General features: G+C 43.5%; 3 protein-coding genes and 1 long non-coding RNA gene across 9 annotated transcripts; 1 reads left to right on the forward strand and 3 right to left on the reverse strand.

Annotated features, from left to right (window-relative positions):
- Nucleotides 1-28121: 28121 nt before the first annotated feature.
- CUL1 (cullin 1) lies at nt 28122-74018 on the forward strand. 2 transcript variants are annotated; one of them, XM_081881794.1, is made up of 22 exons: nt 28122-28322; nt 41165-41458; nt 46325-46499; nt 48272-48439; nt 49410-49460; nt 50883-50973; nt 54364-54527; nt 54920-55082; nt 57396-57526; nt 61071-61178; nt 61266-61372; nt 62645-62693; nt 63059-63190; nt 64202-64319; nt 64755-64831; nt 66136-66267; nt 67379-67471; nt 68077-68124; nt 68210-68292; nt 69979-70084; nt 71586-71699; nt 73523-74018. In XM_081881794.1, the coding sequence occupies exons 2-22, from the start codon at nt 41319-41321 to the stop codon at nt 73601-73603; spliced, it is 2331 nt and encodes a 776-aa protein (XP_081737920.1). In that variant the 5' UTR covers nt 28122-28322; nt 41165-41318; the 3' UTR covers nt 73604-74018. The 2 variants fall into 2 exon arrangements, with proteins under 2 accessions (XP_081737920.1, XP_081737919.1); XM_081881793.1 differs by lacking the exon at nt 28122-28322 and adding an exon at nt 38880-38936.
- Nucleotides 74019-77542: 3524 nt separating this feature from the next.
- EZH2 (enhancer of zeste 2 polycomb repressive complex 2 subunit) lies at nt 77543-132983 on the reverse strand. Of its 5 annotated transcripts, XM_081881797.1 has the most exons (20): nt 132907-132983; nt 119609-119763; nt 116223-116351; nt 115840-115956; nt 113099-113219; nt 107528-107689; nt 97948-98050; nt 97115-97278; nt 95344-95435; nt 92402-92642; nt 91272-91441; nt 90549-90643; nt 87704-87744; nt 86415-86540; nt 85545-85723; nt 80539-80634; nt 79332-79413; nt 78475-78555; nt 78266-78350; nt 77543-77865 (listed from the first exon to the last, which is right to left on the reverse strand). In XM_081881797.1, the coding sequence occupies exons 2-20, from the start codon at nt 119753-119755 to the stop codon at nt 77805-77807; spliced, it is 2292 nt and encodes a 763-aa protein (XP_081737923.1). In that variant the 5' UTR covers nt 119756-119763; nt 132907-132983; the 3' UTR covers nt 77543-77804. The 5 variants fall into 5 exon arrangements, with proteins under 5 accessions (XP_081737923.1, XP_081737924.1, XP_081737922.1 ...); XM_081881798.1 differs by lacking the exon at nt 132907-132983 and having other exon boundaries at nt 116250-116351; nt 119639-119763; XM_081881796.1 differs by lacking the exon at nt 132907-132983 and having other exon boundaries at nt 119639-119763.
- A 21320-nt stretch (nt 132984-154303) lies between these two features.
- Nucleotides 154304-169671, reverse strand: LOC309352984. Its single transcript, XR_014161505.1, has 3 exons — nt 169577-169671; nt 167878-168389; nt 154304-154762 (listed from the first exon to the last, which is right to left on the reverse strand). It is a non-coding gene; the product is annotated as an uncharacterized lncRNA (long non-coding RNA).
- Nucleotides 169672-177496: 7825 nt separating this feature from the next.
- LOC309352966 (endosome-associated-trafficking regulator 1-like) lies at nt 177497-187585 on the reverse strand (the record flags this gene model as incomplete). Its single annotated transcript, XM_081881789.1, has 8 exons — nt 177497-178712; nt 181223-181362; nt 182217-182279; nt 182916-183027; nt 184076-184149; nt 185498-185869; nt 186464-186627; nt 187525-187585. 8 exons carry the CDS (start codon nt 187583-187585, stop codon nt 178619-178621), a joined length of 1080 nt encoding a protein of 359 aa, XP_081737915.1. The 3' UTR covers nt 177497-178618.
- Between the last annotated feature and the right edge of the window lie 100773 nt (nt 187586-288358).

Raw genomic sequence — 288358 nt, forward strand, 5'->3', positions numbered from 1 at the left:
ATGCTTGAGGAATCGATATCGCAGTTCCTTCCCTCCCCCAATGGCTCCAGTTCCTGGGAGGGCTGATTCTGGTATCTTAAGGGGTGGGTTCCAGTATTACTGCCTGATGCAGGACAGAACTGTGCTGCAATGGCTCCCACAATTTTAAGTTTAGCCCTAGCAGATAATTTTAGCTTCCTCACTAAAGTACAGTTTTCTGGATTCTTCAGGGGAGGGTAGAGAGAACATGATTGTTGAAAAAGATTAAAGCTGGTACACATTTGTAGTGTAGATCTGCCTGCAGAGAGCAAGAAACCTGGAGCATAGGAAGCACCTGAGAGAAAACCACATTTGCCTGTTTCAGTTGCCTGCCATCTGTGCCAGCACCTTCAAATCTCTGTCTGCTAAGGGCACGTAATGATGATTGTGTAAAAGTACGTAACAATAATGTTTAAAAACTCCTCATATTATCATCCTTGTAGTTGTCAGAGAGGAGTATCACAAGGCACAGGAATCCTTAGTTAATTTCTTGCTGAGATCTGAAGAAAGACCTTTCCATTTGACTCTGCTGACCTGAAGTCCTCGTGCCACATCTGTTCCACCTGTGACATATTGATGCTATACGTATGTAGACATAAGCATTGCAGTAGGGAATTAGAACCAGATTTTAGACTTTTTTGCTTCTGTTTCTTATATATAGGCTGCTGCAGAAGTATTGATCTTGGAGATTTCATGTAAAACACAACATACTGCTGAATTCTTCTCTTCTCCTTTACAATTTCCCAATGGAACACTGTTCTGAAGGATATCTGTGAAGCAGTTTTCTCCCAAGATGAGAGGCAGAAATTAAGAGATCAAATAGTCCTGTGTGCAGAAAGAGCTGCAGAATTGCACAGTCCTAGAGCATGCCTTTTCTTTAAAGGTCTTTCTCATTATCTCTGTTCAGCCAATTGGAAGGCAGCTAAGGCAAAAGTCAGTTCTTCAGGGACATGGGTCATATAGATCAGCTGAAATTTACACCTCTCTAAAATGGAGAAAGCTGGGGCCAAGTCATACACCTTTAAGTGATGGAAAACTATGGTTGAGTGAAAGTGCTGTCTCAGCTCCGGCATGTGGCTTGAGGTTTCTTACAATGCAGTTTCCACCAGTGGAGTTCTGCTTAGTGAATTATAAACTGGTTTAACCAACAGAACTTTCCCCAATAACATTGGAAATGACAGTTCTATGTGGAGGAGTTCTTTGCAGCGTGACTATAGCTCTTTATATGCTTAAAAGCATCCTTGGATTCCTTTGGCAGTTAAACAGGCAAGAATCTGGTTTAAGTTTCTTTAATGTGCAATCACCACATCCTTCAATAACAACCTCCTTTGCAGTAGACAGGATTAGTCAATGATTCTCTTGAGTGACAGGTGATTTTAAAAAAAGAATTCCCAATGCTTATTGAGGAGGTTCTACACTGACAAAGCCTTACGGAAAGTTGTATAGTACAACCTAATGAAGATATATGATTGTATGGCCTCTTGCTTATTATGTATTTTAAAAAAATGAATTATTTATTGTGAAAAGTTTTTTGCTTATGACGGCTGTGGTTCCATGTAATTCATCTGCTCACAATTTTGGTATGCACAGCTTTGAAACATTTCTATATCAACTACGTCTGAGAAAGAATGAAGGGGAAATCAAAAATAACTGTAGCTCAGCATACTAAAGACTACTATTCTCTCTTAGCTGAATCCTCACTTTATTTTTCTTGTGTACAGAAGGGAGTGAAATTGTTTATATTTATTACAAAAGCTTTGCAAATGGGAGAGAATTTCATTTAGAAATCTTTTATCGTACCATACATGTCTTTGCATCTATCTGTCTGCCTTCTGAATCACTTTGCTGGTCTGGATGGGAAAGCTGAGGGCAGCCAGAAGATGCTTGAGGGCTCTGCAACATTTCTTCTAGGAACAAGGCCCACACATTTCCATTTACCCAGAGATCCCACTGAGGAATATCACTGTGCCCCCCAGTTTTACGAAGCCACTAGTGCATTTGTGACAGCAGTGACTAACGCTGAGCCCCTTCTGTCCTTTTGTACCTATTTGCACCTCCTGCCACCAGTCTGCCTCCCACTAAGGAAAGTGGGACAGTCTGCCATGTTTAACCAGTTTGGGAGCTGGGACTTGTCAGTGGTTGTAAACAGAGAGAAATGAGCAACAGCAAATCCACAACATGCCGATCATTTGGTGGATTAATGACTCACCTGAAAAGATACACCTGGTTTCCTTTTCCCATTTTCATATCCTGATGGGAGCTTTTAATTATTATAACCGATTTATTACTTTCCTCTTTTTTGTGGCTTTGGATTTTTATAAAGAGTTCTTCAGCAAGAAGGAAAGTAAGTGATGTAAACTTGTTTTATGGCAGCTTTCTCAATCAACAAAGATACCTTTCTAATCCAAAAAGCTGTTCTTTTATTAATTTTTGAAGTCGTGATCCTTGTGAAAACCACATTTTAATTTTTCTTTTTTTGTAAGGCAGACCAAATGGAGGGTGAATTAGATAAGCGTGAATTAGATAAGGCAGATTCACATTGATGCCCATATCAGTTTCTTTTTTTATTTGCCTTGAGTCTTTTAGGCAACAGTTAAAGACAGTAGCCCATAAGGCACGTCCGCCAGGCATCAGCGTGAGTAGAGGCAGCATTTGAGAACCAAAGATTGCAACAAACTGATGCCTATGCAGGCGACCATTTTTTCTACTTCATTTTGCACTCAGGAGTTGGGTATGACTGGTAGCAGACCTTTCCTCCACCACATATCCAGTTACAGAGCTGCAGGTTTCAACGGGGAACATTCAGATGGAGCCTCTGCACAACCCCTCTGCTAGGTGCAAGGAAGCTTGCTGCTTGCATTGTTGTTCCCTCCACCCAGCCTCCCCCATGCAAACACAAAAAGAACCCCTGCACAGAGATTCCATGGCTGGGCCAAAAGTGTCCACACTTGGCAGCTTGTGTGTTACCAGCTGGTCCGAGCATTAACTTGCTCCGAGGCTTTGGGGCTTCTGCGTGGTCTGGTGAATACAGTGTCACACTTGGAACCAGAAAAACTGACAGGCAAATACCTTCTGGGCTGTGGGGCTCAATGGGCAAACTTGGGCTACTTTCTGTGTCTCTTTCCCTGCTGGGCACCTGGAGTGTGCACCTGGGAAGAAGGGGAATCTTCGCTTGCATGCAACAGATTTTTTATTTTTGTTTTGTTTTGTTTTTTTAATTATTTCCTCTGCCACAATTAGAATCAACCTTTCTTTTGAATGCTAAATTGCACACACTACTCTGCATTGTTTTTTATCTTAAACTGAGGAGGAATAACAAATTAGCATTCATGAGCTGGAAAAAAAAAAGAAAAACGGCATATATATCCTGGTCACTCATAATTATATACAGTTTCTATAATTTATCAGTATAACCACATATAACACTGACATTTAGCACTATTACCTAGCATGCAACAGTGGCATTCACCAAATTAGGTCACTTGAAATCTCGGGAAAATATTGATTAGTGATATAACATAGTGTAGGCCATGTCATTATTAATCTCAATAAAATACTCCTTTAATAGACTCAAAAGATTTAATGAAGCTTCATCAGGCATGTTAAAGGTGGACGTGGCTGTTTCTGGGCAAGAAGAATTAGAAATGATTAGATTTGTATGCCAGAATTCTATGCACATTTAAATGGAGGCAAAAAATCAGAGGGACCCATTTATGAGTTGAATATAACTTAGAACTGGGCTGTCAGCTAGATCTCTTTTCACTTCACTTCCAATATTAAATGTTACTTTTTCCATATGCTTCAGAAATAATAATAATAATAATTAATTTTATTATACCCCACCCATCTGGCTGGGCCTTCCCAGCCACTCTAGGGAGTGGAGTAATAACAGTTAAATCCCTTTGAAATTAATGCTCATGGGCAAAGTCATCCATACATTCTAACAGCAATTGCAAGTCTACTCACAAGTAAGTCCCATTGAGTTCAGTGGTGCTTACTCCCAGACAAGTATCTATAGGATTGCAGTGTTGGTTTAGTGAAAGTGGTGTGAAGGCAACATTTTCTAGCCTGAAAATCAATGCCTAACATAGGAGCTGATTGTGATGAGCGCCTCTCATAATGACTGGCCCAGGCATGGAGCAGATGGCCTGATGCTGCCTTTAAACATCAAGCAGGGGTGAGGGGAGGCATCCTGCATGTGCCACACGAAGGAAGCTCCCAGACCCCAGAGGAGCTGATGTAATGTTCTGAGTAGAAAGAGGCTCATATTTCTGCCTGTCACTATTTAAAGAGTCTGCTCTGGTGCAGTGAAAACTACCCAGTTTATTGTGCACAAGCTCTTTACAGCAAGACATTGTTTCATCAGGCCCCTTCAGCTGCCCCACTGCAAAGCGACCAGCTACACAGTGCTAACCATGTCAGGCTGAACTCAATGGGAATGGCTTCCCGGCTGGAAGTAAGTCAGCTGATGTCGGTAGCGTTGCCTGCCCTGTGGAACGCCCTCCCACCAGATGTCAAGGAAACAAACAGCAAATAAATAAACAACTATCTGACTCAGAAGGCAGCCCTGTTTAGGGAAGTTTTTAATCTCTGGTGTGTTGTTTTTTGTTTGGTTGGTTGTTGTTGTTGTTGTTGTTGTTGTTGTTGTTGTTGTTGTTGTTGTTGTTATATCTCACGAGATGGGACGGCAGCAGTGGTGCCAAGACATTCAGTGCGCAGCAGGCTTGCTCAGAGCCCACACATGCTGTGCTGCATGTTCCTAGCCACCTGGTGACCTCTGTCTGGTGAGTAGCACAGGGCCAGCAGAGCCACACTTGGGGCAGACTGCTCTGCAAGCTCTCCTTCAGCCTCTCCCTTCAGGCAGCATTTGCTTGTGCATGGAGAGAGGAGAAACTCTCAGACCCTCCAAGTGTCCCTATTTTCCAGGGACGACCCTGATTTAGAGAAGCCATCCTGGTTTCTGATTTGATCCCGGAATGTCCCACTTTTCCTTAGGATGTCCTTATTCTCATTGGAGAAAGCTTGGAGGGTATGGAGTTATACAGCCCCTGAGCCATCTGAAGGCAATCCTGTATAGGAAAGTTTTTTTTAATGTTTAATATTTTCTAGTGTTATTATATACTGTATTTTCCGCTCTATAAGATGCACCAGACCACAAGACGCCCCTAGTTTTTGGAGGAGGAAAACAAGAAAAAAAAAATTCTGAATCTCAGAAGCCAGAACAGCAAGAGGGATTGCTGCGCAGTGAAAGCAGCAATCCCTCTTGCTGTTCTGGCGTCTGGGATAGCTGCGCAGCCTGCATTCGCTCCATAAGACGCACACACATTTCCCCTTACTTTTTAGGAGGGAAAAAGTGAGCAAAAAATACGGTATGTTGGAAGCTGCCCAGAGTGGCTGGCGCAACCCAGTAAGATGTGTGGGGTATAAATAGTAAAATTATCTTTATGGAATGGGACATCCCTATTTTCGTCTGAGAAATGTTGGCGGTTATGGACTCTGCTTATTGCTGTGCTTCTGCTGATGGACTGAGTGATGTAGCACCGCTTGCTGTGGTGCCAGCCAGATGAGGAAGAAGAGTCAGAAGAGAGACCGCCACCTCCCCCCTCCACGACAGGCTCCACCCAGCCTGACAAGATGGCTCACTCCTTTCTCTGGCAGCGCTTGTGGGCCTGTGGGGTGGGGGGGAGCAGCAGCCAGAGGCTGCATCAGTGGTGGAAAAACAGCCATGAAGTAAGTGGGGGCTGAGAGGGAGGTGCTGAGTGCAGATGCGGGGATACAGCAGCAGCAGGCAGACAAAGGGACTCCCAGCTCCCGCCTAATGGGAGGGTCAGCCCTGGGGGGCTGCAAGCCCAGTTCCCTACAGGGGCAGCAGGGGTTGTTAGACGGTGGAACAGTCTCCCACGGGAAATTCGGGGCTCTCCTGCCTTGGAGGTTTTTAAGCAGAGGTTGGATGGCCATCTGCCATGGATGGTTTAGCTGAGTTTCCTGCATTGCAGAGGGTTGGACTTGATGACTCTCAGGTCCCTTCGAACTCTATGATTCTCTGGGGCCTTGCCCCAGTGTGGTTACTGGACCAGTAGGTATCCTTCTTGCTATGGCAGGGCAGCTCTTAACATTGCCTCTCAACACATTTTCCTTTCTACTTTGCCCAATATTTTCTGGGTGATAGCAATGATTATGGGACCCCTGCCCAACCACCAGCTGTAGCATGGACTGCATCAAGGAATCCCAGTACTCCTTTGGATGGCCTTTCTGTCTGTACACTGGCAGATACTTAGGTGTGTGCTTCTTGGGGCCTCTCAACTCTGATGAGCATCTCACACAGGGACTTCATTTTTCCAGGCATACCTGATTCACACATGATCATCCAGGCAGTTTGGGAGTCACTGCTCTTAAAGCGGGGGGAGAGGGTTCAATTGGGGGAGGGAAAATTATAAAGTTTATACGGTTTCAAAATTCAGATGATGTGAATTTAATGTTTTCAGCAATATTCAACAAAGACAGAAAAGGACATTCTTGTTATGACATTCTTCAGAACCAATCTGAAATGCCGAAGGAAATAGAAATATTTGTATAATAAATGTTAATTCTTGCTAGGAGTTATAATTTGATGTTGGAGATCTAAAGATAAATTCACAAAATCAAACTCTGAATTTTGTGTTCCATATTTGATTTGGAATATGTGACCAGAATTCAGTGATGCAGATTTGGAATACCTAATGACCTAATGACCCCTATCATTGAAGGCCCTGAGCAAGGACTTCTTCATGTGCACTGGGGCACACCCCCCCCACTGCAGTCTTTCTTCTCTTTGCCATTCATCCTCCTGACAAATTCCTCATCTCGAACAAGGGCATGAATTTGAGGTCCATCGAACACACCTGCTTTGATCTTTTCGAAAGACAAAGCGGGAAAAGCTGCAACTATATGTTGAAAACATTTACCTTCAGTATTTAATGCCCTCACAAACTGTTTCATCAATCCAAGCTTGATGTGAAGTGGAGGGGAAATGATCCTGTCTCGGCTGATGATTGGTTCATTCACAATGTTTGGCATCCCTGCTTCCAGAGTTTCACAGATGGGTCACTCCTTCTGTATCCAGTGTTTGTCTCGAGCTTGGCTGTCCCACATGCTGAAGAAATACTGGGATAGGCGACAGCATGTCGGTTTTTCTTCCCGATACCCTTCGTATTGACCAGACAAAAATAGCAGTCACTTGTGTGATCCATGGGAACCCCAAAAGGCATACTCTTCCATTTTCCTTTTGTCCAGTCTCTAAGCATTTCCTCACAATTGTGACAAACAATATGCGGAGCCCATGTCTTGTCTTGGTCACTCAGGGGAATTTCAAAATAGCTTTTATAGGCATGCCTCACAAACACTGTTATATTGCGTCTTTGACGAGGAAGTGCGTAGCAGCCACATACATAACAAAAAGCATCAGGCTTGTTTACACATTTTTGTCATGTGTCCATTCTGAAAAATACTAATATTTAGGTTACAAAACTATAAAAATAAAGAAAAATTAAGTTTGCAAAACAATAATTACCATCTGGTTAGGTTAGATCAACGTGTCCACTTATCCCCAGTGTTAATATGACATATCTGCAAAAGTTGGAAATTGAAAGATAATTATAGCACGTACACGAAAATCGATTTCAGATTTGAAATCAGCATTGAAATAACATATAAGAACAGTTGAAAAATCTCATGCAGCAGAAATTTTTTTAAAAAATGTTCCCCAGTGTATCACAACCTTTTCATGTTATTAGCGGTAGGAAACAAACTGAAGTGGACCATTACATTCTACAAGAAAGAAAGAAAGAAAGAAAGAAAGAAAGAAAGAAAGAAAGAAAGAAAGAAAGGCAACCTGCAACAGAATGGAGCCTTGTGGAGTGCTCCCCCCCCTTTTTCCTTTCCGCCCCTTAGCAGTCAGCTGGAGGCTAGTTCACCAACACAGGAGCCAGATATATGGAGAAACGTGACTCAAAGAAGTAGGAGGCCCAGGGTTCGCTCTGATTGTTTAGAAATACACAATCGCTTTGAGGTCCTCTCCCCTAGCATGGAAGACGAAGAGCAGACTTCATTTGAGGATATCTCCCTCATTACAGTCGATCAGGTATATGAAGACGAGCAGCAAAGTCAGTCCTCAGGGAATGTGCAGGCGACCTTGGAACGGACAGCTCACGGAAGAACCCCGACCAAACTTAAGAGGAGGCATGTAGTGGTGATAGGGGATTCCCTACTGAGGGGAACAGAAGCAGTGATCTGTGGGCCTGACAAGATGTCTCGGGAAGTGTGCTGTCTCCCCGGGGCTAAGATCCAAGATGTAACTGAACGACTGCAAGGAATCATAAAACCCACTGACAAATACCCCTTCCTCTTGGTTCATGTGGGAACCAATGACACTGCAAGCAATAGCCTCCAGAAGATCAAAAGAGACTATGAGGCTCTGGGCAGGAAATTGAAGCAATTAAATGCACAAATTGTCATCTCATCTGTCCTCCCAGTTGAACAACGTGGCCCAGGGAGAGAGGGGGAAATAGTGGCAGTGAACAGCTGGCTTCGCAAATGGTGTAAACAGGAACAGTTTGGATTCTTAGATCACGGACTGCAGTTTCTTGAAGATGGACTTCTGGCAAGCGATGGGCTGCACCTCACAACGGTTGGGAGGAATGTTTTTGCCAAAAATCTCGGAAACCTCATCAGGAGGGCTTTAAACTGACTAATGTGGGGGAGGGAGACAGTGCTCCTGAAGGTAGGAGTCTATCAATTGATGAAGATGATCATCCAAATGTCATAGACCAAATGGAGCAAACAGCACACAGACCTAGTGGTGGGAGGAAAAAATCCTTAAATAAGAGACACGGTGCAATGATTAATGGACTTCAATGTCTGTACACTAATGCGCAAAGCATGGGAAATAAACAAGATGAGCTTGAGCTCTTGGTACAGCAAACTAAATATGACATAATAGGCATCACTGAAACCTGGTGGGATAAGTCCCACGATTGGAATGTAATAATGGAGGGATACAATCTATTTCAGAGAAACAGACCAGACAAGAAAGGAGGAGGAGTGGCGTTATATGTCAGGGATGTGTATACCTGTGAAGAGATCTAAGATTTAGAACCTCAAAGCCAAAGTGAGAGCATTTGGGTCAAAATTAAGGGAGAGAAGAATAACAGGGACCTCATTGTGGGAGTTTACTATAGATCCCCAAGCCAAACGGAGGACATAGATGATGCCTTCCTGGAACAGATGGCCAAGCATGCAAAAGGAAGGGAGATAGTAGTAATGGGGGACTTCAATTACCCGGATATTTGTTGGATGTCAAACTCAGCCAAGAGCATAAGGTCAAACAGATTCCTCACTGGCCTTGCAGACAACTTCATTGTCCAGAAAGTGGGAGAAGCAACAAGAGGAGCAGCCATTTTAGATCTGGTCCTAACCAATGTTGATGACCTGGTTAGTGGGGTAGAAGTGGAAGGATCATTAGGCACGAGTGATCATGCTCTTCTGAAGTTTACTATACAGCGGAAAGGAGCAGCCAAGCATACTAGGACTCAATTTCTTGACTTTAAGAAAGCCGACTTCATAAAACTTAGGGAAGTGCTGGGTGAGATCCCATGGACAGTAATACTAAAAGGAAAGGGAGTTCATGATGGCTGGGAGTTTGTTAAGAGGGAGATAGTAAAAGCACAACTTCAGGCAATACCAATGAGACGGAAACATGGAAGGTGCCTAAAGAAGCCAGGGTGGCTATTTAAAGAACTTTTAACTGAGTTAAGATTTAAAAAGGATGTGTACAAAAAATGAAAAAGGGGGGAAACCACCAAAGAGGAATTCAAACAAATAGCCAGCATGTGTAGACACAAAGTCAGAAAAGCTAAAGCACAGAATGAACTCAGGCTTGCTAGAGAGGTTAAAAGCAACAAAAAAGGCTTTTTTTGAATTTTTTTATTTTCAATGCAGAATCATAACAAAAATTACAAACATTGAATCCTAAATAATACTATACAAACAAAAAAAACCGGAACATACAAAAAAGGGGGGGGAGCAAAGGAAACAAAACAAAACTAAACAAAAACGAAAAAGCACACATCTACAGAAAAACACCATATCATTACGTACATAAACACAAATTGACTTCCTTCCTTTGTTCTAAGACCTCAAAAAATTTACTCTTACTGTATTGTTGTGTCTAATTAGATTACTTCCACCTTTGTACTTTTTTTTTACACCATTTTTCTTTTTCTTTAACCCTGTAAAGCATCATTCATTACATATCAATATACTTACTCCAGAACAATGTTTTTTCATATACTCTTTAGCACAACCCCATTCTTTTAATAATTTCTGGTCCGATTGTCCCCTTATGTAAGCTGTGAGTCTTGCCAGATTTATGTATTCACAAAATTTAATTTGCTAATCTTTCACTGATGGAATTTTTCTGCCTTTCCAGTTTTCAGCTATAAGCATCCTGGCAGCTGTTGTTGCATAAAGGAATACTTTCCTTTGATTTTCGGGGATATCATTTGTAATTAAACCTAAAAGGAATGCCTCCGTTTTTTTACTGAAAGATATTTTAAACATCTTTTTGAGTTCTTCATAGATTTCATTCCAGAATTGTTTAATAGGTCGGCATTCCCACCACATGTGAAACATTGTTCCTATTTCTTTTTTACATCTCCAACAAGTATTCGATTTTAATTTGTAAATTTTAGCCAATTTTACCGGAGTTAAGTACCATTGGTACACCATTTTCATAAAATTTTCTCTTATTGTATAACATGCCGTGAATTTAATATCATATTTCCATAATTTCTCCCATTGGTCCAGCCGAATTACATATCCTATATCACATGCCCATTTAATCATAACTTCTTTTACTTCTTCATCCTTTAATTCCCTTTCTAATAATAAATTATAAATTTTGGATATATATTTTTTGAGTTTTGTAATAATACTTTTTGTAATTTTGATTCTTCTTTTTCAAATCCTATTACTTTATCCTGGTTGAATATTTGTGTAATTTGGTGATATTGTAACCATGTGGTACAGTATTGGGTCACTCATCGTATGGTCTTAGTTTTAATTGGCCCTTTAGGAGCTGCTGGTATGTTGCCAATCTTCCTATAGTATTTTTCTTTTTAACCGATATTACTTCTTGCGGTGAGACCCACAATGGGGTTTTCGGTTCTAACAACCTTCTATGTCTCAGCCAGACCTTGTATAATGCATTTCTAATTACGTGGTTTAGAAATTCTTTATGGACTGCCACTTTGTTATAAATTAGATAGGCATGCCAACCGTATCTGTTGTTCCATCCCTCCAAATCCAAAATGTCACTGTTATCCAATTTGATCCAATCCTTGATCCAAGTAAAGCATGCCGCATCGTAATATAGTCTCAGGTCTGGGAGTCCAAAACCTCTCCGCTCTTTTATGTCGGTTAATAATTTATGTTTGATCCGTGGCTTTTTGCCTTGCCCTTTTGCCTTTGTTAGGTCCGTTTTCCATTTTTTAAAACAATCATCTTTACCTATTATGGGAATCATTTGAAAATGGAACAGAAGTTTTGGTAAGATATTCATTTTAATAGCCGAAATTCTACCCCAGAGTGTTAATTTCAATCTTGTCCAAGTTTCCATTTCTCTTTTTGTTTCTTCCCAAAAATTTTTATAATTATCTTCAAACAAATTTATATTTTTCATTGTTATTTGTATTCCTAAATATTTCACTTTTTTTACAATTTGTAATCCAAAATTGTAATTTTTCTACCAGTTCCTTTTTCTCTTGATCTCCCATGTTTTTTACCATTAGTTTCGTTTTTTCTTTATTCAAAGCAAAACCTGATACCCTTCCAAAGTTTCCCATTTTTTCTAGAACCTTTGCTATGCTTTCCTTTGGATTTTCCACCATTAAGACTAAATCATCTGCAAATGCCCTTATTTTGTATATTTTCTCTCCTAGGGATATTCCATTTATTTCTTGATCCAATCTGATTTCTTGATTTAATATTTCCAAAACCAAAATGAATAATAAAGGTGAAAGTGGGCACCCTTGTCTGGTGCCCTTCTGTGTTTTAAAATAATCAGTCGTGTCATTATTTATTATTATATTTGCTTCTTGTTGTTCATAAATTGCTTTTAGCCCTCTTGTAATTTGGTCTCCCATGTCCATCTGGTCTAATAATATTTTTAGAAATTTCCATGATACTTTGTCAAATGCCTTTTCTGCGTCCACAAAAACAAAGGCTACCTTCTTACTTGGTTTCATGTCTAAATACTCAATCATATCAATCACTGTTCTTATATTGTCACTCATTTTCCTGCCCAGCAAGAACCCTGCCTGTTCTTTATTTATACAATCCTGCAAAACTGTCTTTAATCTTGTTGCCAATATTTGTGCATAGATCTTGTAATCATTATTTAGTAATGATATTGGTCTATAATTGGTTATAAACTCTTTATTTCGTCCTTGTTTTGGGATTACTACTATGTGCGCCTGTTTCCAGGTGTTGGGAATCTTCCCGTCTTCTAGTATTCTATTTAAGAGTGTCTTCATAGGTGATAAAAGTGGTTCCTCTAATTTTTTGTAATGTATTGTGGTAAGACCATCTGGGCCTGGGGATTTTCCCAGTTTCATCTTAATTATCGCTTGATGAAGCTCTGTCGTGGTTACTAGAATAGAATAGAATCATAGAATCATAGAGTTGGAAGAGACCACAAGGGCCATCGAGTCCAACCCCCTAAAGTTTAGCTCTTGAATCTTTTCTTTCTTAATTTTAGGTATATCCTTTCCACATAAATACTCTTTTATTTCAACCTCTGTCTCATTTCCTGCTTTATATAGCTTATTATAATATTTTGTAAAACACTTTTTAATTTCCTCAGGATTATCTAAAGTTCTCCCCTCTTCCACTATTTTATCAATCAGTTTTTCCTTTTGTCTCTTTTTCAGTTGCCAGGCTAGCATCTTTCCGGGTTTATTTGCAAATTCGAACGACCTTTGTTTCATCCATTTAATATTGTCCTCAATTTCACTATTTAATATTGCTGAAGCCTATTTAATATTTTTAGTTTTTGGTTTATTAATTCATTTTTTGGTTGTTTTGTTAATAATTTTTCATTTATTCCTATTTCTTTCCTTATTTGTTCTAGTTTTTGCTCTCTGTTTCTTTTCCTTATTGCACTTTGTTTTATGTAAAAGCCTCTTATGAAAGCTTTACTTGCATCCCATATTGTCCTGAAGTCTGTATCCTGTTCTTTATTTAATTCAAAAAATTCTTTCAGTAGTTCTTGTGCTTTTTTCACAATCTTTTTGTCATTTAATAATCTTTCATTAAGTCTCCATCTTTTATTAGTTTTCTTGTATTCCTTTAATTCTAATGTGACTGGGTTGTGATCTGTAATAATTTTGGTCTGTATTTCTGCTTTTTTAATTTTAGTTGTTAAATTATTTGATACCCATATGCTGTCAATTCTGCCGGCTGATTTTTTAACTTCCAAGAAATGTGTATACTGTCTTTCTCCTGGGTTTTTATATCTCCATGTATCAATCAAATTTAAGTTTTCTACCATCTGAAAGAAGGTGTCTGGGAGTCTGCCTTTTTTTTATTTTCTTTCTCTCTGTGTCCTATCTAATTCTATTGATGTGACACCATTTAGGTCTCCCATCAAAATAATTTCCTCTTCTATAAATTCCAGTAAATTAGCTTCTACTTTTCTGAAAAATTCTGTTTTGTTACCATTCGGTGCATAAACTCCTACTATAATTAAATGTTCTTTACCTTTTGTTATTTTTACCCCTAGTAATCTACCCTCATCATCCTTAAAGATTTTTTTTGCGTCTAGTTTAGGGTTCACATAGATCACAATTCCCCTTTTCTTTTTTACATCTGAGGATATAAATTCTTGACCCAATCTCTTGTTTTCTAAAACCCTTCTGTGATTTCTAGTCACATGGGTCTCCTGCAAGCATATAATATCCCATTGTTCTTTCCTCAATACATGTTCTATTTTATTTCTCTTCCTCTTATCATTTAAACCGTTAACATTCCAAGATATAATTTTTAGATTTATTAATCTTTATTTATTATCTACAATGGTTTCATTGAGTAAATAAAAAAAGAAAAGAAAAGAAAAAGGAAACTCAGAAATTTTAGGATTTTGATAATCTGTTTCTTCCAATCTCTCCCCCCCCCTAATACGTGCTTATCTCTCTATGCTTCTTGTGGTGTCTGCGTTGTTTCCTCTCGCTCCAATGTTGGATCTCCAGTTAATTCTTTTTTGTACTTCCTCCAGAATTTTCCCAGCTCATCTACTGATCTAAAAGTTTTTCTTCTGTCCTTATATGTCCTTATATGTGAAGGTGATGCCCTCAGGAAATTCCCACCGGAATCTAATCGAATTCTTCTTGAGTGCTTCTGTTACTGTCTTATAGTTCTGCCTTTTCTTCAGAATTCTTTTTGGGATTTCCTTAAATATTTTGATAGGCCTATCTTCTATTATTAACTTCACTTGTCTTGAGTTGAAAAAAATTAAGCAATCTCCTGGCCCTTTATAATCTTTCTGATTTGATCCTGAAAATTTTATCAATATCCAATAGCATCTCTTCTACCTCTACTCCCAACCAGTTTGCAATCTCCTGTGATAGTTTCTCTTGAATTTGTTCATCATGAGTTTGTGGGACGCCTCAGAAGCGGAGGACCATCTCCTTCTGACGCATCTCCATCAATGATATATCATCTAGCAGCTCTTCATGGGCTCTCTTTAAGTCGTTTATTTCTTCCTTCATTGAATCTTGTGATTTTTTAATGTCCTTATTTTCCATTTGCAGTTTCTTCGTCATTTCCTCTTGTTTGGTAGATTTACTCTTAAGTTCTTGTACAGATTTATCCAGTTCTTTATTTTTAAGTGAGAGGTCACTTATTTGTGTTGTTAAGTCTATTATTAGCTTTGAGTTTTGTTGGATGTTGCCAGCTAGTATGTCCAGCTTATCATTCAGGCTCTTTTCCATCCCCATTATAAGGTCTTTTATGTCAGCATTGGTGTCTGTTTCAGCTGTTGATTGTCTTCTCACTTGTAGACCTGACCCAGATGTCAGTGTAGTTTGGTATTTTTTAGAACCCATATTTGTCTTCTTCCTTTTGGTTCTGATCTAGATATCTTTATTTCAAACCAAGAATATATATATTCCTAAACTTTGAAAATGCTCTGTTTATAGTCTATAATTTGGTCCTTTTATCTGTTGGGATTGAAAGTCAGTTAAGATTCCAGTGGTTTTACCCTATGTTGTTATCAGTTCATCTCAAATATTTATTTATTTTTTTTAAAAAAAGTTTTTAAAAAGGTCCAAGTTTTAATAAAAAATTAGTTAAATATTTTGTTTTACTTTAATTACTTTGGCATTTATCAGAGAAAAATTCCTGCGCAGTACTTAACATCCGTCTTAAGAACTTATTTTCTAGAAGCTGAACTTGGTATTTCAAATGTCCTTTCCTGTATAGCTAGTTTTCTTTATGGTTGTACTTCAAGCCTGTGTCTTAGCAGCATTTTTTAAATTATGGGAGTAATTTTATTTTCCGCCACTAGGTGGCGCGATTTTCCAATTTACTTGTGAGGTGGTCCTTCTTGTTTTGTTTCTCTAGCCTCTCTTTGTTGCAGTGACTGTTTCCGCCACTATTCTTCTTCCGGCTTTTTTCCCTTCTGAGGGCGATGACTCACTCTTCCCCCCCCCAGCGCCATTTTCGCCAGCTGCTTTCTTCCCTATTCCAGTCTTTTCCTCCTTCTTTCTCTCCCTTTGTATATCTCTTCCTCTTCCCTTTCACTTCTTTATCTTAATCTTTATCTTCCCACCGCTGCCTGGTCTTCAAATCTTTTCTATTCCTTCTCTTTTTCCACTGTATCCTCCACGTTCCTCCCCCTCCTTTTCCTTTTTCACTCACCCCTTTGTTTTACGCTGATCTCCTCCTCAATGGCCGCTGCTTTGTTGTCACTGCTGCTGCTGCTTGCTATTTCAGCTCCTTGTCTCTCTCAACAGAGCGTCCCCCTGTAGAAGCAGGCACTCAGTATGTCTCAGTTTTTATTTTCTGCCTCTTTACAAGGCTTATTTTCCACAACTTGATAAGTCTCAGAACGCTGAAGCTCCTCTCTCCATTAGCTTTACTGTCCTTTATAATATTAAGTTGGTCCGTACTCCTTTTATTTTAATTTTAGCCAGCGTTATTACCTTGTTCCTTCAGGAGTACTCTTGATTTTACAGTTTTAGTTTGAAGCAGCCTGGTGCTTTCTCATTCGGGTCTCAGGGGCGTCTCACAGTCGGGTGTGCGATCTTTCTGCGCTGAAGTTCTTCCACCTCCCCCCACTTTTTGTGCTGGGACGGCAGAAAACCCCTTTATGGACTGCTTGGATCGATTTTCTTCGGTCTGGAACCTCCTCTCAGACCTCTTCAGGGTTTGCGTCGCCCTCGCTTCCCCGTCTTTTTATCCCGTATCCGTGATTGGGAGCGCTCTTACTGCAGCAGAGCGCTTTCCCTGACCCGACACTGAGTGCACCACGCCAGGAAATCCCAAAAAAGGCTTTTATGGGTATGTTCGTAGCAAAAGGAAGAACAAAGAAACAGTGGGGTCCCTCAGAGGAGAAGATGGTGAAATGCAAACAGGGGACACAGAAAGGGCTGAACTCCTCAATGACTTCTTTGCCTCAGTCTTCTCCGATAAAGAAAACAATGCCCGACCTGAAGAATTTGGAGCAAATGATTCAGCAGAGGAAACACAGCCCAGAATAACTAAGGACATAGTACAAGAATACTTGGGTAGTTTAGATGTATTTAAGTCTCCAGGGCCAGATGAACTGCATCCAAGAGTATTAAAAGAACTGGCAGATGTGATCTCAGAACCACTGGCACTCATCTTTGAGAATTCCTGGAGAACAGGCGAAGTCCTGGCAGACTGGAGGAGGGCAAATGTTGTCCCTATTTTCAAAAAGGGGAAAAGAGAGGACCCAAATAATTACCGCCCAGTCAGTCTGACATCAATACCAGGGAAGATTCTGGAGCAGATCATTAAGCAAACAGGCTGTGAGCACCTAAAAAGGAATGCTGTGATCACCAATAGTCAGCATGGATTTCTGAAAAATAAGTCATGTCAGACTAACCTGATCTCGTTTTTTGACAGAATTACAAGCCTGGTAGATGAAGGGAACGCAGTGGATGTAGCCTACCTTGATTTCAGCAAGGCATTTGACAAGGTGCCCCATGATATTCTTGTAAAGAAGCTGGTAAAATGCGGACTTGACTATGCTACCACTCAGTGGATTTGTAACTGGCTGACTGACCGAACCCAAAGGGTGCTCATCAATGGTTCCTCTTCATCCTGGAGAAGAGTGACTAGTGGGGTGCCACAGGGTTCTGTCTTGGGCCCGGTCTTATTCAACATCTTTATCAACGACTTGGATGATGGACTCAAGGGCATCCTGATCAAATTTGCAGATGACACCAAACTGGGAGGGGTGGCTAACACCCCAGAGGACAGGATCACACTTCAAAATGACCTTGACAGATTAGAGAACTGGGCCAAAACAAACAAGATGAATTTTAACAGGGAGAAATGTAAAGTATTGCACTTGGGCAAAAAAAAATGAGAGGCACAAATACAAGATGGGTGACACCTGGCTTGAGAGCAGTACATGTGAAAAGGATCTAGGAGTCTTGGTTGACCACAAACTTGACATGAGCCAACAGTGTGACGCGGCAGCTAAAAAAGCCAAGGCAATTCTGGGCTGCATCAATAGGAGTATAGCATCTAGATCAAGGGAAGTAATAGTGCCACTGTATTCTGCTCTGGTCAGACCTCACCTGGAGTACTGTGTCCAGTTCTGGGCACCACAGTTCAAGAAGGACACTGACAAACTGTTCAGTGTCCAGAGGAGGGCAACCAAAATGGTCAAAGGCCTGGAAACGATGCCTTATGAGGAACGGCTAAGGGAGCTGGGCATGTTTAGCCTGGAGAAGAGGAGGTTAAGGGGTGATATGATAGCCATGTTCAAATATATAAAAGGATGTCACATAGAGGAGGGAGAAAGGACTGGTTCTGCTATCTGAGGCAATGGGTTTTTCTGCCAAGCATAAGGGAAGAACGCCAAGGAGGTGAAAAAACATATTTTATCCTGTACTTACTTAAGAGCGGCCAAATATGTGAATTTGGGGATTTTTTAGTCAAAATGTCCAACTCTCTGTAACATCAAACAAGTGAAAACACAATGCAGTTCAGAAAAGGAGTAGTTCAGGATTCCTTTTATGGTTGCTAAATTCCTCACTTCCAATAAACCAACTGTAGGTCCGCCACAGGAAACACGTGTGTGTGTGTGTGTGTGTGTGTGTGTATACACACATACCTCCCTAAAAAAAATTATATACCACCCTTCATCTGAAGATCTCAGGGCAATTCACAGGATAAAAATATTGCATAAAAAGCACAAATAGATAAAAGAAAAGGAAAAGGAAAACTAAACTATGCCCGCCCACCCCCAAAATACATTTAAAAGATTGTAGTAGATTAATCAGCCCAAGACCTGGTTGAAGGGGAATGTTTTCTCCTGGTGCCTAAAGGGATATGACCCCCAAAGGTCATCTAGTCCAACCCCCTGCCATGCAGGAATCCTGCCCACAGCTGTCCTCAGCTGGGCGCAAGCCACCAACCTGCCAGTCCACAGCCAAGAGGGACAACTTTACCCTGACCTCTATTTTGCAGGCAATAACCTTCTCAAAGCTATGAACCTTCTGGATAGGGTTGCTTGTTTGGGTTTTTTTTCCACTTTGACATACTTTATTCATTTACACAAGTAAAACTGATTAAACACTGGAAGCCTTAGTAATAAATGAAATTCACATATAATTATCCACAGTACAAAGTGGTTTTTCTTTTTGTTTAGGTTAGGAAGAAAAGGGGTAAGAGGGGGAGGGGGGAATGGTGAGTGGGGTGGGGTTGGGTAGCAATGCTTCTATTCTACGTAGTGTATGTTTGGGGTTTTGTGTCAGCGTCACTTGTGTGGGTTCTCTTTACTATTTGCTTGTTGTATTTCTTTGGTGGTGAGAGAGGTTTGGGGGTGGCTTAAGGTGTGGTTGGTTGTCTTTGATTGGCTGTAGAGAAATTTGTTTTCATGTGTGAATGGGGTGGGTGGGTGTTTTGGGATTTTTTTTGGATCAGGTTAGCCAGATTGATTCACATGCAGGTTCTTGTTTTGTTGGGCTGTGTATGTGATGTAATATGCTCCCATGTTTGGGATTCCCTATCCTCCTTCTGAGGAGGGGCGGTCCAGGTATTTGGGGCTTATTCTTGGTTTTTTGTGTGAGAAGATAAATGAATGTATTTTTTCCTGCCATTTGCAAAGTTGGGCTGGGATAATCCAGATTTTGGGGGGAGGGGTTGGAATAGGTAGGCTAATTTTGGGAGGATGATCATTTTGATCATGGCTATCTTGTCTGAGAGAGTGAAGTTGGTGTTGTTCCATCTCCTCAGGTCTTTGTTGATTTGTCACCACAAGGGGTTGTAGTTGTGGAGGAATAATTTGTTGAGGTTTCTGGTTTTTTGTACCCCTAGATATCTGAACTTGGTGCGGCAAAGTTTTATCTTGGTGATATTGGAGAATTCTTTTTGGGTATGAGGGTGGGTGTTGAAGCACATAGCCTCAGACTTTGCAAAATTTACCTGTAGGCCCGACACCACTGCAAATGTGTTGAGTTCTCTGATTAGGGAGGTTGCTGTGTTTATGGGGTCTGATGTTGTGACCATTAGGTCGTCTGCCAAGAGCCCTAATTTATAGGTTCTGCCTTTTATTTCCACTCCCTTGATGTCTGTGGCTCCTCATATTCAGATTGCTAAGGGTTCCAGAGTCAGGGTGAAAAGGAAGGGAGATAGTGGGCATCCTTGTTTTGCGCCTCTTTGGATTGCTATGGTATATTTGTTTGAGGGTTTGTAAGAAGTTGGGACCAAATTTTATATTAGTTAGTACTGCTAGTAGGTGTTTCCATTCTAAGCAATCACAAGCTTTGAAGATGTCTAGGGACACAATTGTCAGTGGGAGTTTAGTTGACTTGCTGTGTTGAGGGGTGAAACAAAGACAACATAAACCTCTGAAAAGGCTTAAGAGGGGGTCTTGAGCTTTAGGAGTATCAAGCAGCACAGAAAAGGGGTTTCTCGATTGCTCCAGCACTGCTTAAAAAGTGACGGAGGAAGGGAGAACCTCAGCATTTGGAACAGTGCATTTCCGGCTGTGAGACGCCTCAGGACTTGAGCAAACCAGTGCTAAACTTCTCTGAAGAGTGGAATTGAAGTTACAAACATTGCTCTTCAGTAATAAAGAACGAATTTTACATAACAAAGGTATGTGGAATGAAAAGCAATAACTTGGAATTTAAAACAAAGGCAAGAGGGAAGGAGGTCTACCTCAGTGCAGTTTTAACAACTGTGGAAAATAACTTTGCAAAAGAGAAAGTTCTAAAGAATTAAAAAAATATTGCATATTAAAGAGCGGCATAAGAACTGGCTAGCTTACAGGCATTTACGACTGGGAGATCTTACAGACTTGGGGCTTGGTTCCCATTAGAGACTGTTGTTGAAAGGAAGAACAGGGCTTTTGGAACGGGGCAGGGTGACCGAGGAAGGAGAGGACAGACGGCTGACCTTGCTGTTAAGCTGGGGCTCGTCTGCATGGTCCCCAACAAAGCGGAGCAGTGACGCGGGGTCTCATTGTGACGGAGAATGAGGTGAGGTGAGGGGAAAGCATGGAGGTGGAAAGGAGTAAAAAGGAAGAGAGAAAGTACAGGCAAAATGGTGGTCTACAAGTTATGTCAGAAAGAAAAGGAAGATTCCAAAGGGGATTAGGAAGAAACAGAAAGAAGAAATATAGAATAAAAATATTTTGTTTTTTATTGGTGTATCTATGTTTTTGTTTATTTGAAGAGTCTACAGAAATAAAAAGTTATGGAATTAAAACTTATTTCATAGAATATAAATGTAAAAACAACAAGTCAAAAAGAAACAAAATAGAGCACATATTAATGAAAAAGAAATAGGACATCATTTGTTTACAGGAAACACACATCAACAGGAAACATAAAAGGGTTTGGATTAACAAAAAATTAGGCATAGGACTTTACACTTTACCTTGACCGGGGAGCCAAGGGGACACCTCTCACATTTCCATTTTATAGTAACACAAGACAACAGTTACTGTAAAGGCAGGAGGTGATCTGTGGAGATACCAGAACCCTCCTGAAGTGGTCATTGTCACAGGAAGACCAAGGAAAGGTCTTGCCAAACTCATTGTCCTGAGACCATTCCAACTGTCACCACAGTGAAAGTCTGGATGTTGCTCTTTGGCCCTGCTTGGATTTTGGCAGGATGGGAAAGCAATACTTTCCTAGCATACACCAACACGATGATGAAACAGGTTAACCTCACTAATTGTTCCCCATGTCCTACTCCCAGCAAGGATTTCCTTCTGGTGCACAACCCCTGAGTATTTCAGACCAAAACACCACCCGAATGTTCCCAGTGATACTGCAGGTAAATGTTACTCACATTTCCCATCGCGTGGTGCAAACGTTTGGAAAGTTACCCCCAAACAAGAGATTTCTGGGTGCTGCAGAAGTATGTTTCCAGTGGGAAGGAGAAATTCCTAAGAATAAGTGCACTAGGCCCTGGAAAAAGCAGAATGTTGGCCAGTACCCAAATTGCCCGTTTATTGTACCATTAGCTAATGTGTCAAGCCTCACAAATCTTAGTGACCTCTGGGTCTATGGGAATCATAGCAACATTCTGTTGGGAAATGGTGTAAAAGGACAGAAGGTGAATTTGTCCCTTTTGACAATTTCAAGGTTTCCTGGTGTTACCCAAACTGTAGCTGCCCTGCAGAAGTCTGTGTACCAACCTCAGGTACTTTGTGACTTGTCAGCAGGAATCTACTGGGTAAGTGGAACATGGGCAGGTAAATTCCTTCTTCCATGATAGAATGGAACCTGTACACTGGCCTGATTTTCCAGCAGGGTTCCATCAATTAACCCCCACCTCAGCACAATGGGGGGGGGGTGCTGTGACGTCACAGAAGGGGATTGGTTTCCTGCAATGTTCTCTAACCTAGGAGTAGCCTGATCCTAGATTTCTAAGGGAATGGAGGGCTTAGCTAACAGCACTTACAAGGCCATAACTGGACTCCAGACAGAAATAGATTCTTTGGGGGAAATGGTTTTAGAGCATCAATTAGACTGTATCAATCAGACTTGTGCTTTCTGTGTTAATGAAAGCAGAGAAATAGAGATGCAAATAAGATGGGAAGTAGGGGCTCAGCTCAGAGCATGGAGAAATGGAGGGGGGTGACAAATTATCAAGGAACAATTACTGTCCTACTAAAGGTAAGGTAAAGGGACCCCTGACCACTAGCTCCAGTCGTGACCGACTCTGGGGTTGCAGTGCTCATCTCGCTTTATTGGCCGGTGTTTGTCTGCAGACAGCTTCTGGGTCATCTGGCCAGCATGACTAAGCCGCTTCTGGCGAACCAGAGCAGCACACGGAAATGCCGTTTACCTTCCTGCTGGAGCTGTACCTATTTATCTACTTGCAATTTGTGCTTTCAAACTGCTAGGTTGGCAGGAGCTGGGACCGAACAACGGGAGCTCACCCCATTGCAGGGATTCGAACCGCCGACCTTTTGATCGGCAAGTCCTAGGCGCTGTGGTTTAACCCACAGCGCCACCCGGTGGTTCATAAAAAAAACTTTTTTTCAAAATGCCTGTTTTAAAGGTCTTATCTTACTACACTAGGGATTATATAGCTACATATGAAATTCCATGCATATCACTTAATATCTTGACCCTCTTCCACAAAAATAGCTGTTTACTTGACCATTTTCCTATGTCGTGAAGGCTGAAATTTCAGCAAAGCACGTGACTTTGCTAGACTCTTTTCTTCTTTAGGCAAGCATACCTAGATGCTTAGGAAGGTGAAGTAATTTTAATCTTAATATTTTACTTTTGTATGTTTTAAAGTAGGATTGTTAATTTTTCTTAATTTTACTGCTGTGGTGTTTTTTTGTTTTTTGTTTTGGTAAACCACTTTGCAGGTTTTTTAAAATAAATTTTATTAAATAAATAAGCAATAAATATAAATAAAATAACACAAACCAAAACTCAATCCATACTGTAGATTTAAGTATCTGTCCATAGTCGCCTACTTGTTATCAGAGGCTCAGAATTCACATTCCTTTGTAAGAAAATATGAAATAATGTAAAACCATTTTTGCAGACAAAAATAAATAAATATCAAGGGGGGGAGTGACAAGAAATTTTCCGCACAGGGTACCACCTGACCAGTTGGGCTTCATGGTGGAAGTCTCCCTGGTCAGAGCTCCCAACTGCAAAATGAGTTAAAATACTATTAGCAAGCATAACAATAGGGCTGTAGTTATTCCTTGTGATTTATATCTGCTTTCCCCTATTGTTGCAATACTGTTCTCACCTCCTGCCTCAATCCCCTCAGCTTCCACTGGTCCAGGTAATGACACTGGAACATCTTCTGGGTGAAGGAACCTATCCAGGTACAAGTTGGCTTCTGTTCCTGCCTCTTCTCTTTTGTTGTGCCAAGAGTAGCCGGCAATGTCCTCCAGTGGCTGGCGGGAAGCAGAGCTGGAAATAAAGCCTAGTGTGCAGCGAAAGCAAACCTTGGAACCACAGTGGGGGGATCAGAAGTCATATTAGATCAAGCGAAGGATGAACTCAATTTTGGTATGCAAGAAGTGTAAATCATCTTTAGTTCGCTTTTGGAATGCCTTGTGTTGATTACTATATATTGTTTGATTTGGTCTTTTTTGTTTTGTAATGTTTTTTATATTTGGAAACCAGTAAAGCATAAAAAAATGCACCCGGTGGAACGCCCTCCCACAACAACTATCTGACTTTTAGAAGACATCTGAAGGCAGCTCTGCTTAGGGAAGTTTTTAATGTTTGATGTTTTATTGTGTTTTTAATATCCTGTTGGAAGCTGCCCAGAGTGGGGAGGGCGAGGCCTGGAGTGGTGGGCAGGTGGACAGACGGGGCTGCTGGGCTGTGGCCTTGCTCCGTGTTTCTGGTTGTTCTGTGTGCCTTTATTTTTAGGTCTCATTATGATTACAGAGGTACTTCAGGTTACGGTAAGTACTTAATTCATTCCGGAGGTCCGTTCTTAACCTGAAACTGTTCTTCACCTGAAGCACCACTTTAGCTAATGGGGCCTCCTGCTGCCGCCGCGCCGCCGGAGCACGATTTCTGTTCTCATCCTGAAGCAAAGTTCTTAACCTGAAGCACTATTTCTGGGTTAGCGGAGTCTGTAACCTGAAGCGTCTGTAACCCGAGGTACCACTGTACATGGAAATTGTCTTGTGTACTTTGTGTTCTATTTATTGCCCATCTCTCTTGTAGTTGCAATGGGACAACTCTTGACTTGCTGTAAGAGGCCTGGGGGACTTCCGGGTTGGTGCCTCCGGTAATGGCGGAATTCCTCTGATCGGGAGGAATTTGCCCCGTGGGAATTTGGGTCTGGCCATCACGGCGAAGGCGGAGACCCGCAAAAAATCACAGACGGGAGAAGCCTGTGAGCGTGGGATTCGGCGGGCACCTTTTGCACCTCCCCTAATTGCGGGGAAACCCGGTTTTGGGGGTCCGGAGCAACGTGGGGTGAGCAGCGCGGTGCTTGGAATCGTCTGCTTCTTCCACAGAGCGAAGCCGCATAGCTGTTGCCGGAGAGCGCTGACTTTTTCCTGTGGACAATTTGATTTTAAAGTAATTACCCGTGAGTAGAGCTGAAGCGGGAGAATTGGATTTCTAAAAGTTTAATTTGGTATCGTAACGGGGAGGTTCAATACAGGAAGTCCGCCTTCCCCTTTTGTAAATAGACTGAAGCATTGAGGCTGCAAGCTGAAGCCTTGGAAAGCCTATTGTAAAGGACTAAATTTCCATCAGTAAAGAACATACCCCCCCCCTTGGAGGCAGGAGAAGAGGGGGGGGGAGTTGTGAACTGAATATGCCTGCGGGAGAGAGTGAAGAGAGTTAAAATACCGCCGCTCAGACCCTGGAAACGGGCTGCTAGCAGGACTGACGTTCTTTGGAAGGCTCACTGACAGCGATTAGAACGTTCGTTGACAGCTAGCTAATAAGAGAAATACATTGTTTCTACTGTCTCCGTCTGCTTTTAAAAAGGAGTAAAAGTAACTGAAAATTGAAACTAACTTCATTGTTTGAGCTGTGTTTAAAAGAGGACATTATTAACTAATATAAACAGAAACTGTTTCCCCCTAGGGGAAGCTTTTGAAACTATTACAAGAGCTGGGCTGGGGAATTTCCAGCTGCAAGATAAAAAGCTGTGAGACTCTGGGACTGACCTTGAATCGGTTAAGTGTTATGGCAAATGGAAAGGAAAAAACGGACTAGTCAATTCCTGAAAAAACATTAAGGTCTGGGAGGACTTGGCAGCAATCTAGGAGAGCCTCAATATCAGGCCCCCCTGCTTCTTCCGCTATTGCTTTTGTAACTGTATATTTAAAATCAAGAGGAATGTCGACAGAAGAGGCCTTAGCAGTTGCATTAAGTAAGATAAGTGATTCACTGGAACAGCTTAACAAGAAAATAGATGTGACAAATGCAGAAAGTATAAATAATCTGGACAAAAGGTGAATATCAATACAGAAACAATCAAGAAATTGATACAGGAATCTACTCTGATACGGCAGACTGCGGAGGAAGTTAGGGAGAAAGCCGTTGCTGCTGAATGTAAAGTAACACAATTGGTGAGAGAAAGAGTCCCAGCCTTACAGAGGCAACTTGATGACCATAAGTCGACGTTTGCTATGATTGAATTTAAAGAAAAACAGACGAATTTGAGGATCAGAGCCCTACCTGAATTGGAGAAGGAAAGTTTGATAGACTTCTTCACACAGGAATTTGCTGATTTTGGGGACTTGGATCTGGGTCAAGAAGAGTTTAAAACTGTGAGGGCCTTCAGATTTGGAAGAGCAGGGAAAAAAGAGAACAGAATAAGAGACTGTTGGCACTACCAGAAGAACCTAGAAGTACAACAGCCAAGAGTGGAAATTTTTAAAGACGTCCCGAAATAGCTTTTGGATCTTAGGTCTAACTATGGAGATTTGGTTGCCCTGCTAAGAAGGAATAAAATCATCTTTAGGTGGGAGTTTCCCCAAGGTCTATTCTTCAGCTTTAAAGGAAGGAAAATAAAAATAAGATTAGTAGAAGACAAAGTAAAGTTTTTGTATAAATACGAAGAAGATTTGCAGAAGGGACTTGGAAAAGAGCTAAGAGCATCAGACAGAAGATCACCAGGTTGATGGACTATATGGAATTGGCGGAAATGACTGGCAGAATCCGAGACCAGGGAAAAGAGTCGGTGGAAGATTGGAAAAAAGTTTAAAGACTATTTATAGAAATATTGTAAAATTAATGAATGTTAGAAAAATGTTGGAATGAAGTTATATGGCTTTAGTAGAAATGTTATAAGGAATTAGGTATAAATAGATTATTAGAGTATTAAAGGAAAAATAAGTATTAAAGGAAAAATAAGGTTAGAATATGTTAAGATAATTATAGGACAGAAAATAGAGGAAGATGGAAAGGAATTGCTGAAACAATTAATAGAAGTGGAATAGGAAAAGGGAGGTGTGAGGAGGTCGTTGAAACAAGTGAATGAAAGATAAGATACTGAAATTGTATGATGTGTGCTAAACTGTTTTTGTTTTGTTTTGTTTATTGTGTCAGTGTTGTGTAATTTTTTTATATTGTATTGTACTGTCTTTTTTTTCTTTTTTCTTTCCTTTTTTGTAGTGTTTAAAAGTAATAAATATTATCTTTTTTTAAAAAAAGAGAGGCCTGGAGCGCTTTTCCCTGTGGAAAGGTGGCATACGAAGAGGATGAAGACGACGCCGCCTGCATTTTTATCCCAGGTTCTGGGATGCAGGGCAGCAGCAGGGCAGCCTAAAGCGACACAGCTGCACCTTCGTCCTGGCCCCGAGGACTCCAACTCCCAGCATCCTCCGGCGCCGCCTGCCGGAGGGGCGCCCGGCCAGGCCTGGGGTCTCCGGCCCCGCTGCCCGCGACGCGGCCCCGCTGCCTTGGCCCCTCCCGGCCTCCCCCCGGGCGCGCAGGCGGAGCAGAGCCGGCAGGCCGCCCGGCGGGGCCCTGACGCAGAGATGACGCTCCGGTGACGCGACTCCTCGGCGGCGCCCGACCCGGAAGCGGAAGAGGCGGGCTGCCTTGGCCTGTGTGGAGACGAGGCCGCCGGGCCCTGCCTGCCTGCCTGCCTGCCGGACTCTGCGAGGCGCGCGCCATGGTGAGTCGGCGGGGCCCGTAGCCTGGGGGGCCGAGGCCAGGCGGGAGTCCGGCCGGGCGCGGGAGGCGGCGCGGGCCTGGCCGGGAGAGAGGCCCGGAGGCCGCGGCGGCGGCGGGGGCGGGGGCGGGGGCGCGGGCCTGGTCGGGGCTGTGGCGCAGCCCGAGAGGGAGGGAGGGAGGGAGGCCGGGGCGCGCGCGGGCTTCGCCGAGGGGAGGGCGGGGGTTGGCCGGGGCCGCTCCTCCTCCTCCTCCTCCTCCTCGGGAGTCTGGCGGCGCAGGGGGGCCGCGAGGGCGGGCGGCCACGAACCGGCATCTCCTGCCAGCGCCTCCGAGGGAGGCCTCGCGGGAGCCGCCCGCCCCGAGTTCCCCGGGGCTCCGTTGCTGTCCCCCGGCGGCGCCCCGGAGCTTCCCTCGCTCGTTGGTCCCGTGTCCTCGCGGAGAACGGAAGGGCTTCGGTCGGCGCTGCCTTGGCCTCCCTCGGGCGCCGTCGGGGCCTGGCCTCTCCCTCGCCGCGCCGTGGCTCCCCCCCCCCCCCCGTTGGTCCCCTTGGCTCTCCGCAGGGACTCCGAGGCTCAGCTGCGCCCGCCTGGGGATCCCCTTCGCCCTGCTTAGGGCGGCTGCTCCGCCTCGCTCCCTCGCCCAGAGATCCCTTTTCCCCTCGAAACCCGCACGTTCCTTAGGCGCGCCCCCTCCGCTTCGCAGTCGCTTTGTGGTGGACAGGAAGGAAACACGACTGCTTAGATTTCGTTTCCCTGAGGAAGCAAGCGCATCTCTGCCAGACGCGCAATTCCTCTTAAATTTGCTAATAATTCATTCCATTGAATCCCTGCTTTAACTGTCCTAATAAGTAGCTGTATTTTGAGAGAGAGTGTTGATGTTTGAAAGCTCATCTGCCAGACACCTTAATCAAGAGTGCGGGCTGAGAGACTGGTGAGGAGAAACCTATACTGTACTGTGCTATTTCTGGATTATGTATGTTTTTTTTAATAAAACCGCACTTTCGTAGCTCCTAGTGGAGTTCCCGTTTAAAGTCTTTCATACAAACCCCTGAAATTTGCCGTATTTCAATAGTAAAACAAAATTAGCCAGTATACATGTTATATGTACCCTATCTGAATAGGTAGCATGGGAAAATGTCATGGTTTGTTAGGGATTACAAGATTGATTGATTATAGCACATTGATTTCTGTAGTATGGGAAAACAAAAGTATGAGGCTTTGGGAGGGTTGTGGTTTTTTTTACCCAGCCTAACCTACATCACAGGGTTGTGCAAAGACAAAATGGATAAGTGAGGGAATTATGTAAAGGACACTGATTACATTAAATTGTAAACAGCCAAACTTAGTATGGTTTGTTACTGTGGTAAAACATTTGCATGTAACTTGCAATGATAAGAGTATCATTCAGTCTCTAGTTTGCACTTCTGTATTAAGTGGGGCGGGGGGGGGGGAATGCTAGTGCATTTTGGAAAAACCTAAGACCTGACATTCTGTTCTTCAGCAGGAGATAACAAGGAAGTGCATACTCCTAAGTAGGTTAGTGGGATTGTGGAACTATTTCCTGATCAGACAAATTGAGTGAAATCTACTTTCAAGCATGATTAGGGATGTCACTTGCATAAAAGCATGAACTGGGGTAGTATTAACTGCCACCTCCAAAATGTTCTTCTTGTTCACTGCATTTGAAATTTATTGGCAAAATGGTATTGTGATAGAGACGTGATTTACCTAAAAAAAGTACAACATAAAATGACTCATCAGCATCTTAAGTTGGGTGTAGAAGTGTAGCTTTGTGGTTGGTGGACTGTAAATAAATTATATTCTCATGGAAGAGTATCTCAGTAGAACCACCAGGGGAAACATGTATATATAATGAAATGTGTGCTATTTTTCTTCATAAATATCTCTTTATTACAGACACTTGTTCTTGGGGTACTTTATAATCAATTCCTATATTGCTTTGCTCAAAACATGCTCTGAGGCATGTTAGATGACTTGTTTATAAGCTATTCTTTTTTATTTGTGAATTAAATAATTGCTCCTTTTTCTACAGTGGATCAAGTGTTAGCATAATTTTGCAAATGCTCACATTGTAATAATTAGGAGAACCCTTATGTGAGACGTAATAATACTCTCTGAGTACACTGTCAAATAGGTTAGGGCCTGTGGATCTGAGTCATGGTATATGTGTTCAGAAGGAGACGTTCAAAACACAAAACAGTTGAACAGAAAACAGTAGCTGGAAAGGGTTTTTTTTTCATTGCTACACGTTTTCTGTATTCAGATGAGTTCCTCTTTTACAAAACTATGTGCAAATAAGAAATAAGACACCAATATTGAAGTACTTTAAAGCTTTCTTGTGTATAACAGTGCAGCATAGGCTACTGGCTCTATTACCATGACTCCTTTTGATCTTGCCAGTTCTTGTGCATCTTCTTCTCTCTTGGTTTCTTTATTTCATTTTACTTTTTTAAAGTTTCCATTTTTGTTTCTGAAGCACGGTGGATATTCCATCTGTTTCAGCTTTAAAACTGTATGTTACTGGTTTACAAGAGCCAGTGTGGTGTAGTGTTTAAGAGCGGTGGACTCGTAATCTGGGGAACCGGGTTCGCGTCTCCGCTCCTCCACCTGCAGCTTCTGGGTGACCTTGGGCTAGTCACACTTCTCTGAAGTCTCTCAGCCCCACTCACCTCACAGAGTGTTTCTTGTGGGGGAGGAAGGGAAAGGAGAATGTTAGCTGCTTTGAGACTCCTTCGGGTAGTGATAAAGCGGGATATCAAATCCAAACTCTTCAACCTCTCTTGGATCTGAATTGGGTTGATTACCTATTTAAATAAATATTGCTTAATAAATTATATGAGCTGTAATAGATTGATCAAATTTACGTGGATGTGTGTTTAATAAAGTAATTGCACTGAAGAAGACACAAGCTTTGACTGTGGTGCAGTATAAATGGTCAATAGAAAATATATTCCATCTTCTGAGACAGCACCTGCAGTTATTGTAAATACAGACAAACCTTGGTTCTTGAATGTAATTCGTTCTGGAAGCCAGTTTGGCATATGAAATGTTCGACAACTGAGGCACGGCTTCCGATTGGTTGCAGGAGCTTCCTGCACTTAAGCGGAAGCTGCGTTCGGCTTCCAAAAAACGTTCGAAAACCAGAACATTTAATTCTGGGTTTTCGGCATTTGGGAGCTGAAACGTTCCAAAACGGAAGTGATTGGGAGCCAAGGTTTGACTGTACTTTTTAAAAATGAGCTTTTCTTAAATAAAAGGGGTTGCTCTATACCAGGGGTTGGCAAACTAAGGGCTGCGGGCCGGATCACGCGCAATTGCCTTCAGGATCTGGCCCACGGACTGTCCGTGGATCGGTGTGGGGATTCTGTTCGTTCGGGCTGCGCCATTCCCCCCCCCCCGTGGCATTCCACCCCCCCACTGCAGTGGCACCTCCACCCTCCTGGATTCACCCCGCCCTGCCTAGAGGAGGAAGGGAGCTGGGCTGAGTGCCATTTTAAGAACCCCCTCTCTGGAGCCAGCCCTTTCGTGCCACTCATCTTCCCTCCGCTGCTGCTGCTGTCACTACTCTGGTGCTCCTGTGGGCCAGAGAGTGGAGCAGATGAGCTCGCTCTGCCTACCCACGAGAAGCAGAAGCAGTGGTGGTGGTGGTGGTGGCAGCATCAGCCCCTGGGAAGGTAAGCACTGGGGTTGGGGGGTGGGGAGGAGGACTACTTGCCCCCCTCGCCTCCTCTTCCAGCTCCCACCCCCCCGGTGCTTATTGTCTGGCCCACCACAAGGTCTGAGGGACAGTGGTCCAGCTGCTGCTAAAAAAATTTGCCAGCCCCTGCTCTATACTAATTGGCTGCAGGGCAAATGGAGGTGATGTAGCAGGGCCATTTGGGCCAACTCTCATGTGCAAAGGGGGGCCCCTCAAATTTAGATAGCAATGTTACCTATCATAAACCCCTGTAAATACCAAATCAGTCCTGAAATTATGTACCTATAACATAGTTTGTGGTTTCACATAATGTTTGCAGATAAACTGCTGTAGGATTTTTTCAGTCAAGTGATTTTTTACATAGGCTGGTACCTGACTAAGCACATTCTTAACCATGTTTACTAAGGAGTGAGACTGCATTTACGTGGGGCTTCTGTTCCGGGCACCTGCATGCGTACGTGAAATCATGTATAATGGGGAGCACCCTGGAGAGTCCTGGTGGCTCACGAGGAGAGAGCTCTTCAAGCTCTGGAGAGGGTCTCCTTGCAAACCAGGAGGACTTTCCAGTATGGCCCCGCCCCCATTTCTGGGATCCCAGCGTTGCACATATGTGTGGTTGTGTGCAAATAGAGTATGCACAAATGGGGATTTGCCTTCTAAATCAGTCATTCTATTAATACTAGTGGAAGTTTTGTAATTCTGTTCATTGAAGTTAAAGGTCACATGCAAGCCCATCGATGTCATTGTTCAAAACCCCCTCTTTATGTCAAACAACTTGACTGGTAAAGCGATCTTAGGCTGCTCCTCTTGTACAAGCTGATCAACCCCAAGTGTGAGCCCAATGCTAAAATTGGCTCAAAAATTAACAGCACAAAATTATGCATGTTTCCTGAGAAGTATGTCTCAGAGGACTTAGTGTCTAGTAAGTGTGTGCAGGATTGTAGACTTGTATGCATATAACGGAGGCAAACTGACAATGGACAATCTGTGTTCAGCTTCAAATTGAACAGGGACTGTGTGTGGAGATTATTGCATTTCAGGAGGCTTGACTGGATGGTCCTTGGGATCTCTCCCAACTACAATTCTGTGATTCAAACCAGTGTGCATATTGTCAGAGACAAATAGATTCTGACTCTTCATTGAACCCCCTTTGCATAAAATGTGTTCTGTCTTCCTTTGCAAATACTCTTTTGTTCTGGGTAGCCCATATACCCTTATGAAGTGTGAAAATGTGGGAAAAGGTAAGACTGGAACCTAATCTGGTTGGTGAACAGAACAGTGTACAGTGGTACCTCGGGTTACATACGCTTCAGGTTACAGACTCCGCTAACCCAGAAATAGTACCCCGGGTTAAGAACTTTGCTTCAGGGTGAGAACAGAAATCGTGTGGTGGCAGCGCAGCGGCAGCGGGAGGCCCCATTAGCTAAAGTACCTCAGGTTAAGAACAGTTTCAGGTTAAGAATGGACCTCCAGAACAAATTAAGTTATTAACCTGAGGTACCACTGTATTGGTGGGGTGTCAATTGAGCAGCAAATCTCCCAATTATCAGGACACTATTAGCTCCCCCTCCCCCATTAATGTAATTAAGAATGTCCTCTTTATATTATTCCAGGATGAACACTGTTAGTTAATAATGTTCTGTAATTTTCTGGTGCATTTAAAATGTGAAATTATATGTTCTCTTAAAAAAAAAAAAAAGCAGGCTGCGCTGAGAAAAAATGTAGTAAGCATCAAATCTTATAAATAATAGAGAGATTCTTTCTGTGGAAAGTAGGAAGCAATATAGATATGGCCACTTCTCTAACTTAACTGCATAGCCTGCTGTGTTCAAAAGGCATTAGATTGCATGTTAGGCTTAATATACATGGCCTTGGTATTCATACTGTTCTACACAGTATCATGTGAGCTTGTACATGCAGTTCTGAAATCAGAGAAGTATTGCTCTGCTTCTAGTGTTGTTCCCCACCCGCTTTGGGGGCAGGAAAAAGAAAAACACACAGCACTCAGTTGTCTTAAATGACTTTCTGAATCCATAACCAAGAATCTGAGATCACATAACAGGTGCCCCTTAAAAGAAATATCAGTCAAGCCTAGAGAAGGGTACCCTAAAATTGAATTCTGATTTTCTTCTGTATATTGAGTTTGGTTCTGGAGTCTTGCATTCCAGTCTAAGCCACAGTTGCCTTACATAGGCATCAAGCACATAGGATATTTTATTCTGTATTTTCTAAACAAGGGTTTGAAGTGTATGTTCATTCTTCCTAATGTACATGTTCTAGGGATAGTGCCTAAAGCCAAAATCGCATATAGTCAAAACACGTTAGGTACAATGGCGGGTGGAATGCCAAGGTTTTATTTCTTTTTTTTTTCTTTTTTCTTATTTCTTTAATTTTTGTTTTAATTCCTCCAAGCACATAAAGCTGAATGTGCACAAGTTAAAGGTGTGTCAATTTTGAGTGTACTGTACTTCATCTCCCTTGTTAATATTCTAATGTTTAATGCTGGTCTCAAGCATCCCAGAAGACGAAAGAAGAAGAAAGAAATACAAATAAAGTAAATAGGAGTAATATCTATGTAGCTTAAGATTTTTAAAACATCAGCATTGAATGCAGGTATAACTTGGTTATGATAGTATTATATAATCACTCCTCTGAAATGCAGTTTACATGTGTTTCTGTGATAGGTTTAATAGAATCATAGAATCATAGAAACATAGAGTTGGAAGAGACCACAAGGGCCATCGAGTCCAACCCCCTGCCAAGCAGGAAACACCATCAGAGCACTCCTGACATATGGTTGTCAAGCCTCTGCTTAAAGACCTCCAAAGAAGGAGACTCCACCACACTCCTTGGCAGCAAATTCCACTGTCAAACAGCTCTTACTGTCAGGAAGTTCTTCCTAATGTTTAGGTGGAATCTTCTTTCTTGTAGTTTGGAACCATTGCTCCGTGTCCGCTTCTCTGGAGCAGCAGAAAACAACCTTTCTCTCTCCTCTATGTGACATCCTTTTATATATTTGAACATGGCAATCATATCACCCCTTAACCTCCTCTTCTCCAGGCTAAACATGCCCAGCTCCCTTAGCCGTTCCTCATAAGGCATTGTTTCCAGGCCTTTGACCATTTTGGTTGCCCTCCTCTGGACACTGAACAGTTTGTCAGTGTCCTTCTTGAACTGTGGTGCCCAGAACTGGACACAGTACTCCAGGTGAGGTCTGACCAGAGCAGAATACAGTGGCACTATTACTTCCCTTGATCTAGATGCTATACTCCTATTGATGCAGCCCAGAATTGCATTGGCTTTTTTAGCTGCCGCGTCACACTGTTGGCTCATGTCAAGTTATATAACGTAATATACGTTCATGGAATTTAGTAGAGGGTTTATTCAGGGGAGCTCTTCCTACCTATATCTGTATCCAGTAAGTGTTTAACTGTGGCATTTAATTGGTAATGTCTTATCTCTCACCTAGCCTTTGGTGAAGTGTCATTGCACACTTGTGGTATTCAGAATCAGAAACCTATTGGTTATTCTGATCTGTGAACAATTTGGGGCACTGTTTTTACATCATTTTTCATATTGAGAAAATTTCTGCCTGTTCTTCCAGCTTCCATTCTAACTATATGAGCTTAATTATAAAATTCAAATCAACAGTTCTTTTTCCACACCACTGAATTTCCACATCAGGCTGAAATTTTAACGTTGTAAGAGAGAGTGACTGGTTACCGAGTCAAGAAGACAAATTTTTGTAACACTTTAATTAGAATAGCAAGCTCTCTGTTACATAAAATAGAAGCTGTGTAACAAAAGATATTAACTAGCATGCATGGGTACCTCCAGGACCAAGAAGGACCCTGAGCTGTGTGTGACATTTGTTTTGGTTTAGGCTAACTCCCCAAAGTTACAAGTCCTTTTAAGGGAAACCAGCTTTTACAAGATCCAAGAGGCTTACTTTTGTCTCAGAAAGGTGTCTCTACCTATGTTATGCTTAATGTCATTGTGTTTCTTGTTTTTTAAATATCTAGCAAAGGCAACAAGATTTTGTATTTTGCAGAAATAAGACATTTCTACCTTGTTCTGATGGCTGGCTACAAATGCTCTTATTCTTGTATTGCAAGGGATTGGACTAGATTACCCTCAGGATCCCTTCGAACACCACAATTCTATGATTCTATGATTCTAACTACAGAGAAACCCAATAGGTCTCATCTTATTTATTTAAAGCATCTATATACTGCTTAAAAGATAGCATTTCTAAGAAGAGTACATTAAAATAAAACATATGGAGGATAAGACAAAGAAAACACCAAAAATCAAGCAGAAACCTGACTTCTACCCTAAAATGCCTACTGGATGGAATAAGGAAGTCTTTGTCACCCACTGGAAGTTAAACAAGGAGTTTGCTTCCCTCTGTTGGGAGGGAGGTCCACAGGCTTAGGCCTACAGCACTGAACACAGTTACCTTCCTGGTGCTACTAAATACTGTAATACCTCTGCAAACATCCGCCCTGTCTAGCGTCCATTCTAGCGAACGTCCGTGGCAAACCCAGAAGTACCGGAACGGGTTACTTCCGGGTTTGCTGCTCGCGCATGTGCAGAAGCTGAAACCGCTCTAAAGTTGCAAAGCTGACGGAACCAACTTACCAGAAATGAAAACTAGGGCTGGGTGTCATATTGTTCAAAACTGGTTTGAAGTCTATCATTTTCTTCTTTGGCAATCACTTGTAGCCAAGTAAGATTGTCTTCCATAAACACGGGTTTAACAGTGAGTCAATAATAATAATAATTTGTTTGTTTGTTTATACCCCGCCCATCTGGTTGGGTTTTCCCAGCCACTCTGGGCAGCTTCCAACAAAATATTAAAAATACAATAAAACATCAAACATTAAAAACTTCCCTAAACAGGGCTGGCTTCAGATATTTTCTGAAAGTCAGATCGTTGTTTATTTTTTTGACATCTGATGGGAGGGCGTTCCACAGGGCAGGCACCACTACCGAGAAGGCCCTCTGCGCGGTTCCCTGTAACCTCACATCTTACAGTGAGGGAACCGCCAAGGAAGGCCCTCGGAGCTGGACCTCAGTATCTGGGCAGAACGTTGGTGGTGGAGACGCTCCTTCAGGTATACTGGGCCGAGGCCTTTTAGGGCTTTAAAGGTCAACACCACCACTTCCAATTGTGAACAGAAACTTACTGGGAGCCAATGTAGGTCTTTCAGGATCATTGTTATGTGGTCTCGGCAGCCACTCCCAGTCACCAGTCTAGCTGCCGCATTCTGGATTAGTTGTAGTTTCCAGGTCACCTTCAAAGGTAGCCCCATACAGAGTGCATTGCAATAGTCCAAGCGGGAGATTAACAGAGCATGCACCACTCTGGCGAGACAGTCCACGGGCAGCTAGATTCTCAGCCTGCATACCAGAAGGAGCTGGTAGACAGCTGCCCTGGACAGAGAATTGACCTGCACCTCCATGGACAGCTGTGAGTCCAAAATGACTCTCAGGCTGCGCACCTGGTCCTTCAGGGGCACAGTTACCCCATTTAGGATCAGGGAGTCCTCCCTGTCCCCTCTCCCCCCACAAAGAGTACTCATGTCTTGTCAGGATTCAACCTCAATCTGTTAGCTGCCATCCATCCTCCAACTGCCTCCAGACAGTCACACTGGACCTTCACACATCCTTCCACGGTGGGGACATAGGATTCTGAACAACATGACCAGTCCAACGAAGTTAATGTTGAAGAATCATTGCTTTCACACTGGTATATTATGATATTGGTTTCATAATTTTTGACCTGGAAATATATTCTGTATCAGTGTGTGTGTGTGTGTGTGAGAGAGAGAGAGAGAGAGAATGCAGTATTCATGATGTGGGGAAAAATTTGAAGCCAGCCAATGCCTCTACCTGGCTCCATCCTTATTTCAGACATGATATATCAGTATATCACGTTGTTAGCTGGCTTCCAAAATGGTCAAAGGCCTGGACAACCAAAATGGTCAAAGGCCTGGAAACGGCAACCAAAATGGGCAACCAAAATGGTCAAAGGCCTGGAAACGATGCCTTATGAGGAATGGCTAAGGGAGCTGGGCATGTTTAGCCTGGAGAAGAGGAGGTTAAGGGGTGATATGATAGCCATGTTCAAATATATAAAAGGATGTCACATAGAGGAGGGAGAAAGGTTGTTTTCTGCTGCTCCAGAGAAGCGGACACGGAGCAATGGTTCCAAACTACAAGAAAGAAGATTCCACCTAAACATTAGGAAGAACTTCCTGACAGTAAGAGCTGTTTGACAGTGGAATTTGCTGCCAAGGAGTGTGGTGGAGTCTCCTTCTTTGGAGGTCTTTAAGCAGAGGCTTGACAACCATATGTCAGGAGTGCTCTGATGGTGTTTCCTGCTTGGCAGGGGGTTGGACTCGATGGCCCTTGTGGTCTCTTCCAACTCTATGATTCTATGATTCTATGATTCTATCACGAAGTTGAAAACCAGACATCTCCCAGCCCTACTGTTAGTCTCTGCATAGCTCTATCCTTATTTCGGACATCGTGATATATCAGTACATCACTGTGTTTAGCTGGGAATATATAGCGATGTTGAAAAACAGATATTGTGCGGCCCTAATGAAAACCATTGATCATGAGCATAGTTTAAGCTGTTGATTATAGGTGTACCAATGCTGTTGATTATGGGTTATCAATCTGACACAGCCATTCTATTCCACCCAGCTCTTCTTCCCCTCCCAACAGGCAGCATTCTGTGGCTACTAAGTGTTCTCCGTCCTCATTGGGCTGTTGTTGCTTTTTTAATTTTTAAAGTTAGTATTAATGCAAACCATAGGATCCCTTTATGTCTGCTGATGCTGCCATCTTGTGCATGGCTACATAAGTGGTGGTAGTCAGAAAATTCAACTGGAATTAGCGTCCAGGATAATGATACTCCAATCCAGTTACATTGGCCAGGTGGTGTTGTGTTTCGCTGTAGAGTGGGAAAGGCACTAAGTCCATAAGAAGAGCCTGCAGGAATGGGTCAGCTGCTTGGTCTCACAGTAGCCAGCCAGATAGATGCTTGCAGGGAAACTCGCAAATAGGATTCAAGCACAAGTGTATTCTCCCCTTCCTTTGTATGTTTCAAGTGTTGTCATATATCTTCTCTCCATTGATTAATGAGGGCCATAGATTTGGATCAATATCAGTCTTTTAGCCATAGTGAGGGTGCAGAGAATCCATTTACATTGACAAGTTGTCAAATTCCATATAGTAGGTAAATACTTTAGAATATTATTATCCTGTGATAGTATACTGTATTTATACAATATAGTACTTTCTCCGCAAACTTCATAAGGATTAGATCAGGCTTCCTCAAACTCGACCCTCCAGATGTTTTTGGCCTACAACTCCCATGATCCCTAGGTAGGAGGACCAGTGGTCAGGGATGATGGGAATTGTAGTCTCAAAACATCTGGAGGGCTGAGTTTCAGGAAGCCTGGATTAGATGTTGCATATGTTTCAAAGAAGCATTATCCTTATTTCATCTCTAACAGCATGTTGTTTTAGTTCCTTTCTGTACAAATGTTATGAAGCCCAATAAATTCTAAATCTTTTCTGTTGTATAAGATACAATTTAAAATCAATTGACAACTTTGCTACTGAAACTAGTAACATTCACCCATATAGAAGCCTCCAATTCTTTATTTCATTTGTTTCTCCGAGTCTGCATATCAAATTGAATTGTTGATACCAAGCAGGGCTTTTTTTCAGGGAGAACTTGCCGGAACTCAGTTCTGGCACCTCTATGGTGGGTGCAAGTGCCATTCTAAGAGAAAGAGGGAGCTGTTCATGGTGAGTTCCTGCACCTCTTTTTCCATAAAAATAGCACTGATAACAAGTATCTATAAAAGATAGCCACTGGCTTTTTAGTCTCATAGGATTTAGCCACTTGTTCTAACGTCTGTGGATGCCCAGGAGTTTTAGTGTTATATTGTTGCAAGTGTTAGAAACTGAGATATAAAAGCTAGGAGCCAAATGGCATATGAAACCTAGCTTTCAGTCGCCATGACAGTACCGAATTTTTCGCCCTATAGGGCACACTGGCCCATAGGGCACACCTCGTTTTTTTTGGGGGGGGGGGAATAAATAAATAAAAAGTTATTCCCCCCCCAGCCGCCGAGCTTCCCCCGACCCCAGCCCCCAGAACAGGCTGCTATCCGCAAGCCTTGTGAGCCCGGCGGGAACTCCCGCCGGGCTCGCAAGGCTTGCGGACATCTGCCCGAAGCACTATTACAACACAATTGAAGACAAGATGGGGTATTTAGCTGAAGATGGAATAAATGTTGTGCACAAAAGACAAGTTCTTTTAAAATAAAAAATCAAGTGAAAAAGTAGGCTAGGAGAAATGTGACTGCAGTTTCATTCTAGGAAAACTAAAAACCAATCCTCTCTTACTTAATTAGAGTGGGTAGTTTGCCAAAACCTGTTTTTATAAATTTGCGAACAGCTTTGCATAGATAATTTAATCAGTTCTTTTTGCAATTTGTGTTATTTGGAGGGTTGTAACCAGCCATAGGAAACCAGGTTGTGCACAGAGCACAGTGGGGCTTAAGTTTAGGCATGAATAGGACAGTAGCATCCAGTGAACTTGATGGCTGAGTGGGGATTTGAACCCTGGTCTCACAGATCCTAGTCCTGCAGACACTAACCACTCACTGGGAAGAACCTTTTTCTTTCAGTTTTAGGTGGAGCTGCCAGTGAGGGGCATTGTCTCATTCTGTCCATTCATGCCCACATCATGTGATTCTTTTCAGTTCTAATGCTTCTATTTCTGTAAAGGAAAGCACTTCCCGGTAAATGGTGCAGGAGCACTCACACAGAGACTGTGAACTCATAACTGCTGCCTCCCATGTTGTGTTTGCTGTGTTAGCAGCAGCACAGTGACATCTCTGGGACACAAGCCAGGGTAGGGTGTATGGAGGCCCTGTCATCCAAGGGTCCTGCCACCTCCATAATTTGGTGCTACTGCATTACCATCTGAATCTACATAACGGGTTGAATCCAGAGTTTCTTAACCGGAGTTCTCCTTGTGGAATAGGACACTTGGGGTTTGGTAGCCTCTGAAGAGGGTTGGGGGGACGCTAGAATAGTGTGGGAGTCGGTGCAGAAGGCTAAAGGTAGCATAGCTGCCAGCCTCTCCTCCCTGCCCCTCTTCTATCCCTAGAATTGGATCCATCATAAATGAGTAGGTGGCAAGTTGGTATTTTAACTGCTTTTTATTGGAGTTGTAATAAACTACTGAATAGAGGAGGGTCAGTATAACCAAGTATTAAATGATTCTCATTCAGGAGTTGCTTTCAGCTTTTTTTTTTTAAGAAATAGATAAAACTAGGCTTTTAAAATGGTCAGTTGCTTAGCTGCTTGCAGCTAATAAAAATTATTCCTAGGTAGCCAAGCAAAGAAATTTAGTAAACAGAATGCTGGTTTGCTTCAGTAACTGTTATTTAATGCTGCCCATCTGAGTACTCTTAAGTTGCATGAATAAATATTGGTGTGTGTAATGCCAGTTTGAGAGTCTCTCTCCTTTTTGTTTTGTCCTTATAAAGTAGTCATGAACAGATAGATTATACCTTGGGATATTTGTATAGACCATAATCTTATCACTTACCCTGCTATCCAAATTCATATTTACTTTCAGTTTGATTATTGAGTGAATTGAGAGTAAGCCCGTGGTGTGGTCCATCTGACTTGCTACTAAAATGCCTTGGAATTTTGTATTGTTGTACAAATTGTAGGCTGTAGTTCACAAACTGTTTCAAATCAGATGAGCTAATGCGGTTTAAATCCAGCTATTTGATTTCACTGGTTTGTGTTCAATTGATAATATGGTGATTAGTACATTGAGGAAAGAATATCTGACCACCACTGGGGAGACACGATTTTAAAATAGCCAGACATACTTGCAAATGTTCCAGGACATCTTTCCATTTGGTATTATAGCAAATGTGTTACAGCTTTATATTAGTTACTGGTGAAATTAAGTGGACAATTGAATAAACATCTTTTCTCTTCCTCCTCAGGGTTTCTTGTGAGTCAGTATCAGCCTGCATATACAAAGAGCATCTCTTCTGAGCGACTGTGGCAGAACTTGGAATGTTGGTTTGTTTCTGCCTCTGATGGAGGAATAACCAGATTTCTCATTCCTGCACTGAAAGACTTCACAGGAGATACAAAATGTCATCAAATCGGAGTCAGAACCCACATGGACTTAAACAAATTGGTCTTGACCAGATATGGGATGACCTTAGAGCTGGAATTCAGCAAGTTTATACAAGGCAAAGTATGGCAAAGTCCAGATATATGGAACTCTACACGTATCCTAATACATTTCTGAACAATCAACTACTAATCTTACTGTTGATGTAGAATTATTCTACATGGGCAACTTTAGTTGTTCACTTATGATGATACAATTTAATTAGTTTTTTCCAATCAGGCTTTGAATGCCCAGGATCTCAGTATTTGGGTGGAGAGAGAGAAAGGATGTTTGACTTCACTTGAACCTCTGGTTTGTGTTTAGGTTCACTTTTTGCCCTAGAAACTTAAATGAGAGACTTGGAGGCTGTTTGGCAAAACCAGAGTCTTCGGCTCACTTTTGATATTCTGTAAAAAAAAGTTGTTAAATGACAAAAGTAGCAGGGTTGTCCTCTTTGGTATAAATGTCATCCTAAATTATTCTGTCTTTGTTATGCCATGTTGCTGCCAAGTTCATGTAGGTAGGAATGGTTGTTGCGAGATGACAATGCTCTGATGACAACTTGGTGAGTAAGCAATCCAAATATTGAACACCAGCCGCCTCCATTTTTACTTTTAGGTAAGAAGGAATGGTGTTTACCAGAGAGCAAAAGCTCCATGCTTCACGGAGTTTTACAATCTAAATATATATAAAAAACACACCTTAAAATAAAATTTAATATTGAATTGAAATTCCCTATTTGTGTTGCAATATTAGTACTAGAATTCCAAATAGTAACAAAGCTCATTAAAGATAAAAAGAAGTTGTCAAATACTTAAAGGATATTCATATTTGAAATCCGAACTTCTTTCAAAGCAGACAAAATCTGTTGAAACTTAATTCGTATTTGACAGCCTGATTTTATGCATATTTACTCAGATGCAAGTTCCACTAAATAATGTGCATAGGACTTTGTCCTTAGAGGATTATCAGGTACATATTACTAATGTTCTATGTAGCTTGTAATTGGACAGTGTTAAATTTAGGATAATTGGTATCTTTTACCAGAGTTGGAGTTCCAATATGTGCTGCTTTTTGGCACAAATCAACATTTATAGGACTCCTTGGAATTTCTGACTTAGCTGCAGTGTACTTCGTTGCTACACTGCAGATAGATTACATGTTCTGTTGTTTTGAATCTATCCTTGTGATACTAGGATTGTTTTGTTTTTAAATCAGTCCTTGTGACATTAGCTGAGGCAGAACAGATGGCAGAAGACTGTAAACATCAGTTGCACAAGTAATTGATTTGGATATTTAATATAGAAAGTTTTATAATAGCAGTATTCTGATAGATTACTTGGAAGTAAATTTTGAACATTCTATTTACATGGTTCACTAGAAGATAGGGAGAAGCTGACAGTCTTGGAGCAACTTCCCAGCCGTCATTTTCCAGTTTCTGTCTTAAGCATGTTAGCATTTAGATAGAAAATGCCTTGAGCAGCTTTTGTGTGAATGGTGCATGTAAAGTTAGAATGGATTGGCTGATTTGCTTGCTACTTTTTATGCAGCTTCTAGGTGATTTCCTACATGCTTAATCTTTTTGTATTTTCCTTACTGGGTAGCTGGCTAACTGAAAACCACTTATCAGGTTATTTACATATCAATCCTTCAATCCGTGGTTTTGTTCACATGGCAGGCATGGCAAAAATTAGCTTAACGTTGGTTACAGTAGGAATGATTGTTGAGTAGAGTGGGATTGTTGTATAGCGATGGCTTTGAACTACAGAACTAGTTCAGTGTGCTCAAAGGGTCTTTTAGACTTTTCCACCTGTCCTCCATGCCAAACGACTACAGTCTGTTGTCAGAATTACAGCGTCTTTCCATGAGAGTGAATTAAATATTGGGGGGAAAGTATATTGAAACTTTCTCTGTGACTTTGCCATAGTGGTGTGGGTAGGGTTTGGAAGAAACAAAGTCTATTTTTGAGTCCCAGCAACACCTTCCCCTGAATTAGGTCACATCTCTTGAACATGCATTGGCTCTTGGCTCTGGACTTACATGGAGGAATGATGGTGGACTATGACGACTGCTGGTGCTCCCATTGGTACAAATAGTTATACAGTGATTTAAAAGTAATCATGGTATAAATCTTGGTTACCAAACTCCATTTCGAAATAAGGGAGGTCAGGGATCAACTTCATCACACCAGAGACAAGAAGTTTTCAGGGATGGAAGAACATCTTGAGTGAGGAACTTTCATTGGGCCCACACATGGCATAATTCAGGGCACCAGGTCAGCAAAACCACATTCTTTTGATTATTTCAAGACTGGAATTAAGCACAACTTGGATTTTCTATCTGCCACTTGATTGGTACGCAGAAAGCAAACAGGCTGCTGGAGGGTGAAAAAGTACTAATCAGCAGGCTAAGGAGCAGACTCAAAGGCTTATTTAGTTACTGGTGACCACAAAAGATGATAACAGATGAGAAATTGGTATAAAATCTTTATATTACCTGTGATTCTCTGGTTGGGGTGGTATTGATTGCAAAAGTGAAGCTGCAGCTAATCAGCGGGGAATGGAATGCTGGCTTGAAGAGACAGGCCCAAATTTCTAGAAGCAGAGACTGCCAAGGGGGAGATGAACAGCACCCAGTATGGCAAAGATACTGATGAATGCTTCATCGATTGTTGGTTTCATATGTTAGATGAACAGCTGATAGAACTCGAGAGATGTGCAGAATGGTAAATGCACTTCCATCAGAGAAACAACGGATTAAAGAACGCACAGGACCTGTGGGAAAAGATCTTGACCTAGGTCTGCCTGAACTTGAGAAGACAAAGGCAAGGTGGGTAACAGCAGGCGTTGAAACTGAGTGGATACCCATAGAGCTCTCTGCAGGACTGAAGCAGACACAGAATGCTGTTGGGATGCTGGAAGAGATGAATGGAATCGGAGACACTAAGAAACAACGAGATTGCAGAGACAGAGCTGAGAGAGAGAGAGAAAGGGCCTTGTGTACAAGCTGAAGTGAAGAAGAAAAAGCCTCCAAACTCTTTGTGAATGAAAAAATGGGGTGTGTGTGACTTTTATTATCTAAGATGGAGAAGAATGGCCAACAGGAAATGGGGCTGGAATACATGGAATTGGGTACAATTTAATGATGACTCAAGAAGTAAATAATTACGGACTATTATATTGTTTAGATTTGTTGGAACCCGTGGAAGGAAATTCCCCATATTGGATCAGAGAAGGATTATCTTTGATATTTAATAATAACAAGAAGAGCCTCTCTGGACTTTTTGGGTGGAAAAAGTAATGAATGATCTTGAGATGTCTGGGGCTGAAATTAGGAGAACACTGACTAGCAGAGTGAGAAACAGCTGGATATTATCTTGAAACACAGCTAGATGTTATTTTGGAGTGCGCGTTTTGAAAAATTTGAATCATCTTCAAACTCAAAACTGACAGATGGAGAATCGGAAGTCCTTCTGATTTCTTTATAATTATTTTTCTTTTTCATTAACTCTATATGTTCCGTGAAGGATGGATGATGAAAAGCCCTACATGAGAGGCAGGGTATAGAGGATCTCCCACGGTGGGAGGCTGTGGGAAGAGGGGGAAGCGTCCGGGGGGAGCTGGGAGGGCTTTACCTACCTTTGTGTGGATTAAGAGTAAAGATATAACCTTGATAGAGGGTTTTGTATTTTACTTTCTTCACACACACACACACACAATGTAACCTGCCTCAGTAGAATCCTGGGAACTGTGGTTTGTTAAGGGTGCTGGGAACTGTAGTTCTGGCAGATGTAAACTGCAGTTTCCAAGATTCTTTGGGGAAAGCCATGTGCTTTAAATATGTTGTAAATGTATTGTATGACTAGGACCCTATATCCAAAGAGGACATATAATGTTCTCTTAATTGAGAGTAAAAATGGCATTGGCTGTTACAGCTAGTTCTTTCCCCCACCTTCAGCAATGTTGTTTTGCTGTCCCATGTTTTACTTTCCTTGGGTTTTCTGTTAGTTCTGTTGGCTTCTATTTAGGTAAACGTATTCACTGACTCTTCTCAGTACATGTAAATTTATTGTTTCTTCTAAGATAAATTATAGGGACGCGGGTGGCACTGTGGGTAAAACCTCAGCGCCTAGGACTTGCCAATCGTCAGGTCGGCGGTTCGAATCCCCGTGGCGGGGTGCGCTCCCGTTGCTTGGTCCCAGCGCCTGCCAACCTAGCAGTTCGAAAGCACCCCCGGGTGCAAGTAGATAAATAGGGACCGCTTACTAGCAGGAAGGTAAACGGCGTTTCCGTGTGCTGCGCTGCAGCTTGTCACGCTGGCCACGTGACCTGGAAGTGTCTTCGGACAGCGCTGGCTCCCGGCCTATAGAGTGAGATGAGCGCACAACCCTAGAGTCTGTCAAGACTGGCCCATACGGGCAGGGGTACCTTTACCTTTACCTATTCACTGACTCTTCTCAGTACATGTAAATTTATTGTTTCTTCTAAGATAAATTAAAGTTGGTCAACAAAGCTGAGACTGTGTTCAAATCCATAGTATGTAGAGAACTGTCTTTGTGATTCGGAACTGGAAGGTAACTTATCATTGCTGTAGTTAAAAGCAAAAGTAATTATCCTCAACGGATGTTCATTTTATTTCCTTCTCCAAAAAAGAAGGTAAGGCAGGTTTTCCATACATACTATTTCCATAGCTCTCTTGCTGTTAGAAAACATGCCCCAACCAACCAATCTAAGTCTGCCATACTGAAACCTTCTAAAACTATGCTGTTATATGAATTGGGACACCCACCTCTGCCCTGAACCTACTTCAGCTCTTCTGTAATATAGGTATGGTGCTGACTTACCTTTATATATGACTATTTTCAAGATTTAAAAGATAACGTAGGTGAACCATTTTGAATATTTAAAAGTATTAATTTCACACTCGTTTGTTAATTGATTATAGCATGTAGTCTACACTGCATATTCCTTAACTATTCTACCAGTCATGTTTATAACTACTGTACTAGTGTCCATCAGTCTAATCAAGCACGAGGGGCTGGTGTGCCGACTTCTAAGTCTAAAAAAGGCCAAACACCTGGAGGAGCTCAGTTTGTTGGCTTGGAACTGTACAAGCGGCTTAAAGAATTTCTGAAGAATTACTTGACAAATCTTCTTAAGGTAAGACAGTAATTGTATCAGCCCAAAAGCTAAGGATTTAAGGTAGTGCACAAGTTGCCTTTAAACTTCTGTGGAGCATTTTGCTGTCACTTTTAAAATACATGTACAGTGGACACTCGGGTTGCGAACGTGATCCGTGCCGGAAGCACGTTCGCAACCCGCAGCGCCACGTGTGCGCATGTGTGGGTCGCAATTCGGCGCTTCTGCACATGCGCAAAGCGCCGAAACCTGGAAGTAACCAGTTCTGGTACACCAGTTTCTTTGGGTTTCTGCCTCACACTGTGGCTCTTTTGGATGTAATATTGAGCCATACTTTAGCACTTCAAACACTGGCAGCTGGAAGTGTAGATCTTGTGCACTTCACTCTTAGATGTGACCGTGAGGAAGATAAGCTGCAATAATAATAATAATAATAATAATAATAATAATAATAATAATAATAATAATATTTTATTTGTATCCTGCCCTCCCCAGCCGAGGCTGGGCTCAGAACAGCTAACATCATAAAAACAACACAATATGCATAAAAACAGACATCAATTAATTAAAATACATCTTAAAAGTAATTCAGACAAGTTAAAATCTGGGCAGGTGGCAATTATCAGGTTGGAATTGAGAGTGGTTAATACTTGCTAGGACCAACTGTTTCCACTGATCATAAAAGGACCTGTGAACAGGTTGGGGGCCTCCTTCGGGCTTGTTTTATACAAAGGAAAGTAAGTCAAACTGCATCCTAGCTCCGTCTTGCAGGCCCTGCAGAAAGATGTCAAATCCCACAGGGCCCTGGTCTCTTGTGGGAGAGCGTTCCACGAGGCTGGGGCCACGGCTGAAAAGGCCCTGGCTCTAGTCAAGGCCAGTCTAATTTCCCTGGGGCCCGGGATCTTCAAGGTGGTGGTGTTAGCAGACCGTAAGGTCCTCTGTGGGGCATACCAGAAGAAGGCTTTTGCTTCCTTCTTAGCTTATTCAGAGTTCCCCCAATTTGGATGTAATGAGAAACTCTCAATTGGTTTTAAGAGCAGGTGCCTTGTTCTGCTACTACTTGGGCCCATAACAATCATGGTTTGGCATAACACCTGCTCTGGGCCTGCCAGTCTCTGGAATCTCAGATTCTGAATTACAGTGCTTGGCGCCTCTCATTAGTTCATAGACTGCTCTGAAACATAGTATTCAGCAATAGGATTAAATAGGTGCAGGTTGATCCCACCAAACATTTTTTCAAATGCTTGTCTGTTCTTCACAGACCTGTTCCCAGCAAGCTTTTGTCATTCCAGTTGGAATAGAATTAAAGAGGCACTTTCCTAAAGATGATTTAAATTGAACTATGGTTGTGCTGCTCAGGTACATAAGTATTAAGATGTCTGTTGTCTCTCATAAAATTGGTGCTACCTTTCTGCCCAGTGGTTGCATTCCCAGTGTCAATTTGGAGTAAGCCCTCTGGGGTTAAAAGAAATGCTTAACGCAGGGAGTGGGGCTTAAGTTCATAAATAATATGGCAACAGTTGCAGAAACATCTCTGGCTATCTGAAATGATGGAGAGCTGTAACCAGTTTTCCAAAATGATGAAAACTGAAGAAATTCTATAAGCCTATGACTTTGCAGGAAGCAAAGATGGACATGGTCTCATGCCTTAGAAAACGTGTCTCCTTGGGATCCAAATCACTGTGAGAAGCAATCAAGGATTGCTAAGGCTCCTGCTGTACTCTGACCTCGGGCATATCACAGACGTCCTGCTTGTGTCTGGCATTACCCCCCCCCCCCAATTTCTCTTTCAGGATGGCGAAGACTTGATGGATGAAAGTGTGCTGAAATTCTACACTCAACAGTGGGAGGATTATAGGTTTTCAAGCAAAGTGCTGAATGGGATTTGTGCCTACCTCAATCGACACTGGGTTCGTCGTGAGTGCGATGAAGGCCGCAAGGGAATATATGAAATCTATTCAGTAAGTATTCCTGGAAGGTGGTAACTTTCAATGGAAAAGTATTTGTGGGGTGTCTTGTTTGTTTTTAAATGGGTAGACACAAGAGCTTTGTGTAGCTTTGTTTCTACTGCGGCAACACATAATGTTCATAGCAAGTTTTTTTTTATTATGAATGCTCTACCGCTTTGAAACATGAGCCGTTAGCCTGTGGCAATCCACAAGTTTTTGGACTTATCCCTGATCATTGGCCATTCTGGCTTGGACTGATAGGGCTGGAGTTCAGCAACTCCTGGAGGGTCACACTTCTGCTATAAAATAGAACATGCACTACTGGCATGAGAGGGGCAGTTATGTTCCTTGTCTTCTGGATCTCTCAGTGGCTGCATTTGAACATCATCGGGACCTGCTGTTGAATCTCTGGGTAATTTGCAGAGTTTCTGAATCTTGACCATTCACTGATATGTGACAGTAAAAGAGTCTTGTACTCTCTCAAAGAATAATAAATGCATTATGCCATAAATTTTGTGCATGAAGTGCCTCCGAAATTAGGTTGGAGAAACAGAAAGCTTAAGGGAAAGACCACAATTGGTTTTTTCTGTGAAAGTGTAATTCAAGCACTGAAAACAATTTCCTGGACATTTTAGTAAGCATACATAGGATTGTACTACAAACTTATGCTCATTCCCTTTTCCTTCTCCTGCAGTTCACTATTTTGCACCTGATTGTAGGTGATAGAACATCGGGTTCTAATTAAAAACAAAGAAACCCCACATTCCAGCAAGCCTGCAGTCTGTCCAGTCTTGCCCTAAGGCAGAGGTGTTGCTCAGTAAGTCCACTTATCAGGCAGCCTCCAGGCAGTTTTACAGGGCTTGGGAATCCCTTGAAAGACAATGTTCATTAGAAAATGTTTGTTGAAAGAAGAAAGTTCTGAAAAGCACAGTGTGTTTGTGCTGTAGACCACAAACTTCTATTTTCTTCTGTTAAATCCTAGCTTGCCCTTGTCACCTGGAGGGACTGTTTGTTCAGGCCATTAAATAAGCAGGTATGTATTTGCAGTAATTCCTGTATTTTCTTATAAGGTTTGCGTTAATTATTTATAGGACTAATGAATTATTTATAGGACTAATAGTATAAATATTCTTTAAGTAAAAGTTATAACCTGTCAAATAAGTCAGTATCCTGCCCAGAAAAGACATACTGTATTTTTCTCTCTGTAAGACGCACTTTTCCCCTCCTAAAAAGTAAGGGGAAATACATGTGCGTCTTATGGAGCTAATGCAGGCTGCGAGGCTATCCCAGAAGCCAGAACTTTTTTTTTATTAAAGATTTAAATGAGAGCTGCTCAGCACTCCCTCTCGCTGTTCTAGCTTCTGCCTTAGCGGCGCAAAGCCTCCGCAGGGCAGTGGGGAGCCTTCATCCCGCTCCCCTGTGGAGGCTTCAGGGGCTATCCCAGAAGCCAGAACAGCAAGAGGGAGCGCTGCGCAGCTCTCATTTAAATCTTTAATAAAAATAAAAAAAATTGGTCTGCTGAAAAGTAGTTTATCATTATGCATATAGTTAATAGCTGCCTTAAGAAGTAGTTAATCACATTTGATTGTACATAAGTATTCTGTGTTATTAATAGCATACAGTACAGTGGTACCTTGGGTTACATACGCTTCAGGTTACAGACTCCGCTAACCCAGAAATAGTGCTTCAGGTTAAGAACTTTGCTTCAGGATGCGAACAGAAATCGTGCTCCGGCGGTGCGGCAGCAGCAGGAGGCCCCATTAGCTAAAGTGGTGCTTCAGGTTAAGAACAGTTTCATGTTAAGTACGGACCTCTGGAACAAATTAAGTACTTAACTAGAGGTACCACTGTAATGTTATATAAGTTCATAGTTCTAACTATAATGTTTTAAAAATAAAACAAATATGTTTTATACCAGAGGCATCTTGATAGCAGCATACTTTGGAAATGCATTTTTAATCATTTTACTTTTCAGTCCTTATATCCCTATAGGAAGCTGTAAGAATGAAAGGGCTGAAATGGGTCAACCTGGGAATGGGGCATTGCCATGGAACTGGTCTCCCCTAAGCCGCACCACTGTTCTCAGGGGAGTAGAGGTTGGTGTAGAGGTGGGAGCACCAGACTGACCCCACTGCTGTGCTTGCACCACACTGGACCTCCCCCATCTCCCAGTAAGCCCCATAAGCATGGCTGAGGGGAGGCCAGGGTTTGGTGATGTCCTTCCCCAGCAGCCACTGGAGTCACGTGCTTCTGAAGACTGGATAGTTGCACATGATTCAAGAGAGCTCAACATGCTCCAGAGGAAAACAATTAAGATGGAAATAATGGATATTCACCTTTGGTTTTGAACTATAAGGATTTTATGGGTGACCCTAAGCTTTCAAATGTACGCATTGGTGCTTTGTGTAATTGGTTTAAATAACTAGTTTGTCTTCACTTTATTTCCTTTTTTAAGGTAACAAATGCTGTGCTGAAGCTGATTGAAAAGGAAAGAAATGGTGAAACAATCAATACAAGACTGATCAGTGGAGTTGTGCAGTCTTATGGTAAAATATTTTTTATTGCTAACTTCTCCATGCCAGACCTGTACAACTCCCAACTATTTGCAACCCTGTGGACGAATTTGAAATCTCTCTTATTTGCAGTCCTTTTCCCACCCCATGCCTGGTGTGTTGTAGAGTTAGCAGAATATCAGCTGCTTCAGCTGCTTCAGCTAATCAGTTAAGTTGCATAGCCTCGGGTTTAAGACTTCGTTGCAACAACAAACTGTATGACACAATCTGGGTCTAATGCCTGCTTCGTCATGAAGTTCAATATACCTGCCTACTCTACAATATACCTGTAAATAGTTGGGAGAGTGAAAGCTTTATATGTTGCTTATATTGAATGCCCTTTTTAATTAATTTTATAATGAATGATTTTAGAGTGTTGTTTGTGCTGTACTTTTGTACTGTTTTATTGTTGTTAGCCGCCCTGAGCCCGGCTTCGGCTGGGGAGGGCGGGATATAAATAAAAATTTTATTATTATTATTATTATTATGCCCTTAGAAACAATTACATCCACCCATTGTTAAGATGGCAGAAGGGAAGAACATCTCTTACAAAGACCTGTTTTTTGTTGTTTGATATAGAGAGGTATATATCCTTTAGAACATCCAGATTTCTTGCCAAGACTTTACTGATTCGTGTAATAAAACTTAAAGGGGGGATGGGAAATGTTTTTTTGTGTAAAAGTTAGGGAGTAGAAATGCAAACCACTATTGTTAGCTGTATTCTTATTTTTATGTGTGTAATGGCTGCTTGCTAAACACAGTACAGTGGTACCTTGGTTTAAGAACACCTTAGTTTAAGAACAACTTGGATTAAGAACGCTGCAAACCCGGAAGTAGGTGTTTTGGTTTGTGAACTTTGCCTTGGAAGCAGAACATGCTACCACTCAGTGGATTTGTAACTGGCTGACTGACCGAACCCAAAGGGTGCTCATCAATGGTTCTTCTTCATCCTGGCGAAGAGTGACTAGTGGGGTGCCACAGGGTTCTGTCTTGGGCCCGGTCTTATTCAACATCTTTATCAACGACTTGGATGATGGACTCAAGGGCATCCTGATCAAATTTGCAGATGACACCAAACTGGGAGGGGTGGCTAACACCCCAGAGGACAGGATCACACTTCAAAACGACCTTGACAGATTAGAGAACTGGGCCAAAACAAACAAGATGAGTTTTAACAGGGAGAAATGTAAAGTATTGCACTGGGGGGGGGGGGAATGAGAGGCACAAATACAAGATGGGTGACACCTGGCTTGAGAGCAGTACATGTGAAAGGAGTCTTGGTTGACCACAAACTTGACATGAGCCAACAGTGTGACGCGGCAGCTAAAAAAGCCAATGCAATTCTGGGCTGCATCAATAGGAGTATTGCATCTAGATCAAGGGAAGTAATAGTGCCACTGTATTCTGCACTGGTCAGACCTCACCTGGAGTACTGTGTCCAGTTCTGGGCACCACAGTTCAAGAAGGACACTGACAAACTGGAACGTGTCCAGAGGAGGGCAACCAAAATGGTCAAAGGCCTGGAAACAATGCCTTATGAGGAACGGCTAAGGGAGCTGGGCATGTTTAGCCTGGAGAAGAGGAGGTTAAGGGGTGATATGATAGCCATGTTCAAATATATAAAAGGATGTCACATAGAGGAGGGAGAAAGGTTGTTTTCTGCTGCTCCAGAGAAGCGGACACGGAGCAATGGATCCAAACTACAAGAAAGAAGATTCCACCTAAACATTAGGAAGAACTTCCTGACAGTAAGAGCTGTTTGACAGTGGAATTTGCTGCCAAGGAGTGTGGTGGAGTCTCCTCCTTTGGAGGTCTTTAAGCAGAGGCTTGACAACCATATGTCAGGAGTGCTCTGATGGTGTTTCCTGCTTGGCAGGGGGTTGGACTCGATGGCCCTTGTGGTCTCTTCCAACTCTATGATTCTATGATTCCTGTTGAGTGTGTTCCATTTATAAATTGAGTCCCCCGCTATGGGAAAGCACGCCTTGGTTTAAGAACGGACTTCTGGAACAGATTAAATTTGTAAACCAAGGTACCACTGTAAATCACACAATGATCGATCGAAGAGTATAAAACGGGGGGGGGGGGGGGAGAGGTAGGAATAGAGCAATAGAGAATTGAAGACTGAAGGAAGAAAAAGTCTGCAATCCTAACCCCACTAATTGGGGAGTAAGCACTGAATTCAGTAGTACATCTGAGTAGACGTGGCTAGGATTGTGCTGAAAGAAGGAATTGGAGCAAAAGTTATGCAGTTCTGCGCTAAGTCTTGTAGACACCAACTATGGTGTGGAAAACAGAGCTCGCTTCAGATGTAGAAGCAAGAGACTTGAGCACTATGAAGGTATGTGGCAGTGAAAAGCCTTTTCAGGAAGCCACTTTTGCCTAATAAACAATGTTGTTTTGGGGGAAGTTACAGATGGGTAGCCGTGTTGGTCTGTCATAGTCAAAACAAAATAAAAAATAAAAAAATTCCTTCCAGTAGCACCTTAAAGACCAACTAAGTTAGTTCTTGGTATGAGCTTTCGTGTGCATGCACACTTCTTCAGATACTTATTTTGTTTTGGGGGAAAACATGTTGTGATGCAGCTGCCACAAATGAAAACTACTTTGCCTAAATGTTTCCTTTAAGGCTGCTGTCCTAGGCGCTCCTATCTATGAGTAAATCTTTTTAATCTTGGTTGGGATTTTGCTGCAAGTCACAGATAGGGAACTTCAGTCTGTGGATCAAATGTAGCACTCCATGCTTCTGCAGTTTGAAGGAGAAGCATTGGGGGGGGGGGTTGGTTGGTAGGAGCTCACCTTACTCTGAGTTTTCAGACACTCCCTCTGCATTTCTTCTTCAAACCCTTGTGGGGGTTTAAACAGAAGCACAAGGGGGCATTTGAAAGCCTTGTGGTTTGCTTTGAAGTCCCAGTGTTGGGGGCTAGAAAGAGAAGCGTCCCCTGACATCACTGTGTCAGGAGCTGGCAAGATGAAGATGTGGCTTCGTGGCCAGAAAAGGTTCACAATCCATGTTCTTGGGCTGCAGTTACTGAAATAATAGTTTTGTCTGCAGTTCTAACAGCTTGAATTTAAAAGAGAAAATATTTACCATTTTGAACTTTTAAAAAACACCTCTGCAAACAAAACAAAATTATTAGAATTTATAGCCATGGCGATATGCTATGCTGTGAGACTGGATTGAATTGCAGAAGCGTGCAATCTTGTAATTTTATGTGCAGGTTCTTCATCCCACTTTCAGCATTCTTAGATAAAGTTGATGAAATCTTTCTGAATGGATTGATAATTTTGCAGTTCATTAGGCATAGGTACAAACATAGAACCTTTCCTATTCAGCAGAATAACTGTATGATTTATTTATTTGCTTTGTCCCTATGTTTCTAGTGGAGTTAGGTCTGAATGAAGATGATACTTTTGCTAAGGGCCCTACACTGACAGTGTATAAGGAGTCCTTTGAGTCTCAGTTTCTTGCTGACACAGAGAGGTTCTACACAAGAGAGAGCACTGAATTTTTGCAACAGAATCCAGTTACAGAATACATGAAAAAAGTAAGTGCACTTGCATGCCTAGATCTTGAAACTGCTTATGGAATTAGAAGTAATAGGATTGTTTTTGCATGGTAGAGGTTTGAGGGGTTACTTTTTATATGCCACCTTGGGGTTCTTTTGGGATGAAGGGCAGCTTAGAAATATAATCAATAACAGCAATAATAATTCCTGAGATTTGTTGAAAACTGATTCCATTTCAACAGTATTGATCAGTGATCTGAGTCTAAGGTAGGTCCATATGCATGCCACTGGGAAAGGGTTTGAAAACTTGTTCTTAATATGCTTCTTCAAATATGAATTCATAACATTTCATCATAGAAATAGCAGCAAACCCACTTGCGACTTCTTGCGACTTGGACGTTAGGACCATTTCAGACTTTGCTTATTTGCAGGCCGAAGCCCGCCTCCTGGAGGAGCAGAGGAGGGTTCAGGTGTATCTCCACGAGAGCACGCAAGATGAGCTGGCTCGGAAATGTGAACAAGTACTGATTGAAAAACACTTGGAGATATTTCATACAGAATTTCAGAACCTGTTGGATGCTGACAAAAATGAAGGTTAGCATTCTCAAGCTTGACTTCTAGACATTTATGAGTAATGTGAAGAATGTGATAGACCTTTGCCCAGGGAGGCTTCCTCTACTTAAAATGTACATAAAATTGGGTGTGGGGGAGAAGAAACATTTAAAAGCACTTGATTTGCAATTTTTCGAAGAATTACAATGCATAGGAGTGTAATTTTGCCATATGAAAAAACTGCTTTCAATTTCTGTGATTAATAGCTTTTAAAATTAAATGACAAGGATTTTAAGGTGACCATCACTTGCATTAGTAGACAAATTCAGTTTGGCCTAGCTATAAATACTGCCAGATGCTAAGCATAGGAAAATGGGTTAAAATATGCAAATTTTGTTGTTGTTGCTGTTGTTTAGTCATTTAGTCGTGCCCGACTCTTCGTGACACGACTTCCCGGAGCAGGAACCGGCAAGCCACTCCAGTATCCCTGCCAAGAAAACTCCATGGACAAAGACAACAGGCATATAAAAATATGCAAATAGGGGAATTTGTGTGTGTGTGGTATAGGACATTAGTTTCATGGGTCTGATTGAAAACTTCAGTATTCATTAGGCATAATGGACTTTCCAGGCTGTTTAAAAGCCATTGTAATAAAAATGTTTACCTAAAATTGTTATTTATAGCTTGGGCTGAAAGAATTGTCAAGACACTTTCTATAGGATGGGTTTTAGGTCTCCTGCTATGTCACCAGATGTCAGTGATGGTGGGGTGGAAAAGTTTCTGATGCAGAATTCTTCAGCAGAATTTTTTGCAGTTGTTCAAAACCACATTTTCCCATAAAATTAATCAGTGAGTGGATATAGTTTAGGGTAACAAATTTAAAACAGATGCCATGTTCATTTTACATTAATTTATATTTCAGGTTTTTCCCATAGCCAAAATTAGTTGAACTGAAATATGTGTTTAGGATAAAGGTAAAGGTACCCCTGCCCGTACAGGCCAGTCGTGTCCGACTCTAGGGTTGCGCGCTCATCTCGCTCAAGAGGCCGTGAGCCGGCGCCGTCCGAAGACACTTCCGGGTCACGTGGCCAGCGTGACAAAGCTGCTCTGGCGAGCCAGCACCAGCGCTGCACACAGAAACGCCGTTTACCTTCCCGCTATAAAGCGGTACCTATTTATCTACTTGCACTTTGACATGCTTTCGAACTGCTAGGTGGGCAGGAGCTGGGACTGAACGACGGGAGCTCACCCTGCCGCGGGGATTCGAACCGCCGACCATGCGATCAGCAAGTCCTAGGCACTGAGGTTTTACCCACAGCGCCACCCGTGTCCCACGTGTTTAGGATAAAATTCAGTAAATGCACTTAGTGTAGTGTAGATTTTCATGCAAAGAATAAAAAAACTTATTTTTATTTGACTATTTCTGAACATTTTTAGACATGACAGAATAATTTAAATTTTCAAGATGAAAATTAAGGCACTGTAAACCATTAACATGTTTTTCATACTAAAAACTAACGCACAATAAAGTTTGTTTCTGAGGGATAGTCACCTGAAAAGTTTGTTATGTTTGATTTTAGATTTGAATAGTATTGTATATTTTGTAGTCGCCTAGTTTGACTTGTGTTATATCCATTCATTATACTGCAAATAAATTTTATGAAACCAATGTGTATTACCTCTAAAAGCTTTCCACACAACTTCACTGGTTTTGAGCAATTTAAAACTGAGTCCACTGTGTTTGTGCGGAGCAGTACTGAGCCTTATTCAGTAACCAAGTATTGTCCTATTTTTGTAGAACATCAAGCATGTGTAAACATGTAATAGTTACCCGTAAAAGGATGAATAAATTTAATGTGGGCTTATAGAATTTAGTCATTTGCCTTGCAACAGTGGTGGTTTGATTTTTAAAAACTACAAAGTTTATATCCCTCAAAATCAACTTTTTCCTAAAAATGTTTTTTGATTGCTAGCTCTAGATCTCCTGAAGGATTTTTGGTTGGCAGACATTTCTTTCACTTACCTGCCCAGTTATAGGTGCCTTAAATTTATCAGGATTCTGCTATTGAGAGGGGAACCCTTAACCTCAGTGAAGCTGTTCTGTGGAGCAGCACTCGTGTCATTCATCATCAAGTTAAAACTCAATGTCATATTTTGTCCTGCTTATTCATGATTTTGGATAACATTGACAATAGTTAAATTTAAGCGTTAAGGTTTTAAAGTTTTCCTGCTCTGGAGTTACGATGGTTTAGATGGTTCTGATATGTTTGCAAATGTATTTCTTGTTTCCTGAGCAGTTCTCAGATGCAGAACTGATGTTCGTACAACTGAAAGGATCTGTTTCCTCTTTTCCAGACTTGGGGCGCATGTACAGCCTTGTGTCTCGAATCCAAGATGGCCTTGGGGAGCTCAAAAGACTTTTGGAAACACACATCCACAGCCAGGGTCTCTCTGCCATTGAAAAGTGTGGAGAAGCTGCTCTTAATGCAAGTATTTCTTCCAAAGGAACTTTGATATCTTGAATCTGGGCACATTGCCCCAGATTCACCATAGGTTTGATAAGGAGTTGAAAGAGCAAGAGATAGACCAACTGCAGTGTAAGAATTACTAGACTTTTCCTGCAGGGTCAGGAATATCTACAGGGACTTCAAACATTGCTGATTTAGGACTGGGTCTGTAATAGGCGGTGACAGTATACGCAAGCAGGGAGTTACGGCTGGGGGTGGTGGGTGCCCCGTGACCTTTCAAGCTGTAGCCTCGTGCTGTGATACAAACTGAGCTAGAGAGAAATGATGGCTTCAAAATATGGCTTTAAAAAGCTTGAATGCATCTCTGCCAGATAATAGACTGGTGCTCTCGACCTCCGGGTTAGCGCCTCCGGCAATGGCGGAATTCCTCTGATCAGGAGGAACTTGCTCCGTGGAATCAGGGTCTGGCCGCCACTGCGAAGGCGGAGACCCACTAAAAATTGCAGGCGGGAGAAGCCTGTGAACGTGGGATTCGGCTGGCACCTTTTGCGCCTCCCCTACCCGCAGGGAGACCCGGTTTCGGGTTTCCGGAGCGATGTGGGGTGAGCGGCGTGGTGCTTCGAATTGACTGCTTCTTTCACGGAGTGAAGCCGCATTGCTGTTGCCGGAGAGCGCTGACTTTTTCCTGTGGACAATTTGATTCTAAACAACTACCCGTGAGTAGAACGGAAAATTGGATTTTTAAATGTCTTAATTTGGCACCGAAACGGGGAGGTTTCAAACAGGAAGTCCGCCTTCCCCTTTTGTAAATAGATTGAAGCAAAGAATTTGCAAGCTAAAGTCTTGGAAAGTCCTATGTAAAGGATTAAACTTCCAACGGCTAAAATCATTAGCCCCCTTGGAGGCAGGAGAAGAGGGGGAAAATTTTGGATCACATAAGCCTGCAGGAGAGAGTGAAGAAAGTTGGATCACCACCGCTCTGAACCTGGAAATGGACTGCTAGTAAGACTGACGTTTTTGGGAAAGTTCATTGACTGTGACAGTTAGTTAAATAAGAGAAATACATTGTTTTCATTGTCTTCTTCTGCGTTTAAAAAGGAGTAAAAGTAGCTGAAAATTGAAACTAATTTTACTGCTTGAACTGTGCATAAAAGGATTGATACAAACAGAAATTGTTTCCCTCTAGAGGGAGCCTTTGAAATTGTTACAAGAGTTGGGCTGGTGGAATCTCCAGCTGCAAGAGAAAACCGTGAGACTGACCTTGGATTGCTTGAGAATGTCGACAGAAGAAGCCTTAGTGATTGCACTATGCAAGATAAGTGAGTCATTGGAACAGCTCCACAAGAAGACGGACGTGATGAATATTAAAATTGATATTTTGGGACAAAAAGCGACTAATTTGGCACAAAAAGTGAACATCTACACAGAAACTATTCAGGAACTGATACAGGAATCTACTTTGACATGCCAAATGGTGGAGAAAGCGAGGGAGAAAGTTGTGGTTGTTGAACCTAAAGTAATACAAGTGGAGAGGGAGAGAGCCCCAGCCTTACAGAGGCAATTTGATGATTACAAGTTGTTGCCCTCTATGATTGAATTCAGAGAAAGTCAGATTGGAACCCTGCTTGGACTGGAGAAGGAAAGTTGGATAGATCACCTCATGCAGGGATTTACTGACCTTTGGGATCTGGACCTGGGTCAGGAGGAAATTGGAGTTGTGGGGACCTGCAGAGTTGGAGGGACTTTGAAACACGTCCTGAAATATCTTTTGGATTTTAGTTCTAACCACGGAGATGTGGATGACATGTCGAGAAGGAATAAAAACATTGTTAGGTTGGAGCTCCCTCGAGACCTACTCTTCAGCATCAAAGAAAGGAAATTAAGAACAAGATCAGCAGAAGACAAAGTAAAGTGTATGTATAAATGCAAAGAAGACTTGCAGAAGGGACCTGGAAAAGAGTTAAGAGCCTCGGACAGAAGAGCACCAGGTTGATGGACTATATGGAATTGATGGAAATGACTGGCAGAATCCGAGACCAGGGAGAAGAGACGGTGGAAGAAGATTGGAAAAAGTTTAAAGTTTATTTATAGAAATATGGTAAAATTAAGGAGTGTTAGAAAAATGTTGGAATGAAATTATATGGCCTTAGTAGAAGTGTTATAAGGAGTTGAGCATAAATAAGTATTATAGTATTAATGGAAAATAAGGTTAAAAAAAGTTAAGATATTTATATGACAGAAAATAGTGAAAGATGGAAAGCATTTGCTGAATCAATTAATAGAAGTGGAATACAAAAAGGGAGGTGAGAGGAAGTCGATGAAACAAGGGAATGAAAGATAAGGCATTGAAATGGTATGATGTATGTTTTTAAATTGTTTTTGTTCTGTTTTGTTTAGTTTAATGCGTTAATTAATTCCCTGTTCAGGGAAGTTTTTAATCTGTGATATTTTAGTGTATTTTTGGTTTTTATGGAAGCCGCCCAGAGTGGCTGGGGAAACCCAGCCAGATGAGCGGGGTACAAATAATAAATTATTATTATTATTATTATTATTATTATTATTATTATTATTATTATTATTGTTGTGTGGTGTATTGTTTATATATTGTATTGTATTGTTTTTTCTTTCTTTTGTTTTCTCTCCTTTTTTCTCCTTTTCTTTTTCTTCTTGTTTGTAAGGTTAAAAGTAATAAATATTATTTAAAAAAAAAAGATAATAGACTGGTGCTCTCACCTCATCTAACCTTGGGTATTTTTTCTTGATAAGAAAGGGGGTCATTGTACAGTGGTGCCTCGCAAGACGAAAAGAATCCGTTCCGCGATTCTCTTCATCTAGCGGTTTTTTCGTCTTGCGAAGCAAGTCCATTGACGGATTAGCGCTATTAGCGGCTTTTAGCTGATAAGCAGATAAGCGGCTTAGCGGCTTAGAAAAAGGGGGGGGAGGGGAAAAAAGTCGGAAAAACTCACAAGACATTTTCGTCTTGCGAAGCAAGCCCATAGGAAATTCGTTTTGCGAAGCACCTCCAAAACGGAAAACCCTTTCGTCTAGCGGGTTTTTCGTCTTGCGGGGCACCACTGTATGTGAGATCCTGAGCCGCTTGGCCAGTGAATTTGCCCTAAGTAGACAAGTGACTTGTTGAAGATATCCTGGTCTCTCCTGGCTATAAGCATCTTATTTTCAATTACTGCTTTAGTCGCGGACGTGGAGCTTCCTGAATTCTGCCTCAACTCTCTTGTGAAGTTTTTGTCAGTCAGGAGGACTACTCATTATTTGATTCACATTTTACAATCATATTTGATATTATAGGGTCCAGGGGTGTTAAGCTTTCTCCAAGGTGAGCTTGCATTGTGGTGAAGTAATTAAAGGATTTTCTATCGGAAGAAATGATGAGGTGTTCAGTGTAGTATGTTTTTCTGAAACTTAACACTCAGTCAAGTTCTGCTTTTGAAATGTCTTTATTGTTTGTCGGTTGTTCAAGTGCTGAAAATGTTGCCCTAAAATCTGTAGCTGTGAGAGAATTCTGAAATAGGGCAATTTTGTCATCTCCCTCTCTAATTTCTAGGATCCCAAAATGTATGTACAGACCGTGTTGGATGTCCATAAGAAATACAATGCACTGGTCATGTCTGCTTTCAACAATGATGCTGGCTTTGTGGCTGCTCTAGACAAGGTAAATGGAGTTAAACTTTGTAGTTGTCCTTGATAATTACTCATTTTGAGGATGTCTGCAAGTTTAACTTCTTTGTGTGTATCACAGGCTTGTGGTCGATTTATAAATAACAACGCAGTAACAAAAATGGCCCAGTCATCCAGTAAATCCCCAGAGCTGTTGGCACGGTATTGTGACTCTCTGCTAAAGAAAAGGTATGTGTTCTATGGGGAAATCTGTGACGTCTGCAAGTTAGTAGTAGACTAGAGTTGTTCACACACCATTCATGAAATGAAATGCCATTCTAACTGTTGATCAAGGAGTCTTGTGCACACTTCTAATCTTTACCTGTAGCTGGGAAAACTTATTTGTAGGTTTCAGTCTGCTTATTCCTACATGTTAACCTCCTTTAATCCCTTATACACAGAAAAATTCTGTCAGGAATGCTCAGCTACATTACCTTTCTGGGGCCCCTCTTTGACTCAGGATTTTCCACTGTGTACTCTTTAATGAGGATGCGGTCTTCCAGGATTAAGAAAAATCTTGCGCTAAAATATCTGCAGGATTTCCTGGTTCATTCATTCATGACTCACAGCAGTAAAAGAGGGTAGGTAAGGGAGCAGCAGTTCAGTGAGAGATCAGTGTCCAGTCTGTCTAGGGGAGACTAACATTCCTGTTGGTACAATGCTTGGGAACGGTTAGATCAGGGGTCAGCAAACTTTTTCAGCAGGGGGCCAGTCCACTGTCCCTCAGACCTTGTGGGGGGCTGGACTATATTTAGGGGGGGGGGATGAATGAATTCCTATGCCCCACAAATAACCCAGAGATACATTTAAATAAAAGCACACATTCTACTCATGTAAAAACATGCTGATTCCCAGCCCGTCTGTGGGCCAGATTTAGAAGGCGATTGGGCTGGATCCGGCCCCCGGGCCTTAGTTTACCCATGGGTTAAGGTAAAGGTAAAGGGACCCCTGACCATTAGGTCCAGTCGTGGCCGACTCTGGGGTTGGGGTGCTCATCTCGCTTTATTGGCCGAGGGAGCCGGCGTACAGCTTCCGGGTCATGTGGCCAGCATGACTAAGCCGCTTCTGGCAAATCAGAGCAGCACACAGAAACACCGTTTACCTTCCCGCCAGAGCGGTACCTATTTATCTACTTGCACTTTGATGTGCTTTCAAACTACTAGGTGGGCAGGAGCAGGGACTGAGCAACGGGAGCTCACCCTGCCGCGGGGATTCGAACCACCGACCTTCTTATCGGCAAGTCTTAGGGTCTGTGGTTTAACCCACAGCGCCACCTGCATCCCTACCCATGGGTTAGATGCTGCTTAATTGTTGTAAACTGCTGCCTTTTGGAGAGCTTTATTGCTGCAACTAAGCTGTGCGTATCCTGAGCTTGTTGTACTGGAAAGTAAAGGAGATTTTATGAATTGCAAATGGTAAGCATGTTGAACTGTAACAAAAATGATGCCCTTTTTACCACAGCTCAAAGAATCCAGAGGAAGCTGAGCTTGAAGACACACTCAATCAAGTGGTAAGGTTCTTACTCTAAGTTGCATTCTGCATTCAAGTAATTCTTTTTGCAGACTGCTTTAGAATGAAAATTGAATGAAGATTGAGAGAATTGTGGAAGAAAACTTATCAACATCTGTGCATATGTTTTAAACCATTTGTTACAACCCTTAAAAATAATTAAAGTGAACATTGGTTTTTGTATGCTTACATTTATGTAAATTTATATTGTGCTACATGTTCTGAAAGATTTGAAATGTTTGAAATCTTAAATGTTTTTAAAAGTGTTATAATATTTTAGTGAGCTGAAAGTTGAGATTTTGCCTTTGAAAATTTTTGAATTGTTTGCATTTAGAAAATAATACTAAGAATACATGCTTTTTCCAGATGGTTGTCTTTAAGTATATTGAAGACAAAGACGTATTTCAAAAATTCTATGCCAAAATGTTGGCAAAACGGCTTGTGCACCAGAACAGTGCTAGTGATGATGCTGAGGCAAGCATGATCTCCAAATTGAAGGTGAGTTGTGTTTGGGCCTCTCCCTCACCACTTTCCTTTCCAGGATTACACTGCAAAGCAGCCCCTCCAGAAGGTGCTAGAATACAGTTTCCATCACCCTGACCGTCAGCTATGCTGGTGGAAGACAAATAAGGCTCCCCACCCCCACAGTAAAAGAATCCCGAGAAAAATACATAAGCATGCTGGTTGGATTTTCTCTTTTTTATATACTGGGATTCTTACATACTTCCTTTACTAGAGTTAGACGGCTGTAGAATAGTAATCAGCCTCCAAACGACTCACCAAACTTTCTTAGTGAATGTTGCTGAAGCATCTATAGGCCAAAAGAGCCTCTACAAATTCTGTCACACAGCGACTCCTGGTGATTCGTTTGTGTGGCTGTGGCACACAAGCTGGCTGTCAGTGGCTGGGAAAAGCCTGCTCAGTGGGTCTTAGTTTGGGGGTTATTCAGGATAATTAAACAGCATAAGAACCATGAAGCTCTTAGGTATAGTATCAAATTCAATATGTCAGTGCTCACTGGTGTCTGCAGTCTCAAGTCAGAGATATTTTCCAGCCCTGCCATTTGGGTTGTTTTTTTTAAAGACCTTCTATATGTGAAGCCCGTTCTCTGCCACTGAGCTACGACATCCCAAGTAAGCTCACAAAAGTGACAGTCTGGGCTTTTCTCAATTGTCTACATGCCTGTGAAAAACAATAGCAAGTGAGGTGAAGCAACAATCCAACTTTCCCATTAGGTTTGCCTTTGAGGAACCCATTCTAGACTTGAGGTAGACCTCAACCATGAGAAGTTACAAATTTATTGCTGTGTGGTTGCTCTTTCTGTTGGCTTTGCTGTATTCTAGTTCTGCTCAGCTAGGGCTGCCTTATGTCTGGAATTTCCGCCTTTTTAAATAGGTGTGTTTTGTTGTTGGCAGTTTCTACTATTGGATAATTTTGGAAACTGGGTCCTGCTGTAAGATCTGTGGGTCTTTTCTCCTCTCTCATAAACTGTTCTGTGGTTAATTACAGCAAGCTTGTGGCTTTGAGTACACCTCAAAGCTTCAGAGGATGTTCCAAGATATTGGTGTAAGCAAAGACTTGAATGAACAGTTTAAAAAGCACCTGTCCAATTCGGAGCCATTGGATTGTAAGTTAATCTAACTATTTGTTTTAAAACCTGAATGGTTGAGTAGCCATATTTCTTTCTTTTTTTTATGTGATGAAAGTGAACAATTGCTGAAGAAATGACAATTGTTGCTCTCAAGAATAAGCAAGTGTTGGTAAAATGTGTTTGAGTCGAGCAAAGTGTCTCATGCCAGTGGTGTCGGTCGTCTTGTAGGTTTGGTTAACTCAAAAGTGCATTGGACATACTATTTGTGCAGCTGGCTCATATTTGGTCTAATTTGGCAAGAGCCACTGTAATTCAAAATGTGATCTATTTGATCCTAAGTTTTAAATATAAGTCTATTTAATCTTCCCCAATACATTTTATTTGAAAGAACAGAAAGCTCTGTTTTTATATATTCAGTATATAAATACTGAAAGAAAGAGTGTATATGTGTTTTCCTTTTTTCTCTTCCAGTGGACTTTAGCATACAGGTTCTGAGCTCTGGATCGTGGCCCTTCCAAATGTCTTGTGCATTTGCTCTCCCCTCAGAGGTGGGTGCATTAGTGTTTTAAGCTTGCATTTCCATTTACATGAGAGTTGTAATCTGTGGGATGAATGAATGAATGAATGAAGCCAAGGTGCTTTGTGCAATTTATAAAGGTGGCTTCCCCGCCTCCCACATCTATGAAGTGTACAGTTCAGTGAGCACTTACTATAATGTGTTCAGTCTGGATGAGAGCCATCTGTAAATTGCTCCTTAAACACTTGAAATGGTGGGGTATTAGTGGGTGGCTGTCACAGATGTAAAGCAGACCAAGAATCATAGAGTGGTAGAGTCAGAAGGGACTTCCAGAGTCATCTAGTCCAACTCCCTGCAGTGCAGGAATCACAACACCCCAGAGAGGTCCGGTGAAACACATTTAACTGTGATGGCGTATGGTCAGATTTTACAATGAATTACTGTTCCAACCTCTCCACTTCATTTCGGGAACAGTCCAGTTTCAGCATGCTTTCTGTACTAGGCAGCACTTGAATCTCTGCAGTCAAAAGAAAGGGAACTGTTGCTTCTGTCTGTGTTCTTGCTTTTGGACTGCCTTCCTCCATAAGAGCCAGGCAGTTCTTGCAGAATTGCTGGTGGATATTCATTCCACCACAGTATTCACAGTGGGGGGGAGTGGAAGCGGATGTTGGGAGGAGTCAAAGTGAGCAACTGGCTGGAAAGTGTAGCTGTAAGGGAGGTGGATGAAACTGTATTTTAAATAGGATGCTATTCTGAAACCTAAGATACCCTTTTTATTACGGTCAGTGACATAAGCTGGGCAGTTATGTTAGATCAGGAATCTGGAACTATAGTAACCCTGTGTAAAGAAGGCATATTCTGAATGTAATTAGGTCCCTTAATTAAACTAGTGTATTTATTTGGAACTGGCTGTCTTCTGGTCTGGGTGGATTCCAAGGGGACTCTCTCTCTCCAACTGTCTGGGTTAGCTGTAATGGAGTAAAAATATAAAGGGAGAATTCACTTGCTCTCTTAAGTCAGTGGCTAATGGCAGCAGGTATTTTGAGGGAAGTCTGAACTCAGTGGGGCAGTTGAGGTGCTGACCTTAGTGACCTCCGGGCGATAAGCCCTTGTTGGGAACCCAGGGAACATCATAAGGGCTTTTTCTGTTATAGTGCAGGAGCTTACTGCAAATTGTTTCAATTCTATTACATGCATATTGCAAATGCCCTTTAGTTTTTCTATGAAGACACGCTGATAAAAGGTCTAATCTGATTTTAAAACTAGGTTGGTAAAATAAGGCTGAAAACGTGACATTTACATGGCTGTGTTTTTGCTTTGCTTTGCAATATGTAGCTGGAGCGCAGTTACCAGAGATTTACTGCTTTTTACGCTAGTCGCCATAGTGGAAGAAAACTGACCTGGTTGTATCAGCTCTCCAAAGGGGAACTGGTTACCAATTGCTTCAAAAACAGATACACTTTACAGGTAAGGTGCACCCTTGTGCTGTTGATACAAAGGTTCTACAAGTATCAGTAACTGAGTATAGAGTTCGTAGGATCATAGGATTGTAGAGTTGGATGGGGCCCCAGGGTCATCTAGTCCAACCCCCTGCAATGCAGGAATCTCAGCCAAAGCATCCAGGACAGATGGCCACGCAACCTCTGCTTAAAAACCTCCAAGGGAGGAGAGTCCACTAGCTCTTGTGAGAGTCAGTTCCACAAATTTAGAAATCCATACTTGACTGCTGCTCTTAGAGTTACGTTTGCATATGGAGAGCAGCTTGCGGAAGCTGCTTTATCTCCCAGAATAAGGAAGTATACAGGCTGGAGTGAGGTTTGGTTTGGTGGAAAGGAGTGAGACACAGGAGCTGCAGCTCTCCCCAGATTCATTTTTATGCTGCCCGTTAATGGTTTGAATAGCCACTTTCTACTTTCTTCTCCCTCCCCTGCATCGTTCTCCCTCCTATAAGGCTCTTGGCCGGCTCTCGATAGCAAAGCCCTGAGCATATACACGCACCCGTGCACCGATTTTAGAGGAGTTCTTGGCGAAGGGTGCTCTGTAAAGCCAAAATAGCTGACACTTCCATTTGGCTCATTTGAATCCATTTGTTTGATAAAAGCAGGCATGTCCAAAGTCTGTTTCAGGGGCCAAATTTGGCCCCTGTGGCAGTTTATTTCCTGTGGCAAAACCCTAAAAAAAGCTCAACAACTTTGGCATGTTCACTTCATCAAATCTGTCCCTCTTTGAAAAAAGTTTGGGTGCCCTTAGACCTTTCTAAGGTCTGAAACGCAGACGAGCTCTTCTGTTCATTTTTTCTGCTTTGTGTCCTGAGGCTCTTGGTGGGGAGAAAGTCTTTTGGAACATTTCATGAATAGGCTTTTATTCATAATCCAGATTTTTAAAAATGATCAGTACCTAGGAGGAAGGGGTTTTTAAAAATAAGAATTTGTACAAAAAGCAGAACAGCTGAGTTTAGGAGAACAGGTTTGTTCTAGAGTTTGCTTTGCTTTTTGTATGAAGCAGTAAAATCATTTCTGAGTTGCTTAAATTTGGATTTTATTTCAAAAAGAACATTTGTCCCATTTTTTCCTTGAAGGCATCTACATTCCAAATGGCAATCTTGCTGCAATATAACACAGAAGATGCCTACACTGTTCAACAACTGACAGACAGTACTCAGATAAAAATGGTAAGTGTTGGTTACGTTCACAGTAGGTTTCCCAAGCATTTGTTTTTGCTGTAGGCCTCTGGAAACCCAAAAATATCCTCGCTTTTATTGCACTCTTGGAGGCTTTTTTTTATTCCAAAACTTAGATCTTGACAATTTCGTCTTTCATTTTAAAAAGAAAGCAGGCTTCCTAGCTCTGATGACTAATGGCAGGCTAGAAAGACATGAATATGGTGAAACCTTCAAAGCCATAAAAGGGTTCTTGTTGGATTTGGTTGATGGAGGTAGAGCTGGAGCGCCCTGGATAATAAACTCTTCGACCTTTCCCATAACTAGTAGAAGTGAAGTAATCTACACCATTCCACTTTTGTGGAATTTTATATTGTTCATTTTATATCCGGCCCTTCTTCACAGTGCAGAGCCCAGGATGGCATTTTGCTTTTCTTAATTTTGTCTTTCTTTAGGGTATAATATTTGAGGGAGGGGAAACCTAACACACTAATGCACCTATGTGCTTGCAGAGAAGCACTCTGCTTTCTTCCCCATCAGCTGCAAAATAAGTTTGTGTGCTCCTAACTATAAACGGAATGAAGGACTAATATTTCCCCCTTCCCTTTGTCTTTTAGGATATTTTGGGACAAGTTCTACAGATTTTGCTAAAGTCAAAGTTGCTGGTAAGTCTTCTTGATTTGCTGGGGTAGGATGTCAGAGAAATGATTTGTTGACAACTTTTTCCTGCATTGTTTCTTTTGTTTGTAGGTGTTGGAAGATGAAAATGCAAATGTCGACGAGGTGGAGTTGAAGCCAGATACCTTAATAAAACTTTATCTTGGTTACAAAAAGTAAGGAAGATCAACTAATATAAACCATTTATGCATAACCATAGAAGATTTCTTTCTTGGAACTGTGTAATTTGTTGCAGGATATTTTTAGAATTTGAAATGCTGTTTCACAATGAATGAATTTTGAAAGACCTCGTGAGCTCCCGTTGTTCTGTCCCAGCTCCTGCCAACCTAGCAGTTTGAAAGCACGTCAAAGTGCAAGTAGATAAATAGGTACCACTCCAGCGAGAAGGTAAACGGCGTTTCTGTGCATTGCTCTGGTTCACCAGAAGTGGCTTAGTCATGTTGGCCACATGACCCGGAAAAACTGGCTGCGGACAAATGTTTACTCCCTTGGCCAGTAAAGCGAGATCAGCGCCGCAAACCCAGAGTCCACGATTGGACTTAACTGACAGGGGTCCTTTACCTTTACAAATTTAATAAATAATAAAAACAAAATTAATGATTGGGGTAAAAAGCCTTTTGAATCTGCCATAAGGTGGATTAGTGCTTCTGGCAAATGCTACTTGTTGGAAGAATAGTGATTGCTGCTGCTGTTATTATTATTATTATTATTATTATTATTATTATTATTATTCATTAATAATTTGATTTGTTACCTGCCCTACACCCTAAGGTGCCCTGGGTACATGTGCCAGGCCACAACAATTCAAAGCACAGCATTAAAAACAGTTTAAAAGAAATTTCAGTGACAAAAGTAGAAGAGGTCCTAAAAATATACACCTCGGGTATAGTTGCAGGAAATTGTTTAGCGAAGGTGCTAGACACACCTCTGGGGAGAGAGTTCCACAACTTCACTGGGAATGCCCTCGTTTAGTCATATTTGAAAATAACTTGGATGTTAATATTGTGATTCTAAATGGTTGAGGTAGCGTTGTTTAAACAACAGAAGTTGGCTTGCAAGTAAGCATAAATGTAATAAAGTGCATATATAGGAATATTTAAAGAATACAATTGGAACCATTGCATCTCCTTGGAAATGTCTTTATATCAGTTTTTTAAAATGAAAATGGGGGCAAAATAAACAAGCCATATTGAGGACTCAGAAGGGGGAAGGGAAATGCTCAGGAAAGAGCAGTGTCAATTGCATTGTCTCCCCTGCAGCCCCTTCCTGTCCCCAGTTCCCAGCACATTTCCCCTGCCATTTAAAGTCTTATTGCAGCCTTCTACGTCATGAGAATGCAGGAGAAGTCCTGCTGTGTCCGTCCCAGGGGCCCATCCATCCAGTTTTTCAGTCTACCAAAGTCCATGTCTTTGAGTGCCTTCCACAAGATGCTCCAGCTGCCCTGGGCAGAGGGCTGACACAGAACACGCTGGAGGGAGAGTCTGCCTTCCGCTTTGGTATGGGGTGCCTTAGCACCTGCGAGAAGACCTTCTGGCATTCTCTTGCCCAGGAGCACCTAGGCAGGCAGTGGCCTGGGAGGTGGAGAGGGAGAATGAGTGGCTGAGGGAGCCTGTGTGCTGGGGAGCGGGGAAAGGAGAGGCTGTGGCCACCCCCAGGATGCCTGCAGCCCTCGGCCAAAGGAGAACATTCCTCAATGCACCGAAGTGAAAAGTAAAAAGGCAAAGCCAGTAAGTGGAATAGGGCTCATACATTTTTTATCTAGTAAAATTTCCAGGCAGTTCTATAGTTGTTTTTCTTTATCTGTGCGTTGTAAAGTTATTTATCTGCCTTTCTCCTGGCAGCAAAAAATTGCGAGTGAACATTAATGTGCCAATGAAGACTGAGCAGAAACAAGAACAGGAAGCTACACATAAGAATATAGAGGAAGACCGAAAACTACTAATCCAGGTGACTTGGAATAGGTAGCTCAGGAACTTGGACCATGTGCAGAAGTTCTGAATATTGCTGATCTTTCTCTAGTGGGGTTCTCTTTGTTCTCATGGCTGGCAGAATTATGAAATAATTTTGCTTTTAACAGAACTTACCTCTGCAATGGTTAATATTGGTGATTAGCAAAGTGAAATTACAGAAGACTCTTTTTGGAGGAGCCCCACAAGAGCTAAAGGGGCTTCATTCCCAGGATTGTAACACATTGGGCAGAGGTTTGTGTCAGAAGTGTACAGATTCATGGCTATAAGCAGAAAGGAGAACGCCAGAGTTGGACCCATTGCTCCATCTCGCCCTGGTCTGTTCAGAGAGGCTCTTGAAAACCTCCAATCTTTCCCAGGCCAGCTGCCTGAGGCCCCGGATTGAGCAGGGCCCTTTAGCACGCAGAACATGCCTGCTGCTGTTCAGATGTCCATGGGGCAGAATGCAGTCCTGCAGGATTTAAATACCTTTTATAAAATGGTATACAATGCTCGTTAATATGGCAATGAAAACATTTTAGAAACAGTAGACATAATAAAATGAATACCAACAGTTTTTAAAGCAAATGTACATATAAAAGTACATGTCTGCTTCAGCTTATCTAAACAAACAAACAAAAAGGTTTTTTGAGGCAGTAGAATGGCGGCGGCACTTGCCCAGGTATTTTAGTGACTCCCACATTAACTTCCAGCTCTCCGTCCCAAAGGACAGGTTCCTCCATGCAACAGCCAGGGGGGAGGTCAGTCTCTTGACTAGGTTGAGGGAATTGCTCATTGATCTTGTGGGATATCTAATGCAGAGCTGGCTTTTAAATTTACCGTATATACTCGAGTATAAGTCGACTTTTTCAGCACATTTTTTATGCTGAAAAAGCCCCCCTTGGCTTATATTCGAGTGAGGCGGCTGGTGGCAGCGGAGGGATGAGCGGCCTGAAAGGAGCCCTTTCTCACCGCTGGTCCTGCTGCCCGCCTCTTGCAAGGGCAGGCACAGGAGCCACGATTGGGAGAGGCACGATGCTGCGCTGTGCCTCTCCCTCTTGCGAGTGGCAGAGGGACGAGTGGCCTGAAAGGAGCCTTTTCGGGCTGTTCCTTCCTTCTCCTCTGCCTTTGCCCCACCACCAGGTGCCTCGGCTTATATTCGGGTTGGCTTATACTCGAGTATATATGGTACTTAATTCAAGTGATACTATAAATGAAATATTCTGCCATCTAGGAATTTAAAATTGTGTGTTCCAAACACATAAGTGAGCAACATTTAAACTGCAGTATATAAATTTTATGAAATAAAGTAAGAAGGGGGGAAATCTGTAAGATTGGCTATTTCTGCTGAAATATTCCTACAGCCAAATAGATTTGTTTTGCTATAAGACACGGTCTCCATAATAACAATTGTGATTGGTCAAAAGTCTTTGGTAACCAGTGGCTGATGCTGATCTTGGATGACTAAAACGATTCTCCCCCCCCCCCCCCCCGCATGCTAGGCTGCCATTGTAAGGATTATGAAGATGAGAAAAGTCCTGAAACACCAGCAGTTGCTGGGAGAAGTTCTCACACAACTGTCATCAAGGTTCAAGCCACGAGTTCCAGTAATAAAGGTTTGTCTAAAGAGCCATCTTGTGGTTGGAAAAACAAATCTTTTTCCTGAAGTATGCATCTGCAGCCCTTTCCACATACAGAAAAATAGGGATTAGCATAAAATATACCAAGCTTCAAGTAGAATTTTGACACTGTCTGATCCTGTTTCATTATATTTCAATGTAAAACTTTCAGCAACACTTTAAAGGGTGCTTCCACACGACAGGTTTCCATAGTGTCTAATCTCACATCACCTTCATCCAAATCACAGCTCATACTACCCTATTTAAATATGGATTTTCTGCAGCAAATCCAAGAAATAAAATCAGCATCTGTAGTCTGTGCTTGTCTAGAAGCTGGTTAGTGCATTTTTGGTGGGTTGGTCACGTGTGGCTACAAGTTCTGGGTGACCTCTCTCTCTCCACACTACCAGTTTGCTCCTTCTCTGGACCCAAGCTGCCCAGTCAGTGTAGACAGTACGGAGGTAGATCCATGATTGCTAGAAGGCAGCTTCGTCTTGCATTTCAGTGCTCGGGGTCGTGGGGCAGTGGCAAGGAAAAACTGCAGTTTTGGCAAACTGACCTAGGATCAGGTGACTCGTGGACATGCACCCCAGGCTCTTGTGCAAGAGCACCACATAGAGATCGCTCTACTGTTCCTTACCTCCCAATATATTGTTTTTGACTGTTTTTTGTTACAACAGCACCAGCTGTTCCTTTGCTCTTGCAAAAGTTGCCTGCCTTTTGCAGGATTTCAAAAAGGATTTCACTCCTTTCACTATTCACATTCTGATGCCTTGCAGGGAATCAAGTTGGAAAGGTTTCCTGCCCTAAAAAATCTCGCTCTCCCTTTCCCCCGTTTGTGTGTGTGTGCACAATCATTATATAATTACATACCTACTATAATTACATAGATTGTTCTTGTAGAAAGCCAAGGTTGTTGTGTGTGGTTTTTTTAAAGTTGCTCTGTGCACTCTTACAAACACTTTTTATCAGCTGTAACGAAGATTACTGTTATCAAATGCAGATGACTGCTAGTATTGGGGAAATAAACCATGACACAGTGTAATATGCCATGTGTTGTTCATCTCAGGTTGTATTTACCTAAATTTAAGACCTGCTAAGGAGCAGATGGTTGTTATTATACCCTCACATGTAAAACCACAGAATTCAATGGTGTGCTTTCTTTTTCCTGTGACTGTAAATTCTTTTTTGGATATAGTAAGCCCTCAACTTACACAGGGGATTGTGCCTAAAGCCAGAATTGCGTATAGTCAAAATACATTGGGAGCAATGGCAGGTGGGATTGCCCAAAGTCTTTTTCCCCCAGATGCCCACCCTCTTTTTATTTATTACTATTTTGCCAAGCATGTGAAAATGATTGCGCACAAGCTAAATGTGTCTAAGTTGTGGGCTGACTGTACTCCTGTGCTGCTCAGATGAGACCCAGCGGAACCCTCTGGCTCCAGGCAGTGCCTGCTGCGCTTATGTCGTCTCTGAGGACATTTAACTTGGTTCAGACTTGGGATGCTGGTGCTACTGCCTCTAGCCTGTTCCCCCTCTATTGCTACCTAAGTCCCATTAAAAAAATACTACAATACTGAAGTTGTACTACAGCATAGTTCTGTAGTTTACATACTGTATTTTTCTGTATATAAGACTAGGCTTTTCCCCTAAAAAATAATGTCCAAAATTTGGGGGCATCTTATACACTGATAGATCTTGCCCCATTTTCTTAAATTGGACTCCCCCAAAATAGGTGGTGTCTTACAGACAGAAAAATACGGTACTTTTTTCTTTTTCCTAAAATGGCTATGAACAATGTCACACCTTTCTGTTTTCAGAAGTGCATTGACATTCTAATAGAGAAGGAATACTTGGAGCGAGTGGATGGCGAGAAGGACACCTATAGTTACTTGGCTTAACGGTTCTCAGCAGCTGTGATTGAAGAAATGAGAACAGAACTTGTTGGCCTGCTGCCGTCTGGACCTCCATTTTTATAACCAAGACTAGGACTTCCATCTGCCAGTCTTGGAATTACATCAGACCTGCTCAGGATTGATACATTTCAAGTATGTAAATAGGGACACCAATGCCATTTAACCTAATTTAAGAACAGAAAGGAATCTGAAACCTCCCTTGGAGGTTGCATGCTACTTGCATTTAAATCAATACATTGGCTACAGCAACAGCTGTTGCCAGGCAGCATTTATACATACATGTTGGCAGCAGTTTGAGAGAGTCTAATTTGGCCCATGTGTAATCTGCTATAAAATCATTTGTATAGTGTGTTTCATTTTTTAATGTGTGATAAATAAAAACTTAAAACTTTCTGTACAAGTTGCATTTGGTTTTATTGTTAAGTTCCATGAGTTCTTTCTTAAATGTAAATAAAAGGTATAATTATGAAAGCCAGATAAACTAGTCCTGTTTTGCTTTTCGTATTGCTTCTAGTGATGTCAAAGTCTGGTTGCAGGTACTGGAAAAGTGAAGTTTGCCCAAAACTTTTATTGCAATGTGAAAAGTGAAAGGGAGTTTAAAGGAATATTTCCTTGGCCAGAAAATCCATCTTCCATCTGAAATTAATATTGGTGTTACAAATCCACCGTTTCCCAATAATCATGCACTTTCATAGAATCACCAGTTATACCCAGGTGGATGAATACATCATCATAATCATCAGGTATGGGGGCATGTGATATTTAGCATATGTGGGGCACACAAGCAGCTGCCTGGCCATATTACACACACTGACTTTAAAGCCCCAGGATGGTACTGTATATGGAAACTTGCCATGATTATTTACAGATACAGGGACATGTGACATGGCATTGCAGTTGATTCAAACTTCAAGCATAGTGACTCATGACAAGATGCTATGAACACAGTTGATGGTCATTAAAATACAGAGACAGCTTTGAGCAATTCTAATTTTTAGAAATTTTAAAGTTTGTCAGTTGCATATAAACACTGCATAGAAATCAGGAAGAAATTTGGACCTAAGTTAAAATGATTTCAGTTTTTAATAATAAATCTATGCCGATTAAGATTGTTCAGGTTATTGAACTTAATGGTTGTAGCATTCTTAGTGGATGATGGTCCATCAAAGGGGCTATTGTGGCTACCTAGCGTACAAGGCAGGAAATGCACACAAATTCAAGGAAGAAGGGCCACTGAATATCCCGTCCATTTCCTGCTTTTTATATGGGCAGCTGATTTTTTTAAGCCTCTGCTTTTTACTTCAGTCCTTATGACTAATACTGTGTGTTTCATGAGTCTCAAGTGTGTGTGCTGACTTGGCAGCAGCCACACTTGTTTTTAACAGCTTAATGGCAGCTGCCTCGTTCTCTAGAACAACCCTGGTCATCTGTGAGGCCTGCTATGGTGGCTGTCTCAAACACGGTTGCTGTGATACACCCAATCTCACTGCTTGGAATAAGGCTTGCTGCCACCAAAGGTAAAGGGAACCCCTGATCATTAGGTCCAGTCATGGCCGACTCGGGGGTTGCGGTGCTCATCTCGCTTTATTGGCCGAGGGAGCTGGCATACAGCTTCCTGGTCATGTGGCCAGCATGACTAAGCTGCTTCTGGCGAACCAGAGCAGCGCACGGAAACACCAACACCGTTTACCTTCCCGCTGGAGTGGTACCTATTTATCTACAGTGGTGCCTCGCAAGACGAAATTAATCCGTTCCACGAGTCTCTTCGTCTAGCGGTTTTTTCGTCTTGCGAAGCAAGCCCATTGACGGATTAGCGGATTAGCACTATTAGCGGCTTTTAGCGGATCAGCTGATAAGCGGCTTAGCGGCTTAGAAAAAGGGGGGGGGGGAGGAAAAAAAACCCCGCAGGAACTCGCAAGACATTTTCGTCTTGCGAAGCAAGCCCATAGGGAAATTCGTTTTGCGAAGCGCCTCCAAAACCGAAAACCCTTTCGTCTAGCGGGTTTTCCGTCTTGCGAGGCATTCGTCTTGCGGGGCACCACTGTACTTGCACTTTGACGTGCTTTCAAACTGCTAGGTTGGCAGGAGCTGGGACCGAGCAAAGGGAGCTCACCCCATCATGGGCATTTGAACCGCCAACCTTCTGATCGGCAAGTCCTAGGCTCTGTGGTTTAACCCACAGCACCACCCGTGTCCCTGGTGCCACCAAAGCACACTGCAAATTTGCCTTTTCTAAAGTAGCAGCTGCTTCAGCACTTCATTGATCCTTCCAGTAACAACAGGGAGCCTGTCATGAACCTGATGCCTCCCTTCCTCCTGTTTTGTTTACTACTACAGAAATACTACAAAGGTGGAGGCATTTCTTGGGGCAAGCTCAGCCAAATTGTGCGAGTCTACCCAGATTCTGCAAAAGGGACGCAGGTAGCGCTGTGGGTAAAACCTCAGTGCCTAGGACTTGCCGATCGTATGGTCGGCGGTTCGAATCCCCGCGGCAAGTAGATAAATAGGTACCGCTTTATAGCGGGAAGGTAAACGGCGTTTCCGTGTGCTGCGCTGGTGCAGGCTTGCCAGAGCAGCTTTGTCACGCTGGCCACGTGACCCGGAAGTGTCTCCGGACAGCGCTGGCCCCCGGCCTCTTAAGTGAGATGGGTGCACAACCCTAGAGTCGGACACAGGCAGGGGTACCTTTACCTTTACCCAGATTCTGCAGCTATCCCTTCTTCAAGCTCCTATTATGTATCCTGATGCCTGCTCAGTTCGCCCAAGTCTAACCAGCCTGCTCTTGAACGTCAACAGCCAGTGCCTTCCTTGGAGGTTTTTAAGGAGAGGTTGGATGATTCTGTGATAATACACAAATCTTTGGGTATTCTGGGAAGATTTAAAATTAGTTCTTATTTGTTGGGTGCTTTACAGAGATGACTTCACAAAGATGCATTTGATAGTTTAAGTTCAGTGGATAAATGTCAAATGTCACAAAATTATGAAAACATTTATTCTTACTTTAGACCCTCTACAACCAAGCAGATGTTTAGGGAGACAAAGTCAGCAGTGTGATCAAGAAAAGGACATCTATACTTGAGGCCCTCACTGCTCATTGTGCTGTTGATTGAAGATGGGAAAAGGGATGAAAATTGCAAACCGGTAAGAGTGATGATAGAATCAAAGTTGGAAGTGACCCCGAGGGTCATCTAGTCCAACCCACTGCAATTCAGGAATCTTCAACTAAAGCATCCAGGATAAGTGGCCTTCCAACCTCTGCTTAAAAAAAATCAAATGAAGGGTGGTTACTGGTGAAAGTTTCATGGGGGTTCATGGATTTGAACCTATGCCTCCAAGTTCTGCCAAGCATACTGATTCTTGTTGTCATCTTAGGTTGAATCCACCCCAGCTGTAAGCTCAAGTACAGTGGTGCCCCGCAAGACGGAAAACTCGCTAGACGAAAGGGTTTTCCGTTTTGGAGGTGCTTCGCAAAACGAATTTCCTATGGGCTTGCTTCGCAAGACGAAAATGTCTTGCGAGTTCCTGCGGGTTTTTTTCCTCCCCCCCCCTTTCTAAGCCGCTAAGCTGCTTATCCGCTAAAAGCCGCTAAAAGCCGCTAATAGCGCTAATCCGCTAAGCCGTCAATGGGCTTGCTTCGCAAGACGAAAAAAACGCTAGACGAAGAGACTCGCGGAACGGATTCTTTTCGTATTGCGAGGCACCGCTGTATGTTTTTGATTCAACATTCTTCCTTTTTAGGAGGCGAGAGAGTTTGCTAGCAGTAGCTGCAAAAGATAGTTACAGGCTTTACTACAGGAGAATCCATTACATTCAGTTTGATCTGTCATGGCGAGTACCTAACATGAGCTTTTTCTCACCCAAAAGCTCAAACACACTTTCATCCAGCCTTGGACCTGGATTAATGATGGAAGTAGACCACTTAAATTCAAAGTTCAAGTATCCTTTATTCAAGGTTTAAAAATGTACCATACTGCATTATTGCAAAAGTTCAATGGTACAAAACAGGGTTGCAGCTGGTGAGAAGGCAATAAAAAGTTGATTTAAAATTTGTCACTATAAATTACAGGTACAGTACTTTGCAAATTCTGCATTTGAAATTGCATCAATTCAATCTTCAAAAAAATTGCCCACAGTACTAGAAACTCCTGAAGATAAGGCAGCTGTTTTACAGAAGAGGTAGTTGGTATCAAGGGATCTCCATTTCTCTTTCAATGCCTACATACTTGAGGGCATCAGCCTGGCTGTATCTGAAAGAAAGTAGAAAATGATTTGTTAGATTTAGGAGTTTCTAAAGTGTCAAAACAAAAGGAAAAATAAAGATGAAAAGCAATTTGACTGCAAATTGAGTTTATCACTCAAAACCTCTACACAAGTCAAGTCAGATTAGCAGGGCAGTTGTGGAAGATCCCAGGCTGGAGCAAGTGCTGTTGGGTGTCAGGGCAGAAAGATTTTCTGGGTGGCACAGAAATGACTCCTGTAGTCAATCATTTCTGCCATCTGCTAGTTCTTTGGCTACCACACTTTCGGCATTTCCTTCTTGGTAAAATGATCAGCAGGTTGCATTCCCAAGACCTAAACGCTGAAACACTTGATAAATTTGGGCTGTTGAATGAGAAATGTGGTTGGTATTGAACACGCTATACATACCTATAATCAAAAAACAGTTCTTCACCAGTCTGAATGGCTCTCTTAGCAAATATGCCTATTCTGTGATCTCCATTAACCATCATAACTGTAAAACAAAAAGTGAAGTTGGTGCAAGGCTTTATAAACCTCTCTTCTTTTTAAATATCTATACTGCTAATCGGATTCCTTGCTCCTTTAGCTATATTCCCGTAAAATGTATAAACACTCACCTTTTGCATAGCAGTTGGGATTGACTGAATGGTTTGCAAATCTTATTTTGTTACCCTTCCTTGTTGCATCAACCACAAAATCTAAATAAAAAGACTGTTGTTAAAATGCCTGCAACGGACTGTAAAGTGGATACTATGGCAATATTCACTGAAATTGCTATCTGGAAGACTGTTAACAGTTAAAATGCTATTGTCTCTGGCTTAACTTGTAATAACATTGAACAAAGCCAGTTTATCTATAAAAATGTGTACTTGTAATCTTACGTACGTGTCTAATGCTGTACAAGAAGCTTATCTTACACACGTTTTAAAAAGTTTTTTAATTTCAAACAATGGATGTTTTTTAATGAAACGCTTTCTCTGCTTCAGTGGTGTAGCCTGGGTTGCCAGGGCCCAGGGACGCTCAGAGGGTGGGAGGGAAACGGACGGAGTGCGCCTTCAACTGCCTAACGGCATCCACATCGCCCAGGAGATTGCAGCCGCAGAGGTAAGAAAAGATGTTCCATTGTCTGGAGAGGTCACTTCCTGGTTCACATGGAGAAGCTGTTTTCAGCAGCAACCACTCCTGTGCCCCCCACCCCCAAGGCTACATGACGGCTCTGCTTTCCTTATATACCAGCCTTGTTTATCACACCACCTAAAAAGGTTTGCTGTGACGATCTATGCAAGTCTGGACTAAATGTTGACACCTCCAACAATGTAGCTAATTTAAATATAAATGTTTTTCTGATCCCATGCCCCTCCTACTGTCTGAAACCTGAGGGTGCACTTGGCTGGAAACAGTCACATGAAAACAAGCAATTCTTCATATCCCAAGAGAGGCTAAATAGTGGAGGGATTAAGAGTAGCACACATACCGTTATTCAGATTGAAGAGAAAACTGCACATATATTTGTCATATACTTTGCCTCGTCTGTCTGCTTCATCCTGAGAAATTATCTGAAAGGAAGATTTATTTGACATTGTTTTGGTAACATGCACAAACAGAAGTGTCTCTCATCCCCCAAATTACCAGCTATCTTTACACGATTGCTGATTCAGCAGTTGAGTAGAGAAACTGCCTTTTGGCAACTTTTGCAGAAAGTCTCACAGGACTCAAAGCCGGATCAAACCTGTGTGCCTTCTAGGCAGGTGCATTCAGATACAGTGGTACCTTGGTTCCTAAACGGCTTGGCTCCCAAACAAATTGGCTCCCGAATGGCGCAAACCCGGAAGTAAGTTTGCGAACGTTTTTGGGAACCCAAATGTCAATTTCAGCTGTCATCATTATTTCCAGGGCTAATCAACCAATTGGAAGCTGCGTCTTGGTTTATGAACGTTTTACAAGTCGAACGGACTTCCAGAATGGATTGAGTTCGGGAAACAAGGTAACACTATATTTAGATATTACCAGCAGTTGCATGCCAAGACTGACTTCTGACAAGAGTATCCTCATGCTCAGTTTCAACCTTGGCATGCAGTACTTCATGCCGATATGTTAAAACAATAAAGTGGATACATTTTTATTGAAGATTTGTATTGCTTATTGGTACACCCCGAAAGGCATCTTATCATGTAAATAGGAAGGTGGGATTTTTTTTAAAAAAAAGTAATTTATCATCCTCCACCACCACATTCCGTCAGCATTTGCAAGTCTGCTACTGCTTTAGGCTATCTGCACCAACAGCATAAAAATCAAGTTACTCTCTTTTTCACATCTGTCCCTGCTGTCTCTCAAAGTCATGATTTATTTGAAAAAGGGCTGAGGAACTGCAGCTTGACATACAGCAGAATTACAGTGGTACCTTGGGTTATGTTACCTTCTGGTAACATAGTTTTGAGTTACGAATGCAGCAAACCCAGAAAATGTATACTTCTGGGTTTTGCTGTGCACGCATGTGCAGAAGTGGCGCCTCCCGATAAGGATTTTTGGGGGTTAAGTACGGACCCCCACGATAAATTAAGTTCGTATCCAGAAGCTCCACTGTATTAACTAAGAGGCATGCAATACAGAGGACTTTCCTGAAGATTGGATTATGAAGTAGTAGATGAAAAGGCTAACTTTATTCAAATTTTGTTTCTTACCTCACCACAATATTCAGAGATGAATTCGTTTTTCTGCACTGGATCCTTAATGAAAATGCCCCAGCCTGCCACATCAGAAGGTGCTAGCAGCAAATGCTAGCAGAATGAAAAAGGAAGCCCCTTAAACATGGAGAAAAGATGTAACTCTATCCAAATACCTATGCAGCTGCTACAGAAAAGGAAACCAGCTGGAGTAAAGTAACACTTGCTTTGCTCAGACAAATGTTCCCGTCAGCAGTCTACTTGGGTGAATAGTGTCACGCTCTGGCTGAGACTCACAGAAGGGCTGGCATGTTCCAGGAGCATCTCCTCCCCAAAGCTTCCTTGCCAGAATGAGTCCTGCTCTGCAAGCCACGCCACCAGGAATGGAACCTGGGGGTGCACACAATGACTGTCTCAAGAGCTAATCCCTGCAGAGCATGCTCCCATGTAAGGCAGGCCGTAGACCATTCTTCTAGCAGTGTATAGCATTTATTTTATATAACTAGTTCACCTCTGCTGCTGTGTGCATTCACAGCTCTACTGTCATGTATTTTATTTTCCCACCAAAATCAGTATCTGGAGATTAATAATATGTGAATTATATTGCCATAACCTCTAAACCTGGTTTTATTTAAAGACATAAAATTATTATTTAAAAAGCATGTGGCCACTTTTCAGACATTAAATAATGAATGGAACTTAGAAGTTTTTTGAGCTGTGCATCTCTGCTGTAGAGATCTCTCTAGCACTGCCACAAGTGGGAAAGCAAGCAAGAGGGAAGTTTAGTATTGGGATATAGGAAGGGCTTTGCAAGTGACAAATGAAAGATTAGGTAGCAGTCTTCTTGGTAGTTATGTTACTTTAGAACATAAAGAATTCTGAATCTGCTAATTTCTGTTGAAATTAATGTAGCAATCCCTAGAGCAGGGAATCTGTGACTCTCCTGACGTGGGGCTGCAGCTCCCACCAGCCCTGACCCTGACCCCAGTGGCTGGGGCTGATGGGAGCAGGAATTCAACAGCAAGTACAAAGCCAGTTCTTGAATGCTCCCCTCTCCCCAGTTTCCTGCCTGCTACAAGAATGACCCAGTTCACACATAACAATAAGACAAACCACAGCTTAGTGTGAACAAACACATTTGTGGGTTCCTGGAGCAAGGATTGCAGCAGCCGCCGCCGCTGCAGCCCACTCCCAGGCCATTCTACCTGGGGCTAAACTATGGCTTGTCTTAGCATTACACCTGAACCCAAGCTTGCGATTTGTTTTCCCCAGAAACCTCAAGTTGTAAGAACAAACCTTGCTGGCTTCTCATGGTATGTCTAGAGCAAGACAAACCATGAGCCAAAGTTCAAACAACGCTAAACCATAGCTTAGCCCCAAGAGGCCAGGGAGCAGCAGGTCTGGGAGAGGAGTGCTGCTGTCGTGATCGCTGGATAAGGAACCCGCATCCTTGCCTCTGTGTGCAACATCATGGTTTGGGGCTTAGCATTACATGCAAACTAAGCTACTTAAGCTATCATGAACAAATTCTTCAAAGGTGGCCTAGGATTGGGGGGGGGGTAGTTAACCCATTATTTGGCGGTATTATGGACCAATCCTTATCAGAGTGCCAGTGGTTTTTGCACAGAAGCAGTTCACACATGCATGAACCTACAATCACAAGTAGTGGTGTCTGTACAAATCCCCACTTGCTGTTGTCATCATTAAGCAGTTAAAAGGAAAGATTGGTTTACCTGAAGTGTAGATTTGTGAAATGGGGACACTGAGGACAGTGGATTGGGTATTTCCTCTCACATGACCTCAGGCAGGAGCAGAGACTTGTGGGAGGCAGGCACTTCCTCCTCAGTTTTTTGGATTTGCCAAGCAGCAATGTTCACCGAAGCACCTGAAAGAATAGCAGCCTCCCTCCCTTCCCGGCTCATAAATCAATAAATAGCGCAGCAACTGAGTACCCCTCTTATAGGGAAGAAAAACACCAGTGTGACTGCAGACCATCACAGGGATGGTTCCACTGTCCCCAGCGTCCCGATTTAAGAAATCTACACTTCAGGTAAGCCTATTTATTTCATGGGACGCTGGGAACAGTGGATTGGGACATACCACAGCACTTCCCCATAACTGGGTGGGTCCACACGGCTGACACACTGATTACCAAACTTGGTATACACTGTACGGCCAAAAGCTGTCTGAGCTGAAGACATTTAGTTTAACTCACAATGCCTAGTGAAAGTGGAAGGAGGAGACCAAGTGGCTGCCCTACAACTCTCTATTAAAGTGGCATCAGCCATAAAGGCAGCAGAAGTCGAGGCTGACCCAGAGGACCGAGCAAAATATGAGATGGGTGGGGCAATTTCATAGTATCATAAGCTAAGAAAATGCCCGCCCTAATCCCTCTAGCTAAGGAAACTGAAGTGACCTTTGCTCCTAAGCAAAGGACACAGTAGAGAGCTTTACTTTGGACGCGGAATCAGCATGCCTGTTCTTAAGCCAAAGCATGCAGTGTGCCACTATTTGAGAGGCCATAGCTCTAGTTGCAAATTGTGTGTCCATAGTTGTGTCTGCCATAAAGGCTTGTGCTTGTAAAGGTTTAGAAATGGCTTGGCGCTGATGAATGGCACCTGGGGGAAGGGAGTGCAAAAGGTCCTTGAGCCACACACTGCCAGCGTGTGCAGAGGAAGATGTTGCGCCAGATGCCCTTATAGACAGGGCAGCTGCAGCTTGGATTTTTCGAAGTGCAAACTCCAACTTCCTATCAGTTACATCCTTCAATTGGGCATCTCTTTCTTTAGGAACAAGATTCCAAGAAGACAAAAGTAAAACAGGACTATCTACTGTAGGTTTCTTAATATATGATATGAAGTCAGGATCCAGATCATATACTTTACAGGCTAGAGATAAATTGTTTTTGGACTGCATAGAGGAATCCAACTCTGATTTGACTACTGTTTTTAGCACTGAAGGAACTAGCATATAGTTAGATTTTGTGCGGTTATCAATGAGCAAAGTAACTGGACTCTCAGAGGCAGGACTGGGAATTGTAGGCTTGGGGGCCATTTCCAGTGTATGCATTATTTTGCATTTTAAAATAGGAGCATTAGCTTCCTGGAACAATCTAGTGGAAAGACAGAACTATCAATCCACTCCGCCTCAATTTCTGACTCTAGAAAAGATATTTGGGAAGAAAGTGCTACATCCTCAGCATCAGATAAATCCTCCCCCATAGAAGTAAATGGATTGGGCACAGAGGCCCGCCCCCCCCTTGATTTAGCCACACGTTGAGAGGAGGTTACCTTTTTAACCACAGAGGTAGATTTTTTAGGTTGTATGTTAAACTGTAAATCCTCTGATAATGAAGCAATCGGTGCCCGTTTCAACTGTTCAATTAGAGTGAATGGAAAGATGGGAGCTGAGGAAGCTGGCCTGGTCTGAGAGTGATGTTAAAGACCCTTTTGCACCCTGGTCATCCGTGAATCCTAACATTTCTGGTTCAGAATCAGATATATGCTTGGCAGGGGGTTGGACTCGATGGCCCTTGTGGTCTCTTCCAACTCTATGATTCTATATCTTCTATAACATCCCTTCCAGTAACATAGGGTGGAAGAGCAGAATCAATAGCAACACACACAGACTGATTCCTATGAACTGGAGTCTGTGGAGGGCCAGGCTCGTTAGCTTGCAATAAAACTGCAGTCGAAATATTTTTTCTTGGGGCAACAGAAGTAGTAGAAGCTTCATTGTGCCTATTTCCCTTAGAGGGTAGGACGTGTTTAAGCTTTTGTTTAGCCTTTTTGGGAAGAGGTTCAGGGGCTCCTTGTATAGGCTCCATAATAAATCAATAAATGGAAACAAATGAAGTTGTTCTGCACGCAGCCACACAGGGCAGACTGAGTAGCGTTCCCTTCCAATGCCACAAAAGTGGACTATGGGAAAAGGAAAAATATACGTCTCTCCAATGCTGTCACAAGTGGACTAGGAGGAAACAGACCGCAAGTCACAGAATAATAAGCGTAAAGGATAATGAATGAATGAATGAATGACTCACTCCTTAACTAAGAGGTTCAGAAGCAATCTATCAGTGCCTGCTCACTCTATCACCACAACTGCGAACCGGGAGGAGAATATACTGCTGAGGAACAATAACCCCTACTCCTTCTGCTGTACCACGGACTAGGAGAGCAGTCAATATGAAGCCTTAAATGATACAGAAAATAATGGCTAAAGGCTGTAGAAATCATCAAAGAAATGAGGTGGTGATATGGAGCCAGCGGCCACTGAAAGTGAGACGCAATTGCAAAAAACCTCAGGTAGGATTCCGCCCCCCCCCAACTTATCTTTAAATCTGATCTGTAAAATGGCACACGGCAAAACGGAGCCACAGTGTGCAAAAAACAAGCATATTCAGCGACCCTGTAGGAGAGCAGTATACAGGGACGCTCTGCAAGAAAGTAAACTAAATAAAATAAAAACAAGAAGAACTAAGGTTGCTAAAGGGAAAAAATGGTGGCAGGGAGGGACAAAATATTTTTTGGAAGATATATATTCTAAAAAATATTTTGTGCGTGCGTGTGTGTGTATGCGTGCAAGACTCAAAGACAGGTGTTAAGTTGCTAAAACTAAGGAAGATTAGATAAAATAAAGCAACAATAAAATGAGATCCAAATTGAAAAACTTATCTGAAGAAGCAGGAGAGCCAGGCGAACCATACTACTGAGTCAGGCAGGAGAAAAAACTGAGGAGGAAGTGCCTGCCTCCCCCAAGTCTCTGCTCCTGCCGGAGGTCATGTGAGAGGAAATACCCAATCCACCGTTTCCAGCATCCCATGAAACGAATTACAAGCGTTAATCACCCTTGGGGTGAAAAATTAGAAATGGTCAATGTGAAAGTTCAAAAGGAATCTACGTGGTGCTATACAATTTGGTTTAAGTAGAAACCATATTCCAAACTGTTGGCCAAGAAAGCACTTGCTTTTATAGTGGGAGGCGTTTTCCTGAGCTGTTGGGGATTAGCATAAAAAGTGGAAGCACCTTTTTGGATCCTCGCTGAATGCTGCAGTTCTTGCAAGACACATTTTTGCTGTCCCAGTGATCTGCTGCTCCACATGTCAAGCAAAGGTCTGGATCACACTCACGCACAGCCAAGTAGCAAGGACACTGCTTCGTGTTGCACTGAGCTTTGCAGCGGCAGCCGGGAAACCTGTTTTGGCCTTTAAGAAGAACAAAGCAGGAAGAATGAGCAGCTTGCCAACATTGTATTTTGCATGGAACAGACCTGCCCTGTACCTGAATTTTGTTCATCTGAAAAGTTACAAATGTCATTTAAGCTTCAATTTGATATGCTTAGTACATTAAAATAAATTTATTTTCACACTAGTAAATTTATTTCATGCAACATGAGACCTGATAAATCTCTGAAGTGGCAGACAGTATTTTCAAATAGGCAATCATCTACAGGCAACTCCCCATTGGCATGGGGGTTGTGTTCTGAGGCACCGTGTCAGCCCGCCCCCTTCCGGATCCAAAAACAGTGCACATGTCAGTGGTTGTGCGTGCCTTGAACACATGCAAATGGGGAGTTGCCTGTACGTAGCTGGAGCTGTCTTCATTTCTCATACAGCAACAATAACTTTCTTTAACATGCCAAAAAAAAGATGCAGACAAAAGTCAAATTTGAAAATAGTCATAGCAAAATGGCTCTCTCAGAACTTCCTGGGACAGAGCCCTTTAAACTTTTCACCATCTGCAAACCCCTAACGTATTTGGTGAGGAACACTGCATCTAGTTTGGTCTGAACACTTCCATCCCTACAAGACATGAAACTTTCCAGAGCTTTTAAATTCCACCAACTCAGTGAAGCATTGACTCTCATACAATATACCCATTTCCAAAATGACTTACATTCTGAACTGCACTGACAGAACTTCTCACAGAAATTTTGAGCAATTACACAGGGACACGAGCTGTCACAAGGCTGACGTGGGTGATCACATGGCTGGTAGTTGTAAACATGATTGGATGACCCATCTGAATAAAAAAAATAACATTAAGACAAATTTAAGAAAATGGCATTTGATAGAAAAGATCCTCTGAAAACCGTAGCTATAATACTTAAAGTTTCAAGTTGGAACAGATGAACGTTGTCAGGGAAGAGTTGGAAGTTTCCAGTTTCTCAGAGGGAGAAAGCATTCCCCAAGGGGGGAAGGAGAGCAGTGAATCTAATAGAAGGGAGCAAGAGGAACAAGAGGGAGGGACCGGCTGTTCCCAGGAAAGGCAAGGGTTCAGTTCTAGCTCAGATTGGGAGGAGGGGAGATACAGGCCAGCTCTAGCCAGGAGGGAAGGAAAAAGAGGGGGAAAGTGAAGGGAAGGGCGCCTTCGACATTTTGAGGGTGGCTGGTCACGGAGAAGCAGAGCTCCAAAGGTAGCTGAAAGAAGTGACTCTGAGGAAGAATATTTAAGAACCGTTTATAAGATTGTTTTGTTAATGCGCAATAAAAACTTATAAAAGAACAAGAAGCGTTCGTGTGGTGATCTGAAGAGGACAACGACCAGGCCTGACAAACGTACTGTAAAATGAACCTAGGACTTGAACTGAGTTTACTTGTCTTGGCCTCATTACTTTACAATGTATTAAGGTTACACCGTTATGAATGTATTACAGAGAAAGCATTTCCATGCTTGTAAATTAACTTAATACTGCAAACATGTCTATTTCACAGCGTATTTGCAGCATAACAGATAATGCAAATCTAGATGACAAAGCCACAATTTTATTTTTAGAATCAAAAGCCTACAGAGATAGAACACATGTACATATAGAGAAGTCACAATTAACAAGACAGCATCTTATACTTTTTCATCTCTCTCAAACTATCTTTAAAGCCTACCTCTTCTTTGCAATTCAGCCCCCCACCTGCAATAGACACATAAATCTTCCTGCTCGCCAGGACTCCTGTTCCTATGCACACCTTCCTTACTGGGGGGGATACAGCTTGCTTCCCTGAAATCAACTGGGAAGCCCTGAGAGACAGGAAACTGCCATGTGTGAAAGGGAGAACGCTGGTTTACAAGGATTCCCTGGAAGAGGGATTTGTATGCTCTGGTTTCCCAGGCTGTTCAGTATTATTGTTATTTAAAAGAAACACCATCTGAGAATTTCTGAACATAAAGTAGAATGTAAAGATGCTTACCCTTTTTCAGCTGTATCTTTCTGCAATGAGCAGCCCACAATCTGTAAAAACACAAACGGAGCATGAGGTTGGCAGGCTGTACTGAGCTGGAAAATGCAACTGTCCAGCTGAATCTCAGAAAGTGTCTTTGAGAGCCTGTCTTGTACAAGTAAAACAACAAGCTAAACACAGAGAAAAATTATCATTTTCTACATGTGGGTAATAAAATATCCTGTAAAGATAAAATTTATTAAAATGTTATCAGAAATCTAAATTTGCTCTGAAGTTGGGCTGAACAGATATTTTCACTAGTCAAACTATTCTACAGTATTTAATCATACTACAGTTAAGTTAGAGGCTAAGATTTCAAAGTTCAACCATGAGAAGGCTTTTGACCCTTTGTATTTCTATTTACACATCTAGTTTATTTTTGCTAGCCTAAATAAAGTCAAGATAACAAAGAGATTTCAATACGTTCCATTTTTAAAGAAATCTATCTGAATACTGTATATGTATTTTTCTTAGTAAATAAAAAACTTCAATAAACAAACACTGTTACCTAAGACCCATCAGTGAATATTTCAAATGAACATGGACACCTTTTGGGGGGTGCAGAATTCTGTCAACTTTCTATTCAATACAGGGCTAGATCACACAATACTTTCTCTATGCAAACAGTCTCTCCTTGGCTACACAAATGTACTAAGATAACAATAAATGTTTGAATAGAATGATCACTGAAAATGGAAGCAGTAAGTCCTATGATTCTGCATGCTGTGTGTGTAATATTTCATGTTCACTTCAGTGCATATCTTAATATTCTTACAATTTGAATCATAGTCATTTCAAGCACAATCCAATTCAGTTAGGTATGCTTGTCCATCAATTTCAGTGGGCTTAAACACATTTAAGTGTACGTTTCACTTTGGATAGTTGCTCAGTACAGTGGTACCTCTACTTATGTTCACCTCCGGTTACATATCCTTTGGGATACATGCGTGGCAAACCTGGGAGTATTTTTCCGGGTTTCGCTGTGTGTGTGTGTGTGTGTGTGTGTGTGTGTGTGTGTGTGCGTAGAAGCGTTAAACTGCACGCATGTGCAGAAGCGGCATCTCCGGATATGCACACCTCGGGATCCGACCAGAGCTCTGGAACGGATCCCGTGTGCAACAGGAGGTACCACTGTATATGAGTCTTTGTCTTTGAAAGTCAATACTATCATAAATCATTGTTAACTCTACAGCTGGGAAATTGAGACAAAAACCTAAGTTTATCAACACAGACATGGAACTTTATGGATGGATTGCCTGGGGTACATTGCATCTTATATATGATATTTCTACACTATGAAGCCAGATTTAATTTATTTACATCATACTTGGCACTTTACTTGGTTGGACAATGAATTAAATACTGAAATGGAAAGATACATATCAAACTGCTTTCTGGTACATTGCTGAGTTTTGCACTCTTTTCTACTCGTTGTTACAAAGAAAAGAAGTCATATCAATACAGTATCTACTGGACCAATAGTGTGTCTAAAGTTCTCTCCACCCACGCAAGCCTTTCTCTGATTTGGCTTATGCTCAAAATCAGACAGGATATCTGAAGCGGAGGCACAAGAGGCCTATCCTATTGAGGGTGGCCTACTAGGGTGAAAGTCTTATAGCACAACCAGTGATTGGGATTCGTTATCTCCTAAGTAAGTGTGAGGGGCTTAATGGGGTAGGGGAACTCCTGGAAAGAAAGAAAGAAAGGGTGAATTGGATGTTGCTGGAGTGAGTGGCATAGCTGTGTACATGTATATCTATGTATGCTGGTTGGTTTAGAATTTTGGTCACCATCCCTGATGCCCAGCAATCATATTAGTTTTACATTACTGCCTGTTTGATAGCTTACTGCAAATTATAGTTTTTATTGAGTTTTACATTTTAAGAATATTTCTGGTGTGCTCTGATGCTGGTGGCGTAGGCACTTGCTTCCTATTTACTAAGAGGATCTATCAGAACTCTTATAGCTGTGGTGTGGCATTGGAGAGCCTCAGCTGAATGTTTCATCTAATATCAGTTTCCTGGCCAGTCAGGTCCTTGTCCCGCCCCTCCATAATGTGCCTGGGTGGCCACAAGCCTGCTCTGAGGGACTGCAGCATCCACACCAAGGATGCCTTCAGTGGGCTATTTCAGGACTCTATGGGTGCCAGAGAGCTGTTTTCGTAAATCATGGCTCCAACATGTAGCACAGGCAGTGCCTTTGATCTGGTGTTTGCCACAGGATGGGGGGAGGGGTGCTCTGGAATGAGGCGGGTTGTGATGACCTCACTATCATAGTCAGACCACTTCCTGGTCAGATTCAAATTGATATTGGCAGTGATTGCCTAAACATCACAATCACAGTACTAATTTGAATTCTCTGCTTCTCCAAAGTGGATGATAGGGAGTGTTAATGAGAAAGATAGTGACCGAGTCATTCAGAGAGCTGAGAAAAAGCTGGTGGCTTACTCTCTTATTACTCCAAGGTAAAGAGAAAACATTATTAGTACAAGACCACAAGCACAAGGTGGGATTTCCAGAACAAAAATTCCACCAGGATTTGCTTGCAATGCCTGAACAAACACTGCATTGGTCATTTTATGGGCAGGTTTGTGGCTGATCTACCAAAAGCACTTATATTCATGTACAGAAAATTTTGTGATCAGGCCATAAAACATGCAAATACAATTAAAAATGTGTTTTCTACATTGGAAAGTTAATATTTGTTTAGTCCCCCACCTGTTTGATTGTGGCATTACTTTTTCAGTGCTGTTCTTTCCCCTTAAAAAGCCTTTTAGCCCTCAGTTTGCCAGGAAGCCGGCAGTCCATTGGTTTACCTGTGTTTCCTCTTCTTCTTTCTTGGAGGCGTATCAACATCTTCAGCCGGGGCAGGAGCAATAATACTAGATTCCTTTACTCTAAACTCATAAACCTGTAAAGACAAACATACTGTGGACTAGATCCTCAATGGCAGAAGTCAGCCAATTCCCATTAGCATATATGTGCTTCTTCCACCTTGGGCGAGACTGCCTATTTACATAGGCAACAGATTAACATAATGAATTAATTAATTCTGTTAATTAATCCTGTTGTTAAAAGTTATTTCTCTACTTTTGGGAGGTAACCAGGGTAACCTTGATTACCGCACTGTGCTACATCTGGCATGACTGGATGTAAACAGTGTAAACCAGAAGGGGCTTGGTGTGGCTGCAGGAACTGAATGAATTTGCTAACTCAGCCTCTGCCTCCACAGAAGGTGACAGATGGGAGAGAGGTAAGCAGAGCAGCAGTGAGCAGTGGTCTCAGGAGGAAATTCACCACAACCCCAGAGGCAGCAAAGAAAGGGGCAGACCTACTGAGTGGAGCAACTGCACAGCCCTAGGGAGCAGAGGTGGGCAGGGAGGGAACAGTGGCTTTAGAGCCTGGAAGGTGTTTAATGATGCACAACTAGGTTTTTATTAAAACAGTGTGTCATTTTCTTGCACTCTACAAAAAAGGCTGAGTATCAAGGCACTACTCAGTTGGAAAACATTCTCTTTTAGTTACCATTCCACTCTTACCTGCCTACAAGTTTTGGTCCCAATTAACCTCGCAATTGCACAGAAATTGTCATAGTAGGTACCAATGAGAACTCTAAACATAGAAGCTTCAGCTCCACTCCACTCCACATTCTCAGGAGGCTCAATATTTGGCTTCATCTTGATTGGCGTTTGACACCTGGAATTTGCTTCTGCAATATCAAAAACAAAACACTGAAGCAGTTCTTATAAAAGACTCCTGAAATAACACCTATGTACAAAAAAACAGAGACCATATATGGAATAGGCTGCTGCTTCATATATAAAAGCACATGATTTGACTTGACTTTGGCCCCAGCTGAGCTCCTAAAAGGTAGCCTAGCTCAGGGTTCCCAAAACATCTGTCAGCTGAGGGACACAATATTTTTACTTTAAACTAGCAGCACCTCCAGAGCAGCGACACAGTAATTTCCTTGTGGGGGAGACAATCCTCATATTGTTCATTCACACCTGATTCAGCGAGAAAGCAGGATAACATGCCCTCAGAGGAGCCAAGACTGGAAGGAGGCATGGCTGCAGCCTATGGGGAACCTTTAAGTGTATAATTAAATTGATTTCTCATGGTACCCCAGAGGTTCTCTCAAGTCACACTTGCATGCCTCAATACACAGTTGGGGAATGACTAATCTAGCTTTTTCAACAGTCCCTGCAGGAGACATGCATGGACTGATTGCCACACTTGACCTCTTGGTTTTAAACCTCAGCATCCCAGGAAGAGTGCCCTGTTCACTCAGGGCCCTGTACACAAGGAGACCATATCCTTTGGAGCACTGAAACCTGAAACACAAACTTGAACTGTCTGGAGTTCAACTCAGCCCTTCAAACTCTCATTCTCCACAGAATCTATAGCAACATAATGCAAGGAATTAAAGTGCTGCAAATCAATTTTAAAGTTTCACAAGCAGATACTTGAATACAAAAATCTGTAAGGAACCTCCTGTCCATCAAACACACACATCCCCCCCCCCCAAATATGGAGTGACTGGGGCAACCTAGTCAGATGGGCAGGGTACAAATAATAAAATTGTAGTTGTTGTTATTACTGGAAGAAACAAGCATTTTAAAATATGACTATTTTTAGTAAAATCAGCAACCCTCCACATTTGTCTCACCAGAGGAGCTTGAAGTCTCATCTTTCTTCTCTTCCTCTTCCTTGTCATTATTTTCACCTCCTGTTTCAGTCCCAGCTTCTCTGTCACTGTCTGTATCCTTAGATTCCAGCACATTTATAGTGGGAGTGCTAGGCCTGCTGGTGTTATTTGGGAGCCTTCCCCTTCGACGACCTCCTGGGCGTTTTGGCGGTGTTTTTATTCGCTCAGCAGTCAAAGCAGCTGCAAATTCTTTGGCTCCTTCCTACGTAGGAATAGAAACACATGCACGACATGGATTTTTAAGGAAAGGAGAAAAAAGTATGGCTGATGTATCCTAGCTGAAAATAGGCTGACCAGAGCTAAAGAGCTGCAATGGGGGCTCAGGGTGATTTACTGCTTGCTGCCTTTTGCACCTTTGGAAAACAGATGCTTACTTTTGTGCCAGACCTTAAAATGTAACACTGCTCCTGAAAAATCCAAGTTCAACCTTCCTTGGATGCACAGTGGTAGTCTTTGGCTGAAGTTATATTCCGATATTATTCTATTGTTTAGACAGCAAATGTTGAGTGCTTGTAAATGCAACTGCTTAGCTGAATTTCAACTCAGGATAATTTTCAGAGAATCCTAGAACTGTAGATATGGAAAGAACCCCGAGGGTCCTCTAGTCCAACCCCCTGCAATGCAGGAATATCAACTAAAGCATCCATGACAGATGCCACTCAACCTCATGCTCACAAGGTATATGTGCTACACAAGAGGGATGCACTATTAAGAAATATTTGTTTTATGTAGCTTTCATTTTAGTGGTCCACCTACATTCTCTCTTTAGTTATGTTCTGAGCAATATTTTTGTTCAAAACAAATAAATAACAGTTGAGTATAAATGCTACTCATATAAGTGGCTGCAGGAACCATTAGCATGATTTGTTCATTCAACACATGGGGTGATTCTCATTAACTCCCTAAGCTGATGAAGTTATTGAAAAGCAGTCCACTCTTGTCATACAGTAGAGTCCACGCTTCTCAAGTCTTAGAAGCCTCAGTGTTAGGAGGCTTTCAGTGTCTGAACTACTGAGCAGCTGAAGTGACAATGGGAGGGCATTCCTGTTATCAATGTAGCATGGCAAGATGGGGATACTTTCCAGGCACTTTCACTTGTAGGTAATTTCTTTTCATCTAGTGTACACCATCTGATCGAATAATGAAAAGCAAAGTCCTTCATATAGAAAGGACGATATGAAAGTGGTGAAACTCTGACAAGAGAACACTCCTTCCAAAGAACTGAGATTATCTGGCGTCATATCTTTGTTACTGAAAGTGAAGATACAGTGGTACCTCGGGTTACAGACGCTTCAGGTTACAGACTCCGCTAACCCAGAAATCATACCTCGGGTTAAGAACTTTACCTCAGGATGAGAACAGAAATTGCATGGTGGCAGCAGGAGGCCCCATTAGCTAAAGTGGTGCTTCAGGTTAAGAACAGTTTCAGGTTAAGAATGGACCTCCAGAACGAATTAAGTTCTTAACCCAAGGTACCACTGTACTCAACTCATCACATGACAGATTTTTTTAGAAAGAAAAGCATGAAAGCTGCTTTTTCAGACATAGCTATTTCTTCACAGGACTATGCCACTTGACATGCTGCCTGCACAAGGACAAAGGGAAGACAGCTGATTCGTTCTTCTCTTCTCGTTCTTCTCTTCTCTCTAAAGAACAAAGTGAGGGTGCTTTGGGCACATACAAAATCTGGAAGTGAAAAGCTTTAAGCAAAGTGGGGTCATGAGACATAGATCAACCTACAGAAAGGTAATAAGTAGGAGGGATAACCCAGAGAGCTCAATTTGTGACAATTTTTATTGGGTGTGAGAAGAATTAATGGATCATGGCCTTCAGAGTTAAACAAAGCAGGAGGACGATTACTGCTGGTCAAATAAATGGCTGAAATTAAAGAGGAACTGAAAAGCCACCTAGCCTTGCATACGAAGCATTGCAATGTGCTTATTCCCAAGGGCTCTGTGAGTTTGAGTGTAGAAAGTAGGTAACATTTGACAGTTTTCACAAAATTACTAAAGACTGCTGCTAGTAGAGATCAAAAAGCCAAGCACTATGGAGGCCAGTACTTTCTCCATTTGTATCCCCATAAGCCACTCCACTTCTCCAGTGCTTTTGTTCTGCATATTAAAGTAGGTGTAAGAGGCATCTAATGCGTTCAATCAAGCTCCTATGTATAAACTCTCTCTTTTAATTAGAAACTGCCTTTATAGTCCTACAAATACCCTCAGTGTAATATGAATCAGTTATGAGTGAGAAATGGTTTAGCTCAGAAAAAACACACACTGCTACCAGGAAAGAAGCAACGATAAATATTAGCTTCATCACAAAATTTGGTATTCCAACACTGCCAGCACAAAACTCTAAGTGCGCCCTAGCTCTGAAGAAATATCCCAGAATCAGCACATACTTGCTCACTAGTCTTGCAGGACCAAGGTCTCTCTGACCATGTGCAGACAGCTTGTGGTCAAGAAAACCCCAAAGTGTGAAAGTGGGAGGTGTAAGGCAAATTAGGTCAACCTTTTTTAAAATTATGCATCCCAGCCATAGAATCTGAAAAATACAGAGTTTTGAGCTTTTGTTGAAGAATTCACAAATTAGTTGGCAGCAACAGCAACATGCAATGATCAGAATGGTGCCAGTTTATTCAGCCCCATCTCTAGCCAAATGACAGCTCAATCTTATCTTTGGATAAGCCAAAGATGCTGTTCAAAGCCAGAAGGAGGTTCCTCAGGAATTTTCACATAAAGATGTTAGCATTCAGCAAATCATAAATCCTATTTGATTCCAGCACTTTTTTCCTGGGAACAGCTAAATAAAATCAACTTTATCATCAGCTGTACCTTTCTTTCTATTCCAAGAGTGAAAAAGAGAGCTGATTAAGTCTTAAGCCAAAGGAACATTTGTCTTACCAGATGTTGATAACAGTGTGGCCCACAAGGTTTATTATCTATTGCTGTTTCTGTATTTTTCCGTTTGTAAGTATTAGGAGTTGCGTGGAATGCTACAGAAAATTGTTTAAAAAGAAGAATAAGCCGTTTTCTTAGAAATACCTTCAAAGACCGTAATACTGAAAAAGTTGATAATGAATCTTCATTTAAACAAAGAGTCTCCAACCAGCATGAAACAATATAAAAACAATGTAATAAATTATAGGTACCCAGGATTTTACAGGCTACTTTGCATTGCAGGGATAATAATGGCTACACTACAATTTTAAGAAAACCCTTTGCATAATAAGCTACAATCCAGAGCATCACTGGCACCATGGTATACAGAAGCCTAGGTGCTTTAGAAAGTGTTGCATAACACATTGCTCTGTGAAAAGCTACGCCCCACATCATTGACGGAGAGGCCTCCAGCTGAACTGGGGGTGGAGTGACGTTTGTTTAATTAATTCTTGGTGTTGGCCATGAGCACTTGCTTGCTGAAAGATGCAAGGAAGAACAAATTAATATTTGTAAGGAGAAATTATATTAAAAGTGAAATTACCTGGAAGACCACCTAGCAGAATGGTACAGAACGGTAGTAACACTTGGACTGAGCAAAGACAAGGTGGTTTCCCCCAGATGCTACTGGACTGCAACTCCCATCAGCTCAGCCAGAGGGAAAGATCAGGCATGATGGAAGTGGTAGTCCAACAGCCCCTGCAGGTATCCCCTTCCATTGGATACCCCTGATGGAAGATCCAAATTCTACTTGTGGTTCTGTGCTCCATAAAATGTCCTAGGTTGGTGACCCCAAAATGGGAGTCTCCCACTCTTCTCCCGGCAGCATAGAATGTCCTTCCTTCTGCCACACATGAGACACTTGAGGCATCTGATAAAGATGTAGCTTTCTGTTCCAGCTTTTGTTCCAACATTGTTTTCGTTTGAAAGAATCACCATAATTCCTGTTTTATAGGCAACTCCCAGTTTAGCCATGTCCAAATGATGTGGGACTGCAAACATGTGCCACGTGCACAGCACCAAACACAGACATGCACAGGGGTCTGGAATGGAAAATTAGGATTGACTGTATATGCCTTTATACTATTTTACTGGTTTTATGTTGTATTTTTATTTTAATTATATTGTTTATTGTTTTTATATTGTATGCTGCTTGGAGATTTTTTAAAACTTTAGAGTTTACAAACATGTTAAACAAATAGGCAAACAAGTGAACAAAATATGGTCACATAAAGAAAACCAAAATAAAATAAAATTTGAGAGGAACATTTAAGTAAACTGATTCAATAGCCAAGAAAAAAACGATGTGCTCTCTTAAGAGCTTTTAACACATTTTTAAAAAAACTGCCCATGCTTTTATTTGTGGAGTTGTTTGTCTGTTTCTCTGAGTGGGTGGGGGGGGGGAGTGTGTTAATTTTTTCTCTAGACCATTTTCTAGGGTGAAAGGCTGGATGTGGTCTGGAGGGATGTGTGGTTCCCTGGTTGTGAAGAAAGAATCCAATCCTGCATGAAATTGGTGAGGTTTTTATCCCAGACCCAGTTGCGGGCCTCAGGAATGCCTTCCCTCAGAATTAAATGAGAATTAAAAATACATAATAAAAACAAAAACAAACCAACACCCCCTCCCACAAACATGTTTAAAAGGACATAGGCAGTCCAAGGCTTGGGGCAGATAAAGCAAAATATCTCAATGTTCTTGAATACAAGGGATAGACTGAAATATTTTAGTACTTACGATGTAAGAAGCAATCATATTTGAAACATCGTCTACAGAAGAGAGTATGAAAGGAGTGTAGACTCTGCTCCCTCTGAACAGATTTAGCATTTGGTCCATCTATGTTTGGTGTGCACTCGGGAGGAAGAGCTCCTGGAAGCTGCTGCTCTGTAAGTTCTTTGTATCTACAGAAGTAGTAAAAACGTTCCTATTTTATATACCAAAAGCCCAGCTTTATTGTCCTTGCAGGAAAAGTACAGCTTATGCAGTTAATCTAAATAATGGGCATTGACATAAATGACATTTGTCTGGCTAAAACCATTTACTTCATTGCTTATTTCACTGATCTGTGATGCTGTAAAGAAAAGGGAAGAAGTTGCCTAATCAAATAGCCAACGCTGACATTCTTTAAGTGCTATGAGGATGGCACTGCCCTAGCCAAATTCTACTTGTTTCAGGGAGAGGGAATTATAAAGGTGCTCAGCAAGCCTATCAATATCAATGGGCCTTTGAATTCCTTAACTTTGCTGGATCACGCCTGCTTGCAATAATTCATTCTGGTAATTTAATAAATCTAGAGAAATACCCTATGTGAGGTTACAGCTGCACCCATGAGATGTTTTAATTAAAAAAGAATAAAACTAAACAGGGTTCCATTAAAGTGACTCCCTGCTCAGTCATCTCAAAATTACTTAGATTCCATATCCCATACCAAAGTAAACCTTTGTACAAAACTTGGTCAACAATTCCTATTTAAACATGGGGGGGGGGCAGCTGCCTCTCCCTGTCCCCCTTGGCTATGTCCATGTTCAAATGGTGTATGGATTTTATGAAATAAATAAAATACACCTTACTTTTCTTTCAGTTCCTCAGCTGTACCCTTATCTGGAAACATTGAGGAAATGGCTTCAAATATCTTGTCAGAAGGAAATTTACGAGGAGGATGACTCTCTTTATCTACATAGAAACAAAAACACAAGCAATGTTCTCTAAAGCTTAGAATCTTCCCACATTGATTCTCAAAGGGGCAGGCAAACTGAATTGCGTCAGACGCAGAATTCCACACTGACATCTCATTTACCCCAGGGCAACGAAAATGGAAGTGCTGGGGATGGACAAGGCATTAGCTTCCCCCCTCCTTTAGAAACTGAAGGCAGGGGCTGACAGAGTGCTTGGCTTCCTCATTCCGCTTGCCTTTATTTTTATTTTTTAACTTTTATTTTCCTTTAAACAGGTACATGTAAACAGGTACATATAGACAACCAAAATTACAAAGAAAAATTCCTTAATAGTAATGGGGAAAAAACTACAAAAAACTCCACAAAAAATCGAAGTACATGACACAGAACATAAGCAATTATGGGAAAGATAAAAGAAAAGGAAAAAGGAAGATGAGCCAAAGCAGGAAAGCTCATCTATTGTACACTTCCGTCAAGCTCACAACAGATCATTATTCTTATCAATTAACTCTATTTGCAGTCCAAAGGAATCCCTCATCTTGGTATCAGGGAACATTTCTCTATACGGTATCATTCTAAACATAGCCAGATCTTTCTTGCTGAGCCCTTGTCCCCTAAATAATTATTTAAACATTCCCATTCTTCTTTCACCAATTTTTTAGGTTTATCTCTTATTGCATCTGTCAGCTTTGCGAGCTCCAAGTACTCGCACAATTTGACTACCCATTCCTCTTTAGTGGGTGTATTTTTATCTTTCCAGTGTTTTGCCACTATAACCCTTGCTGCTGACGTTGCATACATAAATAGCCTAGTTTTGTTTTTGGGAATATTATCTGAAACCATTCCTAGTAAAAATTCTTCCGGTTTCTTGCTAAATGTAGTTTTTATCAATCTCTTTATATCTTCATAAATCATGTTCCAAAATCTTTGTATCTCTAGACAGGACCACCACATATGGTAGTATGTTCCTATCTGTTCCTTACATCGCCAGCACTTGTTATTATTTGATTTATTTATTTTTGCAAGTTTTACAGGGGTCAGGTACCAGCTATAGTACATTTTCATAAGATTTTCCCTTATAAGGAAACAAGCCGTGAATTTTATATTTTTAGTCCATAATTCATTCCAAATATTGGGTTTGATCGTATGTCCCAGGTCCTTCTCCCATTTTACTGTAATTTCTTTGATATCTTCCTCCTTTCTTTCCCAATTCAAAAGTAGTTTGTACATTTTAGAAAGTGTCTTTTGATTATTATATAAAATATCCTTCTCCAGATAGGATATTTTTTTGCCAAATCCTTTGGTTCTTTTATCCTTTTCAAGGGCGGCTTTTAATTGGTAATACTCCAGCCAGGTTATTCCCTTCTGTTTCAATTTGCTTAGGTCCTTTATTTTCGGATCACTACTTGTTTCCTCTACTAAATCCTTATATGTTACCCAATCGCTGTTCATATTCATCCTGTGAACCGACATAGATTCCATTGGTGACAGCCACCATGGTGTTTTGGTTACTACGGATTTTTTACTCCTCTCCCATACTTCATATAATGCCCTTCTCACAATATGATTTAAAAATCCTTTGTGGGATTTAACCTTGTCGTAGCCTATGTAGCCATGCCATCTGTACACAATATCCCATCCCTCCAGATCTAGGACTTCCGTGTTTTTAATTAATATCCAGTCCTTAATCCATGTCCAGCACGCTGCCTCAAAGTACAGTTTAAGGTCAGGAACCGCGAAGCTTCCTTTTTCCTTCAACTCTGTTAGTAGCTTAAATTTTATGCGTGGGTTTTTCCCTTGCCAAATAAACTTGGCAAGGTCTTTCTGCCAATCCTTAAAACACTTTACCCGTCTAATTATAGGTATTGTTTGGAACATAAAAATCATCTTTGGTAATACCATCATTTTAACTGTGGATATTCTCCCCCACAAGGACAGATTCAATTTTCCCCAAGTCTCTAATTCTTTTTTTATTTCCTTCCACTTCTTCTCATAATTGTCCTTATATAAGTTTATATTCTTATTGGTGATCCAAACCCCCAAATAATTTACCTTATTGGCTACCTTTAAACCTGTTGTATTTTCCAGTTCCTCTTACGTAAATTTTTCGTTAATAATTTGGATTTTCCTTTATTCAGTTTGAACCCAGAGACCTTCCCAAATTCTTCCAGTTGTGCAAGCGTTTTTTGGATACTTTCCACTGGATTTTAAGTGGTTACAATTACATCATCGGCAAAGGCTTTAATTTTGTAGTATCGAGTTCCTAGGTTAATTCCTCTTATATTTTTATCCTTTCTAATTGCTATTAAAAGTGGTTCCAAGGTGGCAATAAAAAGAAGTGGGGAGAGAGGGCACCCCTGTCTTGTCCCCCTTTCGATGCTGAATTCTTCGGTGATCTCGTTATTTACTAGCAATTTTGCTTTTTGGTTATCATATATCACCCTAATTCCATTAATTATTTTCTCCCCTATGTCCAGACCTTTGAAAGTTTCCAATAGGAAATTAATAACAACAACAACAACAACAACAATAATAATAATAATAATAATAATAATAATATTTATTTATACCTCGCCCTCCCCAGCCAAGGCCGGGCTCAGAGCAGCTTACAAACAATAATAAAAACAAGAAGAATGATTACAACTTAAAAACAAAAATAAAATACAACATTAAAATAATGGAACATTAAAATATTAAAATGTAGCCTCATCGCAGGAGGAGAAGGAAAAGAAAGAAAAAGAGAGAGAGAGAGAGAGAGAGAGAGAGAGAGAGGGAATCAAACTGGCTCCAAGCCAAAGGCCAGGCGGAACAACTCTGTCTTACAGGCCCTGCGGAAAGAAATCAGATCCTGGTCTCATGAGGCAGAGCGTTCCACCAGGCCGGAGCCAGAGTTGAAAAGGCCCTGGCTCTGGTCGAAGCCAATCTAACTTCCTTAGGGCCCGGGACCACTAGGGTGTTGCTATTTATGGACCTTGAGGCTCTCCGTGGGGCATACCGGGAGAGGCGGTCCCGTAGGTCATAGAATCATAGAATTGGAAGAGACCACAAGGGCCATCGAGTCCAACCCCCTGCCAAGCAGGAAACACCATCAGAGCACTCCTGACATATGGTTGTCAAGCCTCTGCTTAAAGACCTCCAAAGAAGGAGACTCCACCACACTCCTTGGCAGCAAATTCCACTGTCAAACAGCTCTTACTGTCAGGAAGTTCTTCCTAATGTTTAGGTGGAATCTTCTTTCTTGTAGTTTGGAACCATTGCTCCGTGTCCGCTTCTCTGGAGCAGCAGAAAACAACCTTTCTCCCTCCTCTATGTGACATCCTTTTATATATTTGAACATGGCAATCATATCACCCCTTAACCTCCTCTTCTCCAGGCTAAACATGCCCAGCTCCCTTAGCCGTTCCTCATAAGGCATCGTTTCCAGGCCTTTGACCATTTTGGTTGCCCTCCTCTGGACACGTTCCAGTTTGTCAGTGTCCTTCTTGAACTGTGGTGCCCAGAACTGGACACAGTACTCCAGGTGAGGTCTGACCAGAGCAGAATACAGTGGCACTATTACTTCCCTTGATCTAGATGCAATACTCCTATTGATGCAGCCCAGAATTGCATTGGCTTTTTTAGCTGCCGCGTACGAGGGTCCTAGGCCGTGAAGGGCTTTAAAGGTCAAAAGCAGCACCTTAAATCTGACCCTGTACTCCACCGGGAGCCAGTGCAGCTTGAAAAGCACTGGGTGAATATGCTCCCATGGCAGAGACCCCGTGAGGAGCCTCGCTGCAGATTCTGAAGAAGTGTGCATGCACACGAAAGCTCATACCAAGAACTAACTTAGTTGGTCTTTAAGGTGCTACTGGAAGGAATTTATTTTTTTATTACATTTATATCTGTATTTTGTTTCCCATTTATCTCGAAAAACTCAGCTAACTTGATTTTTGCTTGCGTCACCCATTGGTCGTCTCTCCATATCTCATCGTTCATCCTCCACCTTCCCTTTGTTTGCTTTTTAATTTCCATATGTATTGTTACTCAATTATGGTCTGATATAGTCCTTCCCAGAATTTCTGCTTTTTCTAAGAAGAGGGTCAGTCCTTTAGAGATCCAAATAGCATCTAACCTCGCCCCTGATTTTTTAGCTTCCGAGAAGTGTGTAATATCTTTCCCATTAGGGTGTTTAATTCTCCATGAGTCATAGAGGTCAAAATTGTTCACCATCTGGAAAAACGAGAGCGGTAATTTACCTTCATTGGTAAGTTTCCCTCTAAAAGTTCTATCCCATTCGACCGAGACCACTCCATTCCAATCTCCAATAAGAACAATATTCTCCCCAATATAATTCCATAACTTCTTTTCCAGCTCCTTGAAAAACTCTGATTTATTATTTATTATTATTTATTGTTATTTGGAGCATAAATGCCCACTATGATTATTTTTCCCCCTTCTATAGTAATCTGCTTGCCTTTAATGTGTGCCTTCCAGAACCAGGGCAAGACCAGGTACACGCAGCCAAGCAATCTGGTTTTTCTTATTGTCAAAGAATGCCCTACCTGTTCTTATTTCCTTGACTTATGACTGCTTTGACAGAGTTGCCATGCAGTATGGGCAACTTACTCCCCTACGCCAACACTCAGGCAAAGTTCCAAGCTATTCTACTGTTTTGCCATGGCATCGATGGAGAGAGAGAAAATGAGAATTTGAGCTATCAGAAGCAATCTGTTTTTATTCTTCTATAACAGCTGATTGCTTAATTAACTCTCCTCTCATGACACAGATGAGCACACTTATTAGAATTTGTGTCCCACTCTATGCTCTGGGGCTACAGCAAGTTCAAGTTTTATACCTAGATCAGGTGCACTCAACCATCAGCATGAGACCAGGGCTACTGGGAGCTGCCCTTGACCCAGACAGGATTATTTGAATCCTACTGTGAAGGTTGATTCCTGAGGTCAGAATTGTTACTGTTGCTTGTAGCCTCTCCCTGGGCTGGACTTACAGCAATATTTTGGATGAAAGCCAAGCAGGAGGCACTGGAGCCGTGGAAAAGGAAAGGGGAAAAGAGAGAGAAAACTGAGGGCCCAAGACCCTGATCCAGAAAAGTGGTCCCTGTGATCAGCTGGAGGCACCTACCAAGGAGGGCCTTCAACACCTCCAAGGAACTGAAATCAGAAGCAAAATTCACAGTTATGTTCCCAATGGGATCTCCACTACTTAACTTTGGATGGACAGGTTAAGTAGCTGTGTGTAGAAGAGAAAGGACCTTCTGTAGCAAGCTGCAGAAGTGTGCGAGTCAAGTTTGCAACCATCAAGTGACTGCCCAATGAGGTAGTTGAAATGATACCAACAGTGAGGACTATGCAGCTGGATTCTATAGTAGTGTTCTATGAAAAACTCTCCAAGCTTGGAAACGTAGAGTTGGAAGGGACCCCGGTGGGCCTCTAGTCCACCCCCCTGCAATGCAGGAATCACAAAAGACAGTAAATATTGAAGGTGGTCTAAACCACTGAGCCTCTTGGGCTTGCCAATCGGAAGGTCGGCGGTTTGAATCCCCGTGACGGTGTGAGCTCCCGTTGCTCGGTCCCTGCTTCTGCCCACCTAGCAGTTCGAAAGCACGTCAAAGTGCAAGTAGATAAATAGGTACCACTCTGGAAGGTAAACGGCGTTTCCATGAACTGCCCTGGTTTTGCCAGAAGCGGCTTAGTTATGCTGGCCACATGACCCGGAAAAACTGTCTGCGGACAAACACCGGCTCCCTTGGCCAGTAAAGTGAGATGAGTGCCGCAACCCCAGAGTCGTTCACGACTGGACTTAACTGTCAGGGGTCCTTTAGTCTCAGAGCCACCTTGTAAATGGGAGAGGGTGTTTTGCCCAAAGGTCAAGCTGAGAAGTGTCGAAGGTCCAATACATGATGCGTTGTTTTAACTGTTTTTAATTGCTTCCCCGTCTTACCTTTTTAATTTGTGGGGGGGATTTGTTGCTGTTGTTTGTTTTCTTTTTTAAAATTTTTATTTTCGAAGTTTCAAAAAACAATAATTTGTTAAACAAAGACACACTTGTTTACATTAAACCAGGGGTCAGCAAACTTTTTTAGGAGGGGGCTGGTTTACCACCCCTCAGAGCTTGTGGCGGGCCAGACTGTGCACGCGCACACACACAGGCAGGGGGGGGGGTTCTCTCTCTCCCCCAGCCCTGCCCCTCCCCCTGCTCTCCTACCTCCTCCTCCACTCTGCCTGCGGTGGTGGCATAGCTGCCAAGTGTCCCTCATTTGGAGGGACAGTCCCTTATTCCAGCGCCATGTCCCGCTGCTGTCCCTTATTGATGGATGTCCCTTAAATGATGTCCCTTAAATGTCAAAGGAAGCAGCTCCTCTCCCTCCCTCCCTGCCGGCCAGGGAGGAGGGAGGCTCCAACTGTGTTGCTTGGCTGTGTTGCTCACCCAATAAGAAGTCTAAGAACGACTGGGAGCTTGCATGCCTTGTGCTGATCAAATCGGCTGCGTTGCCTGGGGACTCGCCTTTGCTCAGCGCTTCCCAGCGGAGAGGTGATGGTGGTTTTCCTTGAGGCTTCGTTTGGCTGCTGGCTGGGCTTTCTGCCTTTCTTTTTCCATTTTTTCCAATGGTGATATCTATCACGCTTCCAATGGTGATATCTATCATGGGGTTTTATTCTCTAATAAGTTCTTATATTTTCCCCAAACAGCATAAATTGATTTTCTAACAATATGGTTTAGAAATCCTCTATGAACTTTGGATTTTCCATACTACATACTGTCTTTTGCATCAAATGAAGTCTTATTTCCAACTCAAATCTTAACGACCTTGTAGCTGTTTCAATTTGGCAGTTTGTGATCTTATCCCATCTTCTCCAGCGTATGTCTGTACATTAGTCTCAAATAATCTCTAATGAACAGAACCTTCTTAATGGTGGCGTAGGTGGGTTACCAACAGGCGAAGTGCTTTTGCACTCAGTGCCTCCCTGCCTCCTGCATTCCATGCCAGAGCAAAAGCCAGGTACCGAGACGATATGCAGGTGCAGCCTGTTTTCCCCATCCCCGTGGGGGGAGTTTGCAAGGATAATTATCCTCAATCATCCTTGATTCATCTATGCCAACGATCTCCCGTTGTCGTGGGACCTGGCTCCATTAAGGCAGCCAGAACCGGAAGCCCCAGACTGCTGGTTCTGAGGTTCCATGCCAAAGCGACTGGCTCTGGGGTGGCTCAGGACTTCATGACTTCCATGATGACCATGGAGCTGTCCCAGCATGTCATTGGCCCAATATGGCCGGCGTAGTGATGTGAGGTGAGAATATTCTTGAGAATGAGAATATTCTCTGCTAGAAAATTATCCGGAGAATATTCTCCACAAACTGTAACGTCTAATGTAAGAACCATTTTTACAACCCACATTTTAAAAATCTAGTAAATAATAAGTCAAGCTGTGCTATTGCAGTGTAAGTAATGAATAATTTATATTTTATCCAGTTACATTACTAGGAATTGTGTCATTCACCATAGGCAGTTCTGAAATGTGAGCTACGGAAAACATTTGTTAAAAAGTTTTTTAAATGTTATTCATTTAATTTGATGAACATTTGAATTTGTATGTATTTCAACCATATGTAATAGCCTCCCCGCCCCCCATTTTGATATGACCTTATTCTTAGCAATTCTATACCCTTGGCCATACGGTGTGATTTTTTTTTTTACAGAAAGTAGCTTTAATGCTTTATACACTTAAAAGTAACTAGGCCTATACAATTATGTGTAACAGCATGTGAGGTGGCCTTGATTTAAACAGTTGAGGTTTCTATATATTTAGTGCCAGTAACTGGTTTTTGCAGTGCCATTCAATGGTACAAGGTGCTATTTACCAGAGACTGACATACTAAAATATATTATCATATATTTTATGATAATAAAATGTTGCACTTCACACTGAAAGCAACATCCTCCCAAGCACCATCCCTGGAGACAGTCATCCAAGTAGGATTGGAACCTCTGGGACCACTGCAAAGAAGTACAGCCCATTCCAGAATACAATGAATATCACTGCAGAAGAATACAAGGGTTGATGGTGTTGAAAACCACTGAGAGATAAAGGAGAATTAACAGGGATACACTCCCATTGTCTTTCTCCCAACAAAAATAATAATACAGGGTGACCAAGGCAGTTTCTGTGCCAAAACGGGGTCGAAACTCCAATAGAAATTGATCTAGAACATCAAGTCTCATCTAAGAGAGCCTGGATGTGACCTGTGACCACACACTGAAGAACCTTGTCCAAGAAGGGGACACTAGCAACTGATTGCTTAGATTTTCTGGTCCATAGAAGTTTTCTTAAAGTTTCTTAAAGGTAAAGGGACCCCTGACCATTAGGTCCAGTCGTGGCCGACTCTGGAGTCGCGGTGCTCATCTCGCTTTATTGGCGGAGGGAGCCGGCATACAGCTTCCGGGTCATGTGGCCAGCATGACTAAGCCACTTCTGGCAAACCAGAGCAGCGCACGGAAACACCGTTTACCTTCCTGCCGGAGCGGTACCTATTTATCTACTTGCACTTTGATGTGCTTTTGAACTGCTAGGTTGGCAGGAGCTGGGACCGAGCAACGGGAGCTCAACCCGTTGCGGGGATTCGAACCGCCAACCTTCTGATTGGCAAGTCCTAGGCTCTGTGGTTTAAAGTTTCTTACCACTGCTTTATATAGGCAGGCACGGACAACCCACTCCCCCATGGAGGCTTTGATTGTAACAAGCTGTCCCTTCCTTGCTAGATGTAATCAGCCATGAGGGGCAAGATCAGAAGCAGTCAACCAAACCTTGTCTGTGTCTTCAAGCCATACGAACTGAAACTTATCCAACACAAGAAGCCTAGAAAGTGTTCCAGATGCCTCTGGAAATTCATCTGATGGAACAGTGGAGTCAAGATGCCAGCAGATGTGGCTTCTGTCCTCCAAATGCTGCACAAAGAAGTCAGAGCAGGCCACCGTCAGTTCCTTTCCCCTTCAGGTGAGACTGTAAGAGGCCCTGTACTACCAAGAAAAGCCGCTCTAGGCATCATATGAACAAAGCAATAAAAACAACTAAGTGGTTCTTCTTCATTGCCTTCACTGCCACCAAGTAGGCTCAATAATTAGCCGTCACACCTGGTGTTTTCCTCCACCCGCATTCAACCCTTCTCACGGCTTGCTTTGTTGCCCTCAGCTCAGCTCCTGCCCTCATGCTAGAGCCTGAGGGCGGGCCTCAGGGGGAGCCCAACAGGAGGAAGGCCTTCAGAAGCAATTATGTCCATGGTCTAGGTGTGTTTTCCACAAATTACCCAGGGGTTCAGCAGGAGAGCCAGTCATATATATCAGCTGGAAAATCCCCCAGAGCCATCTGAAAACCATTTGGAGCCATCACCATCTGAGAGCGGACCATTCTAATACATTCCCACCTCTGCAGAAGGGGAAAGGCATTTAAATAAATGTCTTTGCACCATATTAACCTACCTATTCTGCTGGCCTCTCTGTTCTTTTGCTTTTCATTTCTCCCATCAAGATTGTCGTCTTCGCCACCATCGTCGTCGTCATCTTCATCGTCTTCATCATCACTATACTGCCCAAGAGCATTGACCAGCTCCACAAATATCTCGTCATTGATAAACCCACATTCTGAAATCAGGTATAGACATAAATGGAAGAGACATGCATTTGCAAACAGACTGTGCATATCCTCAGGTAGCAGAAAAACATTAAAAGTAAATTAACTTTGGAAACACAGGAAAATGGACATGAATAAGATCTTGTAGCTATTTCTCTTCAACTATGCTTTTTTAGTCTTTCAGGACACAACACAGAACTTTATTTGTGCTGAATCTAGACATACAGTGGTGCCCCGCAAGACGAATGCCTCGCAAGACAAAAAACCCGCTAGACGAAAGGGTTTTCCGTTTTGGAGGTGCTTCGCAAAACGAATTTCCTATGGGCTTGCTTCGCAAGACGAAAATGTCTTGCGAGTTTTCCCGACTTTTTTCCCCCCCCCCCTTTTTCTAAGCTGCTAAGCCGCTTATCTGCTTATCCGCTAAAAGCCGCTTATAGCGCTAAGCCGCTAAGCCGTCAATGGGCTTGCTTCGCAAGACGAAAAAACCGCTAGACGAAGAGAATCGCGGAACGGATTCTTTTCGTCTTGCGAGGCACCACTGTATATAAAAAAACACTGTGAACATGCCTTTTTTTAAAAAAAGTGTAATATATATATTGAATTTCCCATTAGCTCACCATCGCCATCTAGTGTCACATTTGTATCATGCACTTAAAACGTTATATTTGCAACTTTATAGCTGAGTCCTGGGATAATTCTCTTGCAGAAAATGAGAGAGTAGCCAAACCAAAGACATAAAGATATTTAATATTTCATTATCACTCCTATCCCTAATCACAGATAATTCAGAGCAGCATTATTTTTGCAATCGTAGTCCATTTACCTGGGAATAAGTCCAGTCGAACTCAATGGGGCTTACTTTTGAGCAGACATGAATAGGATTGTGCTATAAAGAACAGGTTGCACATCTAACGCTAGATATTAAAGGAGTCATCTGTTTAGCCATGTATATGGATTCTGTGCTTGTGCAGAACTCAAACAGGAAGCTTCCAAAACTGGGCTAGAGTTTTCACAGGAACTCCACCTGACTCTTTCATGTGCATGCATTAAGAAGTATTTTTCCCAATTTCCTACTCAGCTCCATTTTTGGACTGACATAGCAGCCCTGCAGGAGAGGGAGAGAAGGGCAACAGGCACAGCAGCATATGCAGCGGGAGAGGCAGGTGGGTTGTGCAACTATATAGACAAGGGAGCAATGTATTCCTTCTTGTGGTCTCTGTCTATCCCCATATACAGGTGCAGTAGTAAGCTCACTTACCAGATGCAAGGCACGTGTTATGAAATGAAAGAGATGAGCATGGTCCTTTCAGAGAAGTCATCTGCCCAGGTTTTCAGATAAAGTCAGAAATGGCAGATGAATAAAGGTTGAAACCTAGAGTTAGCACAGCAGAAGTGCATCAGCAGGACTCTTGGGGAAGACACCCTAGTGGAGTAAGATTGGACTTACTCCAGAACAGAGAAATTTGCCAAGCTCATTGTGGAGGTGAGCCTTCAATTAAATCCAGAAGCAAAATGTTGTGTAGAGAGAGGTTCATTCTTCTTGCCATCTTATAGCAGATGAACTGCCACCAACTCCCCCTAACACATCAAGTAAAAGGAGGGCTCAGATCCAAGGTATCTAAAGCCCTCTTTATGTCCAATGCCAGGCTTGGAAGAAATACGGGTAGGACAAGGGAGGAGGAACAATGACAAGTTTTAGAAGGAGGAAAGCATCAGGTCTCAACAAGCACTCCACCCCAATACAGAGCCAAGTTACCGTGGTCAGACCTCACTTGCTCTCTCTTTTTTTTAAATAATATTTATTACTTTTTAAAGGAAAAAAGACAGAAGAGAAAAAACAAAAGAGAGAAAAAAAAATACAATACAATATATAAACAATACAAAACACAACCTAAACCCATTAAACTAAACACATTAAACTAAACCAAACCCACTCCCTAACCCTAAACAAAACAAAACAATTTTTTTTTTAAAAAAAAATACATCCCCCCTTTTCGATACTCTTTCTTTCATTCCCTTGTTTCCTCGACCTCCTCTCACCTCCCTTTTTGTATTCCACTTCTACTAGTTATTTCAGCAGATCCTTTCCATCTTTCTCTATTCTCTATCATATTATAAATAACATATTTTTTAAAACCTTATTTTAACATTAAAACTAAAATACTTATATATGCTTAACTCCTTATAACATTTCTGCTAAATCCATAAAATATCAATCCACCATTTTTCTATCACTCATTAATTTTGCGATATTTCTATATATAAACTTTAAATTTTCCAATCTTCTTCCATCAACTCCTCTCCCTGATTTCGGATTCTGCCAGTCCTTTCCGTCAATTCCATATAGTCCATCAACCTGGAGATCTTATGTCCAAGGCTCTTAACTCTTTTCCAGGTCCCTTCTGCAGATCTTCTTCATATTCTTTAATGCTAGAGAGCAAATCTCAAGAGAACTCCATCCCAACATTACTTTTATTCCTTCTGGACAGTTCAGCCAAATTTCCATAGATGAAGCTAGGGTCTATACAGTGTTTCAGGATGTATTTCAAGATTCCTCCAAATCCAAAGGCCCCCAAAACTTCAATCTCCTCCAAATCCAAGTCCATGTCCCAAAAGTTAATTAATCCCTGGATAGAGGGATCTTTCCAACTTTCCTTCTTCAGTCCAACCCGGGATCCAATCCTCAAAATCTGGCTTTTTCTAGATTCAATCATAAAAAGCCTCAATTTATAGTCCTCAATTTGCTTCTGTAGAACTAAGGATCCCACTTGTGTTATTTTAGGTTCAAAAACAACGACTTTCTCCTTTTCCTCCACCATTTGTTCTGCCAAAGTAGGTTCCTGTGCCAGGTCCTGAATTATTTCTGTGTTGGTCTCGCTTTTTGTCTCAAATTAGTCACTTTCTGTTCCAAATTATCCATTTTAAAAGTCATGTCATCAGTCTTTTTATGAAGCTCTTCCAGCAAATAGTTTGTCTTGCATAATGCAGTCAAAATAACTTCTCCTATCAACATTTTGAATGGTCCAAGGTCAATCTCTGGTTCTCAGAATCTTTATCTTGCAGCTGGAGACCTCCCAGTTACACTCCAATAACATTTTCAAAGGCTCCCTCTAGAGGGAAACAGTCTCCACTTGTATCAGTTCTTTCAAGTACAATTCAGGCATTAAACATAGTTTCAATTTTCAGTTACTTTCGCCTCCATTTTAAATGCAGAAGAGGACAATGGAAACAGTATCTTGCTCTTATTTTAGCTAGCTGTCAAATCCGTTCTGTCAATAAACTTTCCCCAAACGTCATCTGGCAGCCCGTTCCCAGGTTCAGAGCTGTGGTAATTTGATTTTCCCCTCACTCCTGCAGGCTTACTAAGTTCAAAATTTCCCCCCTCTTCACCTGCTTCCAAGGGGGGTTTTGTATTTTTAACCGATGGAGATTTAATCCTTTGTCAAAAGCTTTCAAAGACTTTAGCTTGTAACGTCTTTGCTTCAGTCTATTTACAAAAGCAGAAGGCGGACTTCCTGTTTATGACCTTCCCGCTTCGGCGCCAAATTAAGGTACTTAAAGATCCAATTTTCCGTTCTACTCATGGGTAGTTGTTTAAAATCCAATTGTCCACAGGAAAAAGTCAGCGCTCTCCAGCAACAGCAATGCGGCTTCACTCCATGAAAGAAGCAGTCGATTCAAAGCACCGCGCCACTCACCCCATGTCGCTCCGGATCCCCAAAACAGGGTTTCCCCACGAGTAGGGGAGGCGCAAAAGGTGCCAGCCGAATCCCAGGTTCACAAGCTTCTCCCGCTTGTGATTTCAATGGGTCTCTGCCTTCGCCGTGGCGGTCAGACCCTGTTTTTCACGGAGTAAGTTCCTCCCGATCGGAGGAGCTCAGCCATTGCCGGAGGCACCAACCCGGAAGTCCAGACCTCACTTGCTCTCAGAGCACGTGCTATTACAGTGGTGCCCCGCAAGACGAACGCCTCGCAAGACGGAAAACCCGCTAGACGAAAGGGTTTTCCGTTTTGGAGGCGCTTCGCAAAACGAATTTCCCTATGGGCTTCCTTCGCAAGACGAAAGCCCATAGGGAAATCTCCGGCACAGCGGGGAAGCGCAGCACGTCTTCCCCACTGTCCTCGGACCTCCTCCGAAGGCTGGCGGTGGGGCGGAGAAACCTCCTCCCACCGCCAGCCTTCGGAAGGCTCCTCCAAAGGCTGGCGGTGGGGCGGAGAGACCTCCTCCCGCCGCCAGCCTTCGGAAGGCTGCTCCGAAGGCTGGCGGTGGGGCGGAGAGACCTTCTCCCCGCGCCAGCCTTCGGATGGCTGTCCTGAAGACTTGCAGTGGGAGGAGGGTTTTCCTTCCCACCGCCAACTTTCAGAATGCTGTTCTGAATGTTGGCGTGGGGAGGAAAAACCCTCCTCCCACCGCAAGCCCCGGGAACAGAGGAGAAGCGCTGCGCGCCTTCCCCTCTGTTCCCGTACCTGTCCTGAAGGCTTGCGGTGGGGAGAAAAGCCCTTCTCTGCACCGCCAGCCTGGCAAGCGGTCTCCATAGGAACGCATTAATTGATTTTCAATGCATTCTTATGGGAAACCGTGCTTCGCAAGACGAAAAACTCGCAAGAAGAAAAAACTTGCGGAACGAATTAATTTCGTCTTGCGAGGCACCACTGTACAACTAAAATGTTGCTTGTGAACAGAAACAGCTGCAAAATAAACTCACACCAAGAAAGTTGCTCATTGTCCCTGCAAATGGACAAATGACAAGGTTGGACAAAGACATTTTGCTTCCTGGGGCAAAGGATAAAATGCTGCAGAAGCTGACTGGGGACTCTGTGACATTATCAACTCTGGCCATGGGAAAGCACCCTCAGCTGACTGGGTGCAGAACAGCCCAGGTGGTCCACACAGGTCTCTTCTCAGAATGTTCCAGGCCCAAAGGGATTTCTGAAAAAGCAACTGCTGTGGTAAAAAGTGAGAAGGAGCCACATACTTTGAAGGGATAAAAAGGTAGGACACAGGTCAAAACTCTAGCCTGGTTTTACAAGCTCCTTGAATGAGCTCTGCAGAGGCACAAAACCCTTATGTGAGAAGTAAAAAAGGGTATATTCCTGTATTCTGCAGGTGGAGCCAACTATCTGGAAAGCCAGCGAGTACAATTATTTTGCTTCATGGAAAACATGTGATTTAGAATAATAATTACATTTTTGGAAATACGTACTACTGCTCATTCTTGTTTTTAAATATGAGAATTGATGTTTATTTCCAAAGGCATAATTATTGTACTAAATCATGCGTTTCTCATTCTGTGTGAAGCAAAATAATTGTGCTTTTTATATTGTGGTTGGCTTTTTAGGTAGTTAAGCTCAGAACAGCAGAGGCCACCCAGACTGGCGATCAGTAGCAGTCAACTTACAAACATACACATCGAACTCACCTCTGTCTCCGTGCACCTTTCCGTCATAGTTTTTGATTAATTCTTCAATAAAAGTTCCATCCTGGTCAAGCACTTCATCTCCCATATAAGGAATGTTATGTAAAACTGTCTCATCCTCTACCTAGACATAAGGTAAAAAATATAACAAAGGGGGGGGGGAGAAGTCTCTCACCGCAAGCACAAATTTTGATCACTCATCAATCCCTGGCACGGAAAGGCCAAAAAGCAAAGCAACCAACAACTCGCATCAAAAGCAACAATTCCATGGATACTTAATCAAAATTCCATAGCCGTCCACTAATATATGGTACCTCTATATAGCAAGGTCTCCTAAGAATGGTACCTCATCTCTACTTCCTCCTCTCATCTGAAAGCGATGTCCCTTTCATTAAGAACAGAATCAGCAAAGCCAACTGCACATTCCTTTGTACACATGCATGTGATTTTTCCATTGAAACGAAGAGGCCAGCACACATGCTAGATTCTGGATTGGGCAATGGTCTAAATGGTCTTTTCTCGTTCTCCTTTAGGCTTGTGGTAGAAATTGCTGTGCAATGAGCATTCACTGTAATGAACTGTTTTGTAAGCTAAACTACTGCACAGTTCATACTTTGTGACCCTACAAAAGTGCAGGAGGGACATCCAGATCATTGCAAGGGGTGTAGTCAGGAGTGATCTTGTAGAATATACGCCATAGCAATTTCTTTAGCAGACATTTCAGTGGAAATTTTCCCCAAATGCCATAGTCATGTGCATTACAGTAGTCATATGCAGTATACAGTCACCATGTGAGGCAGAAGCTCATGTAACAGCATTTCTGTGTATGTTCCTGCACATTTATGAGGGAAGAGTGACCTTCTGTAGTTAATCATTTGCATAGATTAAACAGCTCTGTACTCATATTAAGACATAAAAGGCATATTGTATTTTATAATCGAATGTGTGTGTGTGCGCGCGCACGCGTGTATGAATACATAAAATCATAGTTAAACAATACTTTTAAAAACCTATTTATTTAGGGAGGGGTGGGCAGAAGGTAGATTGGAATTTATTGATAGATCTGTAGGTAATCTGCAAAGATTAGCAAGGACTCCCAACTGAAGTCTCCCTGCTCTAAATTATACTGCTAGCTAGGGGTAACCAGAAGTGAATTTTTGCTTGGGATGACGGAGCTCAGCTTAGTTCCTGTACACAAAACAAATACCTGGACAAAGAAATATTTAATTCTAAATGTATTTCTTTTTTCTCTATATATGTTCTGGCAAAAAGAAATAAAGTAGATCCCACAAGGCGGAAGTCTATTAAGGAATGCCCTTGCTGAAAATGTTGCATAAAATATTTATTTTGTGACTATACTATTTTTTGTGCTACTACCTTTTTTCAAATATTTTTTCTCTATACAGTGGTACCTCGGTTTACGAACTTAATTCGTTCCAGAAGTTCATTCTTAAACCAAGGAACACTTTCCCTGATGAGGCCTCCTGCCACCGATGCCCTTCCACCATTCGGATTCTGTTCTTAGACCGAGGTAAAGTTCGCAAACTGGGACACTACTTCCGGTTTTGCGAAGTTTGAAAACTGAATCGTTCATAAACAGGCCTGTTCTTAAACCGAGGTACCAATGTATATGTAGAGAAAAGGGTGCATTTGGCCTACCTATTTCTTCAAAACCCAAAATATATACCTGCTACAGTCAATGCAATTCTATAAATCAGTTTTATCTATTGCAAGCTGCTCAACTGACATGGTAACGCCAGCAATTTATTTACACATTTCATACTGCCCTTCAAATTTTCTGTTTAGTTTAATACTGGTTTTAATGGATGATTTATTTATTTATTTATTTATTGTTGGAGGTGTTATTTTTCGAACAGAAAATAAAAGCAAATAAAAATAGGCTTAATGATTCTTTTTAAATGCCTCTTAAGGTGTGGGGAAAGGGAATTGGATCAGGCTGGTGGGCCAGATCCTTACCTCTCTCACCCTCTGCAGGCTAATTTTAACTGGTGGGAAGAGTCATCTGTCAATCCCCTGACATCACAATGACTTCAGGTGACCTGCTATTATAGAGCTGGAAGGGACCCTGGGGGTCTTCTAGTTCAACCCCCTGCAATGGAGGAATCTCAACTAAAGTATCCATGACAGATGGCCATCCAACCTTTGCTTTAAAACCTCTAACGAAGGAGAGTCCGCGAGAAAGACACGGAAAATTGCTTCCCTTCCCACTTCCCTTACGAACCATACCATCAGCCGAGAAGCACAGTTCAATGCAACTCTTCTATTTTAATTCTTTATTCTGGCTACTCTGAGTTGTCTATTGGATGCCAAATTATCTGTCCAAAATTGAGTCCTTTTGTGAATCAGCTTCTGAAGACCATAAAGCATCAGTGAGTAGCTAACACTTCCTACATTTCTTAAATGTTTGGTGCAAGTTCTGTAAAAATTTCCTCAAACAGAAATGCCCAGATTTATTCATCCATGAAGAAGAATTATGAGTATGTGACTTTACTCAAAAGATGCATTCAGATGCTTTCTGCAAAATCCAGCGTTTGCAAATAATAAAATTAATTTTATCAGGAATCAATTTGACACACAATGAGGTTTGCTGAACCATTAAAACTATTATTGGGCATAGTAGCACTGCAGAGTCACACTATACTAGAAAGACGGCATCAACTATTATTCAGCAGACTCTTTTGCTGGTTTCCATTTCAGTTGGTTTAGTCCCGTATTTCACTTACCATAAAGTTTTGCTGAAGGGGAGACCAAGAGTACATTATGGGTACTGAAGCAACAGCATTCAGAGTCTTGAGGGGAATTACTTGCTTTGGAAAATCTAAGTCACTGGTGACTGAACACTGGAAGAAGAGATACAATTACACTACTACTAGTACGTTGTTTTTAAACAGCAGCAAAAACCTGACTTGACAAACAAAGGTGTGCATTTCGAAGGGATAAAGTGAACAGTTTTAATTCAAAAAGAAATGCTAACATTGAAAAGTGCTTATAAATGTTTGCTTTTACTCAGATAGGGTTATTCCTTAGGTATGGTGCACACCATACATAGTAAAGGTAATGTGTACTTTCTAACAACATTTCAAGCAAACACATCATGTTAACCAACCTCCCTGGTCCCACGCAATGAGCTCACAGAAGTCATGATGTGCACAGGTTGTATCCGGCGTTGTTTCCATTCTTGGTTTAATATTTCTGTTCTTTCCTGGATCTTCTGACGATTAGAATTAAACATGCTCTGGAAATAAAATAATGTTTTAAGAACCGAGAACCCACAAGCATTTGTAAAGTTATTTGGGTATCTAAAAACAATGCTCGTCTGACTGTGAAAGACAGGGAAGTGATATAGCTCCATAGCAGAACATCTGCTTTGCGTGCAGAAGGTCTCAGATTCAAGCCCCCTGCATTGTCAAGCAGGACTGGGAAAGTCTCCCATCTGAAATACTGGAGTTTGACTTCACTGTAGTTCAGTGGCAGAGCACATGCTTTGCACACAGAAGACCCCCGGTTCAGCCCTGACACCCACGGCCAATGATCAGACTCAGAATAAAGCGGCTTCTGATGACTATGCCATATGCATCTGACCAAAACTGCTAGAGGTTTCATTATTGTCCAGATATTTCAGGAGGCAAGGGTATTTTATCATCTACCTTAAGAGTGCTTAAACTGTGGTCCACAGTATATTTTCAAATGGTCTCTGACAATATAAAAAATGAAAGAAAACAACTAATATATTCTTCAAAAGCAAATAATGACAAAATGCTGGACTCCAGGAGCTTAAAACAAGATGTGCAGAACCGTGAGGTTTGCACTATTTGCACTGGGCAAGTTCCCAAGGTCCTCAAAACAATGATGCTTAAGAACTCTTGACCCGTACTGATTTTCAGACACACCTTTTCTCAAAAATAATCCACTAGAATATTTTCATTGCATCTGACAAAATAAGAGGTAAACTAATTTAGGCATTCTACTATGGACAATCACAAGACTTGCTAAGCAGCATATAAAGATGGACCAAGAGCTATGCACATACAATACCATACTTCATTATGTCAATGCTATAGACAGCAAAACCAGGTGCGAACTAGTGTAATGTAATAATAATAATAATAATTTTTTATTTATACCCCGCCCTCCCCAGCCAAGGCCGGGCTCAGAGCGGCTTACAAACAATAATAAAAACAAGAAGAATGATTACAACTTAAAAACAAAAATAAAATACAACATTAAAATAATGGAACATTAAAATATTAAAATGTAGCCTCGTCACAGGAGGAGAAGGAAAAGAAAACAAAAGAGAGAGGGGGGGGGGGAGGGAATCAAATTGGCTCCAAGCCAAAGGCCAGGCGGAACAACTCTGTCTTACAGGCCCTGCGGAAAGAAATCAGATCCTGCAGGGCCCTGGTCTCATGAGGCAGAGCGTTCCACCAGGCCGGAGCCAGAGTTGAAAAGGCCCTGGCTCTGGTCGAAGCCAATCTAACTTCCTTAGGGCCTGGGACCACTAGGGTGTTGCTATTTATGGACCTTGAGGCTCTCCGTGGGGCATACCGGGAGAGGCGGTCCCATAGGTACGAGAGTCCTAGGCCGTGAAGGGCTTTAAAGGTCAAAAGCAGCACCTTAAATCTGACCCTGTACTCCACCGGGAGCCAGTGCAGCTTGAAAAGCACTGGGTGAATATGCTCCCATGGCAGAGACCCTGTGAGGAGCCTCGCTGCAGCATTCTGCACCCGCTGGAGTTTCTGGGACAGCTTCAAGGGCAGCCCCGCGTAGAGCGAATTACAGTAGTCAAGCCTGGAGATGACCGTCACATGGATCACTGTGGCCAAGTCAGGGCGGGAAAGGTACGGGACCAACTGCTTGATGCGGCGAAGGTGGAAAAATGTTGCCTTGGCTGTTGCTGTAACCTGCACCTCCATGGAAAGGGAGGCGTCAAGGATTACACCCAAACTCTTAACGGAAGGCAATGGCACTAATTGGGCCCCCGCAAGAGAAGGGAGTTGTAGAACTTAAGAACATGACTTATGAACTAGGAATCTCTCCAGACAGCTTTGGGCAACCATCTCTCGCAGCCCACACCCCTTGCAATATATGGGTAATATTAGCTTACCATCAGGGTTATTGTTTTAAGATACTGATTAAAGAACCACATGTTCGCACCTAGAGCATTGGACTGTCTACAACTTTGATTTCTGACCGCAGGCCCTCACACTGTACCAGATGCCACTCCATGTTCCCAGACTTCTAGGAGCAACTGGCAACAGGAGGGCTGACTGATGCTATGGGAAAGAGGTCCTGAAAAGTTACAGAGTACAGTTCTTTCCAAATAATATTAAAGTGAATAAACAGTTCAAAAAGATGAAAGTTGTTTTAATAAAGCATCACCTTTAGAAGGTACTTAAATTTGTGTTCAACAAATATAATATTTTAAATTAAATTTTGCAGGACACCATTCATTCTGTTTACTCCACTTGCATTATATGGCAATTATAATTTGGGGCTGGCCAATGAGCCCAAGATTTCCTTGGGGGTTGTGTTTTTCAAACAGCAGCCCTGTGTGCCACTTAGCAGATCCCTTCAGAAATTGACAACACTTTCAAAAGTAGTTTGCAATATGACATGGGTGTCCACTGTTCAAAGTCAGAAATCCCATTGGGCTCTTTAGAGTATAGTTGCTCTCTTGCAAAAATCCCATTTCTGTACTGAGGGGGGTAAGATATTATGCACTCTGCATATATAAGTATAACTTTTTCTAATGCCAATGCAGTATATGAATCTTTCTAAAAGGGACAACAATACTGAATGGAAAACAGCTATTTATTTACTTATTTTTAAAATATCTAGACTGCCCTTTGCTTAAATGGATTCTAGGCAGTGCTGGATTTAGGGCTGTGCAGGCAGCTCCCCTGCACAGGGCACGGAGCCAAGGGGATGCAATAATAATAATAATAATAATAATAATAATAATAATAATAATAATAAATTGTCAATGTTATCAATGTTTGAGGGATATTCTGTTGCATTAGAATTATAATGTATTTTTATTGTTGTACATTGTTGGTAATATTGTGCCCTGAGCAAGAATAACATTTGGTATGTGCCCCCCCCCCCAATTTCTTATTTTCACAGTAATTCCTGATTGAGACAATAAAAATACAAAACAATACAGAGATACAAAGGCAGAACAGAGGCCATAACAACAATTTAAAATGCCCAAGGGAATAACTTTTTAAACCTGGTGTTCTAAAAAAATTGTAATGTCAGCACTGGTTAAGGCTCCCTAGAAGTGTATTCCAGAGTCAGGGTATCATCAGAACTAAAGAGATCACATGAGCAATTGTTAAAACTCAACGAGGGACAGCCACATTTTAATGCTGAATGCTCTCATGGTTGCCCTTTTATGAGAACCAATACAGGGTGAAAGTCAAAAGCAAAATATTTTACTACAAAACTACAGTATAAAAACAAATTCATACTGAAAAAGAGTCAGCTTAATACCTTATTATTGGGATTAGGTGTCTTAGTTACCTTTACTTCATCTGCCCGTCTGAATCTCTTGAGTTGCCTAAGTCGCATATATTCTGATTTTACACGCTTCCTCCAGCAAATTGGTCCTTTCTCAGATTTCTTTCCGGTCTGACCCATGATTATCCCTGCAAGGAACAGAACCTAGATATATGATCAAACACAGTCAGGCCTACTAAGTGGCTGATATCTATTCTAACACCAAGGGTCTGTTTATGCATGCAACTGAGCCTATATCTGAAACGGGCTATAGCCCATCTGCAGCACTCATTTCCAACATTACAGTGCTACTTTTTCAGCTGGAAAATTCAAATGATAGTATACTCCAGAGTCCTATCATTGACCCTGCCTTAGTAGTAAATAAGTCTAGGCTTTGCTGCCACTCCATTCTAATAGTATGGGTTCCACAAACCACAGAAGTATCAAGATATAATCCTTGACATTTAGGTTGAGGTTCAGGGTGCAGCAGCTGTTTTCTGCTCCGTTCCTTAGATTCACCACTGCAAATCTTACAAATGTGGGTTGCGTGTTGATAAGAGATTGCAGTTTCTGGTCATGACAAATAACTCCAGCAATTCATTAGTCACAAATGCAGAGTGCTCACAAGGAGTGGGGAAAAGCAACCTGTTATTAGCAGAGTTATAATGAACATCAATCCTCACTCTTAAACATGAGATGATCTCAGTGCTAAGATAACTTAGCCTGGGCCTCCCAATTAGAAATCATTTGTAAGTTGTGTAGATAATTCTTTTACTATGATGAAGAAATGTTGATAGCTGCCATGGAAGCTTGTGTTAGAAAGAAAGGCACAACAGAAATTTACAAGGTTGCAGAGCTGAGTAAGCCTTAATGTTTTTAAAGTTTAAATTATAGGAAATTTAAAATATTCAGATATATCAATTACACATACAAGGGCCTTTAGTATTTAGTATTTAGCTTGTAGTTGAGCAGTCCACTTTGCTAAAAAAAATTCATGCGCTCTGCCAGAGAAAAAAGAATCTGAAGCCAGCTAAAAACTTAAGAGCTCAGCAGAAGCCCCAAACACAGGCCCATGACATTCACAGCAATGCTGCCATTGCCAGCCAATCCAAACACACCACCTAAAAGGAACACTTGCCTCACTCAAAACACACGTGGCCAACCATCAGCACACGCAGAACTCATGCACATGGCTCTGCCAGCAGCGCAAGCACTCAATGATCCCCACATCAGACCAAGGAAACCTGGCACTTCACAGGGGCCAATGCAAAAACAAGCCTTTACTGCAAACAAAATGCCTTATGCAAATGTGGACTATTGCCTGGCTCCACAGCCTGCTCAGCAGGGGGCATTCTGGCACCCTTGTTGCTATGCAGCATCAGACATGGCACCACCACCTTCCCCTACCACAGAACCCCCCCCCCCCCGCAGCGAGGAGAGCCCCACCGCAATGTCTCTGTGCAACTCTACCACAGTCACCACTGGCCACTCAGGTTCTGCCTCACAGCTGCTTTGGAGGCATCTGTGGTTACCCAGAGCAGTGTCAGTATGAGAACCAGCATTCGTGTGTGCTATGGGAGGGTGGCCAGAGAAGGCAGGCAGGCAGCCGGAGGGAGCCCAGCCACTATGTTCACAAAGGCTGCTGGGCCAATGGGAAGAATGCCTGCAAGGGGACCAAAGGAAGGGGCATTACTAATCCGGGTCCAGGGAACCATCCCTGTGCCCAACAAAGAAGACCATAGGGGCTACCCCTGGAACACAGGAAGACATGCACGAAACTCACTTTCACTGTTGGGGTTCTAAAGAAAAAGAGGAAATGGATGGATGGGCAGACCAGGCAGGCGGCTTCCACACCCTCCACCACTTCCTCTGCCGGACCACCATGCTCACAGGTGCAGATGGGTCACCAGCATTCTGCTGACTGTCATAGACATTCTGGGTCAGCATGGGATTAACAGGAACTGGACAAAAAGACTGAAGGAGAAGACCACAATGCTTGAAGTAACCCCAGTATCCACCACCTGTGTTCCCCACTCCATTAGTGTGTCCCTTCTGTATGGGTGCCAACACCACTGCCGTGCACTGGCTCATAAGACATGATAGGTGTGAATGCCTTCTTGTTCAGTGCCTCCTGGAATGGCATGCCTGAACAAACTTGATCTCCCAAGCACACAGTGTTATTACATCACTCGAACATGCAATCCCCAATGGGGGGTGCCCAGGGTGCTATTCTTCTCAACAGCATTTGTGTACCATTTCCTGCTGCACTCCTTATCCAGGCCCCCATCACGAATGCACAGGACACCTCAGGTTTAGCCACCACAATCTGTTACAAAAAAGGCCTATTCCTGAGGATGCCAGTTTCTCCCGTCCTCTGGAGAGGCACGGAGGCCCAAAGGTCCCTTCCTGGTATCTGGGACAGAACCAGTTCTGCTGTATCCTAACTCCCTCCAATGGATCTCGGGTTTGGATTGCACAATAATTGGCATTGTTCTGCAAAACAGCAATTAATTCTGAATCCGATTATCACATAAACCCAAAGAGCAGAAATATACAAATGAGTAAGTTTAAGAAAGAGAAAGTATATCAAACGAAAATGAAGGAAGTCAATTATGCTACATTCAGAAACTCTTGACTGCCCCAATAACTTAAAAAGGAACTAGACAATTACAAAGCTGTTATCTGCATGTATTTGGTATACAGCAGTCAATACTTAAGTCAGTTACAAAGACCTTCTCTAAAAAAGCAACAAATGGCTTGAACATTCTCACACTGAACCAAGACAAAACACAGCCCACGACTATCCCAGACATCATGCAAACCAAATCAAAAGGCTACAAGTCCAGGCCTGGGCTGTTACCAGCACAGATTCCAATCATCTTATCTGTATCAGTCCCTTTTGACTAATTTAATTCCTATACATTTCATGTCCTGCAACTTCATCAAGTAAAGACATTTTTGTGCCATAGGGAGCTTCACTGCATGCTTAAGAAAGAAAACACCATCTGCATGAATTTTCAGAGCACAGAAATTCTAGTACTGTATTACTTCTATAGAAGAAATAACTTCACTGTAAAAAACAAAAGGACAAGTTCCTTTACGGAACATTAGTTAACATTGCAGAACAGACTGCAAAGCTGCAACAACATTCACAACTTCTCAAAGTAAATATGAACATACTCTACTGAAAAACAGGCAGAGCTAATCTGCAGAGCAGATAAGATTTGAAATGGAGACGGTATTCCCATCACTTGCATCAAAGGGGAAAAAAGTTTCCTCTTCTTTGTTCTGCTCCTCCACAAAACTGTTGTGTTTCACACAAAAAATAGCAAGACGACAGACAGGGCTGTTATATACAAACTGTGATTTGTTTAGTTTTCCCAGACCCAGATGTTAAGCCTAAAAAGTCATCCCATGGCATTGGTATCATTTTATAAACAGGGTATCTGAAAACCAAGGATACGCACAAGGATCAGCTATGTTCTCAAATGTCTAAGGGACCACTGATTTCCTTCAGTGTCTCCTTCCAGTTCGCTGGCTCAAAGAAAGAAAGAAGTCTAAGGAACTGTCGCCATGCAGCTCCCATAGTGCCCCATCATCTGTTACCCCAGGGAAGTCTGCATAACCATCTTTTTGTTGTTTAGTCGTGTCCGACTCTTTGTGACCCCATGGACCAGAGCACGCCAGGCACTCCTGTTTTCCACTGCCTCTCGCAGTTTGGTCAAACTCATGTTGGTAGCTCCGAGGACAATTTCCAACCATCTCGTCTTCTGTCGTCCCCTTCTCCTTGTGCCCTCCATCTTTCCCAACATCAGGGTCGTTTCCAGGGAGTCTTCTCTTCTCATGAGGTGGCCAAAGTCTTGGAGCCTCAGCTTCAAGATCTGTCCTTGCAGTGAGCACTCAGGGCTGATTTCCTTAAGAATGGATAGGGCAGAACCATCTTACCCTGAGCCAAATAAGAAGGGGCGGTTACATATTTTTTCAAAACAAACAACTTGCCTTTTCCATTCCATTGCAAGTTTTTTTAAAAAATGATGCTTATTATTGAAATAATCTTATGTAAACTGCCTTGTGAGGTCTACCTTAAATGTGGTATATACCGTATTTTTCGCTCTATAAGACACACTTTTTCCCTCCTAAAAAGTAAGGGGAAATGTGTGTGCATCTTATGGAGTGACTGCAGGCAGGAGGCTCTCCTCCCTCTTCCCTCCTCGGGGAAAAGCCCCCAAGAGCCGCACACACATTCCACGGCTCTTTAAAGGGAGTGCGGCTCCTGGGGGAGCCTTAGCTGTGCGCAGCCTCTCCTGAGCAGGGGATGAAGGCTCCCCTTGCCCGGAGAGGCTGCGCACAGCTAAGCCAGAAGACAGGACAGCGAGCGGGATCGCTGCACTGCGATCCCGCTGGCTGTTCTAGCTTCTAGCTTAGTTGCGTGAAGCCTCTGCAGGGGAGTGGGGAGCCTTCATCCCGCTCCCCTGCGGAGGCTTTGTGGGCTACCCCAGAAGCCAGAACAGCTAGAGGGAGCACTGCGCAGCGCTCCCTCTAGCTGTTCTAGCTTTGCGAGAAGCCGCCGCAGGGCACGGAGAGCCTTCATCCCGCTGCCCTGCGGAGGCTTCGTGCAGCTATCCCTGGCTTTTGCGGGAAGTGGGGGAAGGGAGAGAGCGCATGGCTCTATCCCTTCTCCCACCTCCCAGAAAAGCCCCCCAGAGCCGGGGAAAGCCTGCAAGCGCCACACACACACTCCACGCGGCTCGTGAAAGGCAGCGCTGAGCAGAGCCTGGGATGCATACAGGCTCTGCTCAGTGCTCCCTTTAAAGAATACTTTTTTTCTTGCATTCCCGCTCTAAAAACTGGGTGCATCCTATCCTTCGGTGCGTCTAAAATTATTGTAAAAATAAAAATAAAATCTCAACAGGCAAAATGAGAGCACACTCAACTTGCGAAGTATTATTAAGAGGACCATAAAGCTCATGGTTATGTTGAGGGGTGCGGTTTGAAGAAAATGAACTAAACGGCAGCTCTAGTTGTTTAGGGCGTTTCTGCAGAATTTAAACTTCATTAGTATTGCATATAGAACATGGTGAACGTATTAGCCAGAAGCCACGCAAGCATCAATAATGTAAGTAAACTGACGCAGCGAGGTACACAATGTAAATGTCACTGTCCTCAACTCCATGTCCCTTTAATTACTACTACCAGGAGCATTTCATTCTAGTACAGTGGTTCTCCTTTCTTTCAACCAGACCACTTGAAAATTGGTAAGTGTCTTGGCAGACCACTTAATGGTTTTTCTGCCTGTTGTTTAGCATTTGTAATCTGCTGCACTAAATGCTCAACTTTTTTTAAAAAAAAAGGATATGGAATTCAGCATGGTAAGAAAAAGAAGTACAAATACAATTAAAGGCAATTTAAAAGCAATGGAGATGTTAAACATTCTTCAATGTTTGGTGTAATCTATGTCAGCTTGAGTCTTCAGTCGGAGTCAGCATTCATTCTGCCCATGCACTGACACTTTCCTCCTTAAGTGCCTTGTCAGCCTCTTTCCCCGGTTGGGACCATCCCCCATATTGCTACCATTTGCAGCTTTGTCCCTCTGGGAAGACAAAAGGCACCTCGCCACCTCGGTCACGTTCTGCTCGTTCTAAGAACAATGGAGCACACCATTGCTCACCTGCACAGCTATCCTGCTCCACAGAGCTGGGGCCACATGCCACCTAAGTGTAGCTCACAGACCTTTGGTGGTCTGTGGACCACGCTTTGGAAACCCCTGTTCTAGGAAGCCAAGAGCTTTGCCTATTTTTCACTTGTCCTATCTAAGTTAGAGCACTTACATGCAACATTTGCAGCAGACAATCCAATGGAAGTTTCTCATTCTCTGGCCCAACACTACGTATACCAAGCAGAGATTTCCAGGGGGTCCTCCATTCACACCCTATTAAAGCAGGATGCGCCTCACTTTATGCAATTTCACTGATGCATGCGGGGGCACAGCCCATTACCCCGTGTAAGTGGGGGGCAATGCCTGTATATATTCAAATAACAATTAAAATAGATGGCGGTATAATAGTTACTACAGCAGAGCAACAATGCATTGAAGTCCCCATTCCTCTTCTTCTCTTAGCATTACAGCACATGGGATGCCAAATCTCCTTCTGGAGCTGAATTTTCTGCTGTTGAAGAGGCTAGGTGTCAGTCTCACACAAGCCAGGATGTCCTCCCTGGGTGGCTGCTACATACGTCTCTCACAGCCCCGGCACTGGTGGCAGATACAGGAGGTACGGGCTGCAGTAAAAATGCTATGTGCCTCCTTCCCACTTCCCAGCTGTTCCAACAATTGTGATGTTGTGATTTGGCACTGTGCTGCTGGCAGATTTATATTCATCCGCCTTCCTAATGATCCCTCCTCATGCTTAGCATCTGCACTTTTCACATTTTCATTGAGCTGCCCCCCTTCCCCCCCCAAAAAGACCCCTTTCTCGGCCCAGACACTGCAAGCCCCAATTTATGAGTGGAGAGGAATCATTGTATAACAACTTCTATAATAATTATAGGTGTGTGCAAGATTTAAAAAGAAAACCTAGCTAAAAATGTTATCTGAACCTGGTGACCTCATTTACATACAACCTCAATTAAAAAAAAGTTTAAGTAAAGATAAAAGATTAAGAAAGATGAGACAGTGGCCAAGGCAGGAGATGCAAATGATATATCTATGTGACAACTGCAACAGCAATGAGAAGGTTGGTGCCTTTTTAGTGACATACCAACTTTAGCAATAAAACCTCATCAGAGTAAAAGTTTTCAGTTTTAGATGTAGACTACAAAAGGTACCAGAAGTAATTTGAATTTTTTTCTAATGTAAGGAGTTGGTATGATAGGTGTTTGAAAGTTCTGCATATACTATGTTTGTTCTTTTCAAAAGGATCTTAAAGGCAACTGCTTTTTCTTGACAATATGCATGTTCAAAACTAACAGGGAAGGAGATGAACTGTCACGGTATTCCTTTAGGTCTCTATCTGGCCCATGCTTTGAGCAAATAAACAGTTACTGTGCTAATATGAATTTTGGATTTTTTTTCTTATGGGAGAACAGGGCTACCTTTAACATTTGTAAAATTATTTTTGTACACATACAGAAAGGTCTGTGTAAAGTTAAATCCTATACAATAAGCAAACAATGGAATGCTGGAAGATATATATGGCCTGAGATGCAATAATAAATAGAACTGGAGATCACATTATCATTGTATTTTACATGTACCCCATCTATCTCCAAAGAGATCATAGCCTTTGCCTTCTTTTCAAAACTAAATTCATTACAACTAAGTAAGAATAACATCGTAAGAGCCAGTGTGGCATAATGGTTAGTGTGTTGGACTAGGACATGGGAGACTAGGGTTCAAATCCCCACTCAGCCCTGCAGCTCACTGGGCGACATTGGCCCAGTCACCATCTCCTAGTCTAACCTACTTCACCAAGTTGTTGTGAGGATGAAATGGGGAGGAGAATCATGTAGACCACATTGAGGTCTTTGGAAGAAATGTAATAAATAAATAAATAGTTGATAGTACACGAGCCTTTCCTTAACATTCTTAAAATAAGTGATCTGCATGTTAGCAATTGATACCCCTCAATTATTTATTTTAAACATAATAGGCTTTTATAAGAATATTAAGATAATTCTTTACCTACAATTGAGAACTGGGATAGCTCAGTCAGGACAGCATGAGATTCTTAATCTCAGGGTTGTGGGTTCGAGCCCCACGTGGGCAAAAGATTCCTGCATTGCAGTGGGTTCGACTAGCTGACCCTTGTGGTCCCTTCCAATTTGTGCAATTCCATGATTCTATGAAGGTGAGTAACTGAAAACATACAGCAGGAAGCTGCTACTTCTTTTTGGAAGGGATGATAAAAGTGAAGGCTTTTCATAGTATGGGGTTACATAGAATATAGCTTCTTTCCTAATTAGATTCCAAATTAAAATAAACCACACACATTAATGACTGTGTAATTAGTAGATCTGCTTCATGTCCTGTCAGGCTTCAGGGACACAGCTTCCTTCCCCCACCTTTGGCCGTAGATAAGCAGGACAAAGTGAAATGAGTCACTTACAATTTAAAGATTATTTAATGATCACAGCAAAAGAACAAAGCAGCCATTCTCAGAATGAAGATATTCCCAATTAAGTTTTCCACCAACTTCCCCCCTAGTCACTTCCGTGCCTTGCAACCTGATCTCGCAACCTCTGTGCTTTTTCTGTAGCTACCTTATCTGCTCTACGTGACCTTGGACTGATAGACTGGACACTTTCCAGCGAGAGTCTGTTAGCTCTCTCTTCCAGTTCTTCTTCACCTTGCTGTTCACCCCCCCCCCGCTCGCCCCAACTTTTGTCTTCAGAACTATGCTCCTCTGCAAAACCACTCTTCTAAATCTATACTGCTCCACTGCTCCTGGGCAGCTTCAGGATCCTGGTCAGGAGCAGGGGGAGAAAGAGGCTCTCACCATTCCTCATCAGAGCAGAACTCCTCAGCCTGGTCTCTGACATGTCTATGCCCTGGGTTGTAATAATGAAGACATTATAATTGCATCTGAAATAAGCAAGTTTCTGTAGCTATTTTAATAAATATATGGAATTGACATACAGTGGTGGAGGCAGCTAGTAACATTGTTCATAAGGAGAAGGAAACATACAGGAAACTACCAATATATGTGAGGATTACGTTCCAGGCCTCCCCGCATGTAACCAAAATCATGTATATTGGGAGCACCCTGGAGGGGCAGCGGGGCTTGCACCACGGATGCATGGGGAATCTTCTTCCCCGTGCATCAGCTGAGCTGCTCAACAAGATCCACTGTCCCTCCGGCTCATGAGGAGACCCTCTCCAGAGCCCAAAGAGGATGTCCTCTTCAGGTTCTGGGAAGGGTCTCCTTGTGAGCCAGAACGACTCTCCAGGATGCTCCCCATTTCTGGTTTACACTTCTGGGTTCCTGGCACTGCATGGGTGTTTGGTAGCATGCAAATGGGGAGTTGCCTCACAATATGATAAACAGTCCCCTCACAATATGATAAAAATTGACTTTCCATATTCATTTCTTTGAACAGATTGAGGAATGTCCAAAACAGACACAAAGATAAAATGAAATGCTGTTTCATTAAAATTACAATTATAGGTCTTTTTGGAAATGACAACCAACAGTGTAGGTTAACTGAAGAACTCAAATCAAGATCCTTAGGTACCTTATTTTATTGCCCTCTGCTAAGTTCCTATTCATTTTCTAGTACAATTTCACTTGCTTGCCTTCCAGTCATGAGATGTGCAGATTTCAACCCAATAAATATGCAAAGAAATACAATGCCCTCTTCTTAGACTCTTGGCCCTTGAGATTATCCTTTCAATAACAGTACTTGGGAGTACTGTTTCTTTGCATACTTATTGGGTTGAAATCTGCACATCTCATGACTGCAAGAACAACTATTGTCTAATTTTGATAACCATTCTGGCTCACCTTAAATATTCAACCATTTGTATTGCTTTTCTTAAGAAAAAAGAACAAATAAAAAATGGCCACCACATGTATGCTGAGTCAACCGGCAAATGGGACCACCAGAGGCTGTATGTGGCTCGCACTGCAACACCATGCAGTCTAGACTATTGATTAACAGCAGCAATATCTAAATGCCAGACTTAACAACTAGTAACAGGGCCAAGCCAACAACTTCTCTCCCTTTCTTTTTAAGCTCTATTTTGCTCCTATTAGGCACAAGTTAGATCCTGATAATGGAACTCAATTGTTTTGAAATACTACACAGGTATGCTCCAAGAGAAACCCCCCTTTTTAAAAAATAAATAACTTTTATTAGGCTTTATAGAGAAAAATACAGAACTTAATATCAAATATCTTTTCCCATTTTTTGTCCTTTGATCTAAATACAATACTATGACTTTGATCTAAATACAATAAAAACATTGGGGTGGGGGAAATAAAGGAATAAAGTAAGAGATTTTTAAAAAAGAAATAGAAGAGAGGTTAAAAGAGAAAGAAAAGGAAATTTAGAAGACTAGGGACTTCTTTTTTTAAAGGAACTCGCTTAAAAGGCTCATTTTAAACAAGGTTTGTAGGAATTTAAAATATGACTAACACACTTCTTAAAACTACTTTTAGAACTACCTACACACGTACTCTTGGAATAAGCAGGATCATATTATTTTTACAAAAACTGTGTGATAAATTAATAGCTTCTGGATCTTGTCCTCTCCACACCCCACTGGCCATTAAGTCCGTATTCCTTCCTCTCCCCCAATTCCATACGGAAACACTTTATCCAAAAGCAACCAAGTCAAACTTTGAACTCTGCCACTTTGTCAGATCAGCTAACTAAACTATTGCTCTGCTTCAAGAGGGCCAGGTACTGCTACCTGGATTCTGATCCTAATCTTGAAGTTACTACCAAGAAGAATTTGAAAATATGGAAGAGAAAACAGGACACAATTTCTGGGTGCTATGGATCTCGCTCCCCTTGCATACCAAAATGCACTGCAATGTACACATTTTCAGTTTATTACAATAATAGCTTGCTGATTATTTAGAAAAAGGAAGCTCTGTTATTACATCAGCAAGTTTAAAAATATTTAGTGGATTATGAACACAGATGTTAGTCAAGTGCACATTAGGAATGTGCTACCATGCCCCGCAATACTCAGCAATATATAATTGTCAAAAACTCCTAAATGAGAAACTGTGATGTGAAATGAATGCAGTTACCTCTTAGGCTTTCGAATGTATTCACAGAACTTGTGACTGCCAAATTCAAATGCAGTCTATCAGCCACAGATGGCAGCCTACAAGGGGCCCCCAAACTAAGGCCCGCGGGACTCGTTTATCCGGCCCATGGTGACCCCCACCGCTCGCTCTTACCGGCGCTGTGCTGCGTGGCTGCCCACTTCCAGGTTGGAGGAGCACCGGAAGTAGCTCCGCTGCGCTCCCCGGGTTTCGGGCTGCAGGCTGTTGTCCGCCAGCCTTGGGAGCGCGGCGAAGTCGCGCTGGGCTCCCAAGGCTGGCGGATAGCTTCCTGAACAAAATTGCATATTGTCAAAAAATGTACTCTACCTGCACCTCTGAATGCTCTCCCAAGATGAGGGCAATGGCAGATTTTTTACATATTTGGCCAAGCTGAATTTGCGCAAGTGAAACGTGTGTATGTTGCCAGTAAACAGTATATACTGGAAATATATCAGATGACAGAAAGTCACAGCCAATTAGGCATACTCTATAAACATGCATCAAACTAAACATCCTCCTTGTGACTTTTCCACAATGAGTAACAGTGGCACTAGGACACAGTTAAGCTGGCTTCTCTCAGAATTAGTGTTGCTGCCTAAGAAAAGTAATGTCTATCTTCACAATGTGGTATCTTTAAAAACCACAAAGAAAGACAGTTGGACATGCTATTTCCTTTTAAGTATCATGCTCATTTTGTTCAATTCATTAGCCTACCCATTTTAAAAGCATCAAATTGTTATACCTACTAAACATACCGGGGAGAGAGAGAAAATTATTTTTATATTGCGCAAGAATAAGCTTTGTGGGAACATATTAAAGTGGGCTAGAAAGTGATATCAGTTTAATAAAGCTTGCAATGTTTGTTAATTGGTTGACGAACCAAAAATCTTCTGATTATTCCTGATCAACTTGGCAGCACATTTTTTAAAAGAAACTGATAATACAACAATACACCTGTCAACTCTGAAGTAACTGAGTTCAATTAGGCCTACTCCTTAGCAAGTAATGCAGAGCTTTCCAAACTTTTCATGTTGGTGACACACTTTTAGGACATGCATCATTTCTTTCACAGTAATTCATTTCACAGTAATTCAGTTTTACTAGCAAACCACAGGTTAAACTAACACCTTTCCAGCCCTGAGAGGAGCAGGGGGTGGGGCATTCGCGCAACACACCTACACACTGCAGCCTAGTGTGTCATGACACACAGTTTGGAAAGCTCTGAAATAATGTATGCCTAGGACTCCAGTCTGATTTCTATTTCATATAAAGCTTACAAAAACTGCTGATGGCAGCTAGCTTCTTAGAATAGGAATTCTTCCTTACCCTACAGCAAGAAATTTTTGCTTTATTTATTAAATTTCTGTATCACCCTTCATCTGAGGATCACAGATTGGTTTACAATATAAAAACACAAGAATACTAACATCGTAACAAACAAAAACAATCACTCCCCCCCTCTACACATGGTTATTTATTAATTAAAATACTTCTGAGATGGTACCTACTGCGACATATACAGGCATTATCTAAAAGCAAATGTTTTCCTTTCCATGTTGCTCATTCATTTGCAGACATAAAATCCATCCATTGTTTGTTTAATCAAGTGACACCTTCAAACACAGTTGCAGCCATCAGATGAATGTCAGGACTTCCACTGATGGAAATTCTAGTGAAAGCCCACAATGGGCTACACTGTATTTTCAGGCTTCACACCAGCCAGAAAAATTAAGAACTATCACTGCCATCAGCAGGACTGGATCTGCTTAAATCCATCCTCCGGGTTAACAAAATTGTGGATTACTTTAAAGCAAGCATTATATTAATCTTTTCTACCAAGACCAGTCACACAAAAGACTTGTAGCACAATCCTATGCATGTCTATTTTGAAGTACACATGTACAGGAATTCTGCTTTGATACGCAAGGCTTTTCAATTTTGGAAACAGTAGCGGCAACAACTTATTCAAAATTCTTCCACCGGCATCACCCATCATGCTTCTGGTAAAGTGGGAAAGCGCCTTCGATTCAAAAGGCGGAAGCGTCCTGGGGGGCTCTGGTGCGGGGCCGCTACGGAGGGGAATCAGAGGCGGGGTTTGCACTTACGGGATTCCCCCCAGAAAAGGTAAATCCCGATTATAGCGATTAGCATTTTGAGACCGAAAGGCAGCACGTCTGAGGAGCAGCCAGCGCACGGCGAATGCATGGAAGCCCCCCTTGCTCCGGGGTCCGCCGGGTGCGAGGAGGGTCCCCTCCCTCACCCCACCCCCCGGCGCCCAAGGGAGCAGGCAAGGGCGCGGCGGCGGCGGCGGCGGCAGGGACGCCTCGCCCGGAGCCGGGCTTCCCGCTCGGCAGCTTCCTCGGGCGCGCGGAGGCGGCGCCCATTCAAACAAAGGACAGCTCGGCGCCCGGGCTGGGAGGAAGCGCCCCGGCCCCGGCCCCCCCCCCTGCCGCCCCGGGAGGGAAGGAGGCTCCGGACCCGACCCCCCCCCGCCCACGCCCGGCGCCCCCTCCCTACCTGCTGCTCCCCGAAGAAGGGGCGGCGCCCCGACCCTCCCCCCGCCCGTGGCAGTTGCAGGGGGAGGGGCGCTCTCTCCCGGAGGGCAGGCCCCGCCCCTCAGCCCCCCCCGCGCCCCCTCAGGCAGGCGCCCGCCCGCCCGCCGCTCACCCTCGCGCCCGCCGCCGCCGCCGCCGCCGGCCTCGCTCTCTCCCTCGGGCGCCCGCGTCTCCGCGCGCCTTCTCCCTCCGCCTCCGCCTCCGCCTCCTCCTCCCGCTCAGGACAAGAGCGCGGGCGGCAAACTCGGCGGCGGCGGCGGCGGCCCAATGGGCAGCGCGCTCCTTGGCGAGGGCCTGCCGGCGCCCCGATTGGACGGGCCCGCCCGCGCGCGCGCCGCACAACCCACCAACCGGCGGCCGCGGGAGGCGGGGCCAGGGGCCTGCTCGGCCCCCCACGTGCGGGCGGGAAAGGGCGGCGGGAGAAGCTCTTTGTTCTCGCGCGCGGCGCGGGGGGGGAGGGGAGGGGAGGGGAGAGTTCCCCGCCCCTCCCCCTCCGCCATGCTGCGCGCCCGCGTGTCTTTCGGGAGCCCCTCTCTGCCCCCCCCCGCTCCTCCGTCGGGAGGCGCGCAGCCGTCAACGGCTCCTCCGGCGGCTCCGCCAGAGAGTAGGCGGGGGGGGGAGGAGGGGTCCGTCCGCTCGCTCTCTGGCGGCGCCGGGCAGCGGCCGAGAGCCTTGAGGGGGGCTTCCGCCGGGGTCTCTGCCCCGAGGAGCTTGCGCCCCCCCCCAGTTCAGTGGCATTACTCCCGTGGAAAGAAGCGGGCATAGGACGGCAGCACGTGGTGCAACCACCTCTCTCTTCCTCACAAGTAAGCCCAAGTTTTTGAACTTGTGCATTTTACCATTCCTGCATCCATTCAAACCATGTGTAGACACAAAAACCCCTGCCGAAGTTGCGCCGCAACATTGGGGCAGAGGCGAATGAACGCCGCCAGCGAAGTCTTTCCTCGGCAAGCAGGGGACGCGGGCGAAGTTATTGCAAGGGAGGGGAACCTAACAGATCCCAGGAATCCCTCTGCTTTGAGTGACTCCGTCATGGGCCATGGGCACTGGTAATCATAAAAGGAATCATAAAGGAAGATTCGAGGGCAGCCCTCAGGAACGTGGGGAGAAGCGAGTGTCATAACGAGGGCGGTGGAAGTAGCTGCCTATAGTTGAAGCTTCCTGAGATAAGCCAGAGATAAGGGCAAAGGGGGGGGGGGGCTCCAGGGAGATGTGCCTAGAATTATTCCAGACAGCAGCTATGAGAAAGTGTTTGGGGTACATATGGATGCTTTTGAAGCTGTTTACAGGAACATTTGCTTTGACAACAGATTTGTACATATGCATGATTTTATACATAGTGAGCTGCTCATTCAGAAGTAACATATTACCAGCAACATGCCTAGTTTTCTCACTTGCTTCCAGTTGTGGAAAGTGGGTTTTTTTCACAGAACTCAGGCAAATGACATGCAAAGCCTCCCTGAAGTTACCTCTAAGGGTGCTCCTAGCACCTGTCTTCATGGAAAGTTATTCCCCTTCTAAATAGGTATTAGCCATAATTTAGAGCAGACTAAATGTTTCCGGTACTTAGGGTTGTTGCTTCACCGCACAAAGCCTTGGAGCTTCCACTGGCAGATTAGCTGTCAGAAGGTGGAGATGAGCAAACTTGCAATATGCTCTGTCCCCCCCCCCCCAAAAAAATAGAGGTCAGTATGTTCCATCAGCTATGAGAGTTTTTAATGCAAAATCTGTTTCCCAACTCCTAAATGCTGCAAATGTCTGGTGCTGTGGTTCATTTCCAAAGCTAGACAGGTTCCAGGCAAAGTTATTTCGGTCCCTATTTCAGGTCCCAAATTGTGTTCCTGATTCAGTTCTGTTTCTGGAAACTGCTGAATGACTTCTTTCCATCCAAGTGTGGCGGGCTGTTTTGAAATACAGTCGTACTTTGGTTTTCAAACAGAATGCGTTCCGGAAGTCCATTCAACTTCCGAAATATTCAGAAACCAAGGCTTGGCTTCCGATTGGCTGCAGGAGCCGCACCAGACATTCAGCTTCTGAGGCAAAGTTTGCAAACTGGAACGCCTACTTCCGGGTTTGCAGTGTTTGAGTTCCAAGTTGTTTATGATCTAAGCTGTTCGAAAACCAAGGTACCACTGTACAGTCATATCTTGGTTCTTAAACACCTTGGTACTCGTACATTTTAGCTCCCGAACGCTGAAAACCCAGAAGTAAGTATTTGAACGTTTTTCGGAAGCCGAACATCCGATGCGGCTTCCACTTGAGTGCAGGAAGCTCCTGCAGCCAATTGGAAGCTGCGCCTTGGTTTTCGAATGTTTTGGAAGTCAAACGGATTACGTTCAAGAACCAAGGTACAGCTGAACTGATTAAAGATGTCAGTTTCGGCCTGGATAAGGGATTACTGGGACATTTATCCAATGAGGGGTTTATCAGCCCTTGGTCGAAAAGTATGGCCCAGAAAGCCTCCTCAACTGTGCTCTCACCGTCCTTTTTATCGCATTTGGGTTATGATATAGATGATATAGATAGCCCTTAAATCCTTGAGGCAGAGGCTATGGCAGATATTGCATACAGCGATCTTCTTTGTTGATCATATGTAACCTGAGGACCATTTGCATCCAGAATTCACTATGGGCGTGTTTTCTGTTTACCCTCATATCTTACGAATTTGTTAGTACCAAAGCTAGATTAAATGTATTCCCATCTGAAGTCGTAAATGGCAGACTGACTGGTATACCTTACTAGAATAGACTCTGTTTATGTTCTCAGGCTGTTGATTGCATGAAACATTTTTTACCACACTGTGGACTGTATAAACAAACTAAAAAGGTAAAGGACCCCTGACAGCTAAGTCCAGTCGCGAACGACTTTGGGGTTGTGGCGCTGATCTTGCTTTACTGGCCGAGGGAGCCAATGTTTGTCCGCAGACAGTTTTTCTGGGTCATGTGGCCAGCATGACTAAGCCACTTCTGGCGAAACCGGAGCAGATCACAGAAACACCATTTACCTTCCCGCCAGAGCGGTACCTATTTATCTACTTGCACTTTGAGGTGCTTTCGAACTGCTAGGTTGGCCAGAGCTGGGACCGAGCAACAGGAGCTCACCCTGTTGCGGGGATTCGAACCGCTGACCTTCTGATTGACCACCCGTGTCCCTATAAACAAGCTAGGAACCAATTAATTAAGCCCTCATTGGTAAATTTACCTGGAAACTCTGATATCTTTTATCCCAATTATCTCCTTTTTTATAATATATTTTTATTAAAGATTTCTTGGTTTACAGAAGTGTGTGCAATGTTTTTTTTTTCAAGCTACGTTTTCTGCAGATCAGGTTCATTTGTTGAGACATTAGTGTTACATTAGGAAGCAAAGGGGGAAAGAGGTGGAGGGGGAAATGGTGAGTGGGTGGCAATGCTTCTATTCTACGTAGTGTATGTTTGGGGTTTTGTGTCAGAGTCACTTGTGTGGGTTCTCTTTATTATCCGCTTGTATTTCTTTGGTGGTGAGAGAGGTTTGGGGGTGGCTTAAGGTGTGGTTGGTTGTCTTTGATTGGCTGTAGAGAAATTTGTTTTCATGTGTGAATGGGGTGGGTGGGTGTTTTGGGATTTTTTTTGGATCAGGTTAGCCAGATTGATTCACATGCAGGTTCTTGTTTTGTTGGGCTGTGTATGTGATGTAATATGCTCCCATGTTTGGGATTCCCTATCCTCCTTCTGAGGAGGGGCGGTCCAGGTATTTGGGGCTTATTCTTGGTTTTTTGTGTGAGAAGATAAATGAATGTATTTTTTTCTGCCATTTGCAAAGTTGGGCTGGGATAATCCAGATTTTGGGGGGAGGGGTTGGAATAGGTAGGCTAATTTTGGGAGGATGATCATTTTGATCATGGCTATCTTGTCTGAGAGAGTGAAGTTGGTGTTGTTCCATCTCCTCAGGTCTTTGTTGATTTGTCACCACAAGGGGTTGTAGTTGTGGAGGAATAATTTGTTGAGGTTTCTGGTTTTTTGTACCCCTAGATATCTGAACTTGGTGCGGCAAAGTTTTATCTTGGTGATGTTGGAGAATTCTTTTTGGGTATGAGGGTGGGTGTTGAAGCACATAGCCTCAGACTTTGCAAAATTTACCTGTAGGCCCGACACCACTGCAAATGTGTTGAGTTCTCTGATTAGGGAGGTTGCTGTGTTTATGGGGTCTGATGTTGTGACCATTAGGTCGTCTGCCAAGAGCCCTAATTTATAGGTTCTGTCTTTCATTTCCACTCCCTTGATGTCTGTGGCTCCTCATATTCAGATTGCTAAGGGTTCCAGAGTCAGGGTGAAAAGGAAGGGAGATAGTGGGCATCCTTGTTTTGCGCCTCTTTGGATTGCTATGGTATATTTGTTTGAGGGTTTGTAAGAAGTTGGGACCAAATTTTATATTAGTTAGTACTGCTAGTAGGTATTTCCACTCTAAGCAATCAAAAGCTTTGAGGATGTCTAGGGACATAATTGTCAGTGGGAGTTTAGTTGCCTTGCAATCAGATTTAGTAGTTTCCTGATGGGGTCTGTTATATTGCGACCTGGGATGATGCCAGTCTGGTCTCAGGCTATTTTGTGTAGGAAATTTTTTAGGTGGTTGGCCCAGATTGATGTGAATATCTTGTAGTCTTGGTTTATTAATAAGATTGGGCGGTATGATTCTACTTTGATGCTGTCTTTCAGTGGTTTTGGGATGGAGACTATCTTGGAGAAGGTCCAGGTTTTTGGAACGGGGCCCCCTTTTATGATGTCATTGAATAGGCAGGTCATCATCAGGAGTTCTTTGAATTTCTTATAGAATTCTGCTGTAAAGCTGTCTGGGTCTGGGGCTTTGTGTGGCTTCAGGTTTTTGACGACTGTTTCCTCTGGGGTGATAGGACTATCCATGAATTTCTCTTCCTCATCAGTTAAGGTTGGCATGGTCAGTCCTGCTAGGAATTTTCTTATTTTCTCCTTGGGCGGGTTGTGGGAGGTATATAGGTTCAAGTAAAATTCTGCAAATTCTGAGGTTATTTCTTTGAGGGAGAATGTTATGTTGCTGTCTTTTTTGGTGATGCAATGTATTATTGTTTTGAGTGATTTTTTTCCTACACCCGTAGTGCTAATTGTCTGGAGTTTTTCCCTCCATACTAGTAAAAGCATTGTTTAGAGGATAGAATGTTGATCATTGTTTTGTTGATTTCTAGGGAGTCTAGTTCCCTCCTTTTTTGTTCTATAAGTTTAAGGATTTTTTTTAGCTCCTGTTCATTTGTAGCCTGATGAGAGGGCCATGATGTCTTGTTCTATTTTGCTAATTTTTGAGGAGGTTAGTTTTTATGCAAGCTCCTCTGGTGACTGTTTTCATTGTGTCCCAAAGGAGAGGGGTTGTTATATTGTCTACATCATTTTCATTGAAGTAGTTTTGGAGAGTTTTTGTGAGACTTTCTCTAATTTGTTTGTTTGTAGTTAGGATGGGACCATAGGCGCCGACTCCATGGGGCCTGAGGGGGCCCGAGCCCCCTCAAAAATTCGTTTGGGGGGGCTCAGCCCCCCCAATAATTAAAAAAAAAAATTACCTTAAATTTCGCTCTCTAACACGCAGATTTTTTCTCCTAAAAAGTAAGGGGAAATGTCTGTGCGTGTTATTGAGCGAATGTGTGGTCCCTGGAGCTGACTCCGGAGCGCAGGGGCAAAAATCAGGCAAAAATAAGGTCGGGCGGTCGGGCGGAGGGAAGGCGGAAGCTGCTCCTTTCCTGCATTCTGCCTCAGGGTCTTACTGCCCACCCGCTTCTGTTGCTGCGTTGCTCAAACTCAACAAAGAGCAGGGAATCCCCTGCCCTCCTGGCAAGCAGAGGGTTAAGGAAAGGATCGAGTCCTTCCTTCTAATTCTTTCCTAGTCACACTGCGTGCCGGCTCCAGCCCACCACCTCCTCCTCTCCGTGCTCTAGGGACTCGCAGGTGGGAGAGAGAGAGAGAGGGCTGGCTTGGGGGGGGGCTTTTGCCTTCCTTTCCTCCCCCCCACCCCGTTAAACTCCTTCCCTGCATTCTTAGCCAGCTGCTTCTCCGCACACCCCTCTTGTGCTTCTTGTCCCTTCTGTGTTTTTCCTTCCCTCCCCATTTAAAACGTGGTGACAAAGCACGGATCCACATGGATCCTCAGGATTTTTGCATTGGGTCACCCCAAATTCACCATCAGATCACATTACATGTCCATGGCTACAGTCTGTACCAAAAAAATCACGCACCCACTGTTGCCTGGAGCTGCAATGGTGTAAAAACGTGGTTACAAAGCATGGATCCACAGGATCTTTGCACTGGGTCACCCCAAATTCACCATCAGATAACATAGCATGTCCATGGCTACAGCCTGCACCAAAAAAATCACGCACCCACTGTGGCCTGGGGCCACAATGGTGCAAAAACGTGGTTACAAAGCACGGATCCACATGGATCCTCAGGATTTTTGCATTGGGTCACCCCAAATTCACCATCAGATCACATTGCATGTTCATGGCTACATCTTGCACCCAAAAAATCACGCACCCACCGTTGCCTAGGGTCACAGTGGTGCAAAAACGTGGTTACAAAGCACGGATCCACATGGATCCTCAGGATTTTTGCATTGGGTCACCCCAAATTCACCATCAGATCACATAGCATGTCCATGGCTACATCTTGCACCAAAAAAATCACGCACCCACTGTTGCCTAGGGTCACAGTGGTGCAAAAACATGGTTAGAAAGCACGGATCCACATGGATCCTCAGGATTTTTGCATTGGGTCACCCCAAATTCACCATCAGATCACATAGCATGTCCATGGCTACATCTTGCACCAAAAAAATCACGCACCCACTGTTGCCTAGGGTCACAGTGGTGCAAAAACGTGGTTACAAAGCACGGATCCACATGGATCCTCAGGATCTTTGCATTGGGTCACCCCAAATTCACCATCAGATCACATAGCATGTCCATGGCTACATCTTGCACCAAAAAAATCACGCACCCACTGTTGCCTAGGGTCACAGTGGTGCAAAAATGTGGTTACAAAGCATGGATCCACATGGATCCTCAGGATTTTTGCATTGGGCTACTCCAAACTCACTGTCAGATATTAAAAATCTTTATAAAATAGAGAATTAAATACATACAGAATGTTAAATTTTCAGTTTCGAAATATTAGTACTAGTTTAGTACTGTATTTCTATATTACTATAGTACTGTAATTGTTATTTTCAAATACTTAATTATTTTTAGGGTGTAAGACCCAATTAAAGCCCATTATTTACATACAGTATTACAGTATTTACATACAGTATTAGGCATACTGTATTAACTTTATTAACTGTATTAAAGCATTAACTTTGAGATATTATTTTTATTTAATGAACCCTCAGCCTTATTCAAAGTAAGCTTAAATTAGCTATTTCACTTATTAATCAAAGTGCTATTACTGTGCGACAGCAATATTTTATGTTTTATTCTTTTAATGATAGTTTAGGATTTATTTAAATATCATTTCAATCTTTTCAGAGCTATATATTCACTGCTCTGTAATAGTCTATAAGCATAATTGTTACTGTAAATTAAATTAGCTTTTTACGAAAATACCGTGCGTGTTTATGTTTTGTTTCTTTTTTCAAAGCCAAAAAGTGTTTCAGGCTTATCGAGTTTCCCGGAGTGTGGAGTTATAGAGAGTCGAGTTTTCGGGGTTCTAATGTTGATCATATGACTCTAAAATACTTTTAAAAAACTTTAAAACTCACTAATTTTCATCTAAAATTTAGAAAACTTCCCGGGGCAGGACCCCGGTATGGGCCCCCCCAATATTTTTTATAAGTCGGCGCCCCTGGATGGGACTGAAGGACCATGATAGGTTGGTTTCTGTTCCTTCTCCTATTTTAAGGGTAACTTCTACTGGGGCGTGATCTGTGATTTTAATGTTACCTATGTTCGTTGATTCCACCAAGGGGATCAGACCTTATGTTAGCAGAATGCTGTCTAGTCTGGACACTGTGCCATGCCGCCCGGACTGGAATGTGTGGCTGGTGTCTCCTGGGTTTTCTTCACCCCAAATGTCATAGAGAGCTCTGTTTTTTAGCAACTTGTAAGAGTCCCTAATTGTTTGGGGTTTCCTTCGGAGGAAGGTTGCTCATGGGGTTGTAAGGTGGGTGTCTTTCAGGGAGATGCCTCTCATATTCAGGTTGAGGTCACCTCCCAGGATTGCTTTCCCTTCAGAGAAGGAGAGGAACTTGTTTAGTGTTTTCTGTATGAACTCTAGTTGTTTCGAGTTTGGGGCATATACAGAGCCAATTGTCAGTTTAGTTTTGCCATCTAGTGTGCCTTTGGCAAAAATGAATCTGCCTCTTTTTTTCTTTTAGGACTGTCGTGGCTTGAAAGTTCAGTTCTTTACTGAGTATTATGGCTACTCTGTCGGCCTTTCTTGAGCCAGGTGCAACCCATTGTTGACTGAAGTGAGTATCGCTCAGGAGTTTGCTTCCATTGGGTGGATTGTGTACTTCTTTGTATGAAGGCAATGTGTGGTTTCATGGTGTTTACATCCAAGGTGATACGTTTTCTTTTGATAGGATTTCCCAACGCCCTCACATTTAATATAATTGCTTTTCAGCTAGCCATCTTGCTTATCTACTTTGTAGGATGATTCCCTGTCAACCCATCTTTAATCCTTAAATAAGAGACACGGGGGAATGATTAATGGACTTCAATGTCTGTACACTAATGCGCAAAGCATGGGAAATAAACAAGATGAGCTTGAGCTCTTGGTACAGCAAACTAAATATGACATAATAGGCATCACTGAAACCTGGTGGGATAAGTCCCACGACTGGAATGTAATAATGGAGGGATACAATCTATTTCAGAGAAACAGACCAGACAAGAAAGGAGGAGGAGTGGCATTATATGTCAGGGATGTGTATACCTGTGAAGAGATCCAAGATTTAGAACCTCAAAGCCAAAGTGAGAGCATTTGGGTCAAAATTAAGGGAGAGATGAATAACAGGGACCTCAGTGTGGGAGTTTACTATAGATCCCCAAGCCAAACGGAGGACATAGATGATGCCTTCCCGGAACAGATGGCCAAGCATGCAAAAGGAAGGGAGATAGTAGTAATGGGGGACTTCAATTACCCGGATATTTGCTGGATGTCAAACTCAGCCAAGAGCATAAGGTCAAAAAGATTCCTCACTGGCCTTGCAGACAACTTCGTTGTCCAGAAAGTGGGAGAAGCAACAAGAGGAACAGCCATTTTAGATCTGGTCCTAACCAATGTTGATGACCTGGTTAGTGGGGTAGAAGTGGAAGGATCATTAGGCGCGAGTGATCATGCTCTTCTGAAGTTTACTATACAGCGGAAAGGAGCAGCCAAGCATACTAGGACTCAATTTCTTGACTTTAAGAAAGCCGACTTCATAAAACTTAGGGAAGTGCTGGGTGAGATCCCATGGACAGTAATACTAAAAGGAAAGGGAGTTCATGATGTCTGGGAGTTTGTTAAGAGGGAGATAGTAAAAGCACAACTTCAGGCAATACCAATGAGACAGAAACATGGAAGGTGCCTAAAGAAGCCAGGGTGGCTATCTAAAGAACTTTTAACTGAGTTAAGATTAAAAAAGGATGTGTACAAAAAATGGAAAAAGGGGAAAACCACCAAAGAGGAATTCAAACAAATAGCCAGCACGTGTAGACACAAAGTCAGAAAAGCTAAAGCACAGAATGAACTCAGGCTTGCTAGAGAGGTTAAAAGCAACAAAAAAGGCTTTTATGGGTATGTTTGTAGCAAAAGGAAGAACAAAGAAACAGTGGGGTCACTCAGACGAGAAGATGGTGAAATGCAAACAGGGGACACAGAAAGGGCTGAACTCCTCAATGCCTTCTTTGCCTCAGTCTTCTCCGATAAAGAAAACAATGCCCGACCTGAAGAATTTGGAGCAAATGATTCAGCAGAGGAAACTCAGCCCAGAATAACTAAGGAGATAGTACAAGAATACATGGCTAGTTTAGATGTATTCAAGTCTCCAGGGCCAGATGAACTGCATCCAAGAGTATTAAAAGAACTGGCAGATGTGATCTCAGAACCACTGGCAGTCATCTTTGAGAATTCCTGGAGAACAGGCGAAGTCCCGGCAGACTGGAGGAGGGCAAATGTTGTCCCTATTTTCAAAAAGGGGAAAAGAGAGGACCCAAATAATTACCGCCCAGTCAGTCTGACATCAATACCAGGGAAGATTCTGGAGCAGATCATTAAGCAAACAGTCTGTGAGCACCTAGAAAGGAATACTGTGATCACCAATAGTCAGCATGGATTTCTGAAAAATAAGTCATGTCAGACTAACCTGATCTCGTTTTTTGACAGAATTACAAGCCTGGTAGATGAAGGGAATGCAGTGGATGTAGCCTACCTTGATTTCAGCAAGGCATTTGACAAGGTGCCCCATGATATTCTTGTAAAGAAGCTGGTAAAATGTGGACTTGACTATGCTACCACTCAGTGGATTTGTAACTGGCTGACTGACCGAACCCAAAGGGTGCTCGTCAATGGTTCCTCTTCATCCTGGAGAAGAGTGACTAGTGGGGTGCCACAGGGTTCTGTCTTGGGCCCGGTCTTATTCAACATCTTTATCAACGACTTGGATGATGGACTCAAGGGCATCCTGATCAAATTTGCAGATGACACCAAACTGGGAGGGGTGGCTAACACCCCAGAGGACAGGATCACACTTCAAAACGACCTTGACAGTTTAGAGAACTGGGCCAAAACAAACAAGATGAATTTTAACAGGGAGAAATGTAAAGTATTGCACTTGGGCAAAAAAAAAGAGAGGCACAAATACAAGATGGGTGACACCTGGCTTGAGAGCAGTACATGTGAAAAGGATCTAGGAGTCTTGGTTGACCGCAAACTTGACATGAGCCAACAGTGTGACGCGGCAGCTAAAAAAGCCAATGCAATTCTGGGCTGCATCAATAGGAGTATAGCATCTAGATCAAGGGAAGTAATAGTGCCACTGTATTCTGCTCTGGTCAGACCTCACCTGGAGTACTGTGTCCAGTTCTGGGCACCACAGTTCAAGAAGGACACGGACAAACTGGAACGTGTCCAGAGGAGGGCAACCAAAATGGTCAAAGGCCTGGAAACGATGCCTTATGAGGAACGGCTAAGGGAGCTGGGCATGTTTAGCCTGGAGAAGAGGAGGTTAAGGGGTGATATGATAGCCATGTTCAAATATATAAAAGGATGTCACATAGAGGAGGGAGAAAGGTTGTTTTCTGCTGCTCCAGAGAAGTGGACACGGAGCAATGGATCCAAACTACAAGAAAGAAGATTCCACCTAAACATTAGGAAGAACTTCCTGACAGTAAGAGCTGTTCGACAGTGGAATTTGCTGCCAAGGAGTGTGGTGGAGTCTCCTTCTTTGGAGGTCTTTAAGCAGAGGCTTGACAACCATATGTCAGGAGTGCTCTGATGGTGTTTCCTGCTTGGCAGGGGGTTGGACTTGATGGCCCTTGTGGTCTCTTCCAACTCTATGATTCTATGATTCTATGAAAGTTTACTCTGAATTAAGTCCCACTACTAGAATTCAGTCCCAAGTAAGCATGTATTAGATTACAATTTAAGTATTGCTGGAGCAGATATGTCTTCCACAATGAAAAGGAATAGTTGAAACCTACTCGACTAATTATGCAACCAAATTATACTCTGAGTCACACTGGTGTGCACTCAGAAGACTGGGAGAGGCAGTTGCTGATCTCTCAAAACAGATCTCATGCTACAAGCAAAATTCACCATGTGCTGTGTGTGTCAGACAGTGCCTAAGCACCACTTAAAACCCACTTAATTTAGAAAAAAAAAAACTCCATGATATTTCAGTTATTTATTTTTCATAGCGCAGTGTTTGGAAACAAGGGCTTACTCCTGACTCTTTGCACATTTGTAACTCTGTTGATTTGTCTGGCATTACTCCCAGTTTCTCTTGAGAGTTCAGAATCAAACCCAGCAAGTACAGATGAATACAATGGAGTGAATTAATCAGGGGCTAATTATGTAAATAAGCTACTGTGCTATTATGTGTTTCTGTGATCATTTTTATGCATCAGTGAATGACTGTGTGGCTTATTCAGCGTACCATACACTTGTGTGGTCCTCTCGTCCTTTTCAGAGAATGAGGAACAAATTATTACCCCTCATATTTGTATCCAGTCCTTTCTCTAAAACTCAGAACGACATACATTGTTGTTATTCCATGTTGTTATCACACTAACTCAACAAGGTACATTGTATGACTGAACAGATATTTTAATTCTGACCTCCATGGTACAAGCACAACACCTGGGCCACTCCACCAGTGACAAAGTATTTACAGTATTCCTGAAATATGTAAAATTATCACCAAATTTACAATTCTAAGCCTATTTACTTATGCTTCAGTCTCATTCAAATCAAAGTGACAATTCTCAGTAAAAGTATGTCAAATAGAGATGCAGAACTGGCCCTACTTTAGGACAACAGTGAACACAATTGACTATAATACTTGGGGTCCTGCTTCATTCATTTAGCTATACAGTACAATTTTGAAACTACAAAAGAGAGAGTCTACTATCAGTCGTAGCAGATAGCTCAAACTGCAAAAAGAAACCAGGTAATCCCCACAGCTTTGAAAAACAGGTGGGAAACAATAGTTTTTTGGGGGGTACACGGTGAGACAGGATTCTTTGCCCCCCATCCCACCCCTTGTCAATGCTGTGCTCTCCTGGAACTTCCACTTCACAGAACTTCATCACAAGCTGCATTGGGTTGTGCTCCTATCATATCTAGTTTGATATGATATCAAAGATGTTATGGTACTCCAACTATGATCAGCCCCAGACAGCATGTCCAGTAGTCAGGGGCAATGGGAGCATTGGTCCAGCAACATCTGGAGGGCCAAAGATTAGCCAACTTTGCTGTAAATCCTAGAAAAAGGTTTTTAAACTTTAGGCAATCTTAAACAAGCAGAATGAACAACACACACAGTTATTCTCAAGTGTTTAAAGCCCTAAAGAGCCTCAGCTCAGTATACCTGAAGGAGCGTCTCCACCGCCATTGTTCTGCCCGGACACTGAGGTCCAGCTCCGAGGGCCTTCTGGCTGTTCCCTCACTGCGAGAAGCCAAGTTACAGGGAACCAGGCAGAGGGCCTTCTTGGTGGTGGCGCCCATCCTGTGGAACGCCCTCCCATCAGATGTCAAGGAAATAAAGAACTATCTCATGTTTAGAAGACATCTGAAGGCAGCCCTGTTTAGGGAAGTTTTTAATGTTTGAAGTTTTATTCTGTTTTTAACGTTCTGTTGAAAGCGTCCCATATTATTACAGTGGTGCCCCGCAAGACGAACGCCTCGCAAGACGGAAAACCCGCTAGACGAAAGGGTTTTCCGTTTTGGAGGCGCTTTGCAAAACGAATTTCCCTATGGGCTTGCTTCGCAAGACGAAATGTCTTGCGAGTTCCTGCGGGGTTTTTCCCCTTCCCCCCCCCCTTTTCCTAAGGCGCTAAGCCGCCGATCCGCTGATCTGCTGATAAGCCGCTTATCAGCTGATCCGCTAAAAGCCGCTAAACCACTAATAGCACTAATCCGCTAAGCTGTCAATGGGCTTGCTTCGCAAGACGAAAAAACCGCTATACGAAGAGCCTCACAGAACGGATTAATTTCGTCTTGCGAGGCACCACTGTACATCATCATCATCATCATTATTATTATTATTGCCAAAAGCTGCAAGAAGTCCTGTGGTACCTAAAGACTATGGGTGCCTCCAGAATGTCGGTATTTTGAGGGAGGGATTCAAGCACTTATAGGAACTTTCTGTTTGTGCCTTAACATGAATTAAAGTACTACTATGTTGCCCTAGCACAGGGATGAGGAACCTATGGCTCTTCAGGATCTATGGCTCTTCAGGCTCTTCGTTGGACCCCAGCTCCCATCAGCCCCAGCCAGCATGGCCAGTGGTCAAGGCTGATGGGAGTCCACTGACATCTGGAGGGCCACAGGTTCCCCATTCCTGAACAACAACAACCACTTTTTAAAAAACTGATTAAAAAAAAGATTTGGGAATTGATAGGGAAATTCATTTTTTGTTTTTATTATATTTTATAAAAATTTTCAAAAAGTCAACATGTGCACTCCAATATAGCATGAATTTTTCTTTTGTTTTTGTTGACTTCCCACCCCTTCTTCTATGGTGTTTCTTATTTCTCCCCCTTTGTTGCTGCACCCTATCTTCTGCCCTTTATACCATAACAACAATACAAGAATCTCTAATTCCTTCTGTTGCTCATAGTTCAAATCCTGCTCGCGAGTTCATCATACTATAGTATTTCTTTAAGTAATCCACAAAAGGCTTCCATTCTTCCACAAAACAATCATCATAGGTTCTCTTATTTTGACTGTTAACTTTGCCGATTCCGCATAATCGTGATAGGGATATTCAATAGAAAATGTGGGATGAATCAGTTATTAATGGGAAGACCAGTAAACACTCCACACGCAAATCAGGATGAACGGTCATTGTCATGTAACTGTCCCATAAACAAATCATAATGAATGCTTTAAAAAAGAGTGGATTTAGTCTAACCACTACTTAAGCTTTGTGCAAGAAAATCAGAATGAATTGTTCATCTGGAGGAGCTCTAAGAAATGTATTTGTAGCACAAAGCTTTTGAGGCCAGAACCTACTTCATCCAATGATGAGCAAACAAAGGTTGGCTGGATATTAATAAATAATCATTCATGTAAAAGAATGTGACTTTAACATTCAGTTACTGGTTCAGTGACAACACCACAGCTTATACTATAGTCCACTTAGAAATCTTTTCAACAGGCTGTTCCACAATGCCAGCGCTATGACTAGTCATGCAGGGGCTTCCTTGTCATGGTTACCTGACAATGCATGGCACAGTTTAGTTGGTGGGATTACTGTGTGAACTACTTCACGTGGTAAAATTCCTACAAGGCACAACTGGGCTTCATAGTACACATATACAACAAAATATAGAGATGTGAGAATAAAAAAATGGCAAACTAGGCATTCAATTTCCTACTTGCTAGTGTTTTTGGAATTTTGTCAAATTGGAAGCATTCTTGTGGCAGCCATGTTAAAAACTCCTTTAGGAGTTACTTCATTACAAATGTGGTCATATACACACACACAAATAAAAAGTGGAAATCCTCTAGTTATCATGCTTGACAAATGAAGACCTAGACAACATGAACTATAGAACACAGACCACCAGCAATGTTTAGTGACTCACATCTTCTGGTTTTGCCGGGTGCCTGACAAGGCCAGATTATAATGTACAATTGGAGAAATTGTACCAGGACTCTTGCCAGAAGAATATCTAGTGAAATGGTGGAATAAGTGTAATGAAATGTGTTTGCCAAGAGTCTCATGAACCTGATCAGGAGAGCTTTAAACTAGATCATGAAGGCGAGGAAGACAACACAACAGATGACAGAAGAACACCTGGTACTGGGGATAAAACTTCATTGTACAGGAACTTTCCATGTACAGAAAACTGAGGAGGGTATTGACAAGCTGGAACATCTACAGAAGAGGGCAAGAAGATGATCAAGGGTCTGGAAACCAACCCATATGAGGAACAGTTGAAGGAGCTGGGTATGTTTAGCCTGGAACAGAGGACAGTGAGAGGAGATAAGATAGCCATCTTCAAATATCTCAAGGGCTGTCACATGGAAGATGGCACAAGCTTGTTTTCTCCTGCTCCAAAGGGTAGGACTCAAACCAATGGCTTCAAGTTACAAGAAAGGAGATTCCAACTAAACTTCAGGAAGAACTTTCTGACAGTAAGAGCTGTTCAGCAGTGGAAAAGACTCCTTTGGGAGGTTGTGGAGTCCTTGGAGGTTTTTAAGCAGAGGTTGAGTCTGCAGTTAGTCCTACAATTAGTCCTGCAGTTGTTAACAGTCATCAAGAGGTTTACCATACCCATCTCCTACTACCATTCTGAAAAAAACCCCACCCCACCCTCCCACTATATACAAGGGTCTGGTGACTTCTGTTTCAGTGAATCTGAAGAAGTGTCCATGCACACGGAAGCTTATACCAGAACAAACTTGGTCTATAAGTTGCTACTGGACAATTTTTATAAAAAATTAATTTTATTTCGACTGTGTCAGACCAACACGGCTACCTACCTGAATGGGTAATCATTATTAGGGATATGCTGTACAGGGGAAACAGCTCCCTTCACCCCAACAAAACATCTGGGCACCCAGGTGAGCTCCAAAGATGGCACAGCTGCTGGCAGAGCTGGAAGTTCATGGCTAGTAACCTTCCTGACTTGCAACTTATCCCACGTTGTACACATAGCTGCTGCACCTTCCCTGTGCCATCAGCCTTTCCTTTCAGGGCAGTTCAGTTGCCACAGGGGACTGGAACTTTTGATGCAATGTGTGGCACGGTGTCCTTAAGCAGTCTACAATTGCTTCTCCAAAACATATTGTTACATAATGGGTGATGATAGGAACTTCCAGAGGTGACCTCTTTATGGGTCTGTTTACTTGTAATGAGAGAGCGCTGGAAACTTGTGGCTTTTTGAGATCTATTTGCTTACAAGCTGGCTCCTAAAGTAGGCTGCCGTTCATTACAAAATCCCCAGACTGAAGGCTGCTTCTGGCTCAGCTAACTCCAGCTAAAAGCTCTTAGCTCTCCAAATGTCACATCCACATTTTTGTTTACCCCGCTGCTTTACCCTAGGAAAAACTAAATGAGAGCAAACGGCAATCAGGGTTTCCATGGGCTGCTGTTTCTTCCAATTTAGAACTGAAGAGGGGGTTTTCTGGGGGAAAGCGGCAAGGCAAAGGCAAAATTGCTCCAAACATTGCTTTCTAGGCATGGGACTAGCGGGAGTTTGGATCAGTGCTAAGTGATGGGTTCTCTGTTCCTATCAAACTTGCCTCAAGTTGCCTCCATCTCCCTCCCTTAGACTGTGATGAGTGAGATTTCCACTAGGTTCCTTTTGTCTACCATTAGGGGGGCAGGTTATACAAAACAAAGGGATAGACTCAGTGCCGGATTTACGTATAAGCTACACAAACTATAGCTTAGGGCCCGAGTGCCCCCCCCCCAATTAATTGTATTTCAGTTCAACAATTACTTTGATAAAATACATATTTTGTTATGTGCATATGGCTATAGATTAGTTCATAAATTACAATATAGCATATAGGTAAATGTAAAGGGACCCCTGACTGTTAGGTCCAGTTGCGGACAACTCTGGGGTTGCAGCACTCATCTCGCTTTACTGGCCAAGGGAGCTGGTGTACAGCTTCCGGGTCATGTGGCCAGCATGACTAAGCCACTTCTGGCAAACCAGAGCAGCACACGTTTACCTTCCCACCGGAGTGGTACCTATTTATCTACTTGCACTTTGATGTGCTTTTGAACTGCTAGGTTGGCAGGAGCAGGGACTGAGCATCAGGAACTCAACCTGTCACGGGGATTCAAACCGCCGGCCTTCTGATCAGCAAACCCTAGGCTCTGTGGTAAATGTAATGAAAAGTGTTTGCCAAGAGTCTCATGAACCTGATCAGGAGAGCTTTAAACTAGATCATGAAGGGGAGGAAGACAACACAACAGATGACAGAAGAACACCTGGTACTGGGGATAAAACTTCATTGTACAGGAACTTTCCATGTACAGAAAAATGAGGAGGGTATTGACAAGCTGGAACATCTACAGAAAAGGGCAAGAAGATGATCAAGGGTCTGGAAACCAACCCATATGAGGAAAAGTTGAAGGAGCTGGGTATGTTTAGCCTGGAAAAGAGGACAGTGAGAGGAGATAAGATAGCCATCTTCAAATATCTTAAGGGCTGTCACATGGAAGATGGCCCAAGCTTGTTTTCTCCTGCTCCAAAGGGTAGCACTCATCATCACCAAGTGGAGCTGTTCATTGGAGCTTCTGGAATACAAGAATATCACGGGGGATTTTGTCAAAAGCCTTATAGAAATCAAGATACACTAAAGCCACAGCATCCCCTGATTCACCAAGCAATGAGATTCCTCTGGCAGGGCTGGTTTTTGAGAAACCCGTGCTGAGTCTTAGTAGTCACAGTAACCACACCACCTTTTCTAAGTGCACATGGACAAACCATTTAATTATATGTTCAAGGATCTTTCCTGGTATCAATGTCAAGCTCACCAGCCAGCCAGCCTTCAGCCAGCCTGTCCAAGATGGATATTTCCCCATCCCCCTTTCTTCTTCGCAGAACACCTTGCTAAAAAAAACTCTCTCTTTTCCTGTCACTTCAAGCAAACAACCCATCAGCTTGGCAACATCTGTCTCCTTAGGCCAAAGGATTTATCTCAGATGGCCCATTAATCCCTTTTGTTGTGTTAACAGATTTGCTCTTTGCTAGGCCAGCCAGGCTGGTGTGTGTAAGCCAGCCCAGGAATTCCTTGTCTGGCACAGTTCTGTAACTTCTACTTTCATCTATATCCCAATTAATCAAAATCCTACCATTTATTAATTTCTAAGGTTTAGGGTGTTTCCCCAAAATCTATAACAATATACAGTGGTACCTCTGGTTGTGAACGGGATCTGTTCCAGAGCCCCGTTTGCAACCTGAAAGAAACACAACCCGCATCTGCGTGGGTCGCAATTTGACACTTCCGTGCATGCGCATGACATCATTTTGCGCGTCTGCGCAAGCGGCGAAACCCGGAAGTAACCCTTTCCGGTACTTCCAGGTCGCCGCAGGACACAACCTGAAAAGACATAACCTGAACCGAATGTAACTAGAGGTATGACTGTACAGTGGTACCTTGGGTTACATACGCTTCAGGTTACAGTCTCCGCTAACCCAGAAATAGTACCTCTGGTTAAGAACTTTGCTTCAGGATGAATCGCACAGCGGCAGCAGGAGGCCCCATTAGCTGAAGTGGTGCTTCAGGTTAAGAACAGACCTCCAGAACGAATTAAGTTCTTTAACCAGGGAACCATTGTATATTATTTTATGTCTATACAATTATTTCCATCATCTTTCCTAAAAAGGTAACGTATAACATTTTAAGACTGCAAAACTCATAACCTAGTAAAAATACAAAGCATCAGTAAACACTTCTTCAGCCGCAGTAGAACAGTACTGAGCAGCACCAGGCCACATCCTAAAAAGCTTTTGAGAAGAAAAAGTTCTAAATACATTCATGAGATTTTGCCATATGCAGAGGACTGAAGGACATTAATGCTATACCATTTTATGAGCTCAGTTCTTAATGGCATACTGATCAGCAAATCAGTGATATAACTACAAATGAGGTCAATGATGATAAGGCAGAAATATTGCCACCTGACAGCTGTTGCTGTCTTATATAGTAATGGCCCAATTTCTAAAGACAGAACAGCAATCTAGCTGTAAAGCAAGTATGATTTGCTCATAGAATCTACGAGCTGGAAGTTATATTAATAACACTACTTAGCATGCAAAGACATGCATCTTTAGAATATTTTAAGCACTCCACACATTAAGTAATCCTTGCAGCTCCCCTGTTTTCTGAGCTGGTTTTATTTTCAAATTGCAAGGGGTGGGGGAAAATATCTGTCAATAGCTTCTACTTTTGAAAATCATCCTCAGTGCTTTGGAAACTAAATGGAGCTATGTAAAGGAAGATCATTCAAAGTGCACTGACTAATCTTTGGATTATCACAGAGACCTGATTGTACAATTCTCACGTTTCCTGAAGCACGCATGCTGATTATATCAAGGATCTGTGCACACTGTTAAGAGACCTAGGATAAGGGATATGGAGGTAGCAGCAGTTTTCCTCAATCAGTCTTATACACAACGGCCTTCACTTTCAGTTCTGCTATTTTGTATTGCTTCTCTTGAGTCACATCATGGAGTCATATTTAAATGTAGATGAAAGGGAGTATCATCTACATAACTACTTTAACATTGTGGTGCAACTGGAGTTTCCAGTTTTTACAGATGCCACGCATCTGAACTCCGAAAGTGAGTAATACAATACATGAGTAATATCTATATACCATAAGTATGTCCTGAAAATGACATAATTTGGAAACTGTTAGCAAAATCTACTATTCTGAAGTCATTTCCACCCAATGGTTCCTACTCAAGGAGTTGGTTGCTGCACTTGTAACCAAGGTTCAAAGGTTGTTAGGTAGGAGATTGTCTAGGATTATTGTATTTCAAATTAATATATAGGTTTAAGATTTGTGTCAAATCCCATGTGATAGCATTCCATCTAATTCAAGAAAAGTATCAGATATACGGAATGTGGACCAGCCTGGGTCCACAAGTCAGACACGTCAGACTTATTTTCTTACATTTATATCCCTCCTTTCTTCCATGTGGTTCCCAGGTGGTCTCTTATCCAGGCACTGTCAAGACCCAGACCTGCTGAGCTTCAGCAAAGTGGTGGCTGCATTTACCGTATTTTTCGCTCTATAGGACGCACTTTTCCCCCTCCAAAAATGAAGTGGAAATGTTTGTGTGTCCTATGGAGCGAATGCAGGCTCCTTGGCTTCAGCGAAAGCAACGTGAAGCCTCCAAAGCGCAGAGGGAGCGCTCCCTCCATGCTCCGGAGGCTACGCGTTGCTTTTGCTGAAGCCTGGAGAGCGAGAGGGGTCAGTGCGCATTGACCCCTCTCGCTCTCCAGGCTTCAGGGATAGCCGCCTGAAGCCTTTGGAGTGCAGCGGGACCTCGCACTGCGCTCCAAAGGCTTCGGGGTTAGCTGCACAAAGCCTCTGCAGGGCAGCGGGGTGAAGGCACCTCGCTGCCCTGCGGAGGCTTGAAAGACTGTCCCTGAAGCCAGAACAGCGAGATGGGGGCGCTGCGCAGCCCTCCGTCTCACTGTTCTAGCGTCGGGATGGCTGCGAAGGCTTGAAAGGCTGTCCCCGAAGCCAGAACAGTGAGACAGAGTGCTCCGTCTTGCTGTTCTAGCTTGGGGATGGCTGTGCAAAGCCTCCGCAGGGCAGCGGGGTGAAGGCACCCCGCTGCCCTGCAGAGGCTACAAAGGCTGTCCCCGAAGCCTCAAGCCTTTGGAGTGCAGTGGGAACTCAACTTGCACTGCGCTCCAAAGGCTTTGGGTCAGTGAAAGGAACCTGAAGCCTTTGGAGTGCAGTGCGGGGTCCCGCTGCGCTCCAAAGGCTTCAGGGATCTTTGAGGCTGGCAGTGGGGGAAAGCAGCGCTTCCCCCCACAGCCAGCCCCACAAGCTCGGGGGGCAGTGGCAAGGCTGCACGCAGCCTTTGCGCTGTTCCCCGACCTGCTCTTGAACGCACCTTGAATGCTTGTTTTAGAGGAGGAGAACAAGAAAGAAACAATTTTTCCCCTGTTCTCCCCCTCCTATGGTCCAGTGCGTCCTATGGTCTGGTGCGTCCTATAGAGCAAAAAATACGGTAGTCTTCACAAGATATTCAAGGACATCTGATCATGAATCCATGCGGTCATTCCAACTTTACACAAATGGAAGAGTTCAGTGATCACTTGAGGAAGGCTCATACTTGCATACCTGCATTGTAAGCTAAAACTACACTATCACATGCCAACATGGGCTTAGCCAGATTTTTAGTTGGGGGAGTACTTTTGTTAGCAGGGCAGAACCTCAGTTTGCTGTGTATTTTTATTGAATTTTATTTATTTAGGGGCAGCTGCTGCCCCCCACCCCCGCCTACGTCCATGCATGCCAACATATGCAACAAACACCAGCAACCACTTCTCTGCCAAACAGCCTTGAGTGCAGCATTGTAGTGCAGAAATGGTGGCAGGGAGTGGTTTCTTTTGCAAAAAAATCTCCAGAAACCTGTGAAAGGAGAATTGTAGAGAGAAATAGGTTATTAAGGAAAAGCTTAAATCCCCTGCCTTGGTACTAGAAAAGCTAACCAACAGACTAAAATTGACACGGGGAAAAATAGAAGAAGATGCCATCACCCTGGTATTGCATACACAGCCCAACAAGTCAATGACAAAAACCCACCGACAGCGGACTTCCGGTCGGTGCCAGTGTTTAATGGCGGTCTTTGCCTCGAGCTCCGAGGCAGGACTGCTCCGCGAGTTCGGGTCTGACCCGCTACGGCGAGCGGGGGACCCCTAAAATCACAGGCGCTAAGCCTGTGAACAAGGAGACTCGGTGGGCACCTTTTGCGCCCCCCGGTACTGTGAAGGAGCCTTTTTAAAGGCTACGGAGCGGCATCGGGTGTGAGCGTGGTGCTGAGAGTCGTTACCCAGCCCGTGGAGTGAAGCCGCGTCGCCATGAACGGAGAGCGCCGATTCCTTCCTGAAACTGAAAATTGACTACAAGACCCGTGAGTAAGACTGAGAGATTGAACGGGACATTAAATTTTGAAATTTGGCTGAAAACGGGAAAGGCATAAACTAAGGAAGTCTGCCTCTGGCAGAGATGACCGGCAGAATCCGTGACCAGAGGAGAGAGACAGTGGAAGAAGACTGGAAAAAATTCAAAATTTATCTTAAAAATTGTTGTAAAATTTCGGAATGTTAAGATGTCAAGGGATTGGATATAAAGAATTACAGCTGTAAAAATTGAAATTTAAAAATTTTTAGAGAGAATTAAATATAAAAAGGGATGAAGGATTGCTAAAAAATTTTAAAACAAGAATGCAGTGAAGGGGAGGTTTGGGGAAGTCGTGTTATGTTTGTTTGTTTTTTGTTTATGTTGTAAAATTAATAAAAATTATTAAAAAAGAAAAAAAGGAAGTCTGCCTCCCCGAACTGCATGATAAACAAAGCAACGAAAAGAGTAAGCTGCATTTGAAATGAAAATATTTTTTTAAGTTGTCAAACCTGACATCGGACTTAGACTTCCCCCCAATAGGCAGGAGAAGGGGGGGAGAAAAATTGGACACTGTTAACCTGCGTGAAAATAAGCGGAGAAAAAAGATCTTTCACTGCCAAATCCCCCAGGTCGGGCTGCCTGAGCAAGGCACCGGGAAAGTGAACTGTCAGTTCAAACTGGATACAAAGTGGGGTTTTGTCTGAAACAAAGTTACTGGACTTTAATGGAAGTAGTCTGCTGAACTTTTGGTTACATTGAAAAAATTGTGGATTTACAGTGTGGACTTTGGAACTTTTTGTTTACTGTTTTACGCTTCCTTGCTCCTTTGTTTCTCCTTTCCATTCGGATACAATTGAATGCTCCCTCTAGAGGGTTTTAAGAGAAACTGTTACATTGAAAAAGAAACAGCGGGATTTTCCACTTGCAAGTCTTTCCTGTGAGAACGACCTTGAGGATATGAGTGGCCCAGCAGAAGAGATAGTAACTAGACTCAAAGCAAAGCAAGCACAAAAGAAAAGGGGCTCAATATCAGGCACATTACCAGCTGCACAGGAAAAGGCAGCAACAGCATCTATGGATTCTATGACACAGGCACTGCTTAAAATAAATCAATCCTTGGAAGCATTGACAAAGTTGTCTACAGAAAATTCCAAAAAACTGACAGAACTGACAGCAAGATTAGATTTGAATACAGCAAGTGTAACATCCAATACAGATTCTATTAATAAATTAATTCAAGAAAGTTCTGAAACACGAAAGATTGCTGAAAGCGCAAAAAATACTGCAGAAGAGACAAGAGAAAAGTTTGGGCCGATTATAAAAAAAGTGAATGAACATGATGCAACCTTGTCCTTACTGGAACTTCAGAGGAAGGAGAAAAACCTGAAATTAAGATTGGTTCCTGAAAGTGAGGGGGACAGTCTTGTGGAATTCCTTACAGAGAACTTTGCGGAATTTTGGCAAGAGGAATGGGGGGAAGAAGATGAGTTTGAAATAACAACAGCTTTCCGGCTGGGCAGGAGGCAGGGTAAGAAACCAAGGGACTGTCTAATTACACTAAGATCAAAGGAAGAAAGAGATAAAATATTGAACTTGCATTATCAAAAGGCACTGGTGATTCAGAATTGTCAAATACAGATTTTTAAAGACATTCCTAAATATATCTTGGAGGTGAGAACCTTCTATAAAGATTTGGTCGACCTGCTGAAGAAAAGCACCATACCTTTTAGGTGGGAGTTTCCACAGGGACTATCTTTCAATTTCAAAGGAAGGAAGATTAAAATAAGAACAATTCAAGACAAAGAACAGTTTTTGGAGAGATACTCGGAAGACCTGCAGAAAGGAACCGTAGAGGAGAAAGAACCAACTGACATTGCAAATCTATCATTTGGACTTTTACCACCACCATCGGAGGAAGAACAAAAGCTCGGAGCAGTCGGAGGAACAGGTACTTAAGAACAAAATGTCTCTGCAACTTCTTAGTTGGAACTGTAACGGTTTGAACCTTCCCCGAAAAAGACGTCAAGTTTTTCATATCCTGAAGAGAGAACAATTAGACCTAATATGTTTGCAAGAAACTCATATTGCCAGGATACACAGGACTTCCGGTCGGCGCCAGCGTTTAATGGCGGTCTTTGCCTCGAGCTCCGAGGCAGGACTGCTCCGCGAGTTCGGGTCTTACCCGCTACGGCAAGCGGGGGACCCCTAAAATCACAGGCGCTGAAGCCTGTGAACAAGGAGATTCGGTGGGCACCTTTGCGCCCCCCGGTATCATGAAAGAGCCTTTTTAAAGGCTCCGGAGCGGCATCGGGGCGAGCACGGTGCTGAGGATCGCTACCCAGCTTGCGGAGTGAAGCCGCGTCGCCATTGACGGAGAGCGTCGATTCCTTTCTGAAACTACTGATTGGCAACAACACCCGTGAGTAAGAACGGAAAATTAAGGAAACGGGACTTTAAAAATTTAGAAGATTTGGCTGAAAACGGGAAAGGCAAAATTAAGGAAGTCAGCCTCCCGGAACTGCATGAGTGACGGAGCAATGAAAAGAATGAGCTGTATTTAAAAGGAAAGTTATTTTAAATTCTATTAGACCGGACATCGAAAGGATCTCCCCCCTGTAGAGCAGGGGAAGGGGGGGGAATTGAACTAATTTAACCTGCTAAAAGAAAGAAAGAGTTATGAACGGGGAAGTTTCCGCTGCCGACACCTCTGGCCAGACTGCCGGAACAGCGATCGCCTAGAGAAGGAACTGTCAAATGAGCTGTCAAAAGATCGCGGTTACAAAATAAGACCTGCTTGAAACATAATAACGGAACTTTGGTGGATAAAAGTTTCAATACCATAAAGTGCTACAAAGTAGGGACTTTGGTTGGACTTTTGGTTGGACTTTTGCTTTTGGGACTTTCCGTTTCTTTGTCTATCTGTTACCTCTGTTTGGATACAATTTCTCCCTCTAGAGGGCTTCAGTTGCATTACGGTGGATTCAGCGGGATTTTCCACTTGCAACTTTCCTGTGTGAACGACCTTGAGTTATGAGCAACCCGCTGGAGGAAATATCAACAAGAAGCAAAACAAAGCAGGCTCAAAAGCAAGCTCAAAAAAGAGGTTCCATATCAGGAGCAGCAGCTGCACAGGAGGAAACAACAGCAGCATCAATGGATTCTATGACACAGGCTCTACTCAGAATAAATCAATCTTTAGAAGTACTTACTAAGCAGTCTGCAGAGCTTACTAAACAGTCTACAGAGAACTCTAAGAAACTGACGGAGCTGACAACAAGATTGGACTTGAACACAACGACAATATCATCTAATACAGACTCTATTAATCGTTTAATTCAAGAGAGCACGGAAACAAGGAAAATAGCTGAGAGCGCCAGGAGCACTGCTGAGGAAACCAAGGGAAAATTTGCGCCTATTGCAAAGAAAGTACATGAACATGATGCAGCTCTAGCCCTTTTGGAATTGGAGAGGAAAAGTAGAAATCTGAAACTGAGATTGGTACCAGAAGAGGAAGAGGACAAGCTTGGGGAATTTCTTACAGATAAATTTCAAGACTTTTGGAATGATGAGCTAGATGGAGAGGAAGATGAATTTGTAATAACTACAGCCTTTCGGATTGGCAGGAAGCAAGGCAAGAAACCAAGAGATTGCTTAATCACCCTGAGATCAAAGGAACAAAGAGATAAAATATTGAATTTACATTTCCAGAAGGCTTTGGTCATTAAAAACTCCCAGATACAGATCTTCAAGGATATTCCTAAACACTTTTTGGAGGTCAGAATTCAATTTAAAGACTTAGTTGATTTACTCAAACAGAACAACATTCCATTCAGGTGGGAATTCCCACAAGGGTTGTCCTTTAACTTCAAAGGGAAGAAAATTAAAATAAAAACAAATCAGGATAAAGAACATTTTCTGGAAAGAAATTCAGAGGATCTTCAGAAAGGAACTGTGAGTGAGAGGGAAATACCGGACATTTCAAATCTATCATTTGGATTGAACCAAGCACCGACCGAGGAGGAGCAAGAACTTGGTGCAGTCGGTGGAAGAGGTACCCAGCAATAAAAATGTCTCTGCAACTCCTGAGCTGGAACTGTAATGGTCTAAATCATCCCCGAAAAAGGGGCCAAGTGTTTCATATATTAAAGAAAGAACATTTAGATATAATCTGCTTACAAGAAACCCACATTGCCAGGACACATAGAAAACTTCTAACAAACAAGAGACTAGGATTAGAATTTATCTCATCAGATAGAGTCAAGAAAAGAGGAGTAGTGATTTATGTCAAGGAAAAATTGGAGCCAAAAATGATCTTTAAGGATGAACAAGGAAGATACCTGGCAGTGGAAATTCAAATTCAAGGAGAAAAGATTTTGATTGTAGGAGTTTATGCACCTAATGAGGGGAAGGCCGAGTTCTTTAAGAAGTTGCATGAGACTTTAATGGACTTTTTGGACCTTAAAATTATAATGATTGGCGATATGAATGGAGTTGTTTCCACAAACATGGACAAGGCCCAAAGACAAGTAATATCTAAGGATAGAAGACTACCAAAGACTTTTTTTGAACTGACTGACACTATGGACTTGATTGACATTTGGAGAACTAGGAACCCTCTGGAAAGGGAGGGGACTTTTTTCTCTGAAGCAAAAATGACATGGACTAGAATCGACCAAATATGGATTTCTAGCAATCTGGCATCAAGGGTTAAAAAAACAGAAATTTGCCCCAAAACCTGCTCCGACCATAATGCTGTAAAGATGGAAATGAGACTGACAGCAGCTGGAACCTTTAGATGGAGAATGAATGACACCCTTTTTGGAGATGAAGCAATTTGTAAAAAGGCCCAAAAGACACTTAAAGATTACTTCGAGATAAATCTGAGATCAGATGTCGAAAAAAGAGTAATTTGGGACGCAAGCAAAGCCGTGATGCGTGGTTTCCTAATACAACAGAATTCAATAAAGAGGAAAAAACAGAATGAGAGGAAAGAGAAAATTTGGAACCTAATAAAAGAAGGGGAGAAGAAACTTAGATCTAAACCCAAGTCTCATGAGATTTTAAGAGAAATAAAGTTTCATCAAACACAATATATGGAACTGATGAATCAGGAAATAGAATGGAAAATAAAACAAATGAGGCAAAAGACCTTCGAGTCAGCAGATAAATGTGGGAAGCTACTGTCATGGCAATTGAAAAAGAGACAAAAGTTGAATACGGTGACATCACTCGAAGTAGATGGGAAGTTTATTAATAAACCAAATGAGATAAGTAATTGTTTTCAAAGTTTTTTCAAGAAACTGTATAAACAAGGGCCAAAGAATGAACAAGAGATAGAAGAATTTATTGAAAAACACGGCCTGCCAAAAATTTCGGAAAAAAACAGAAGGAGCTTGAATGAGAAAATTACAGATCAAGAAATAGAGGGTGCCATTCAGGATATGCAACTAGGAAAATCACCAGGACCAGATGGGCTGACCGCGAGATACTACAAAGCATTGAAGGAATGGTTAGTACAACCATTGAAAGAAGTTTGTAACCAAATCTTGGAGGGGAAAAAGGCTCCCGAATCGTGGAAAGAAGCATTCATCTCACTTATACCAAAATCAGAATTTGAAAAACATCAAGTTAGGAACTACCGCCCTATATCACTTTTGAATGTGGATTACAAAATTTTTCCAGACATTTTAGCAAAAAGATTTAAAAAAGTTTTGTTAGAGGAGATTCACAAGGACCAAACAGGCTTTCTACCAGGCAGACAAATGTCAGATAATGTGAGGAACATTATAGACATTTTGGAACTTCTGGAAACTAACATAAATAGAAAAGCTGTGTTGATTTTTGTGGATGCAGAGAAAGCCTTTGACAACATTTGCTGGAGTTTTATGAAGAGGAATCTTCAAGGGATGGGGGTAGGCCAAAATTTTGAAAACGGTATAGGTGCAATATATTCTGAGCAAAAGGCTAAACTAATTGTAAATGGTATGGTCATGGACGAGATCCCAATTGAGAAAGGGACACGACAGGGATGCCCAATATCCCCCCTATTGTTTATATCGGTACTGGAGGTTTTGTTGAATATGATTAGAAGGGACCAGCTGGTTAAAGGAATACAGGTCGGAACTAAACATTATAAGTTAAGAGCATTTGCAGATGACCTAGTTTTGACACTGCAACAGCCAGAAGCCAGTACAAAAAGAGTTCTGGAATTAATTGAAATATTTGGTCAAGTAGCAGGTTTTAAATTAAATAAACATAAGACAAAGGTGCTGGAAAAAAATCTAACGATGGGGGAAAAAGATAGTTTCCAAAGAGAAACCGGTTTGGAAATTGCAAAAAGAGTGAAATATCTGGGGGTGAATTTAACATCTAAGAATGTGAACCTATTTAAAGATAATTATGAGAAATGTTGGTTGGAAGTGAAGAAAGATTTTGATATATGGTCTAGGCTGAGACTTTCCTTGTTAGGCCGAATTGCTGTTATCAAGATGAATGTATTGCCGAGATTGTTATTTTTGTTCCAGACACTGCAAATTTTAGACAAGATGGACTGTTTCAAGAAGTGGCAGAAAGATATATCTAAATTTGTCTGGCAGGGCAAAAAGCCCAGAATAAAATTTAAGATTTTGACTGATGCAAAGGATAGAGGGGGTTTCGCCCTGCCGGACTTAAGACTTTATTATGAAGCAGCAGCTTTTTGCTGGCTGAAACAATGGCTACTTCTTGAGAATACAGATATCTTGGATCTGGAAGGCTACGATAATAACTTTGGTTGGCATGCATACTTATTTTTTTTTTTTTTCTCGCATAATTTTTATTGTTTTTAAATCATAACAAACAAGAAAATAAAACAGTTTACACCTTGTTGTCACAGATTTCTTTCTATAAGACTTCCTTCAGCTTCCCCTGAAATCATCCATACCCTAATTTAACAAATTCACACAAATCCTAGCTTATATTGACATTATTTTCTCTTTCCTTCTTTTTCTCTTTAGACAATATTCCAACCTTTTCACAGAGCTTTTTTAAACCCAACTAGCGTTATCTGACCTTCACTTACATTTTCCAGATATTCCACAAATTTCCCCCAGTCCTCAATGAACCTTTGGTCTTTTAAATATCTAATTTTCCCCGTCAATCTGTCCATCTCCGCGTATTCTAGTAGTTTTGCTCTCCATTCCTCAAGCGTCGGTATGTTCTGTTGTTTCCAATTTTGAGCCAATAAGACCCTTGCAGCCGTTGTTGCATATTGGAAGAATTTACTGTCATTGTTCTTTATATCACTTCCTGCTAGGCCTAACAGAAAAGCCTCCGGCTTTTTCCCAAAGTTATATCTTAATATACTTTTCATTTCATTATATACACTTTCCCAAAAGCCTTTGACCTTTCTGCAGTCCCACCACATATGGAAGAAGGATCCCTCTTTTTCCCTGCATTTCCAGCATTTATTACAAGTTTTATATATTTTTGCTAATTTTGCAGGTGTTATATACCAACGGTAAAACATCTTCATGAGGTTCTCTTTTAACGTTATGCAAGCTGTAAATTTAAGGTTTTTTTTCCAGAGTTTCTCCCATTCTTCATAATATATATTATGGCCGATGTCCCTTGCCCAATGAATCATCACAGACTTCACTTCCTCATCTATCAGGTTATACTCTAATAGCATAGTATACGTTTTAGAAAGAATTTTGTAATCATTGTTTATTATTTCAGTCTGGAATTTAGATTCTTTATCCGCGTATCCTCTCTCTTTAACGTCTTGTCTAAACATTTCGTTTATTTGGAAATAGTGTAACCAATCATAGACTTTTCCTTTAACCTGGTCATATGGTTTCAATTTCCATGTCCCCCCTTGGCATGCATACTTATGGTATGACAAGGTAAAGGTTCATAGAAACTTTAAAAACCATATTGTCAGGAAAGCACTGTATAATGTATGGAATCGATATAAAGATTTGTTGGAGAGTAAAACCCCCAGGTGGTTGTCACCAATGGAAGCTAAGGCGGTAAAAAGACTGAACATGGATTCAGACTGGCCAAAATATTGTGAAATTATAGAATATGATGGTGAAAAGCTGAAACTACAGAGTTTTGAGAAATTAAAACCTAAAGTCCGAGACTGGTTACATTATTACCAGATTAATGAGACATTTAAGCAGGACAGGAAACTAGGATTCCAGAAGGAGAGGTCAAAGCTAGAAACAGAATTGTTAGAACCCAATACTAAGAATTTGTCTAGAATGTACAATCTGCTGCTAAAATGGAACACACAGGATGAAACGGTCAAATCAGCTATGATTAAGTGGGCACAAGACATTGGTCATGATATTATGTTTGCTGACTGGGAGCAGTTATGGACCACAGGTATTAAATTCACGGCATGTAGTGCCTTGAAAGAAAACATAATGAAAATGATCTATAGATGGTACATGACCCCAGTCAAGCTTGCAAAGATATATCATTTGCCCAATAACAACTGTTGGAAGTGTAATGAATGCGAAGGAACTTTTTATCATCTTTGGTGGACCTGCCCGAAGATTAAGGCCTACTGGGAAATGATCTATAATGAAATTAAGAAAATCCTTAAGTGGACATTTGCAAAGAAACCGGAGGCTTTTCTCTTGGGCATGGTAGGCCAAATGATTCCAAAGAAAGATAGAACATTTTTTATGTATGCAACAACAGCAGCAAGAATTCTTTTGGCAAAGTATTGGAAGACTAAAGAATTACCTACTCTGGAAGAATGGCAGACCAAGGTGACTGAATTTATGGGACTGGCAGAGATGACCGGCAGAATTCGTGACCAGAGGAGAGAGACAGTGGAAGAGGACTGGGAAAAATTTAAAATTTATCTTAAAAATTGTTGTAAAATTTCGGAATGTTAAGATGTCAAGGGATTTGATATAAAGAATTACAGCTGTAAAAATTTAAGCTTAGGAAAATTTTAAAGAGAATTAAATATAAAAATGGATGAAGGATTGCTAAAAAAATTTAAAACAAGGATGCAGTGAAGGGGAGGTATGGGGAAGTCGTGTTATGTTTGTTTGTTTTTTGTTTGTGTTGTAAAATTAATAAAAATTATTAAAAAAAAAAAAAGAATAAAAAAGTAGAAATCTGCCCAAAAACCTGCTCCGACCATAACGCTGTAAAGATGGAGATGAAATTAACAACAACTGGATCCTTTAGATGGAGAATGAATGACACCCTACTTAGAGATGAAGAGATTTACAAGAAGGCCCAAAAAACATTGAAAGATTACTTTGAGATAAATTTGAGAACAGAAGTGGAGAAAAGAACAATTTGGGACGCTAGCAAAGCCGTGATGCGAGGTTTCCTAATCCAACAGAACTCTATAAAGAGGAAAAAAGAAAATGAGAGGAAAGAAAATTTTTTAGAAAAAATGAGAGAAGGAGAAAAGAAATTGAGGTCTAAACCAAAGTCGCATGAGATTCTGAGAGAAATAAAGTATTATCAGATGCAATACATGGAACTGATGAACCAAGAAATAGAATGGAAAATAAAGCAAATGAGACAAAAGACATTTGAATCAGCAGATAAATGTGGGAAACTTCTGTCATGGCAATTGAAAAAGAGGCAGAAATTGAACACTGTGACAAGTCTAGAAATGGACGGAAAGATCATCCACAAACCTAATGAGATAAGTAATTGTTTTCAAAGCTTCTTTAAGAAATTGTATGCACAAGGGCCAGTTAACGAACAAGAAATAGAAGAATTTATTAAAAAATATGGCCTACCAAAAATCTCAGAACAAAGTAAAATGATTCTGAATGAGAAAATAACAGAACAAGAAATAGAGGGTGCCATTCAGAATATGCAATTGGGAAAATCACCAGGACCAGATGGCTTGATGGCTAGATATTACAAAGCGCTGAAGGAATGGTTAATACAACCACTGAAGGGAGTCTGTAATGAAATTTTGGAGGGGAAAAAGGCACCTGAATCGTGGAAAGAGGCTTTCATCTCACTTATACCGAAAACAGAGACTGAAAAGAACCAGGTCAGAAACTACCGCCCTATATCTTTACTTAATGTGGATTACAAAATTTTTGCAGACATTTTGGCAAAAAGACTGAAGAGAGTGTTGTTAGGGGAGATTCATAAGGACCAAACTGGCTTTCTCCCAGGGAGACATATGTCAGACAATGTGAGGAATATTATAGACATTTTGGAGTTGTTAGAAGTTGACATTAACAGGAAGGCTGTTTTGATTTTTGTGGACGCGGAGAAAGCCTTTGACAATATTTGTTGGAGTTTTATGAAGAAGAATCTCCAAGGGATGGGGGTAGGCCAAGGTTTTGAAAACGGTATAGGTGCAATATACTCTAAGCAAAAAGCAAAGCTAATTGTAAATAATGTGGAAACGGAAGAAATATCCATAGAAAAAGGTACACGGCAGGGATGCCCAATATCCCCTTTGCTTTTCATATCAGTCCTGGAGGTTTTGTTAAACATGATTAGAAAGGACCAGATGGTTAAAGGAGTTCAGGTCGGAGTCAGACATTACAAACTAAGAGCATTTGCAGATGACCTAGTATTGACCCTGCAACAGCCAGACACTAGTACCAAAAGAGTATTAGAATTAATTGAGATATTTGGTCAAGTAGCAGGATTTAAATTGAACAAACAAAAAACGAAAGTGCTGGAAAAAAATTTAACAATGGAGGAAAGAGAGAGATTTCAGAATGAAACAGGTTTGGAAATAACGAAAAAAGTGAAATACCTGGGGATAAACTTAACATCTAAGAATGTGAACTTATTTAAGGACAATTATGAAAAATGTTGGTTAGAAGTAAAGAAAGATCTAGAAATATGGTCAAGGTTGAGACTTTCCTTGTTAGGCCGAATTGCTACTATTAAGATGAATGTATTGCCTAGAATGCTATTTTTATTTCAGACGTTGCAGATCTTGGACAAGATGGACTGTTTCAAGAAGTGGCAGAAAGATATATCAAAATTTGTCTGGCAGGGCAAAAAGCCCAGAATAAAATATAAGATCTTAACTGATGCAAAAGAAAGAGAGGGGTTTGTGAGGAATACTCTATTATGAATCGGCAGCTTTCTGCTGGCTGAAACACTGGCTACTTCTTGAGAACACAGACATTTTGGATCTGGAAGGGTACGATAATAACTTTGGCTGGCATGCATACTTATGGTACGATAAGGCAAAGGTGTATAAAGGTTTCAAAAATCATATTGTTAGGAAAGCATTATATAATGTTTGGATCCGATATAAAGATCTGTTGGAAAGTAAAACTCCCAGGTGGCTGTCACCAATGGAAGCCAAGGAGGTGAAAAAACTTAATATGGATTCTAAATGGCCAAAATATTGTGAAATCTTAGAACATGATGGTGAAAGAGTTAAACTTCAGAGTTATGAGAAATTAAAGTCCAAAGTTCGAGATTGGTTGCACTATCATCAGATAAATGAGACATTTAAACAGGACAGGAAAATAGGATTTCAGAAAGAGAGGTCAAAATTAGAAACAGAACTGTTAGAACCCAATACTAAGAACTTGTCAAGAATGTATAATTTGCTGTTGAAATGGAATACACAGGATGAAACGGTGAAATCAGCTATGATTAAATGGGCACAAGACATCGGTCATGACATTATGTTTGCTGACTGGGAACAGTTATGGACCACTGGTGTTAGATTTACCGCATGTAATGCTTTGAAAGAAAACATAATGAAAATGATCTATAGGTGGTACATGACCCCAGTCAAGCTTGCAAAAATCTATCATTTGCCCAATAATAAATGTTGGAAATGTAATGAGACTGAAGGTACTTTTTAGCACCTTTGGTGGACCTGCCCGAAGATTAAAGCTTTTTGGGAAATGATCTATAATGAAATTAAGAAAGTCCTTAAGTGGACCTTTCCTAAGAAACCAGAGGCTTTTCTCTTGGGCATGGTTGGCCAATTGGTGTCAAAGAGGGACAGGATTTTTTTTATGTATGCTACCACAGCAGCAAGAATTCTTCTGGCAAAGTATTGGAAGATGCAAGAACTACCTACTCTGGAAGAATGGCAAACAAAGGTGATGGACTTTATGGGACTGGCAGAGATGACCGGCAGAATCCGCGACCAGGGGAAAGAGACAGTGGAAGAGGACTGGAAGAAATTTAAAATATATCTTAAAAACTGTTGTAAAATTGAGGAGTGTTAAGATGTCAAGGGGTAAGAAGCAGAGAATTACAGCTGTAATTAACAAATTAAAGAAAACTTAATGAAAGGGAATTATAGATAAATTGACTAAAGGGTTGCTAAAGAATCGTAAAACAAGGATGCAGTGATGGGGAGGTATGGGGAAGTCGAAGGAAAGAAGGTGCATGAAAATAAGATTATGAAGTTATACATGTTTAAATGTTTTGTATGTTTTTGTTTTGTGTTTCGTTTGTCTTTATTATGTGTTTGGAAAATGAATAAAAATTATTATAAAAAAAAACCCACCGACAGCATGCGAAGCAAGATGTCTCACTTGAGCCAACAATCACTCCCCCCCCATACAAACAAATCTCACTTCCGCCAACTAAAGACAACCAACCATGCACCCCCCTCACTACCAAGGAAATATAATAAACAAATAGAAAGAACCTACCCAAGTGACACTGAATTGTAGGACTGATTTCATTGCCTCTCGTTTACTGAATTGTAACCTCCCGTATTCTATTTTATCGAACACTGCTTCAGTGACTTTTTGTTGCGAAGAGGTTTATAAATCTGCAAATGCGCCTTTACATGGGCTTATTTCAAAACGCTGTCAATGGTTTAGAATCATAGTTCAGGAGTCCTCTTCTATGCTCATATGCTTGCCCAAGTACCAAACTCCAGAACGCTGCTTTAAAGAAACAAAATCCAATTTCTTCCTATGTCACACATTGGCCTTTGGAATGCCACCGTGGTCCGCCTTCGAATACGAGGACTTTTGTGCCCCTCTGTGCATCTTCACAGAAAGGTAGTTTTCAAATCTCCAGACCGCCATCGCACGGCACCAGCCAAAATCCTCCACTAGGAAATGTCCAGAAACACAGAAGCCCTAATGAGGTGAAGCTGATCATCCTTGGTACATCTTGACAGGCCCTTTGAAAGCGACTAAGGTGTAGAACAGATCTAAAGGGACATTTCAAATAGGTGAAAGTCACGTGGTACGTTAAAATTGGTATTTATACTTGTAGAATACTACACACTGTTGCAAGATCAACACATGGGGTAACGCCACAGGTGCTTCGGGCATCATCACTCTTTAACCCCTGTGAATATCAAGCCATGCAACATGCTACGCAGCTTGAGTTTTCCTTGTACCGTACTGCCATCTGCTGCATTTTGACATGACCAGCAGCAGTGGAGAACCCACCTTCCTTATGTGTGTGTGTGTATACACACACACATGCAGTATACACACACACATGCACTAAAATTAGGAAATAAAAGATAATAAGTCCACTCAAAAGTATATGCCTTGTGGCATAACTTTCTGTTTCTTTAATTTTGCAAGCAGCACTCTGTGGCATCATCTGCAGAAATATTTCAACAGATGCAAAAGGCCAGAAACTGCTGTTCAGTAATTTGCTTACATTTCCCATCATGCAAGCTTGTGCATTACAAATCTTTTTTAATTTCCTGATTTTGTGAACAAATGCAAACTAAAACAGTCAATCAATCTAGTTTGCGACACACAGCATGAATCCCACTTTCTAGTTATTTTTTGGGCTCACTTGTTAAAAATTAATCATCCTAACGTTAGAAAACCTCCTCTTGAGAGCTATATATAAAAGCTGAGCAAACTCTTTTTCTGGCTGGTCCGAAAGTAGTGGAATACCAGACATTATTACAGTTAGTTTCACTAACCTAAGTTCCATCCCACTACTAACTTTGACTGGTCTTTTCCCCCATCGCTTTTTTGGTTTTTTAAATAACCAGTTTTATAAACAAGGATCATAGGAATAAATGATAAAAATAAATAGACCATGTCTTACGTCATTTGTTTCTCACAAAAATAGCACAATAAATTTCCCATAATATCTACAACATATAGTTCAATGTGTAAGTTTTTGAATCATAAACTGGTTTTAATAAAAACAAAAACAAAGGGGAAACAGGATAGAACAGATTTAACAGGTAACATTCAACATTGCATAGCTAAATCCTTTGTGGTTGGCTTAGAATAAGTATGAAATATAGTCATTTTTCCTTTTATGTTACCGATGAAACAATATAAAGTTAGTCTATTGATGAACGTGGAGAGCGGGGGGGGGGGGGAGTTCAAAGTGAAGAGGTTTTGCGAGACTGGAGGTCACCTCCGGGGGTGAAGAAGTCAGCCAGAGAATCCCAGCTCCTGCTGAGGCTGCAGAGATGGTAACTCAGAGCTGCTGCCTTCCCTGCTGTTTTGCTGCATAAGCAGCGCTGCGAGTGACCTGGGCAGGGGGCATGGAGGCCCCTCTGGGCCTGGAAAGCACCAGCTGGGCTGCGGGAGTTGCCAGGAGGAAGCGTAGGAGGCGCCACCCAATAGCCTTCGGGACTCCCCGCCACCCTGGCTGACTCCTGAGCCTTTCCTTCTGAAGATATCTGGCAAGGCAGTGGATTGTTCTTTTCTCGCCAATGAATCGAGCCGCAAGGCAGCGGAGGTTTTCCTTCTCCTGGATGTAAGGCTAGAGTGCAGGGCAGATCTGGAGCGCTGCCCCGGCAGCAGGGGCGGGACGGAGGCGGCAGGGGGCGCTGCGGGCAACGCGGCCTCCTGGCGAAGCCGACTTCCGCCCGGTGGTGGGCGGGGCCGGGGGAGCCGCAGAGCTACGAAACAGGGAGACGGGTCCCGGCCCGCCCTGCGCCGGGCACTTCCGGGCTCAGGCTGCCTTCCATCCAGGCGGAGACGGGCGCGTCCGCAAGAACAACCGATGCTGCCGGGGGGGGGGGGGCGGGGGCGGGCGGGGTGTTGACTATTGATGCCGGAGGAAGGGGGGCAGCTCGGAGGCCCGTCTCCGTCCTGGGGGAGGCGCCCCCGCCTGAAAGCAGGGCTGGTCCCGGAGCCCCCCAGGCAGGGCTCTCTCCTGGCAGGGAGGACCACCAACACTGCCCGGGGCCGAGGAGGAAGCGAGCAGGGGAGATGGCAATGCTGCCCTCCTTGTGCGGAGCTGGAGTAGCCTTCACGTCTCGTGTGGACGGAAGGAGAGCCCTTCAGAGTCTCCCTCTTCCCCGAGGCTCTTCGCCTCCGTCTGTCTCGGGAGACAATGGAGTGCGCCTTCGGGGGTGACTCCGGGCTGCGTGCCTGGAGGTCCTGGGCTGCCCAGAGGACAAGATCTCTCTTGATCCTCCTGTGTTCTGATTCCTCCTGTGTTCTGAGCTCCTGTGTTCTGATTCCATACAGGATGGTCAATCCCAGAACTTTTCAGGATTTGGGCCTCTGCCATTGGCCCTTGAACTCTTGAGTTGTGATTCGCAGGTTGGAAGTTAAGACAGCCAATCACGTTGGAGGTGGGAGTGGCCCAGGCTTTCAGAAATGTATATAAGCAGTTGCTTTGCCCGGTTCCCAGTTATGTAGTCCCATGAAGGTTCTTGCTGTTATCACTGCCTTGCCATGTGGGAACCCACCTACACTTCAGGGCACCAGCTAGGCTGCAGGAGTTGCCAGAAGGAGGCAAACAAGAGGCTTGAGAGACAGGTGGTAAAGTAGCAGATAAAAAGGCAAATGGCCTTGGAAAGGTGAAAACCCTCGTGGACCTTTTTTTCGTACTTTGCAATGGTGTTTTTTTACAGCAAAACCCAATCGTCAAGAGTAATCCAGTATTAAATCCAGAAATCTGAACATGGCCCAGCAGTTTTGCATCCTGGTCCACCAAATATTAAGAATCCCAAGCAAGCAAGGTTTATCCTATTTCTTGTAGTGGCCGGTGCTTCACATGGTGCCTTACAAATAGTGCAAGCTTACTTTATTACGCCATGTCTGCACATTATTTCAGCCTTGCAATAAAAAGCATAAAGCCTGTTAGTGACTGATCTGCCTGTTTGGAGAGTCCACCTTTTCTCTGATAATAATAATAATAATAATAATAATTTTTATTTATACCCCGCCCTCCCCAGCCAAGGCTGGGCTCAGAGCAGCTTACAAGCAATAATAAAAACAAGTTAAATGATTACAACTTAAAAACAAAATTAAAAATACAACATTAAAATATTGAAACATTAAAATATTAAAATGTAGCCTCATCGTAGGAGGAGAAGGAAAAGAAAAAAGAAAGAGAGGGAGGGAATCAAATTGGCTCCAAGCCAAAGGCCAGGTGGAACAACTCTGTCTTACAGGCCCTGCGGAAAGAAATCAGATCCTGCAGGGCCCTGTTCCCATGAGGCAGAGCGTTCCACCAGACCGGAGCCAGAGTTGAAAAGGCCCTGGCTCTGGTTGAAGCCAATCTAACTTCCTTAGGGCCCGGGACCACTAGGGTGTTGCTATTTATGGACCTTGAGGCTCTCCGTGGGGCATACCGGGAGAGGCGGTCCCGTAGGCACGAGGGTCCTAGGCCGTGAAGGGCTTTAAAGGTCAAAAGCAGCACCTTAAATCTGACCCTGTACTCCACCGGGAGCCAGTGCAGCTTGAAAAGCACTGGGTGAATATGCTCCCATGGCAGAGACCCCGTGAGGAGCCTCGCTGCAGCATTCTGTACCCGCTGGAGTTTCTGGGACAGCTTCAAGGGCAGCCCCGCGTAGAGCGAATTACAGTAGTCAAGCCTGGAGATGACCGTCGCATGGATCACTGTGGCCAGGTCTGGGCGGGAAAGGTAGGGACCAACTGCTTGATGCGGCAAAGGTGGAAAAATGTCGCCTTGGCTGTTGCTGTAACTTGCGCCTCCATGGAAAGGGAGGCGTCAAGGATTACACCCAAACTCTTAACGGAAGGCAATGGCACTAATTGGGCCCCCGCAAGAGAAGGGAGTTGGTCCCTCATCCCCATGCCATCCCGACCCAGCCATAGGACCTCTGTCTTCGAAGGATTTAGTTTCAATCGGCTCCCACGAAACCATCCAGCCACAGCTTCCAAGCATCTGGTCAGTGTGTTCGGGGCCGAGTCGGTGTGGCCATCCATCAGCAGATAGAGCTGAGTGTCATCAGCATATTGGTGACAACCCAGCCCAAAGCTCCGGATAATCTGGGAAAGGGGGCGCATAAAGATGTTAAAAAGCTTTGGGGAGAGGATTGCGCCCTGCGGCACTCCACACACCAAGGAGTGGTGCGACGACATTTCCCTCCCTAGTGCCACCCTCTGCCCCGACCAGAGATAAAAGAGCACAGCCAGTTACGGGCTATGCCCTGTATCCCCAAGTCTGTGAGGCGGTGGTCCAGAAGATCATGATCTACCATGTCAAAGGCTGCTGACAAATCTAAAAGGATCAGCAGTCCTGACCCGCCTCGATCCAGCTGTCTACGGAGATTGTCTGTTAGGGCAACCAGAGCCGTCTTGGTCCCAAAACCAGGACGGAAACCGGACTGAAATGGATCTAAAGCCGATGTTTCCTCCAGAAACCTACCAAGCTGTTCAGCAACCGCTCTCTCAATTACCTTACCCAGATATGGAAGATTTGAAACTGGGCGGTAATTGGATAGGTCTAAGGGATCTAATGAAGTTTTCTTTAAGAGTGGACATACCGGGACTTCCGGGTTGGCGCCCCCGGCAATGGCGGAGCTCCTCCGATCGGGAGGAACTTGCTCCGTGGAAAGTTGGGTCTGTACCACCACGGCGAAGGCAGAGACCCATTGAAATCACAGACGGAAGAAGCTTGTGAACGGAAGAAGCTGGCACCTTTTGCGCCTCCCCTACTCGCGGGGAAACCCTGTTTTGGGGATCCAGAGCGACGTGGGGTGAGCGGCGTGGTGCTTTGAATCGACCGCTTCTTTCACAGAGTGAAGCCGCATTGCTGTTGCCGGAGAGCGCTGACTTTTTCTTGTGGACAATTGGATTTTAAACAACAACCCGTGAGTAAAATGGAAAATTGGATCTTTAAATATCTTAATTTGGCATCGAACGGGGAAGGTTCAAAACAGGAAGTCCGCCTTCCCTTTTTGTAAATAGACTGAAGCAAAGAGCTTACAAGTTAAGGTCTCGGAAAGCCTTATGTAAAGGATTAAACTTCCATCGATTGAAATTATTAGACCCCCCTTGGAAGCAGGAGAAGAGGGGGGAAATTTTGGACTGTGTATCCTGCAGGAGAGAATGATTAAAATTAAATTACCACTGCTCTGAACCTGGGAACGGGCTCCCAGTGATTGACGTTTCGGGAGAGTTCATGGACAGCGAAGAGAACCGATGTTGACAGTCAGTTAAATAAGAGAAATATATTGTTTCCATTGTCCGCTTCTCTGTTTAAAAGGGAGGAAAAGTATCTGAAAATTGAAACTATCTTTACTTTTTGATCTGTGTTGGAAAAGATTGATACAAGTGGAGACTGTTCCCCTCTAGAGGGAGCTTTTGAAACTGTTACAAGAGTGGAGCTGGGAAATCTCCAGCTGCTTGATAAGAACTGTGAGAACTAGAGATTGACCTTGGATATTCAAGAATGCCGACAGGAGGAGCTTTATGGACTGCATTTTCGAAGATAAGCCACTTGTTGGAACAGCTTCATATAAAGATGGATGCTATGACTACTAAAATTGACATTTTGGAACCAAAAGTGAGCACCAATACAGAAATTATTCAGGATTTGGCACAGGAATCTATTTCAACAGGACAAATTGCTGAAAAGGAGAAGGAAAAAGTTGCTGTTGTCAAACCTAAAGTAATACAAGGGGGAGCCTTAGCTTTACTGAGGCAAATTAAGGACTACAAGTTGAGGCCCTTTATGATTGAGACTAGAAAAAGTCAGATTTTGAAGATCGGAGCCTGGCCTGGACTAGAAAAGGAAAGTTGGAAAGATCCCTCTATGCAGGGATTAACTGACTTTTGGAATATGGACTTGGGTCAGGAGGCGATTGGAGTTCTGGAGCCTTTAGATTTGAAGGAATTTTGAAACATGCCCGGAAATACTTTATGGATCCTAGTTTTAATTATGGAAATGTCTGTGCGTGTTATGGAGCGAATGCCTACGGATGGCGGGGGGATCTGCTGCAGTCAGCAGAGGATCCATGGTTCCCCTTCATTCCCTCCTCCGTGGCTCGCTTTGAAACAGCAAAGCAGGAGAAGAGCCGCTGAGTGGGGAGGAGAGAGGGACAGAGAGCCTGCTTCTGCAAAGGAGCAAAGCGGGAGAGGAGAGGAGCCGCTTACACGAGTCTGGAGCTGTTTTTTTCAGCGAGCCAGGGAGGAGGGAGAGAACAGCTCACTAAATAGCAGCAAATTTTTTCGCAAGCAGGCTCTCTGTCCCTTCTCCTCCCCACTCAGCTGGCTAAATAGCAGCAAAGTTTTTCAGCGAGCTGGGGAAGAGGGAGAGAAGCAGAGCCTTTAAAGGAGCAAAGCGGGAGAGGAGAGGAGCCTTCTCTTATACCCCTCTTCTGCATTATTAACAGCATCCTTCTCCACCCACCCCACGCGTGCACCTTGTCCCTTGAGTGCTTTTCCTTCCCTCCCCACTTAAAACGTGGTTACAAAGCACGGATCCACATGGATCCTCAGGATTTTTGCACTGGGTCACCCCAAATTCACCATCAGATCACATAGCATGTCCATGGCTACAGCTTGCACCAAAAAAATCACACACCCACTGTTGCCTGGGGCCGCAGTGGTGCAAAAACATGGTTACAAAGCACGGATCCACATGGATCCTCAAGATTTTTGCATTGGGCTACCCCAAATTCACTGTCAGATCACGTCTGTGGCCACAGCATGAACCACAAAAATCATACATCTACTGTTTCGTTTAGAATATTTTTTTTTCTTGTTTTCCTCCTCTAAAAACTATGTGCGTGTTATGGTCGGGTGCGTGTTATGGTGCGAAAAATACAGTATACTAATTTTAATGGAAATAAGATTAAAAATATGTTAAGACATTTATATGATAGAAAATAGAGAAAGTTGGAAAGGAATTGCTGAAACAATTAATGGAAGTGGAATACAAAGAGGGAGGTGAGAGGAGGTCAATGATACAAGGGAATGAAAGATAGAATATGGAAAAGGTATGATGTATGTTGTTAAATTGTTTTTGTTTTGTTTGGTTTAGTTTATTGTGTTAGTTCAATTTGTTAAGGTTGTGTTTTGTATTGTTTATGTATTGTATTGTTTTTCCTCTTTTTTGTTCTTTTTTCTTTCTTTCTTTTGTCTTCTTTCTTCCTTTTCTTTTTTGTAAGCTTTAAAAGTAATAAATATTATTTTTTTTAAAAAAAGAGTGGACACACCACTGCTTCCTTCAGTTCCCCTGGGAATGTCCCCGTGTCAAGGGACAAAATGATAATTTCAACCAGGGGGGTCCGCGCAACATCTGGACACTCCCTAATCAGCCAAGACGGGCACGGATCAAGGAGGCAGGTGGTGGGCCTACCAACTTGGAGGAATCTATCCACATCAGTAGGGCGTATCCGATCGAAATGGTCCAACACTGGACCTGAAGTCAGTCGAGGGGCCTCCAGTTCAGTCACTGTGTCTAAATTGGCAGGGAGGTCACAGTGGAGCAACAGGACTTTCTCCGCAAAAAAGCTCGCGAATGCCTCACAGCTGTGGGTCGAATTTGTGCTTAAATTTGGTTGTCCTCCTAAGGACGTTATTGATCTAATTATTCTAAAAAGTTGTGCCAGGCGAGAGCTAGCGGATGCAATGGAAGCTGCAAAGTAAGATTTCTTAGCAGCTTTCATAGCCATCTCATAGGCTTTCATAAGCGTCCTATAAGATGTTCTTGAGGCTCCGTCACGAGTCCGTCGCCATACTCGCTCTAGCCGTCTGAGATCCCGCTTCATTTTCCGGAGCTCCTCAGTAAACCAAGGGGCCCGGTTTCGACAGGTTCGCAGAGGGCACTTAGGCGCGATCTCATCAATGGCTGCCAAGAGCTGGTTATTCCAGTCCTTAACAAGGTCATCTAATGAGTCGCCAGGAGCAGGGTCCCGCAAGGCTTGTCGGAATCTATCAGGATCCATCAGTTTTCACGGACGAGCCCAAATAGGTTCGCCACCTGAGCAGGGGAGGAGCGGGAAGTCAATCTTGGCCTTCAGAGCGTAGTGATCAGACCATGGCACTTCCACAGGGGGGAGCATGATCACATCTATGCCAGCCCCAAAGATCAGATCCAGCGTGTGGCCTGCTTGATGAGTGGGGCCCAAAACAAACTGGGAGAGCCCTAGTGTTGCCATGGAAGTCACTAGGTCCAGAGCCTGTGAGGAGGGAGCGGCATCGGCATGGACGTTGAAGTCTCCCAAAACCAGTAGGCTTGGGAACTCCAAGGCCCAGCCTGCCACCACCTCCAGCAGGTCTGACAGGGTGGCTGCTGGTGTGCTGGGTGGTCGGTACACCAGCCAGCCAGCCAAGCTCTCCTTGGTGCCCCACACGAGACCAACAGATTCAGTGCCGGAGATCGCCGGTGATGGCAGAGCTCTGAAAGAGCAATCTGCAAAGGTGATGTGCAAAGGTTGAGCACGGAGTCCTCCTCTCTGCTGGTACAACATCCTGTGCCTTGTTATAGGCAGCTTCCAGTCTCCCACATTGGATAAACCTTTCCAAAGTTTCAACAAAATTGTAAGGGACAAAGAGGCAAAATGTGGAAAACCACATAAACATAAGCACATGACTAGAGCACAAGAGCACCATTTCAAATGGCTAGTATGCCTTTATTCTGGTCATTTTTAATTTTTTACTGTTAATGATCCATTACAGCCTCATAACAGGAACCTCTTTCGGCTGAAGAGCAAGGTTTTTTTAAATTCCCTAAATCTAGACCTTTAAGGACTTGCAGACCCAATTCAATAGGCAGCTTCCATTTTAAAATTTCAGTCTGCTAAAAGCTTTCCTATTTGACAAAACTCATGCAGGCAATTGAGATATTTTAAGACCTCATCTCTGATTTTAAATTTTTTTCTTTTTACATGGCTTTTGTGTCACTGGTTTCAGCAGCTATTAATGAGGATATAACCAAAAGGCAAAGAGAAACATTTGCAGCCTGCTCCTGGATCTCTGCTCCTGGGTGGGGAGATATTCCAGGAAGGGCTAGAATCTGCACTCATAATTTATTCACTTATTTATTCACCTGCCTACTAACTGAAAGATGTGAAAGGGTGTGTGTGATTATAGCAAAACCAAACAGGAAAAGAAAAGAGTGCTCTGCAGTTATAAATTGATTTTATTTTGAAAATAATGCTATTATTAATCCTAGAAGGATAGGAGGAAAGCTTCAGAATTAGGCATTCAAGAAGCGTTTGTTAAATCCAAAACTTTTGCTATATAAAAAGGTGATAATGGAACTCCCTTGCATTGCTCCTTTAAAGCAAAAGGTTACCAACCTCTCTTCAAAGCCTGACACCTTCCCTGCATCTTCCATATAAATATATCTTTTAAAATTCTTCCAGGCCTTTTAAACCCCTGCAATTTTAACAGATTATGTGATTGTCATGTTTTGAGCTATTGCTTACAAGCTGTGTAACTTTATCTTTGCTTCTCTTTCTGCCAGGAAGGATTTTCTTTAAATGCTGCAAGCTGTAATTTTTATAATAGAGGAACTCCCCCCCCCCCCATTTAAGTGTGTTCAATTCATGCACAACTGTGCATATGCGTAGCACCAAAAACCCAATGGGGGAGAGACCTGAAGAGCCTCTACAAAACCCCAATGCATCTCCAGCCGACAAAGACTCCCTGGAGCCCAGAGGGCGTCCTCTTTAGGGTCTGGGAAAGAGCTCCTTGCAAGCTGAAGTCGCAGCAGGGTGCCCCCCATTTTTGCACATTTCACTTATGCGCGCAGGGGACCAGAACGTTACCCCTGTGTAAACGGGGAGTCGCCTGTACAGAATTTCTAAAAGGTTTTAGTGTTTTCATGCTGGGTCTTTACCGAGCAGTCATCTCTAACTAGAAGCCAGAAAAACATAAGGATGCATTCAGTGACAAAGGCAAGCAGACTGCAGTCACAAGAGAAGCCCACGGGGGGGGGGGCAGGGGGGGAGGCAAGAGCTGAAAAAGCAGATGCAAAGGTATGAGAGAGGAGCCAGGAGGTGCACCCAGTGAGGAACTGGAGAGTGATGGCAGAGACCAGTGAGGAAGAAGATGTGTCTCAGCATCAAAAGCATCTGGAGGTGTTGGGCACAGGTGTGCAGACACACAGGTGGCTTTGCCCCCACCGATGATGATCCTTCACAAGGTCCTGTAGCCCCTGGGCAGGAAAAGGGCTTCCTCCACCCCCCTTTCAAACCCCATTTCCCAATTAAGCCTTTGCTTAAGTCCTGTGCCACAATGTTTAGGAAGACCCTTGTGGTATCTCGGAGATTTTGTCCAGTGACTTCAGCAGTTCAGCCACCAGCTGCAGCTCTTTCGCGCCAGAGAGCAGCTGCCTGGAATGAAAGCAGGAGGTTGTTAGAAAGAAAGGGGGGGGGATGAATGTGAGAGTGACTGCTTAGGCCAGGAATTACTTATTTATAAAAATATTTGTATGACCACTGTATCATAAAGATATATATCAAAGCAGTTTACATCAATAAAAACATAAAACCATACAATAAAAACCACAAAAAAGTTAAAAACAGACATCCATTAACACTGTAGGAGGATGCATTCTAAATTGTTCATGGAGGCCTAGCAGAACAAAAATGTTTTCAGCAGACATTTAAAAGTTGGCATCGAAAAAGTTGGCTTGCTGAATCTCCAGTGGCAGAGAGTACCACAGGACTGGACCAAAGACAGTAAAGGCTCAGTTTCTTGTTGCTGTCAAATGAACCTCACCAACTAAGGAACGCCCAACAGCCCTCCTGCAGATGATCTTGGTGATCAAGCTGGGGTGGGATAGAAGAGTTCAGGGGCTCCCTGAGGCACCCTGGGCCTATTGAACCTGAGCTTACTGGCAACTCCCTTATCCCCAACTGCACCCTTGGCAGGTTTTCAAGGAGGCCATGAAAGCATTTGGCTCAGAAGAGAAGCTAGCCTACGCAGACATGGACATCTGAGTGAACTTTGGGGAACCTGGATAAAGTGGAGCAGAGACTGAGCTGCATTCCTAGCACACAATTCAAGAGAAACCCAAGCTATTACTTCCATCTCTTTCGGTTACAGATACAGGTAACTTCCATCCTGAATGGTAAGGGAAGTGCAGGGCTTGGGGGGGGGGCTCTGCCAGGGTCCCAGCCCCCCCCCCGCCTCCTCCTCAAAGCTGGGCAAGTACTTACAAGGCTTTGGCATGTCAAACCGGTTGCAGACAGATCATTAAAAAAACACAATACTCCCCTAGTGACACAAACGGGACTTAAAATGCTGGGCTCCCTGTTTCCACCCAACTCGGACTTGTCCACACTGAACATCCGTGGCTCTGCGGGATTTCACACAGGAGGCCGGAAAATGCCAGAGGCAGAACTTGGGAGAGTCTGCCTGCAAAACTAGCCCTCTGCCCAATGAGCTACAGCCCTTCCCAAGTTTGTCTTGATGGCAAGGGCTGAGGACTGAAACCATGCTTCGTTTTCAGGGGAAGGGTTGTAGCTCCACACGCAGAAGGTCCTGGGTTCCATTTCCAATGGAATCTGCGGGAGACCCCCTGCCTAAAACCCTGGAGAGCTGATGCCAGTCAGTGTAGACAATACGAAGTTAGATGGACCAATGGTTCTGACTCTGTAGAAGGCAGCTTCCTACGTTTCTACCCTGTTCCCATTTTTAACACAGGACTGCTGCTTTGAAGTTTCAGGGTCTTCAAGGAAGCGGCTTGTTGGGGGCTTGTGGAAGTCGGCTGGAGTTCATCACATCTCTCGCTGTGTGCTGGAGGCCCAGCAGAGTCTTCAGAGATGCCTCGGCTATGGGGAAAACTCCTCTCCCATACAGTTCAGAGGAACCAAGTGTTTCTTGTCTCCACACGCAAGACGAATCTAAACACTACTTACTGTATTGGCCCGAATATAAGCCACACTTTTTTTTTCAAATTCCGACTGTGAAAAGTTAAAGTGTGGCTTAAATTCGTTACCTTACAAAAACTGGCTTTTACAATATCACTGCTGAAACAGACATATGGTAAAATAGAACCTTTTTTTTTTTATTGCCGATTTGCAAGCTTGAGACTGTTGTGCAATTAACCCACAGGATTTTATTCTACATTTGCCATTTACAGGTGTGAGTGCCTGCGGAATTGTAGCAACTGAATAGCGATTTCAGTGATTGTTTGGTAACTTTTGCTGGCTTGCAAGATCGAAGGCTTAAATTGGCTCAGAGTTACAATTCTATCAACCACAGCAATTTTCAGCCTGTAACCCAATTTTAAGGGAGCAGCTTATATTCGGGTATTGTCTTTTTTTCCTTCCCCCCTCCCCCTAAATTTTAAAGGTGCAGCTTATTTATGGGTATGGCTTATATTTGGGCCAGTATGGTACTATATAGTTCTTTAGGTCTCTGAATTAAAGATACATGTGGACAGAGAGATCTGCTAACACATGGTGCTGATAATGCCAAAGTTGCAGGTTCCCTCCCTGCATGGGACAGCTGCATACTCCTGCATTGCAGAGGGTTGGACTAGATGATCCTCAGGGTCCCTTCCAATTCTATGATTCTATGTTAGCTAATGTTACTGAGTAAAACCCATCCTCACAGACTCAGTCAAACAGGACCGGACAAGGAGAAGACAGAAGCAATGCCCTAGAGACTGTTATCCTTGTCTCTGCAAGTCATACCACTGACCGCTGATGTTGCTATGTTGCCTGGCACCTTATCTCAGAGCGTGTGTGTGTGTGTGCTAACTCAAGTCCTGGACTGCGTCATTTAACTCATTTGTTTACATCACACAAGATGGCTCATCCATCTCTCGTTGAGTTGCAAGTTGACTGGGGTTCGTGTAGATTTTAATCTACAGATGCTGGATGTTGAAATGTACCTGATGGATGGTTGGGACTTTGTGATGACAGCGAGAAGATTCTGCAAGGCAGCACTGGCATTTTGCTGCACTATGGCCAGGTTAGCCGAGTGGCTAGATTTCAAGGCTTCATTTTCTAACCTGTAGTTCTCCACCTGAACCTTTAAGGTAAAAAACAGGAGGGGGGGGATACATCAGTGGCTCACCACCCCCAGTTACAGAGACATGTGGATAAAAAGCACAGAGGAGCTAGCTCAAAGGATCCTGGAGATGCCAGCAAGCAAGATTAGTTGAGAACGTTATTGCAAACAATGCAAGTCTGCTAAGCAGGTTTATTTTATTTTTTTAAAAAAGCATTTTTCACCCTGCTTTTTCTGCCAAAACGTGTATTTAAAGCCCTAGGCTTCCCCCAAAGCATCCTGGGAACTGTAGTTAACCCCAAAGAACTATAACCCCCAGCACCCTTAAACTACGTTTCCCAGGATTCTTTGGGAGAAGCCAGGTGCTTTGAATTTATGGCGTGTAGCTAGCCACACACACAACACGTGGTCTGGGCAAGTTTCCTGGCAAAGGAGTTCAACCATGTCTCGCCTTCAACCTGCAACGTCTCCTCAGCCTCATAAACAGAACAGGAGAAGCGCCTGGGGGCTGGGTCAGGCCAGAGGCCCGTCTGGTTCCTCATCCTGTTCTCACAGGGGCCAACCAAATGCTCATGATGGGAAACCCACAAGCAAGAGCCAACTTTCCCCTCTCACCCTTTCCAGCAACTGGGATTCAGAAGCTGCCTCTGCCATCCTGGCTAGGAGCCAGCTTAGTCCTCCCCTCCTCCCTGAATCAGTCTAATCCTCTTTTGGAGCCCTCCAGGTGGGTGACCCTCATGGCCTCCTGCAGGAGAGTCCCCCAGTTTAACTCTCCACCCTCCTCAGCTTTGCCTTAGCAGGTGCTCAGAAACACAAATGTTTGGCTTTTAAAAAGAAGAAAAGAAGACCCAACGGAGGAGGCGCCCAGGCCGTACCTGGAGGAGGCTGTTGTGCTGCTTCAGCTTCACAGTGCTGGTTTCAGCCTTCATGGCCCGTTTCTGGAATAGAGAAGAGCAGGGCTGGTCACCGGAGCCACATGCCCTCCTTGTGGGCTTTCCACGGGGGGGGGGGGGGGGAGCAGCGTCCCACCAGAGTCTAGGAGCAGAATTCCCCCACCTGCTCGCTGTTATGAGTCAGCTTCCATTACAGATGGATCACATTCCCGTTTCGCACAGCTTTCCAGGGGCCACACGCAGGGCCAGAGGAAAGAGTGCAGAGCAGCTGAGATAAAGTTGACCTTTTGTGCAGTTGGCATCTTTCTCCAGGCCCTCAGAAGGCAGCCTTCTCTCAAGGACTCCGTCCAGGCTGGCAGAAGCCCTCAAGGGGGCAGGAAGTAAGGCTGATTCGGGGGTGGCCTGTGGAGGGTCTTTGGGGCTGGCAGCCTCTCCACGAGCTGCTGGGAGGAGCTGCCCATTGCCCCACCACCACCAAGAGATGGGTCAAGCGAGGGGGGCAGGTAGAGAGATCTGCTTCCATCTGAGATCTCAGAAACAAATTGAGGATAACAGAGACCACTGTCCCCTACAAACCAGGTGTATTATTCAGCAGTTGAGACACAGGGAAGAGTGCCCATTACAGAGCCATCCCAGGGCTGGGAGGGCCACGGTCTTCCTCCCCTGGCAGGCCAGACTCACCGCCATCAGCTCAAGGTTCTCCTCCACCTGCTGCACCATCGCCTCCAAGTCCCGCGTCTCCTTCTCCTCTTTCCGCCGACTCTCCTCCAGGGTCCTTTCCAGCTGCTTGATTCTAGTTTACAAAAGGCAACAGCAGGGAATCAAGCATTGCCTTGGGGGGGGGGGGCTCCCTAGCTCAGCAATTCCCAAACTTTTGGGGGCCACCACCTCCTTGCTTCCATATATTCCTCCCCCCTCGGTGCCCCCTACCCTATAAACAGGATCATTCAGAATAGTGGTTTGCACAGCGCACTAAGGTAACAGCACAAAAAAAGTTCAAAACAGTAACAATTTACTGCACCTTCATTCAAAATCAAATTAAAACTATTTAAAACAAATTAACAATTGAAGCTTTTAAACAAAACAGATTTGCTGCCTCCTCCTTGCCTCTTAGCGCCCCCCCCCCATCTCACTGCCTCCCAGTGGGATTGGCCATTTTAGTAATCACCTTAGCTGATAAAGGACCAATTCAATTAGTATACAGTGGTGCCCTGCAAGACGAATGCCTCGCAAGACGAAAAACCCGCTAGACGAAAGGGTTTTCCGTTTTCCGAGGCGCTTCGCAAGACGAATTTCCCTATGGGCTTGCTTCGCAAGACAAAAACGTCTTGCAAGTCCCCCCCCCCTTTTCTAAGCTGCTAATAGCTGCTTAGCCGCTAATAGCGCTAATCCGCTAATAGGGATGCTTCGCAAGATGAAAAAACCGCTAGACGAAGAGACTTGCGGAACGGATTATTTTCGTCTTGCGAGGCACCACTGTAAATTTGCAAGAGCATAGCAATACTTTGCAAGTGTGAAAGCCATCATCTCAGAAGAGATGACTCTCCCCCCGCAGGCCCATTCAAGGCAAGAGAAAATGACTCTTCAAGAGATTCAAAAAAATTGCAGGTGCAAATATTAAGGACTTATATTAAAAATAATACTATATGTGCTGCTCAATTGATTGGGAACACGTTTTAAGATGACTTAAAGGCATTCTTAATCAATGAATCCAAGTGACTGATTCACTGTTGAAGTCATAACAAAAATACTTTTCGAGGTTTGGTTTGGTGTGCTTTTTTAAGGGCTTGTTATTTAGCTATGTTGGAGGAATTTTTTTGCGAGAAACACAGTATGTGTACCTCTCTGCCTGACACTCAGAAACTGCTTGAAGATGGCTGATCTTACTCCTAAACTTGGAATTTTCTTCTTTTAACTGCAAAAGGAAGAGCAAAAGAAATACCTAATTGAACAAATGTTTGCCTCGTATATCAGTAGCAAAGTTGTTTGGATGAAACTCGATTAAGACAATGTGTATTTTGGGATAAAGAAAAACATGAATATCCAAATTTTTGGTCAAGGACCCAGGTTTGACTCTGTTTGCTCTGTCTGCAAAATTAAAGGGATTTTGAATTATTGGGGGGGGAAAGGAACCGAGGAAGAATCCAGAGTTCATGGAGCCCAGAGGGCCAGTATGAAGTCAGGATGTTGAAGGTGCCTTTAGGGTAGCCATATTTCAAACAAACCAAGACATATCAGGAATTTTCCTGATGTATGGCAAGCCTATTTTAAGACACCAAAACCCCATCTCTCCACAACCAGGTTCCTGGCTGGGATCCACACCAGTACAGGGCCTCCAAGTAGCCTTTGAGCAGTCCCTGGGGTGAGTTTCAAAAGTGTGTGTGATTTGGGGGAAGTGGGGAGTGGAACAACTCTCACTGTTAATTATAATAACCTCCTGATGTTTTTAAATACTAGTTTACAACAGTCTTGTTAATAATTTTAATGTTTATTGTAAGCTACTCATAAGATTTTTTACATTCAAGAGGCATATGAATAAAACAAAAAATTAATAGGGGGGGGGGAGATACTGCTCCTCCCGAAAAGCCTGAGGTGAACACAGGCCCCTGGGGGCCCATATGGTCCAGCCTACACAGAGGCCCCAATGGAAAGCCCACAAGTGGGGCCTGAGTGCAACAGCAACTCTTCAGCTGTGCTCCCACCAGCTGGCATTCCGGGGTAGAGTGCCCCTGGGCAGGGAGGCTCCTGCTATCCCACTAAACCAGGCATAGGCAAACTCAGCCCTCCAGATGTTTTGAGACTACAAGTCCCATCATCCCTGACCACTGGTCCTGTTAGCTAGGGGTGATGGGAGTTGTAGTCCCAAAACATCTGGAGGGTCGAGTTTGCCTATGCCTGCACTAAATGTTCATATGGAGAGCTAAGCTGGATTGGCCCAAAGGGAGCCCATCTGGTCCCGCCTCCTGTCCTCACAGTGGCCAACCAAGATGCCGCAACGAGAAGCCCCAAAACAGGACTGGAGCAAGAGCTCAGAAGCATTACTGCCTCCAACAGGGGCAGCAGCAAAAATAAATTGGGTGGCAGGAATTAAGAAGGGCTACAGAACACTTCCTTCCCTTGCCCGGCCTGGGACTTGAGAACCTCGAAGCAGACCCATTTGCCAGGGAGCAATCCTGGCCTCCCAGCTCATTCAGGAGACGTGGAAGGAGGAGCATTAGGAAAAGACCCAAGCAGCCTACAATTCAGATTCCCATCTTCCTCACTTCTTCGTAAGTCGGCTGGCAAGGAGGCAGATAAAAGCTGTCCCCCCCGGCAGCTCCATCCACAGGCCAGCTCTGGTCCTCCTTGGCCCCCAGCTTCCATGGAGTAAACCTCTGGAGCTCAGACAGGTCAGAGGGATTGCAGCAGAGAGAGCCACGGGTGCTGTCCAAGGAGGTGCTGGGCATCCTGCCCAGGTAGGCCTCTTCAACAGCTGATGGCTGGTAGGTGCTGCTCCATTCGCTGTCCTCGTCTTCATCCTCCAGTGAGGAGTTAGTTGCCATTGGGTTCGGGGGAAACAGCTTGTGGAAGGCCACATCCAAAGACCCAGGGGACGAGGTGCTGTCGTCCAGGAGGAGTGAGAACCTGGAGGAATCCTAAAATGTCAAAGGGGGAAAATCTGTTCTTAGGCTAAGGAAGAGCCTTAGGATACTTCAAAAACGCAGCCCATCACTCAGGAAAAGAAACCCATGGATACCTGACTGTAGTTGCTTAAGAGCAGCCCAGAGAAGCGGCTCCGCTGCAGCTCCCAAACACTGTGTGTGTGTGTGTGTGTGTGTGTGTGTGTGTGTGTGTGTGTCAGCCAGTCACACTCCCCTCTCCCCTGCCTTTGCCTCCCAGAGGGGGCTGTAAGGGCCTGCCTGAGCCTGAGGGGGTGCAGGCAGCACAGGCACAGCTTTCCCACCGCTGAAGGAGGAGGGGGGAAAGGAGGAGCCATGCAGGACAGCAGCGCCCCCTCTCACCGCGCAGCCCCTTGGCACCTGGGGCAGGTCTCTCCTCCCGCCCCCCCCCTTTCCTCCACCAGTAGCCTTCTCTCTGCAGAGCCACTACTCTTCCCACCTGTGGTGCAGGAAAGAGGGAGGCCTGTGAGTGCGGGGAGGTGTGGGAGGTTCCTCTGGGGGGGGGACTCAGCCACTCGCCCCCTTGATTTCTGGTGCCCCCCATCGCCCGCTTTGCCCCCCAGGCCTTACCTTGGGGCTGCTGGTGCTTGACCCCGAGGAGGCCAGCGCAACGCCGCTCAGCCCCTTTGCTTCCTCCAGGACAGGGGCTGCCAAATACTGGTTCTTGCTCCGCACAAACTCCTTGAAGGAGAAGGGGTTGGCCTCTTCCTCCTCAGGTGCAATGGTAGATCCAACTGGAGGAGGAAGCCAAGGAAGGAAGCCTTACCAACAGGGGAAGGAATAAGAGGGAAGATCTGGGACTGGGGGGGGGGGGAATGCCCAGCCCCACCCCAGGGATGCTCATTTTGCTTGCAGCTGCAAACACACACCTGCCTTGACTATGATAAGGGGCGACTTTTATGGCTCCCCCTGGAAAAAACAGGAGAGACGCCTAGTAGTTAGAGCAAGGGTCAGCAAACTTTTTGAGCAGGGCCCAGTCCACTGTCCCTCAGACCTATTTTTTGGGGGGAGGGGATGAACGAATTCCTATGCCCCACAAATAACCCAGAGATGCATTTTAAATAAAAGCACACATTCTACTCTTGTAAAAACAGACTGATGGTTGTGTCTGCGGGCTGGATTGAGAAGGCGATTGGGCCGGACCTGGCCCCTGGGCCTTAGGTTGCCTACCCATGAGTCAGAGCTTCGGGCTCGGCCCGGAGAGAGATTTTGGTGGAGTCCCCAAGGGGCATGGCCTGGGGAGCCTCCCCTACCTCACAGGGCTGCTGTTGTGGGGGTTCAGTGGGGAGAACCGCCCTGGGGTTTGGGAAGAAGGGTGCTGTACTAATTTAATTAGTTAATAACGAAAATAATGCCCCTTTTAACTCCCTGGGAATACAAAAGCAGTCAAAAGCAAAGGACTAGTCCCAGGGGGACTTCCTCCTCCTCCTCCTCCCCGCTCTCTCGCAGGAGCCTCGGCTGCCACTTTCCTTTCCAGCGCTTTTGACAACCAAGCCCCCCCTTGTTCTTGCCGAGGCAGCGCTCCGGGCAGCTACTGCGGAGCCGCTTCCAAGGGAGGCGCTCTGCACGCGCTCAGGAGCCCCGCCCTGCGAGCTCGGCTCCTGACCCTCCGCCCCCGCTCGGCGTCCTACCCGCGGGGCCCGCCCGGGCTGGCTGCTGGCGCCCGAAGGAGGCTTCGCCGGGCCCCGCCATGGAGCCGCGCCGAGGGAGCCCGCCGAGGAGGCGCTTCCGGGCGGGAGGCAGAGCCAAGAAGCCCCAACCTCCGGCACTATGCGGCGCTTTCTCTGGAGGACGCGCCTCCAGCCCGCCCGCCCCGCTCCTGGGAACGGTAGTTTGCTCCGGGTGGCAGGAAGGACTGCGGAGGCAAGGGGCTTTCAAGCCCGGCAAGCCAGGGGGAAGGTGCGGCGTCCTCCGGGAAAGGCCGCGTGGAGCTGGAAGGGCCCGGCAAGGAGCAGCGGAAACAGGATCAGCTTCCCTAAACAGGGCTGCCTTCAGATATGATATAAGAATAAACTATTATTATTAAGATAAGTCCATTCAGTGTACAGTGGTACCTCAGGTTACGTACGCTTCAGGTTACAGCCTCCGCTAACCTAGCAATAGTACCTCGGGTTAAGAACTTTGCTTCAGGATGAGAACAGAAATCGTGCGGTGGCAGCGGGAGGCCCCATTAGCTACAGTGGTACCTCAGGTTAAGAACAGTTTCAGGTTAAGAACAGACCTCCAGAATGAATTCATTTATTAACCTGAGGTACCACTTTACTGAAGGGAACCAGGCAGGGGGCCTTCTCGGGGGTGGCGCCCTCCCATCAGAACCAGGCGACTTTTAGAAGACATCTGAAGGCAGCCCTGTTCAGGGAAGTTTTTAACGCCTGACATTTTATTATTTTGCTGGAAGCCACCCTGCGTGGTGGTGGAAGCCCAGTCAGATGGGCGAGGTTTAAATAAAAAGATTATTCTTATTTCTTATTCATTACTCTGTGCCTGCAACCCTCAGGGAAAGCCAAGGCCGCCGCCAGGCTGCAGGGGGCGCCGCCTCTGCCTGCCTGGCAGGGGCTTGGGACCCTTCTAGGAGCTCCTCTCGCTGCACGAGGCCCCTAGGGAGCCCTTCCGGGGCAACCGGGGCCATGACCCCCTCGCCTGGCCGCGCCCTTCCCGGCGACGCTCCGACTCGCCCCGGAGGCCGGGAAGGCGGCAGCCCCGCGCACGGAGGGACGCTCCCGGCGCAGCCACGTCGCGGAGACAGGGCCGCTCGGCTGCCCGGCAACGGACCGAGCGCGCCCCGCCCTCCTCCGCGCCTCAGGCCGATGAGCGCCAATGAGCGCCAAGGACGGCGCGGTCCGCGGAGCTGGAGGCTGGCCGGCGCCGCCGAGGGGAAAGAGGGACTCGCAGAGAGAGACACAGCCAGCAGTCGGGAAATAAAAGCTGTGACTCAAGGCAGTTCAAAAACCAGCCGCGCCGGGTTTCATTCCGTATTTTTATCCTGGGAACCGGCCTGAGATCTTCAGATGAAGCGCAGTATACAAATGCAATAAATAATATTAAATAAATAAATAAACAGGTTAGTAGTGGGCGCACAGATGAGTATCATCCTCATTGGTTATTGCCTTCTCCCTACTTCCATACAAAAAGAAAAATACAAGTTTTCTCTGGCCAATGATTCTGTCCTCAAAGACCTCCAGCCTGGGACAGTCTGCAAAATAACCAGGTAGACCAGGGATGGACAGCCATCGCCTCCAACCCACATGGCCAATGGCAAAGGATGAGGACCAGAGTCCAGCAGCATCAGGTTTTTCCCATCCCAGATGTAGACAGAGGTTGCATATGCACCATTTATTTAAAGCACATGGCTGCCAAAGACTCCCTGCAACTGTAGTTTGCTCAAGGGAACTGTAGTTTGCTCTAATAGTCAAACTACGGTTCCCAGGAGTCTCACAGAAGCCAGAAGCTTTAAATTTATGCTTTGTCCATGAGCATAAGCGGTCATTCTTCTCTAATCAGGATTAAGGACAAATAATTTTGTGGCATAGAAAAGAATATCCGTTTCACAAGCGAAGGAAGATGTCTAGTGTTGCCATATTTTGAAGAGCAAAGAAGAGGATGCTATGACAGCCATTCAAAGCAAATAAGTGCAATTTGTATCAAATTTTACCCCTGAAAAAGAGGGTGTGTCCTGGAAAAAGAGGGCACTCCTAGTTTGGGAGGTGAGCGTGGAAGCCTGACGATAATGTTGCCCTGACTGATGTGGATGCGAGCAGAGCAAACTTGCCCACTTCTCACTAGGGAAGAGTATCCAAATGGGCCCCAGCATGAAAGGCAGCAATGACGCTAGAAGAGGCCATTTTTCCTAGATGGCATTCATGTTTCTTGCATTGGGCACCTGAGAAGGTAGCTGGCTGAGCCTCTCTTTACTGAAGTTACAATCCAAGCAGGAAAGCTTGCACAGCCCCCCCCCCCGCCCCCCCGGAGGCCAGGCTTGCATCTCCCAGGGCGTTGCATGAAGACTTGCTGGACACAGAGGAATGGTGGGAGGCACCCTTTGGGGAATTCCCGAGGGAAGAAGGCTTAGAGCTTGCACATTGGTGGTGGGACCACGATGGGTGAAAAGAGGGAGAAGACTGAGAAGAGGAGTTGGCAGAAGCTGAAGAGGTAACGGGTCTTAGTGAGCAGGAAGTGTCTGTTGCAGAGAGAAGTCCAGAGTCAGTATCAGAAACTGAAGCAAGAGAGGAGAGAGGCCAAGAGGCAGAGATGAGTCAGACTGGTGAAGAAGCCAGGGTGTCTCCTGTGACCAGTTCCCCTCCCTGCTGGTCTCCCAAGATGAGAAGAGAGATGAAGAGGGAGGAGCAGAGACAGGTGTGCTGGCATAGTCTCAGATTGCTTGGAAAGGACCTGGTGGCAGAGGGAATTTTGGCAGCTGTGGAAGGCGGGGACCTTCAGCCTCCACAACTGCCTAATAGAGGCAAGACCTATGAGAAGGGTTGCTGTGCTCATTAGGCCTGGCTCCCCTGAGCTGGCCTGGTTTCTGTTAATAAAGAGTTAACTTCACATACTCTGTGGATTTCTGGCTGACTGGCTCCCTGACAGGTAGGACCCATACCAATGGATTCCAGTTACAAGATAGGAAATTGCAACTCAACATCAGGAAGAAAGTTCTGAGGGTAAGAGCTGTTTGACAGTGGAAGGGACTCCCTGGAAGGGTGGCGGACTCTGCTTCTCTGGAAGTTTATAAACAGATTGGATGGCCATCTGCTAGGGATTCTTTAGTTGTTATTCCTGCATTACAGATTATTTCAGGGTTGCAAAGATCTGTTAAAGACCACTTTTTTGAAAAGCAATTTTGCTTGAGAGGAACAGGCAAAAAACCTAGCAGAGGAGCAGAGGATCTCCCTGCTTAGGCAAATTCTTCGCAGGAAAGCCTGTATTATAGGACTTTTCATTCTGTTTAAGCACACAGTAGAGATGGAATTTAGCCTTGCCATTTCTAAAGAATGAGGCATTACATCCTATCGGCTTTAGCCAACCTTGCAAGAATTCTTATGCCAAGAATTTGTTTGCAGTAACAAGTTCCAAAGGCATCCCTTTTCCTTTGTTATGCATTAGTTACAAGCAACCCTATGCAGAAATATTTGAGGCCTCCTACAGCACCAAGCTCTTGATCCGACCGTGTCTCCATGCAGCTTTCAAAGTTAGTGCACATTTATGCTCCAGAAGAAGGACATGGCAGTCAGGAACAGGATAAACAGAAGCCACAGGGGTACTGACTGCAAAGGATCCAAGCATTTGGTTTGCCCCTCAGATTTGAGCCTGAGCTGACTCTCGTGTATGTGTGGTTGTACATCCACTCCTTTGGGGTCCAGTCCAAGGAGGACCTACTGCAGCTCTTCCTAGACCAGACCAGAAAGAGAGGAAGCTGCCATATGCACAAAGGTATTTTTGTCAGCCGTGTCAGTGAACGGGACCCTGCTGTCAAGTTAAAATTCAGAGGCCTGTCTTGGTTTGGCTCAGTGTCACGGTGAAATAGGTGGTGAACAATCAATAGGTGAGCGTGAAAGCCTGACGTGAACCAATCTACAGAAACTGGGCTATATCCCTTGAATTGCTGGGGTCCTAAATCAAAATGCTGTCAGCTAAATTCAGACATTCCACATACCAATCATACTGTGCATAAACTAGGCCTCCGCAACCAAAATAAAATAGACAAACTAAAGACAACAGCAATGAACCTCAAGCTTAGGATTGAGGAACCAGCTGGTGGAGGCAGAACTTCCACATCTGTGGCCTGGAGGAAAAACAGGAAGGGTCAGAGCTCAAATCTTATCTCATAATGTGGCTTAATAACCTACCCATAGGCATAACGCTAAACCTGTCACACATCAAGAGATCCTACAGGATCCCCACACGGCACTCTCACCCCACACAGTGTCTCACCCAGAGACACCATCGCAAGTTTCAAGAGAACTTACACATTACGTTATGTGACATTTATATCCCACGTTTCCTTCAAAGAGCTCAAGGTGGGCGACATGGTTCTCCACTGCCCATTTTTATCCTCACAACAACCCTGGGTGTGGTGGTAGGTCAGGCGGTGAGGCAGTGACTGGCCCAAGGCCACCCAGTGAGCTCTGTGGCCAGTTGAGGATTTGAACCCTAGTCTCATGGGTCCTAGTCTAACACACTAACCACTGCAACACCCTGGCTCCCATGAGAGACACCATATATAAAGCTCTGCAAAATATCAAAGACCTAACTAGTGGAAATAATATCATCTCAGTCTTCCAAGACATCAGCATGGACCTGCTTCAGAGACATTCCTTGCTTCATCCCTTCACTCCAGTACAGGCGACTCTCAGTGCGCACGGGGGCTACGTTTTGGGGATCGTGTCTAAAGCCAAAATCGTGTGTAGTCAAAACACATTAGGATTGCTAATGTCCCCTCCCCCTTAATTCCCCAACTGCATAAAGCTGAATGCACACAAATTAAAGTTGTGAGTTACTGTACTTCATGACAAAGGCATATCCTACCACTGGGGATTCCCTTTCAAATTGATTGCTCAGCATAGTAGAAGGACACTGGCTGCAAATAATACCACACAGGCAGAACATCTATTAATAAGATAGCATTTCCCTTACCATCCCTTGCAGCTACAAACTCTGACTCTCAACAAAATGGTGGCACTCATTCCTGGAAAACAAGAAGGAGAAAACAAGCTTGTTTGCTCTTCCATGTGACAGCCCTATCTGAAAATGGCTATCATATCCAGAGCCATAGCTAGGGGATCTTGCACCCCAGCAGAATTGTCCAGATTGTGCCCGCTAGCCACTTACAAATTAGCTCTTCTTTCTGCCTCTTCTCCAACCCCCCCTTCAATTCACCCTCTATTGGAAACCTTTCCTTATGAGGCAATCAATATTTTTATTTATGGACATATTTTAAAGCTGATTTTGCACCCACCCTCGCCTGCACCCTTGGCAGGGGCCCACCTCACCACCCCCTAGCTACAGCCCTGATCATATCTCCTCTCAGCCTCCTCTTTTCCAGGCTAAACATACCCAGCTCCTTCAACTGTTCCTCATAAGGCTTGGTTTGCTTGATCATCTTGGTTGCCCTCCTCTGCAAACGTTCCACCTTGTCAACACCCTTCTTAAATTGTGGTGCCCAGAATCGGACACAGGACTCCAGGTGTGGTCTGACCAATGCAGAATAGAGTGGTACTATGACTTCCCTTGATCTGGATACTAGACTTCTGTTGATGCAGCCTAGAAGAGCATTAGCCTTTTTTGCTGCTGCTTCACATTGTGGACTCATGTTCAGCTTGTGGTCCACTAAGACTCCTAGATCTTTTTCACATGTACTGCTAGTGAGCCCTGTGTCCCCCATCTGGGTCTTAGCTTCCAGAATTCCAGCATTATGTCCATGTCTGGCCATGGTACCCAGCAGCAAATGTGGAAAACATGAAGAGTGGGCACAGTCTTTAAACATGCAGCAGACATTGGAGGTGGCTGATTGAGAGCCCCAGTGTGTGCTCCACATTTTTCAGGGATACAGGTTGTGCTGTGGTCTAAACCACTGAGCCTCTTGCTGATCGGTGGTTCGAATCCGCGTGACAGGGTGAGCTCCCGTTGCTCTGCCCCAGCTCCTGTCAACCTAGCAGTTCGAAAGCACACCAGTGCAAGTAGATAAATAGGTACAGCTGCAGCAGGAAGGTCAACGGCCTTTCTGTGTGCTCTGGTTTCCATCACATCCCTCTGTGTTCCGGTAGCAGTTTAGTCCTGCTGGCCACATGACCTGGAAAGCTGTCTGTGAATGACGCCAGCTCCCTCGACATGAAGGGAGATGAGTGCCACACCACATAGTGAAATTCGACTTTTTACCTTTACCCACATTTTGCCTTCACACTTTGTTTTTATTGAATGAAGCACCAAGTGTAAAACAGCTCTATGCTTGCAATTTAAAATCAATATTTGCCGTCCTTTGATTTTTGCACCTTTGATTTTCTGCAGAGTCTTCAACTTAAGCACTTTACAGTGGAACCTCAGTTGTCAAATGCTTCGGAAGTCGAACACTTCAGCTTTCAAATGCTGACAACCCGGAAGTGAATGCTTCCGTTTTCGAACGTGCCTCAGAAATTGAATGGCTTCCGAGGCGCATTTCTCCATTTTTTCAATGGATTTTGCCGACCAGCAATAGCGCCTCGGTTGTCATACGTTTTGGAAGTCAAACAGTCTTTCGGAATGGATTATGTTCGACAACCGAGGTATTCTTTAGGAAGTTAAGCTAGTGACTGGCTTCCCCCTTCCCTCTTCTAACCATTTCCCCAAAGTGGTACTACTATTTTTATCCTCCTTTAGCTGCGTCTTGCATGGCGGAGTTTAGCTGACCCATGGGCAGATGTCTGGCCTGCCAGGAAGTGCTGAATGAACATGATGATTAGGGGAGGACCACTAGTAAACACTCGTAGCATATTTGTCAATCAACAGGAAATTAATGGCATGATATATAGCAGGAATGAGGCACAAGCTTTCTGGCTTTTGAACTGTAACAGGTTAAGAAAGCAGGGCAAGAGTAATATGAAAAGGACATTGATTTGCAGCCCCGTGTTCTAACAGAGGCTTACCTACTTGCAGCAAAAAAGGGCTCATGCACAACGAATCATAGGAATGCAGCCTCAAGCCTCAAGGCCTGGAGAAGAGCCAGCTATAAAGGTTCCTTCCTTAAGTTGAGCCTATTCACTCAAACACAGAGGCCATTTAATGGATGTTAAATTTTGCAGAGTGACCATGTTGCAAAAGACCCAAAATAAATGTGACTTGCTATTTAAACTCCACAAATGTAGTTCACGTTTGTTTAAAGTGACAGTTCCCAGGCCTCTGAGGCAGGAATGGTTGGGAAATTGATTAATTGCCCTTGCAGGCTTGTGTGTATAATGCATCTGTTGACACATGCAAATAATGGGTACTATAGTATATTTTGGTGTATAAAGCCTATATTAACATTCTCTAAGTGATAAAGGGGTCAACTTTTTTTGAAATGCAGAAAAAGGCTCCAGATTCATGAACACAGCATTGTTGGCCGCCACCCCAATCTCTGAGTGGTGGGAGATTCCAGAGGTTCCAGGCGTGTCCCCAGGGTTCGTATTTCCTTTCGGGAATGAGGCACAGCCGAGACTGTGATGTCTTTAAACTATATGGCTTATTTACACATATATACAACCTGAGCCTACAATGAAGGGGTTCACAGCATGAACACCCCGAGATGGTCTAGTTTCCCCCATAGCTGTAGCCTTGGATTCAAACACAAATCAAACGTTGGGCTATCTCTCTGCCTTTTCCAGCTTGCAAGCTTCTCCCCAGGTCACATGACAGCCAACTCTCTGGCTTTTGCCTTCTCACTATCTAAGAGATGGAGGAGGTGCCCCTACCATCTGTTGTCTGGAGCTCCCTCACCTTAGCTTCTTAATGGGCCACCCCCTTTCTTTTGTTTTCTTAGTGGCTCATCACCGTGGGTGATTCCCACACCAGAAGGTTGGTCCTCCTTAGAGTTTAACACTTACTGGACCCAGGAATTATAGGTGTCTGGTACCACAGAACTCATGACACTATATTATTTAGGACAGTTTGCTATGACAGATTATGTTTTAGTAACCCAATTACAGTGGTGCCCCGCAAGACGAATGCCTCGCAAGATGGAAAACCCGCTAGACGAAAGGGTTTTCCGTTTTGGAGGTGCTTCGCAAAACGAATTTCCTATGGGCTTGCTTCGCAAGACGAAAATGTCTTGCGAGTTTTTCCGACTTTTTTCCCCTTTCCCCCTCTTTTTCTAAGCCGCTAAGCTGCTTGGGGTTGGACTCGATGGCCCTTGTGGTCTCTTCCAACTCTATGACTCTATGATTCTATGATTATCTGCTTATCCGCTAAGCCGATAAGCTGCTACATACCGCTAAAAGCCGCTAAAAGCCGCTAAGCTGCTAATAGCGCTAATCCGCTAAGCCGTCAATGGGCTTGCTTCGCAAGACGAAAAACCCGCTTGACGAAGAGAATCGCGGAACGGATTCTTTTCGTCTTGCGAGGCACCACTGTACGGGGTTTGCAGGGAGGGTGAGTCAATGAAATAGTATAATAATAATTAGGTTCAAGAGTGGAAGTTCCTGTCCAAGACTTACAAGAGGGTGTAAATATTCAGACAGCATGTACATAACCTATGGAGATCACTATCACCCAAGATGTGTTAGTAGATGCTAGGAGAGATAGCACTGAAATGGTTTAGATAAGATTTATAGAGGATAGGAGGATAGGTCTATGTACAGATATTAAGCACAACCCATTCTAGCATTGAATGACAGGTGCTGTAGTGCCAAATAATTAGGGGGAACTATTGCGTCATATTCGGCTGATGAGCTTCTGAGAGGCACCTGCGTTGTCATTGTTCTTTCATTATTTCCCTATTTACTTTATACAATTTCTTACCTGCCCTTCACCATAAGGTCCCAGGGTGGGTTACAGCAATAGAATAAACAATTATAAAAATAAGTTAAGAAAATAGTGAAAGATGGAAAGGATTTGCTGAAACAATTAATAGAAGTGGAATACAAAAAGGGAGGTGAGAGGAAGTCGATGAAACAAGGGAATGAAAGATAAGGCATTGAAATGGTATGATGTATGTTTTTAAATTGTTTTTGTTCTGTTTTGTTTAGTTTAATGTGTTAATGTTGTGTGGCGTATTGTTTATATATTGTATTGTATTGTTTTTTCTTTCTTTTCTTTCTTTCTTTTTTTCTTCTTTTCTTTTTCTTCTTGTTTGTAAGGTTTAAAAGTAATAAATATTTTTTTTTAAAAAAAAGAATAAACAATTATAAAAACAGCCCAAACTATTATAATTATAAATCAAGTAATAACGTTCAAACATATTATGAATAATAAGAATTCAGCGAAAGAGCTGGTCTGAAAACTATCCCATGACAATGCCTAGTGCACTTCTGAGGGTAGGGAAGCCAACCATTTAGGGCTGCCACTGTGGGTGGGCTATTTCAGAGATTTGTGGCCTAAGTGGTTTAAACATCCCTAGTCTCTGAGGGGTGAAAGACTCCAGGGGTGCCTGCACTAACCCAGGTTTTGGTTTCTCCCCCCCCCCCATTTTTTTATTGATTCTCCAAATTTATAACAATCATGACAACAAACAAGAAAAACATTACAATATCAAAAAGCAAGCAAACAAACATTTATCCTAACTGTTATAGTCCCACTTTTATTATCATTTTTGGGTGACTTCCTGAGATCCCCCTAGCTGAGTTTCCATATAGCTCATTGTAGCAGTTTTCCAACACTATTTTCATATAAGATTTACTTGTTCAATTAACATCTTTCTTTTCATTTTGACTTCTATCCATAGTAATATACAATTTCACATATTTAAATCCTAGGCCAATCTGTTACTCACAAGTAATTCTGTTTAAATAATCTTAACATATTTAACTAAATAATCTTTAAATTTCTTCCATTCCTCTTGATACTCCTCGTCCTTCTGGTCACGGACTCTTCCGATCAGGTCAGCTAGCTCCCAAAAGTCCATCATCTTCATCTGCCATTCCTCCACTGTTGGTACTTCTTGTAGTTTCCAATTTCTGGCGAACAAAATTCTAGCTGCAGTAAAGTGGGCACAGGACATTGGGTATAATATCATGTTTGAGGACTGGGAAAGGTTGTGGACCACTGGGTTGAACTTCACTGCATGTAATGCTTTGAAGGAAAATGTAATGAAAATGATATATAGATGGTACATGACCCCAGTTAAACTTGCCAAAATATACCATTTGTCTGACAACAAATGCTGGAAATGTAAAGGAAATGAAGGAACATTCTTTCACCTCTGGTGGACCTGTCCTAAAGTGAAGGCCTTTTGGGAAATGATATATAATGAGCTGAAAAAGGTATTTAAGTATACCTTCCCTAAGAAACCAGAGGCCTTCCTTCTGGGTATTATCGGCCAGAGGGTGATAAAGAAGGACAGAACTTTTTTCCTGTATGCAACAACGGCAGCAAGGATACTCATCGCTAAGCATTGGAAAACTCAAGATCTACCCACACTGGAAGAATGGCAGATGCAACTGATAGACTATATGGAACTAGCTGAGATGACCGGCAGAATCCGAGACCTGGGAGAGGAGAGGGTTGAAGAAGACTGGAAGAAATTTAAGATTTACTTACAAAAATATTGTAATTTGGTTGAATGTTAAGAAGGATGCTAGATCATAAACAACTGTGCACCACTAAATTAGATGGAATCAGGATGATAAATGAGATCGAGGGAAATATAAACCTTTTGGAGAATTATTGGATTATATTTAAATGAACGGGACATAAGAATGTAAACAAGATGATAAATTGCTGGTAAAAATTTATAACGATGTAAGTGGGAGCGGGAGACGCGAGGGAGTCCAAAGAAGCCTTGAAACTATGTTATGATACATGTTATATTGTTTATTATTTTTGCATTTGCATTTGAAAACCTTAATAAACATTTTAAAAACAAAAAAAAAAACAAAAACAAAATTCTAGCTGCAGTTGTGGCATGCAAAAACAATCTAACATCTTTCTTGGGTAATTTCAAACCTATTATTCCAAGTAGAAAGGCTTCTGGTTTCTTAATAAATGTATATTTCAACAGTTTTTCAATTCATTATAAATCTTTTCCCAGAAGTCTTTCACCTTGGGACATGTCCACCACATATGGTAAAAGGTACCTTCTTTTTCTTTACATTTCCAACATAGATTATCACTCTTGTGGTAGAGCTTTGCTAGTTTTACAGGGGTTAAGTACCACCATGGCTTGGGATTGCTACCGTGGAGGGGCGAGGGAGGTATGGCGGTGGGGGCAGATGTTATAAGCGAAGGGGATCGAGATACGGATATGCTCGTACCCCTTCCAATCTGCGCCCCATCCCAAGAGACGAGGGTAGGGTGAGCAAGGATTACTCACCTCCTTCACTGGTGTTGTGCAATGCCAGGTCTATAGGCAACAAAACCGCCACCCTGCGAGATTTCTTTACCTCGCAGGGGGTCGACCTGGCTTGTGTGACGGAGACCTGGGTGCGCGAAGGGGTAACTGTTACCTTACGAGAGATGGCGCCCCCGGGTTTCTCTGTCCTCCACCAGTCACGGACTGTGGGCCGGGGGGGAGGGGTGGCATTATTAATCCGGGAAGATTGTTCTTTCAGGGCTCTACCATCGCCATCGATCCCCGGCATTGAATGTGTTGGCCTAGTGTGGGGCTCCGAGGAGAGCTTGGCTGTCTGGCTGGTGTACCGGCCACCTAGCGCACCAGCAGCCACCCTGTCAGGCCTGCTGGAGGCGGTGGCCGGCTGGGCCTTGGAGTTCCCTAACCTATTGGTATTGGGAGACTTCAACTTCCATGCTGATGCCGCTCCCTCCTCACAGGCTCTGGACCTGGTGTCTTCCATGGCGACACTAGGGCTCTCCCAGTTTGTTTCGGGCCCCACACATCAAGCAGGCCACACGCTGGATTTGATCTTTGGTGCCGGTATAGATGTGATCATGTCTCCTTCGATGAAGGTGCCATGGTCTGATCACTACGCTCTGAAAGCCAGGATTGACTTTCCACCCCCACCCTGCTTAGGTGGCGAGCCGATTTGGGCTCGCCCGCAGAGGCTGATGGACCCTGATAGATTCCGTCAAGCCTTGCGGGACCTTGCTCTCCCTGGCGACTCATTGACTGAGCTTGTTGAGGGCTGGAATACCCAGCTCCTGGCAGCCATCGATGAGATCGCACCTAAGCGCCCTCTGCGACCCCGCAGAAACCGGGCTCCCTGGTTTACCGAGGAGCTTCGGAAAATGAAGCGGGACCTCAGACGGCTAGAGCGAGTATGGCGGGGTGCCCGTGACGGAGCCTCAAGAACATCTTATAGGGTTTTTATGAAAACCTATGAGATGGCTGTGAAGGCCGCTAAGAAGTCTTACTTCTCGGCCTCCATTGCATCCGCTAGCTCTCGCCCGGCGCAATTATTTAGTATAATTCGGTCTTTAACGTCCCTTGAAGGACAGCCAAATTTAAATAACAATCTGACACACAGCTGTGAGGCATTTGCGAGCTTTTTTGCGGAGAAGGTCCTGTTGCTCCGCCATGACCTCCCTGCCAATTTGGATACAATAAAGGAACTGGAGGCCCCTCGACTGTCCTCGGGTTCAGTATTGGACCATTTTGACCGGATATCTCCAGCCGATGTGGACAGACTCCTCAAAGCTGGAAAGCCCACCACCTGTCCTCTTGACCCGTGCCCGTCATGGCTGATTAGAGCGTGTCCAGACGAGGTGCGGGCCCCCCTGGGGGATATCATCAATTTGTCCCTTGGCACCGGGATATTCCCAGGGGAACTGAAGGAGGCAGTGGTGCGTCCGCTCTTAAAGAAAACATCATTAGATCCCTTAGATCTATCCAATTACCGCCCGGTTTCGAATCTTCCATTCCTGGGTAAGGTGATTGAGAGAGCGGTTGCTGAACAGCTTGGTAGGTTTCTGGATGAAACATCTGCTCTGGATCCATTCCAGTCCGGCTTCCGTGCTGGCCATGGGACCGAGACGGCTCTGGTCGCCCTAACAGATGATCTCCGTAGGCAGCTGGATCGAGGCGGGTCGGGGCTGCTGATTCTTCTAGATCTGTCAGCAGCCTTCGACATGGTCAATCACGAACTCCTGGACCACCGCCTTGCCGACGTGGGGATCCAGGGCACAGTCCTTCAATGGCTGCGCTCGTTTCTCTCTGGTCGGGGACAGAGGGTGGCGCTCGGGGGGGAATTGTCATCGCGCCACTCCTTGGTGTGTGGAGTGCCTCAGGGTGCGATTCTCTCCCCGATGCTTTTTAACATCTTTATGCGCCCCCTCGCCCAGCTTGTCCGGAGTTTTGGGCTGGGTTGCCATCAGTATGCCGATGACACCCAACTCTATCTGTTGATGGATGGCCATCCTGACTCGGCCCCCGATACACTGGCGAGATGTCTGGAAGCTGTGGCTGGATGGTTACGTGGGAGCCGGTTGAAGTTAAATCCTTCGAAGACAGAGGTCCTCTGGCTGGGGCGGGATGATATGGGATTGAGGGGGCAACTCCCATCTCTTGCGGGGGTGCAACTAGTGCCAGCACCGTCCGTTAAGAGTTTGGGTGTAATCTTCGATACCTCCCTCTCTATGGAGGCGCAGATTACAGCTATAACAAAGGCGGCATTTTTTCATCTCCGCCAAGCTAAGCAGTTGGCCCCTTATCTCTCTCGCCCTGACCTAGCCACTGTGATCCATGCGACGGTCACCTCCAGACTGGATTATTGTAACTCGCTCTACGTGGGGCTGCCCTTAAGACTGACCCAGAAACTCCAGCGGGTGCAGAATGCCGCGGCGAGACTCCTTATGGGGTCTTCGCTGCGAGATCACATTCAACCGGTACTATACCAGCTGCACTGGCTCCCGGTGGAGTACAGGATCAGGTTTAAGGTGCTGGTTTTAACCTTTAAAGCCCTATACGGCCTAGGACCCTCGTACCTACGGGACCGCCTCTCCTGGTATGCCCCACAGAGAAACCTACGGTCTGCAAATAATAACATCCTCAAGGTCCCAGGCCTCAGAGAGGTTAGGCTGGCCTCAACTAGAGCCAGGGCCTTCTCGGCTGCGGCTCCAATCTGGTGGAACGCTCTGTCACAAGAGACTAGGGCCCTGCGGGACCTGACATCCTTCCGCAGGGCCTGCAAGACAGAGTTGTTCCACCAGGCCTTTGGTCAGGGCGCAGCCTGACTCCCTCCTCTGGCAACCTGCTTAGAATCTTGCTTAATTAGTTGCCATTAATTTGATTTTAACTGATTTTTATAATGTAATATTTTTAGAATGTGTGAATATTTGATTGTTTGATTGTTGATTGTTGTTAGCCGCCCTGAGCCCGGCTTCGGCTGGGGAGGGCGGGATATAAATAAAATTTATTATTATTATTATTATTGTTATTATTATTATTATCTATACATCATTTTCATAATGTTTTCCTTTAACACCGTACATGCAGTAAACTTAACCCCTTTCTTCCACAACCTTTCCCAATCTTCAGGTTTTGGTTTCTTGGAAAGAAGGTCATAGAATCATAGAATCATAGAGTTGGAAGAGACCACAAGGGCCATCGAGTCCAACCCCCTGCCAAGCAGGAAACACCATCAGAGCACTCCTGACATATGGTTGTCAAGCCTCTGCTTAAAGACCTCCAAAGAAGGAGACTCCACCACACTCCTTGGCAGCAAATTCCACTGTCAAACAGCTCTTACTGTCAGGAAGTTCTTCCTAATGTTTAGGTGGAATCTTCTTTCTTGTAGTTTGGATCCATTGCTCCGTGTCCGCTTCTCTGGAGCAGCAGAAAACAACCTTTCTCCCTCCTCTATGTGACATCCTTTTATATATTTGAACATGGCTATCATATCACCCCTTCTTCTCCAGGCTAAACATGCCCAGCTCCCTTAGCCGTTCCTCATAAGGCATCGTTTCCAGGCCTTTGACCATTTTGGTTGCCCTCCTCTGGACACGTTCCAGTTTGTCAGTGTCCTTCTTGAACTGTGGTGCCCAGAACTGGACACAGTACTCCAGGTGAGGTCTGACCAGAGCAGAATACAGTGGCACTATTACTTCCCTTGATCTAGATGCTATACTCCTATTGATGCAGCCCAGAATTGCATTGGCTTTTTTAGCTGCCGCGTCACACTGTTGGCTCATGTCAAGTTTGTGGTCAACCAAGACTCCTAGATCCTTTTCACATGTACTGCTCTCAAGCCAGGTGTCACCCATCTTAGTAAGATATTAGTCTTACAAGAAACATTTTGTTTTCTCTCACTTTCATTTCACTTCTCTTGCTTTCATGCTAAAAATCTATATTGGATTTAAACCAATGACTTTAGTAATGTCTCACAGTGAATCCTGGGAATGGCAGTTTGGTGAGAGTGTTGAGAATTTTGTGAAGGGTTTCCTTGCTCCCAGGCACAGAACTGCATTTGTCCATGTTTTTTGAGGAGAAACAATGGCCATGAAACCATTTACAAATGCACCAGAATATACTCTGTGATTAATATTGTGGGTGATTTCTATATACTGCCTGCCTCCCCACCAAGTTTCCCATTTTAAGCAGGGCATCCCGGATCACAGAAGCCAATCCTGGCTTCTGTTTGGATCCCAGAATGTCCCATATTTTTGTCCAGCGCTTTGATGCAAGTCCTTGTTGCAAAGCATCAGACCAAAAGGCGCTCCAAGTCAGCAGGGACCGGAAGGCACTCTGGCCCAACCCTGTGGATAATTGCCTGGACCAGAAGACATGCCCTTCCTGATGTCCCAATTTTGGGGACAAAAATGTTGGAGGGCATGCCATAAATATTTCTCCACAAAGTTGTATTCTGCTTGTTGATCCCTTTGAGTGAATCCATTTATGAGCCACTTTCCCAATCCAGGCGTGCTCTATGTTATATCTACCCATTGCTAATTATTCCACTTGAAAATTTGCAGGAGACACAAAATTGTTCAGATCCCATTCACTGTACAATGCCATGTGTTTAATCCCATATCGTCTATAGAATTTCTGAGAACAGAAAAAAGGAATTCAGTTACACCCATGTCATGAGATGGAAACAAGGCAGCTGGAGGGTGTTAAGAAGAAGAAGATTGTCCCATGATCTCTCCTTTCCAGAGTGTTCTAGTCTGAAGCTTTAGTGGTGCATTTTCCCTTTCCATGCTGTACAGAAGAATAAAAGATACTTCTTCATCAATAGATACTTATATTCCTTGTCAGTGTCAAGTCCTGCCCAGAATGAGAAACAGAACTGGATAGAATGACTAGAAGCAGAGTGCATGAACCAGGAGTTAAGATGGGATCTGTTCTGATGTCAGGCTGTGAGCACGTCATGCAGAGGTAGCGAAGTAAAGTTGTGCATTCCTGGGAGATAATCAGAAGCAGCTCCAAACTAAAGTTTTAGAGAAAATGTACTTGCCAGTTATAGCATATGCCTTCAAAGCATTCAGAAGAAAATTCAATGTTTTCAGGGAATTAATGCTGCTGGAATTTAGTAGGATAAATGTGATAAATGTGTATTGTTTGGGGCATATGAGAAAACACTGCAGTAGCTTATTCACTTATAAATGCGGAGAAAATGAATAGGGAGCACTATAAATTTTGGTCATCCAGTGAAATTAGTTGTTAGCATATTGAAGACAGACTAAATTCTTTGTCATTGAATCTGCAGTTAACACCTGGAATTTACCATCCACAAAATGCAGGAATCAAACCAAATGAGGGAGAATAGTTGTTATGTATTTGGTCAAAAGCATCCAGGACTGGACTGTATTAGATGCAATTTGCTAGTTTTGTTGAACAGCTGCCCTGAGCCAAAATAACTATTCATTTATTGTTTTCAGGTGAATTTCTAACTATAGCTATAATCAGTGACACAAACATTGCTTTGCCTATTTGCTTCTTTATTGCAATTATTTATATACATCCCTCCAAGTAACAGAAGCCACCCTAGGATAGACCTTATAATTTAATAGTTTCACTCAACTACGTGTTAATACTCTTAATGACTCTTCTATCTACTCTAGCATTCAGTAGTGTATTAATAGGTACGCGAGGGTGGCATTGTGGTCTAAACCACTGAGCCTCTTGGACTTGCCAATCAGAAGGTCAGTGGTTCAAATCCGTGCAATGGGGTGAGCTCCCGTTGCTCTGTCCCAGATTCTGCCAACCTAGCAGTTCAAAAGCACACTAGTGCAAGTGATAAATAGGTACGGCTGCGGCAGGAAGGTAAATGCAGATTTTGGGAGAAAGAAGCAATGGCTACTCCCCAGTTTGGAAAACATAAAGCACAAGCATTACCCAGATCTGAGCCACAAATTAAGTGAAACATAACAGAGAGCAGAAGTAGAAAGTACCATGACAGTATTAATAATACTAGTAAAGACAGATATTAATACAGTAAGGTAAAGGTAAAGGTAAAGGTAAAGGTAAAGGTAAAGGACCCCTGGACGATTAAGTCCAGTCAAAGGTGACTATGGGTCTGTGGCACTCATCTCACTTTCAGGCTGAGGGAGCTGGTGTTTGTCCGCAGACAGCTTTCCTGGTCATGTGGCCAGCATGACTAAACCGCTTCCTGCGCAACGGGACACTGTGATGGAAACCAGAGCGCACAGAAATGCCTTTTGTAGCACCTAGCAGATACTTAGTGAATTGACAGTGTCCATCTTTTAAGTTTGCAGCTGGTTTTGTTCCCATTTCATTTGTGTAGTCAACCCTAACAAATACAAATCTTGCTGCTTTCTCTCTGTAAATTTAGGTTTAACTGATACAAAGAGAATCTGATAAGGTAGGGGAAATCATGCTCCAAACAACAGCACTTGGTGTCACACACAATATTGTGATGAGTTTGGGGGATTCCTTTATTTGAAGGGCCAGGGAGGTTTCTTGGTAAGTTAATAGACTTAATGGGTCTTTAGTAGAAGGAAGTTGTTCTGTGGTGGAGGGCAAATGGGTGGGATCCCTACTGTCTGAAAGTGAGAAGGACAATAGCCAGTAGTGTGTGTGTGTGTGTGTGTGTGTGTGTGTGTGAGAGAGAGAGAGAGAGAGAGAGAGAGGGAGTGAGTGAGTGCTGGGCTAGAAGCATCAATAGGAATATAGCATCTAGATCAAGGGAAGTAATAGTGCCACTGTATTCTGCTCTGGTCAGACCTCACCTGGAGTACTGTGTCCAGTTCTGGGCACCACAGTACAAGAAGGACACTGACAAACTGGAACGTGTCCAGAGGAGGGCAACCAAAATGGTCAAAGGCCTGGAAACGATGCCTTATGAAGAACGGCTAAGGGAGCTGGGCATGTTTAGCCTGGAGAAGAGGAGGTTAAGGGGTGATATGATAGCCATGTTCAAATATATAAAAGGATGTCACATAGAGGAGGGAGAAAGGTTGTTTTCTGCTGCTCCAGAGAAGCGGACACGGAGCAATGGATCCAAACTACAAGAAAGAAGATTCCACCTAAACATTAGGAAGAACTTCCTGACAGTAAGAGCTGTTCGACAGTGGAATTTGCTGCCAAGGAGTGTGGTGGAGTCTCCTTCTTTGGAGGTCTTTAAGCAGAGGCTTGACAACCATATGTCAGGAGTGCTCTGATGGTGTTTCCTGCTTGGCAGGGGGTTGGACTCGATGGCCCTTGTGGTCTCTTCCAACTCTATGATTCTATGATTCTATGATTCTAAGCAGGCAGAAACCAGAGAGGGAGAGCTATGCCTGATTTCTGCTGGAATCCAAGGCTATGGCTAGGAGAGAAGCAAGTCCCTCTTGGGGTGTGAATGCTGTGAACCCCTCTATCGTAGGTTCAGGTTGTAGATTTGTGTAAATAAACCATATAGACTAAAGACACCACAGTCTCCACTGTTAATAATAATAATAATAATAATAATAATAATAATAATAATAATAAAGTATTATTTATATGCTGCCCATCTGACTGGGTTGCCCTATAGCCATGGAAACCAAACTCTGGTTAAACACATGGAACCCCTGAAATCTCACACTATTCAGAGATTGGGGTGGTGTGTAACAATATGTTTCTGTGTTTTGGGGTGCATGGATCAGTTGTCACTTTCTGCTGCTGCCCTTTCTGTGCCCACAATTTCCTCAGTGCTTTCATTTCTTTCCTGGCTGTGCTCATAACTATTGCTGGTGTGCTCCTGAATGAATATATATTTCTCTCTCTTTTGAATTTTAAGACTAAGCCTGTCAGTTAGCTTATTCAGTTAAAGTCAGTTCAACTAGTAATCTGGAACTTCATGCTGGAGGCAACCACATGGCGAGAGGAGTCAAATGCATTTTGTGAAGGAAATATGGGAGGTATTATGGGATATTTGAGGGCTCCATGTCCTTCACTGGTCTCACTTGAGGCAGCTGAGGAATGGAAGAGGGAGTGGGGAGATATACTGAAAGGAAAAAGGTGTCTGTTTTAAACCATGGCTGAAGTTTGAGTAAAGCAGGGAGAGGCCAAAGTCGCTACTCCTGCGGATTCAATGTGCAGGGTTCGACTACGCCAGTCATAGGAGCCAACTCCTAGGGGCTGAGGGGGCTTCCCCCCAATAAAATATTGGGGGGGGATTGCCATTCAAATGGTGTGTGCACACCATGGCATGTGATCAATTGTGAAGGGTGGGGCTTACCTGCCCCTCCCATATTTTTTCAAGTTTGCACCCCTGACTCCAATTTTCATTTGAATGGGGAATCATAGAATCATAGAATCATAGAGTTGGAAGAGACCACAAGGGCCATCGAGTCCAACCCCCTGCCAAGCAGGAAACACCATCAGATCACTCCTGACATATGGTTGTCAAGCCTCTGCTTAAAGACCTCCAAAGAAGGAGACTCCACCACACTCCTTGGCAGCAAATTCCACTGTCAAACAGCTCTTACTGTCAGGAAGTTCTTCCTAATGTTTAGGTGGAATCTAATGGATTAACAGCTAACTGATGCTCAAATGTGGGCAGCCAGCCCTGAATGTCAACACTGACCTTATCACTACAATATCCACCCTAATTTTTGTAATCTTTTTGTGCTTTATTTTCCTTCAACCCCATGGCTTCTTGCTTTGTGTAACACCTTGGCCAATGAAAAATTCTGAAGACCTCAAAAGCTTACAACAGTTTTGTGATGTCTTGGTTGGTCATAATAAAGTCCATACAAGGATCAAGTTCTGTCCCAGCTAACACACCATGACTCTGTAGTAAAAAAATTGCCCAACTGTGGCTTTTGGAATAATAACAATAGTCTCACATATGAGATATTGCACAAATCACTATATGCCACTCTCACCCTCTTCACCTTGTTCCCTTAATTCCAGACAAAACCCCAATAGATTACAACCAAAGAAATTTAAATCAGGCTTCATGCGGTTGACTTTTAAACCTGCTTTGAAAATTAGGTTTGCAAAAACCTAAAAAGGAAGAAAAATGGTCCAAGTGAAGCTTAACAGGTCTGATTTCAATAATGTCAGACCCTGAATTTTATGTAGCATTGTAGGGAGGGGGGATTAAGAAGAAAACAGAACAGAATGAAATGAAATTGAGATGAAGGGAAAGCGAGACTATGAATTCATGACTTTTAAAAATTATGTCTCTCTTTCCCATCCCCCAGTGCAGGATACTCTATAGCAAAATATAATGAATCAGCATTTGTTCCCCATTCATTTCTCAGGCAAGGGAAAGCAGCGGAGGGCAACATTCAGAATGAGGTCTGGTTAAGTTTCATGTAAGGGAATTCCTGTGTGAATGGCCTTTGTGTTGGCTTCACACCTGCTGAGCTAGGAGAAGCATAAGAGCTCCTTTCATTGCTCCAGTTAAAGCCTGTCACAAGGATGACATCATTGCTCCCACAGACATTTTAATGTGGGGCTCTGGAGCCAGCCTTTCAAAATGCTTGACAGATCAGAATCTGAACATCTTAAAAACAAAAAAGCAAACCCAATTGTGTTTGGCTAGCGTGCAAGAGCCAGCACAGTTAAGTTACAGGGCTGGTTTGGGGAATTGTGCTTCGAGAGGGCAGGGGCTAAACAAACTTTCCCATGTTGTTTTTAGACAGCGGTGGGGTCCGTGGTGAAAAGTGGCTTTTATGCTCGCCTGAGTCTTGGTTAAATATCTCAGATACCACAAGAGCTTGAGTCTCAATGACAGGGAATGCCTGACTTTGGCTTGTTCTCAAATCCTCGGACAAAGGACACCACAGATGGCAATAGTGGGTATGAGTAGATAGATAGATTAAGCAAAGAAAGAAAAAAATCATTAAGTGAGACTTATGAATACAGCAGAGGGTTTTATTACCGCATGCCTTGAGAGGTCTTTGTTCACTGTTGTGTCTGCAAATATGAAAATCAGGAGGAAGATTTGGAGGAGGGCACCAAAACATTCACACATTTCTCTTGAATTTCAGGTGAGGCTTCAGCCATGGATTCAATTTTATGCATGCTGGCAATATGAGGTTTTGAAAAAACTAGCACCTTTAAAGTCAATTTGGAAGTGATTTAAGCAACAGCCAGAATGACATGTGGAGAAAGATGAAATTTAGGGGCGGGGGGGGGGGTATATGAAACATTTGACCCTGCTATCCTTGTAGAGTGGCAAGTTGTGCTACAAATGAAAATCTGCTGTCCCAAATTTGAAAATTATCGAGAGGAGAGAAAATTTCAGAGGAATTCTCATGGTTTTTGTTGCGTTTAACTTTTTGTGAGCATCCTTCCTTTCATCCTCTGAGTCATCTCTCTTGTAGTCTGCATTCTACAGCCTCACCATCTGCTCACAAATCCTGAAAACTCCATGACGTTGGAAGGTAGGAATACTGCCTGCAATGTGCTTGCCAGCTGTTCATTGTTGGTTTTTAAAGTGAAGTATTCTTAGTTTGAAATAAATCAATGTAGAAAAGTTTTTTTGTTTGATTTTTAAAAATTCCCTTCAAAACAAAATTGGTGACTGCACAGGTGTCAAGCACTTGATTCCAGCCTCCTTCACTTCCTGAACTTCCACTAAAGTCCAGGCGATGGCATCATGGAAGCATGCACAGCCTGCAGAGCATTGGCAAAAAGTTTAATGGAAAGAAAAATATGCAGTCCACTCTTGGTCATCTCATAACTTTAAGGTGAGCTTATCCCTGGACCCACTGAATTTCTGAATAAATGATAGAGCACCCTACAAGGAAGGCAGAAAAATGGAAGCTTTCTTCATGGGTGAAGACCACTCTCAAGAAATCAGAGGACAGGTTTCAGCACAGCACTATAACATGCAGGAAAAAAACCACTGTAGAGTAAGAGTAATGCACACCAATTGTGATTATTAATATCACAGAATTGTAGAGTTGGAAGGGAACCCAAGGGTCCAACCCCCTGCAATGCAGGAATCACAGCTAGATCATCTGTGAGATTCCTTACTGGTCTTCAGAGGCATATATGCATTGGCGAGCCAACTTTTGCCATCTTTCCGTCTCTTCTGAAGGACAAGATTTGCACAAAACAACAACATCATATTTTTTTATATATGCTGCCCATCTGACTAGTTGCCCCAGCCACTCTGGGTGGCTCCCAACAAAATATTAAAAATAATAAAACATCAACCGTTAAAAACTTCACATGTCTTCTAAAGGTTGTATGGTTAATTATCTCCTTGACATCTGATGAGAGGGTCTTTCACAGGGTGGGCCCACTGCTGAGAAGGCTCCTGCCTGGTTCCCTATAGCTTCACTTCTTGCAATGGGGAAATCACCAGAAGGCCCTCGGAGCTGAACGATTGAGGTGGAGATGCTCCTTCAGGTACACAGGGCATAGGCCATTTGGGGCTTTAAAGGTCACCACCAACACTTTGAATTGTGCTCAGAAACATACTGGAAGCCAATGTAGACCATAGATCCTTTAGGACTAGTGTTATATGGTCCTGGTGACTGCTCCCAGTCACCAGTCTAGCTTCCACATTGTGGATTAGTTGTAGATTCCAAGTCACCTTCAAAGGTAGCCCCACGTAGAGCGCACTGCAATAGTCCAAGTGGGAGATAACTAGAGCATGCACTACTCTGGCGAGACAGTCTGTGGGCAGGTAGAGTCTCAGCCATTATACCAAGTGGAGCTGGTAGACAGCTGCCCTGGACACAGAATTGGCCTGCGCCTCCATTGACAGCTGTGAGTCCAAAATGACGCCCAGGTAGTGCACCTGCTCCTTCAGGGGCATGGTTACCCCATTCAGGAACAGAGAGCCCACCCCCCGCATACCCTGTCCCCCAGAAACATCTGTCTTTAGGGATTCAATTCAACCTCAATCCGTTATCGCGAGTGATCATGCTCTTCTGAAGTTTACTATACAGCGGAAAGGAGCAGCCAAGCATACTAGGACTCAATTTCTTGACTTTAAGAAAGCCGACTTCATAAAACTTAGGGAAGTGCTGGGTGAGATCCCATGGACAGTAATATAAAAGGAAAGAGAGTTCATGATGGCTGGGAGTTTGTTAAGAGGGAGATAGTAAAAGCACAACTTCAGGCAATACCAATGAGACGGAAACATGGAAGGTGCCTAAAGAAGCCAGGGTGGCTATCTAAAGAACTTTTAACTGAGTTAAGATTAAAAAAGGATGTGTACAAAAAATGGAAAAGGGGGGAAACCACCAAAGAGGAATTCAAACAAATAGCCAGCACGTGTAGACACAAAGTCAGAAAAGCTAAAGCACAGAATGAACTCAGGCTTGCTAGAGAGGTTAAAAGCAACAAAAAAGGCTTTTATGGGTATGTTCGTAGCAAAAGGAAGAACAAAGAAACCGTGGGGTCACTCAGAGGAGAAGATGGTGAAATGCAAACAGGGGACACAGAAAGGGCTGAACTCCTCAATGCCTTCTTTGCCTCAGTCTTCTCCGATAAAGAAAACAATGCCCGACCTGAAGAATTTGGAGCAAATGATTCAACAGAGGAAACACAGCCCAGAATAACTAAGGAGATAGTACAAGAACACTTGGCGAGTTTAGATGTATTCAAGTCTCCAGGGCCAGATGAACTGCATTCAAGAGTATTAAAAGAACTAGCAGATGTGATCTCAGAACCACTGGCAGTCATCTTTGAGAATTCCTGGAGAACAGGCGAAGTCCTGGCAGACTGGAGGAGGGCAAATGTTGTCCCTATTTTCAAAAAGGGGAAAAGAGAGGACCCAAATAATTACCGCCCAGTCAGTCTGACATCAATACCAGGGAAGATTCTGGAGCAGATCATTAAGCAAACAGTCTGTGAGCACCTAGAAAGGAATACTGTGATCACCAATAGTCAGCATGGATTTCTGAAAAATAAGTCATGTCAGACTAACCTGATCTCGTTTTTTGACAGAATTACAAGCCTGGTAGATGAAGGGAACGCAGTGGATGTAGCCTACCTTGATTTCAGCAAGGCATTTGACAAGGTGCCCCATGATATTCTTGTAAAGAAGCTGGTAAAATGCGGACTTGACTATGCTACCACTCAGTGGATTTGTAACTGGCTGACTGACCGAACCCAAAAGGTGCTCATCAATGGTTCCTCTTCATCCTGGAGAAGAGAGACTAGTGGGGTGCCACAGGGTTCTGTCTTGGGCCCGGTCTTATTCAACATCTTTATCAACGACTTGGATGATGGACTCAAGGGCATCCTGATCAAATTTGCAGATGACACCAAACTGGGAGGGGTGGCTAACACCCCAGAGGACAGGGTCACACTTCAAAATGACCTTGACAGATTAGAGAACTGGGCCAAAACAAACAAGATGAATTTTAACAGGGAGAAATGTAAAGTATTGCACTTGGGCAAAAAAAATGAGAGGCACAAATACAAGATGGGTGACACCTGGCTTGAGAGCAGTACATGTGAAAAGGATCAAATTTGGAAAGGAAAAGTACATGTGAAAAGGATCAAATTTGCAGATGACACCTGTCAGGGGCTCAGGAGCAGAAGCGCAGGGAAGGGAGGAAAGGGAGAGCGAAGGAGAAGAATCTGAGGGCAGCGTAGGAGAAGATGACAGTGGCCCGAGAGATTCCATGAGCCTCTCCAGCGAATCGGAAGATTCACAGAAGGGGGCGCCGGTGGCCAGGGCAAGGGGGGTCCCAAGGGGGACACTCCAGAAGCAAGGGGCCAGCGGGGACTCCCAGAGCAGTAGTTGGAGATCAGGGCCAGCTTCCCCACCAGAGCATAGTGGGGGGGAAAAGTCCCAGGTATCGGGGCCAGCGTATCCCCCAGCAGGGAGAGAAGATGGGTCAGGGCTGACCACGCCTCCATCGGAGAGTCAGGCAACGGAGGGGAGGTCAGGTCCAGCCAGCATCCCGGAAGAGGGAAGCAGTGATAGAAGCAGTGTAACGGTCAGGAGGAAGGTCACTGGGTTGGCGCGAGAGCCAAGTTCAAATGTGCAGGCGCGCGGGACAGCAGAGAACGAGGATTGGGAACCAGGTCCTAAAGCCCGCCGGAGGCAGGGGGAGGAGTCAGGCGACTCAGCGTCAGAAGAGTCCAGAAAGGGGAATGCCTCAGAGGGCAGGAGGACCCAGAGGAGGAGAGAGCAGAGGAAGAGGTGGAGCAGGGCTAGAATCTTAAACTGGTGTCAGGGGGGAGGAGATTCAGACGGAACTTCGGCGGTCTAGGGTTTAAGACGTAGAGCTGCGCGCTACGGCTTTGAAATGGAAACTGAACTTCAATAAAGACTTTTGTATATAACGACGACCTGGCGTTGGTCCTCTGTGAGCTGGGACCTTGGGGCAGCTCTGACAACACCAAACTGGGAGGGGTGGCTAACACCCCAGAGGACAGGATCACACTTCAAAACGACCTTGACAGATTAGAGAACTGGGCCAAAACAAACAAGATGAATTTTAACAGGGAGAAATGTAAAGTATTGCACTTGGGCAAAGAAAATGAGAGGCACAAATACAAGATGGGTGACACCTGGCTTGAGAGCAGTACATGTGAAAAGGATCTAGGAGTCTTGGTTGACCACAAACTTGACATGAGCCAACAGTGTGACGCGGCAGCTAAAAAAGCCAATGCAATTCTGGGCTGCATCAATAGGAGTATTGCATCTAGATCAAGGGAAGTAATAGTGCCACTGTATTCTGCTCTGGTCAGACCTCACCTGGAGTACTGTGTCCAGTTCTGGGCACCACAGTTCAAGAAGGACACTGACAAACTGGAACGTGTCCAGAGGAGGGCAACCAAAATGGCCAAAGGCCTGGAAACGATGCCTTATGAGGAATGGCTAAGGGAGCTGGGCATGTTTAGCCTGGAGAAGAGGAGGTTAAGGGGTGATATGATAGCCATGTTCAAATATATAAAAGGATGTCACATAGAGGAGGGAGAAAGGTTGTTTTCTGCTGCTCCAGAGAAGCAGACACGGAGCAATGGTTCCAAACTACAAGAAAAAAGATTCCACCTAAACATTAGGAAGAACTTCCTGACAGTAAGAGCTGTTCGACCAGTGGCGTAGCGTGGGGGGTGCCAGGGGTGCCGGCCGCACCGGGCGCAACTTGGGCAGGGGCGCACTCGCACTAGCAGCTCTCTGCCCCTACTAAAATCCACTGGTTAGGGAGCCCGCGCTCGCTCGGCTTGGCGAGGAGGTCGCAGAAGGGGGAGAGCAAAGCCTTCTGCCGCTGGCAAAAAAAGGAGAGGAAGCCGGGCGGGCGGGCGGGCTGGCTGGCTCACGGGGGTCTGGCTGCGCCTGCTGCTGCCGTTGCCGCTGCTGCCGGGCTTTGACAGCTTGGCGAAGCGGAGGGAGAGGTAATTGCGTCTCTCTTTCCACTGGCCGCCTGGGTAGTGAGCCGAGCGGAGCAGGGAGTCTGGCGAGGGGGCGGGAAGAGACTTTCCCCCCTTTTTCCCACCTCGCCTGGTCAAAAAGGAGAGCGGAGTCTCCTCAGGGTGCCCTCAGGCAGGGCAGGGCAAGGCAAGCAGAGCGAGGAGGAGAGAGAGGGGAAGGGGGGGGGAGCAGCCAGGAAACGACGCGGTGTGGAGGGGGAATCAATTAAGGAGAGAAGCCTCGCTGCTGCTGCTGCTTGGGAGAGTAAATTACTGTACTTGCCTTGCCCCGGGTTAGGGGGCGCAAATTATTTGCCTTGCCCCGGGTTGGGGGGCGCAAATTACTTGCCTTGCCCCGGGTGCTGATAACCCACGCTACGCCGCTGTGTTCGACAGTGGAATTTGCTGCCAAGGAGTGTGGTGGAGTCTCCTTCTTTGGAGGTCTTTAAGCAGAGGCTTGACAACCATATGTCAGGAGTGCTCTGATGGTGTTTCCTGCTTGGCAGGGGGTTGGACTCGATGGCCCTTGTGGTCTCTTCCAACTGTATGATTCTATGATTCTATGATTCTATGTTCATGAGTAATGCCAGATTTATTCAGGGACAGCCCCACGGACGCAATGCTTTCCACAAAGTCTTCAGCATGCCCTTTTAAGGTAATGTTGGCATGTGGAAACAAGAAGAAATACCAACTAAATAAGAGTGGCAAGAGAAACTGATGAACTATGCTGAGATGGTGAGACTAACAGGGAAAATTCGGAACCAGCAGGACCAGACTTTCCTAAAGGAATGGAATATGCTTTTGATATATTTGGAAAGCAATTGTAATCAATTGAAATCGTTTGTCGGGTTAAAAGAAGTTTTGTAAGGAGTAATTTATAAATTATTGTGAAAAGAATTAAGAATAGATGTATTGGAAATATGAGTTTATAACAATAATTATAGTAACAAAATGCATAATTAGAAAGACTTTAGAAAACCAACAGTTGAGGTTGAAGGAAGGCTGTGATAGCCAAAAATTTCAAAATGATGTTTAAAAGGATGTTATGCTGGAAAATATGTGTAAAAATTAATAAAAATTGTTATTTTTTTTTAAAAAAGGTAATGTTGGCATGGATGCTAAAATCCTAGATATCTAGGATGTTGATACGTTCATTCACTATGCTCAGTTTAGATTTCCCTTCCTAAAGTGGTGCCTCCCTTCTATAGATATCTTCTCAAGTGCCAAGAAAGGTTGTCTCCCTTGTCCAGTCTATGCAGGGTCTGTCTTGTACAACTCTTGTCTTGAAGATCAGGGAGGGACCAGCTGCAGTGGTAATTCTCAAGCTGACCATATATTCATATATTCATATATTCAATGGATACTTGGCTTGGTGACTTGTCTCCCCGCCCCTCCCGATGGATTCTTAATCTTGTTTGAGTTAATGAGTAGAGTGGGTATGTAAAAAAAAGTTGAGAATCCCACAGAAATCAATGAGCCCGACAGCACTTCTTACTGAGAAGTGTCTCCAGAAGAACATCTGACATGACCTAAAGTAACTCAGGCAGGGTATCCTTGATGCAGTGGGGAAGTTGGAACACAAGTAGGAATCCTGTACTGCCCCTATTGCCCAACTTCCAGAACATGCACTCAGAAAACTGGGTCTCCCTAATAAGACACCTGGTGAAAACTAAGGACTTTCTAAAAATCACTGCAACCCCCCTCCCCACCCACATGACCTGGATTGCTGTGCACAAAAGAAACCTGGTGGACAAGCAGCGGCAAGAACAGGCCCATCTGTCTCATCCAACCAAGTCTCTGTTACACATACCAGGTCAAGTTCTCAATCCATGATCAAGTCATGGATGGCTGCGGTCGTATGAATAATTGACCTGGCATTGCACAGCAGCACCTTCAGGTCATGTGGGTCACTCTTGTTGATTCCAGCATCCTTCTGGTCAGGACCAGCCCCAGAGGCAGGGATAGCCTTCAAACAATGACTGAACCTTCCTCCTTGGTAATGATGTGGTCTGGTCCTAGCATATAAATTTTCACATGGAATGACAGTTTCATAGAAAGACAAACTGAGGACGATTGCAGAAGGTCCAGTAATCTGACGGATAGTTACATGACTTGTCCTTAGCTGCCCCCCTTCCATTTGCTTCCAGCCTATCTCTCCAGGAAGCTCAGGAAGAAGAGACATGCAATGCATTCCTGTGCTTCTTACTCACAAATGAGCCCTGCTGTGTTCAGTGGGGTTTGCTCACCAGTTAGTGTGTTTCAGAGTGCTTACAAAGCTGAAGCATACCATAGTACCTATTCCTACATGTTAGGTATCTTTGCCTACTGAAGCCAGAAATTGGTTACCTGCAAAGTGTCAAAATTGTTTGCTGCTTCTGCATTAACCCACTGCTCCCCAATGTACTGTAACAAACTTGACTTGCCCTTGTCCTAATGGCAGGCATAGAAGATGGAATTGGTATACATTTGCCATGTTCAAACAGCTCATGCATGAGGGACTGTGCAGCTGAGGTGGAGGGATTACAGGGTCATGGATGTAGGTCTCCTTCTAGTCTAGTGGAGATAAGTGGAATCTACATGGGGAGCCTATGCACATGCTCAGGAAGACCATTTTTGGCCACCTACTATACAGGTGAACTAATATCAGTGGAAGAAGCAAAGATCACCAGTGTTGAAGCAATGATTCTTCAACATCAACTTTGTTGGACTGGTCATGTTGTGCAGATACCTGATCAAAGTCTTCCAAAGCAACTACTCTATTCCGAACTTAAAAATGGAAAGCGTAATGCTGGTGGTCAACAAAAGAGGTTTAAAGACTCTGTCAAGGCAAATCTTAAAAAATGTAGTATAATCACTGATAACTGGGCAACACTGGGGGGGCCACCAGGGGGCGCATTGGAAGATGGCCGACAATAACATCTCTCCGACCCACACAAGGTACCGTATTTTTCGCTCTATAAGACGCACCAGACCACAAGACGCACCTAGTTTTTGGAGGAGGAAAACAAGGAAAAAAATATTCTGAATCTCAGAAGCCAGAACAGCAAGAGGGATCGAATCTCTCTTGCTGTTCTGGCTTCTGGTATAGCTGTGCAGCCTGCATTCGCTTCATGAGACGCACACACATTTCTCCTTACTTTTTAGGAGGGAAAAAGTGAGTATTATAGAGCAAAAAATACAGTAATTAAGAGGCTGCTATGGGAAGTATGAAGTCTTCCTGGCCCCCCCAAGGGGATGGGGGGGACTGCCTTGCCAGCGGTGTCCATAATTCACCCCCGGATTCGAAAGAAGGGGTGCGGACACTTGGCACAAGCCCTTGTGTGAAGTCGGCTCTTCCCGGACGCTGTCTCCAATCAGCGCACTGGTTGCTTTAGCTCGAAACAGATAATTGGAAATATATAATTGGAAAGAAGATAAAGCACATACATCAAGCGAAGATTGGGAGTTAAGACTGCTGATTAATGGATCTCTGGGAGCGGAGTGACGAGCGGGACAAATAAATCAAGTGATGAATCACCATTAAAAGACTGGTATGTTTGGTGCGAAACGGAAAGGGGGGTGGAGGAAAAAACTTCTTTTTCTTTGCCTTATGTGAGTATTAATAACCCTCCACCCCAGAAAGAAGAATCGTTGCAATTTATTAATCACAAGCAGGAATTCAGGAACTGTGTGGAGTGAATTATCGATCAAAGAGAGGATTGGTAAACATCGGAAAATGGAGGAGAACGGAGGAAAGTTTTATGACGCAGTTTCAAATGGCGTCTCGCTGAGACAGGCTTGCCTAAGAAGGATGGGGGAGGAGGACCAGGGTCATTGGAATGTGAATGCTTATAGGAATGTGATCTAGACCTTGGCAGAGCCCTCTGAGATATGTCTGGCAAGCCTGGGGAAATCAACGGACAGACTGAGGGAAAGTCTCTTTACGGAGGTGTGGAAATGGTGGCTGTCCTTATGTGATATGATCTTTGGAGAGTGTAAAACCCACACAGAGGATGTTTGTTTTCAACCCGCTTGTGAAGATTATCAGAGATTGCAAAGAAAGGAATATATGATAACAACAAGAAGAGGAGGAAAGTAACAAAGAGACTATCTGGACAGAACTGGATAGATTTGTCTAATTAAAGCAGCAATATAAGTGATGTTTGGACACCTTTTTGGAGCTTGAAGTATGGGTACCCCCAAGAAAAATTTAAAAATTTGGCTGTATAATTTGGAACTGATGTGATTTGGAAATGATGTGATTTGATTGGCCTGTTAATAAAAATTATTTAAAAAAAAAAAAAGATAACTGGGCAACACTGGCCTGCGAGTGCTCCAATTGGAGAACAGCCTTTACCAAAGGCTTTGAAAACACACAAACTCAGGACATACTAGGAGGAAGGCACGCTTGGCAAACCCTCACCTTGATCAATCCCTGCCCAGAAACCTATGTCCCCACTGTGGAAGGACGTGTGGATCCAGAATTGGCCCCCACAGTCACTTGCAGATTCACTGTTAAAACCGTGTTTGCGGAAGACAATCTTACTCGGCTACAAGGGATCGCCAAAGAAGAAGTGACAATTTACACACCCTTGGTTTCATGAAGCATTTATTTTTATTTTTTTTAATATTTTTTATTGAGTTTATGAAATACAGAAAAAAAAGACAGAAAAGTAGATAACAGATACCAGAAATAGAATAGAAAAATTTCATATTTCCATATTCCTTTTTTCAGCAAATCTAACGGACTTCCCCACATCTACCGGACCCTGCATTCTTTATATTATAAAACATCAGCAATTTGTTAACTTGTTTCACAGCTTATTGTATCTTCCATTTTATCGTGTTACCAATTTTCAAAGTGTTGTATCCCAGTTCCCATATGTTTTAAATTAACCACAATAAAGTTATTTCATAATTCCACCTCCAACTTCTTGTTACCTTAGTTTTCATTTCATTAATTACGGTTGCTGAAGCTAGCATTTCCTAAAAAGTGCAATTTCTTAACATTCATACAGCTTATAATGTTTTTGCAAATAGTCCTTAAATTTTTTCCAGTCCTCCTCCATTGTTTCTTCTCCCAAGTCTCGGATTCTGCCAGTCATTTCAGCCAGTTCCATGTAGTCCATCAACTGCGTCTGCCATTCCTCCAGCGTGGGTAAATCTTGTGTCTTCCAATACTTTGCGATCAGGATCCTTGCTGCTGTGGTAGCATACATAAAAAGGTTCTATCTTTCTTTAACACTTTCTGGTCCACAATGCCCAGAAGAAAGGCCTCCGGTTTCTTGGGTAGAGTATATCTAAATACCTTTTTTAACTCGTTATAAATTATCTCCCAGAAGGCCTTCACTTTTGGGCAAGTCCACCAGAGGTGAAAGAATGTCCCTTCCGCCTCTTTACATTTCCAGCATTTATTGTCAGACAGGTGATATATCTTAGCAAGCTTGACTGGGGTCATGTACCACCGGTATACCATTTTCATAATATTTTCTTTCAAGGCACTACATGCCGTAAATTTCATTCCGGTGTTCCATAACCTTTCCCAGTCTTCAAACATAATGTTATGCCCAATGTCCTGCGCCCATTTTATCATGGCGGATTTAACTGTCTCATCTTGTGTATTCCATTTAAGCAGCAAGTTATACATTCTCGAAAGTATTTGTTTTTTGGTTCTAACAGTTCTGTCTCTAGTTTCGATTTTTCCACCTGGAACCCAACCTTTTTATCCACTTTGAAAACCTCCTGAATTTGAGCATAATGCAACCAATCTCGCACCTTGTTTTTTAGTTTTTCCAAGCTCTGCAACCTCCAATTGTCTCCAATTTTTTCAATTATTTCCCAATATTTTGGCCAGTAGGCCTCCATGTTAAGTCTCTTACGTGCCTTGGCCTCCACCGGTGAGAGCCACCTCGGAGTCTTACTCTCCAATAAGTCTTTGTATTTTGTCCAGACCATGAAAATTGCTCTTCTGACAATATGGTTTTTAAACAATTTATGAACTTTAACCTTGTCATACCACAAATATGCATGCCACCCAAAAGCATTATCAAACCCTTCCAGATCTAGGACATCAGTGTTCTCCAACAAAATCCAATCTTTCAACCAGCAGAAGGCTGCAGATTCATAATATAACCTCAGGTCTGGCAGGGCAAACCCCCCTCTTTCTTTCGCATCCGTTAGTATTTTAAACTTTATTCGGGGCTTTTTGCCCTGCCAAACGAACTTGGAAATATCCTTCTGCCATTTTCCAAAACATTCCACCTTGTCCACAATCTGTAGGGCCTGAAACAAAAATAACATTTTCGGCAATACATTCATCTTTATGACTGCTATTCGGCCCAACAAGGAAAGTTTTAATCTTGACCAAGTTTCTAAATCTTTTTTAATTTCTGACCAACATTTCTCATAGTTATCTTTAAACAAATTCAGGTTTTTGGAGGTCAGATACACTCCTAGGTATTCTACTTTTTTAACCACATTTAATTCTGTCTCTTTCAAGAACTCATCTGTTTCTGTAAATGTCAGATTTTTTGCTAATACCTTGGTTTTTTGCTTATTCAGCTTGAATCCCGCCACCCGACCAAAATCTGAAATTAATTCTAAAACTCTTTTAGTACTAGAGACTGGCTCTTGTAATGTTAATACCAAGTCATCTGCAAATGCTTTCAGTTTATATTGTTTCACTCCGACCTCAATTCCCTGTACCGACCGGTCCTTTCTAATCATGTTCAATAGCACCTCCAGAACTGAAATAAACAATAGGGGGGATAGGGGGCACCCCTGACGTGTCCCTTTTTCAATTTTAAACTCCTCTGACACCACATTGTTTACTATCAATTTGGCTTTTTGTTCTGAATAAATTGCTTCTATTCCATTTTCAAACCCTCGCCCCACTCCCATCCCTTCCAAGTTTTTCTTCATAAACATCCAAGAAATGTTGTCAAAGGCTTTCTCCGCATCAATAAAAATTAACACCGCTCTAGTGCTGAGATTTGTTTGTAAAAGTTCCAAAATGTCAATGATGTTTCTTGTATTGTCGAACAAATGCCTACCAGGGAGAAAGCCTGCCTGGTCCTTATGGATCACTTCATTTAGCACTTTTTTAAACCTACTTGCCAAAATGTCCGCAAAAATTTTGTAGTCCACATTTAGGAGTGAGATGGGGCGGTAGTTCTTAAGTTGGGTCTTTTCAGTTTCTAGTTTAGGTATCAATGTGATGAAAGCTTCTTTCCACGTTTCCGGTGCCTTCTTCCCCTCCATGATCTGATTACAGACCTCCATCAAGGGTTCTTCAAAACCTTATAATATTTGGAGGTAAGTCCATCAGGGCCTGGAGATTTGCCTAATTGAAGGTTCTGAATGGCACTTTCAATTTCCTGCTGTGTAATTTTACCATTCAGGATTGTTCTCGTTTCCTGGGGTATTTTTTGTAATCCATTGGTTTTAACGAATTGATCCACTTCAGATTCTTTCTGCGGCCCTTGTGTGTAAAGTTCTTTGAAGTATCTCTGGAAACACTTCCTAATTTCCTCGGGTTTCTGAACAATTCTCCCTTCAATCTCTAGATTTGTAACAGTATTTAGTTTTTGTCTCTTCTTTAACTGCCATGCTAGCAGTTTCCTACACTTATTTGCTGATTCAAAAGATCTTTGTTTCATTTGTTTAATTTTCCATTCCACCTCTTGGTTTATCAATTTCGAATATTGTGCTTGGAAAAATTTCACTTCTCTCAGCACTTCCTTCGACTTGGGCCTAGATCTTAATTTTTTTCTCTCCTTCTCTTATTTTCTCCAATATCTTCTCTTTCTTTTCATTCCAGAGTCTTTTCTTGATCGTATTTTGTTGTATTAGAAACCCTCTCATTACTGCTTTACTTGCGTCCCAGATTGTTCTTTTTTCCACCGTAGTATTTAAATTTATCTCAAAGTAGTCCTTTAAAGCTTTTTGGGCCTTCTTTACAATCTCCTGATCTCTAAATAAAGTGTCATTCATTTTCCATCTGAAGGATCCGGTTGTGTTTAGTCTCAATTCCACTTTCAGGGCATTATGGTCGGAGCAGGTTCTTGGGCAGATTTCCACTTTTCTAGTCTTAGGTGCCAGTCCTCTAGTTGTCTATATTTGGTCGATTTGTGTCCACGACAGATGAGCTTCAGAAAAGAAAGTTCCTTCTTTTCCTAGGGGGTTCTTAATCCTCCATATGTCAATCAGATCCATATTGTCAGTCATTTCAAAGAAAGTTTTAGGTAGTCTGCCATCTTTCGATATGTTTGCACTTTGCGACTTATCCATGTTCACGGACACAACTCCATTCATATCTCCCAACATAATAATGTTATTGTAGTCTAAGTAGTCCAGCATAGTCTCATGCAGCTTCCTGAAAAATTCTGATTTTCCTTCATTTGGGGCATATATTCCTAATATCAAGAATTTTTCTCCTTGTGTCTGAATTTCAATCGCCAAAATTCTGCCTTGTTCATCTTTAAATAAAAATTTCGGTGACAGGCTCTCCTTTGCATATATCACCACTCCTCTTTTCTTCACTGTATCCGAAGAGATAAATTCTTGGCCTAATCTTTTGTTAATTAGCACTTTTCTATGGAGCCTTGTCACATGTGTTTCTTGCAAACAGATAATGTCCAATTGTTCTTTTTTCAAAATGTGAAATACTTTTCTTCTTTTTTCCGGAGAATTTCCGCCATTTATATTCCAACTAAGCAGCTGCAGAGACATCCTGGATTAATTCGTGGGTCTTACAGTTGGGTATCTTGGTTTCCCTCCGATCCCGGAGGTGGTAATGCTGGTCCAGACCCAGACGGTGTGGATCCTGGTGGTGGTCCCGGTGGTGGTGGTGGCCAAGAAGCTGCAGCACCCTTTTGGAGGTCCTCCCCGTGATCGTATAGGAACTTCTGCTGATCCTCGGGTGTTTTAATTCTTATTTTCCTTCCTTTGTAGGTAAAAGATAGCCCTTGCGGAAACTCCCACCTGTAAGGAATTGCGTTGTATCTCAACAATTTAGTCAAGTCTATATAGGAGGCTCTAAGATCCAAGAGCTGTTTGGGAATATCTCTGTAAATTTCGGCCTTTTTGCCTTGCATCTCCAAGGGTTTTTTAAAGTGTAGGCCTAGTATCTTGTCTCTTTCTTCTCTTGATCTCAAAATAATCAAACAATCTCTGGCTTTGTCTTTCTTTACCAATCTCCCCAGTCTGAATGCCGTCACGATTTTAAAATCCTTGTCCTCTTCTATTCCCCAGGATTTAGTAAATAAAAGTGTCAGAAATCCGCTCAAGTTGTTTTGTTCCAATTCTGGGATGGCCCTCAGCCTGAGATTATTCTCCCTGTTTTTCAGTTCAACCATTGACAGATAGGCCTGTTGCTCCCCTACCTGTCTTTGCAGAGGCTTTACTTCCCCCTTAATCTCATCAACCTTCTTGTTCGCTTGCTCTGCCTTTTGATTGGCTTCCACAGCTAATTTATAATTTTCAGCCGTTGCTCCTTGCAATTTCTCAATTGCCTGGGTGTGCTGGGAAACCTGATCAGATAATTTACTAATAGAGGATGTAGCTTGGTCAATTTTTGTTGATTGATTGTCCACTTTTTGATTTAAAATTGCCAGTTGTTCCAAAATTTGTTTCAAAACTGTTTCAGATCCTCCTGTTGCCATATCTTCTTCAGCAGGCTGTTCCACTTCCCCCTCCTGTGCTGTCAGCACAGTTGGGACAGATGATCTGCGTTGATGAGTTAAAGTTGTTTGAACAAGTTGCGCAGCTTGTTTTGCCTGTGCCTTAGCTTTGGCTGCTCTTGTTTTTCCTGTGCCGCTCATTCCACATCTGTCTCTGTTCAAGGTCAAACCGTCTTTTATTCCATGAGAAAAACAAATCCAGAGTATAAACAATTAAACCTCAGAAAGTCCAAATCAAATGTAGTTCCCAGGCCTCTATGTCTCCACAATCCTCTAGGGGGAGTATCTCAAAGTTTCAGGGAAGGAAAACTCTTTTCCGCCATTAAAGTTCCTATATTCCCATGTTAAATCCTTGTAATTCCAAAATACAAAAGGAAGGTTCCCAAGGCTTTCTATTTCTTGAAGAAAGGAAAAAGCCACAAGGTGTCAAGGAAGGTGCCAGCAACAATGTTTAAACGTTGGTATCTCAGTGCCTGTAACAGTTTAAACTCTAATAACAGTATCCGCAGTTTGACAGTTCTCTTGTACACTGGCAGCCCGATGACTTGATTATCCCTTTTAAACCCACAAAATCCAAAAGTAGGAGAAAAGTTCCAAAGGTAGATTCCACAAATTTAACGAAGATTTCCCTTTTATCTTTTAAATGCGAAGTCAAAGTCAATGCACAATAGTTCCACTTTAACGATCCCCTTTAAGCGCCTCAGCACTCTTCGGAGCCCTTGCTTTGATCTGATTAGCAAGATCGGGAGACGGACTTCCTGTTACTCGCCTCCCGTTTTCAGCCAAATTCCTCAAAAATAGTCCAAATAGTCCAATATTTAGCACCCCTTACTCACGGGTATGTTGTTGCCAATTCGATGTTTTCAAGAAGAAAGGTCGGCGCTCATCGGCAGCAGCCGCGCGGCTTTGCATCCACGAAAAGAGCGATGAACTCACAGTGCCGCTCCCCCTTTCACGTTCCGGAGCCCCTTACGGGGTTCCTTCTGCGTTTCTGGGGGGGCTGTAGGCGCCCGCCGAGTCCCACGGCCGCAGGCTCACTCTGCCTGCGGTTTTTCTTAATGGGTCTCCGCTTTGCCGCAGCGGATGACCCTTTTTCGCGGAGCCCCTCTTCACAAAGTAAAGAGGACCGCCATTGCCGTTTCGCGCCGCCTCCGGAAGTCATGGTTTCATGAAGCATTTAGAGCAACCAGCTTCATCTGGTTGCTTTTGAATCTCCACTTCCCAGGTCCAGCTATTTCCGTTAAAAAAACCCAGTTATCTGCTTCACATATAAAATATTGAAGTGTGTTGACATCATTGGAGCCTAACAGAACATTTCAAGTACAATGGACTCTCCAGTGCTCTCTCCTGTAGCTGCAAATTACTATGGATATAAAAGTAAATGGAATATGATGATATACATGACAGCCAGACAGAAAACATTATGCAATATTCAATACTCAATGCAATTTCATAAACAGAGGGAGATCAATGCACACAAAATGTAATCAAATCATAAAGGTGTGTTTGCCTGAATGCATCTATGGATAGTGCATCTATCTTGCTCTATTCAAATATTAAACCAAATATTAAACTGAAGAAAGGTGCATACTTGAGTGGCCTGCTTTATAGGGAGGCATTAATGGCATCTTCAAAGGAATGTGATAACATAAGACCATTGATTTCTCCACAATAACAGCAGCATTCAGTTCCTGGAGATGCTTTGCACCTTCCTTCTTGACATTTGAACCCACTATTGGTCTTGCCAGCTCAATCCACCAGGGCCTGTCTTCATATGCAGGGGAAGTCCTTAACTCTCCAAGGGTTTGAGACCCATCAGCCACCTTCACCTGGTTACATACAGGCCACCATGAAAATGTTAACCCTTCAGCTGAGGAAACAGAACAAAACAATATTATGCAGGCCACCCACCTCATCTCTCAGCAGCAGCATAAGCAATCACTCCCCCCACTCATCTCACAACCAGGGGTTATAAATGCTCTGGGACATCTCAGTCTCTTATACTGGGCACCCCAAAAGCATAACCTCAAGGTTTCCATATGAACCTACTCGGACCCTGAGATCAACTTCTGAGGTCCTCCTTCATGTGCCCCCTCCTCGAGAGGTCTGGAGGGTGGCAACACAAGAACGGGCCTTCTCTCCAGTGGCTCCCCATCTGTGGAATGCTCTCCCCAGGGAAGTCCACCTGGTGCTTTCATTACACACCATTAGGCACCAGGCAAAAATGTTCCTTTTTAACCAGGCTAGTGGTTGATCCGATTTACATCATATGACCTTTTAAAATGTGTTTTTTTTGGGGGGGGGGCTGTTGGGTTGTTGTTTTTATTTTTATTATGTATTTTGTGGTATTGTATCTTGATTTTATTCTGTGAACTGCCCTCAGACCCCTGAGTATAGGGTGGTGTATAAATTCAATAAACAACAACAACAACCCTAAGTATGGAATACATCCATTCAGTCTCTGACACACCTGGAATACTTGCTGCATACAATGAACATTAGTGCGGGGGGGGGGGCCTTGAGTGCTGCGCTTGGGAATGGGGGAGCATTCAAATCTGTGATCCTTCCACCTGGAGCCTGAAGTACAGTCCAGGGAATATTAGCTGCGGTTCAGTTATTCTTTTTTTCTTACAGGAAACCTACCATAGAGGATTCTCATTTTGGCCACTTCCAGAAACATTTCCAGGCTACGTGAGCTGTAAAAGAATTTGGCAGCTCTGCATTCTAAGCAACAGCAGAATGAGAAGTCCGTTTCCCAATAGGACATTTTGCTTGGACCCAGCCCAAAGACGTAGATTCCACTCCAACATCTCTCTTTCCATTGGAAAAGTTCATACTCAAACAATGTGGCTGAGACCCATGCCTAATTGAAACTGTCCAAGCTCAGTCGTTTACATTTTCTTTTGAGTAAGGGAGCATGTGTTGCAAGACACCCCCCTCCCCAGAACTTGCGGGGGGGGGGGAGAAAAACACTAAAAAGGCACAAAACAAAACTTTCAAGATGCTGATATTTAGTGGAATCCATTTGGTTAGCAATGATCGGTTGCTAAAACATTTGCAAAGAAAAGACATTGTGTGTGGATGTGGATTAACTTTTCTGTATCAACAATCATGCCCTCTTATTCTGAAAGGCACATCATGGAAGGAAATGTAGTCTATGAAGCAGCTGTTTTAAATAAGAGCTATTTCAAGGGTGTACATTCAGGTCATGGTATCACAGCTGTTCAGCTGCAGCTGCAAACAGTTCTGTGACATGGAAAAGGAGGAGAAAACTCACAGAAGGAATGTTAAAAGAAGTACTTTTCTTCCATACCTGAATTAATAGAGCAAAAATAAATTTGAATATTCAGAAATAAAAGCCTGCCCCATTTCTAACATTGGGCTTTGTACTATTAGATTTGTAAACATTTCTTTGATATTAGCAGTTGTATTTGAAATGCAAAGCTCTGAGCTTCATCATCTGTTGGGGGAAGAGGAAAGTTTATGTGTGTGTTTTTAAATAGTCTTTTATAAGCACTCAGCAGGCAGAAACCCACCATTAAAATAATTAAAATGAATTAGCATTCATAGCATACAAAGATTAATGCAGACAACCAGCTACAAAGTGGTGACTTGACTGTTGTATTTATGTAATCACATAGCAAGTTGTGGAGTCAGCTGCCCATCTTAGCATAGATCTGGACTTGCCTGGTAAAGCCCTTGTACACCACCTCAGAGTTTTACTACCAGAAATCTGTGTATATGTTTTATAAACTAAGATCAATAAAAGTCCTCCTTACCACTTGCAGGGTTAATGAAGCAAAAGCAGCCCTACCAAGTGCTGAAGAGAATTTCTTTACAAATCCACACTGGGTTTGAAATTTAAGGAAGCGTAGTAGCAGCATAATATAATTCTCACTACCTAGCAAGATGCTATAGACGAGCTGAAGAAGTGGTCATAGCCATATGTAGTTACAGAAATTTATGTTTGTTTGTTTGTTTATTTGTTTGTTTGTTTAAGGAGAGAAGATGGACAGGAGCCTGTCAGTCACTGGAAATGTATTGATATTATTGAGGGTGACAGGACAAACTTTGGAGGCTCTAGTCTAGAGGCTTTGGGACGTTCAAAATCCTGGCACGGAGATGCCCCACTTTGCCCACAAGAAGAGCCGCCCCCTGCCCATGGGAGCACCAATGCAGGAGCAGAGTTTGACAGAGCTAGCAGCCAAGTTTACCTGCTTCACCTTGCACAACCATTTTTTTAAAAAAATAGGAATTTCTTGTTTAGTGCTACTCCAATCTCCAAGCAATGCAAGATTCCAGGGGTTCCAGGCACTTACTCAGGGTTCAGTTACCTTGGAAGGAGGGACAACAGAGACGGTGGTGTCTTTAGGATCTGTGGTTTACTTATACAAATATACTACTTTAGCATACCCTGGAGGGCCTCACAGGATCTTGCTTCCCCCATAGTCACATCCTTAGCCTATGATGAATAAGCCCTGTGATACTACTTTAAACAGCCATGGCTGCCCCGAAAGAATGACTCTTAACTTTGTTAAGGGAACTCAGTTGTTAAGAGACCTCCTATTTCCTTCACAGAAACAGGTTTCCCCCCACAGCTGGAACTCACTGGAACTCTTGAGTGTTCTTAAGAAGCCATGACTGCTTCAAGTGGTGTCATACTACTTTAAATGTATGTTTGAATACGTGGATTCAGATTCAGTCATCAACAGGAAAACAGTGCTCAGCCTGGTGATAATACAATGAACGATGCAAAGAGAAGCTGCAGCCCAAGACAGGAAAAGAGGTGGTAAAGGAACATCTGGGGATTTAAATGATTTCAAATGAATGCACAATTCCAGGGCCCGATGAGCTGCACCCAAGGGTACTTGCAGATGTAATCTCAGAGCCTCTGCCTATAATCTTTGTGCTTTTTTTGAGAATAGGGGAGGTCCATGCAGACTGGAGGTGGGCAAATGTTGTCCCCATCTTCAAAAGGGGGGGGGAGACCCAGGTAACTTGACCAGTGAGCTTGACATCGAAACCAGGAAAGGTCCTAGAACAGAGAATTCAACAGTCACTCTGTGAGCACTTAGAAAAGGATGCTGTGATTACTAAAACCCAGCATGGGTGTCTCAAAAATAAATCATGCCAGGCGAACCTCATTTCTTTTTTTAATGGAGTTACAAAATTGGTGGATAACAGGAATGCTGTAGACATAGTGTATCTTGACTTCAGCAAGGCTTTTGACAAAGTCCCCTATGATGCTCTTGCAGAGATGCTGGTAAAATGTGGTCTGGACTCTAGACAATGTTACTGTTTCGTGGATTTGTAGCTGTTTGAGGGAACCCAAAGACTGCTCACTCATAGCTTCTCATGTGGGGTGCTGCAGGGTTCTGACCCCAAACTGGGAGGGGGAGCTAATACCTCAGAATCAGGACTAAAGATGACCTTAAGAGATTGGAGAATGGGGCCAATTTCAGTAGGGACATATGTAAGATTCTACACTTAGGCAGAAATAAACTGATGCACAAATATAAGATGGGAGACACCTGGCTTGTTCAAATATATAAAAGGATGTCACATAGAGGAGGGAGAAAGGTTGTTTTCTGCTGCTCCAGAGAAGCGGACACGGAGCAACGGATCCAAACTACAAGAAAAAAGATTCCACCTAAACATTAGGAAGAACTTCCTGACAGTAAGAGCTGTTTGACAGTGGAATTTGCTGCCAAGGAGTGTGGTGGAGTCTCCTTCTTTGGAGGTCTTTAAGCAGAGGCTTGACAACCATATGTCAGGAGTGCTCTGATGGTGTTTCCTGCTTGGCAGGGGGTTGGACTCGATGGCCCTTGTGGTCTCTTCAAACTCGATGATTCTATGATTCGAGCCTACCAAGTGGTGACAGCGACAGCAAAGAAGACTTTCTTCACCGCCTCTATTGCATTTGCGGAAAACTGCAGCAGGAGATCTCCTCCCTTAGCCGTTCCTCATAAGGCATCGTTTCCAGGCCTTTGACCATTTTGGTTGCCCTCCTCTGGACACGTTCCAGTTTCTCAGTGTCCTTCTTGAACTGTGGTGCCCAGAACTGGACACAGTACTCCAGGTGAGGCAACCAAAATGGTCAAAGGCCTGGAAACTGTCTGAAGAAACAACAGAACCATTAATTGTTTAAACCACAGAGCCTTGGGCTTGCCAATCAGAAGGTCTGCGGGCAAACGTCGGCTCCCTCGGCCAGTAAAGCAAGATGAGTACTGCAACCCCAGAGTCATTCACGACTGGACTTAACTGTCAGGCACCCTTTTTTTACTCAAGGTGGAGGACGATCAAAATGCTAGATAGGGAGTAAAACACATGTGGACTGAAAGCTACCCCTACCCAACAGGGCCTGTATTAGCCGGTGATATAGATGTTAGAATTCAGGCTCAGTCAGAGGTATGTGCCTATCTCTCCAGGCACCGGCTGAATTCCTTTGACCTCCCTCCGGCGACTCCCGGCAGGAATGCACACGAGGTCCGTTCCGGCGATTTTCCTCAGGCTGTGAGAAAAACACACCAACTGCTTCTCCTCCTTCTCCTCCCCAGCATATCCCCAGGGAGGGGAATCAGACTCAGACAGAAATGTAACTACATGCTTTTATTCCTGTCTATAGCAGTCATACAGTAAAGATGTCTGCTCTCTTCAACAAACAGAGAGAAACTCCAAACTCCACCCATGTACATCCTGTACAGGTCATATGACACACACTGAGCTCATATCCTGTGCTCAATAAAGATGGACTGCCCCTTTGTTTCCATGGCAGCAGTCACACACATCCTGTCTGCCTTTACAGCCACTAGCAGCTGTCTGAGCTGTTAGAGCCTTTGCTTGCTGCAGCATTGCTGCTTTAGAATAACAATAGAATCATAGTCCTAGAATGGTAGAGTTGGAAGGGACACCAAGAGTCATCTAATCCATTTAACTCTGTTTGAAAACCTCCAAAAAAGGAGAGTCCACCACCTTTTGAGGGAGTCTGTGTGACATTAACATATGAGAATGCTGGAGGTGAAATAGTTAAACAGGTTACCCAATCAGAACCCAGGGGGGTGGAGTCAGAGGGACTATAAAACCAGCTCTGGGAGGGGCGAAGGGAGGAGTTTGTTGGGAGTTGGGTGGTTGGTTGGAGTGGGAGTGAATTGGGATAGAGTCTGGGGGTAGGTTGAGTTAGTGTAGCAAAATAAGCTGAGTCAGGAACAGTTAGGAGCTAGGAAGACAAGAAATATCTGAAAGGTGGTTTAGTGAGTGAGAGCAGGTAGCGGAAGTTATAGGTCTGGATAGACACCCCATGATTGTAATTGACTGAGACCGTTTATGAAAACCACACGCTTGTTAAACTGCAATAAATAAACAGAAGTTTATGTTCCAATTTAACCCTGACTGGACTCAGTATTTTACCAGGTAGGGCCTGGGTGGTGGCAGCAAGAAATAAAGTGGTGGCACAGGGATCAATTGACGGTGAAACGTCCGGGGACCCTGTGTGATCACCACAGTCTGTTCCACTGTCAAACAACTCTTATGAATTATTCTGAACCACAACTTCAGCAAACTTTATTTTAACTGGCACATGCCAAAGTCAACAAAGTGAACCAGATCATTAACGGTGCAAATATTTATGCCCAATAGTAAGAAAATGCTTCTCAAAAGTCTTATGAAATTTTGCTTAGCTTTGTACATATTGGTGTGTACATCTGATTTGTTGGTATAAGTTGTAAGTAAACAAGTTGGAGTTCACATACTTTAATATTGTTCTCATGTTCTCTAAACATCCCTTTTAATTCAACAAATAGGCAATTTAGTCATAGGTCAAGCATTTATCACAAGGCTTGAATCCACAATGTTTAAAAATGTCTGGGGGAACTGTTGTTAGAAAAAAAATGCCTGAAAAAATAGCCCACTTTGATATTTTACAGTGATTAAAAGAATTCTAAAGTGTTCATTCACTTACAGTCCAAATGAACAGGTTTTAAAAACAAATTTTTTATTCTAAAAGAGTGTCATGTTACTCTGTTGGTTCCTGGATTCTGCTTCCCTTCTACATGTCCAGTTCAAATTTTTCTAACAGTGAATTCTTTGTATCTCAACTAAAAAGGAAGCCTGAATGATTTCAGTGGGACTTACTCTACTGTAGGTATGTCAGAGAATCCTAACAAAAAATGGAAATAGGGGCTGAAATTGCCCTTGTTCACTTCTGTTTGATGTATAGAATGGAAATCAATGCACACATGTGCACACATGTGCACTTGCTTAACTAATATCTAAGGCTCCGTGTAGGTTGCTGTTGTCATGCATTTCTCAAAAGTGCGACATAAATTTCAGCTAGAAAATTAGTCTTGTGTTGAATGTTGTCCTCTGACCATTCCCTCTTATGTCTGACTCTTCAGCAAAATATGCAGTCAAAATATGAAACTCCTGTCCTTTCCTCTTTTTATTTAGAAATAGTGTTCTGAGTTCTTAACCTTTAATAACACTGGCCTGTCACCAAGAACTTTGCATGCCATATTGTTCAATGTCTGACCCAGTCATGTCACATTCTAAAATAAATTGTTCTTCAAGGTTGCCTAGGTTTTTCTCGGATTCTTGTAACTCAATGATGCTCAAACTGTTTTCTCTGGGCCACACTTACAGAATAAAAATATGTTTGTGCCACACCAATTTTTTAATTGATTTGAAATACATTGGAAAACAAATGGAAACAAAAACTACCAGTACTTGATTTTGGAAAGATATCTATCTATCTATCTATCTATCTATCTATCTATCTATCTAATCTTCTGCAAAAAAATTTTGGGGGATGCGAACGCAGGTTTTGACGTTAACTGAGCCTGATATTTCCAATTCAGTCAAGAATGTGTGTGTATGTGTGTCTCAGGGTCTGCTAGAGTCCCAATACTTGTGGTGGACTCTGAAGGCTGAGCCAGTTCTTTGGTGGCCAATCCATATGGCTCTTCTAGTCAGTGAGCAGGTGAAGCGGGTGCAAGCTGCATGTGATAAAGGTGGGACCAGAAGCAGCCAAGTCTCCACAGGCTTCCCTTGAGATGAGTCTGCACACCACCTGGTGTTCCTCAGAATCCACCAAAGAAAGTTTTCCCAGAACAGAAAACAATGAAGGAAGGCTGAGGAAGAGTGGCCTGGAGCAGTCCGGCAAATGATTACCCTAAGAACTGAACAAAGCAGGGACTGCAATTCCTTCCAAAGCGCTGATGACTTTAAGGACAATAGTGGATGGGCAGGGCCTGGAATGCCAAGTACTTTTCATTTCGTAAGCCTCTACCCAACCTATCGATGCAAGTTTCATGCCATATAATGGCCAAAGGATCCTAAGTAGTTTCTAGCTGAGCAGAGCTCCCGATCCCTGGATGAGGGGCAGGGCAGAGAGCACCCCCCAGCCAGGGGGGGAGGCTGGTGGAAGAGGGCAAAACTCCCAGGGGAGAGCAGCGAGGGTCCATTCTTCTGCACGTGGAATAAAGGCTAAGATATAATTGCAGTTGAGGGTCTTGTATTTCTTCTCCATTCTTTTTTCTTATTTCTCTGCTTTAGATTAGTTTGCCTTATTGTATTTTATGTTGAAAACTTTTAATTAAAATTGTTTTAAAAAATACGGTAACTCCCAGCCAGGTAACTTGGGTATTATAGGGGAAGGTGGAAATGTTTTCCCATAAATGTAAATTTAGACTTAATCCAAAAATCAGTGGAAAATATGCAGTGGATGAAGTCTCTCTGTTTCTTTTCTGCAATTAATTACTAGCTAAGTACAGTGGTACCTCGGGTTAAGAACGAAATTCGTTCCGGAGGTCTGTTCTTAACCTGAAACTGTTCTTAACCTGAGGTATCACTTTAACTAATGGGGCCTCCCGCTGCCGCTGTGCCACCATCGCACGATTTCTGTTCTCATCCTGAAGCAAAGTTCTTAACCCAAGGTACTATTTCTGGGTTAGCGGCGTCTGTAACCTGAAGCGTCTGTAACCCGAGGTACCACTATAGAGATATGTATTTTTATTAGATATAGCAAGAGTTCCAAGGCTGTTTCTTGTACAGCAGCCACCACAGAGAAAACCAATCAGTGTTGGTTTTCTCTGATTTCTTGGCCATAGTACTATACACATTGCTCAAAACCAAGCAAAAATAGACTTTTTTTCCAGGGCATATGCAGAGTTCCAACTGAACTGAGGGGTTTTTTTTTTGGTAACAATGAGTGTCTTGCTTCTACATTGCATTTCACATGCAGTCATGTGAACTGTTAACGCACAAGGAAGGGACATGCCAAAAACACTCTGTGCAAGATGTTGACAGCAGCCAAACGAATTAATAGCCACAGAGAATTGGGGGGAGGGGGGATCACAGCTGCCGCACACAAAAAGCGAAACATATGTTGTACAATTCCCTAGGAAATTGCTTCTTTTATAATTTCTTTCTAGGAAATGCTTGTGTTCAAATACTATAATAAGCAGACAATAATTGATTGCAAATTGCAGACGTGAATAGTTTGAATGTGACAATCCTAGAACTGCAGGCTCTCCCAAATGAAACTTTCAAATGTAGGCCATGTGTTGCCTAACTCAGAGAAGGGTCAGCTAACTTGAGGCTCAAGCTTTCTGGCTTTGTTGGGATGCTAATTCCAACTTCTCCCCCTGCCCTCCAGGACAAAGAGGTTAGAGCTTTTGGGGGGGAGGGGGACAACATTGTGGTCTCTTCTCTTCCCCACAAAGGGATTTTGCCTCTGAAAACCAAACAATATGTTTTTTAAAAAATGCTTTTTATTGATTTTTCATTTAATACAAACAAACAAAGTACAATAATATTCAGCAATCATTTACCCACATTCTTTCCCAACACTCTGCCAAGCATTGACTTCATTCCCTCCCTTCAACAGGTTTTCTTACTTCAGTCACCTTTCCACAGTTTCTTATTATATCCAGTCCAGTCTACATCGTAAGATTTATTTCAGTCCTGCTAGAGTCTTCAAATTGCTACAATTATTATTTATATAATCCATAAATTTACTCCACTCTCTTTGGAATTTTGTTTCCTCCTGGTTTCGGATCCTGCAGGTCAGTTTTGCTAGTTCTGCATAATCCACCATCTTCGTCTGCCACTCCTCCACTGTTGGCAAATCTGGTACAAAGTTCTAGCAGCAGTCGTCGCATACATAAATAACCTCTGATCTGCTTTTTCTATTTCCTCTCCCATCAAGCCTAGAAAAAAAGCTTCCAGCTTTTAGGGAAAGTATATTTGAACATCTTTTTCAATTTGTTATAAATCAGTTCCGAAAACTGTTTCATTTTCTCACATGTCCACCACATGTGGTAAAAATCTCCAACCTTATCTTCACATTTCCAACATGTCTTACTACTCATCCTACACATTCTCACCAATTTAACAGGTGCCAAATACCTGTTCATCGGCTCCTGGGCTGCTGGAACTGCTGCTGCCAGCACTGATACTGGAGAGGAACGGGGGTGGGGGGTGGGCACCCGGAGCAAACCGCAGCCCCCCCTGTGACCTTGACCGAGCCGGGACCAAGTGCACCCAGCCATCCAGAGCTCCGAGGTCAATATAATAAAAAATTATATAATAAATTTTATCTTTATTTCTACTTCAAACCTTTCTTTCAAAAATTAAAATGGCAGTGCCCAGAAGAGAGCCCTGAACCAGCACAGGCCACTCCACCCCAGACACACAACTCCTTTTTATTTACCATTTCCCCTTATTTTTTCCTTTCATCTCACTTTTTACTTTTCATCCTCATTTTTTGTTTTTTATCCTTTTTGTTTTTTAAAATTGGGCCCCCTTTTTAGCCTGTTTGTCAGTCTGTTTTTGAGGGGGGAGCCCTTTCTCCCACCACCCCCTCCTTTAAAACAAAACCTTTCCCCATACCACTGCCACTGCTACAGTTCCCTCTCCCTCTCCCTCCCCCTTTTCTTCTTCTTCCCATCTCTCCTCTTCCTTCTCTCTTTCTCCATCCCCCTCCCCCTTTCCCCCCCTCTTTAAAGAAAGCACATACATACACTCACACACACATACCACTGTATTATACTTTAATTGTTTTAGCAATTCCTTTCCATCTTTCTCCTATAGCATTTCTACTAAGGCCATAAAAATTCATTCCAACATTTTCCTGTCACTCATTAATTTTACAATATTTCTATATATAGACTTTAAATCTTCCAATCTTCTTCCACCATCTCCTCTCCCCGGTCTCAGGCTCTGACAGACACTTCCGTCCACTCCATACAGTCCATCAACCTGGAGATCTTATGTCCGAGGCTCTTAACTCTTTTCCACATCCCTTCTGCAGTTCTTCTTCATATTCTTTGATGCTAAAGAGCAGATCTCGAGGAAACTCCAATCCAACAACACCACTCACTCTCGACAGGTCAGCCAAATTTCCACAATTAAAGCTAGGATCCATAAAGTATTTCAGGGCATATTTCAAAATTCCTCCAACTCCAAAGGCCCCCCGAGCTCCAATCTCCTCCTGACCCAAGTCCATATTCCAAAAGTCTATATACTCCTCCTGACCCAAGTCCATATTCCAAAAGTCTCTTAACTCTTTTCCACATCCCTTCTGCAGTTCTTCTTCATATTCTTTGATGCTAAAGAGCAGATCTCAAGGAAACTCCAATCCAACAACACCACTCACTCTCGACAGGTCAGCCAAATTTCCACAATTAAAGCTAGGATCCATAAAGTATTTCAGGGCATATTTCAAAATTCCTCCAACTCCAAAGGCCCCCCGAGCTCCAATCTCCTCCTGACCCAAGTCCATATTCCAAAAGTCAGTTAATCCGTGCATAGAGGGATCTTTCCAACTTTCCTTTTCCAGTCCAGGCCAGGCTCCGATCTTCAAAATCTGACTTTTTCTAGTGTCAATCATAAAGGGCTTCAATTTGTAGTCCTCAATTTGCCTCTGTAAGACTAAAGCTCCCCCTTGTATTGCTTTAGGTTCGACAACAGCAACTTTCTCCTTCTCCTTTTCAGCAATTTGTCCTGTTGAAATAGATTCCTGTGTCAAATCCTGAGTAATTTCTGTATTGGTGCTCACTTTTGGTCCCAAAATGTCAGTTTTAGTAATCATAACATCCAATTTTTTATGAAGCTGTTCCAGCAGATAATTTGTCTTGCAAAATGCAGTTACTAAGGCTTCTCCTGTCGACATTCTTGAATGTCCAAGGTCAATCTCTAGTTCCCACACTTCTTATCAAGCAGCTGGAGATTTCCCAGCTCCACTCTTGTAACAGTTTCAAAAGCTCCCTCTAGAGGGAAACAGTCTCCACTTGTATCAATCCTTTCAAAGAAAGTTCAAAAAGCAAAGTTGGTTTCAATTTTCAGTTACTTTTCCTCCCTTTTAAATGCAGAAGCGGACAATGGAAACAATATATTTCTCTTATTCAACCGACTGTCAACATCCGTTCTCTTCGCTGTCAATGAACTCTCCCAAAACGTCAATCACTGTCAGTCCGTTCCCAGGTTCAGAGCAGTGGGAATTTAATTCTAATCACTCTCTCCTGCAGGATACACGGTCCAAAATTTCCCCCCTCTTCTCCTGCTTCCAAGGGAGGTCTAATAATTTCAATCGATGGAAGTTTAATCCTTTACATAAGGTTTTCCAAGACCTTAACTTGTAAGCTCTTTGCTTCAGTCTATTTGCAAAAGGGGAAGGCGGACTTCCTGTTTTGAACCTTCCCCGTTCGGTGTCAAATTAAGGTATTTAAAAATCCAATTTTCCGTACTACTCACGGGTTGTTGTTTAGAGTCCAATTGTCCACAGGAAAAAGTCAGCGTTCTCCGGCAGCAGCAATGCGGCTTCACTCCGTGAAAGAAGCGGTCGATTCAAAGCACCGTGCCACTCACCCCACGTCGCTCCAGATCCCCAGAACAGGGTTTCCCCGCGAGTAGGGGAGGCGCAAAGGGTGCCAGCCGAATCCCAAGTTCACAGGCTTCTTCCGCCTGTGATTTCAGTGGGTCTCCACCTTCGCCGTGGCGGTTCAGACCCTACTTTTCACAGAGCAAGTTCCTCCCGTTCGGAGGAGCTCTGCCATTGCCGGAGGCGCTAACCCGGAAGTCCAGAATACAGTGGCACTATTACTTCCCTTGATCTAGATGCTATACTCCTATTGATGCAGCCCAGAATTGCATTGGCTTTTTTAGCTGCCGCATCACACTGTTGGCTTATGTCAAGTTTGTGGTCAACCAAGACTCCTAGGTCAACCAAGACTCCAGTACCTGGAGTACTGTGTCCAGTTCTGGGCACCACAATTCAAGAAGGACAGTGACAAACTGGAACGTGTCCAGAGGAGGGCAACCAAAATGGTCAAAGGCCTGGAAACAATGCCTTATGAGGAACGGCTAAGGGAGCTGGGCATGTTTAGCCTGGAGAAGAGGAGGTTAAGGGGTGATATGATAGCCATGTTCAAATATATAAAAGGATGTCACATAGAGGAGGGAGAAAGGTTGTTTTCTGCTGCTCCAGAGAAGCGGACACGGAGCAATGGATCCAAACTACAAGAAAGAAGATTCCACCTAAACATTAGGAAGAACTTCCTGACAGTAAGAACTGTTCAACAGTGGAATTTGCTGCCAAGGAGTGTGGTGGAGTCTCCTTCTTTGGAGGTCTTTAAGCGGAGGCTTGACAACCATATGTCAGGAGTGCTCTGATGGTGTTTCCTGCTTGGCAGGGAGTTGGACTCGATGGCCCTTGTGGTCTCTTCCAACTCTATGATTCTATGATTCTATGATTCTACTCCAAGAGGACACCAAGCAGACCCCAAACCAAAACCGTTAAGGAGATTGAGATGACACTAACCAGGGAGATGGCATATAGTGCTGAGACCGCAACACCCCTTCAAGATGACGACCACCCAATAACAAAATGAGATCTGAGGGAAATGGAAGTTAGATTAGCCGAAACACTGAAGGCCACAGTGGCTCCCCTGCAGGTATTAATCAACGATTTAACCTCCAAAATGAAAGCTCTAGAGAACAAGAACCAAATGCAAGAAAGAATAATAGAGCAATACTGGGAGGAGAACGCACTTGTGAATAAGAAATTGGATGAATTGGTAAATAACAGTAAATAACTGGAAACAGAAAGCAGAGAAATGAGAATCAAACAGGCGGACCTCGGAGATCGCAATAGACATTGCAACATCCACTTCTGAAACTTTCCTGAAAAAGTAGAAGAGAAAAGCCTAATTGTACGCTGGCTGAAAAATACAATCTCAAACCTGACTTGAGGTAGACAACCTGAAGAGGGCTCACAGAGCCCTAAAACCTATGCTGAAACCCAGTGCCCCCCTCCAAGAGACATCATCGTGTGCTTCTCACGCTACAAAAAGAAGGAAGAGGTATGGAACAACCTCAGAAACTCAACCAACCTGCGATATGGAGAAACCCCCATATTGGCCTTACAGAATTTATCTCAGGATACCCTAAACTGGAGGAAAAGCCTACACCGATGCCCCCAGCGTCTCCAACAAGTAGGGATCAAGTACCGATGGGGCTTCCCCTTCCACCTCATCAGAACAACCAACACGACACATACCTGAAACCTTGCAACTACTGAAGAACCTCGAACTCGACCTTCCACTGGGATGGCAACTGACAAACCCACCAAGTTATTCGGGGTAAACAAATCCTGCGTCCAGTCAGGCTTCCCTGCGTTGGCTCTGCTGGGGAGCTGACCTGGCAGGAGAGCAGAGTAGCAGCGGTCCTACGTCCGTGTGAGATAAGGGATAAATCAAATCCAAAGACAGTTCGGTTCTTATCTCTAGAAGCGTTTATTTACAAAGCAGTAAATCCATCAGAAACCTCCGACATGTTCCGTGCTCCAAAAGCACACACACGCAGCCTGCAGCCTGCAGCTGCGTCTCAGACAGAAGCGAAAGCAAGTCTGCTCAGTGGCATAGACTGTGACGCACTTCTCTGCCTTAAACTCCTCCCAGATACAGGACACCACGGAGTTTTAACCCTGTCAGTTCCAAACTCCACACAAGTGACAGTCACAACCATGACGAAACAACAGCAAAGAATTGTATGACAATAAAGAAGAAAAAGAAACAACATAAGCGGCACGACAATGCAAACCAATACAGTCAAGCACCATGAACAGAATTATCCCGCCAGCCATATGACACAAGAAACCAGACCAAGATTAACCAAACCAACTCATCACAGATGGACAACCCTACAACAACCCCAGCTGAATGAAGCAACTGGAAAAAACCACAAACTGAAGGACTGGTGATTCTCCCCCCTCTTCCCTCCCCCCCAGACCATTGATATAGTTAACACCATCAACATCCCCCCCAGCCCCGCACCTCCACAGAAATCCCCACCCCAACACCAGTCCAGATGACCTCAAACCACATTCCCCATCACCCATCACCCAACAACCCATAACCTACACCTTCAGCATCCCCCTACCCCATACTAAGGAAAAACAACTCCTCCAACCTTAACAACACAACCCACAATCAGGCTAAAATCTGATACCCAACCAGCATAATGGTGGCGCCAGAGCGTACCATGACCCACATCCCCACCCCAACATACCAATGATTTTGCTAATAACATTGGCAACATTGCTTATGAACCCTATACCTGACATTGGCATCACAAAGACTCTTCACACCGCCTCACTAAGCACCCCCTATCGCAAACAACAGGGGGGATGGCCTGTCCCTGAACATGGCCCTCCACACCAGCTGAGACCTAGGACCAACTGGCTAAATGCCAGATGGCCCAAAATACCCCAAACAAACACCTATATGACTACATATAGGAAATTCTCTACAACCTACCCCCTACTCTTTAACCCAAATCTAACTCTAATCCCACTAGTCCCCCACCCACCACACTCTAGATCAGCACAACCCCATTGGTTCGTTAAACAACACAAAGTGAGAGACACAGGACAACCCGGACAGGTTGGCAGGGAATCGCCCTACATAATAGATAAGCAAGATGGCTAACTTAAAAGCAATTACATTAAATGTGAGGGGGTTGGGAAACCCCATAAAAAAAAATATGCATCACCTCATACATAAATACCATGAAACTACACATCACCTTCCTACAAGAAATACACAACCCACCCAAAGGGAGCAAACTCCTGAATGACCCCCGCTTCAGTCAACAATGGGTTGCACCTGGCTTAGGGAAGGCCCGCAGAGTAGCTATAGTACTCAGTAGAGACCTGAACTTCAACGCCACAACAGTCCTAAAGGACAAAAAAGGCAGATTCATTTTCGCTAAAGGGACACTAGATGGCAAAACTAAACTGACAATCGACTCCATAAATGCCCCAAACTGGAAACAACTAGAATTCTTCCAGAAGACACTAAGTAAGTTCCTCTCCTTCTCTGAAGGGGATGCAATCCTAGGAGGTGACCTCAACGTAAATATGAAAGGCATTCACCTTACAATTCACCTTATATTCACATGGGCAACCTTCCTCCGAAGGAAACCCCAACAACTAGGGACTCTTACAAGTTACTAAAAATGTTAAAAAACAGGGGTCTTTATGACATTTGGGGTGAGCAAAACCCGGGAGACACCAGCCATACATTCCAATCGGGACGTCATGATACAGTGTCCAGACTGGACAGCATTCTACTCACACAGTGTCTGATCCCCTCAGTGGAATCAATGAACATAGGTAACATTAAAATCACAGATCACGCCCCAGTAGAAGTCACCGTTAAAATAGGAGAGGGAACACAAACCACCCCATCATGGTCCTTCAGTCCCATCCTAACTACAAACAAACAAATTAGAGAGAGTCTCACAAAAACTCTCCAAATCTACTTCAAGGAAAATGATGTAGACAATATAACAACCCCCCTCCTATGGAACACAATGAAAGCGGTCACCAGAGGAGCTTGCATAAAAGAGAAAGCATTCCTTAAAAAACAAACTTCCTCAAAAATTAGCAAAATAGAGCAAGACATTACTGCCCTCTCACCATGCTACAAACAAACAGGATCTAAAAAAACTCCTTCAACTTATAGAACAAAAAAGGAGAGAACTAGACTCCCTAGAAATCAACAAAACAATGATCATCATTCTATACAGTGGTACCTCAGGTTAAGAACTTAATTTGTTCTGGAGGTCCGTTCTTAACCTGAAACTCTTCTTAACCTGAGGTACCACTTTAACTAATGGGGCCTCCTGCTGCCGCCACGCCACCACCGCACGATTTCTGTTCTCACCCTGAAGCAAAGTTCTTAACCCAAGGTACTGTTTCTGGGTTTGCGGACTCTGTAACCTGAAGCGTCTGTAATCTGAAGCATCTGTAACCCGAGGTACCACTGTATTCTAGACAACGCTGTGAAGAGAATCAGAACTTACAGGGTTCTGAGTGACGTCTCACATTCTGAGGCGTGGTCATGTTCGCAGAGGGGAGTGTTTTCTCTGTGTTTTTTTTTCCTTTCGCTTTTGCGGCGAGGCAGCAAGATGTGCGCTCTCTCGCCGGGCTGATTTATAATGTTTTTCCTACACGATTAAAGACTGTTAGAGATAAGCAAGAACGCTTGCGTGCAGTCTGATTTATTACACACACTGCAACAGTTTTCTACCGCTGCGAAGACTCTGCTACAGGAAGCTGACGGAGAGCTTTCCACAGGAGTCCAGTGGGGCGCAGGGAAGTGTGCCGGACTCCATCCAAAAGCCACAAACGCTTCTATAAATATGGAGGGGGAAACTCCAGACTATTAGCAAACAGATGTAGGAAAAAAGCACCCAAAACAAGAATACACTGCATCACCAAAAAAGATGGCAACATAACATTTCCCCCCAAAGAAATAACCTCAGAATTTGCAGAATTCTACTCCAATCTATACACCTCCCATAGCCCATCTGAGAAGGAAATCAGAAAATTCCTAGCAGGACTGACCATGCCTACCTTAACTGATGAGGAACAGGAATTCATGGACAGTCCTATCACCCCAGAGGAAATAGATACGGTCCTCAAAAACATGAAACCACACAAAGCCCCAGGCCCAGAAGGCTTCACAACAGAATTCCATAGGAAATTCAAAGAACCCCTGATGCCCTACATGACCTGCCTATTCAACGACATCATGAAAGGGGGGCCCACCCCTAAAACCTGGACCCACTCCAAAATAGTCTCCATCCCAAAACCACTGAAAGACAGCCTCAAAGTAGAATCATACCACCCAATCTCATTAATAAACCAAGACTACAAGATATTCACATCAATCTTGGCCAACCGCCTAAAAATATTCTTATGCAAGTTAATAGCCCCAGACCAGACTGGCTTTGTCCCTGGTTGCAATGTTACAGACCCCATCAGGAAACTACTGAACCTGATTGAACATAGCAAGTAAACTCCCACTGACAATTATGTCCCTAGACATTCTCAAAGCTTTTGATTGCTTAGAGTGGAAATACTAACTAGCATGAAATTTGGCCCCAACTTCCTACAAATCCTCAAACAAATATACTCCCAAGCCTCAGCAAAATGCAGAACTAACAATATGGACTCTAACACCATAGCAATCCAAAGAGGCACAAAACAAGGATGCCCACTGTCTCCCTTCTTATTTATCCTGGCTCTGAAACCACAGACATTAAGGGAGTGGAAATAAAAGGCAGAACCTATAAATTAGGGCTCTTTGCAGATGACCTAATGGTCACAACAGCAGACCCTTTAAACACAGCAACCACCCTAATCAGAGAACTCAACACATTTGCAAAGGTGTCAGGCCTACAAGTAAACTTTGCAAAGTCAGAAGCTATGTGCTTCAACACCCCTCCCCACACCCAAAAAGAACTCCAAGATAATGTCACCAAGATAAAACTTTGCCACACCAAGTTCAGATACCTAGGGGTACAAATAACCAGAAACCTCAATAAATTATATCTCCACAACTACAAGCCCCTGTGGCGCCAAATAAACAAAGACCTAAAGAGATGGAACAATACGAATTTCACTCTCTCAGACAAAATAGCCATGATCAAAATGATCACCCTCCCAAAACTAACCTACCTATTCCAAACCTAGAATAATCTCGTTCCAGGCTCTGATCTCACTCTTGCAACCCCACCTAACCCAAAAAAAGACATCACGCCAATCTTTATCCATTAACAAATCCAAACCTTGGTTTGATCAGGAATGTATTGCTACGAAGCGTTCTTTGCTGGAGAAGTACAGGAATTACAAATCAGCGAACTTACCCCTGCTTCCTGCGGAATGGTTCAAAGCCAAACGTAAATATAAAGATCTGATTAAAAAGAAAAAGCTTCAGGCCCAAAGGGGGGAGTGGCAACGTTTATTAGAGGCCTCTCGAAGGAAAGACTCAGCCACCTTTTGGAAAATAGTTGCAAAAAGTTGGCAAGACTCCCTGATTGAAATTGATTACACTATACCAGTTGGGATTTGGGAGGCTTACTTCTCATCTTTATATACATCAAATCAACATATGCAGGCCATGCCCCCAGCTCCGAGTGATATTGGCGCCGAATGGCCCCCAGTAGCAATTGAAGAGACCTATAGGCTCATTCAATCCCTTAAACCTGGAAAAGCACCCGGCGTAGACAACATTACACCGGAACTCCTCAAGGCTAATGTTGAATGGTGGGCCCCTGTGCTAGCTGCCCTATTTACCAGCATAGATCAATCAGCCACTATCCCTGAGAACTGGGGATTAGCAATCATCATCCCTCTATTCAAGAAAGGGAGCCGATCAGATCCGGCTAATTACAGGCCAATTAGCCTCCTAAGCATCATTAGCAAATTGTACGCTGCCCACCTATGCGATAAATTAGTGGACTGGTTGGATCAAAACCATATTCTTTCAGAAGCACAGGCGGGTTTTAGGGCAAATCGGTCAACCTTAGACCAGGGCCTTGTTCTCCAACATCTTGCGGAGAAATATACATCAAGAAAAGGAGGTTCCCTACACGTGGCCTTTATAGATTTCAAATCTGCTTTTGATTTAATACCGAGGGACAGGCTTTGGGGAAAGCTAAGCGCCGCAAATATAAACAAATGCCTACTGTATCTCATCCATAGTCTATATGAAAATACACGGATCTGGGTAAGGTGTGACCGACAGGGCCACCTATCCAAGGAAATCCAAATCCATCAGGGGGTTAGGCAAGGGTGTGTCCTTGTGCCTACTCTATTTAATTTCTATATCAACTCGCTAGTAGGAAATATGGAGAAAGAAAATGCTCATCCCCCCAAATTGGCTGGTACGCCCCTCCCGGTCCTTTTGTATGCGGATGACACAGTTTTAATTTCTTTTTCTTGTGTTGGATTAAGAAAACTTTTAAGATCTTTTACCAAATACTGTAGCATCGAACAACTAACAATTAACTATAACAAATCTAAAGTCATGGTGTTCTCTAAAAATAGGAGGAGGCACAAATGGAGAATAGACAATCGCTCAATAGAACAGGTAGCAACCTTTAAATACCTGGGTGTAACCTTCCAGGAAATGGGCTCCTGGCGTTTTCATATTAATAATTCTATTGCAAATGCAGAAAGATCTACCAAAGCGTTAATAAGATTCTTTTATGGGAAAGGAGGCCAATACATACCGGCAGCCTCCCAGGTTTTTGCTGCCAAAATACTATCACAATTGTTATATGGTTCCCAGATCTGCAGCTTTAAAGACTCTTTTAGAGCTTTAAAGACTCTTTTAGAGGCATTCCAAACTAAGTTTTTCCGCAGCCTGCTGGGGATCCCCTCTTGCGTATCCAACATAGCGGTCCGGTTGGAGGTTGGGCAAATTCCTATCAGTACTCGGATGTGGATATTGAAGATCCATTATTGGCTAAAGCTTATTTTCTTCCCGGTTGGGCTGGCACCTTTAACCTTATTAGACACCTACCAATCCAGATGGAAAGCTACACTGCTGGAAAAGCTTAAAGGCTTGGGGATCCCACAGCAGACTTTGATAGCGACAGGCTTTGAGAAAGCTAGGACTACAATTCGCCAGCGTATCCTGGACGTAGAATTACAATGCCACATGAGCGAAATGATCGAACATCCGGCAATAAGGGACTATGGAAGAGGTTTCTCTCCAGCTAACTATCTGTCAGGTCTTCAGGTACCCAAATACAGACGGTCTTTTACCCTCGCCAGATTTAACGTTCTCCCTTCTGCCTTACTTCAGGGCAGATTTGAGGGTAAACCATACACAGCACGGGTCTGTCCTTGTGGTTCGTTGGAAGTTGAAACTGCCTCACATGTACTATTACGTTGTCGTCTTTATGAGGATATACGTTTGACTTTTATTACACCTGTTTTGCAAAAGTCCAGGAAAGAATTGGAATATCATAGTTTAAAACTACTATTAGAGGACAAGAATCCCAAGACTACATTAAATGTAGCTAAATTCTGTGCGTCTGCAATCAATCGCAGCAAGCAAGTGGCATCCCATAATGTTCAAACCCCTAAATGTTAATTACTGGGGACACGCTAACAATTAATTTTAATTTTTATATTTAGAGCCTTGTTATATTCATATTGTCCTTTGTATTTCTGATATTTTTATGATCTGTGATATTGTGTGTGTGATGCTGGTCTGCGACCGTATTAATAAATTCATTCATTCATTCATTCAACCCTCCCAATCTGGATTCCCCAAACCCAACTTCGCAGATGGCAGAGAAAACTATACTTTATCTTCTCACACAAAAAACCAAGAATAAGTCCCAAATACCTGCACCTCTCCACCTCAGGAGGATGGGGAATCCCCGACATAGAAACATATTACATTGCTGTCAGGGAACTGCCATCAGCTCAGAGGTGAGAGGTGGAAGGGCAGTTGTGTCACAGGGAGCCTCCAAAGATCGTGCGAAGCAGCTCTTCCTCCGGCGAGGAGGAAAGCCATGCCTCCAGTGGGGAAGGGATGCCGGGATCAGAAAATGCTGGAGAGAGCTGCAACACCGAGCCTGAGCAAAGCGGGGGGAGGCAAGTCTCCCTTTGCCAACACCCTCTCTGCGCAGTCGGTTTGCGCTCAGAGAGGGGAGGAGAAGAATGGGGGTCAAAAGACTGTTATGCTGGGGAAGGCTTAAGGACTGCCCACTCCCAGATTCTGCTAGCAACTGAGCAGACATGGACTTGAGATGCTTTGCTAGTGCACAAGTTAAGCTGGGATTTAGATTCTGAACCCCTGCAAGCTCTTTTTGAGGCAGGCTTGAATCCAGAGGTGAAAGATGAATTGTCGAGGGGTCCTCGTCCGCGTTAACTAAAGTGGCGTTAGCCATTGGAGTTCAACAGGAGGCACGCGCGCAGGAAAGGCAGGAGGCCAGAGGGGAGCGTTTCCATGGTAGCCACATTCCTGAGATGCCAGCAGGGGCTTCCCACAGGTTGCCACCAGCAGAACCGATGGAAATCAATGGAGCCTGCATGCGGGAGTTTTCAAACGCTGATGGTCTCAAGAAGAAAGAGGGAAGGGACTGGAAGTCAGCCAAAAAATGTTTCATCTGTCAGCGTCCTGGGCATTTTGCAAAGGCCTGTCCCCAGAAAAAAGCCTGGCAAGGCATGGTGGGCAAAGAGGAGGAGGGAGAGAAGGCTCAGGTACAGGGAAACGAAAGAGCCTGCCTGCAGACCAACGGGGGCAGCAGCCAAGCAGGCGACCAGTAGAAGAGCCCCAGCCAGACCCTCCCAAGGCGAGTATAGGCGTGCAAGCGGTCCTGGAGCTTCCTAATGGGCATCCAATAGAAGGCCTGTCCCTTTTAGATTCTGGAGCATCTTGTAACTTTTTCAGCAGAGACTTCGCTTTAGCACACCAGCTACACCTGTTGCCACTAGATTTCCCCTTGCAAGTGACCACCACTGATGGGAGAGAGCTACTGGGAGGGGAAGTGATGCACCAGACACTACCCGATGAGGACGAGGGTTTCCAGGCATGTTGAAACCATTGCCTTTCATGTGGCCACATTGGCAGGACCCCCATTATACTGGGAATGAGTTGGTTGGCACTCCATGACCCAGTGGTGTCGTGGCATCAACGATCCCTTACCTTTGGGTCGGCTCACTGCTTGGAACACTGGGGGGGGGGAGGAGGAGTGAGTGACTATGGCCAGGGTTGCTGGGGTGACTCTGGAGGAGAGGGAGAGCGTTCCACAATATGCAGATTTGAAGGAGGTGTTCAGTGAGAGGGAGGCTGACAAGCTGCCCCCCCACAGGCCCAGATCAACCTGGTCCTAGGGGCCAAGCTGCTGGTGGGTAAGCTGTATTCGATGTCCGACCAAGAGATACAAGAGTTTATTGACAAAAATTTAAAGAGGGGTTTTATAAGGGAATCCAAGGCAGTGGGGGGCAGTCCAGTTTTCTTTGTGCACAAGCGAGGGACAAAAGAACATCGTTTGGTCATGGACTTCAGGCTCCTGAACATGGCTTCCCCATGCCCAGAATTGACGATGTTTTGGCGCGAGTGAGGCAAGGAAATTTTTTTACCAAGCTGGACCTCGGGGGGGGGGGCGTACAACCTGATTAGGATGTGGAAGGGAGATGAATGGAAGACGACCATGTTCACCCCCCTTGGGGCATTTGAATACCTCGTTATGCCGTTTGGATTACAATTGGGCTCTGCCTGCTTTCAAGCCTTTATGCACCATGTGTTGGGCCCCGTGCTGTACAAGAATTGTGTGGCCTTTTTGGATGATGTTTTAATCTTCTTGGAAAATGAAGCACAGCACGTGAATGACATCAGGCAAGTGCTGGAGAGATTGAAGAAGCATCAGTTGTGGGTCAAGCTGGAGAAATGCCAATTCCATGCTCAGGAGGTCGAGTTCCTGTGGTACCGACTGTTGGACAAGGGGCTGGCCATAGACCCGGAGAAGGTGAAGGCAGTGCTGGACTGGAAGAGCCCCAAGACAAAGAAGGATGTGCAGTGGTTCCTGGGTTTCAGCAACTTCTACAGGAAGTTTATCAAGAACTTTGCACACTTGACAGTGCCAATAACTGATTGTCTCAATGGCAAGAAGAAGTTTGCGTGGACAAGGGAAGCACAGCAGGCCTTTGAAAGTTTAAAAAAGGCCTTCGCATCTGAGGAGCAGCTCCTGCACGTGGATCCTGGGAAGCCCTTGAGGGTGGAGACGGACACTTCAGACTGAGCCATCAGAGCAGTTCTGTTGCAGCAAGGCCCGGGGGAGGATTGGAGGCCTTGTTCCTTTTTCTCCAGGAAGCTGAGCAAATCAGAGCAAAATTACACTATTTATGACAAAGAGTTGCTAGCCATATATGCGGCTTTTAAGCAGTGGAGACACTTTTTGATTGGGGCGCAGCACCAGATCCAGGTACGAATGGACCACAAGAACCTGGAATACTGGCGCACAGTGTGCATGCTCAACCAGAGACAGGTCAGATGGGCGGAGGCTTTCTCTCAGTATAACTTTAAGATACAATACGTCCCTGGGGATGGGGAAACGTGAGAGCAGACGCACTTTCCAGGAAGCCGGAGTACATGGAAGGGGAAGGACCACCTGTGGCCAGGCAAATGTTCCAAGATGGTCATGTGGGGGAGCACTGACAGGGGAGGAGGAACTGGTTGGCTTCACCAGAGACGATGAGTTTGCTCAAACTAAAATTAGGTCACTTAGAGATGGTAAGAGAGAAATAATAATAATAATAATAAATTTTATTTATATCCCGCCCTCCCCAGCCGAAGCCGGGCTCAGGGCGGCTAACAACAATCAAACAATCAAACAATCAGATAATCACACATTCTAAAAGTATTTCATTATAAAATCAATTAAAATCAAATTAATGGCAACTGATTAAGCAAGATTCTGTGCAGGTTGCCAGAGGAGGGAGTCAGGCTGCGCCCTGACCAAAGGCCTGGTGGAACAACTCTGTCTTGTAGGCCCTGCGGAAGGATGTCAGGTCCCGCAGGGTCCTAGTCTCTTGTGACAGAGCGTTCCACCAGATTGGAGCCGCAGCCGAGAAGGCCCTGGCTCTAGTTGAGGCCAGCCTAACCTCTCTGAGGCCTGGGACCTTGAGGATGTTATTATTTGCAGACTGTAGGTTTCTCTGTGGGGCATACCAGGAGAGGCGGTCCCGTAGGTACGAGGGTCCTAGGCCGTATAGGGCTTTAAAGGTTAAAACCAGCACCTTAAACCTGATCCTGTACTCCACCGGGAGCCAGTGCAGCTGGTATAGTACCGGATGAATGTGATCTCGCAGCGAAGACCCCATAAGGAGTCTCGCCGCGGCATTCTGCACCCGCTGGAGTTTCTGGGTCAGTCTCAAGGGCAGCCCCACGTGGGGTTTTGAGGAGAAAGGAGGGCTCTTGTTCTACAAAGGGGCACTGTATGTACCGGGAAAGCTATTGAGGGTCAAAATCCTCAGACAGCTCCATGACAATCCCACAGCTGGGCATTTTGGGCAACATAAGACCATGTTACTAGTCACCAGGCAGTTCTGGTGGCCCAAGGTAAGGGAGGATGTACAGGAATATGTCTGAGGGTGTGACAGGTGTCAGAGGGCCAAAGGGCCAAGAGCAGCACCAGTGGGGTTACTGGAACCCTTACCGACACCGGGGAGGCCCTGGGAGGTGGTGTCCATAGATTTCATGACGGATCTGCCCAGGTCACAAGGAAAGATGGCGCTGATGGTGGTGGTCGACCTGCTGACCAAAATGTGTCACTTCGTGGCATGTTCCCACGTGGTGACAGCTGAGGAAACGGCCAAGCTGTTCGTAGATCATGTCTTTTGACTGCATGGGACCCCATTGAGGGTCGTCTCTGATTGCGAAAGAAAGTTCATCTCACGGTTCTGGTGTAAACGCATGAGCCTGTTGCAGGTAGAGGTGAGCTTCTCGATAGCAAGACACCCAGAAACCAATGGGCAAGCCGAAAGAGCCAATGCCATATTGCAGCAGTATTTACGCTGCTATGTCAGTCAGAGGCAGAATGATTGGGTGGAGAAATTAGCACCAGCTGAGTTTGCATATAACAATGCTGAACATGTGTCCACTGGGATGAGCCCCTTTATGGCCAACTACGGGTGTCACCCCAGGGCCTTCCCAGGACAGGGCAAGGGGGAATGGAGTGTTCCAGTGGTAGAGCAGTTTGCAGAAGAGATGGAGGCTTTGCACCAGCAGCTCCAATTGAACCTGGAAAGGGCCAAAGAGGTATATAAAAAGCACGCAGACAGGCATCACAGGCCAGGAGAGGTCATACAGGTGGGGGACAAAGTGTGGTTGTCATCCCAGGGGTTGCCCTTAAGTTGTGTGTGTGCAAAAAACTGCAGCCTAGACAGCTGGGGCCCTTTGAGGTAATCCATCAGGTCAACCCAGTGACGTTCAGGCTAAAATTGTCAGACAGCATGAGAATACATCCGGTGTTTCATAGGTCCTTACTTTTGCCTTACAGGGAGGGGCACGGCTCCCCAGGAAGGGAGGAAGGGGTGTCCAGCCATCCACACTTAGAGGAGAGGGAACACTGTAATGAAGTAACGGAAATACTCGATTCCAGGTGGAAAGGGCACCAGATAGAGTACTTGGTGGCCTGGGAGGGGGAACCCAGCTCAGAAAATGTGTGGGTTCCTGCAGGCTCCATCACAGAGGAATATCTGGTGGAGGAATTCCATGCTCTGTTCCCACACAAGCCAAAACCCCAAGGGAGGTTCTTTGATGAAGTGTTTGGACCCACGGAGGACTTCGTAGGCTTTCCATCCTCAGGGGGAGAGGACGAACTATGGGACGAAGTCGCGGAGCTGTCTGAGGGGGAAGAAGCTGACTGGGACTTCCTGTCAGCAGCGGGGCGGGGGGGGGGGACGGACATGGGAGGATGGGAAGCAATTTTTGAATCCACAGAGGACGACAACTATTCTTTCCAGGGTTTCCCCCCCTCTCCTACCAACGCCCAGGAGGGGGATGCTGTTAGAGACCCCACCAATGGGGAGGGGGGTCTTGAGGGGGGGTGGATGTCAGGGAACTGCCATCAGCTCAGAGGCGAGAGGTGGAAGGGCAGTTGTGTCACAGGGAGCCTCCAAAGTTTGTGCGAAGCAGCTCTTCCTCCAGCGAGGAGGGAAGCCCCGCCTCCATTGGGGAAGGGATGCAGGAATCAGAAAATGCTGGAGAGAGCCGCAACACCGAGCCTGAGCAAAGCGGGGGGGGGGGAGGCAAGTCCTCCTTTGCCAACGCCCTCTCTGTGCAGTCGGTTTGCGAGCAGAGAGGGGAGGAGAAGGATGGGGGTCAAAAGACTGTTATGCTGGGGAAGGTTTAAGGACCGCCCACTCCCCGATTCTGCTAGCAACTGTGCAGACATTGACTTGAGACGTTCTGCACCGTAAATGTTTTTGAACAGATAATAAAGCCTGGAAAAGACTGGTGGGAGTCTTGCCTGTTCGCTCTCAAGCAACCACGCCGGCACATAACAATTGCCAACCAAATATGCCATATAATCCCATATATACTAGTAGATCAGACAAAACAATGGATACACCTAGAGAGGGACACAGTTGAAAATACCTGCACCACAACATACCCTCTCCTCCCAAACAAACTAAGGAAAATTCCCACAACACTTCACAGGTTCACACAGACCATGCTCAAAGCATGGAAAACAGAAATAGGCAAACTATCCACAACCCCATCCCCACTAACTCCCCTGGCGTACCACCCATTATTCCACCATGCAGCACAAAACCTCCAGATTAAAACCTGGCAAACCAAAGGCTTATATCACCTAATAGACTTCTATAAAAATAACAAACCTTTGTCAACACAAGAAATACAAGACAAACTACAAGACACCCAAATGCCCTGGTTAACACACCACCAATTACATGCCCTCTTAAACAATCCAGTAGTAAAATCAGCAGCAACTAGGCCTCTGACAACCTTCGAAAACCTCTTCCTAACAACAAAGGGACACGGTAGAGGGATGGTATCCGCAATATACAAAATACTACTCCAAAATGCCATGAACTCCCTAGACGCAATCAAAAAACAACGGGAGGATGACATAGGCTATGAGATTAACCCCACTCAATGGACCAGAATGTGGTCTAAACCCCCCTTTAAATCCATATCAACAAAAAGAAAAGAACTCACTCTGAAACAGGTGGTACCTAACACCAAGAAAACTAGCGCTAATATGCCCAGGAACCTCACCAAAATACTGGAGAGGGTGCACCTCCACAGGCACATACCTCCACATGTGGTGGGAGTGCCCCAAAATCCAACTATTCTGGACAACAACCATACGAGAAATATGTAAAATAACCAAGCAAGTATTAGAAATCACCCCAGAATTGGCCTTACATCTTCCAAGACAAAAATGCCCACTTACACCACAAAGAACTCATAACCCACCTACTTTCAGCAGGCAGAAACATCATAACCAGACACTGGAGAGACCCGTCAGGAGTAAGCATGGACCAATGGTACCAAATAGTATGGGAAACAGCCTTACTAGAAAAATTAACCAATAAACGGAAACTGACATGGGGACAAATAGAAGAAGATGCCTTCTTCTCCCTTTTATCACACACACAGCCCAACAAGACAATGACAAAAATCCCCCAACAGCATACAAATCAATATGGCTAACCTGAACCTAAACACCCACCCACCCACCCCACTCACACATGAAAACAAAGACCGCCACAGCCAACCACAAATGAACAGCCACACCCTAGGCCAACCCCAACCTCTCTCACCACCAAAGGAACACAAGTGAACAGCAGAGAACCTGCACAAGCAACGCTGACACCAAACCCTACATATATTAAGTAAAATAGAAACATCATCACCCAACCCCACCCATCTTTCCCCCCTCCCTCCCCCCTTTTCTTCCTAACGTCTCAACAAATGAAACTGATTTGTAAAAATGTTACATGGAAAAATACAAGAGAGAGACATTGCACATACTTTTGTAAATCAAGAAAATCTTTAATAAAAATACATTAAAAAAATATAATGCGTTCAATCTCACTGTCATTCTCATCAAACCAGTCCTGGTGTTTCTTGGCTTGGTATCCAATAGTTTGTTCACAAGCTGCAATAATGGATGTTTTTAACTTGGTTTTAATAGGATCTTGAAGGGCTTGACTGTTCATTTTGTGCCTTGGTTTCCTTCCTTGAAGCCAGTGTTAAGATATAATATTGATAGCCACCATGGAGTGTATTAATCAGTGATCTGTCCAGCACTCATTGGCACTCATCATAGCTCTGGTAAGGAGCACATCATGACGATCTTCAGCTCGGACAATTACATAGTCTAGGAGGTGCTAGTGGTTTGACCAAGGCTGCCTCCAAGATGTTCTTAATTTATTTTTTTGTTGAAAGGGTAAGTTGGTAATAACAAGTTTGTGCTTCACATATCGTCAAAAGTAAGATTCCGTTCTGGTTGCTGTTACCAATTCCTTCTTTCCCAATAATCCCAGGCTACTGATCGGAATCTCACCCAACTCTTTCATTAAAATCACCCAGGAGGATAATTTTATCTTCCTTAGGCATCTCTGATAGGATGGTATCCAGCTGAGAGTAAAAAAATGTTGGTGCAGAAGCGCCTGTTGGTTTCTGGCAAGTTTTTTTCCGACAGGTTGAAAGTCACTCATTAATGCCAGCAGGGATATCTGACAAGAGCTTTACAAGATCATTTTTGATAGCAAAGACTACTCTATATATTTGACGTTCTTGTTCAGGTAGACCTTTCCAGAAGAATGTATAGCCTCATTTTTCTTCCTTCAGTTGTCCCTCACCTGGTCTTTGAGTTTCTTGAAGTGCTGCAATATCGATGTGAAAACGTCACAGCTCTCTTGCAATGATGGCAGTTCAGCATTTTTTGTTTTTTTTAAAAATAATATTTATTCAAAATTTTAAAGGTTACAAAAAGAAAAAAGTGAAAAAAGAAAAATAAAAAAGACAGAAAAAATACAATCAATTAAAAATAAAAAAGAACAAATCGAACCTTTACATACCTTTCTTTCCTTTACTTATCTCCTTGACCTCCTCACACCTCCCATTTTTGTATTCCAATTCAAATTGTTATTTCAGCAAATCCTTCCAACCTTGTTTTTATCTTAATAATTTGTCTTAATATACTGTAATTTTACGTTCTCTCTTTCATCAATACATTTTTACTTAATTCTTTATGTCATTTCTGCCAAAACCACATAATTTTCTTTTTCCAACATCTTTCTAACAATCCTTAATCTTACAGTATTTTTGAAGATAAGCTTTAATTTTTTTCCAATCTTCTTCCACCGACTCCTCCCCTTGGTCCCGGATTCTGCCAGTCATCTCAGCCAGTTCCATGTATTCCATCACCTTCGTCTGCCATTCTTCCCGGGTGGGTAGATCTTGTGTTTTCCAATACTTTGCAATAAGTATTCTTGCTGCTGTTGTGGCGTACATAAAAAAAGTTCTATCCTCCTTTCGCACCAATTGGCCGACCATGCCCAAGAGAAAGGCCTCTGGTTTCTTCTGGAAGGTATATTTAAATACCTTTTTCATTTCATTATAGATCATCTCCCAGAAGGTCTTAATCTTTGGGCATGTCCACCAAAGGTGAAAGAATGTGCCCTCAATCTCTTTACATTTCCAACATTTATTATCGGGCAAATGATAAATTTTTGCAAGCTTGACTGGTGTCAAGTACCACCTGTAAATCATTTTCATTATATTCTCTCTTAAGGCATTACATGCCGTAAACTTCATACCTGTGGTCCATAACTTTTCCCAGTCAGCCATCATAATGTTATGTCCAACATCTTGTGCCCATTTAATCATAACAGATTTAACCACTTCATCTTGTGTATTCCATTTCAACAGCAAGTTATACATTCTTGACAAATTCTTAGTTTTAGGATCTAACAATTCTGTTTCCAATTTTGATTTTTCCACCTGAAAACCAATTTTCTTGTCCAAGTTATAAACCTCCCTTATTTGATAATAATGAAGCCAATCTCGTACTTTATTTTTTAGTCTGTCAAAGCTCTGTAGTTTTAATCTATCTCCTTCTTGTTCCAAAATTTCCCAATATTTTGGCCAATTTGCCTCCATATTGAGTTTTTTCAGAGCCTTAGCCTCCATTGGTGACAACCACCTTGGCATTTTACTTTCAAGCAAGTCCTTATATCTCATCCAGACATTAAACAGTGCTTTCCTGACAATATGGTTTTTAAACGCTTTATGTGCTTTGACCTTGTCATACCACAAGTATGCATGCCATCCAAAAACATTATTAAAACCTTCTAGATCCAAAATGTCCGTGTTTTCAAGAAGCAGCCATTCTTTCAGCCAGCAAAATGCAGCTGATTCATAATAAAGTTTAAGATCTGGCAGGGCAAATCTGTTGGAATTCTGCCTCGGTCAGAGGTATGTGCCTATCTGTCCAGGCACCGGCTGAATTCCTTTTGACCTCCCTCCCGCGACTCCCGGCAGGAAAAACAGTTGAGGTCCGTATCGGCGATTTTTCCCAGACTGTGAGAAAAACACACCACTGCTATTCCTCCTCCCTGCATATCCCCAGGGAGGGGAATCAGACTCAGACAGAAACGTATCTACATGTCTTTATTTCTGTCTTTAGCAGCCATACAGAAAAGATGTCTGCACTTTTTGAACAACAAAGAGAAACTCAAACTCCACCCATGTACATCCTGTACAGATCATATGACACACACACTGAGCTCACATCCGGTGCTCAATACTGAGAATGGACTGCCCCTTTCTTGCCATGGCAACAGTCACAAACATCCTGTCTGGCTTTCCAGCCAGCAGCAGCTGGCTTAGCTGCTTCTTCTTGCTTCTGCATTGCTTCTTTATGGTAACAAAATCCACCTCTTTCTTTAGCATCAGTTAAAATCTTAAATTTTATTCGAGGTTTCTTGCCCTGCCAGACAAATCTAGAAATATCTCTCTGCCATTTCTTGAAACAGTCCATCTTGTCCAGAATTTGGAGTGTTTGAAACAAAAACAGCATCCTAGGCAATACATTCATCTTTATCACAGCAATTTGGCCCAGCAATGATAACTTCAATTTTGACCATATTTCTAGGATGGCAGTTCAGCGTTTGGAACACTTATTATCTGTGCTATCCAACAAAGTCCATATATTTCATGTTCCAAAGTTCAATTGTCTTTTATGACTGCTGGTGGTGACCCCACTGGGCATTGGTAATCCAGTCAGGGGAAAAGGGAGACAGACTAAGTTTAGGGCACCTTTTCTAGCCCCTCCCCCTTTTGGGGTGAGCAGAGTGGATCCTAAATAGGGCTGCTCAGACATGGATACAGCTGCCGAGCTGCTCAACTGCCTCATTCCTTGAGTCAGAGCGACTGAATCCACCGCCCATGTGCCGGTTCATGACTAGGGGCTTCCAGATTTCACGGTCCTGCCCCCTTTACCATTTGCTGATTGCCATGGGAATTTTAGGGGTTTGGGATGGATTTTTGGAAGATGCCTGTGCATGAATTTGTTTTATGTGTGTAGATCAGTGCACGCTGACCAATGCACAGTCTTCACAGTAAGGCTCTGTTCCTCTGGCATGAGAACCAGTAGATTCCTATCTGCTGCAGCCTTCATCTGCCTTCACAGCCGTTGTAACACACCGCTTGTTATCTTCCGCCTGTTCTGCCGTTGAGGACTTCTTGGATCATTCTTTGTCTAGCTCCTTCCCTTTGACCTTAACACCTTGGGTGACCCTGCTGGGAGTATGAGACTTCCGACAGCTTTGCTCACAAGGGTCATACCAGCAAGTGAGAAAGTACCAGCCAAGTGAGGACGAGGGAAGGCATGGGCACAGAGGGCACCATCACTAGTCATGGTGCTCACCATCTTGATTCACAACCATTTCCTGAACAAAGGGACTCATGACAGTACTTAAGTGGCAAGGGATGACACTTTCCTTGCATTAACTTGTCTGACTAGTTCAGCAATAGATCCCCCCTCCCATTAGATTTTAACCCTTGCCTGACATAGGACCCCCGGAATTAGAAGGGGCTCAGGACACCAGGCAGATGGGCGCCCTCTCCAAACTCACAACAATATACAGGTTACTCTGGGAGGTAGTTTAGACTGTCCTATGGGAATTCCACGGACTTCATAGCTGGTTGGGGATTTGGACCTGGGTCCCCCGGCCTATTCTGACACTTTAACCAGTATACCTCACTGCCTAGTTCAACATTCCCCAAACAGATCTAACACAGGGTTTGTTAATCTGTTATCTGGATGTCAGTTAAAGGAATGATGCTGCATTATTTTCAATATATAAGAGCAACATCTGCAAAATATCTGAACTTCTTTCAGAAGCCACACTCTCTCCCTCCTCTTAACAAAACCAAAGCTTGAGAACATCTAAAAACACACATGTCCATGTGACTGTCTCTTGACAAAGAAAAATGAGAGAATGCAAGCTGTAGAAAAACAAAATGTTCTTTGGACAAGTCTCACATTTTGTTTTTCATTCATTGCTTTTACATTGCTTTTTGCCAAGTGAGTTTTGTTGTTGCCGAGTTGCTAAATCCCACCCCACCCCCCGTAGCTCCTGTGCTCTTCCCCTGGGGGTGGAGGAGTCCAGGAAGTGGGTGGTTTAAGAACAGACACAGCTGGGTACATTACAGATGTGTGGACTGCAAAGTGAATTGCCACCATTTAGGTCACCTGGTAGAGAGTGCCAGGGAGGGGTCAGTGGTTGCATAGGGCATGTTGGCACCAATGAACTGGGGAAGGCCTGGAGGCCTGGAAGTGAAGTTGAGGTTGCCAGGTGGGATGCTGAGAGCCAAGATCTCTCTGTGGAACTACCAGTTCCATATGAAGGGCCAGTTAGACAAGCACAGCTTGCCCCATGGCTGGATGAGAGGGGGTTAGATTTGCTAGGCTCTGGGGGACATTTTGGGAGAAGACCAGCTTCTGCAAAAGGAGTGGGCTCCACTTGAACTGGGATGGAGGTAGACTGCTAGCACTAAAGATCAAGAAGGTGGAAGATTAGCTTTTACACTGATGGGAAAGGGGGTCAATAGGAACCGAGGAGGGTCCAGTTTGGAACAAAACTTCATCCCAAGACAAAGGTGGAAAAATAAGATAATTTAAGTGGGAGAGAGCAGCACAAGGCATTGAGAGTGCAGGGGCCAGAGCACCCCAGGCTAGAGAGCAAGTGCCAGAAACCTTTGGAGAGAGAGCCTGCATGTAAGGATTTCTGCATCAATGCTAGAAGCCTCCCAGCGAAGAGGGGTGGGCTGGCGTGCTCCATCTGGAAAGGAAGCACAGGTGGAGTGGGCATAACAGAAACCTGGGGGAATGGAGAGAAACAGCAGGAGACAGGCACCTCTGGATACAAAGTCCATAGCCGGGGAAGGGAATCTCTGGCCAAAGGGCAAAACATGGCTTGTCAGGGGTCTCAGTTTGGCCTGCGGCTCTCTCTTCCTCAAACCACACGTGCTTGCCCCACACCTGGCATAATACATGAGAAGGATACAGACTTCAAAGGAACAATCAGGAGTGCATCATTAAACTGTGGAACTCCCTCCCACAGGAGGCAGTGATGGCCACCAACTTGAATGGCTCTTAAAAGAGAATTGGACAAATTCATGGACGAGGAGGAGGAGGAGAGGAGGAGGAGGAGGAGGAGGAGGAGGAGGAGAGGGCTATCAATGGCTAGAAGCCGGGATGGCTCTGCTCTGCCTCCACACTTGGAGGCAGCAAGGCTTCCAAATCCCAGCCGCTGGAAACCACGGGAGGGGAGAGGCGCTCTTGTGCTCATGTTCTGTTCGCTGGTTTCCACAGGCATCTGGCTGGCGACTGTGAGAAGAGGATGGTAGACCAGGTGGGCCACTGGCCTGATCCGGCAGGATCAAAGTGAGCTCCTGATGGCTCCTGTGGTTGGATTCAAGGCTTTCTTCCACTTCCACAGTGGTTTTTGTGCAGATGCTCCCCTCTCCTGGAGCAACGCAGGCTCCAACCATCCAAAGCACCAGTCATTGGTCTGGGAGTGCCCTTGCAGAGAATCATAGACTTGGAAGAGACCCTGTGCCAGAGCAGGTGTCAAGAGAAGGCCAGCAACAGCCCACAAGGTGTTGGGGTAGTTAAATCTTTACTCAACTACACAAAACAGTGCAGGCCTAGTGAGCACAGCAACTTTTTCCAGTAGATCTTGTCCTCCCCCAGGTCCTTCCCAATCAATATAAGACTTCTTAGCCTTTGCGCCACCCATCTGCAGGTTCTGGGAGACCGGGGGGGGGGGGGAGGACTCCCAGGTTTCCTCACCAGCCTGCCTCATCTCTGCCTCTTGAGCCCCCTCCTCTCCAGCCTCCACCTCTGCTTCTGATTCTGGACTGTCCTCTGCCACAGCCTCTTCCTGCTCAATGAACCCTCTTACCTCTTCAGGTTCCAACACCTCTTCCATCTTCTCAGTCTGCTCCCTCTTCTCCATCTGACCACTCACCACTGTCCCACCACCACTTCTGGGGCTCTGAGCCTTCTCCCCTTGGGGGTTCCCCAGCCGATTCTTCCCACCACTCCTCTGCATCCAGCCAGTCCATGATATCATGAGGGTCATCTAATGCACAGCGGTTCCTGAGAACCAAACACCCAGGTTGCTCTCAGGAGCTCAGGAACCCCATGCAAGGGATGTTGGAAAGTAGGTGGGACAAACTGCTTGTCAATCATGTCATGTCACAAGGATGCCATGTGATTCAGAGGTGGGTTATCCCACCCACCTGCCAAAGTTGGTCTGTGTGGGGACAGATAAAGATCTGCTCCATGTAGTCAAAAGTTTCCCAACCCATGTGCAATAAGAAGGCTAAGGAAGGATGTGGGGCCATTTGCTTTGCCAACAAGTTGGAAACGCCAAAAGGGGCAGACTCCTCGCCCAAAAACGTTTTGGGTGACACTGGGCCCCAAGAGTTAGTACTGAAGGTGTGTTCCAGTCACAACAAAGAGACAAAATGTCTAGATACCCTAAATTGTTGGATGGCTTTTAATACATAGGTAGGAGAAAATATCTCAGATGCAATTTATCCCTCCAGGTTCCCATGTGTGTGGGTTGAACAGAGTTTAAAAGTCCCACCCTTGGCAGCAAAATCAAAGCGTATAGGAATAGGCTGTGAAGCCTTCATTAAATTAAGCCCAGCTGTGAAGCAAGCTGGCTTCCCCTTTTCATTTAACAAGGACATCAGACAACAGATTGTGGAAGTAAGCTTAAAACGTGATTTAGTTACTCATGGTCATGCACACAGCTATAGAAGCACTAAAAGCTATGCAGATAAAATACTTATATTTACAGTAGAAACAGTCTCAGGCGCATGTCTCACAAGGAGCAAGCAGATGTACACCCTCCTGCTTGAGAAATAGGTGGGGAGAGAGGAACAGGAAATTACATATGCTGCTTTCCTCCTAGAAGAGGACTGGAAATGACACCACACAGAGCCCTCTCTACCAACTGCATTTCTGTGGTCTGAGTCTTTGCCTATCAGCAATACTGCTGTGTGGTCATTTGCCCCTAAACTTACCAACTAGCATGGTTGGATTTTGACTGCTCTCTTCCACATAACTGTGCTGTAGAACAGCTGGTCATGGAACTGACCAGAAAGGTCACAACTTCCGGTGCACCGCGATCCCAGCGCAAGCAGGGTTCTCTCCGGGAGGGGAGAACCCGAGCTATTTTGAAGGCTAGGGGCAACTCCAGGGCGCGGAGACCCCCCAAAACTCTTCTGAAGGGTGTTCAGAGGGTCTAGCCCCCGGCACGACCAGAGAAAGACCAACCCGGCTGCCAGGTAGCCTCGGGGGAGGCGAAGAGAGTGGTGGAGAGGTCTAGCGGGTCAAGGGGAACCATTACTTACCTTCAGATAGCGAAGCCCTGTGCTTGCAGGGAGAGCGGTACGCTCTCAGAATAAAGGACTCCGTTACTTGCAACTTTGTGGCTAAGGAATAAAAGAACAAGGAAGTCTCGGAGCAACAAAGAGAGGCAAACGGAGTTCAGCCAACAGCCGAAATCAACCCAGACGTGGCGAGACGCCAGTGCGGGAGAAAGAGAGAGTGAGTCGCCTTAGCGGTTACGCGGTTCCCTTTCAAGTATCTTCCCCCCTAAAAAAATAAATCTAAAAGAAGGAACGCAACGTTGGGAGAAAGGAGGGAAGAGGGAAGAGGAAGGGGCCAGAGACAAAGTATTGGGACTTGGCGTTCTTGGTGAGCCGGAGGCTGCGAAGAGGAGAAGGGGCGTTTCTCTATCTCAGCGTTAGAATACAAGAGTAACAAACCCGGAAGAGAAAGCCCCGCCGCCATTTGAGAACTTGTGTGCGTGGGGTGTGTGAAAAGTAAAAAGAGGACAGTTAGATACATCTATACTGGGACTTATATGCATATGATCTCTATCTTCTTTCCCTTGGTTGGAGACTGGGACCTGAAACATGGGGATCTTTAAACTTTTAGGAACACCTCAAGAAGCGGCGCTAGTGTATTCAGATTTGGCGACCTCCGATGACAAGATGGAGTTTGTGTGATCTGTGACTGGTCCCCGCTCCCCCTGTTCTCTTTTCTTTCACCTCCTTCTTCTACCCATCACTTCGGCACACCTCCCCTTTATTAAGCCCCCCCGTACACCTACCCAGCAACATGGACTAGCCTGGTTGGAGGTGGGAAGAACCCCTGATATTGGAGTACCCCGCCTTGAAGAAAGAGGACTTTGCTGTAAGAACCTGATATCGACTTTTTACACTGATATTGGCTTTTTATATATATACATATATATATATACATAAAATATATATACATAAGGAATTGGTAATTTTGACCAGTAATACTAACGAAAGAAAGTGGATATAAGGAAAACGGACAAAGCGGGAGTTACAAAGGAAAGTATTAGAAACAACTTCGGGGGGAAAGAAACTATCGGGGATAGGGGAGACATAAGTGTATAAGATGTCACATACAGGGAAGAAAGGAACGAATGGTGGGACTCCTGGGGATAGGAGGGGTTCCAAACAAGAGGTAGATTTTAAGTCAGATATTTTGAAGATGTTTGCAGAGATCAAGCAAAGCCAAACCAACTTAGAACATAAATTAGAGCAAGTGGATAACAGGATTGGGAAAATGGATAGAAAAATGGACGAAACTGTTAACGAACTAAAGGGCCAAATAAAAGAAATATTTAGGAGAACGCAGCTCACAGAGGAAGGATTAAAGAAGACAAGGGTGGAATTAAAGGACATTAAGAGGGATAAGGAAAGGATTAAAGCAGAAGTAATGGATTTAAGTAAGGCACAGGAAGAGATGAAGGACATTATAGCAATGAATGAACTGAGGCAGAGGGAGGTGAATTTGAGGTTTAGAGCTGTGCCAGAGTTACAAAATGAAAATATAAAAGAGAGATTGACAATGGAGCTAGCGGAATGGCTGGGTTTACCAGCTGAGGAAATGGCCAACAATATACTGAACGCATTTAGAATGCGCGTTAACACAACAAGAGCAAGGAAACTTACAGGCGACTGTCTGATTACATTTAAGGATAAAGAAATGAGAAATAGGATTCTTCAAAGAAATAGAGAAAAGAGGTTGAATATAGATGGGAACTATATAATTATCTTTAAAGATATCCCAATAAGATTACTTAAACGAAGAGATTACTATAAATCCTTGGCGCAGACATTGAAGAAAAATAAGATCGAATTTAGATGGGAATTCCCGGAAGGGTTATCATTTACGTATAGAGGCAAGAGACACAGGTTCTCAAATCAAGAAGAAACCGGGAAATTTCTGAGGAAATATAAGGAACTGAAAGCAGAGGCGTATGGAAATGGAGGCGCAGAGGGGTGCCCACCGGGGGAACCAGGAGTAGGGGAGGAGGAGGAGGAAGGAGGAAGTAGATCGGGTGAAGAGGCAGAGGAGGAAGCAGAGGACCCAGGGAATTCATAAAGAAAAGGAGAACGTAAAGAAAATTTAAGTAAAAGTTAAGCACTATGGGATTAAAAATTTGGAACTGGAATATTAATGGGATGAACGACAAAAAAAGGAGAAATAAAATTGAGCAATATCTGAAAAAGAAAAATCTGGACATCTGTCTTCAGGAAACGCATGTAGCTAGAAGGCATAGAAAGGTGTTAATTAACAAAAGGTTGGGAAATGAATTCGAATCCTCAGATAAGGAAAAGAAAAGAGGAGTGGTATTGTATATTAAAAATAAAATGGAAGCCAAAACAATATTTAAAGACGAAGAGGGGAGGATGATAGGGGTTAGTATTAACTGGCAAGGAGAAAAGTTGATGGTAGTAGGGGTTTATGCCCCAAATGGTAGTAAAACGGAATTCTTTAAAAAACTAGAAGAGAAGCTAATGGAATACATGGACCAAAAAATAATTCTAATGGGTGATATGAACGGGGTTGTTTCGTTAGAAGTGGATAGACTTAGAGAAGGAGTAAACAAAGAAGGAAAACTACCAAAATCCTTCTTCTCCATGATAGAAAACTGTAATTTGGTGGACATTTGGCGTCTTAGACATCCACTCGATAAACAATTCACCTTTTACTCTGAGCCCAACCAATCGATGTCACGCATAGATCAGATATGGGTCTCAAGTGAATTATGTTCAAGAGCTAAATTAATAGAAATAAGACCGAAAGTAATCTCGGATCATAGTCCAATAGAGTTGGAACTGGAAAGTTTAGAGATAAGAACCTTTAGATGGAGACTGAAAGATTATCTCCTAGACGACCAGAAAGTTGTGGAAAATGCACGGAAAAGACTGATAGATTACTTTGCGGACAACTGTGATAAAGGAACAAAGGATAGTGTAGTATGGGACGCAAGTAAGGCAGTAATAAGAGGGTATTTTATCCAACAGAATGCAATTAAAAATAGGAATAGAGAGAGAAATAAAGAGGAAATTCTAAAACAGATAATGGTAAACGAACAAAAACTATCTCAAAAACCTAACTGCAAAAAAGCAAAAGAAAGAATAAAAATCTTGCAAGCCCAGTTTGCTACAATAATAAACAGAGAGGTGGAGTGGAATATCAAAAAATTAAGACAAAAAAATTTTGAATTTTCGAATAAATCAGGTAAATGGCTTGCCTGGCAAATTAAAAAAAGGAAGGAGCAGGGTACAATTAATAAAATAGTAGTGGGGGGGGGGGAAGAAAGAACTGACCCCAAAGGAATCAGGAGTGAGTTCCTTAATTACTATAGGAGCCTATATAAGGATCAGGAGAGAGTCGGTCTAAGGAGGATAGAGAGATTTTTGAAGGATAAAAGGGTGCAAAAAATATCAACAGAGGAAAAGCAACGACTGAATATACCAATTGGAAACGAGGAGATAGAGGAGGTAATCAAAGATCTAAAGAGGGGTAAAGCACCAGGCCCTGATGGATTCACTGCTGGTTATTATAAAGAGATGAAATCTATTTTGGTGAGACCTTTGAAAGAGACTATGAATAACATCTTAAAGGAGAAATCCCAGAGACTTGGAAAGAGGCATATATTACGTTTATCCCCAAACAAGACGCAGACCCAACCCAAGTTAAAAATTATAGACCAATTTCACTGCTAAATACAGATTATAAGATATTTGCAGGAATTCTGGCAAGAAGGTTAAAGAATTTGTTATCAGAAATTATTCACAAGGACCAGGCGGGATTCCTGCCAGGTCGGCAGATGAGAGACAATACAAGAAACATAATTAACATGCTAGAATACCTATCTGTTAGGATTGATAAACAAGCTATAATGATGTTCGTAGATGCTGAGAAGGCATTTGATAATGTGATATGGAACTTTATGTTGAAAAACCTAGAACATATGGATGTGGGCAACGATTTTTTCAATGGGGTAAAAGCAATATACACAGAGCAGAAGGCCAAACTGATTATAAATAGTATGGTGACGGAAGAGATAAAGATACAGAAGGGAACAAGACAGGGCTGTCTGCTCTCTCCGTTACTATTTATAATAGTATTAGAAGTCCTTCTGAATTCAGTAAGACAAAACGGGAATATAAAAGGAGTGACATGAGGACAGAACGTGTATAAGACCAAAGCATTTGCCGACGACTTAGTAATAATGACAGAAGAACCAATAACTGCAATAGAAGAAATATTAAAGGAAATATAACAATTTGGAGATGTAGCAGGCTTTAAATTAAATAGAACAAAAACGAAAATGATAGGTAAAAATGTGGACCCAAAGACAATAGAAACAATTCAACAACAATCGCAGATAGAGATGGTCAAAAAAGTCAAATACCTCGGCATTTGGTTAACACCCAAAAACATAGACTTATTTAAAAACAACTATGAGCCGATGTGGAGGGAAATAAGGAAAGACTTGGAAAAATGGGGAGGGCTGAAACTGTCTTTTTGGGGAAGGATTAATACAATCAAGATGAATGTTCTACCAAGGTTAATGTTTCTATTCCAGACCATTCCCATAATTAAGGGGTGCCGAATCTTTAAAGAATGGCAAAGGATAGTTTCAAGATTCATATGGCAGGGCAAAAAACCCAGAATCCAGTTTAAATTATTGACAGATGTAAAGGAAAGGGGGGGGGCTTTGCCCTGCCAGATCTGAAACTGTATTATGAGGCTTCATGCCTATGTTGGATAAAAGATTGGGTAAAGTTGGTGAATACGGAGCTACTCGATTTGGAGGGCTTCGATAATAGATTCGGCTGGCACGCCTATTTATGGAAGAATAAAAGTACACAAGGGGTTTGAAAACCATATTTTTAGAGGGCCGCTAATTGAAGTGTGGGAAAGATATAAAAATTTGTTAGAAAACACCACATTGGCTATCACCTCTCGAAGTAATGAGTATAAAGACTACCAATATGAGAAGCAATTGGGCAACATATAACCAGCTACCAGGTTGACGGGAAATGGAAGCTAAAACCGTATGAGCAAGTAAAGGAGTATGTATATGACTGGCTACATCACTATCAGGTGAATCAGATGTTTAGTAAAGATATTAAAGAAAGAGGCTATGCAGATAAAGACTCTAAATTCCAGACGGAGATAATAAATAATGAAGTGAAAACCATATCTAAAATGTATAGGATGTTGCTAGATTGGAACTTAGGCGATGAGGAAGTCAAATCAGTGATGATCCGCTGGGCAAGGGATATAGGCCATAGTATACAATTCGAGGACTGGGAAAAACTCTGGAAGGATGGGTTAAACTTTACGGCGTGTATAATGATAAAGGAAAATGTCATGAAGATGTTTTATAGGTGGTATCTGACACCTATGAAATTATCGAAAATGTACAAGGTGGATAACAGGTGCTGGAGATGTAAAGATAAAGAGGGCTCCTTCTACCATATGTGGTGGGAGTGTGGAAGGGTGAAACAGTTTTGGGAGAAAATATACATTGAATTAAAGAAGATATTAAAGTACACGTTTATAAAGAAATCAGAAATTTTCCTACTAGGGATATTAGGACAAGAGATAAAAAAGGAAGATTGTAGACTAGTATACTATGCGGTTACAGCAGCAAGGGTAGTACTAGCCCAGAAGTGGAAACAGCAGGAAACACCAACGGTGGAGGAGTGGAGATCTAAGCTGCTGGACTACGCAGAGTTGGATAAATTAACAGGAAAAGTTAGATACATAAGAGACCAAGTGTTCATCAAGGATTGGGGAATGTAGATTATCTGGAATGTATTAGTGAAGGACAAACAACGCTAAAGGGATTTAGAGACGCACTGTGAAAGACTAAAAGTTATTGTGTAAAGCAAATAGGAGACAGGAATAGGTATAATGACAATATAAGCAATGAAACGTGTAATCTTATTTATTGCTTTGAATGATTTACGGACAAGCTGAAGGAAGTCTCGATAGGGATGGCTATGTTACACGGTTGATGTGAAAGTAACAATTTTGTGTATTTTTCATTTTTTCTTTTCTGTGTATTCTATTTTTTTCCTTTTTTGTGTGTTTTTCTTTTTTACTATGCTCTTATTCTTTTATGGAAACAATTAATAAAAAGAATGATGGTGAAAGGTCACAACCTTGGATTTAATCTTAAGTGGAGCTCAGGGCCTGGTGCAAGATGCAAGAGTTGTTGAGCTGGCATTTGCAATCTCCCAATGTGGTCTGTGGTAGGTTGAATTAATTTTTTTCAGACAGCTGAAAAAATATTTATTTATTTGGAACATTTGTACCCTACTCTTCGGTCTAAAAGTATCGTAGAGGGGCTTACTATCAGTTGAAACAAGGACAGACCACAACTTTACAATCTAAAAAGGAAAAGAAAGACACACAAGGGAAAAGGAACAGGGAGGGAAGAAGAAAAAAATCAAACTCAGGTACCAATTCTTAAACCAAAGTTCTTATAATGTCCAGCTGTCACCATTCAAGGGCAGGAGGTGCCTGGTGGAGCTGTTTTTTTGGCAAAGCTGTTGGAATAAGCCCTGCTTCCCATCTCTCCTCCTGGGGCAGTCTCACAGAATGGCTGCCCCCATTAAGAAGTTAACAGAAAATTTATTGCCATAAGGTATGGTGAAATAATCATCATCATAATTTGGTAGTGTATAGTCACCCATCCTTAAACAGACCCTGGACAATTTTCAATAAAATACTAACAGCACAATATAGAATAATAATTAAAACCAATAGTAAATAGCAGCTGAAGAAACAAAGAGCAGCTTCCTTGTATAAAATAAAATAGTTTACAGCCTGGATTTAAAGCACAGCATCATCATCATCACCATCACCACCACCATTTATTAGAATTATAGTGATCAATGGTGGCAGCCCCTTACACCGATGACCCTAAAATATAACCTTCATGCCAATAAGGTCTTAGCCATGAGAGCCAAATGGGCTCCCAGTGACCAAGCATGACTGTCTCCACTGTGCCCGACTTTCCCAGAGACATTTGGTTGGCCATGGCTGGAGACGGAGGCCTGGCCAGGAAGACCTTTGTCTTACCCAGGAAAGCAAAATGTGACAAGAATGAAGGTTAGAAGCTACAGCTGGCAATCCAAGAAGCTTCCACCTCTGCCGCTCCCCTTTTAGGAACATGCAGTATAGCAGATGGGACCCACGAAAAGCAGACTGGTGTAAGGAACTGGTTGCTGGCCTGGAAGGAGAGAGTCATCTGCAGAAGGGCTGGAGAGATCCCCATGTGCAGACTTCAGTTCGCAGGAGGCCCCGTGGAGAGGAATTGTATGCTAACCCCATGTCAGCCTGCATCAGATCCGAGGAATCTGTGCCTCTCCAGATGTGGCTGGACTGCAGCTCCCTCCATCGCTGACCACTGGCCATGCTGGCAGGGGGGCGGGGAGCTGGAGTCCAACAACACCTCAGACCCTCCAAGTGCCCCCGTTTTCTAGGGACACCCCTGATTTAGAGAAGCTGTCCTGATTTCTGATCTGATTCCGGAATGTCCTGCTTTTTCTTAGGACATCCCTATTTTCATTGGAGAAATGTTGGAGGGTATGGAGTTATCCACCCCGCCCCCCCATGCTGCGTGAAGACAATCCTGTATAGGGAAGTTTTTTTAAATGTTTAATGTTTTATTATATTTGTATATATGTTGGAAGCCGCCCAGAGTGCCTGGGGCAACCCAGTAAGATGTGTGGGGTATAAATAGTAAAATTATCATTATGGAATGGGACGTCCCTATTTTCAATGGAGAAATGTTGGAGGGTATGACATCTTGAGGGCCACAGAATAGTGCCCCCCCCCCGTGTCCTATAACTTTGGAATATTCTAAACTGCTGAATTGCTGACTGTATCCCTTAATTTAGCAGCCAGGGTAGGTGGAAACAATCATAACTAAAAACAACACAAGCTCATGTCCTATAAATCACCCATCTCTTTCAGATTAAATGCAGCCAATTTATTCCTCTGATGAAAACAGTTTAGTTTACAGTAGCTAAAAGCAATGAGTAACATTTGGCCTTGGTTAAGATTCAATGGCTCAGCAAGCAAAGCAAGTTTAAGACTTTATTTTTACATATTTTTGCAGCAGTTATGTCTAAGGAAAAAAGTTACTAAACAAAGAAATAATTGTGTTGATTAGACACAGCAAAGTAACCTAACATTGAACCCAGCAAATGTTTTTGCTGATATAATTCTATTTTAATTTATGACCTTCAAGCTGATACTATTGTTCACATAGCATTTTAAATATTTAGCTTGGAGTTGCAAGCTCTTGATACATTGGCAAGCAGCAAAGGCAGCAAGGCTTGTCTTTTTTTATCCCTTACTTTACAAATAGCTGTTTTTATTATTTCTAAACAAAATAAAAAAATTCCTTCCAGTAGCACCTTAAAGACCAACTAAGTTAGTTCTTGGTATGAGCTTTCGTGTGCATGCACACTTCTTCAGATATTATTTCTGTAAAACATCTGCTTGGATGTGCATGGTTTTGTTTTTAAAGAAAGGCTATCACCAGTTATGTTAGGGAAAAACCCAAAGTTAGAAGAGTTAAATTCTCCTCAGAGTATCATGATGTGCGCATAGCTCAGCAATGACATGCTCATTACTGAATGGCTACAATATTGAGATCCAATATGCCAAACAGAACTCATACATCAATTGCATCGCCTGAAATGCAGTACTGGTCAGTGAGGCTCATTGGTTCACACATTCTGATGTGAGGTATTAAATGATGAGTACACGACCCATCTTTCATGGCAGGTGGGTGGGTGGGTTCTCAGTCATGCACTACATGCATGCAACCTGTGGCAAAATGCTTATTACAATGCCTGATTTTGAATGCTTGATTTTGTTTAAACAAATCAGGAGGGCCCCTAGCTCAGCTCTTGCATGCAGAAGGTCTTGGTGTCAGTCTTCCTGGCATTTTCCACGAAAGCATATTTATGGTATGGGAAAGCCAAAGTGCATAAAAGTTTTACAAACCACATTATTAGGAAAAAATTATATATTGTATGGGATAAATACAAAAAAATGTTAGAAAGGAAGACACCGTGGTGGCTTTCCCCACTTGGGCTATATCAGTGGGGAGGATGGGACATGAGACGTATTAACACAAGTAGCTCAAGAGATAAAATTAAAGAGGTTTGGAGAGCTAGGGCAACAAGTAACTGGCTACAATATCATCAAATTAATGAAATTTGATGGACAAAAAGTTGGACAAAAAGAATGGTTTTTCGAATCTCTAAGCAATACTTCAGGGATGTGTGTGGAGCTGTGGTCTAAACCACAGAGCCTAGGGCTTGCCAATCAGAAGGTCAGCGGTTCGAATCCCATTGCTCACTCCCTGCTCCTGCCAACCTAGCAGTTCAAAAGCACGTCAAAATGCAAGTACAGTGGTACCTCTAGATACGAACGGGATCCGTTCCGGAGCCCCGTTCGCATCTAGAGGTAAACGTAACTAGCGACGGCATGTCTGCATATGCAAGCGTCGCTTTTCGCTGCTTCTGCGCATGCGCAAGCAGCGAAACCCAGAAGTAACGTGCTCCGTTGCCACAGAGTGCATCTTGAACGTGCTCAACTTGAAGCGTATTCAACCTGAGGTATGACTGTAGATAAATAGGTACTGCTCCTGCGGGAAGGTAAACGGCATTTCCGTGCACTGCTCTGGTTCACCAGAAGTGGCTTAGTCATGCTGGCCACACGACCATGAAGCTGTACACCAGCTCCCTCGGCCAAGAAAGCGAGGTGAGCGCCGCAACCCCAGAGTCATCCATGACTGGACCTAATGGTCAGGGGTCCCTTTACCTTAAGCAATACTTCTAGGACCAGAATGAAACATTATAGGGATAATGGGCATCCTTGCCTTGTTCCCTTCTGTATTTCACCAAAGAGCGCTAGCCCCAAACTTGGATCTTGGCACCCAGGCAGGGGCGGGCAAGCAGCGTGTGCCCCTGAGGGGGGTGGGGCATGGAGGGAGCCCACTGCACCTGGCTTGGCTGGGCGCAAGAAGGCTGCCTTGGAAGCATCCTTGCTCGGTGTCGCCCAGCTGAGGAGAGGGGTGGCAACGCTGTTGTTGATTCTCCTTCCTCTGCACCTGGGTCAGGCTTGATCCAGGAGCGGGGCTGCCAGTTGCAGCCCAGCCGCTTGTCGGAAGTGAAGGCTGGGTAAGTGGAGGGTGAAGAGCACTGTCTGTGCCTCACCCAGCCCTCGCTGCTGACAGGCGGGCACTCACGCACCAGGCACTCGCCCACCTGCACAATGGAGATCTCTGCGGGGTATGTGTGCCTGGTTTGCACCCCCCTCCCCATTGTGTGTCTGGGGCAACAGCCCCCCCCCAGCACCTCCATGCTACACCAGTGCACCCAGTGGATTCTCCTTTTATACCGTCTCCCCCTTTCAATCCACATAAATAACCCGTTTCACTAGAAAACCAAAGGAACACTAACATCAAAATTGCAATTTTATTTTTTTAAAAAATAATTTTTATTAATTTTCATAAACAAAAAACACACAAATAAAAACATTCATAAACAACACATGACTTCCCCATGCCTCCCCTTCACTGCACCCTTGTTTCAAAATTTTTTAGCAATCCTTCATTCCATTTCTATATTTAATTTCCCTCAAGATTCTCTTGACTTAAATATTTACAGCTATAATTCTCTGTTTCTTACCCCTTGACATTTTATCAGTCTGAGATTTTGCAACAGTTCTTAAGATATATTTTAAATTTTTTCCAGTCCTCTTCCACTGTCTCTCTCCTCTGATCACGGATTCTGCCGGTCATCTCTGCCAGTCCCATAAATTCAGTCACCTTCGTCTGCCATTCTTCCAGAGTAGGTAATTCTTGCATCTTCCAATACTTTGCCAGGAGAATTCTTGCTGCTGTAGTTGCATACATAAAAAAGGTCCTATCTTTCTTTGGTACCAATTGGCCGACCATGCCCAAGAGAAAAGCCTCCGGTTTCTTTACAAATGTCCACTTAAGGATTTTCTTAATTTCATTATAGATCATTTCCCAGTAGGCTTTAACCCTTGGGCAGGTCCACCAAAGATGATAGAAGGTTCCTTCACATTCGTTACATTTCCAGCATTTATTATTGGGCAAATGGTATATCTTTGCAAGCTTGACTGGAGTCATGTACCACCTATAGATCATTTTCATTATGTTTTCTTTCAAGGCACTACATGCCGTAAATTCAAGGCCTGTGGTCCATAACTGTTCCCAGTCAGCGAACATAATATCATGACCTAAGTCTTGTGCCCATTTGATCATAGCTGATTTAACCGTTTCATCCTGTGTATTCCATTTCAGCAACAAATTATACATTTTAGACAAATTCTTAGTATTGGTCTCTAACAATTCTGTTTCCAGTTTTGACCTCTCCTTCTGAAATCCTAGTTTCCTGTCCTGCTTAAAAGTCTCATTTATCTGATAATAATGTAACCAGTCTCGAACTTTGGATTTTAGTTTCTCAAAGCTCTGTAATTTAACTTTTTCACCGTCATATTCTATAATTTCACAATATTTTGGCCAATTAGAATCCATGTTAAGTTTTTTCACCGCTCTAGCTTCCATTGGTGACAACCATCTGGGTGTTTTATTTTCCAACAAATCCTTATATCGATTCCAAACATTATACAAAGCTTTCCTGACAATATGATTTTTAAAGCCCTTATAAACCTTTGCCTTGTCATACCATAAATATGCATGCCAGCCAAAATTGTTATCATACCCTTCCAAATCTAAAATGTCTGTGTCTTCAAGAAGTAGCCATTGCTTCAACCAGCAGAAAGCTGCTGCTTCATAGTAAAGTCTTAAGTCCGGCAGAGCAAAACCCCCCCTATCTTTTGCATCAGTTAAAATCTTGAATTTTATTCTGGGCTTTTTGCCCTGCCAGACAAATTTAGATATATCTTTCTGCCACTTCTTGAAACAGTCCATCCTATCTAGAACTTGCAATGTCTGGAACAAAAACAACAATCTCGGCAATACATTCATCTTAATAACAGCAATTCGGCCTAACAAGGATAGTCTCAACCTAGACCATATGTCAAAATCTTTCTTAACTTCCAGCCAACATTTCTCATAATTGTCTTTGAACAAATTCACATTTTTAGATGTTAAATTCACCCCCAGATATTTCACTTTTTTTGTTATTTCCAAACCAGTTTCCCTTTGAAAACTATCTTTTTCCCCCATCGTTAGATTTTTTTCCAGCACCTTTGTCTTCTGTTTATTTAATTTAAAACCAGCCACTTGACCAAATATTTCAATTAGTTCTAAAACTCTTTTTGTACTGGCTTCTGGCTGCTGCAAAGTCAAAACTAGGTCATCTGCAAATGCTCTTAGCTTATATTGTTTAGCTCCGAGGTCAAAATTGCAATTTTATGATAAAATTCCACACTATGCAGAGCCCTTGTTGAAGACTCACTTGTATGGCAGTTTTTGCACCCTTCTAGTTGACAAGGTCTCCTGTGAGGGGCATGTCTGGAGCCCCATAATAGCAACTCTGTTGTTTTCCTTGCTAAAGTTCTTTTTGAAATTGGTTGGATAAGTGCCCTGGCCTACCCATCGGCTCTTCACAACCTAACACTATTTCAGTATGCAATAAATAAAATTTCCCAAGAAACAATCTGCCATCTCCCAAAAAAGGCCTAGGTTGATGAGAATTTCATTGATGCCCCAACAAAATTATTCCTAAAACTTTATATACCTTATCTAAATTCAGTAGGAGGAGAGATTGGGTGATTGCATGCTGACTTCTTGGTCACTTCATGCCTGCTAGGCCAAATATGATGCACTATGCAATGGTTCAAAAGTTGGGAGCGGATCACAACATTTTTGGCCTTTTAAAGCACAAAATCTAGACAATCTTGTTTTTCTTTTGGGGGGGATGAAATGTGCAATCCCACTGGGCAGAGAATCACATGCTACTTGCTCAGACATGATTCATGCAACTTGATTTAGTAGACAAATCATAAGTTTCCATGAAAAAGAAACTGTATGATATTTATGACCCAGTACAACAGGATATTTTAAGCTAGATGATTGACTTGTTGATGAACCAAGCAGCAGTTTGGTCAGTGTTCTGATTGCCAAAGCTCTCTCAAGTCAGTGAAATATGCACTCGTGGAATTGGTGTCTCTGTGTTTCCAAGAGAGCTCAGCAGCACTCATTTTCTGGCAAGCAATTCACATCGCATCGTCCTCTGAGTCAACTGGAAGAGACCTCATGCTTTCCCCTCTCCTATCAATCCTGCTTGCTGTCGGACCATGAATAAACATGATCCCGCTATTTTTAGCTTGACTTTGGCCTTTGTTACAGAAAGTTTTAAGAATTTCATAAGTGCTTTTCCACCAGTGAAATGCAAATGCATATGAATGGCAGCAAAATACTTAGGGGTGATGTTTGATTCCCATATTTTGGTGTTTCATACAGGAATTAATGGGAAGAGAAACTTAGAGGGTTAGAAATGAACACCCCAAACCCAGCGTAAGGGAACTGCCTACCCTTGGATCAGAACCATGCTGGAATGGAAATAATTTATTTTTATGAAGCCACTATAAAATTTTTCACTATTGTCAGGAATGCGTATGGTTGCTCACGAAGTAAACAGCCCAGGACTCTGACCTGCCTTTTACAGGTTTTATTGTGTGCAAAACTATGTACAGAGCAGAAGTCCAAAATGCATGTCTGCCTCAATCGCTAGCAGATTCCGAGAGTGGGTTCTTCCGGTTTCCCCTCCAGAATAAAAACCGGGGCACCCCACTCTCCTCCTCTTTTCCTTACGCTTAATTCCCTTGTGAAAACTATGCAATGGAGGCTGCATGTCACTCTCTCTTTCTTGCCTGGGATCGGTGCTGTTCCACCCCCCTTGTCTCTTCTTCCATTCCTCCTGAGGTGTCGACTTCACCAGTAGAATCATAGAATCATAGAATCATAGAGTTGGAAGAGACCACAAGGGCCATCTAGTCCAACCCCCTGCCAAGCAGGAAACACCATCAGAGCACTCCTGACATATGGTCTTTGACGAAGTGCTACTGCTCAGCAAGGGGGGAGGCTGCCTGTACGTTCCTGCCTCCCTCCCCTCTCTTGATGGCAGTTCCCTGACATCCATGGACTTCCAGGTTCATATGTATTATACATGTATATTGTTTAAGATCAGTATCTGATACCCAGTTTTTCAGTTGTACAAAATAAAGTGAAAAAAAGAAAGACAAGAAACATAATACAATATGTGAATATATGTGGGAAGGTTTACTTTAGCAGAGTTAAACAATCCCCTTTATAAGTTTATGCAGTGACCAGCTTGTTGCATTGGCTATATCAGGTCTGCATGTGGTAACTAAATACAAAAGTTTACCAATCATTGACTGATACTCGTTGTTGTCTGGCAACGGGTTTGAATTCTCCTGATTCTTTAAGAAGTCAGTGGCCATGGGTGTAGCAACTGTGTTTGCAACTTGCATCTGCATGCTTTCAATGAGGTCATGGATCTTTTGCCTTTGATTCAGTCGTCGTACATAAAGTACTCACATTTGCAATCACTGGGCCTTTTCTTTGCAAATTGCTTGCCAATGGGGATTCCTTGGATGAATTTCCTGACTCCTCCTCTTCTAAATATCTCATCTTTGTCCAATACTCCGGTGGTTCTATAGTTATCATTCTGTTGTGGCCATTGGGTCTATTGCCAGTCTCTGCCTCCGGTTCTTTAATCTCTTTCAATGTCTGGCTCATAAGATCAAGTCTCTTGATAACTGTTTGTTGCTCTTCCTGAGGGAGATTCCTAAAGGAGCTGAGAAAATCCTCTTCCAAAGGATTTACAGAGTGCTCAGATTCCTGAAGATGATTGTCTAGAGGAATCGGCTGTTCCTTTTGGCTCACCTGGTTATTTTGATGTTGGCCATGATCCTGCGAATTCAACTCAGACATGTCTGTTTCCTCCCCACCTGTCAAGTTTTTTTGTGATGTCATTACTTCCATTGGGGATCCAGGCGTTGGTTTTGTGGGCCCCTCTGAAGCACCAGTCCTCATCTTACATAAGGGTGCAACAATAGAATTGCGAAATACCCGGGTTGGAAAAACTCCTCTGCTTGACAATCTGAATAGACAGTCTAGTAGAGGAAAAAGTTAACATAATTTTTTGGCTTTTATTTATGGTATTCAAGAGTTCAGTCCTAACGATGTCGATCTCTGTAAGTCCAATGCCAAGTAAGTCTGATAAATGTCGTTTGGAACGCTGGGCACCTTTCCAGCTAGGAGTTTGATCTGGCCTTCCACAAATTGTCATGCAGATCTTTTTTGGTTGGAAGATTAAATAAGAAGAATTTGTTTTAAGAGCCTCTGCGCGTTCTATGTTGAGCTTAGGGGTCTGCTCTTGTTGTCGCCAATTCCCTTTGGTACTATGGTGTTCTGTTGATGCCTGCTTGTTATTAACTGATAAACTGTGGACCTCAGTAGGTTGGGTTATTTGAGAGGCAATACCTCTAATTTGTTGGAAGATATGCTCAACCGTTCTTGCAATTAGAGTTAATTGGGTGCTCTCCCTAGTTGTTATTCCTTCCTCTCTGAGCGGCACAGGATCAACTTGCCCCATTGCTGGATCCAGTTCCACGCTCTCACCTTGAATACTCTCCCCACACTCACAATCATCTTCAAGAGGAGAAAACCGGTTTTTTGTTGGAACTATAAAAGCAGATTTGTTAAAAAAGTCCTCTATTTTAGATTGTTTGGGAACTGGTGAGAGAGCTACATCCTCTGGGTCCCTGTGGCGTTTACTAGCAGGCATAGCGTCACCGCTGGGAGTAAACAAGGAGAGGTTCCCCCAACCAAAAAAGAGAGGAAAAAATAGAAAGTGCTCAGTTTGTTCAATTTAAGAGCTTCTCTGTGTGGAGACTGCCAGGAGTTTTCAGGAACAAAGTATAGAAGGGAGTTGGCGGTTAATAGCTAGCAGCTTGTGGCCTGCCCAGGATGCTTCACAGAACTTGCCCAAGATGTTTCTTATAGCATAGACAAGAAGGTGCTGTTAAAATCTCAGTAGGTTGGTAAGTTTAAAAGTAGAGAAGTAAAAAAGGAAAAATTGCTTTCCTGGGTGGCAGTCAATGCTAATTACAGTCCTGTTATCTGCGGAGCTCCGAAGCCTGCTTGCTAAGCCGTCGCCATGGCGGCTAACAGATTGAGGTTGAATCCTGACAAGACAGAAGTACTGTTTTGGGGGGACAGGAGGCGGGCGAGTGTGGAGGATTCCCTGGTCCTGAATGGGGTAACTGTGCCCCTGAAGGACCAGGTGCGCAGCCTGGGAGTCATTTTGGATGACTGTCCATGGAGGCACAGGTCAATTCTGTGTCCCGGGCAGCTGTTTATATATTTGAACATGGCTATCATATCACCCCTTAACCTCCTCTTCTCCAGGCTAAACATGCCCAGCTCCCTCATAAGGCATCGTTTCCAGGCCTTTGACCATTTTGGTTGCCCTCCTCTGGACACGTTCCCGTTTGTCAGTGTCTCTTTTAAATCAGAACCAGTGAAGGTGGTGAAGGTCATAGAATCATAGAATCATAGAGTTGAAAGAGACCACAAGGGCCATCGAGTCCAACCCCCTGCCAAGCAGGAAACACCATCAGAGCACTCCTGACATATGGTTGTCAAGCCTCTGCTTAAAGACCTCCAAAGAAGGAGACTCCACCACACTCCTTGGCAGCAAATTCCGCTGTCAAACAGCTCTTACTGTCAGGAAGTTCTTCCTAATGTTTAGGTGGAATCTTTTTTCTTGTAGTTTGGATCCATTGCTCCGTGTCCGCTTCTCTGGAGCAGCAGAAAACAACCTTTCTCCCTCCTCTATGTGACATCCTTTTATATATTTGAACATGGCTATCATATCACCCCTTAACCTCCTCTTCTCCAGGCTAAACATGCCCAGCTCCCTTAGCCGTTCCTCATAAGGCATCGTTTCCAGGCCTTTGACCATTTTGGTTGCCCTCCTCTGGACACGTTCCAGTTTGTCAGTGTCCTTCTTGAACTGTGGTGCCCAGAACTGGACACAGTACTCCAGGTGAGGTCTGACCAGAGCAGAATACAGTGGCACTATTACTTCCCTTGATGTAGATGCAATACTCCTATTGATGCAGCCCAGAATTGCATTGGCTTTTTTAGCTGCCACGTCACACTGTTGGCTCATGTCAAGTTTGTGGTCAACCAAGACTCCTAGATCGTTTTCACATGTACTGCTCTCAAGCCAGGTGTCACCCATCTTGTATTTGTGCCTCTCAAAAGGTCCTGTGTGAGTGTCTGGAGGCGGTTGGAGGATGGATGGTGGCTAACAGGTTGAGGTTGAATCCTGACAAGACAGAAGTACTGTTTTGGGGGGACAGGAGGCGGGCGAGTGTAGAGGACTTCCTGGTCCTGAATGGGGTAACTGTGCCCCTGAAGGACCAGGTGCGCAGCCTGGGAGTCTTTTTGGACTCACAGCTGTCCATGGAGGCACAGGTCAAATCTTTGTCCAGGGCAGCTGTTTACCAGCTCCATCTGGTATGCAGGCTGAGACCCTATCCGCCTGCAGACTGCCTCGCCAGAGTGGTGCATGCTCTGGTTATCTCCTGCTTGGACTACTGCAATGCGCTCTACGTGGGGCTACCTTTGAAGGTGACCCGGAAACTACAACTAATCCAGAACTCAGCAGCTAGACTGGTGACTGGGAACAGCCACCGAGACCACATAACACCAGTCTTGAAAGACCTACATTGGCTCCCAGTATGTTTCCGAGCACAATTCAAAGTGTTGTTGCTGACCTTTAAAGCCCTAAATGGCCTCGGTCCAGTATATCTGAAGGAGTGTCTCCACCCCCATCGTTCTACCCAGACACTGAGGTCCAGCACCGAGGGCCTTCTGGCGCTTCCCTCACTGCGAGAAGCCAAGTTACAGGGAACCAGGCAGAGGGCCTTCTCGGTAGTGGCACCCTCCCTGTGGAACGCCCTCCCACCAGATGTCAAAGAGAACAACTATGAGACTTTTAGAAGACATCTGAAGGCAGCCCTATTTAGGGAAGCTTTTAATGTTTGATGTATTACAGTATTTTAATATATTTTTTGGAAGCCGCCCAGAGTGGCTGGGGAAGCCCAGCCAGATGGGCAGCGTATTAATAATAATAATAATAATAATAATAATAATAATAATAATAATAATTCGCTCTATATCACTTAAAATTTGAGACGTACTATCTTCAGAATTTATCATTGAGAGGTGTTCATCATGAAGCCCATGCAAAATGATGAATCTGGCTTTACTGTTCTTTTCTTCCCAAGCTCTTATCTTGGGTAAATCACCCTCATCTGTGTTTGTAGGCTTTTTATAGCATCCAGGACTCCTTTTGCATCTAGAAGTGCTATTAAGTGTTGCTTCCAGTGCGCAAAATTATGTTCATTTAGCACAGGCAGGCCTCGGCCTAGATCACTATCAACTAGCCATCACACTAGCCATCTCAAAAATATAAAACAGATCTTCACTGCCTTAGGTAACTGTAACCTCTGAGGGAAGGGAGGGGGTTGCTTAATCCCCACTGGATAACCAGGAAGTAAAAAAAAAAATTACGCAACTCTGGGCCCATAATCAATTGTGGGAAGGTTTACTTTAGCAGAGTTAAACAATTCCCTTTATAAGTTTATGCAGTGATCACCTTGTTGCTGACTCGTCTGAGTTCTACTAATAAAGATGCCTTCCTGGTTAAAAATCCCTTTGAATCCTTCTTAAAGAATACACAAACAAATCTGATTCATGTTAATATAAAACTATTTTACTCTCAGATTTATTCAGGTTTACAGAGCTGTACCTGAAGGCAGGCTTAGGTTACATAACAAGCAAATAAACTATACCAGAGGGAAGTTGGTCCTGAGGTGTCTGCAGCTGAGCAGTTATCTTTCAAAACTACCAGCAACCGACGAACTGGTTGTCACAGCAACATGGAGGCCGTTAATCCTTTGTCGGAATGTTGCACTTGACTGCACCTTTACATCCCACAATATACAGGGTGAGTCTTTTAAAAGAGGCCCTGTGGAACATGTGTACTCTGTATCCACGGGACCTCTTTTAAAGGACTCACCCTGTATGTGTGTGTGTGAATACGTATATAATTATTAATAACCTACCATATTCTGTATAAACATGTTCCAAATGTCAATATATCTATCTGAACAAAGTCTGTGTCTATAAGCAATCTGTTCATATGTTGGGAGTGCTGTCATGTCTTCAACCCATTAGTTAAAGCTAACAGGACCAGTGGTCAGGGATGATGGGAAATGTAGTCCCAAAACAGCTGGAGGGCCAAGTTTGGCCATCACTGGGTTAAAGGTAACCATAGTTTTGTTCTTCCAGTTCATCAATACCAGTCTTTTGGCCATAGTTGGGGCATGTAGAATTCATTTTTGTTGTCCAGCTGTCAACTTCCATATACAGTGGTGCCTCGCAAGATGAAAAGAATCCGTTCCGCGATTCTCTTCGTCTAGCGTTTTTTTCATCTTGTGAAGCAAGCCCATTGACGGATTAGCGGATTAGCGCTATTAGCGGCTTTTAGCGACTTAGCGGATAAGCAGATAAGCGGCTTAGAAAAAGGGGGGAAAGGGGGGGGGAGTCAGAAAAACTCGCAAGACATTTTCGTCTTGCGAAGCAAGCCCATAGGAAATTCGTTTTGCGAAGCACCTCCAAAACGGAAAACCCTTTCGTCTAGCGGGTTTTTCGTCTTGCGAGGCATTCGTCTTGCGGGGCACCACTGTAGCAGGTATACAATTCAAAAGAATATTTTCTTCTGAAATTTTCAAGTTTTTCCATACAGTCAGATTTGTACAGTTCAACACTTTCTCCCAAAACCTAGTGAGAAAAAGTCATTGTAAGAACATATGCTTCAAAGAGGAAGTATCCTTATTACATCTCAAATAAATACTAAACTAAGACTTCTACAATACAAAATAATATTTAGAATCTATTGTACTCCACTACATTTGTATATAAAAGGACTGTCTAGCGCTGCTCTTTGTTGGTGAAAGTAATAGACTCTTAACATCCACTATTTGAAATTTGACTGTTGACTCGATACAGTACATAATATTTGACACCTGTTGATATTGGACAGTAAATTATATATATTTAGTACTGGATCTTCACTGTTTGATAAACTGTAACAGCTAATTAAACTTGGTGCTCATTGTTTTACCAGTAATGCTAGCTGATATTCAGTATCAGTAGTTGGACAATATTTGATGTACACATGTGCCATGAGATTCCAGTTATCACTTGTTGTTCTTGGCATCCATTTGATGGTTGCAGCGCCTGCTGTGGCTGTAGAGACAGGAGATGCAGGAGAGACAGTTTTGTTGCAGCTGGGGCAGAGGATAGCGTCTGGTTGTGGTGCTGCAGATGCACAAGCCTGGGCAGTGTGTCTGGAGGTCCTGGACTGCCCAGATGACAAGACACCCCCCTTCAGCTTCTCTAATATGGTCCAAAAGGAAGCAGAGCAATACATTTGGCACCAGCTTGGTTGCAAAAGTTGCCAAAAGGAGGTGTACAAGATGCCACTACATGATTTCTATCGACACATATCTTACTTTTGTGCTCTTGTAGTTTTGAAGTCTTTTGATGATCAGCAATATTTCACCCAATTGCAAAAAACTTGTAAGTTTGTCAAGAAAATGAGTTTGATCATTAAAAAAAAAGAGTGAAGTAAAAGGCGAGAGAAAAATCAACTTTTTTCCTGGGGCTGTTACAATCATATCACTAGGCTAGGGCATCTTGTAATGCGAAAAACTCTCTTACCCACTCTAATAACATAGTATATGATTCACAACCCACATAGGAACAGCTTCTCTGATGCTTGGAGATATATAAGACTTGTTGGTTCATGTTTTGCATAGCTGTGACCTCGGGTATTCTAGTTCTGCATTAATGACATTCTGGGCTAGTTTAAACATTTCACTACACTTACAACTATATAATGATGTGCAGTAAACTGCAAGCAAAAATACCCCCCCCCCCCCGCTTAGTTAGAACAAAGGTTGAAGAGGAAAGAAGGTGGGGGTTTTTTGCCTGCAAATGAAAAATAAACATAAAGACTATCCTGTTAAGGGCACGTTAATAGTTACAAAACAGCCATCAGAATTAAAACATAAAACTACTAGAAAGGGGAAATACACAGTCAAATATCTTTTTAAACAGCTGCCGCTTTGATAGTGGTCTAAAGCGGTAAGTGAGGTGGCCTGATGGAACTCATTTGGCAAGGCCTTCTTCTCCTGGGAGGAGGCCACTCCAGAAAAGGCTTGAGCGCCTCATGGTGTTGAAAGGTCTGGAGCAGAGCTTCATGGGACAATTGGAGCATGTAAGGAGACTCCTATGGAAGAAAGTGCTCCCTAAGGTACCCAGGTCCCAAACAGTTAAGATCTTTAAAAGTTAATGCCAGCAATTTGAATTGAGCCTGAAAACAAACTAGCAGCCACTGCAGATGACACAAAGGCTGTGTCATACTGTAGACTCAAAATTCCCAACACCATCAGCAAGCCAGTTGCTGCTGCAGTTTGCACTAGTTGAAGTTTTCCGATGTTTTTCAAGAGTAGTGCCCCCACCCCCATCTGAGTCTGGTCCTCTGAGATGTCCCCAGTCTGAGAAGGGTTGATCCAGTACCAACCCAACCTGGATTCATGCCCCAAGCGGAGACTCTTGTGTGCTTCTTAATTCAGGTTTAAAACTCTATTTAAACATGTGGTCAGGAGCAACGTGGGTGGTAGGTGGAGGGAGAGGAAGATGCAGGCAGCAGATGTGGTTATAATACCTTTTGCTCTGCTCTTTCTAGGTGCAGGTCCCTGCTTTAACACTCCATATCTCCCCCCCCCTTTTTGGCTTTGGAGCTTTCCCCATGAAAACCCGCTATTTAAAGCTGAATGGGAGCTAATGGCAATTTGGGTTTCCCATGGATTGGCGTTTGCTCTTATTGAGATTTTAAACAGTGGCTTTTAACAGGGAAAGCTCTGGAGCAAAATAGTAGACACTTTGACACAGAGCTTAAAATCACATATTGTGCCTGGAAAGAGCGGAGGAAAGGCCAGTGGGGATAAGCCCAAAGCGTCTTCCACTTACTGATAGGTTCCCAACCTGCCATGAGAGTTTGGGAAACAGAGCCTGAGAATTCCTAGGGCTTCTTTTAGTTGGTTTGGTAATATCTAACCTATGGACAGAAAAAATGCCCTAATGAAGTTGCATCCGGAACAGAAGCACAAACGGTAAGCTGACATTACAAGAGGTTTGTGACTTGAATACAAAGCCAGAATGGGAGAAAAAGAAGTGTTGAAAAGAGATGCCATGTATGACAACATTTAAACGCTTAATTGGGGCTCTGCTTGCACTGCCTTGGGTTGTGCTCCACAACAGTATCACTACAGGCACTCTGCACTAATTCCTTTGCGCCATCTGCTATCTGACCACATGGATGTTTTGGCTGTTCTCATTTCCTCAAAAGAACAAAGAAAATGTGTCTTTGAGAGTGTTACCTGCCTTTGGGCAAGTCCATGTATTAGTGGTGGTGGCTAGAGTGATGGAATTGGGTTGATGAGGTCCTAGGTTCAAATCCTTTCTCTGCTGTGAAGCTTAGAGGGTGACTGGAGAGGATGGGGTGAAGGACAGTGGGGTTACATAACATCCTGAGAGCTGAATTAAAGCTGCTGGCCAGGAGAGAGAAGGTGAGGCCAGCCTCCTCTGCCATCTGGATCACAGAGCTCAGTCTAGTTGGGGTCAGTTGAGGGCATTTATGAGGGATATGTGAAGCACACATACCCTCGATAAATTTGACTAGTCTCATCTAAACGCATTTGGCTTATTTTGAAATGTCTGGGGAGGAGCATTATCAAATCACTTTAGGCAAAATCTGGTGGGAACATAGAAATTTATGTACATATACATATTGAAACTCTGTTGAAATTGCTCAGATATTTCATCTGAGGAGAATCTGGGGTATTGGCTTAATATTTTGCTTCAGAGCAACTCTAACCAAGGCATGGGAATCAAAGGGCAAACAAGTTTTCTCCAGCCACCTGCAGGAACCATGTTGGAGCATGAGTGTGCTTGTGATGGTTCACTGTATGTCTATTTTGGATATATGTATGCATAGAATCATAGAATCATAGAATCATAGAGTTGGAAGAGACCACAAGGGCCATCGAGTCCAACCCCCTGCCAAGCAGGAAACACCATCAGAGCACTCCTGACATATGGTTGTCAAGCCTCTGCTTAAAGACCTCCAAAGAAGGAGACTCCACCACACTCCTTGGCAGCAAATTCCACTGTCAAACAGCTCTTACTGTCAGGAAGTTCTTCCTAATGTTTAGGTGGAATCTTTTTTCTTGTAGTTTGGAACCATTGCTCCGTGTCCGCTTCTCTGGAGCAGCAGAAAACAACCTTTCTCCCTCCTCTATGTGACATCCTTTTATATATTTGAACATGGCTATCATATCACCCCTTAACCTCCTCTTCTGCAGGCTAAACATGCCCAGCTCCCTTAGCCGTTCCTCATAAGGCATCGTTTCCAGGCCTTTGACCATTTTGGTTGCCCTCCTCTGGACACGTTCCAGTTTGTCAGTGTCCTTCTTGAACTGTGGTGCCCAGAACTGGACACAGTACTCCAGGTGAGGTCTGACCAGAGCAGAATACAGTGGCACTATTACTTCCCTTGATGTAGATGCAATACTCCTATTGATGCAGCCCAGAATTGCATTGGCTTTTTTAGCTGCCACGTCACACTGTTGGCTCATGTCAAGTTTGTGGTCAACCAAGACTCCTAGATCGTTTTCACATGTACTGCTCTCAAGCCAGGTGTCACCCATCTTGTATTTGTGCCTCTCATTTTTTTTGCCCAAGTGCAATACTTTACATTTCTCCCGATTAAAATTCATCTTGTTTGTTTTGGCCCAGTTCTCTAATCTGTCAAGGTCGTTTTGAAGTGTGATCCTGTCCTCTGGGGTGTTAGCCACCCTCCCAGTTTGGTGTCAACTGCAAATTTGATCAGGATGCCCTTGAGTCCATCATCCAAGTCGTTGATAAAGATGTTGAATAAGACGGGGCCCAAGACAGCCCACCCCCTCCATTTCACCGCCGTTGGAGGGGAGAGTAGTGACAACCCTTTAACGGGGAACCCTGAGATCACCGCCACAAGGGGGGCATGGGTCACAGCAGCCTGGAGAGCGAGAGGGAAGCTATCCTCAAGCCTTCGGAGCACAGCAGGAGTGCCCCCCGGGCTCCGAAGGCTTGCGGATAGCAGCCTGCAGCCCAAAGCCAGGGGAGCGCAGCGCTGCACACCCCGGGCTTCAGGCAGATATCCGCAAGCCTTGGGAGCCCGGCAGGAACTCCCGCTGGGCTCCGAAGGCTTGCGTATAGCAGCAAGCTCCGGGAGTGAAGGTGAGGTTGCGCACAACCTCACCCCCGCTCCTGGACCTGTTCTGGGGGCTGGGATCGGGGGAAGCTTGGGCTTCTCCCACCGCAGCCCCACGGCTAAAAAGGAAGCCAAGACAGCGAGCGGGATCCATCCTGCTAGCTGTCTTGGCTTCTGCCAAACCCGCATGCAGCCTCTCACGGCTGGAGAGGTTGTGCATGGCTAAAGAGGAAGCCAAGACAGCCAGCGGGATAATTTTTTCTTCTTCTTTATTTCCCCCCCCAAAAAATAGGTGCGCCCTATGGTCCGGTGCGCCCTATAGAGCAAAAATATGGTAATCAACTATGAAAGGGCATACAATGTGTCATTTCCCCCCTATTCTTTCAGCACCATTACATTAGGTTATTTTTTCAGCTACAGCCAGCTTTCATGGTTATTATAACCTACAGGGTTTGAGAGTAGACCTATGGTATATCATGTTTGGGCAATAGGTGGTTTCACTGTAATAAGCAAAAATATCAGAAGATCTCTTGTCTTAACCTACTTAGCAGGCTCTTGAAAGAGTGAGCGTTAAAAACAAGAGTGAGAGTGGGGTAAAACTATTTGTTTCCATATAATATTAGAAATCTCTGAATGTTTTCTCTACCAAAATAACTGTATTGCTGAGACAGCCCCACCACAAAGTTTGACCCCATAAAATTTCAACCCCTCCAACATGTTGATGCTATTCTAGAATTAATGTTTGTTTGTTCAGTTAGTTACTGGTCACCCACCATGCATGGGACTCGCTCTCCCACCGCCTCCTGAGACCCCAGCCTGCCCTGCAAGAAACAGATGCCCTGAGAGCTCTCCAGTGGGAGAATGGACCTCCCCCTTTGGCCACTGGGACCCCCACACGGCCGCATAATCCCTCTTCCACATGGCAGGTTGGCAAGGCCATTGCTCCTTTGACATTGCATTGCCTCTTTTAGACCGTAAGCCTGAAAGCAGAGGCTGCTTTACCTCTGACGTCCCACTGAGGGAGCTTTTCAGGCTGAAGAATAGGGTAAAAATGTTTTCAATAAATAAACAAGCAATTCCTCTTGACATAAGGGAGGTTTCAAAGATGTGTATCCCTTATCTGAAGTCTGGAAAGTTATTGTATTGGATTTCTACCCCTGCCTCTCTTATCATGGTACCACAGGCATAGGCAAACTCAGCCCTCCAGCTGTTTTGGGACTACAGTTCCCATCATCCCTGACCACTGGTCCTGTTAGCTAGGGATGATGGGAGTTGTAGTCCCAAAACAGCTGGAGGGCCGAGTTTGCCTATGCCTGATGGTATCAGGTATGAAGAAGTTGCATTCCTCCCCACCCCTTAGAAAAGCCCCATCCTTGGGAACTGTTCCTGACCATGTAATTGGAAGATGGGTGAATATCAACATGGAAATATGATAGGACGAATAAGAGAAGACAGAACACCGCTAGACTTTTTTTAAAAAAAACAAACAACAGCTTTAATAAAAGCATTGCCAAAGCTCGCAAATATGCTGTTTGTTTTAGAAGGAAGTTTCCGCAACTCCTACAGTGCTACTTTTAATTAAGGATGATTATTCCATTATCTTATTTTTCTAATCTTTCTTCATCTGCCAGAATTCTGTCAAGTAAATAGTTCCTTTGATTTAGGTCAAGATGAAGCAGCTAAAGGTTGTAGTTATATAATGGGAACTGTTTCCTCTGCATTGTTACAGAACAGAATGTAGATATGCAAGGAATTATTATAAACCGGAGGGCTCCTCTATTTCATGACAAACTCTGGAAGAATGGGGAGTCTATGCAGATAATGTTTCTGAAACCTTTCACTAGCAGCTTTTAGGCCTCTTCACACATTATGTTAGCTTCTTACTTTACTGACTGTATTTGTATCTCCCCTTATCTCCGACAAACTCAGGGGAGTAAACCCTTTTATCCTATATGAGGGAAGATGGGAGATAATGACTGGTCCAAGATTGTGACCAACTACGGCAAATTTGAACCTGGGTCTCCACTTACAATAAGATTTTGCTCTTTTCACATAATCATAATCATGGAATATTAGAGTTGGAAGGGACCCTGAGAGTCATCTAGTCCAACTCTCTGCAATGCAGGAATCTCAACTAAAGCATCCAAGACATATGGCCATCCAACCTCTGCTTAAAAACCTCCAGGGAAGGAGAACCCACCTTCTGAAGGAGTCTGTTTCACTATTGAACAGCTCTTACTGTCAGAAAGTTCTTCCTGGTTTAGTTGTAACCTGCTGCCTT

The sequence above is a fragment of the Podarcis erhardii genome, assembly GCF_964252035.2.
Source record: "Podarcis erhardii genome assembly, chromosome: 12".
In the NCBI taxonomy this organism is placed as follows: domain Eukaryota; kingdom Metazoa; phylum Chordata; class Lepidosauria; order Squamata; family Lacertidae; genus Podarcis; species Podarcis erhardii.

Bases quoted from the DNA above. Each gene is read 5' to 3' on its own strand.
- CUL1 (XM_081881794.1), top strand. From the start codon at position 41,319: ATGTCATCAAATCGGAGTCAGAACCCACATGGACTTAAACAAATTGGT. The intron at 48,440-49,409 runs GTAAGTATTCCT...GTTAAATCCTAG, and splicing joins GAATATATGAAATCTATTCA to CTTGCCCTTGTCACCTGGAG. The intron at 70,085-71,585 runs GTGACTTGGAAT...CCCGCATGCTAG, and splicing joins ACCGAAAACTACTAATCCAG to GCTGCCATTGTAAGGATTAT.
- EZH2 (XM_081881797.1), bottom strand. From the start codon at position 119,755: ATGGGTCAGACCGGAAAGAAATCTGAGAAAGGACCAATTTGCTGGAGG. The intron at 115,957-116,222 runs GTTGGTTAACAT...CTCTTCTTCCAG, and splicing joins CATTGCGTGGGACCAGGGAG to TGTTCAGTCACCAGTGACTT. The intron at 113,220-115,839 runs GTAAGTGAAATA...CCTTATGTCTAG, and splicing joins CCCTTCAGCAAAACTTTATG to GTAGAGGATGAGACAGTTTT.